The 288,358-nt window shown below is 43.3% G+C and overlaps 4 protein-coding genes across 4 annotated transcripts in view; all 4 read left to right on the top strand.

Annotated features, from left to right (window-relative positions):
* Nucleotides 1-48,495: 48,495 nt before the first annotated feature.
* Nucleotides 48,496-76,327, top strand: zc3h15 (zinc finger CCCH-type containing 15). Its single transcript, XM_033023804.1, has 10 exons — nt 48,496-48,825; nt 62,452-62,553; nt 62,851-62,959; nt 65,729-65,881; nt 69,776-69,861; nt 71,542-71,721; nt 72,648-72,794; nt 72,886-72,984; nt 73,057-73,210; nt 75,446-76,327. The coding sequence occupies exons 1-10, from the start codon at nt 48,754-48,756 to the stop codon at nt 75,616-75,618; spliced, it is 1,275 nt and encodes a 424-aa protein (XP_032879695.1). The 5' UTR covers nt 48,496-48,753; the 3' UTR covers nt 75,619-76,327.
* A 57,567-nt stretch (nt 76,328-133,894) lies between these two features.
* On the top strand, nt 133,895-223,224 carry itgav (integrin subunit alpha V). The gene is made up of 30 exons (XM_033023801.1): nt 133,895-134,593; nt 134,925-135,055; nt 164,620-164,711; nt 168,745-168,859; nt 172,808-172,869; nt 174,006-174,051; nt 174,381-174,506; nt 175,240-175,284; nt 178,127-178,170; nt 178,647-178,703; nt 178,799-178,851; nt 182,702-182,907; nt 187,850-188,041; nt 189,798-189,843; nt 192,670-192,774; nt 194,743-194,798; nt 201,016-201,170; nt 201,933-202,070; nt 203,712-203,779; nt 205,457-205,604; nt 208,315-208,407; nt 209,136-209,215; nt 210,200-210,280; nt 214,125-214,224; nt 215,819-215,977; nt 217,022-217,129; nt 218,222-218,335; nt 218,569-218,670; nt 218,756-218,878; nt 222,002-223,224. Exons 1-30 carry the CDS (start codon nt 134,427-134,429, stop codon nt 222,101-222,103), a joined length of 3,114 nt encoding a protein of 1,037 aa, XP_032879692.1. The 5' UTR covers nt 133,895-134,426; the 3' UTR covers nt 222,104-223,224.
* A 5,200-nt stretch (nt 223,225-228,424) lies between these two features.
* On the top strand, nt 228,425-264,490 carry fam171b (family with sequence similarity 171 member B). The gene is made up of 8 exons (XM_033023803.1): nt 228,425-228,763; nt 248,082-248,315; nt 249,296-249,388; nt 253,834-253,992; nt 256,498-256,668; nt 258,459-258,575; nt 259,983-260,103; nt 261,375-264,490. Exons 1-8 carry the CDS (start codon nt 228,565-228,567, stop codon nt 262,726-262,728), a joined length of 2,448 nt encoding a protein of 815 aa, XP_032879694.1. The 5' UTR covers nt 228,425-228,564; the 3' UTR covers nt 262,729-264,490.
* A 17,809-nt stretch (nt 264,491-282,299) lies between these two features.
* LOC116974835 overlaps nt 282,300-288,358 on the top strand; it is a 6,322-nt gene continuing 263 nt past the window's right edge. Inside the window, exons 1-4 of the mRNA XM_033023473.1 lie at nt 282,300-282,432; nt 285,410-285,586; nt 286,499-286,546; nt 288,244-288,358. The exon at nt 288,244-288,358 is cut by the window's right edge and continues 263 nt beyond it. Of these exons, the coding sequence (XP_032879364.1) occupies nt 282,300-282,432; nt 285,410-285,586; nt 286,499-286,546; nt 288,244-288,358 (473 nt within the window). The remainder of the gene's footprint in view (nt 282,433-285,409; nt 285,587-286,498; nt 286,547-288,243) is intronic.

The following is a 288,358-nucleotide window of genomic DNA, read 5'->3' as shown; positions in this document are numbered from 1 at the left end:
ATTACAGAACACAATATATATGTTTTGATGAAAGATCAGTGACCTGGAAAGTTAACTGTTTCTGTCTCCATTAATGTTACAGATCTGCTGAGCATTTTCAGCGTTTTCTATTTTTTATTTCAGATTGCTCAGTATTATTCAGTATGCTCAGTATTTTGGTCCCGATACTGGATGAGGTTCGAAATTACCCAACTCCTGCGAGGATGCCATGTGAGACTCTTGCCTTTTGCACCGTTTCAGATATCACCTCCAACCTCAGACATGAGCCACAGAGAACAGATGAGTATTCAATAAAGACACTGTGCAAAAAAGGCAATTGTGGTAGGTGGAGAAAGCTGAAAAAGCCTAAAAAGACACAAAGTGCCGGTGCAACTCAGTGGGTCAGGCAGAGTCTCTGAAGAATATGTATAGGTGAGTTTTGGGGCTGGGACCTTTCTTCAGTCTGAAGAAGGGTCCCAAATCGATATGTCGCCCATCCATATGCTCCAAAGATGCTGCCTGACGTGCTGAGTTACTTCAGCGCTTTGTGTCGTTCTTGGTAAACCAGCATCTGCAGTTCCTTGTGTCTAGATGAGTATATAAAGTAGATGCTCATTGTCTGCCTCACTATCTTTATCTATGCGATACATTTTGTTAAAGGCCTGTCCCACTTGGCCGCCATTTGCGCCTCATTTACGCATCATATGTAAAATAGGTCGACGCGTCGTGAGGCGTGGGGTGCGCGTGGGTGATGCACGCATTGCGCATGGTGAGGCGTGGAATCGCATGCAGTGGCGCGCGGTATCGCGCGGTATCGCGCGGCGCTCCAGGATTTCGTAGTGTAACGAAATCCTCGCGCGCCAGTTGCGTGACATATCGCGTACGCACGCTGACGCATTGGCCACGCACGCTGTATCGCGTGGTGACACGTTGTTACGTCACCGTGCGTCAACGTCCGTAAACATGCGCCGCCGCTCGCTGCCCGTACACAGTCGGCCTGCCTTTTACGCGTCATGTAACCTCTAACCTCGTCAACACAGACCTCTTCCTGGGTTTCTTGCTTGCCTTTCTTGTTGTACTCCTGCCTGGCTGATCTGTAAGTATGAGGGCTGCTGCTAGCAGACGTCTCTGTTGTTGCTGTAGCAATAAAATCTGTAGTTCTTCCATGATGGTCATGATGCAGAATAGGGAAGCAGGGTATTCTAATGACATCACCAGCACCAGACGGCTGTGCTGACACATGATGACACGTGATGACGCGTGATTTGCGTGCGATGCCGCGCGTCTATTTTACATATGACACGTAAATGAGGCGCAAATGATGGGCAAGTGGGACAGGCCCTTTAGGAAAATGTAGAGAGCACCATCTCCTCTTCACAAAATGGCAAAGGAGAACACTCAAACCGCAGGGTGCAGGTGTACATGGCACTGCATATCTATTCATTATTCAGAGATGTTCACTGCTTGCAGCGGCTGTCTATGGTGAGTCAAACTCAAGCTTTTAACCCACAGAAAGAAATATTATGACTGTACCTAAGGCCCACTCAAGAATTGTACACCTTGTACAATACAATGTCAAGGCAAGTTCCGTTCTTTTCATCTCGAAGTTTCAAGCATGTTTTCTTTTTAAGACTACTGTCACAATTGCTTCATTGAGTAATAAAATACTCAGAACTCTGGCTTGAGGCTCAACTGAATTCTTCTTAATGGATTGGAGAGTATTAACTAAAAGGAGAGATTGGACAAACTTGGATTGTATTCTCTCGGGCATCGGAGGGTGAGGGGTAACCTGATAGAAGTATACAAAATTATGAGAGTCAATAGATAGGGTAGATAGTCTTTTTCCAAGGGTGGAAATATTGAATACTAGAGTACATAGGTTTAAGGTGAGAGGGGAAAAGATGAAAGAAAATGTGCAACGTTTTTATACACAGTTAGGTACCAGGAATACATTGCCAGGGAGGTGGAAGAAGCTGAGTTTAAGAGGCATTTAGACAGGAATTTATACATGCAGAGCATAGAGTGATACACACCAAGTGCAGGCATCATAGTTGACACAAACATGATGGGCCGAAGGGCCTTTTCTTGTGTTGTGCCTGGGTAATTAAGTCCTATTTAGACCAGATCAGTACAATTAAAAATTTAAAACCTACATAATAAACAAAAGTATAATTTTCAGTGTAATTAACATTTGAGGAGACAGTGAGGATTTTAGGTGTTTTGTTTTCCAAATAATTTTTATAAACTCACCAACTCTGTATATTAATAGTTATCTGCTTTAATGCTATCCAGTTCTGTCAAGTACAAGATGATGATTGTAAGATGATTCTATTGTTGTAAATTTGATTAGAGTATTACATCAAACTGGTCATCTTAACAGGTCTCCCAGTTTTACATGATCTCACAACACATCGTGTCGTTTTAAAATGTATATGTAGCCAGAATATCTTAGAATGTTTTTCTATTCTTTCCACGTGCAAATACTTGTGAAGTCTAAAATAAAAACGGAACTGCTGAAAATGTTCGTCCATTCTAATGGCGCCTGTGGAAAGAGGAATCATTAATGTTTTAAAGGAAAGGATCAGAAATGGATGAGGTTGAGAATGGAAGAGAAATTAAACAAACATTTATGCCTATGTTAGACACAAAGTGTCTATGTTACATAACATTGTGTCTATACATAACATTGTGTCTATACATAACATACATAACATTTTGTCTAAGGGAGAGGGAAAATGGGTAAAATACAAACCAATTAGCCTACGTAAGTACCAAGAAAAATGCTAACATTTATTATTAAACTGCAACAGGGTAAACAAGATATTATTAAACAAACAGTGGCGCAGTGGTAGAGTTGCTGCCATATAGCACCAGAGACCTGGGTTAGATCCTGACTATGGGTGCTGTCCGCACAAAGTTTGTACGTTCTCCCTGTGGCCCCGTGGGTTTTCTCTGGGTGCTCCAGTTTCCTCCCACATTCCCAAAACATGCAGGTTTGTAGGTTAATTGGTTTCTGTAAATTGTCCCTAGTGTGTAGGATAGTGCTAGTGTATGGAGTGATTGCTGGTCGGTGTGGACTCAGTGGGCTGAAGGCCCTGTATTCATGCTGTATATCTAGAGTCTATAGTAAAGTAGAATTGAAGCAAATGATAATATACCGGCATGGATTGAAGACTGGTTAATGGACAGAAACAGGATCAAAATAAATAGTTCATTTTTGGCTTGTGAGGCAATAGCTGATGGGATGATGCTATGTTCAATGCTGGGGCTCCAGCTGTTCAGACTAGATATCTGATTATATATACCCTTTGCCTGTCCCCCCTCCAGCTTCTTCCCCACCCACTCCTTCTGCCCATCACCACTTAGTTCCATCAGCCCTCCCCCACCTACATTGTTCCCATTCGCTTATCGAACCTCCCTCATTTGGTCCCCTTCCACCTTCCTTTTCAAACAGTTCAGCATTTGCAGCCCCTTGCTACTTCCACAAATCATATTCCAACCTCTGTCGCTACCTCCACCTCTCTATCTTTCTCTCTCACCTGACTTCATCCACCAATCTACCCTTCCTCACCTAGACTCACCTATCACTTGCCAATCCCCCTCGCCTATTTATACTATTTGCCCTCCACCCTTTCAGCACAAATGAAGAACCTCAACCGGAAATATCAACTGTCCATTCCCATGCATTGATACTTCCTGATGCAATGAGATCCTTCAGCAGTTTGCTTTTGTGTTCCAGACTCCAGCTTCTGCAGTGTCTTGTGTCTCCAGTCTCTCTATCTCTTTCTGCTATAAAAGCAGAACCAGATGGGGGCTGCAAAATGTTCCTTAACTATCTGCCAGAGGTGAAATTAACAACAAAGGTGGCTTCTCCACAATTACTCTTTCAATTTTTTAAAGGCTATCACGCTTCACTTTTATATTTTTTTTAAGTAGAGGCCCAGCTAGTCCAGTCTGCTTCGATATCTCTAAACCTTCAGTTCTTGTGTCATCCTTGTAAATCCTGTTTCCATCTACCATGCTCCAATGCTGTTCGCTTACTGTGATGACTAGTAGCATGGTGGTGCAACACTAGAGTTGCTGCCTTACAGCACCAGAGACCCGGGTTCGATCCTGATTACGGGTGCTGACAGTACGGAGTTTGTACGTTCTCCCCTGTGTCCGCATGGGTTTTCTCCGCGTGCTCCAATTTCCTCCCACATTCCAAAGACATGCAAGTTTGTAGGTTAACTAACTTCTGTAAAAAAAACGTCCCTAGTGTGCAGGATAGAACTAGTGTATGGGATCGTTGGTCGGCGCGGACTTGGTGGGCTGTGGAACCTGTTTCCACATTGTATCACTAAACTAACTAAACTAAACTAAAGTTCTGAGCACAGTAATTTATCTAAATGGTGTCAGATTAGGAAAATGGGAGGTGCAACGAGACCTGGGTGTCCTTGTACATCAGTCACAGAAAGTAAGCATGCAGGTACAGCAGGCAGTGTAGAAAGCAAATGGCATATTAGCCTTCAGAGCGAGAGGATTTGAGTGTAGGAACAAGGAGGTCCTACTGCAGTTGTACAGGGCTCTGGTGAGACCATATCTGGAGTATTGTGTGCAGTTTTGGTCTCCTAATTTGAGGAAGGTCATTCTTGCTATTGAGGGAGTGTAACATAGGTTCATTTAATTGCCAGGATGGTGGGACTGACATATGATGAAAGAATGGATCGACTGGAATTTAGAAGTATGAAAGGGGATCTTATAGAAACATATAAATTTCTTAAGGGATTGGACAGGCTAGATGCAGGAAAAATGGTCCTGATGTTGGGGGAGTCCAGAACCAGGGGTCATAGTTTAAGAATCAGGAGTAGGCCATTTAGGACTGCGATGAGGAAAAACATTTTCACTCAGTTGTGAATGTGTGGAATTCTCTGCCACAGACAGCAGTGAAGGCCAATTCACTGGATGTTTTCAAGAGTTAGATATCGCTCTTAGGGCTAACGGAATCAAGGGATAAGGGGAGAAAGCAAGAACGGGGTTTGGATTTTGGATGATCAGCCATGATCATGTTGAATGGCGGTGCTAGCTCAAAGGACCTATTTTCTATGTGTTTTTTAAACATTGCACTATATCAGAGAGTTCAAGTTCTTGATCTCAGAAAAGCAGCCCAGACAAGGTTTTTAACAGAGTTGGAACATTGTTCATAGGAATAAGGGAGGACATACGAATATGCCGGATTAGATCTTTGTTGCACCTCCTATCAGTAGTTCACTTCCAGAAAATAATTTATTCTGTGCCATAGAGGATCTAATTATATATTTTTTTAAAGCATATTCAATTCTAATTGTCAAAAAAGAATTGGAAATGCACCTAAAAATAAAACAGGATTGAAGAAATAGACAGATGGTGCAGGGTGGAACTAATTGGATAGCTCATTCAAAAGGCACTTATAGGCATCATGGACTGAATTAGCTGGTGCAATTTTAATAGAAATAAAATGATGAAGGTATATAGAAAATACTGTGCTTTGAAAGCAATTATAACACTGATTTTGGAAACAAAAATATATACTATATAATTTCTCCACTGACAGGAAAATGTTACTGCAATCAGCATTTTAGACTTCAAAAGCATAAACTGCTACAGTGGAAAAAAAATTTTGAGGGGGGGAATTAATTATTTAGTGGGAACTGCAAACCAATCTAAATTTATAACTTGAAGTGATGTGAATTATGTGACATGTCAAATTAATCTACTCATAGCTAATATTCGGCCAATTTAGACCACTCTGTGTGTGACTGCCCCTTAAAATGAGAACATTAATGCAGATTGACATGGAATGTCCTTTCAAATATACAAAACTTGATGTCCTCTATGCTTCCATGTATTTCTTCTTACAATTAATGGTGAATAGCCACTAAGTATTCCAAAATCAAGGATAATGATTCATAACCGAGGCAGAAAAAAACTACATTTCCATCCAAATGCCAACCTATTTCTTCAGATCATCAGGTTTGGAGGGATATGGCCATCGCGGGCAGGTGGGACTAGTGTAGCTGGGGCAAGTTGGGCCAAAGGGCGTGTTTCCACGCTGTATCACTTTATCATGGCATATCAACGTGCAGACTCAATGCAGACTCAGCTTCTGGGTGAGATCTTGCCACTACAACATGTACACAATGCTATTAGATCCGAGGGAAGTGGGGAAGTACAGTTGACCGTGCTGGCGAATCACTCGTGTCCAAAATGGAGAAAACAGGATTAAAACTGGCCCACAACTCCCCCCCCCCCCCTCATCCCCACCTTGCCCCCCCAACAATGCCTATGAACCGCAGTTCATTCTGTTGGATCATATACAATGGCGAGCGGGATGTTAAAATGCCCCTTCCTTCCACTTAGAGATGGGGACACTTCCTGGAGCATCTTGATGACATATCAGGCCAAATTAAAAATGGCCTTTTGTCTAAGAGAAAACACCTGCTCAGAGACTAGGACTTGCTGCCATCGACCTACCCTTACACTCCAATTGCCATTTTAAGATTACAGACCAGGAAGGATCATTTATGAGATGGTTCTTCCAGGGTGATGAGACAGTGGTCGATTCATAAGTTTGTCATTGTTTGCCACCATCCAGCACAATTTTGGCCAGTTCTATCGAAATCAATTCTGATTGATGGATACTGCATTCTTTAAATTCCTGAATTTATTTTGACTGAAAGCCAGCAAGTAATAAAACTTGCTATATTCTAACAGTGTCATTAAGATCCTATCTATGATTCAAGTCAGGATAACCTTGCTCACTTGGAATGTACTAGACATTTTCTGTGGGTAGATAATAACAATTAAATCAGTCCGTCTTAGCGAAGTGACATATTATGTATTTTCCTGAATTCAAATGTGAACTTTTCATCTGTCGTTCTCTGACACCTAATTTATTTTTAATGCATTGGTGGAAGATGTTTACTTTCTTACTTCATGGAGTCGATAGTGTAGATTGTTTATGTAAAGTAACAATTAAAATGAAACTTTATTTCATATTTCACATTTGACTCCTTGCTACAATTGAAGGAAGTTTGGAAAATTGTTTCTGAATGTTTCTTGCCTTTGCTCTACAGGATATGACAGGTTTGAAGAATAGGTTTCTTCCATATACCCACCTTTCTAGCACTAGAGGCAAGCGAGAGCAGTAATAAGTGACAGGGAAGAAAAATGCCCCACTGCTTCTGGGCTGAGAGAATTTGACAGGTTTACAGTTTTGACAGTGTGTGTTGGCGGCATAGGGAATTAAAGGTGAAGTATGACAAACATTTGCTGGTCATGAAAAGAAAACAGATGCTGAGAGTCTGAGTTTCTGAAGTAAAGCAAAATATTTAACGAGAAACCATGCAACAATTAATACTTCAGAGAATCGATCAACAAATTGAGATATAAATGTCTTTGCAACTATCTTTGATTCGTCAGTACTTTCTTAAAGATGCTAAGAATATTATTGTGTTTATGCCTGCTTTTATTGTATAAAATAAGTATAGCTTGTCTTGAATACAGTCAGTTCCACAATGGAACAATGAATAATTTATGTTGCAAAATAAGATGAGAATTTATAGTTTATATATTTGGCTTTAGAAGGGGAGACTGTTGAGAATTGTGATTTTTGTTGTTGTTGATCAAGAATCATGTTTTACCATCAAGTATATGTGGAACAGTTATAGAAAGTCTTCAGCTTCAAACATTTATCCTTTAGGCATATCTGGGGCACCCAAAATAGTAATTAAAAGTTAAGATTTTAAACAAAACCTTAATTAAATTAGCCAACAGGGGATATTGTTAAGGATGATTCATTCTTGCAGGTTCATCCGAAGAACCAATTCACTTAAAAGCCGCTAATGTTTAATATTTGATTTGTGTAGTATGAAAGTAAAGCTAATGTTTCAAGGAAAATGCTGAACAAGGTATTTTGCACCAACTGAGTTTGAGTGGAAGTAGATTAGTGCTTACATTAATGCATAAAGTGACCTTTGTCACCCAGCACTTGGCCAAACTGGAAAATAAACCTTCTCAGAAAGGGTCTGTAAGTGGTTAGAAGATCGATTGGAAGATGACATGCAGACTTCAGCCTTTCAGTTTCATTTTTCTATTTTTTTCCAAAGAGCTTCACGTTTCTAGTGAACTCTTCTTCAGAAAAAGATTTGTTGGAACAAAGATACAGCCCCCTCCCAATAAATGCCCTCCTTTCCTTTTGGGAAGACTGTAGCTGCATGACTGAACGCTTCCAAAAAAGATAACCAACAAAGCACTTCTCATATAATTGGAACTTAGTTAATGACCTATTTCCACATTTTCTTCAGGAAGTCACGTGCAGTCCATATTTGCTCCGTTAGAAAAATAAATGAAGCAAATATCAATTTGTAAAAAAAAAAATATCTCATGCTTTTGGATTCTGATTTTTAAAATATGATAAAAGGCCCCACTGTTGCAGTTAGACACAAACTCAGTAACTCAGCAGGGCAGGCAGCATATCTGTCCCACTGAGTTACTCCAGCTTTTTGTGTCTATCTTCGGTTTAAACCAGCATCTGCAGTTCCTTCCTACCCACTGTTGCAGTTATTCTTTTTAGTTCATCTTTTATTCCTTAGAAATTCAAGGGTTTTTAACTACTTTGTGTAATGGAGATTTATGGGATCCTTTTAGGTTTAAACTGACAATTAAGTTTTAATTGACACATATAAATACCTTTTATGCAGAGTGGGTGGGGAATTTGCCCTAAGGGAAAAAAGGGATGCATTGCCACAAATTATAAACTTGCACCTTCTAACCATGCCTAGTGACTCGTGTTGTATCTATCCAATTGAATTGTGAGATAGAAACAATTAATAACAGTGCACCTTCATGGTTTCCTTTCTACCTCTCTACACATAAATTTTCGCCATGGTAGGTCCAAACTTTCCTCTAGATTTCACTGCCATGTATTTCTTCTCCTCTCTGTTAAAGGCATTATCTTGTAAGTCTCTTACGACAGTGTGCCACCCAGTGGTTATGGTGTTAAAGTGGGTGATGTACTAACAGTTATCAGTAAGTAACAAATTAAATAATAGGTTCAAGAGTATAATTTGCCCATATCAAAAATGTATGGAGAAATGCTTGATCTTTATCATGTGGGTCCTTCTGTTTACACGCAGATCAATGAAGAACGAACCCTTGTTTGTAAGAGCTTTTGACTGTGTGGCCATTTTAAAAGGTACTCAAGTGTAGTTCACAGAGTTGGTCAACAATTATTGGAAATGGAATAAAACATAAAATGTTATAAATACACAAATCAAATTGAGTTCATCAGACCATAAGACATAGGAGCAGAAGTAGGCCATTTGGCCCATTTAGTTAAATCTGTTGGTACACAAAAATGCTGGAGAAACTCAGCGGGTGCAGCAGCATCTATGGAGCGAAGGAAATAGGTAACGTTTCGGGCCGAAACCCTTCTTCAGACTGAGGTCTGAATAGTTTAATCTGTTATTTGATGATGGCTGATCTATATTTCCTTCTCAACCCCATTCTGCTGCCTTCTCCCCATTACCTATGACACCCTTACTAACCACTCTCCGTTTAAAAATACCCAATGTCTTGGCCTCCAAAGCAGTCTTGTGACAATGAATTCCACAGGTTCACAACCTTCTGGCTATAGAAATTCCTCCTCATATCCTTTTATTCTGAGGCTGTGCCCTCTGGTTCTAGATTCTCCCATTACTGAAAATATCCTTTCCATGTCCCCTCTATCTCAGCCTCTCATTGTCCCATGCGCAAGCACGGTGAGGTACAGATACAATTAAAGATCCTTGCTTGCAGCAGCATCACGGGCATATAGACACAGCCAAACATACAAATGTAAATTATAGATCAAAATTAAATTATATATAAAATTTCAGTGTAAAATATTCTGTGGATCAAGCAACATTTGTGAAAATGTTTTCTAGTTCTGATGAAACTTCAAGATTAAAGGAAGAAGTGTCTCGACCCGAAACGTCACCTATTCCTTCGCTCCATAGGTACTACCTCACCCGCTGAGTTTCTCCAGCATTTCTGTTTACCAAAGGAAGCAGAAATGTTTGTTTCTGAGCAAAGTTGGTCATACAGCTCTTAAAAAGGGAATTTTAGGCTTTGTATATTTTTCTAACCGATCTTGACAAGTCAAAATGGTTTTCACATGGTACTGTGGATTATGAATCTGACCAACACTGCAAGAAAAGATTGGACACGTTTGACATGGCACCTTTCGAGACTTTGGGTGTTGGTAAATACCCAATAGAGTACTATATTAAAGTGTAAGTACCACTGAAATAATGGCTTTCAAATTTACTCACAGCCACTTCCTACAGAGAATCATCTTTAGTGATGTTGACAGTGGAATAAATATTGGCCAGAACACCAGCTGTAAGTCAAAATTGGGTTATGGCATTTTTATATCCACCAAGCATCTAGACCTTATTGTGTTTCTCTTTACAGCATGCCTGTGCTCAGCGGAGAGATGAAGCTGGATTAATTTTTAAGATACGCTGACTCCGGCAGGTTTGTGAAGGAGTGTTTTGTTGAAAGTTCCCATTGCTGTGTAGCCACTGCTCTCTGCTGGAATGTCATATCAATTGCACTATTTAAAGATGCTTTTTGTGCTCCGTGTTTGATTAGTAGCAAGAAGCTGAGAAACCGTTGGATAAAGATTGCCTTCATTTTGTTTAATCATTAGGGAGGTTGGAATTAGCAAAGTCATTCATTTTTAATTCACTGAAATAGAGTGGTGTCACCTTGTCAATAGCCAATTGAAAACAATTCATTAAGAACACGTTTTAAGAAGCCGTTAAACCAGAATGTCTTGACAAGCTATTCAGTGTGGAAATTGCTGCTATTGAAACTTCTTCAACAGTAAGCATTCTGGTCTTGGTGTGAGATTTGAGTGCCTGATTTTAATTTGAATCAGAGAGCTTATGGGGATGGGAAAGCATTGTGAGCTGAGGGCCAGGGTCTGACAGCAAGATGATTCTGCACCATCTGCTTACTGCTATTACACTGTGCTGCTGCCACAGTCTTGGACAAATCAAGGTCACAGATGCTGATGCAGGAAAGGTTAAGGGGTGAAATTAGAGAGTCTCAAAATGATCAAACGGGGGACAAAGACTCAGCTCCTCATTGCAATCATCAGATCCAGCATATCACACAGAACATAACTTGAACTGTAAAGTTGAGCTGTCGCACTTTACAACATGGCATCTGAACTTGCAACCTGTCAGATACTGGCACCACCAGACTGCCTCGTGCTGGGAGGAACTGCTTTATTGGTTAATCCCATTGCAGCATGATTTATTCTCAATTCTAATGCACTGCTATACTCCAATGTCTCCTCACAAAACCAAATGGGGCTAAGCTACTGCCAAGATCCAAAGTGGGGGAAATTCCTGAGGAAATGGCTGTCAGGAAGCATCTGCTCACTAGATATTGTTAGTCACCTGTCAATGTGACATTTTTGTAATTAATCAGAATAAGCTTTAATTCAGAATAAAAAAACATAAGAACTGTTCAAAAATTCTTCCGACATTCTCAAAGGCTATACATACATTCATTGGCATTGTATCATAGTGTTCACTGAAATATCATTTTACTTCGGAGTCACATGAGTGACTATGCGAAGAAGCCCCGCCAGTTCGCATGCGCGTCATTATCGTCACTCGCATGGCGAAGCTCCGCACTGGCAGGCACCTCGCTCCTGCCAGCGGTAAGTTTAAATTTCAGGTAAGTTTACTATTTCTTACCTGGTTTTGATCCCATGCAGGAACCTCTCTTTACAGAGGTTTCCTGTTGGTAGTTCGCGAAGCCAACAAGGGAACCAGCTACGGGCTGTGGGGAGACCCCGGTTCCGACCGCGGAAGCGGGTAGCTGGAGAAGTCGGGTTCATGATCCCAGTCACTGACAACACGGTCAGTGACTTCCAAACGCTGGGGAAATATCCCAGTTGGGTGGCACTGCAGCACAGCGTTAGAGTTGCTGCCTTGCAGTACCAGAGACCCGGGTTCAATCCTATCTACGGGTACTGTTTGTACAGGATTTTTACGTTCTCAGAGGACAACGTGGATTGCCTCTGAATGCTCCGTTTTAGAACGGTTAGCCCTATTGCCGGGAGGGTTCCCCTCCGGTAATATATACAGATGCTGGGGATCTCCGCAGTGGTAGGGTAAAACCGATTAGAACGGTTAGCCCTAGTGCCGGGAGGGTTCCCCTCCGGTAATATATACAGATGCTGGGGTTCCCGGGGAAGGGAAATCAAGCAGCAATGCGGCTCCCAGACGGCAATGGTTCCCAGGATATGGGATAAAACTAACCAAAAGGGTCAGCCCTAGTGCCGGGAGGGTTCCCCTCCGGTAAGGTATAAAAATTTGGAGGTTGGCCAGGATGGAGCTCCTAATGGAGAGGATGCTCCATCTAGATATACTAGGGAGTTGTGTCAGCGCGGGCCTATGGGAGAGCCCGCGCCAGCAGCGCCTAGGACAGGGCTGCTTAATGTGGATGCCTAGTGGGTGGCAGCGCTGGGCCTATGGGAGGGCCCGCGCCAGCAGCGCCTTGGACAGGGCTGCTTAATGTTGATGCCTAGTCTATGGCAGCGCCGACCGATGGGGGAGCCGCGCCAGCAGTGCCTTGTAACAGGGCTGCTTAATGTCTTCCTCTAGGAGGAGGAGAGCATAGCGGGTCAGTATAAGTCTGACGCCGAGTCTGAGGGTATAGCTGTGGAGCATACCCCAAGGGATGAAGGGCACGTGTCAGAAGTACCATTCCTGGCAGCAAGGTTTGCCATCCCAACACAATGCAGTGAACACCGCTCGGGGACATTAGAGACAGCCGCCGAATCTTCTATTCAGATAAGACCTATTCACCAGGGAAAACCTGGAGGACGAAGCACAAGCTGTTGGACCAATCAAGGCCAACAACGAGCAAAGCTTGATCGTTTCGGCGACAATGCATCCTACGTCTTCATTGACAGTAAGCGGTTCACTGAAGCTGGTGGCAGCAGGAAAGCGGGCCAGAGGTTCCACGCACTCCAGTACTACTCTACAACTGACCACTTACAAGTTGGTAAGATTTACACTTGGTTGCACAATACACAATTGATTAAGACATTATCATCTCCTAAGAGGCACCTAACCATGTAAAAACTGGACATTACTAGCATTCCAAGCAGGTTGAAATTCGGCCAGAATTGTGTTTTGAGGCAAGCTCATTATTTTTGGCCAGGATTGCCTTCGAAACAGGCTCGGGAAAATGGGCAGTTGTCTTTTCAAGGCAGGTCCAGAATTGGGGCCAGAATTGTCTTTTGTCACAGGGTCAGAATTATGGCCAGAGTTTTCTTTTAAGATAGGGCAGAATTATCAGATAGGCTCAGTATTATGGCCAGGATTGTCTTCCAAGACAGGCTCGGAAATCGGGCCAGAGTTGTAGTTTAAGGCAGGCACAAAATGATGGCAGGCGTGGCCTGTTCATTATGAAAGATGGCTGATTAACAACTGATTTTCATAGGATGTTCCCATTTACAGGGATCATCGGAGATATTTGGAGGAGGCAATTGCTATGATGAGGCAATAATAACAGTATGATGACAATAAGCATTCAAAGCAGACTACTCAGAGTTCAAAAACACTCTTACGTCTTGTCTGGATGATATTTTAACGCTGTATTTTTGCTAAAATCCACAGTTTCAGTCTCAAACTATATTTAAGAAATTGGGCTCCTCTATCCAGTTAAAAATTAAGTTGTTACCAAATAGACTTGTTGGTCATTGGGATTTATCTTAGCTATTAATTGGCCTATAACACTGCCCTGGGCAACAGATTGGAGTTAATAGAAACCTGTAACAGCCTTGTTGTTATAATCAGCCTCTATTCATTAAGGCTAATTGGCAATATAATAACTGTGATTCAGCTGTGCAAGTGGAAGAACTGACATTATACTAAATGGGAAACTCTAAAAGTGCCATGTAGGTCATTGTTAATACACCTATGCTATTACTAGCTGAAGCTACCAAAGTCACAATGATGGACAAACAGTATTCAGAATTGTTCCAGCAGTTGGTCAGTAAATATTTCAGTTATATCGCAAAATAATGCTAATGGCCTTAACGTGGGAAATTGCTGAATGGTATCTCCAGTTTGGAGGTGGACGAGATTTGCATGAGTTACCAATTCTTCAGTTATTGGTATCGACTATCTATAGACCCTACGTGCATTCTATGGGTTAAAGAGTGATTGAGTGAATATGCATTATCTGCATGCTCAACTACAGGTTGATACACTATGATGGTGACATATGTTAGTCACATGGGTGCAATCAAATAAAAGTATCCTGTAATAGTTTACCTAATCTCATTTGCCACTGGTGTATCATCAAATACAGATCAATGACAACACAGAATGGGTGTTGGATCACACAGTATTTATGAATATCGATATGTTGCTTTCATGCTTGTTCACAGGTTGCAAAAATATGTGGCATAACAGTGGCGAAAGATACATTCTCGCTACAAGGAGGAAGAATGGTCTTTTATATCTTCCTCCATTTTGCCTCGTCAGTCGGGTCTTCAAATAATGTCATCAAGATCCCGCTTTAGGTTTTTCCTACTGTCTGATTGGCCTATGCAGCTTAGATTCCCAATTTGTCGGGAATAATAATACAACCTTATACGGTTATGCTAAACGTAAATTTTTGCTGGTTCAGGCTGTGGCTCGGGGGAAATCAGCCGTTGCATGATAAAATCAATTTATGCTCTGCAGATTCTAAATAGACTGCCCTACGGCTTGGGTTGTCATACTTATCCTGGTATGGGTTCACCCCAGAGTGCTGAGATAGCACCAAAAAAGGAAAAAGCAATACATTTCTTTTTCAGGAGATGGGAAGTGTTGTTTAATGCTAATGTTACATTTAAAACGGTACAGATTACTGACGTCTTGCAGTTCATTTTAAATGGTCTCTTGACAATAATTGAGTTATAGGGCCATTAACTGTGCCAACGTGCTTTCGCATCATATTTGCTGCAGCAAACGGGACCCACTCTGTCGGGTTCACCCCGGATATCGAGTTGTAAAGGATATCTTTAACACAAGTTCTCCCAGGACAAGTACAATGCAGTATGGGATATTGACATTGTGTTAACACTATTACACGAGGGGGCTTCAATTGCATCCTTAGTTTTGGCCGGCTCTCATAGGGTAGTTATCCCACTGGCGCTGGTTTAGCGCAACAGGTTCAGTTGCTACATATTGCGAAGGGACAGGATGATTACATCTGTAATAATATATATAATAATTTATGTTTATAATTACTTAAGCACAGCAGAAGGGGTGTCAGGTCTCAAAATAGTTCAAGGCATACCCAGGGACCTTTGGCTATGTGAGGGCCCACATAAACAACAATACGTCAAGGTCAGCAAGAGCCTTCAAGGCTCTGAACTTGCAATGCTTGTTAGTACAAAACTTTATAAAAAAGTATCCGGTACAGACCATTTCCAGGTGATAAAACAGGGCTGATTTATGCAGGAGTAGATACTGATTCCAGATCTCACTGCACCAGGGCTGCTACAACATCAGCAGCAATGGTTATTTACGTTCCGCTGGACCACATCCTAACGGCTGCAGCATGGTCAAACGAACGATTTTCCAAACGTTTTATAATAACCCATTGCCAGACCAGGGGTATTTGTCAACTCTATTTTACGTTTTATTTATAGTTTCTAACCGGATGGGAGGTGTTACTATTATTATTACTTCATTGAACAGCATCAGCACGTTTTAAATCTATGTCATGACTGTATGCATTATGAATGTTTCCCTCTTTTGTCAATGAAGCAGTTGTGGTTGTGTAGACTCGTTTCTCATGGCATGAAATCACAGAGCTTTGAAATCTTCACACAGTCACTCACGTGACTCCGAAGTAAGATAGTAAAATTAAACGAGAACTTACCAGTTTAAAGTTTGATCTTTATTTTATGAGGAGTTACGATGAGGGATTACGTGCCCTCCGCTCCCACCCTCATAAAGGTAATCTGGTAGTTCTAGTCTTCTCTAATCTTACTATGTCACTTCAATTATTGTTATCTGTGATTTCACACCGCTGCTTTGAAGATTGACGCGCATGCGAACTGGCGGGGCTTCTTCACGTAATCCCTCATCGTAACTCCTCATAAAATAAAGATCAAACTTCAAACTGGTAAGTTCTCATTTAATCTTACTATTCTATCTGGCACCCTTGTCACCTATGTGGCCCCCTTGGTGATATCCCTTCCCGCCTTTGAAGGGCGTCTCCACCACACCCGCAATGTCCAGCAGCCCTCGACTGTGGTTCTCCCCCACATAGTCTGGAGCGGGCTAGTCGGTAACTTTCCCCAACGGACATCTCACTCAGTTGGGAGGTCAACAAGTTTCGGGCAGACCAAAGAGTGACTTTCACCGAGTTGATAACCTTCCAGTAGTACTTGACGTCTGTTTCCGAATGTGTTTCTGGCTCAGATTTAACAGTTTCCAAGATGGGAATTCCACTTGCTGAAACTGTGCCAAGTTGACCTGGTAAAACCACAGTTAGCCCGTTAAAATAAAAGGGAGAAATAGGCTGCTGGTGGAAAGGTAAGTAAAGCATTGTATTTAATTTAATAACGTTTATTTTAATACTTCTAAGTGTTGTGTGTATATGTGCCTGTGCGTGTGTGTCTGTGGTATGTAGGTGGGAACATGTGTTTGTTAATGTCTTCAGTGATTCAACACAATGTGGTTATGAATAACATTCAATTTAGATGCAATCCCTAGAGATTGATTATGACTCACTTCTGCTGCAATTTTGTGGGCCTTGAAGTAGCTAATGAGGCAACTGCAGGCTCGTCCACAAATAAGGCAGATGGTGAATGACGGGATGGGCAGGTGGCTTGTTTGTGAGGCGGTGCAATCCATCCATCACTGACGCGGAGCCCCTGTGAACTCCTGAAGCATGAATTCATTCTGCACGGTGAGAGACGTTGAGACTGTAGACAAGCTGGTTCTTGTTGATGGCGTTCTGTAAAGACAGCGTCCTTCTTTAGGTTTTCCCCTGAAGGTGTTCTCACCTCCTTATTCTGCAAATTGGCCTTCACCTGCCAGGTCTCACTTAGTGTGATGATGTCAATGTCGGCCCATCCAGGTTCTGGAGCTATAACTGAGCAGCGTTCAAATCTTTGGGAATGTCCATAAGGATCCTGACGTTTCAGGTCATGAACATATATTGTGGAGTGTAACTTGTCCATGCATGATTTGTTTTAACATGAGGTGGCCACTGCATATCAGCTACCACACTGACCTCACAGATCTAGTGGTAAAGAATGTTTTGATAGGACGCTCTGTGTGGGCATTATTGTTCATACATCAGTGGGCAAATGTACAGGTGTTGCCCAACATGGCCATATTCATACGCACGCACAAGTATACGGATCATGCATGAGAGCCCATGCCAACTGCCTCCCTCCTAGCTCCTCACCCACCTTTTACTCATGACTGATTAATTAATTCAAAGATTAATTAAAAGATACAGTTAAGGAAACAGGGTCTGCAGCCCCCGAGATCAGCTGTTTGATCTGATTGAATAGCATGCAAAACAAAGCTTTCCACTGTATCTTGGTTCACGTGACAATAATAAACCACACATGTTCTATGTTATCCCACTTTTGCATCTACTCCCTACACTTTTGGGGAAATTTACAGAAGCAAATAAATCTACAAACCTGCACGGCTTTGGAATTTGGGAGAAACCGATGCACCCAGAGGAAACCCACACAGTCACAGGAAGAAGGTGCAATCCAAACCCAGGTTTCTGGCAGAGTAGGGGAGCATCTCCACCAGCTGTGCCACCGTGCTGCCCCCTCCCAATACCATGGTCCTGTTGCCAGCTCAGGTTACCAGCTCCTGATTCCAGTGGCATACCAAGTCCTGATTGCAGCCTCTGCTTCCTAACCCCATCCACAATAGGCCTGCTCTGACCGCTCACCTAACTACGCAGCCTGTCCCGCCTCTGGTCACATACCTAATCCATTCCCCATTCCTGCCTTCTCCCCATAACCCTTGACATCCTTACTAATTAAGAATCTGTCAATCTCCATCTTAAAAATACCTAATTACTTGGCCACAGCCATCTGTGACAATTAATTTCACAGGTTCACTCTCTGACTGAAGAAATTCCTCCTTATCTCCTTTCTAAAGGTACCTTCTTTTATTCTGAGGCTGTGCCCTCTGGTCCTAGACTCTCCCACTACGGAAACACCATCTCCACATCCACTCTATCCAGGCCTATCACTATTTGGTAAGTTTAAAGGTCCCCCCTCTTCCTTCTAAACACCAGCGAGTACAGGCCCATACCTGTCAAACACTGTCAAGATCATTTAGCAGTAATCGCTCAACCTGAAATGTCACCCATTCCTTCTCTCCAGAGATGCTGCCTGTCCCATTGAGTTCCTCCAGCATATTGTGTCTATCTTTGGTGTAAACCAGCTTCTGCAGTTCCTTCCTACACAGAAAATAGACCGTAAGAAATATCTGCTCCTTTACAAATTTAAACTTGTAAAGGAGCTCCTTTCAAAATTACAAACTTGTTTACAAATTGGACTAAAACTATCAGTATCTGGTTGTGACTGGTTAAAATCTAACCTATCTCAGGGTATGGTTCTCAAAAATGATTACTGTCACAGTATCATAGGGTTGTACAGCACAGAAACAGCCCCTTCAGCACACGCAGTCCATGCCAACCATCAAGTATACATTGAAACTAATCCCATTTACTGGAACATCGTCCAAAGCTTTGGGTTGCCAACTTGGCCCTCCATGTGAAAGAATTTGCATCAGTGTGTAAGGGTAAATAGTGCATTGTATAGAACATAGAACAGTACAGCACAGGAACAGGCACAAACATGATGCCAAATTAAACTGATCATATCTATAATAATAATAATGGATGGGATTTATATAGCGCCTTTCTAATACTCAAGGCGCTTTACATCGCATTATTCATTCACTCCTCAGTCACACTCGGTGGTGGTAAGCTACTTCTGTAGCCACAGCTGCCCTGGGGCAGACTGACGGAAGCGTGGCTGCCATTCTGCGCCTACGGCCTCTCCGACCACCACCAATCACTCACACACATTCACACACATTCACACACAGGCAAAGGTGTGTGAAGTGTCTTGCCCAAGGACACAACGACAGTATGCACGCCAAGCGGGATTCGAACCGGCCACCTTCCGGTCGCAAGCCGAACACTTAGTCCATATGCCTCTATTCCCTGCAACTTCATGTACTTATCTAACCATCTCTTTAACGCCACTATCATATCAGCCTCCATCACCACCCCTGGCAATGTGTTCCAGGTCCCCACCACTATGTAAAAAACTTGCCCTGCACAGTTTTGGTTTAAAACTGCAGCTGAAATACGGCACTTCTGATGGTACAGACTGCGCATGTACTAGACAGGACGGTTACCCTGGAATTTCCATCTTAGGTCTCTGATATGGTACTTGAATCGACATCTTCTGTCTCAGACTTATGAGTGCAAACACCTGGGTCACACTTACATGCTATAAATATCGTAGAATAACATATCCAGTTGTGGTGTATGTATATTTAAATGATTATAGTGTGAACACAACATGCAATTAATAAATCGTTAAGCCTATTGAGGACAGTCTGGCAAAATGAGAAATGTTTTATTGAGAGTGTATGTGAGAAACTAAACAAACACACCACATGGTTTTTCTCCTTCATCAGGCATGGTAGGGTGATGAAGTTCATTGCTCACTATGGTAGACTTTCCAATGAGGACCGTTATAAACTAGGAAGAGAGTTACCAGTTATCTTATACTTAAGTGACTACTTGCACAGTTAGTAGCATTTTTGCTGTTGAACGAGATGGTATACATTCAAAGTACTTTACAGGAACTGAAAGCATAATTAATGATAGCAAGTTGACAATAATGTAATAGTAAAAGTTCCCCATTAAGTTCTCATTAATGAGAGTGCTATTTCTTTGCAGGCAGTTTTCTTGAAGCCAACTGTGCAGTAGACAACGTTACATAAAAGTTAAAGTTTCCATCCCTCTTGCCAAGACCTGACTGCCCCCAGCCACTCTCTCCACCCCCTGACTCACCACTTCATTCCTCCCCATCAAAGCCAGCAGGGAGATTGGATTCCTGCTCCAGATTTTCTGCATTTTGCCTGGCGGGTTGCCATAAAACATAAAGCAAATAGTGAAGCTAGAATAATTCTGAAATATTCCGCCACCATATACAACTGAAGGATAAATATAAATCACAAATTAAGGCCCATAGAAAAACTTTGTAAGAAAGCAGACAAACGCATACTGACGATGAAGAAGGGTTTCGGCCCGAAACGTCGCCTATTTCCTTCGCTCCATAGATGCTGCTGCACCCGCTGAGTTTCCCCAGCAATTTTGTGTACAAACGCATACTGACTTTGTGTTGTCATAAGATCATGTGATAGGAGCAGAATTAGGCCATTCGGCCCATCAAGTCTACTCCACCATTCAATCATGGCTGATCTATCTCTCCCTCCTAAACCCATTCTCCTGCCTTCTCCCCATAATGTCTGACACCCGTCTTTTACTTCTGCCTACAGTATTTACAATGACCATCACTGAACTTGGGAAATGCATTATACACTAATTTGTCCTATTTTATGAAAAGAAAATTGTACCAACATTTCATATTCCTGTCCTGCTTAGCACCAGCCCTCACTGGCAGCTTCTCTACGTCAAGTCATGTGTGATCCATTGTTGGATTTGCATTAAGTTCCCGGCACGGCAGCAGCATGGAGTGGAAAGGGTCCACACCAGGTTCCTGGTGCAGCATCAGCGGCAAGGAGGAGAGGGGGTCCATACTAAATTTGCGGCACAGCAGTAGTGTGGTGGGGAGGTCCACAGCAGGTTTCCTGTCAAGCAGCAGAGTGGAGGGGAAGAGGTCCACAGTAGGTCACTGCCAAGCAGCAGTGTGGTGGAGAGGAGATCCACAATAGGCTCCCTGTCAAGCAGCCGCAAGGAGGGAAAAGGGCTCTCAGCTTTGTTGACTGAACATAAGAATCTCCACATCACTAAAAGTTTCCTAATGGTGACTTGGTATGTACCAGCAATTGATGGAAGTAAAACTCCAACAATTATTTCTTGGAAATATGACATGTAGCAACATCAGTAGGATTTTATTACTGCTGAATTTGTGTGAAAATCTGTGGACATACTTTCACACGTCAGAGAAACCTGTGTTTTAGACCAATTGTTATCAATGCTCTGGTGGATGAGCGCACTGCATTTTTAACACAGACCTCACATGTTTGCGAACTGCTGAATCATGACCATTGTTTTGTATTGCTTTGGTGATGAACAAAAACAAAACTAATCAGGATGTTACCTAGGGCAAATGCTGAGAATAAAATATTCTTGATTAGTAAAGGTGTCAAAGGTTGCAGGGAGAAGGCAGTAGACTGTAGTTGAGAGGGAAAAATATATCAGCCGTGAAATGGCAGAACAGACTCGATGGGCCAAATGGCCTAATTCTGCTCCTTTCCCTTATGGTTTAAAGTGACATTGAATAATAGGCATAAAACATAGAAACAGGGCCTTCAGTCCACCAAACATGCATCAACCATTTACAACAAACTTACACTTGTCCAATTTTATTCTTTCCACATTCTATTTAACTCCTTTTAAATTCAATCCACTCATCATCACACTAGGGGCAATTTACAGGGGCAAGATACAGAGGCAATTAACCTGCTAACCTACACATCTTCTGGATATGGGAATTAACCAGGCACCTGGAGTAAACCTACACAGTCCCAGGAAGAATATAGAAATTCCATACAGGTAGCGCCCGAGGTCAGGATTGCACCTAAGTCAATGAAGCTGTGTTACAATACTGCCCCACTGTACTGAAGCTCAATGTGATTTTCTGGATTTCTTTCTCTAGAGCTGTGGAGCTGCATGTCAAGTTGTATTATATTGATTTTGTTATTAAATTAGTTGTGCCATGTCAAGGTGGAGTCATTGCCTTGTGTTTAAAAACACAAGTAGGAATGATATTGTGATACAAAGGGAAGAAAAATCCTCTCATGTTGAAGAGATTTCGTTAAGGAGTTCCTGAATATAGACATAGAAACAATGATGAAAGGTGATATATTTCTCGATAGATGGCATTCAACTTGTACGGAAACATGCAGGTTGGGATAGAGAAACATAGCAAACAAAACCAGGAGTAACCGTAAGGTATGTAAAACTTGCTCCTGAATTCAATTTAATCATGGCCAATTATCTAAGTTAATACCATATTCCCACTCTCTCTCCCTTGATGCCTCTTGTGTCTAGAAATTAATGTAGCTCTTTCCTAAATATTTCCTCAAGTTCAGCAGCTTCCACAGTGCGCCATGGTAGCAAAGCCATTGACTCGCATCCTCAGAATGAAGAAAATTCTCTTCTCATACCAATGATCTTCAATGATTCGATTCAATTCAATGAATCAATGCGACTTTATTGTACATAGATACAGTGAAATTCTTTTCTTTTTTGACACAATCCGGTAAAATAATACAGCAGACTTCACCTAGGCAGTACACAAGAGTCACCACATTTCTGGTGCTGACAAAGATTCAAAGGTTTTTAGTGAAGTCTTATCTTTACGCAGCCTTCGCCTTACCTGCAGCCTGGACTCAGCACCGGGCCTGAAGTTTCCACGCTGCAGACTCCCACTCCCCTGGTTTTGACTGCACGGGGTCCCAGTGCCAGTCCCCCAACCCTGGTAACCTCAGTGGCTGTTCCACTGGGTCTTCCCCATTCCCCTCAAACCATGTGACCCCAGCTCTTCCCCACCCACACTACAGTCCTCATACCCCCCTACCTTCTGACCACCCACCACCCCTCCACCAGACATCGCCTTGGCCTCCGTCCACTCACCTGCCTTCCTGCGGCCCCAACCCCCATCCCTGCCGTGTGTTCACCATCCCCCCCTGACCTCCCCCTCTCAGATACCGAAGGTCTGTCCTCAGCAGAGGTCTCACCATTGTCCCCCTTCCTTCCTGACCTCAATGAGTTCCGCGCCCGCTGCGATTTGGAGTTCTTTTTCCGTCGCCTCCTCCTCACACCGTTCTTCCATAGGAAGGAGTCCTCGCCCCCATTGATGATCCCTTTTCCCGTCTCCAACGGACCCCCTCCTCTTGGACCCCCCTCATGGCCATTTGTACAATGAAATTTGGGGTCACCATCCGACGTCGGAACGGGAGAACATTCTCAGCAGCTTAGACTTCCGAATCGGCCACTTCCTACCGGAGACCGTGGCTCCCGAGGTCCACAGGCTGAGCTGGGTGGAGATTCACTCTGGCGGCCCTCTGCAAAGGGTTCCCAGGGCTCTGCGATATTAAAATCAGCGCGGCCTGAGGCTGGGAGCTCCGCAAACCACAGCTCCATGATGTTGAAGCAGCAGGCCCAACACTCCAGAGCTTCAAACGGCAATCCAGGTAAAGCATCGCCTGCTCCGCGGTGAATCCAATATGTATTTTAAATCTTATTTAAATACTGTTTAATGACAACATACAGTAGGATCTAAAAGTGTCACACTGTCACTGTCGGGTAGTCATGTTCCTTTAGTCGTGGGGGTGGGGGATTGGGGGGGGGGGGGGGTTGGGGACCTCACAAGTGAAATAGCTTAGGGCCTCTCTTCATCTAAATCCGGCCCTGCTTGCCATTGCAAAGTTCTGTCTTGTGAACCTCTGTCACTCCATCCATGGCAAGAATATCCTTTCTTAGAAAATGAGACGAAAATTCAACTAACACTCAACTGTGATTCACCCAAGGCCCAATGTAATTTTATCAAGTCATCTTTGTTCCTGCATGCAAATCCTCTTGCTGAGAAGAACAACATGCCACTTCCCAAACCAAAACAACATAAATATTATGTCTGTTTTTCCTACCAATGTAGATAACCTCACAGTTCTGTAATACCTCTCCTGTATTGACCAGTTATTCAATGTATCTAAGTGGCTGTGAAATTTCTTTGCATTTCTCCCTGTCCACAGTCCCAGTTTAGTGTTATCACAAATTTTTAAATATTGTATTATTTTCCTTCATTCAATCATGAATATATATGGAGTAATTGAAGCCCCTGCACACGCCTCGACTTCTTACAGACCGCCACATGAAAAATATCTATTTTTCCCTACTATTTCCTAACTGTCGGCCAGTTTTCATTATCCATAACACCCAATGCCATGTATTTTAACACATTAATATTTTAGAAGGGACTTTCTAAGAGGTTTTCTAAAAATCCGAGCACTATACATCAAATCCACTGGTTTTCCCCTTATCTATTCTACCAGTTACATCCTCAAAGTGCTCCAGTTGCTTTGCCAAACTTAATTTCCGTTCATGAAATCCACACAGATGTCTCATACCATTGATATTTTCCAAGTGTTATCTCTTGCTTTATTATAACCACTAGCATTTTCCCCACTAACGTTAAGCTAACCCCTGTAGTTTCACGTATATTTTTCACTCTCATTTTTTCAAATAAAGTAAACGTAACTCGATTTCCTATCCACCAAACTGCAGAAACGATTCCATAAGCTTTAGAAACTTGGATGATGATTTACTATTTCCACAACCCCCTTTAGTAATCTGGGATGCCAGGTATCAGTATCTGAGGATTTACTGTTTCAGCTCTTAGTGTCACCAATTTCCACAGCTCAATTTTCTTCCTAATTCTAATTTCCTTTACATCCTCACCCTCATTGCATTCTTGCTTCCTTAACATTTCTAGAAAATTACGTGTGAAGGCAGGACCACAGTATTTGTGTAATTGCTCTGTGCATACCCTGCCCTTCTGGGAGTCATAGAATGATACAGTGTGGAAGCAGGCCCTTCGGCCCAACTTGCCCACACCGGCCAACATGTCCCAGCTACACGAGTCGGACGTGGGATAGTCCCTGCCTCAACTACATCATCTGGCAGCTTGTTTCATACACCCACCACCCTTTGTGTGAAGAACACAGAACCATCGGTAAAGAACACAGTTTTCGGAAGTGATGTCAGATCAACCTCAGTTAGTGCATTAATTGCTATTGATTTTGGTTTATTCTTGTCACGTGTACAATGAAAAATTGTATGTGCTATCCACTTAAATTATATCGTGCACGAGTATAATCAAGCCATACACAAGCGCACGGGAAGAGCAAAGAGAAAAATAACCAGAGTGCAGAATATAGTGTTACAGCCACAGAGAAAGTGCAGATACAAAATAATTACGTACGGCAGCTACAGTGCACCAGTGATAGAATGAGTACGTTAAAGGTAGTGGATGGGATGCCAATTAGGCAGGCTGCTTTGTCTGAAAAAGGGTCCCAAACTGAAACGTCACCCATTCCTTCTCTCCATAGATGCTGCCTCACCCGCTGAGTTACTCCAGCATTTTGTGTCTACCCTGCTCTGTCCTGTTTGGTATCAAGCTTAATGTAATAACAAGGAACTGCTGATACCAAAGACACAAAATGCCTATCAGTGGGTCAGACAGCATCTCTGGAGACATGGACAGGTGACGTTTCAGGTCAGAATGCTTCTTCAGACTTGGTATCAAGCTTGCTGTGTGCTGTTAACAGTTGCCCTCATACAAGTGTGGAAGGTTTGATCCCACCTTGTTCCCTCATAGAGGTGTGGAAAGTATTGCATCACTCTCCTGACTTGTGTGCTGTTGCTGGTAGAAAGCCTGGGATGTCAAAAGGTGAATCACTCATCACAGAATACCCGTCCTCCTGCCTGCTCTTCAACCATGTGTTTGATCTGGTTGAATCTTTCGGGAAACACATCATGATGGCAATGTCATTGAATTTCATGGGTACATGGTTAGAATTTCTCTTGTTTTGAGATGGTCATTACATGCACTTTTAAGCCACTTGCCATAATCAGCTATGCCTTGATAGACTACTGACCGACATCCACTATAAACCCACTGACTCTCATGGATATCTGCACTACACTCCATCCCCTACTCCCAATTCCTCTGTCTACGCCACATCTGCACCCAGGATGAGGTGTTCCACACCAGGGCATCGGAGATGTCCTCAGTCTTCAGGGAACGGGGGTTCCTCGCTTTTACTATAGATGAGGCTCTCACCAGGATCTCTTCTACACCCGTGATTCTGCTCTCACTCCCCATCCCCCCACTTGTAATAAGAGTAGAGTCCCCCTTGTCCTCTCCTTCCACTTTACCAGCCGTCACATACAACAAATAATCCTCCGACATTTTCGCGACCTCCAACGTGATCCCACCACTTGCCACATCTTCCCATCTCCTCTCGTCTGCTTTCCAGAGACCACTCCCTCCGTAACTCCCTGGTCAATTTGTCCCTTCCCACCCGAACCACCCCCTCTCCGAGCACTTTCCCTTGCAACCGCAAGAAATGCTACACTTGTCGCTTTACCTCCCTCCTTGACTCCATTCAAGCACCCAAGCAGTCTTTCCAGGTGCGACAGAGGTTCACCTGCACCTCCTCCAACCTCATCAATTGCATCCGCTGCTCTAGATGTCAGCTGCTCTACATCGGTGAGACCAAGTGTAGGCTTGGCGATCGTTTCACCAAACACCTCGGCTCGGTTCACTATAACCAACCTGATCTCCCGGTGGCTCAGCACTTCAACTCCCCCTCCATTCTGAATCCAACCTTTCTGTCCTGGGCCTCCTCCATGGCCAGAGTGAGGACCACCGTAAATTGGAGGAGCAGCACCTCATATTTCGCTTGGGCAGTTTGCACCCCAGCGGTATGAACATTGACTTCTCCAATTTCAGGTAGTCCCTACTTTCTCCTCCCCTTCTCAGCTCTCCCTCAGCCCACTGTCTCCACCTCTTCCTTTTTTCTTCCCGCCCTCCCCATCCTCACATCAGTCTGAAGAAGGTTTTCGATCCGAAACGTTGCCTATTTCCTTCGCTCCATAGATGCTGCCTCACCCGCTGAGTTTCTCCAGCATTTTCTTCTACCTTCGATTGTCCAGCATCTGCAGTTCCTTCTTAAACAGCCATGCCTTAATGTTGTCTTGCCTTCCTGTATATGGGTATGGTCTGCTGGATTTACTGAGGAGTTATTAGTGCAATTAAATTGATATATATAATTTAATTGCCACACAACCAAGGTCGGTGGTATTTGGGTTGCCAGCAGCGGTACAATAATAAAGAACACAACCACAATAAAATTTTTACACAAACATCCACCACAGCATTCATCACTGTGGTGGAAGGCACAGAGCTTGGCCAGTCCTCCTCCATTTTCCCCCGTGGTCGGGACCACCACCCTCCACAGCCGTTGTTGCGGGCGTCCAGATGGTAAGGGACAAAGTCAAAGTCAAGGTGAGTCCAGGATCGGCTCTTCCCAACCAGAGACCGCGGCTTCAGGCTGGTGAAGGCCGCAGGCCGGCGGTCAAAGTTTTAAAGTACCTGCCGTGCCGCAGCCGGAAGCACCGCAGTCTGCAGGGCCGGCGGTCGAAGCTCCCCTCCAGGGGAGATGGTGAGTCCATGCCGCACCCGCGGTCGAAGATGGCCGCGGGCCGGCGGTGGAAGCTTCTTCTTCCCCCCGGGTCCTCCACGAGTGATCCCGGGCTGTAGATGCCGCACCAGCTGGAGTTATGCAGACCGCGGCTTCAGGCTGCCGGCTGCCGGCTCCCGCGGGCCAGCGTAACGGAGCGCTCCCCTCCAGCGAGGTCTCACCCGCTCCGCGCCGAGAGTCCACGCTGCGCCCGCCGCTGAAGCTCCGGGCGCGTCTCCGGGAAAGTCCGTGCCGATCCTTGCTGTTAGGCCACGGGGGAGGCGACCTGAAAAAAATCGCCTCTCCATGGAAGAGGCGGCCGAAACGGTTTCCCCCTCACCCCCCCACACCACCCCCCACACATAACACACAAAGAAACATTAAAAACAGACTTTATCAAAAACAGACAATATCAGCAAATAGCTAAATTTTGACTCTAATGGAAGGAAAATAATTGATGAACCCGCTTCGGATGAGTTTCGAACACTGCACTGTGGCATATCTGCAGTGTTTTGGGGCTGGTCTGACTGAACTAAAATAGTTAGAGACTCCATGACACTATAACTACAAAAACAGCTTCCATTATACATTGCATGACTCCATATTCAGGGGTGTCTTTCTTTGGTGTCTATTTTAATTTTCTTGAGGCCCCACTCATCAAATGCTGCTTTGATGTCACTTTAATCTCACGACTCTTTAGAAGTAAGCTCTTTGATGCATAATTTGGCCAAGCTGTGACAATGTCTGGAACCAGATGGTCCCACTAGATACATTAGTGAGCAATTTATGGGAGAAGACGTGCTGCTTGACAGCACTGTTGACGACACCCTCCGTTGCTTTCCTGGTGAATGAAAATAAATCATTTGGACTGTAATTACTGTATTTGTCCTGATTTTTGTGAATAAAATTAGATGGTTTTCCATTTATTGGGTAGATTGCAGTGTTATAGCTGTAATGGAAAAGCTTCGCCATAATTGCAGCCAATTTTGGAGCACTTTCTCGACACTTCAGTTCTGATGTTGCATTAACGAATTCAGTGATTTCAGGTGGTTCTTGATGTCATGTGGAGTGAATAGAATTGGCTTAAAACTGCTATCTGTGACAGTAAAGAGCCCAGAAGGAAGCCAAAATAGATGTCAAAAATGTATGCATCACGGAAACAGGCATTTGGGCCTAACTTGCTGTTTCAAGGGAACAGGTTCAAGGATCTGACGAGCAGAACAGTAAAAGGTTCACTCGTCTGTTTAGTTACAAATCAGTTTTATTGGCAAGAGAACAAAAATACTTGTATTGGTATACGTGGGGTCCGTTTTACAGCAGCACACCTCTCTCTCTCTCTCAGCCCGTCGGTGAACTCCTCTTGTACATAAACTAACTTATGGCTTCTTGGCGCCTGCCTTTATACAGGTAAGAAATCAGCCGTTGAAATAACCGCCGGTAAGTCCTGGCCAATAGTGCTGCTCCCAAATTCAAACTATAATCAATGGCAGGGGACTGCATTGAGCGAGCCCCCCCCCCCCCCCCCCCCCCCCGGGATCAAAGCGATCAGCCATAGACTGCCGCATAAACCAAACAGTGTTACAGACTTGGCGTGCAAATAAATACACACAGCACTGCAGACTTGCCGCGTAAAGCAATACACACAATGCTGCCGGTTTGGCGTGCAAAGGTTTAAAAAGAGGGCTGTCGGCATAGAACATGGGAATTTAAACAAAGAGCTTTCGGCCGTAGCGCTATGGGCCTTAAATATAGTACTACCGGCCACAGCGCTATGGGCTTTAAACATAGCGCTATGGCCTCAAACACAGCGCTATGGCCACAGCGCAATGGGTCACAGACTGTTCGGGCAAAATTCTCGTATAACACTTGCCCATGCCAACCACGATGCCTTCCTGAGTTGATCTAATTTGTTTCCTATCCCTCTGAACATTTCCTATCCTCAACCAATCCAAAAACCTATTAAAAGATGTCATTGTACATGCCTCTACCATTTCCACAGACAGTTCGCATCTAATACCCACCGTTCTGTATGAAGAACCTGCGTCTCTGCTCTCGTTTAAACTTTTCCCCTCAACTTAAACTTATGTCCTCTCTTTTCAGATCCCCTAGCCTGGGAAAATGACTGTGGCCATGCACATATCTATGCTCCTTATTAATCAAGAGTCAAGAGTGTTTTATTGACATATGTCCCACAATGAAATTCTTACTTGCAGCAGCACAACAAAATATGTAAACATAGTACATTGTAAACAATATAATAAATGTAAGAAAAAAAGTTCATTGCGTGTATATCAATATTCACAAATACACATCTATCTTTATACTTATAAAACTCTGATCTTGGATAGAGATTTACGCCATGATGTCAAAAATCGCCTTATCAGAAAGTTTCATGCATTATTTCTCGAGTTATTTATGAAAATGTTCACAAATCTCAAATAACTTAGAAAATAAATGAGATGGTCTCGCTGATGACGTCACAATGGATCCGACTGCCTGCCGCTGCTAGTGCTGCGAGTGATGTCACCCCTGTTCTGCCTTCTGTACTTCTTGGCTTTTTAACTTTCACTTCTTTAACTTTGTCACTTAGCGTTTTTAAACTGCTGCGGTCATTATTGCCGCGCGGGCGTGGAGCAGCGGGTTGGGAAGGCGGCCATTACTCCCTCTCGGAGAGGCCGTCTATGGAGACCTGCGATTTCTCCGTCGATCGCAGGGACTTGGGGAATCGTGACACCTTTTCCTCGCTGGTGATCCCGATCCCACCTGGCGATCTCTGGCCGTCACGGGGGACGACATCCTCTCCGTCTCCCCCACTCGATCGTCTGTCATGCGGGTGGGTGTGCTTCTCCTCGCGGTAGCCACGATCAGCCTGCCCTCCGCTGCTTTTGACCGTCCTCACATCGCTCCGGGCCTCGCTCGGTTCCATGCCAGCTGCAGCCTCGCTCGGGCCCGGCTCCTGGTGGGGAGGCTGCTGCTCTACAACCTGGGTAGGTGCTAACTCTACCCCCTCCCCCTCTACCCCCTTCCCAGGGCAGAGAAAGAGGGAGGGAGAGGGGGGAAGGGGGGGTGGAGGGAGGGGTGGAGGAGATGGGGAGAGGAGATGGGGGGGGGGGGGGAGGAGAGAGGATGAGGAGAGAGGGGAGGGGAGAGGGGAGAGGGAAGGGGGGGGCTCGCTCAGGTCCACGCACACCCGCAGCCTCGCTCTGGCCCGGCGCCTGGTGGGGAGGTTGCTGCTCTACGAGCTGGTTAGGTGCTGCCTCTACCCCCTCCCTCTGTGTCCCCTCCCTTTCTGCCCCCTCCCTCTAAGACCCTCATCCCTCTCTGCCGCCCTCCCTCTCTAGGGAGTGGTGAATATTGTGACCCATGGGTGAGTGGTGGAGTATTGTTCAGGAACCAGCCCTCCCCTCCCCACCCCTCATTCTCCACCTCCCTCCCTCTCCCTCTCTACCCCCCTCCCACTCCACCCCCCCCCCCCCCCCGCCGTGCCTGCGCAGTTGGCGGGTATGCGTGTGGATAGGGTGGGGGATGGGTTAAAGGAGCGAATGAATAATATTAATATATCAATGGGGGGTTAGTGTGTATGTGTGTGTGGGGTGGTGGTGGTTGGTGGGGAGGGGAGGGGGGGTGGTGGTGGTGTGTGTGTGTGTGTGTGTGTGTGTGTCCGTCCCCAACTAGTATACTTATAAAACTCTCATCTTGTCGTCTTCCGGTTTGCGTTGTTTATAAATCTGCGCAAAAACGGTACCCGATAGCGCTATGATATTTTCGCCACCGTACTCGCCATTCTCTTGTGCTGCAAGTGCATCAAGTTTTATTCCAATCGGAGAAATATTACAAAAGTTATCGGTCTGTTGTTCGCCAGGACAGCGACGCCCCTTCCGGTACCCGCTGTCAATCACCGGCGGTGAGAATAAAGCTGAAGGAGCGGAGTGAGGAGGGTGCGAGCGGGAGCTGTGTTCACGGGCGTGGGCTGTGTTCGTGGGCGTGGGCTGTGTTTGCGGGCGTGGGCTGTGTTTGCGGGCGGGGTCGGTTTTCGCGGGCGGGGGCTGTGTTCGCGGGCAGGCACTGTGAACACCACGAGCCGGGAGCCGATGTGTGCAGCCGGGGCTGGGTCAGTCCGGAGCCGGGTCCTGGAGCCGGTGAGTGCGGTCAGAGCCGGGGCCGAGAGCCGCTGAGCCCACATGGCCCCTCCCTCCCACTTCCCCCTCCCACATCCCCCCCATCCCCCACCGCACACCCCCTCCCACACAAACACACACTTCCACACCCACCCCCCCTCTTCCACACCCCCCTCCCCTCCCCCACACACCCCTCCCCTCCCCCACACACCCCTCCCCTCCCCCACACACCTCCCTCACACCCCTCCCACACCCCCCCCCCTCCATCACCCCCCTCCCACACACATCCCTCTCCTCCACACACACCCCTCCCCCACACACACCCCCCACCAGCTCCCGACAGGCCCCACCTGAAGCCGTCCCCCTCCCCTGGCTGCAGGACGCTCCCTGCCTGAAGCCGTCTAGTATATATATATATACACGCACACATACGTCCCCACAAAAAACAGACAATAATAGTACAATAATAGTCTAAGTAGCTCAGAGCTTATTTGAGGTTGTAGTGTTTAATAGTCGAATGGCTGTAGGGAAGAAGTTGTTCCTGAACCTGGACGTTAGTTTTCAGGCTTGTGTACCTTCTTCCCGATGGCAGGGGTGAAATGAGTGTGTGGCCAGGGTGGTGTGTGTCCCTGATTATGCTGACTGCCTTTTTGAGGCAGCGACTCCAGTAAATCCCTTCGATGGTGGGGAGGTCAGAGCAGGTGATGGACTGGGCAGTGTTCACAATTTCTTGTGGTCTTCTTCGTTCCTGGGCATTCAAGTTGCCGAACCAGGCCATGATGCAACCAGTCAATATGCTCTCTACTGTGCACCTGTAGAAGTTCAAGAGTATCCTCTCTGACATTCCAAATCTCCAAAATATTCTCAGGAAGTAGAGTCATTGATGTGCTTTCTTTATAATTGCATCAGTGTGCTGGATCCAGGAAAGATTTGAAGTTTTTGACTCTCTCCACCATCGTTCCGTTGATATATACAGGATTGTAATCCCAGTGTTTCCAGTACTGTACTCACTGTTCCTGCGATCCTCTACGAAGACGGGGATTCCCCTGTGATCAGGAATTTTCTTACAGTCGGTAGCTCCGTCGCTGTCGGTAGATCGCAATAGCGTTGATGCATTGAAATGCATGAGCAGCTTGTCAGTTACAGCGCTGATTTCTGCTGTTTCTTTTATACAGTTACGCTCAGAACTACTATATTTGATGATTTTCTGCTGTGCTGCTTGCAACATGTTGCCACAGACAGGCACCATTTTAGAACTTTTATTATAAATCTCGATAAAGTCATCCCTCAGCTTTCTTCACTCCAGAGAAAACAGTCCCAACTTATCCAGTCTCTTCTTATAACTCGTCCATCAGTCCCAGCAAGATCCCAGTAAAACTTTCTACACCCACTCTACCTTAATGACAACCCTCCTAGGGTATGGCGATTAGAACTGCACATATTATTCCAGGTGCAACCTCACCAACATCCTGTACAGCAGTGACATGACTTCCCAATCCTCTTACTCAACCCTGGCCCCTCCACCTTTAGGGAGTGATGTACTTGTACCCTAAGCTTCCATATTCCACAACATCCCCTGGGCCCTTAGTAACTGTGTATGTCCTGTCCTGTTTTTAATTTCACAGAATGTATCGTCTTGCACTTTTCTGAGTTAAATTCTATCTGCAATTCCTTCGCCTACTTTCCCGGTCGATCAACATTCTGCTTTAACCTCAGATAACCTTACATTGTCTACACCAGCACCAATTTTTGCTGTCACCTGCAAATTTACCAACCATGCCAGCCCCATTCCAATCCAAATCATTAATATTTACGACTAACATTTGAGGACCCAGCCCCACTGGTCACAGGCCTCCAATCTAAAAAAAACACTCCTGACTCCTACCAAGCTATATTTGTATCCACTAGCTAAGTCACCCTAGATCCTATGCTATCTCACCTTCAGACAACCTGGTCAAGTCCATGCTCAAGTCCAACTAGGCAATGTCAACCACACAGCCCTTGTCAACCTTCTTCGTCAACTCCTCAAAAAAATAGATCAAATTTGTGAGATATGATTTCTCACATACAAAATAATTCTGACTATCCCTAATCAGACCTTGCTTTTCCAAAGGCAGACAGATCAATCTCTCAGCAACTTTGCCACTCCTGATATTGGTCACACTAGCCTGTAGTTCCCAGGCTTGTCTGTCGCCCTTCATAAATAAAGATACATTAGCCATCATCCAGTCTTCTCATACCTCACTTGCACGAAGGTAGATACAAAATCTCTGCCGCACCGAGCATGTTCTAGCCATGTTTCCCACAATGTCCTACACCTGACCAGTAATTTATTCATCTTTACGCACCCAAGAATCGGCAACACCTCCTCTTTTCTAATACCAAACTCATTTTTCTTTTGTCTGAATTCCCCAGCTCCCATGAATTTCTTAGAGGGTATTAGCTCTAAGGAGGGTTGGACAAACTTGGATTGTTTTCTCTGGAGCGGTGGAGGCTGAGGGTGTGAATGGAAATCCTGAATCAACGCTGTAAGATTGTTCTGTAAAGGTAAAATGGTTGGCCAGATAGACGGAAATAAAGAGCATAAAATGGCAGCTGACCAGGCTTGCTGGAACTCAGGCTGCAGGTTTCAGGAGGGGAATACACATTGTCTTACAGTTACTGCATAGTCGTGAATAGTGGATCACCCGCCCCGTCTCACAAGATTGAGGAATATACAATCCCCCTCACCGGGAAGACTAAGGAATGTACTGGTCTGAGCTCTAGTGTGGTTCCTCTAACTAACATCTCCTTATATGTACATACCTGTTGTCCTGTATTTTGCGTACGTGTCGGTTCTTTGATTGGGGAATGTGGGAGGTGCTAAACAGTGGCATTAAAATATAAAAGGCATTGCAATTAAGGGCAGAGAGCTTGACTCTTTGCTAGGTTGTTAACCTGTGTGAAGAATCCTGCTCAATAAACGTACGTTTAAAGCAACCCCGGTGCCTGGTCGATTATTGTCGAAACAACCGATGTGAGAGAAAAATGTGAATCAACATTTGGTGTCAGAAGTGGGATGTCAACGAGCGACTGATCGAGCCGGCGAGTGAATCCACTGGGCGGCGGGATCGATGTGAAGGTTGCGCCGCCAAGTGAGTAGATTTAGTTAAATCACCTCTTGGTCCTTCCTCGTATCCCGGCGCAGCAGGGTAATTCGCTGACTTGCGTCAGTTGGTGGGTCGACATCCGAACGTTCCGGTTGTGGGCACGGGGATAGGGTCGTCTCCTAGTCTGATCGAGCGGATAAAACACCCCGTAGAGGGAGACCGTAGACGGTATATAAGAGGAGTGCACTGGGGATAGGATGGGAATGTGATGGTTATTGAATCGTCAGATATTGAATCGTCAGATTAACAAGTATTGAGACGTTAACCGAGACCAAGGTACCCCCGTATCTCACAGAAAGTCCGCCTTAGACTGGTTGTTAAGAGAGGAAATCCTCCACGCGAAGGTCAGGAATTGAAGTGACAGAGTGAGATACGGCGGAACCAAGGACTCACGGTTAACCCTGAATTATTAGTGTATAATAGTATGTATAAAAAATGGGTAATGGTATTGACACCAGTTGTCACCTGGACCGGCCATTACATCAGCTATGTTTCTTGCATTCAGAAATGGAGGAGACCTTCAGGCGTATGTCGGGAGGACTCATTCATAAACTGGGGAAGGATGAATGGCCTGAAGGGGGTTCCAAGGATATGGGTGTGTTATCAAGGGCCCAGAGTGTAATATGGAAAAAGGATAAAAAAATAAATTATAAAAAGGCCATTCAGTTGTGGATCGATCATTGTAACGAAGAAAAGGCACGGTCTTTAACGGCCAGTTGGCAGAGTAATGCCTTGAAACTAGGAATACCCCTGACCAAGGGGGGTCAGGAGAAGTCGGTGACCGTATTAAAACAGGAATATAGGCATGTTAAGGAAAGTAAGGATCGTCAGGAGAGAGAGAGACAAAATAAGGCCAAGGTAGATAAAGACTTACGTAAGTCGGTGGCTGGCATAGATTTGGGAGGTGATGACGAGGAGGAGATAGAGGATTATCATTGGGGTCCGTGGAGCACCCCCGCTGAACCAGTCTGCCCCCGTTGCCAGTCCCTCTGCCCCCATTGCCAGTCCCGTGTCCGCTCCTCCAAATCCCGCTACCCGATCCAAGATTAAAACTCGCCCTTCACAGATACCAGTTTCCAAATCTCCCGTACCCTCGCTGAACCCCAGAAGAAGACGGTCCCATTCAGGGGGGACCGCAGGGAAGAGTTACCCAGTTGCCCCTAGTGCCCCTCCACCAGACCAACCTCCTCCATATTCTCCTGCTGCCCTACAATCTATCGACTCCGTGGGAGGTAGAACTAAGCTGAACCCCCGGACCAAAACCAGAAAGAATATGGCACAGCGGCGAACTCAATCCCTCTCCTACAGTATACATGGACCAGATTGTCACAGGGCTTTGTAAACTCGCCGACCCTATTTTCTCGTTGTCTGCAACAGCAATTACAAAACCTGCAGTTAACTGAGGGGTCTGCATTGATCCAGTACGTCGATGAACTTTTAGTGGCCAGTGAAACGGAGGAGCAGAATAGGGAAGCTATAATTTTGTTGTTGAACTTTGTAAAGGCATTGGGGTACGTTGTGTCCCCCTCCAAAGTACATGTCGGACAAAAGGAGGTGAAATTCCTCAGAGTCATAATCTCAGCAGATGGCCGTCGGTTGGACGAGAGCCGCACAGACCCCATTTACAGAACAGCACCACCCACGTCAGCCAGGGGAATGTGACAGTGGTTGGGAATGATCAACTACTGCCATCAGTGGATTCCGAATGTGGCCCTGGACATAAAGCACCTGACCCCTTACACCAGCCAGGAAGGTACCTTTGTAGGACATGACTTCAGAATTAAGGGACAGAAGTTTAGGGGTAACATGAGGGGGAACTTCTTTACTCAGAGAGTGGTAGCGGTGTGGAATGAGCTTCCAGTGGAAGTGGTGGAGGCAGGTTCGTTGGTATCATTTAAAAATAAATTGGATAGGCATATGGATGAGAAGGGAATGGAGGGTTATGGTATGAGTGCAGGCAGGTGGGACTAAGGGAAAATAATTGTTCGGCACGGACTTGTAGGGCCAAGATGGCCTGTTTCCGTGCTGTAATTGTTATATGGTTATATGGTATTGTCAGATGAAGCATTGACCGCCTTCAATAATCTACGAGAGGCCCTGCAGAAGGCTCCTGCGCTGGGGCGACCCCTGTATGATAGACCTTTTCAGCTCTATTGTACCATCCTGGGCGAATGTGCCACTGCGGTTTTGACCCAGCTGCATGGGGATAAGCACCGACCAGTGGCGTATTATTCATCCAAGTTAGACCCCGTGGCACTGGGGTATCCCCATTGTACACAGATTTTGACAGCGGTATACAATAGTCTTCAGTCGGCCGCCAACCTGACTCTCCAGCAGGACATTACTGTATATTCCTCCCACTCCGTGACCGCCCTACTGGGACAGCTCCAGACCCAGCATTTGACTTCAGCCAGACAAAATAAGTATGAGCTCTACCTGTTGAATAATCCCAAGCTACAGTTCCGGCACTGCACCACTATCAACCCTGCTTCGTTTCTCTGCTCTCCTCATGATCCCCTCGCTCCATGCAACCATAATTGCTTGGAGGCTATTCTCGCGGATACCAGTCCGCACCCTGACCTTAGCGATCAACCTCTAACCTCTCCAGATTTGATCCTCTATACCGATGGAAGTTCGTCCATCGACGAGCAGGGTCGCCGTCTGTCAGGCTTTGCGGTAGTTAAGCAAGATGGAACCTTGCTGGATTGTGGCAGTTTTGACCCACCGTTTTCAGCTCAGCAGGCTGAGTTGTTTGCCCTCACCCGAGCCTGTGTCCTCGCAGAGGGGCACTCCGTCAATATTTACACCGACTCCTGATACGCATTTGGAGTCGTTCACGATTTCTGACAGTTATGGAAAAATAGGGGATTCCTCACCTCGACGGGCCATAAGATTACCAATCAGATCCTGGTCTCTGACCTGTTGAATGCTATCCTTCTGCCCTCTGCGGTAGCCGCAATCAAATGTGCGGCCCACACGACAGGAGATTCCCCGGTCCAAATCGGTAACAGGTTGGCTGACGAAGCGGCTAAGTGTGCTTCACGCGATAGATTTAAAGTGGTGGGTAGTATGATGAGGCAGGTGAAAAGCCTTTATATGGGCTCATCTGAATCTGAGAAACCTATACCAACCATGAATGATGCATTGCACTTACAGGGGGACGCCTCTGTTGATGTTATAATGGAATGGGAGCAGCTGGGCTGTCGGTAGGCTGACTCCGGATTGTGGCTCACGCCGGCCGGACAGACTTGTATGACAGACCAGTTAGCGACCTGGGTCGTTGATTGCCTACATCTAGCCACTCACTGTGGGGCCACCTTGCTAGTAGACGCTCTCTTACAGGCATGGTGGCATCCTCGACTTAAGGTTTTGGCAGCCCAAACTAGTGCACGGTGCCTCACCTGTGCTACACACAACCCTGGTAAAGGAGTTGTCTGCCAGACGGGTCGTACTCCATTACCTACTGCTCCATTTGAAACCTTACAGATGGATTTTATTGATTTGCCTAAGTGTCAGTGTTATAAACATGTGCTTGTTATTGTTGATGTGTTTTCTAGGTGGATTGAAGCCTTTCCAACCACTGATTGCACTGCCTCTACGGTGATCTATTTTATTACGGCAGTTTGTTCCTCGCTTTGGGGTTCCAAACACCATCAGTTCGGATAACGGTGTTTGCCGCTATCAATAAAGAATTGTACCGACAGCTGGGCGTAACCCAGCGGCTGCATTGTGCTTATCGCCCATAGGCTGCAGGAATGGTGGAATGCTTGAACCAGACCCTGAAGACCAAGCTTGCCAAGCTGGTGGACCAATCGGGCTCCACCTGGGTTAAAATGTTGCCTGTTGCTTTGTTTCTGATCAGAGTCCTTCCAGCAGGGAAGACAAGGTTGTCTCCTGCAGAGATCATCTATGGCCGGCCCCTACGCACCCCCTGGACAGACATTATCCCGGCCACAACGACATTGCATCATATGACGGAGGAGATGGTCTCTTACATCCTTGCCCTTACAAGGGCCCTGCGTGAGATTCATGGGAAGGTCAAGGCCGCTTATGTGGGCGACATAGATTTTCCCGTTGATGGACGGATCACCCCGGGTTCTTATGTGTTGATTAAGAATTGGGTTCGTAAGGACACCCTTTCTCCTCGATGGTTGGGCCCCTTCCAGGTTCTCCTCACCACCCCCACCGCGATAAAGGTAGAAGGACGATCGGCATGGGTACATTTGCACCATTGTAAAGTGGTTGGTGACACCAAGCAAAGGGGGAAGGTCGAGGTCAGGGAGGGGGATCCAGTCCACGGAAAGCAGGGCACTAATTAATTTTGCTATGAAATTGCACGTTCTTTTCTTTTTTTCCCTCCCTTGTCTTCGCAGATACGAAATAAATCGCTAAGATGAGGGTCTTCGTGGCATTAATATGTGTGGCGACCACAGCAGGGTAAATCAGTTTCAGCTGGAAATGGACAAAGCCTGAATACGGACGGAACAAACGAGGAAAGAGAGGGGAACGAGAAAACTCCAATTTATTCATCCAGGCACACAACGAGCTATTCGGGAAGGGGCAGGTGGTTTGTTATCCACAAATGACATCAGTTACCTCCTTGTTTACCCCATCCCCTGCATGGGTCAGAACTGAACGACTGGTCAAGTGACAGGACAAAGAAACGGTCCCTGTCAAGCCCGATTAATGGTGGCCTTATTGGGTTTGGGGACCACCTCCGAGGAAGCTAAAAATTCTGTACGAATGATGGTCTTACAGCGTGAGCAGGAGAGACTGTTACCATTCCCCAATGACAGCGAAAACGATGAAGTGAGTGAGGAAGGAGAATTGGGGGACAAAGGTCGGACGGTCCAAGAAGCCATGGCCAGGGAACTAGAAGGTTACGAGATTCGGCGAATGGGACTTTTAAATGGACTATGAGTGTTGCCATAAGAATGGCAAAAGGGGGGATTGTGAATGGAAATCCTGAATCAACGCTGTAAGATTGTTCTGTAAAGGTAAAATGGTTGGCCAGGTAGACTGAAATAAAGAGCATAAAATGGCTGCTGACCAAGCTTGCTGGAACTGAGGCTGCAGGTTTCAGGAGGGGAATACACATTGTCTTACAGTTACTGCATAGTCATGAATAGGGGATCACCCGCCCCGTCTGACAAGATTGAGGAATATACAATCCCCCTCGCCGGGAAGACTAAGGAATGTACTGGTCTGAGCTCTAGTGTGGTTCCTCTAACTAACATCTCCTTATATGTACATACCTGTTGTCCTGTATTTTGCGTACGTGTCGGTTCTTTGATTGGGGGAATGTGGGAGGTGCTAATAATAATAATAATATCTTTTATTGTCATTGCACGTCAGTGCAACGAGATTTAGTGTGCAGCTCCACTGATGTACAAGAAAGGTAAATAAATACAATACATAAATAAGCAAGCTGAATTGATTGACGTGACCATCTGAGGGATACTGTCCAAAGGGGGTGGGTGGGGGGGCACTCATTAGGGCCGGTTCAGAGCCGCTATAGCTCTTGGGATAAAACTGTTCCTGAGTCTGGAGTTTCGGGCATAGAAGGCCTTGTAACGTCTGCCGGAGGGAAGTAGTTGAAACAGACCGTGGCAGGGGTGTGATGAGTCCTTATGGATGCTGAGGGCCTTCCTGAGGCACCGCGTGTGGTAGGTGCCCTCCAAGGCTGGTAGCTCTGTCCCGATGATCCGCTGCGTTCTGTTGACGACGCGCTGAAGAGCTCTCCTCTCCGCCTCCGTGCAGCTGAGATACCACACAGAGATGCCATACGTTAGTATGCTCTCTGTGGTGCAGCGGTAGAACGTTGTCAGCAGCTGTTGGGGCAGACCAGTCTTTTTTAATGTCCTCAGGAAGAACAGTCGTTGCTGTGCCTTCTTGACCAGCACGGTGGTGTTTGTGGACCATGTGAGGTCTTCTGAAATGTGAGTGCCCAGAAACTTAAAGCTGGACACTCTCTCCACACTTTCCCCATATATGGAGATTGGGGCGTATTCTCCAGAATAGGACCTCCTGAAGTCAATAATCAGCTCCTTGGTCTTGGAGGTGTTTAGTGCCAAGTTGTTATTGGCGCATCAGTCCGCCAGGTTCTGCACCTCCGCTCTGTAGTTTGTTTCATCACCGTTGGTGATCAGCCCAATCACTGTTGTGTCGTCTGCAAACTTCACGATGGTGTTGGTGTCGAATGCAGGGACACAGTCATGAGTGAAGAGGGAATAGAGCATGGGGCTTAGTACACAACCCTGTGGTGTGCCGGTGCTCAGGGTGATGGTGGAGGACAGGTGCGGGCCCAGTCTCACTGCCTGCGGTCGCTCCATGAGAAAGTTCAGGATCCAAGCGCATATCGGTGAGCTGAGGCCTAGCTGGTGGAGTTTGGTGGTGAGCTTGGTGGGGATGACCGTATTGAATGCAGAGCTATAGTCAATGAAGAGCATCCTCACATACGTGCCCTGTCTGTCCAGGTGAGTCAGGACAGTGTGAAGGGCCAGAGAGATGGCATCCTCTGTCGATCTATTTGCCCTGTATGCAAATTGATGGGAGTCCAGTGAGGCAGGGATGCTGGATTTAATATGGGAGAGGACCAGCCTTTCGAAGCACTTCATAGGGATTGGAGTCAGGGCAACCAGCCGGTAGTCGTTGAGGTTGGTGATTTTGGACTTTTTTGGCACCGGCACTATGGTGGCTGTTTTCAGGCACTTGGGGACCGTTGCCAGAGATAGAGATAGATTGAAGATTCTCGTGAATACCTCCGCCAGCTGTCCAGCACAGTCCTTTAATACTCTTCCCTGGACTCCATCCGGGCCTACAGCCTTGCGTGGATTGATCCTACGCAGAGCGCACTGTACCTCCTGAGTGCACAGTGTTAAGGCCTGTCCCTCCGCTATGGCCGGGGTTATTCCACACCTGGTGGTGTTGCCAGTTTCGAACCGGGCAAAGAAGGTGTTTAGTTCATTGGCCAGTGTGATATAAACAGTGACATTAAAATATAAAAGGCATTGCAATTAAGGGCAGAGAGCTTGTCTCTTTGCTAGGTTGTTAACGGAAGTGGCGGCGCTGTGATACAGCTGCGGCTCGCCTGCAGTCTGTCTGTTTTTACTTTTTATGTTGTTTTTTTTTGTCTAGTTTAGTACATTTTTTGGTTATTAGGTGGTGTTATGTGTGTGGGGGGAGGGTGAAACAGAGCTTTCTGTCTCTCCCTTCGGGGGAATGCGACTTTTTGTCGTATCCCCCTTCTCTTCTCCCGTCTGCGCTGAGGCCTAATGGCGGAGCTGGCGGCCTCCAACCTGCGACCGACCTCGAGGGTCCGGAGGTAGAGCCAGCCAGGACTCACCAACGCGAGGCTGGCCGTCTTCGAGCTGTGGCGACGTCCGGGTAGCGGCACGACTCGGCGCTCCGGTGAGGGCGAACGGTGCGGGGCTGAGACACTCCTGTGCGGCCGGCACGGCTACCGGCTGGAAGGTGCTCTCGTGGGGGCAGCCCGGTGCGGGGCTGAGACGCTGCCGTGTGGGCGGACCGGCTCCCGGCTGGAAGGTGCTTCCGTGGGGGCAGCCCGGTGCGGGGCTGAGACGCTGCCTTGTGGGCGGCCCGGTGCGGAGCGGAGACGGTGCTACGGCGGCTGAGGCTGCGTTCTGGCGGCAGCGACCTGGATCCGGGGCTCGGCCGCGGGCCAATGGAGGACAATGTCGGGAGCTCGCAGGTCACAGGCTGGTGCCTGTTTTCCGGAGCACTCGTTGCAACAGCTGCGGGCAGCTTCGACCACCCCCCGGGCCGCCATCGCCCGGTGGGGTATCGCCTCGGCGCAGAGGGAGAAGAGGAGGGAAGAGACAGTAACTCTAAGACTTTTGCCTCCATCACAGTGAGGAGGTGTTTGGTTAACTCACTGTGGTGGATGTTAATTTGTGTTTATTGTGTTTTGTTATTATTACATGTATGGCTGCAGGCAACAGCATTTCGTTCAGACCGAAAGGTCTGAATGACAAATAAAGGATTCAATTCAATTAACCTGTGTGAAGACTCCTGCTCAATAAACGTACGTTTAAAGCAACCCCGGTGCCTGGTCGATTATTGTCGAAACAACCGATGTGAGAGAAAAATGTGAATCAACTAGGGGAGATCTGAAAGAAGTATATAAAATTATGAGAGGCATAGATAGGATAGACAGTCAGAACCTTTCTCCTTGGGGGGGAACTGTCAAAGGCTAGAGGGCATACATTTAAGGTTAAAATATCAAATTTTAATGGTGACTAGACCAAGTCCACCTTATCCTTAAGCTGTGACCCCTTGTCCTGGACTTCCCCAACATCGAGAGCAATCTTCCTGCATCTAGCCTGTCCAACCCCTTAAGAATTTTATAAGTTTCTATAAGATCCCCTCTCAATCTCCTAAATTCTAGAGAGTATAAACCAAGTCTATCCAGTCTTTCTTCATAAGACAGTCCTGACATCCCAGGAATCAACCTTCTCTGCACTCCCTCTATGGCAATAATGTCCTTCCTCAGATTTGGAGACCAAAACTGTACGCAATACTCCAGGTGTGGTCTCACCAAGACCCTGTACAACTGCAGTAGAACCTCCCTGCTCCTATACTCAAATCCTTTTGCTATGAAAGCTAACATACCATTCGCTTTCTTCACTGCCTGCTGCACCTGCATGCCTACTTTCAATGACTGGTGTACCATGACACCCAGGTCTCGCTGCATCTCCCCTTTTCCTAGTCGGCCACCATTTAGATAATAGTCTGCTTTCCTGTTTTTGCCACCAAAATGGATAACCTCACATTTATCCACATTATACTGCATCTGCCAAACATTTGCCCACTCACCCAGCCTATCCAAGTCACCTTGCAGTCTCCTAGCATCCTCCTCACAGCTAACATGCCCCCCAGCTTAGTGTCATCCACAAACTTGGAGATATTGCCTTCAATTCCCTCATCCAGATCATTAATATATATTGTAAATAGCTGGGGTCCCAGCACTGAGCCTTGCGGTACCCCACTAGTCACTGCCCGCCATTGTGAAAAGGACCCGTGCGCCGGGCCTCCCCCCCATCCCCACCCCCACCCCATTGTGGTTGCCAGGGCGTCCGCTGAGCTCGAGCCGGCATTACCCAGCGGACGGCGCGGCGGCGGCCTGGCGCCTGAGCGCGGCATCGAGGTTTGACGGCGGCGACAGCGGCGGCGGAGGAGGAGCAGGAGAGAGGGAAGGAAGCGGCGGCAGCGGCGGCGGCAGACACAGTGACATGCCCCCCAAGAAAACGTCCAGCCAGCCCAGCAAGAAGAACGAGCAGAAGAAGAAGGAGAAGGTTATTGTGAAAAGGACCCGTTTACTCCTACTCTTTGCTTCCTGTTTGCCAGCCAGTTCTCTATCCACATCAATACTGAACCCCCAATGCCGTGTGCTTTAAGTTTGTATACTAATCTCTTATGTGGGACCTTGTCGAAAGCCTTCTGGAAGTCCAGATACACCACATCCACTGGTTCTCCCCTATCCACGCTACTAGTTACATCCTCGTAAAATTCTATAAGATTCGTCAGACATGATTTACCTTTCGTAAATCCATGCTGACTTTGTCCAATGATTTCACCACTTTTCAAATGTGCTGCTATCCCATCTTTAATGGGGCCAAGGAAAGAGCGTTCACGTCGCGGCCCTGTTTCAACCAATCTTTCCACCACCACGCACAAGAAGCACAAGAAGCGCAAGACAGACACCATTGTGCAGATGCCGAGAAGTGTGTTCAGCTCTGGCTGAACAACTTCTAATCTTGTGTGTGGACTCGATAAGAAGAAGAATCTTTAATAACTGACTCTAGCAGTTTCCCCACTACCGATGTTAGACTAACTGGTCTGTAATTCCCCGTTTTCTCTCTCCCTCCCTTCTTAAAAAGTGGGGTTACGTTTGCTACCCGCCAATCCTCAGGAACTACTCCAGAATCTAAAGAGTTTTGAAAGATTATTACTAATGCATCCACTATTTCTGGAGCTACTTCCTTAATTACTCTGGGATGCAGCCTATCTGGCCCTGGGGATTTATCGGCCTTTAATCCATTCAATTTACCCAACACCACTTCCCGGCTAACCTGGATTTCACTCAATTCTTCCAACTCATTTGACCCGCGGTCCCCTGCTATTTCCGGCAGATTATTTATGTCTTCCTTAGTGAAGACGGAACCAAAGTAGTTATTCAATTGGTCCGCCATATCCTTGTTCCCCATGATCAACTCACCTGTTTCTGACTGCAAGGGACCTACATTTGTTTTAACTAATCTCTTTCTTTTCACATATCTATAAAAACTTATGCAGTCAGTTTTTATGTTCCCTGCCAGTTTTCTTTCATAATCTATTTTTCCTTTCCTAATTAAGCCCTTTGTCCTCCTCTGCTGGTCTCTGAATTTCTCCCAGTATGCTGCTTTTTCTGGCTAATTTGTACGCATCATCCTTCGCTTTGATACTATCCCTGATTTCCCTTGTTATCCACGGATGTACTACCTTCCCTGATTTATTCTTTTGCCAAACTGGGATGATCAATTTTTGTAGTTCATCCATGCAGTCTTTAAATGTCTTCCATTGCATATCCACCGTCAACCCTTTTAAATTAATTCCCAGTCAATCTTGGCCAATTCACGTCTCATACCCTCAAAGTTACCTTTCTTTAAGTTCAGAACCATTGTTTCTGAATTAACAATGTCACTCTCCATCCTAATGATGAACTCAACCATATTATGGTCACTCTTGCCCAAGGGGGACGTACAACAAGACTGCTAACTAACCCTTCCTCATTACTTAATACCCAGTCTAAAATAGCCTGCTCTATCGTTGGTTCCTCTACATGTTGATTTAGATAACTATCCCGCATACATTCCAAGAAATCCTCTTCCTCAGCACCCCTGCCAATTTGATTCACCCAATCTATATGTAGATTGAAGTCACCCATTATAACGGTTTTGCCTTTGTCGCACGCATTTCTAATTTCCTGTTTGATACCATCTCCAACTTCACTACTACTGTTAGGTGGCCTGTACACAACACCCACCAGCGTTTTCTGCCCCTTAGTGTTTCGCAGCTCTACCCATACCGATTCCACATCCTCCAAACTAATGTCCTTCCTTTCCATTGCGTTAATCCCCTCTCTAATCAGCAACGCTACCCCACCTCCTTTTCCTTTCTCTCTATCCCTCCTGAATATTGAATATCCCTGGATGTTCAGCTCCCAGCCTTGGTCACCCTGGAGCCATGTCTCCGTGATCCCCACTATATCATAGTCATTAATAGCTATCTGCACATTCAACTCATCCACCTTATTACGAATGCTCCTTGCATTGAGACACAAATTCTTGTATTGTATTGTATTCAAATTTATTGTCATTGTCTCAATTAGAGACAACAAAATGAATTTTCCTTACAGGCAGTATCATAAAAATAAATAAATAATAAATAATAAAACATATTAAAAATAAAATTGAATTAAAAAAAGAAAAGCACAAACACAGAAAGTCCACAACACAACATAACACAGTGGCACCAAGGTGAGGAAGGCACCATAGTCCAGCCAGCCTCCCCTCCGATCTTCCCAGATGTTCATCCGTGGTCTGGGCCTTCCGAGCACCCGCAGTCGCCGCACCGGGCGGTCCGATGTTCAGGCCCTCACGCCGGGCTGGTGGAACGCCGACCCCCGACGGTGAACATCCTCCTCCTCAGCGGCCCGGACCTCCTGATCAGCCGCCTCCCGCAGCCGGAATCCGCAGCTCCCGAGTCCGCAGGCCGAGCCGGGCGGAGTCGCAGGACCCCGCATTGTTGATCTGCTCCGCCCGCGTTGGGAGCTCCGCAAACCGCAGCTCCAGGATGTCGGTGCCGCAGGCCCAGCACTCCGGGCTCCAGACGGCGATCCCCGGTAAGGCATCGCCAGCCCCGCGATGTTACAGCGCTGTCCCGCCGCTGCTGGAGCTCTGGTCGATCCCGGCAGGAAAGGCCGCGCCAATCCAGTAGGTAGGCCGCTGGGGGGGGGGGTGAGGACGCGACTCGAATAATAGTCGCGTCCTCTCCAGGAAGCGACCGAAGGACGGTATCCCCCTTACCGTGCCCTCTTCCCCCACATAAAGACATTTAAAAAAACATAAAAAACACACTTTTAACATATCTAAAAAAAAACAAAAAGATACCGGGCTGAAGGTGGAGGCTGCTGGCACCAGCGCCACCGGAAGTACAACAACTGTTCTGTCCTTGGCCTCCACTGTCAGAGTTAATCCAATGTAAATTTTAGGAACAGCATCTCATATTTCGCTTGGGCAGCTTACAACCCAGCAGTATGAAAATAGATTTATCTAACTTCAAGTAACCCTTGGCTACCCTCGCCTTCTCTCTCTCTCCGTTTTAGTTCAGAGATACAGCACAGAAACAGGCCCTTCGGCCCACATCGACCAGCAATCCCCGCACATTAACACTATCCTAGATACACTAGGGACAATTTATATTTATACCAGGCCAATTAACTTCAAACCTGTACTCTTTGGTGTGTGGGAGGAATCCGAAGATCTCGGGGTGAACGTACAAGCTCCATACAGTACAGCAAACGTAGTCGGAATCTGTAAGGCAGCAACTTTACCGCTGCGCCACCATGCCGCCCTTCTCCAACATAGTTCTCGGACTAGTTTCACTGATTAATTTTACTGTTTGTATGCCTCCTTGTCACCTTACCCTCAGCCAACAATAAACCATTCTAGACACAAAATGCTGTAATAACTCAGCGGGACAGGCAGCATTTCTGGAGAAAAAGAGGTGACGTTTCAAGACCCTTCTTCAGACCCTTCTCAATCCAAAACGTCACCCATTCCTTATCTCCAGAGATGCTGACTGTCCCGCTGAGTTACTCCAGCTTTTAGTGTCTATCTTTGGTTTAAACCAGCATCTGCAATTCCTTCGCTGCCGCACACATAGAACCATTGTATATTTCCTTCTGCCTCATCCCCATTGATGTCTCGTTTTCACACCTTACCCTTCCATATCTCTAGTCTCCTTCTCCGTCTGAAGAAGGGTCTCGACCCGAAACATCACCCATTCCCTCTCTCCAGATATGCTGCCTGTCCCGCTGAGTTACTCCAGCTTTTATAGAAACAGTAAAATAGGTGCAGGAATAGGCCTATCGAGCCAGCACCGCCATTCAATATGATCATGGTTGATCATCCACAATCTGTACCCCGTTCCTGCTTCCACCCCATATTCTCTTAATTCCGTTGGCCCTGAGCTACATTTAACTCTCTCTTTTACCCAGTGATGTCGTGGCTGATCTCACCGTCGCGAAACACAGTCTATAACCAATTTGATTCACCCCATGTAATCCCAAGAAACAACTCACTGAAATGTGAGAACGACTCCGAGGGCGGACAACATCCGATTGTTTGTGGCGATGAACGCACTTGCTTGCTTGCGTGCGCGCCTCCGCCCGATCAATCACCAGTCACAGTGTGCGCTTGCGTGCGCGCCTCCGCCCGATCAATCACCAGTCACAGTGTGCGCTTGCGTGCGCGCCCCCGCCCGATCAACCGCCAGTCCCAGTGTGCGCTTGCGTGCGCGCCCCCGTCCGATCAACCGCCAGTCCCAATGTGCGCTTGCGTGCGCGCCCCCGCCCGATCAACCGCCAGCAAAGATGATAAAGCGTAGTCTTTGACGGCCGGTCACAGCGTGCGCGTGCGTGCGTGCGTGCGTGCGCCGGGCCTCCCCCCCACCCCCACCCCCACCCCATTGTGGTTGCCAGGGCGTCCGCTGAGCTCGAGCCGGCATTACCCAGCGGACGGCGCGGCGGCGGCCTGGCGCCTGAGCGCGGCATCGAGGTTTGACGGCGGCGGCGGCGGCGGCGGCGGAGGAGGAGCAGGAGGAGAGAGGGAAGGAAGCGGCGGCAGCGGCGGCGGCAGACACAGTGACATGCCCCCCAAGAAAACGTCCAGCCAGCCCAGCAAGAAGAACGAGCAGAAGAAGAAGGAGAAGGTTATCGAGGTGAGCGAGCAGCCGGCACACGTAGAGTGTAGGCCCCGGGTCTGGGTCAGGCATGGCGGGCCGGGGATGAAGCCGCGCATGGCCGCCTCTTGCTGCTCTGAGTATCCCCGGCTCGGCGATGGAAGGCAGCGCCGCACCGGCCATAGGCCATGCGGTAGGGTAGGGGCCCCCCCACCTCTACTCACCGTGTCCTCTTCCGTCCACGCACCCTTCCCTTACGCGCCACCCTCCTCCCTCTACCCGGCCTTGCAGTAACTCGGGCAGATACTGTGCAAAGTGCCAATGCCCATCCTGATCTGATTTCTAATTTGGCTCTTCCGATTTGGCGTGCATTGATTTACACCCCCCTCCTTGCTGACCTGTTCCCAACTTCTGGATGTAATACGCTGAAAAGCTCTAGGTAGAGCATCACTCAGGTGGACGTGCTAGTCTGAAGAAGGGTTTCGATCCGAAACATCACCTTTTCCTTTAAAGTGCAAGTGAAATGAATTTGCCAGCAGCGGTACTATGAAAAAAGAACACACAAAAACACAATAAAAAAATCTAACACAAACATCCACCACAGCATTCATCACTGTGGTGGAAGGCACAAAAATTGGCCAGTCCTCCTCCATTTCCCCCCGTGGTCGGGACCTCAACCCTCCGCAGCCGCCACTGCGGGCGTCCAGATGTGCAGACAGGTAAAAGTCCAGGTAACTCCTGAATCGGCGCCTCCCCACCGGAGACCGCGGCTTCAGGTTGGTGTAGGCCGACGGTCGAAGATTTAAAGTTCCCGCCGCGCCGCAGCCAGAAGCACCGCAGACCGCAGGGCCGGCAGTCGGAGATCAATAGATGCTGCCTCACCCGCTGAGTTTCTCCAGCTTTTTTATCTATAGTCGAGATGGAGATGCTTTTGGAGTGCATCTTTGTATGTGTTGATGTTTTGGAGATCTCTGATACTGGCTGGTAGGGTATTCCAATCCCTTGTTTTGAAGGAAAACGAGCTAGAAAGTGCCATGCGGAATGAAATAATTTCCAGGTTGGTAGCTTCTGGTTGACCGGCCTATGGGTGCTTGGATTAACTGGATGTGGTCCTCCATCTTTAAATCCATATAACAATTACAGCACGGAAACAGGCCATCTCGACCCTTCTAGTCCGTGCCGAACACGTATTCTCCCCTAGTCCCATATACCTGCGCTCAATAGTGGTATTCTTGATCTTGTGGAATGTTGTCAGTCTGATGAACTTGCGACGAGTAGTAGGTGGATGAAATTTAAGGTACTTTATCATGCTGGAGACTGAGCTCTACCACTTGTAGTTGTTAAATGTGAAGAAGCGTTTCGGCCCGAAACGTTGCCTATTTCTTGGTCTGAAGAAGGGTTTCGGCCTGAAACGTTGCCTATTTCCTTCGCTCCATAGATGCTGCCTCATCCGCTGAGTTTCTCCAGCATTTTAGTCTACCTTCGATTTTCTAGCATCTGCAGTTCCTTCTTAAACGTATAGGAATGATGGATTGGTTTAGATTTCCTAGTAAAACGCACAACATTACATTTTTCTGGTTTGAACATCATTTGCCATTCTCCCATCTCTCCAATGAGCGCGGATAAGTGTCAAATTAATGTGTAGGAAGGAACTGCAGCTGCCGGTTTCGGACTTTCAGTCTGAAGAAGGGTCTCGACCCAAAACGTCACCCATCTCTCCAGAGATGCTGCCTGTCCTGCTGAGTTACTCCAGCATTTTGTGTCTATCATCTGTCCCCCAGCTTAAGTTCAATACGTTTCCTTCTGCCTCCTTTCTAGAGATGAAGGAGGAACTTGTTTCGTCATTGTAGTTGAAAGAGTGTTCACTTGACAACCTAGCAATTTCCACCCTTTTGATCCACTGATCTAGATTTGGAAATAATTATATAATTTAGAAAAGAAAATGAATGATTTATCATTTTGTCCTTGACATCGGAGCACCAGCAGACTGAGGTGTGAATTGGGAATGAATTAATACTTTGCACATGTGACAAGTCGCATTGAAATTCTTTGCTTGCCATACCCAAGGTATCCAAATAGTCAATAGACAATAGGTGCAGAAGTAGGCCTTTCGGCCCTTCAAACCAGCACCGCCATTCAATGTGATCATGGCTTATCATCCCCAATCAGTACCCCGTTCCTGCCTTCTCCCCATACCCCTGACTCCATATTCTTTAAGAGCCCTATCTAGCTCTCTCTTGAAAGTATCCAGAGACCGGCCTCCACCGCCCTCCGAGGCAGAATTCCACAAACTCACAACTCGGGGTGAAAAAGTGTTTCCTCATCTCTTGTAAATGGCTTACCTCTTATCCTTAAACTGTGGCCCCTGGTTCTGGACTCCCCCAACTTCGGGAACATGTTTCCTGCCTATAACGTGTCCAAACCCTTTATAATCTTATATGTTTCAATAAGATACCCTTTCATCCTTCTAAATTCCAGAGTATACAAGCCCAGCCGCTCCATTCTCTCAGCATATGACAGTCCCGCCATCGCAGGAAATAACCTTGTAAACCTACGTTGCACTCAGTAGCAAGAATGTCCTCCCTCAAATTAGGAGTCCAAAACTGCACACAATACTCCAGATGTGGTCGCACTAGGGCCCTGTACAACTGCAGAAGCACCTCATTGCTCCTATACTCAACTCATCTTGTTATGAAGGCCAACATGCCATTCGCTTTCTTCACTGCCTGCTGTACCTGCATGCTTATTTTCATTGACTGATGGTCAAGGACCCCCAGATCCTGTTGTACTTCCCCTTTTCCCCAACTTGACACAATTTAGATAATAATCTGCCTTCCTGTTTTTGCAACCTCATATTTATCCACATTAAACTGCATCTGCCCACTCGCCCAACCTGTCCAAGTCACCCTGCATTCTCATAGCATCACAGTTCACAATGCCACCCAGCTTTGTGTCATTAACTTATAAGAACAAATCTGATTATAACTACATAACTGCAGAATGGATGATATGTCACTTAAATGCAATTGTTTTCAGGGGTGGGGAGAGACATGTATATTGAAGATGCATTTTTCCTCTAATAGGTCAATTTATGCCTACTGAATAAGTTCTGTATTCATGCCTACTATATTCTATTGTGCTGAAGCAAAGCAAGAATGTCATTGTCCTATCTGGGACACATGTCAATAAACTCTCTTGACTTGGTTTATCTTAAATTAGAAGAGCTTACAATACCATGCATGCCTTACAACAAGAACAAAACCAAAAATGTACAACAGTGTAAAAATTGATACCTTTATTATTGTTTAAGAAGGAACTGCAGATGCTGAGAAATCGAAGGTAGACAAAAATGCTGGAGAAATTCTCCAGCATTTTTGTCTACCTTTATTATTGTGTTAAGTCTAGATTTATAAAAGAAGACTTTCTAATAACTTGCTTGTGTACCACATCTTATATAATATAATACATTGTCGGGATCATAAGAATAGAATTATATATGTTACAGTCATCATACATTGGGAAGGAAATTAAGGCTTTAATGTGTGCTCCTCGTGGCATGTTGTTGTTCCCTATAACTCCATTTATCATGTATTTTAAACACCATTGATCCGTGTACATTGTGTATATTTAACACCATTTATCGTTTATTTTAAACCACTGATCCGTGTACATTGTATATATTTAACACAATTTATCCTGTATTTAAAACACTATTTCAAACCGGCTTAAACACAAGCCGATTCGGGATCTCCGCGGCTTAGAGGTCCCGTATCGGCCGCCTCCTACCGGAGACCGGGCTTCATGCTGTTATAGGCCGTGGGCCGGCGGTCAGAGCCTTTCTCCGGCGAGGAATCACAGACTCCGCGAGGGAAAGCGCATGCTGCACCCGCGACTAGAAGCTCTGCCACCGCGGCTTCAGGGTGTTATAGTCCGCAGGCCAGCGATCAGAGCAATTCTTCTGGCTACCCCCTGTTCCGCGATCTGAGCTATAGGAAGACATCGAGCAGGCCTCAAGACAGAAAGTTATATATTTTTTCTTACCCTCGTTTTTAGTGGGGAACTTGAAGAAAGACTGCTATAAAGTGCTCGAATCGGTTACATTGGCGATTCGAGCATGATAGCAGAACGGCTCGCTATGCTGGCAGATGTGGACGCCATGACAGAAGCCCATTAAAAAAAAAAACCCTCATATATTTGATTCCCAAAATGGCGTGAAAAAAATTACCCATGAGCCCATGACCGTACTACGGCTTTTTCGTCGAGTGGTCTATCTTGCTCCTCTAGTATCTTTGCTCTCCGCGAGACTGATGATCGAGGGCGCCGATTGGACGAGAGGGACGTCGGTCAGCGGGCATTAGGGGCGGGGTTGGACATGATGATTCAGCACGGTGATTGAAGGAGAGAGGCGTCGGTCTGGGGCGAAAGTAGGGGGCGAGACTGAGGAAAGCGCGGTGATTGGAGGAGGGAGACATCCAGGGGGCGCCAGACAAGTTAGCCTGGTGGAGCGAGGCGCCGGGGGAGGGCAGAGGGAGAGTGGGCACTGGGTTGGGAAAGGCTGGGGCGCGGCTGCAGGGCCGGGACCTTGTCGGTATGAATAAATGTTTTAAAGCAAGTAGAGAGAGTGTGTGTGACCCCTGGTGAGCAGAGGGGGGAATCTCTGAGTGTGAGTAAAGGTGAGGACGTCCCTGTGAGTGAGAGTAGTGAGGGGGATCCCTGTGAGTGAGCAAAGGTGAGGGGTTTCCTGTGAGTGTGAGCAGTGAGGAGGTGCTTGTGAGTGTGATCAAAGGTAAGGGTGGTTGTCCCTGTGAGTGAGCAGTGAGGGGTTCCCTGTGTGTGAGTGGGGAAGACCCTGCGAGAAATTAAGGGTAAATAGGCAAGAAAACTGTGTCATTTCAAGGTACAGGTGCACAACCTTTTATCCGAAATTCCGGAAACCGAAAAGCTCCGAAAATCGGACATTTTCGGTCCTGGAAAAAAGGGAGGGTATATTGCCCGGGAGAGTAGGAATCCCTAGACCTAGTACAGTGAGCGTCCACCGAGGGTCGCCCGGAGAGGTTCCGCGGTCACCTCTCCGGGTGACCCTCGGTGGACGCTCACTGAACCAAATAGAATAGAGAAATAGAATAGAAATAATTTTATTGCCACACAACCAAGGTCGGTGGTATTTGGGTTGCCAGCAGCGGTACAATAATAAAGAACACAACCACATTAAAATTTTACACAAACATCCACCACAGCATTCATCACTGTGGTGGAAGACACATAGCTTGGCCAGTCCTCCTCCATTTTCCCCCGTGGTCGGGACCTCCACCCTCCACAGCCGTTTCTGCGGGCGTCCAGATGGTAAGGGACAAAGTCAAGGTGAGTCCAGGATCGGCTCTTCCCAACCAGAGACCGCGGCTTCAGGCTGGTGTAGGCCGCAGGCCGGCGGTCAAAGTTTTAAAGTACCTGCCGTGCCGCAGCCGGAAGCACCACAGTCTGCAGGGCCGGCGGTCGAAGCTCCCCTCCTGGGGTGATGTTAAGTCCATACCACGCCCGCGGTAGAAGATGGCCGCGGGCCGGCGGTGGAAGCTTCTTCCCCCCGGGTCCCCAACGTGAGATCCTGGGCTGTAGACGCCGCACCAGCTGGAGTTCTGCAGACCGCTGCTTCAGGCTGCCGGCTGCCGCGGGCCAGCGTAACGGAGCGCTCCCCTCCAGCGAGGTCTCACCCGCTCCGCGCCGAGAGTCCACGCTGTGCCCGCCGCTGAAGCTCCGGGCGCGTCTCCGGGAAAGTCGGCGCCGATCCATGCTGTTAGGCCATGGGGGAGGCGGCCTGAAAAAGTCGCCTCTCCATGGAAGAGGCGGCCGAAACGGTTTCCCCCTCACCCCCCACACATAACACACAAGGAAACATTAAAAACACACTTTTAAACATACTAAAAAAAATTAAAAAGTTGAAAAAAGACGGACACGCTGCCGACAGGCGCTGCCAGTGCAGCGCCCCCTACCGACCGTGAGGGCACCTCCCCCTTCTGCATTCCCCCTCACACCCCTCTCCCCATCTACCCCTTTCTTCCCCCTCTACCTCTCTACTCTCTCTCGGCCCACAGCGATCTGCCGGACATGCTGTGTGTGTGTGTTTGTTTGGCGGCGTCTGAGGGGAGAAACGCCGGCACTAAGAGCGAGCGAACGCGAGGACAGAACGGACAAAAGCAATGATCATAGGTCGGAATAGGTGACCAAAGATCTTTGTAGGTGACATTTCGGGTCGAGACCCCTCTTCTGACTGACTCAGGGGAAAGAGGAGCAAGAGCTATGGACGGTACTTTCCCTTTCCCTTGACTATCAGTCTGAAGAAGGGTCTCGACCCGAAATGTCTACCAACGCCGCTCTATGAACGTTGCTTTCGTCCGTCTGTCCACACTTTCGCTCGCTCTTGGTGCCGGCGCTTCTCCCCTCATGGCAGCTATTGAAAAAGTCGACCTCCTATTATCACGTATTCCTCATCAGAGATGCAGCCTGATCCGCTGATTTACTCCAGCCTTTTGTGTCTGTCTTCGGTTTAATCAGCATCTGCAGTATGTGCCGTTTAAAAAGTAGAAGGCATGTGCCGTTTAAAAAGGAAGTGATAAAAAACATTTAACAACACCTAAACTGTTCCCCCGCAACGCTGCGAGAGGCATAACTGAAGTCGGGTCGGGGTTACTGAAATGACGGAGGTTACGCTCCGGTGCGGACTACGCGTCAGTTCATTGTATTTCGCAGGAGTGCGCGCTATAAGATCTTTGCTCCAATTGATTTGATTACTCTAGCACGGGGCCCAATTGGGAGAAATAGGTCCTATCGGCTAAAGGCCGGCCCTGACCGGGTAACTGCCGGGATCGAGGCGCAAACTCGCGACCTTGCGGCCACCAGCCGAGCACTCTACCACTGAGCCACATGTTAAAATCTACGCTAAAAACCTTCCGTTCGTAAACAGAAAAATCCCGAAATCCGAGAAGTGTCTGGTCCCAAGGCTTTCGGATAAAAGGTTGTGCACCTGTACAATTATTATTATTTAACCCCGCCAGGGGCATTGCCCCTTGGAATCCTACCTGGGGGCAATGCCCCCTGGACCCCCATCTCACTTCCTCTTTTTTCCTGTCTCATGCCTGAGTCTAATTAGTGGATGCCGAGTGGCATTGATGTGCATGTTACATAGAGCGACAAGATGGTTAGGTGTACTGATCAAGAAGATCGGTGAGAGAAGAATGTTCATTGATAGTTGTTTATTGGAGCCTTCAGAAAGTGAAAAAAATAACACGGTGCTTTTCGTGGCAATTATTATGGATTGATGCAGCCAATTTGCACACACAAAGCTCTTGACATGATAATGACCAGATACAGGTTTTTTTTTTATTTTGGTCATTGACAAGGATGTTTTTTGATTTTCAGAATAGTGCTGTAGGATCTTTGAAATACACGTGAGAAAGCTGAGAGGGCCTTCCTTAGCTTGCTATTTCTTCTAAAGGAGATTGTTGAGTGCATCTTAGATTCTTATGTTCAAGGTTTTTGGGGATGGTTAGATTGTTTCTTTATTGTCACGTATAGCAAGTACAGTGAATTTTTTTTTGCATTCAGCTCTGCAAGACTACATAAGCACAATCGACCTCGGTCAGTACTGAATGTTCATAGCAGCCTACTGAGTTCATTTGCAAGAGGTGCCATTTTAGCACCGTTTTATAGCCACAAAGATCCATTGCAGTCGTCTCCATTCATTTTGATTTGTATTTCGCCGAGTATTTTCTTTGTTACAGATATGCTTGATGTTTGAAATTTTGTTTTTGCGTGACATATTCTGTTATTTGTGACATATTCAATTTGCAGCCTACCTCTTAATATTTTTTTATTCAGCTATGTATATTAAAATGGATTATAAGTTCATGGCTCTTAAAATAGAATCTCAGTTACACATTCCATCTTCTAAGAAGTTGGTATACAGTGCCCTCCATAATGTTTGGTCTCTGTACTCCACAATTTGAGATTTTGTAATAGAAAAAAATCACATGTGGTTAATTTGCACTGTCAGATTTTAATAAAGGCCATTTTTATACATTTTGGTTTCACCGTGTAGAAATTACAGCTGTGTTTATACATAGTCCCCCCCCATATCAGGGCACCATAATGTTTGGGACACAGCAAAGTCATGTAAATGAAAGTAGTCATGTTTAATATTTTATTGCATATCCTTTGTATGCAATGGCTGCTTGAAGTCTGTGATTCATGGACATCACCAGTTGCTGGGTGTCTTCATTGGTGATGCTCTGCCAGGCCTGTTATGCAGCCATCTTTAGCTTATGCTTGTTTTGGGGGCTAGTCCCCTACAGTTTTCTCTTCAGCATATAAACTGTTTTACTGTTGTAATGTTATTTTTACAAACCATGTTTCTCGGGGTATCTATATCTAAATCTAAATTTTATTAGTTATTTAAGTATGACATCGGATGGAAGATGCAAACCCAAATCTCGTTGCACTTATGTGCAATGACAATAAAATATATTCTTATTATTATTATTATTAAAAGCATTTTCAATTGGGTTCAGATCGGGTGATTGACTTGGCCACTCAACAATTGACCGTTTTTTAGTTTTGAAAAACTCCTTTGTTGCTTTAGCAGTATGCTTGGGATCATTGTCTTGCTGTGGAATGAACCGCCGGCCAATGAGTTTTGAGGCATTTGTTTGAACTTGAGCAGATAGGATGTTTCTATGCACTTCAGAATTCATTATGCGACTACCATCAGCAGTTGTATCGTCAATGAAGATAAGTGAGCCAGTACCTTCAACGGCCATCAATGCCCAGGCTATAACACCCCCACCACCGTGTTTCACAGATGAGGTGGTATGTTTTGGGTCTTGGGCAGTTCCTTCTCTCCTCCATACTTTGCTCTTGCCATCACAAAATATAAGTTAATCTTTGTCTCATCTGTCCACAAGACCTTTTTTTCCAGAACTGTCGTTGCTCTTTTATGTACTGTAACTTGGCCATCCTATTTTTGCAGCTAACCAGTGGTTCGCATCTTGCAGTGTAGCCTCTGTATTTATGTTCATTCAGTCTTCAGTGGTCAGTGACAAATCCACACCTGACTCCTGAAGAGTGTTTCTGATCTGTAGGACAGGTGTTTGGGGATTTTTCTTTATTATAGAGAGAATTTGGGTGAGTGGGCAGATGCAGTTTTATGTGGATAAATGTGAGGTTATCCACTTGGGTAGCAAAAACAGGAAGGCAGATTATTATCTAAGTGGTGTCAAGTTGGGAAAAGGGGAAGGACAACGGGATCTGGGGGGTCCTTGTTAATCAGTCAATGAAAGTAAGCATGCAGGTGCAGCAGGCAGTGAAGAAAGCGAATGGCATGTTGGCCTTAATAACAAGAGGAGTTGAGTATAGGAGCAAAGAGGTCCTTCTGCAGTTGTATAGGGCCCTAGTGATACCACACTTGGAGTATTGTGTGCAGTTTTGGTCTCCTAATTTGAGGAAGGACATTCTTGCTATTGACGGAGTGCAGCATAGGTTTAATGGTTAATTCCCCAGATGGTGGGACTGTCATATGTTGAGGGAATGGAGCGGTTGGGCTTGTATACTCTGGAGTTTAGAAGGATGAGAAGGGATCTTATTGAAACATATAAGATTATTAAGGGTTTGGTCACGCTAGAGGCAGGAAACATGTTCCCGATGTTGGGGGAGTCCAGAACCAGGGGCCACAGTTTAAGAATAAGGGATAAGCCATTTAGAACGGCGACGAGGAAACACTTTTTGTCACAGAGAGTGGTGAGTCTGGAATTTTCTGCCTCGGAGGACGGTGGAGACCGGTTCTCTGGATACTTTCAAGAGAGAGCTAGATAGGGCTCTTAAATTAGCAGAGTCGGGGGATATGGGGAGAAGGCAGGAACGGGGTACTGATTGGGGATGACCAGCCATGATCACATTGAATGGTGGTGCTGGCTCGAAGGGACGAATGGCCTACTCCTGCACCTATTGTCTAGTGTTGGGGCACTGTGGGGTAATTGAGTGCATAAAAACAAATATCGCCTATAAAACAAGTTTTAGTAGACGGCAAAGTCAGGACGGCACTTTTGCTATCAGTTAAAGTTATATTCTGGGTCATTCGAAAAATAAACTTTTTTAAATTTTAAATATTTTTTTAATCAACCTAATGCAAGATAGTTTCAACAAATAAAAACGTAACTTGTCCTTGACTTTCACAAAAATACATGAGCTTCTGGACCACATGCCATATCTAACTTGCTCAGGATCCGTGAACAGATTTTGTCACATAATCAGTAGGGAATTCTATCAAATTTGTACTGCACTGCTAGACTCCATGTGCTGTGCAGCGACAGTCTGATTCGCCTGTGAAATTGTCAGCGAGTTTTCATGCCTGTGAACTTGGCAGTATAATGTAGACATTATTTCGGGTGGATGACCTTTTATCATAACTGGATGACTTTTTGTTTTTGTCTAAATACTACAATTGTGACCTTATGATGTCCGTTTATGTTGATTCATTACTGTGGTGTTCATCCATGAATATTTGCTTTTGATGTTTGTGCTGAATTTAGTCAAACTGCTGGTGGAGCTAAATTGGCCAAGCAGCACTGTAGAAGCAAAGGGATAGTCAACATTTTGGGTGAAGACCCTGCATCAGGACAGAAGGCAAAGGGCCAGTTAACATTTATGTTCCTTGTCTTAACCATGATGATAAGTTGTGATACTTGGCACATTTTTAGTGGAGCTACCAGTTTTGCAAAAGCTAAGCTAATTTGATTCAGTATTGATACAGACCCCTGAAGTTAGGACTGTATAAACGCTTGTACCTCTATGGAACCTGAAGCACATGTTTGTGAAAATTTGCTGATTGTTCCGTGGATTGGCATGAAAACAATAAGAACAAGTTCAGAAATTAGCTCTTCAAACCCCTTGCTGTTTTCTAAAAAAATTGACTTTTATGAATCTTGCTATGTGTTTGTGCATATTGGAACATTATCAACAAATAAGAGTTGCACATCTACCACTGGCATGAATACGCGGTAGAAATTCTAAACAGTTTCAAAACAATTAGTGTTCATGTAATAACAGAAAATTTCACACGGCTTTTGATAAAGTCATTGACGTATACAAAATTAAAGCACATTGAGGGTATTCTGCTGGCGGATTATGAATTAGTTGACAAACAGGAAACTGCAGGAATAGACAGTTATTTTTCTCATTAGTAGGCAGTAACTAGTTGAATGCTGTAGGGATTGATGCCTGAATTCCATCTATTCACACAGACATTTTCAAGTTTGCAGATGAGACCTATATTGTGACCGAAAATGAGGGCTGTGATGATGATGCAAAGATTATAGTGAAGTTGAGTGTGCACAAATGTATCGCACATTCAGCATGACCTGGATACAGTGATTCATTTTGGTTCTAAAATACAAGTTCAGATTATTATCTGAATTAACATAAAGGCATAGATACAGTGTGCCTTGAGCTTCCTTGCACACCACTTGTTGAAAGCGAGGGTCCTGGTCCTGCAAATAGCTGGGAAGGCAAACTGTTGTATACTGCCTTTGCAAGAGGAAATGAATATTTGAGCAAGGATGCTGTATATTAGCATCTTGATGAGATCCCACCTGGACGTTTGTGTGCAGTTTTGACCATGTCTGAGTTTGGATGCAGAGAAGATTTGCGTGGGGGCCTGAGCTCTCAGGAGTGATTGGGCAGGCTAGGACTCTATCCCTTGGAGGCTGAGGGGTGATCTTGTTGGAGGGGTTGTATGGAATTATAAGGAGGATAGATAGGATGAATGCAGTCTTTTACCCTGGATAAGGGGAATCAACAGGAACATCAGGCAACTTTCTCAGAGGGTGGTAGGTATATGTAATGAGCTGCCCGAGGAGATAGTTGAGCTGAGTACAATAATAACATTTAAAAGACATTTGGACAGATACATGGATAGGAAAGATTTGGAGGAATATGGTCCAAAGTAGGCAGGAGGCACTAGGGTAGATAGAGCATCTTGATCAGCATGGGCAAGTTTTGCCAAAGTGACTTTTTCCGTGTTGTATGACTCTGACTCTTAATTTGCTATTGCAAAGCTGTGCTACCATAACTCTTTGCATTTGTATTGGAGAACCAGTAACAGCAAGGTTAATGCTGGATCCATTGTCATCACCTCAGCAAACCATAAGTTCTCGGAGCAGAACTGGCCATTTGGCCCATCAAGTCTTCTCCGCCATTCAGTCACAGCTGATTCACCTTTTCGTCAACCCCATTCACCTGCCTTCTCCCCATAACCCCTGATGCCATTACTAATCAAGAAAATGTCAATCTCCTCCTTAAAAATATCCATTGACTTGACCTCCACAGCCATTTATGGCAATGAATTCCAGTTTCACCACCCTCTGACTAAAGAAGTTCCTTCATCTCCTTTCCAAAGGTATCTCCTATTATTCTGGTCCTAGACTCTCCCACTAGTGCAAACATCTTCTCCACATTCACTCTATCCAGGCCTGTCACTATTTGGTAAGTTTCAAAGAGGTCCTCCCTCATCCTTCTAAACTGAGTACAGGTCCTGTACCTTCAAATGCTCATTATATGTTAACCCAATCATTCAATACAATACAATTTATTTGTTGTCATTTGAACCCAGAGGTTCAAACGAAATTTGGTTTCTGCAGTCATACAAACAAGAAGAAGAACCAAGACACAACACAATGTACACGAACATCCATCACAGTGAATCTCCTCCTCACTGTGATGGAAGGCAAAGTCTTATCTCTCCCCTGCACTCTTCGTTCTCCTCCCGATGTCAGAGTCAAAGCCCCCGGCGGGCGATGGTAAATAAGTCCCGCGGCAATTATAAAGCCGCGCCGGGTGATGCAAGGCCGCGCTCCGGGTCATGGTGTTGGAGCCCCCGGCGTGCGCTAACAAGTCCCGCGGCCATTTAAAGCTGCGCCGGGCGATGTAAGGCCCCGCTCCAGGCCATCCTCAACCCCGCAACTCGGGCGAAAGAAGTTGCCATTGCGGAAGCCCCGAAAAGCGGTCTTCCAGCAGGGACCCGTGGGCTCCCGGTGTCACCGTCCACCGGGCCGGCGGCTGGAGCCCCCGAATCTCCTGGGTCGGGCCGCAGCAGCGCGCCACCACCGCTCCGAACTCGGCCAGCTCCATGATGGTAAGTAGGTCCGCAGCTCCGCGACTGGAGCCCCAGGTCGTTCCGGTTGGAGGCCGCTCCACGGTGCTCGGCCCCAACGACGACGGAGACCCGACAGAGAAAAGGTTGGGTTCTCCGTGCAGGGGAAAGATTTTAAAAAGTTTCCCCACCCCCCTGGGATTCCTGGGGTCATTCTTGGAAACCTCCGTGCCCTCTCCAATGCCAGCACATCCTTCCTCAGATATGAGGCCCAAAACTGCTCACAATACTCTAAATGCAGTCTGACCAGTGCATTTTAAAGCCTCAGCATTACATCCATGTTTTTTTTTGCATTGTACCCCTCTCAAAATGCTAGCATTGCATGTGCCTTCCTTACTATCGATAAATGGTATAGAGTATACCAAGAATAGGGAGAGACTAAATTGCATGGTTTGACACACATTGTGGGCAAATGAGTGATAGGTTGTTATCTAAGTGTAGTTTACTTACTTTTTTTTATGCTGTTCTAGGATAAGACCTTTGGTCTGAAGAACAAAAAAGGAGCAAAGCAGCAAAAATTCATCAAAACTGTCACAAATCAAGTCAAGCATGGGCAAGCAGGTGGAAAACAGGTACAGTGAATTAAAGGCTGGAGCATGCATGATGTGAAGCAGAATGAGCCAAGTCGTAGGCAAACCCTTTAAATGTATTTACTAATGTTGCCCCAAGGAATGCCTCAAGCTCTGGAGTAATTAAACTTGAATAACATTGTATTAATAAATAAGAAGTATGAAAAAAAAATTTGAATCAAGAAACACTTGACTTTACTGATCTCTCACTTAGAATTTAAAAAGTTTTAAATATTTTTAGTGCCAATGAATATTTAAAGCATCAGGCTTGCTTGTTTACAATGTGTTTATGCTCTTCAGGTACCTTTTGGTGATGAAAAGAAATCTAAGAAGGATGATAAAAGGAAAGAGCTCCAAGAGCTTAATGAACTTTTTAGACCAGTCGTAGTTGCTCAGAAGATCAGCAAAGGTATTTTTTATTTTACAACGGTCAACTCTGATCTTTGAAATTAACCTAAAATATGGTATTGATAATGATCTCTGCCAGTTCTTAGAATATTGTTTTCCTTAAAATGATTTGATGCCCTTCAATTTGACAGTGTTTAACTAAAATGTAGGGAAGTAGTCATGGTTTAATATTGATTCTGCTAATAGTCAAACCATACACTGTGGCAGACATCTTGACATAGTAAATCATTTACCTGCTAGATATGGCTTATCAATTTACAACCTCAATGCAACTTGTGGAAATAGACAAGAAAGAGCAGAGACCAGTAATATTCTAAGCTGTAATTATCAATATTATCTCCAAACATACAGAATATAATATGCCTGACCATTCCTTTAAAATCTACAGTGAGCAAAAATAGCATGTAAAAGAAAATATCCAAATTCTTCTCTCCACACTTGACCACTGCCTGTTTGAATTAATAAGATCTTGTGCTTCATATCTTCTTTGTCTTTCCTCATCTGTTGATCAGATTCTGACTTCCCTTTCTCACTTTAGTCTAAACTTTAGATTTGGCCTTATTTCATTCCCAATTATTACATGATCTTCCACTGTCTATCTCCCACATTGTTTTTTTTTCTCCTATTACAGCAGCATCTCCAATACAGCATCGCAAGACATTGGGCCAGCAGGAATAGTCCAACATATCAGTCTCGCAGATCCTTCAGTTCTTCATAGACCTGCAGAGACTTTGGTAGGGAGAGAGATGTACTTAAAATCAGCTGGTGCAATTAACTACATTGGCTGCATTGACATCCAGTATCTTCTCACCGCCACTCCATCCCCACCCCACTCCTCTCCCATTGCCTCATTCCCAGCTGCACCCCAACCCTAACTTCTGTAGCCCAACCTATGCTGTATGTTTGTGGTAATGCTGAGAATTATAGTGGCAAAGTTAAAAAGTTTAGCAATAAATCAAACCAGGAGTAGGTTATTTAGCATTTTCGTGTCTGCTCTCAATCCATAAGATCTGAGCGGGTCTGTTTAACTTAGTGTTACTTTCGTGCACTAATCCCAAATTCCATGATTCCCCTAATAACCGCAAATCTATTGATCTACACTCGATGACTGAGACTGTATAGGCGCTTGGGTAGAGAATTCCATAGACTCACTGCCCTTTTTTCTCATCTCAATGGTGCTTTTATTGGCACATGTGCGAAGTACAAACGCACAGTGAAATTATTTTCTTACTAACCGTCCATACACTAGTACATCTCCAATTAGCAAATTGTACAGGAATAGTCTACTGGTCCCGTGTGCAAGAGGCACCATGTTTTGGCACTGTTTTTGAAGGCCAGTTCACACTAGGTTTTATGAGCAGTGCTCGTTCCAGGAAAGCTCCAGGCGTTGCCTTCCCTCAGCGAACTGATATCCTCTCCTCGCCCACCCACCTTTGTTTCCCCGGGCAGCCTCCTGCAGTTGACCTCTGGTGTGGTAGGGCAAACCCTGGTTCCCTCTCCTCTCCTATCAGCCTCTCCTCGCCATCATCGTCACCAGCTCCATCCTCCCAGTCTCTGGTCATCGGGGGACGAGCAGGGGGGCAGGATCCCCCTTCCAGGCTGTGGTCCGCTGAGTCTTGCGTTCAGGGAGTTTCAGCCACCCGCCGCTATCCTTAATGGTCGACCCTATGTTTTGAGGCTTTTTACACCCCACCGGGGGAGCATCATCTCTGCATCTACCCTATCTAGTCCTGGAAAGATTTTGTATCTATCCTTGAGATTACCTCTCATAGAAAGATGGTCAATAATTTAAATGTAACCAGCATAGATGTTATTGTTCTCATAATTGTGTGCAAGAGAATTGTATTTTTACAACTAATATTGACTTTGTGCTGTACATTTCCTGGGAGGTTCAAGTCTAGCATTTTGTTTCTGGATAGAAGCAGTGGATGATAGCATTAGAAAGTTCTACTTGCATTGAGCTGAAGTAGAAATAAAAGAGGCTATTGTAAAGGGAATCAGAAGCAGGATATACGATGATGAGAGGACGAAGCAATTTTAATGGCAGTCCATTTTTAAAACTTTTTTAACATATTTCTACCATCAACCAGTTTTTGCAGAAATAAAGGATTAATCTAAATTACTGTATTATTTCAATCCTGTATTGTTCAATGCGAGTTCAACCTTAATGGAATAATTTGTTTAGAATAAACCGCTGAAAGAGAATGGTGGGTTAGTTATCACAATTGCAGTCCTTTGTGTGACACCCTGAAAGCAGTTTTTCCCCCAGCATCTTAATTACCTGGGAATAACATCAATGGAACAGCTCATGGGTTAATTTAAAACTGCATCGCTGATTTGTATTGGGGACACTGATTTTTTGTTGAAACAGTATAAAATAGGGGTCTTGCTTCAGAACCGTATGTTGCTGGCGTTTAACATTTCTTTGCTAATCCTGCCGTATAGTGTTTCTCGCTTTATACCGGGGAGAAGTGCATTTCAAACAAATGGGTATTTTGTCTGCCCTCCCTCTGCTGCTTCGAGCTGCTCTTAGCCAGAGTAGCAATCACTCCTTTTGACATTTTCTCCCAGCTTTTTGGGCTGCAAATTACATATTTTGGTTGTAATTGTATTTCTTGAACTTTTTTCAATCACAAATCCCCCAGTGACATTTTTTGTAATACCATCCAACATTTGTACAGTGAGCACAAAAAGTCAGCACCAAAGTAAGTTTTTAAAAGCCAAGTGAGAGTAAAGGTTATGGCAAATATTATTTTTTTTTTCCTTCTAGGAGCAGATCCCAAATCTGTGGTCTGTGCATTTTACAAACAAGGTCAGTGTACCAAAGGTGACAAATGCAAGTTTTCACATGACCTGACCCTTGAAAGAAAAAGTGAAAAACGCAGTATGTATGTAGATGCCAGAGATGATGAGCTTGAGAAAGGTAAATTGACATCTTTAATCTTAAGTTTATTGAGGTTTTCTTCATTTAATCTTAATTCATCTTTATCAAGTTTGACACCATTGATTTCTTGTCCGGTGTTTCATCATGACATTCACTAATGCATTTCTGGGCCAAATATTATTGATTAACATATAACTGTTCAAACAATCCTTGTAAAGTTCTCCCTGACAGGTTTTTTCTGCTCCTTTTGTTTCCACGTGAGGCTTGTTTGCCATGTTGTAAATTACTTTAACCATTACAAAGGTACAGTGCACTCAGAAAGTATTCAGACCACTTCACCTTTTCCACATTTTGTTACGTTACAGCCTTATTTTAAAATGGATTAAATTATTTTATTATTATCAACAATACCCCAGAATGAAGAAGCGGAAAATGTAGAAATTTTTGCAAAGTAATTAAAAAGAAATAACTGAAATATCACATTTACATAAGTATTCAGACCCTTTGCTATGACACTCAAAATTGAGCTTAGGTTCATCCTGTTTCCAATTGATTATTCTTGAGATGTTTCTACAACTTGATTGGAGTCCATGTGGTAAATTAAATTGATTGTACATGATTTGGAAAAGCACACACCTGTCTATATAAGGTCCCACAGTTGACAGTGCATGTCAGAGCAAAAATCAAGCCATGAAGACGAACGAATTGTCTGTAGACCTCCGAGACAAGATTGTGTCGAGAAACAGATCTGGGGGAGGGTATAAAACAATTTCTGCAGCATTGCAGGTCCCGGAGAGCACAGTGGCCTCTGACATTTTTAAATGGAAGAACTTTGGAACCACCAGGACTCCTCTCAGAGCTGGCCGCTAGACCAAACTGAGCAATCGGGGAAGAAGGGCCTTGGTCAGGTAGGTGACCAAGAACCCGATGGTCACTCTGACAGAGCTCCAGAGTTCCTCTATGGAGATGGGAGAACCTTCCAGAAGGACAACTATATCTGCAGCAGTCCACCAATCAGGCCTTTATGGTAGAGTCGCCAGACGGAAGTCACTCCTCAGTAAAAGGCACATGACAGCCTGCTTGGAGTTTGCCAAAAAGCACCCAAAGGACTCTCAGACCATGAGAGACAAGATTCTCTGGTCTGATGAAACCAAGATTGAAGTCTGGCCTGAATGCTAAGTGTCACGACTGGAGGAAACCAGGCACCGCTCATCATCTGGCCAATACCATACCTATGGTGAAGCATGGTGGTGGCAACATCATGCTGTGGGGATGTTTTTCAGCAGCAGGAACTGGGAGGACTAGTCAGGATTGAGGGAAAGATGAGCGGAGCAAAGTACAGAGAGATCCTTGATGAAAACCTGCTCCAGAGCGTTCTGGACCTCAGACTGGGGCGGAGGTTCACCTTCCAACAGGACAACGACCCTAAGCACACAGCCAAGACAACGCAGGAGTGGCTTCGTGACAAGTCTGTGAATGACCTTGAGCCAGAGCCTGGACTTGAACCTGATCGAACATCTCTGGAGGGACCTGAAAATAGCTGTGCATCGACGCTCCCCATCCAACCTGACAGAGCTTGAGAGGATCTGCAGAGAAGAATGGGAGAAATTACCCAAATACAGGTGTGCCAACCGTGTAGTGTCATACCCAAGAAGACTTGAGGCTGTAGTCGCTGCCAAAGATGCCTCAACAAAGTACTGAGTAAAGGGTCTGAATACTTATGTAAATGTGATATTTCAGTTATTTCTTTTTAATTACTTTGCAAACATTTCTAAACACCTGTTTTCACTTTTTTATTATGGGGTATTATGTGTAGATTGATGATTAAAAAAATGAATTTAATCCATTTTAGAATAATACAAAATGTGGAAAAAGTGAAGGGCTCTGAATACACTGTATGTTTCAACTTTTGAGTAAATCCTGAATTCACCAAATTATGACCAGTCATGTGTGAATACATCTGGCAATTTGTAAACTGTGTTCTTTGGAATTTTAAAAGTAGTAACTTGGCTCTAGTCTTCAGTTCAATGGGAAGTTTAAATTTCAACAGTTCTGATGAAAGATCATCAACCTAAAATGTTAGCAAACCATAACAGTTGGAGGAACTCAGCTGGTCATGTAGCATTTGCTTGACCCACTTAATTGCTCCAGCAGTTTGTTTTGATCCAAATTCCAACATCTGCTGAATTTAGTCTCCGACAAGATCTTTCCCTATATTGTGCGTATTTCTTACATTTTATGTGCCTCCATGTTCATTGAAGGATAAACAAATAATTATTGGGCAGCGGCACTGGTTGTAGAGCTGTTGCCCACCAGCTTTACCAACCCGGTTCAATCTTGACCTGGGTACTGTCTGTGGTTTGGCTATTCTTTCTTTGACCATAATCCAAAAATGTGCAACATTTGTATGGTAAATTGGCTGTTGGCAGCAACCCTTTGTGTGCAAGCGACTGATTGAATCTGGGACCAGTGGAGGGAATAGGGAAGAATAGGTTACAGAGAAAATTAATGGGGGGGGTGTTCAGTGAGTCAGCATGAATTGATGAGCTGAAATATTCTACCACCTCTTAAGGAAATATGGTCATATTCAAATGTAATATTGGTCTATAGTCTACTATCTTTTCCGATCCTATACGTTGCTTTGCACTGTGCAATTTTTAAAAATTTAAACTAGGGTTCTGCCCCAGATAAATTTCACACACAATTCACTAAAACACCTTTGTTTTGAAATGCGTCACCATTCCAGGCTTAGAGAAATGCACATACTAGTACTGCACTGTAGATGGCTGATTCATAAAGTGCTGTTGGTCCTCGAGATTGACCACTCACGGTTGTGTATCCCTATGCTTTAAAACTGATATCCACACGTACTAAGCATTGGTGAACTCTGCCTCTCATAGCATGCATTGGTGAAACATCACTGCGGTGTGAGCCACTGAGGTGATTTGAAGATGTGCTGGGCTGGGGCGAGCTGCTAACTACAGTGGGAGCAAACCATTGCTAGTGACTAGCAGCACCTTGTTTGGATATTGCCTCAATGCAGATCCCACAGTCTCTCTCGTCGCTACCTGTTGGATGTAATGGAAGTTTGTGTTGATGTTTTTCTCTCTTTGGCGGCACAGGTCTGGAGATTTGTTTGAACAAGCTCAATGGTGATCAGGGGCCATTGAAATTGTTATCATAGTGCTATCTCCAGGCTGGGGAGAGCTATGCGGTCAAAAATCGGGTGGTTGAGGGGAAAGAGAAAACTTCTGTCGCATCAGACCGAAGCTCTATGTTAACACATGGACCCCAGCAATGTCCTATATAACAGCCATGCTGTTTTAACATTTTGTGCCTTGGAAAGTTTTAAATAAGGTCTGGCTACTTTTAGGGGTCGGCAACCAAATGAGGCCCGTAACCCGAAATCATTCGGCCCGCACGCGTATTTTGTTCCCCCGTAATCATCTGGCTCGCCGAGCGCTCGAGCCGAGCGCTTGCCCCGAGCACGGCCGAGCTCTGGCTGTACCGCATCCTGCGCAAAGCCACCGGCATAGCCGAGCTCCTTCTATGATCACGTTTAAGAAAGAACTGCAGATGCTGGAAAAAACGAAGGTAGACAAAAATGCTGGAGAAACTCAGCGGGTGAGACATGCAAGGATTGCATGAGGCTGCCTCACCCGCTGAGTTTCCTCAGTATTTTTCTTTTACCTTGTGTGAACACGTGATTTGATGCCTGCCATCCGGAACGGGATGGGGGCGGGACCCAGGTGTACACGTGATAGATGTGGCCCGATATCCGCTCACAGACATGCGTCCCGGCCCCTGTGTAGAACAAGGTTGCCGACCCCTGGTCTGAACAATTCCAATTATGTCTTTACTCACACTTTTGATGCTGATAAAGTACTTAAATGCTAATTGTTCTTGGCCAGCTAAACATACTTTTCCCCTTAGACACGATGGAAAATTGGGATGTTAAAAAACTGGAGGAAGTGATCAATAAAAAACATGGTGAGGCAGAACAGAAGCAAACCGCAATAGTAAGTAAATTTCAACAATGAAGTGTGTTAATTTTGTGCGGAAAATAGGCATACGAGCATACGCGTTTAGGCATAAGCTTATTTTTGACACAGCAAAGAGGCAGTGGTCTGCAAATGTTTGCTCTTTAATTGCTGATTTTTGCAATGTGTTGAAGGATGGTCACTGGCTGTCAACCTGTAATAAGGAGCAAATCCTCTAGGTTCAGAGTATAAATATGAATGTAACTAAGTTACCAGCTATTTGCCAAAACATAATGGTGACTTTCTCCAATAAACATGAATAACCTATGTTGAATCTGTTTCTTTTCCTCTGACTCTCCGTATTTGCAGCCACTTTATTCCAACATGCAGAGCTGGTCCACATTTAATGAAAAACTGCATTTTAATTCATACTAGACTAAGTGGGACCCGTTGGGTCCCAGCTTCACACGGGAGGGCTGGTCCCCCAAACACAACACACACTCTCACACAGTCTCACGCGCACACACACCCTCCACCTCACACACACACACCTGGACTCACACTCGCGTGCACACTCGCTCTCGCACACTCACACACATACACTCACGGATTCTCATACACTCACACACACATACACTCACACGCGCATACACTCTCACACGCTCACATGCACACTCACAGACCGACTCGCACGCTATATATATGACAGTAAACCTTCTTGAATCTACTCACACGGCTGAGCGCGGCCTCTCCACTGTGGGGCTTCCGCAGTCAGCGGCACTTCCGCAATAAGCGTGACCTCTGCAATTACCGGAAATTACGCAATCAGGGCGACCTCTGCAGTCACCGGAAATTATGCAATCAGCGGGACCGGCCCACTAAGCAGAAGTCACGAAATGAGCGGGACTTTTGGACTAAACACAGTCGGACCTAATAAAGCATTTATTCCTTCCAAACATAGTCAGACCTAATAAAACATTTATTCCTTCCAAACACAGTCGGACCTAATAAAGCATCTATTCCTTCCAAATAGTCGGACCTAATAAAGCATTGCAGTTTCAAGCACAGGCAGGGCAGCAGGCCAAACAACTCAATGGCATTGTCATTTCATTTCATTTCCAATTAAGCAGTACACTTTCAAGCACAGGCAGGGCAGCAGGCCAGCCAACTCATAGCATTGTCATTAAGGGCTAACAAATCATTTATTGCAAGTACATTGCATACTCACAGTTCAGATGATTCACAGCTTAGAATGATAGTCGTGGCCTCTCCCTCGCGATCTTGCAGAGTGACTGACTCCCGTCCAGTCATCCAGGGTTGGATAGCCCCCCACCCCCCGGAAGGGGCGTTATCTTCATTGCGGTGATTGACAGGCAAGAGGACCAATCAGCTGATCTCAAGGTTTTTTAAACACTCATAACATTTTTAGTTTTCATCAATGGGAAAAATCCTCGGGGCTGGCTCAGCGGAGGAGGACTGAGTAAGATGGCCAAAAATCACAGCGATACAGGGTAGCGTTTCTTCTAAAATCAATATATAGCGCAGACAGGAAGTGGTCAAGATGAGACTTTCAATTATACAGATTATTGCTTTTTATTTAATTGGAATAATGGAATAATAACTTTTTTGTAGGATTTTCTACATTTTAATATGGTGGGCTGCAGTGAATTAGGGTTTTTCCAGAAATGTTTGAATTAGTTTTTTTTATTCCCGGATTAGGTTTGCAGACATTTTCTTGAAGCCATAGAGAATAACAAGTACGGCTGGTTTTGGGTATGTCCAGGAGGAGGAGACGTCTGTATGTACCGTCATGCCTTGCCGCCGGGCTTTGTTTTGAGGAAAAGCCAGAAGAAAGAAGTAAAAGAAGAAATTTCATTGGAAGACTTAATAGAAATAGAGGTAGAGAGGGCATTTTATGTTAATTAATCTCACCATTACTAACTGCTTTGAGTTGTCCGTGGCTAAAACATTTTTTTGTAGAAGGTGGTGCAGTGATGAAGTTGTTGCCTTACAGCACCAGAGACGGGGTGGGAGATTGCAACCTCCGTGTCCGCCCTGTTTCGACGAATGCAATCAACCTGGCGTGCACAATCAAATAAGATCAAATAGAACAAGTTGTCCTACAACTTTAGGCTGTGCACGCCTATCGCAAGAAGAAGAAGCACCGGAGACCTGGGTTTGATCTTTATTATGGGTGCTGGTGTTTGTACGTTCTTCCAGTGACTTGTGTGGTTTTCTCTGGATGCTCCAGTTTTTCCCCACACTCCAAAGATGAACAGTTTTGAGGCTAATTGGCTTGGTAAAATTGTGAATTGTCCCTGGTGCGTGTAGGATAGTGTTAGTGTGCGGGTATTGCTGGTCGGCACGGACCCAGTGGGCCAAAGAGCCTGTTTTCGCTCTATCTTTAACCTAAACTAAAAAGGAACTAATTATAAGGTTCAGGAAAACAAACAAAGCTGTTCACATTCGCATTCAATCAACCAACAAATTGGCTTGAAATAAAAAATCTTAACATCGCATTGTCTGCAATACATGTTCTATCCACATGGTGACGCTAAATATTAGAAGATCTAATGTGCTAGTGGTATACAAAGTGAATTTCCTCTCTGCTGCTCCATGGATGGCTTCAACTAAGTATCTGCTTTGTAGTTTTAGTATATTTTGAATCATTGATCATTCAGTAGTTACACAGTAGCAATTTAAGATCATCTTAAATTGATCTTAAATTTAAGATAAACTACAGTTGAAGCTCCTATATGAAGTGATGTCATAAATAAAACTCTTCAACAAAATAAAGTAAGGTAAGTTTTGTCTTTAAATTTTAGAGAGCTGCCTTAGGACCAGACGTAACTAGGATCACTCTTGAAACCTTTTTGGAATGGAAAAAAAGGAAAAGACTTGAGAAAATTGAGAAATCTCTAGAAGATCTAGAAAAGAGGAAAGCAGATTTCGATGCTGGCAAAGCTTTTGGCGTATGTATAATTTGATGTTTCCATCACATATTGAATTGATGCTATTTAATATTTATTCAAAGACTGATTTGAAATAATTCTTCACAACCAGGTGAGTGGACGAGAAGTATTTGAATTCCGGCCTGAATTGATCAATGCTGATGATGAGGAAGCAGATGACACCCATTATTCACAAGAAGAAAACGAAGAGGTAACTCACTACACAATGCCTTTGAATGCTTTCCTGTCATATTTGGCTTTTAACTGATTCTCTTCATTCCAGGTTGAAGAAGCAGAAGAGTTCAGCGACATTGATGCTTCACGATTTGTCCCATTAGAGATAGATAAGACTGGCATTACAGTCTCAACTGGATTTGACCGGAAAGGAGAAACACATTCTGCAAGTATACCCAAAGAAATGTCAAATTATACAGATGGTGAGTAGATTTCAATTGTAAGTTTCTTGCAAGGTCCTGGTGATCTATCTGCAGTCGTCCAAATGAAGTATTTACAGTCACAGATTTCACCAGCTCTTATTCCATTATATGGTGTGATCTTGGCTCGCTAACAGTGGTGTTTGTGATTTAAAAATTTGGTATCTTCATGCTGGTCACCAAATGCTAAGTGGAATATTTCATCCACTTTTCTACTTTAGTTTAGATTCTTGAAGGCTGAAATTCTCATCTTATTCCAGAGAACAGATAATAAGAAATGGAATTAATTATTCTTTGTACCTTCATTGCTCATCTCAATGCCACTTCAGTAATCATGTTCTCGCAACCCAGAAGTAGCCTATTAGTCACTTGGTTTTGGTGTGTTAATTATTCCTTAATCCATTCAATATTGTGTTCCAATATCTTGTGTGTTGTATTTTCAAAGACCTATCGATAGTGAAGATACACTGCATTTGATTGTTCTCCTTTAATCTGCTAGATGCAAACTCAATCCTTGGATTTGTCAAACAAGATATCCATTTCATGAATGAATATAACTGCTTAATCGTAGTGACTTAATTTTCCGAATGACGTTTCCACTTCCTTAATTGATTCCAACCTATTTCAAATTACTGTTGTCAAGCTAACTAGCCCAAAATTTGCTATTCCATCTGTTTCATCAAGTAATAAGATTACATTTCATCCCTTTCAATTTGCAAACCGATATAATGTTAGATGGCAAAGAGTGCTTATGCTATTTTAACTCCCAAGGCCACCACCTTAAAAAGTCTATGGTGAAGTTCATTGGGCCCTGGCAATTAATCCTGTTTGAATCCCATTAATTATGCCAATACTAATTGTTTTTTGCTAACTATCTTGTTGCTTTTTTTGTATGACAAATCAAATTCCATGTATGTTTACATACTTGGCTAATAAATTGCAATTACAAACTCATCCTTGGAGCTCTTTGCTCATTATAAACCCGTTCTCCATTTATTTTTGGGAGGTGTTTGTGTCCATGAAGGCAAACTTCCATAAGTACATACAATCGATTCTAATATCTGAAATTGTAGCAAATACCTTCGCAGAACCACGTTTGCCTTAAAATAACATATTGTAAGCTAAATATGTTTACTATTTATTGTAGTTTCCCAATCTATCACAGCTAGCTCTTATGCCTTTGGAGTTTCTTGTAATCAGATTGATGAGTTTTGTTTCAGACTGAAGAAAATCCTTTTATATAAAAATATAATTCTTTCACTTCTATTTCTCAGCTACCGGATAATCAATTAACCCTTTCTCATTGCACAATGCCAATTCAAATAAACTTTGTTTCCTTATTGGTTTCTCTGCATTCTGATTTTTGAAACTATTTGTTATACACTCCCTGAAGTGCCTTAATCCTCCACGCCATTCCTGGATCACTTAGTTTGCTTAGTTTATTTGTAGTTTAAAAGCGTTGTAAATATTATAATATCCCATTCATATGAACCAATAGTTTACTGGTTTTATATTGAATCCTGCAATACAAGTGCTGTAGTTTAGTTCAGAGATATAGCGTGAAAACAGGCTCTTCGGCCCACTGAGTCTGTGCCGAGTAACGACCACCTGTACACTACACATTAGAGGCAATTAACCTAAAAACCTGCACGTCTTTGGAATATGGGGCTAAACTGGAGCCCCTGGAGAAAGCCCAAGGGAGAACATACAGAGACAGCACCAGTCGTCAGGGTCGAACCTGAGTCTCAGTTGCTTGTAAGGCAGCAACTCTATTGCTGTGCCGCGGTGCTGCCTTGGGTTGGGGTGGTATGTATGTTTTCTGCCTTTGCTGTTTCTGGGTTCCACCCAGATTGATTCTACAACTTGATCAGTTAGGTCAAACTTCTACCTCCCTCTCTTTGAAGTCCATAAAATCAGAGCCTTTCTTCCTCCTTTTCCATTTTGGTTGGCTTTTCTAAAAGGGAACAATCTTGGGTTGACTCACTTTGCATCACTGCAAATATACAGCAAATGAATTTCATGGTGAATATCCATTTATTTTACTTTATCAACGTGCCATTCCTGTGTTTTTTTATATGTTAGTTAATGCAAATTTGCTAAACGGTTGCATATTTAAATGTTGTAGATGTGATCCGAAGTTTCTAATTCCTTTTTTATTGCATATGGAAATTGTGTGCTACATCCTTGTTTTCATTGGAGCTTCTCTCATTTTATGGTGCATTATTTAATTTATTACAGAATATAAATTGGACGAGGCTTCAGGAGGAGTTGATAATGAAAGCGTTGATATGGTGGATGGAGAATTAGCAGATGGTCACATTGATGGTGTCCCTGTAGATGAAAATCTCTTTACTGGAGAAGACCTTGATGAGCTGGACGATGAATTAGATGACTTGGATCTGGAAGATTAAGGAAGATGGAGTTAAGCATGTTGAATATAGACTTGGAGGTGGAAATTCAAAAGACTTCATGTTAAAGAAATCAGTCAGATGTTATTTAATGTTTGACCCCATAGGCCTCTCCTGTGCTGCTTTTGAAATATGCAGAGGTATGGTATATATTGGCGTTTACCATGGTGTAATGTTGCCCTGTAAACCACCAGTAATGAAAATCTACCTTTCCAAATTGTCCAAAATTTGAGTATATTCTCTGACATTGCCAACTACAATAGCAAACGTCACACTTTGCTCTGAGCTCCAGACAGTTAACTAATTTGGATATAATCAACTTGAAGAATAATAACAATATTCCCTTCAAACAATGTGCTTGAACTCATTCGTTTGGACAAAAAAAGATGCAGAACAATCTGAACATAGGATATGAAACTACTTACTTAAAAGGAGAGTGAACCGAAGTTAACCATTCTGATTAAATTATTCTGTAGATCATTACTTGAACAGTGTTGATCTAGGCTATCAAAATGCCAGTTGCCACATTATGGAGTGTATCAAGCACAACTGCCGAACCCATAGGTTACAAATTCATCAAGATACAGAATATAAAATTGGCGGTGTTGAGTATTGAACTGCTTGAAACAAATGATGCAAGTGTCGAAATATTTTAAATTTTCCTTACCATTCATGTCTGTGCAAGTTGTAAATAAAATGTATTTGAAAAAAATGGCTGCTTTGCATATCTTCAGATTTGTTACAGTTTAAAACAAATTTTTTATTAAAGCTTATTTACTGACTTGTACTTATATATAAATGTACTTCACAAATCATTCTACTCTAACCATGGTTGATGCTGCTAATTTGCAACTTCTAGCATGTGTCCAGCTTGAGACACAAAGTAGACATCCAAGATGTCCTTATTCTTTAGGGAACAGGGATTCCCCCCTCCCATCATAGATGAGACCCTCACTCGTGTCTCAACAGTACCCCGCAGCTCCGGCCTTGCACCCCTCCCACATGTCGCGACAGTCACCCTAGTTCTTACCTTTCACCCCATCAGCTGTCACAACACATAATCCTCCAACATTATTGCCACCTCCAATGGGATCCCATCACTACTCGCATCTTCCCATCTCCACCCCTTTCCGCTGTCCGCAGAAACCGTTCCCTCCACAACTCCCTGGTTAAATCCTTTCCCACTCAAACAACCCCCTCCCAAGATATCTTTTGTGTTTAAGAAGGAACTGCAGATGCTGGAAAATCGAAGGTACACAAAAATGCTGGAGAAACTCAGCGGGTGCAGAAGCATCTATGGAGCGAAGGAAATAGGCAACGTTTCGGGCCTAAGCCCTTCTTCAGACTGATGGATGACCCCCATCAGTCTGAAGAAGGGTTTCGGCCCGAAACTTTGCCTATTTCCTTCGCTCCATAGATGCTGCTGCACCCGCTGAGTTTCTCCAGCATTTTTGTGTACCCCCAAGATATCTTTTCCTGGGTAGTTTTCAAGAGAGAGTTAGCTTTGGAGCTTAGGGCTAACGGAATCAAGGGATATGGGGGGGAAAAAGCAGGAACGGGGTACTGACTTTGGATGATCAGCCATGGTCATATTGCATGGCAGTGCTGGCACCAATGGCCTACTCCTGCACCTTTCTATGTTCTATGGGCTGCAAGTTGGGCAATCAACAAGGGGGTGAGTGCAGAAATGGTAATAAGGAAGGAGTAGGGGTAAGGAAATGTATGGGTAACTTACACTGTGTATAGTTCTAGGTGTGTATATGTCCTAAGTCTCATCAGTGCCTGATCTCTAGTCAGTTTGAGCCTGCCTGTTGGCCAAGGACCTTGTTTGTATAGAGCCCGTGTGGCAATGTGTAAAAGTGCCAGCCCGTGTAAAAATAATTCATGTTTGTGCATCTTATACTACTCGGCTGTCAAAAGGCAGACCATCCAGCACCAGAGGGAATGGCTCAAATTTGTAACTCTTCCTGCCCTTGTATTTTCTGTTAAACATTGATTAGTTCAAAGAAACAAATATCTTTAATAACACATTAAATCACAGTCATCACTCTTCTGAGCAAGTATGTCTATTTGTGAGTAGTTTTGTAATGTGCATAAGACCAGACGTTAGGCTAGTCCTTACAAAGTGAACATGGGAGCTGGTGTATTTAAATTCTGTCAAGTTTTGAGATAAACAAGATAATTTCTAAATATAACGCATTATCCTTTTTTCTTTGGAGCCTGGGTTTGGTTAATAAAACATTGTGGTCACGGTGGCGCACATGGTAGAATTGCCGCATTGCAGCACCAGAAGCCAGGGTTCGATCCTGACTATGGGTGCTGTCTGTACGGAGTTTGTACGTTCTCCCCGTGACCAGCGTGGGTTTTCTCCGAGATCTTGGGTTTCCTCCCACACTCCAAAGACTTGCAGGTTAATTGGCTTGGTAAATGCAAAAATTGTCCCCAGTGGGTGTAGGATAGTGTTAATGTGGGGATCGCTGGTCGGCACTGTATCTCTAAACTAAACTAAAGACATTTGACCATTGGCAGACATGAAATGCTGGATTAAATGAATTCTTAAACTGATTTTGAAAAATTGAGGCAATGCCATTTATTATGGCACATTTTCAATTTGTGGCATTGGATTTTTGCTTTGGGCTCTAAATGAAATGTGTGATCAAGTAAAGTATGATTAAGCAGAGCCGTTTGCACAATTTCCTTTTTCGATTGTGTTCTGACTAAGAAATGTTGGCTTGGACTGTTCTAACAAGTCTGACAAGCCAATTTACTAAATATATTTTAAAAGGAAGTAGACTTTTAGACATGAAATGTCATTAATGGATATGAGGAGAGAGCACGAATATAGTAGATCAGACATGATATTACATAGTTGGGCTTGTTTTTTTCCTTTTTAGTAGAGAACTGAGATTCTTTATTGGTTTAATAATTTCCACCACAGGCTATTCCCAGGATACAATAGGATTCTGATCCACTGTCTGAAGAAGGGTCTCGACGTGAGACGTCACTCATTCCTTCGCTCCAGAGATACAGCCTGTCCCTCTTGAGTTACTCCAGCATTTTGTGTTTGGCTTCTCATCCAGAGAACGGAATTGTTCAACTGTTATTAAATGTCAGAGATAGATACAAACTGCTGGAGTAACTCAGCGGGTCAGGCGGCATCTCTGGAGAAAAAGGATGGGTGACGTTTCACCCATTCATTTACTCCAGAGATGCTGCCTGACCTCCCTGGGTTACTCCAGGGCTGTGTGTCTATCTTTGGTATAAGTTTCTGCAGTTCTTTCATTGTTTCTTCATTAAATGCCAGAGCAACCCAAACTGTTTGTATGTAAGAAATGAGCAAAAAATGTGTGGGAGAGGATCAAACAGCTGTTTGGGCCTGTCCCACTTTCCCGAGTTATTTACGAATTCTCCCGAATTTTCAAACTCGCAGAATGTTCGTAACTAGTCCGTGGATATATCGTAGCGGCTCGTTATGCCAGCCGTAGGTACTCGGGGCATCAGGTAAGTCGGGACATTTCTTCGGCCTGATGAAAAATGTCCACGAGTAAAAAAAAATAGCCCTACGGCTGGCATAACGAGCCGCTACGATATATCCATGGACTCCTACGGCCTACGGACTCGTTACGAACATTCTGCGAGTTTGAAAACTTGGGAGAATTTGTGAATAACTCGGGAAAGTGGGACAGGCCCTTAAACAGGCTCGGGAAGAGTCAACTTCACGGACTTGGTGAATGAGCGAACGGGTCTGCTCAGCTTTACCAGCTCTGCTCGGCTCGACTCAGCCTCTGTGGTGACGGGGTGTGGAGAGGGAAGGCTCATGGTAATACCCCAGTCACACCCAGCAGACGATGCTTGCAGACGAACAGCAGCCTGCTGCTGTTAAAACTTGTTTGTATGTGTGGGTTGTCCCAAACATGCTGTAAGTTGTCATCTGAAACTGAAATACAGTGAAATAATTTGGGGGAGAAATCAATTCTAGAAATAAGCTGCTGACAAACTGGTATTTATTAGAACTGGGGGGCGCCGTCCTGTATGGTATGGCTGCCCAGCCTGCAGCTGTTCGTTTTTCACTCTTTTAAATTTTTAGTTAGTTAAAAGTGTTTTTGTTGCGGCGTTTCCTGAGGGGACCGCCCAGAACCACGGCTTCGGCAGCGGCACAGCGCTGGAGCGCTATCGCGGAGCGGGCGATGCCTTGCCCGGGTCGCCACGCTGGAGCTCCGGTGAGCTGAGACCGCCGAGAAAAACATCGCGGAGCTGCGGGTCTGTGGGCGGCGGCGCTGAACTTTTCACCGGGAGTCTGGGATCTCTCGCTGAGATCGCCAGTAGTGGAGCTCCATCCGGCGCGGCCTTGTTGGCTTTGAAAGCCGCGGTCTCGAGTAAGGAAGCGGCCGTTCCAGGTGTCCCATGCCGCTGAGAAGATTCTCCCGATGCCGGAGCACCATCACCTGGCGAGAACGGCCTGGAACATCGGGCCTCCGTAGAGGCGACTGTGGAGGCCTCAATACGCCCGACTATGGGTGGACATGGGGATGGGACTGGACTTAGTGCCTTCCCTCATAATGGAAACCATTGTGGGGGGATGTTTTTTATGTTAAAGTTCTTTATGATTGTCATGTTTGTATTTTTTTTTATGTGCTGCACTGGCAACAAGAATTTCATTACACCTAGATGTATGTGACCAATAAAATAACCTTTGAACCTTTGATAAAATAGCTACGAGCTCGACTCGTTTGCCTGCATTGGATATAAATTACAATTGAAACAAAGCTGATTAAATCTGTTTGTTTTTGGATGTTTTATCTGGGTGCTATGGCTTCCAATTCCACGGCCAGCCTCTGGCAGCCTTCTCTTGATTTAGAACAAGAACCCTGCCATATTTTACATCTGAACATCTGGAACAAGTGGGATAGGAATGAGAAACGCCCATTTCAATGGCTTACATGTGAGTTCGATGAGTAATAAACCACTCTGCCCCTTAAAATTGCTCTGGCATTTAATGAAGAAACAAAGAACTGCAGATGCTGATTTATACAAAAGATAGACACAAAGTCCTGGAGTAACCTAGTGGGTCAGGTGATTTCCTGCAACATCGCCCATCCTTTTTCTCCAGAGGTGCTGCCTGACCTGCTGAGTTATAGCCCTGTCCCACGGTACGAGTTCATTCCAAGAGCTCTCCCGAGTTTAAAAAAAAATCAAACTCGTAAGCATGGAGAATGAATGTAGCGGGGACGTCCCTTAGTGGCTCGTAACACTAACGGCAGGTACTCGGGAAGACTCGCTAATGGCAGATAAGCACGGGAAGACTCGTGAAGATTTTTCAACATATTGAAAAATGTCCACGAGAGTCCCGAGTACTGACGAGTGGCCATTACCGAAATTCTCCGAGTTCGAATCAGGGCCAACTCGGGAGAGCTCTTGGAATAAACTCGTACCGTGGGACAGGGCTTTTACTCCAGCACCTCGAGTCTGTCTCTGACACTTAATGAGCCTGGGTCATCTAAATGCAACCTCTACTCTGAATTCCCATCGAGCTATGATGACATTTAGCCTCCTTATCAAGCATCTATTTACTTTTGCCTATCTGACTGTGTGTGATCTTGCCAGGAACTTTATTAAAATGTGGAATTTTGAAAATGTTGGATATATAAAGCCAAGTAATTTTCTAAATTACCACAAAATGCCTTTATATTTTAAAGGTATGAATTGTCAGATATATTACCAACCCTGGACAAATACTCTTAAGAGGAAATACATTTTCAGCAGGAATATTGCTCAGAAAGGGAAGTAAGAGATCTCACTCGTCCAAAACAGGCCTTGGTAAATATGGTTGGTGGGGGTGCTGCAAACTGGCGCCTTGTCAGCAGCGTGCCTGGTTTATTTTTACTTTTTTTGTTTTTTTAGTATGTTTTAATGTATGTTTTTAATGTTCCTCTGTGTGTTTTGTGTGGGGGGGTGAGGGGGAAACTGCTTCGGTCGCCTCCTCCATGGAGAGGCGACTTTTTCCAGGTCGCCTTCCCCGTGGCCTAACCACAAGGATTGGCGCGGCCTTTCCCGGAGACGCGCCCGGGGCTTCAGCGGCGGGCACAGCGTGGACTCTCGGCGTGGAGTGGGCGAGCCCTCGCTGGGGCTCGCCGGAGGGGAGCGCTCCGTTTCGCTGGCCCGTGGCAGCCGGCAGCCTGAAGCCGAGGTCTGCAGAGCTCCAGATGGCGCGGCGTCTACAGCCCGGGATCTCACGTTGGGGACCCGGGGAGTAGAGGAAACTTCCACCACCGGCCCGCGGCCAACTTCAACCGCGGGTGCGGTGGCGACTTACCATAGCCGGGGATCCCTGGAGGGGAGCTTCGACCGCCGGTCCTGCAGTCTGCAGTGCTTCTGGCTGCGGCGCGAACTTTAAATATTCGACCGCCGTCCTGCGGCCTACACCAGCCTGAAGCCGCGGTCTCCGGTGGGGAAGAGCCGATCCTGGACTTACCTTGACTTTTACCTTGTCCTTTTACCATCAGGACGCCCGCAGTGATGGCTGCGGAGGGTTGAGGTCCCGACCACGGGGGAAAATGGAGGAGGACTGGCCAATTTCTGTGCCTTCCACCACAGTGATTAATGCTGTGGCGGATGTTTGTGTTAAATTTTTATTGTGTTTGTGTGTTCTTTATCATTGTACCGCTGCTGACAAATTCATTTCACTTGCACTTTATGTGCAATGTGATGAATAAAACTGATTGTATTGTATTGTATTATGACATTAATCAAGTAAGGACTGAATTAGCTTTTGACCTTGATGCCCAACTTTTCTGAATAAACCGTAAACTTTAATGAAGACATGCCTGTAGAAAGTATCTGTAGGGGCTTTGTTGTACACGGATGCAAATGAAGCACTCGATATATAACCATTGTTACAATGCAGAAATTACAGCAGCTAATTTAGATGACGCTGAGCTCTTCAATGTGATAATCACGAGCTGTCTTTTCTAAAGTTGCAGAATTCTTGCTGCCAAGCCCTTAGATAGAGCTCTAGGGGCTAGCGTAATCAAGGGATATGGGGAGAAGGCAGGCATGGGTTACAGATTGTGGATGATCACAATGAATGGCAGTGCTGGCTCAAAGGAACCAAATGGCCTCCTGCACATCTCTATATTACTAAAACTAAGATCTTGACCACTTTCTGACTTGCTGTTTCGTCATTTTTGTAAGAACGCCGCCACTTACAGCTGTCATGTTTGGCCACCTTGCTCAGAGTCCCCCTCCGCTGAGCTGGACCAGAGTATTTTTCCAATCGATGAAACATAAAAGAGTTATTAGTGTTTTAAAAATGTTGACATTCTCTCTGCTGCCCCTGCTGGTGGGAGGGGGGAGGGACTATAAAACCCGGTTGTGCCTCAGTCAGCCTCTGCAAGATGGGGGAAGTGAGAGGGTCATGTCTCTCAGTCTGAGCTGTGAATAACACTAAACACATGTCTACTAAACTGTGAGTGTGGTTTTACTGACCTTGGGTGCCCTTAATGTGGTTTGAAAATGAAAAATGGTTTGGTTGAAGTAAAAAGCACTGCTTATGATTGTTTGGGTGTTTTGGGTTGAAGTAAAAAGCACTGCAAATGGTTGTTTGGTCTAAACATGACAACTTCATGTTTGCAATCTATATTGAATTTAGATATAACGCTACCACTTACGGCTGTGATTTTTGGCCATCTTACTCAGTCCCCCTCCGTTCATCAGGTGCAGAGGATTCTTTCCATCAATGAAAAATAAAGGTGTTATTAGTGTTTAAAAAATGTTGAGAATCTCTCTCCTGTCAATCACGCCATGAAGGCCACTTTTCCGGTGGGAGGGGGAGGGATTATAAAACCCAGAAGTGTGGGTGTGGCTCAGTCTCTGCATGATGGGGGAGGGAGAGGTCACAACTCTGTCTGAGCTGTGAATCAACTGAACACACTGAATGTCTACTGAACTGTGAGTGTGGTGTTTTGTGTGGTTTTATGGTGGTTTCACCCTGCTTGAAATGTTATGAAACTGCATTTGAATGTTGTGGCCTTGCACCCTGCATGAAATGGTATGAAAATGCATTTGAATGTGGTGGCGTTGCACCCTGCATGAAATGGTATGAAACTGCATTTGAATTTGGTGGCCTTGCACCCTGCTTGAAATGGTATGAAACTGCAATTGAATTTGGTGGCTTTGCACCCTGCTTGAAGTGGTATGAAACTGCACTTGAATTTTGGTGGCATTGCACCCTGCTTGAAATGGAATTTCAAGGAATAGCCGTGAGTCAACTGCCAGCCCACCAGCCGTGAGTGAGCTGCCAGCACATCAGGCTTGAGGGACTGAGCTGCCTCCCCAAAAATCCATTTGGCCCACAATGTCCATACTAGCCCTCTGGAGACCAGTCCCTTCAGCCCACAACACCCATACCAGCGCTCCAGAAAGCCCCCCCACTGGCCACCAATATTGGAATTGGTGGAGAGGTGGAATATTGCGTCGGGGGACCAGCCCCCCGTGTGAACATGGGACCCACCGGGTCCCACTTAGTCTAGTATTTTCTATGTTTTAAGCACCGGTTTAGATCTATTTTTCCTTGACAGATTGTTATCAAATCCCCCCAGATTCTGTGACCTATCTACATACAGGGCCAATTTACAGTGGGAAATTAACCCGCCAACACTCTCACTCTTAGCAAGTGGGAGGAAATCAGGGTAGCTTGGGGAAGCCCACACATTCAGTTAGTGAGAAAATTCTAGTCACAGTATTAGAGGTTGCGATTGAACCGTGGTCACTGGACCTGTGTTGCTAGCTATGCCACTGTCATCAATTTCTTTATCCCTTGAGGTGATGAGGACTTCAGGGGTAACTTGTTTATTCTTAGAACATAGAACAGTACAGCACATAAACAGGCTCTTCACCCACAATGTCCATGCTGAACATGATGCCAAGTTACTTGTGTGGAGACACAAGACACTGCAGATACTGAGCTCTCGAGCAATCAATAAACTGCTCGAGGATTTCAACAGGTCACTTCTCTGTACTTTACTTCTTTGAAACATGGCTCATATTTTAGGTGTAGGAAGGAACTGCAGATGCTGGTTTACACCGAAGATGGCACAAAAAGCTGGAGTAACTCATCGGGTCAGGCAGCATCTCTGGAGTAAAGGAATAGGTGATGTTTTGGATCGAGACCCTTCTTCAAACCTTTCATATTTCTACATATTTTAGGATATTTTTCATTTGGATTAACAAAGCTGTAATTCAGCAAGATTTTAGCTTAATTTTAGCGTTTGGTTTTGAAACAAATTCAGGATAATATGTGAAATTCCTTCAACCTCAGAGTTTATTTGAGCATGTGGTTTCAATCTTCTCTGCCAAGTCTCCAGGTCAATGGACCTGACCTAAGCCAGCCAATGTGTTAATGATTCTGGAACTCATTTGGGGGCAACATCCTGTGCAGGTTCATCTCGTGTTGAATCAGTTTTGAAGAGGTGACCAAAGCGGGAAAGGTGCCGTTTCCTGTCACTGACTGATCACATCATAAAAGTGTTGTCCAGTCAGCCTTTTGAGTGATTTGCCTAGTTCACGTTTATAGCCGAGGTACTGCAATTCCTATCTTTGCGAGCTATAGCCAGGCATAACCAAACTTGAATGAAATATGTATTTTTCTCATTTCATTTGTCCATTTACATTTAGAATACCCCACTGAATTTAGTCCTACAAGTACCTTACTTGAAAGTGCTTGAAAATCAGTACTATCTTGGGAAGAACATGCTAGGCGCCGGAGTTTGGGCCTGGTGTACTATTCAATACAATTGTAAACTGTCTGTTACCCGACTCCATATATCTACTATTTACCCATGCCCCATTTTTGATACCCTTGGTCATCAAAAATCTATCAGCCTGATTTCTTTTAATTAGCAGTGGATCCTGCATCAGTTGTCTTTTGTCAATAAGTTCCAAATTTCTAGCATTTTAGTTTTACACCTGAGAGGGCTTGTTCTAATTTTTTTGAAATTTTTCCGTCGCTGGACCCCTCCAACCTATCTGCTTTCTCACTTCCCTTTTATCTTGTAGGGAGAAACACCCCACCAATATACAGCCAAGTACGACAATTACATTATAACTGAAGACCTCTGTAGTTACAGGAATTTGATATTCATTCTGAGTTGGGGAATTTTGTCTTGGGGCAGGGAAATTCTTGCGAGTGAAACAAAATTTATGTTACCTATAAAGCTGTAACTTGCTGAGACAATAAACATTTGAGGGGTTCGAAAACTTCAAAGTAAAATGCTTAAAAATAATAATTTGGCACAATTTCATCAACCAGCCATTTTTGGTGTCCAATTTCCTGTTGTATTAGTCTTTAATAATGAAGTCCATTAGCAACATGCTTACATTACATTTAATGAATGTATTTTACAATTGATGGAGTGATTGAAAATGTTTTAAAATCTGTGGATTATTTGAAGGATTCAGATGAATGTTATTAAACCAATCAGCAGCAATATCTTGGAATTAGAATCTTGCCTTTTTGTTCCCAGAAATTTGATATTTCAGCCTTGCCGCATGAGTAAATTTCTCAACAATCTGTGGATGTTAGGATTTGGATTGAGATGTAAGAAGCCAGAGTGGAGCACCATTGCATATCATCATGAGAAATAATGTTATAACAAAAAACTGCAGATACTGGTTTATGCCAAAGATAGATACAGAATGCTGGAGTAACACAGCAGGTAAAGCAGCTTCTCTAGAGAAAATGGATAAGATCGGAAGACGACCCTTCTGAAGGGTCACATCTATTTTCTCCAGAGATGCTGCTTTACCTGCTGTGTTACTCCAGCATTCTGTGTCTATCTTTGGCATAAACCAGCATCTGCAGTTCTTTGTTATTACATTATTTCTCATGATGACACAATATGGTGTTCCACTTTGGTCTTCTTCCAACCCTATCCATTTTCTCCAGAGATTCTGCCTGACCCGCTGAGTTACTCCAGCGTTATATGTCTATCGTGAAACAATGTGCGCTTCTTAATTTTCACAGGATCAGCCAATGACTTATTGCAAGTGTAAAATTTATCGTTTGACTTAAAGACTTTAGAAATCTTGCGACTCCAGAGGAGATGTTTTTCTATTTTTCCCAAAAGACTATTTAAAGGCATATCTATAGGAACACAGCCAGAGTTTGAAAACATTCCAATGTGGCCACATGTCCCCTAAAGTTAGATGCTGAACTCTCCAGCCCTGCATTCCAGCATGCTGTAGTCATCTCATCTTGAATTTTTGACTGTCATGTTAATGTCGTCCTTGATGTTAAACAGGCATTCCCTACAAAAACTGCTTCTGGTAGCTGAAAGCATGTCAAGGCAGTGGTAGTTCTTGGACTTCACAGTAACTACAATTGAGCTTTTGTGCCCATGGGGATTTTACTTTCATATAATCCAATGGAATTAAATAAAATTGTCTCTGATTTATTCATTTACATTAACATTGTTCAAGTATTTCACAAGCAATTTTAATTAACAACCAGCTACCTACTAAAATCAGAGAGAGAGAGAGAGAGAGAGAGACAAGAAATCAGATATTGTTTCAATATGGCAAAATAGTTCAAAGTATTCTACAATTAACACAGGTTTAATAAATAGGACTCTGTTCTGCAATAATAAATTACACGAATGATTTTTTAAAATATTTTCAATAGTTTTCTTTAATTCTGCCTGAGGATGCTACAAAACTTTCACCTTTCAATGTTATGAAGATTTTAAATGTTTAAATTACCACTAAATGGTTGTAGCAAGCCTGGTTATGAATTACTTTAACATTGCAGATATTTTTAAATATTTGCACATGGCAGTTTGCAAGATGCATCGTAACACATGAAATGTTACCAGAGCCTTTGAGTTATTATAGTTAAATGAGCTGGATTCCAATTTTCATTTTATGGTAATCTGGGATGTGAGCAGAAAAGTGAATACTGGTGATTCTTATATGAAACTGTTAATCAGTGATTTTAGTTTATACATTCCTTTAACTCTGTATAAAATATATATAGAAGTGCGCACAAGCATCCACCAGGTGAGAAATGTAAAGAATGAAAATGTTCTAGCATTGCCGATGTGTAATTTTTACTTATGAAACCAATGTTCTCATGTAACCATCTGATTTATGGAGATGATTTAATAGCTTTCTGACATTTCATTCAATGCAAGAGAACTGATGTAATTTCTGTGTGCTTTCATCTCTTTTTTCAGAGCAGCACCCACTACCTGTGAAGTGGTCAGCATACATTGGGTTTTAAAAGGAAGTAATGTATTATCAAAACAAAATGCTTAAAATTGTACTGCTCAAATGCAGTGTTATTATAGATAATTATTTTACAGTGGAATGCCTAATGTTTCTCGTACATCCACTTTTAGAAGTGGTGAAAGGTAGTTTACATTCAGAATTGAATTTTTTCTTTGCACAAGCATAAACAAAACCTGTTATTTTCACAAGCTCATAGATTACAGGAAAGTCACTTAATAAAGTCACTCGGCCCCGAAGCTGTGGCGGCGGCGGCAGCAGCAGCGGCAGCGGAGACCCGACTCGGCCCTGGAACCATGGTGGCGGCAGCGGAGACCCGACTCGGCCCTGGAACCATGGTGGCGGCAGCGGAGACCCGACTCGGCCTCGGAGCTGTGGCGACGGCAGCGACCACCCGCGGAGTTTAAACACCGGCCCGTTTGCGGAGCACGGTTGAGCCGCGGGATTTACCATCACCCGGTGGGGTCACAACATCTGGAGCCTGGATCGCCTCGGCGTAGAGGGAGAACAAAGAGGGAAGATGCAGAGACTTTAAGATTTTGCCTTCCACCACAGTGAGGAGGTGTTTGGTGAACTCACTGTGGTGGATGTTAAATTTGTGTTGATTGTGTGTTTTTGTCATTTTTTATTATATGTATGACTGCAGGGAAACGAAATTTCGTTCAGACCGAAAGGTCTGAATGACAATAAACAAATCTAATCTAATTGTGCAATTCAAATTGGCCTCAAGGTGGTGGTGAGCTGCCATTCTGAAATACTGCAAACTACGAACAATGAGGAAACAAAGGGTTGTTAATATATTTCCAAATATATCGTGTATAAAATGAGAGGAATAAATTGGGCAGATCACAGAGTCTCTTGCCCAGAGTGGGGAAATCGAGAACCAGAGGATATAGGTTCAAGGTGAAGGGGAAAAGATTTAATAAGAATCCGAGTGGTAACCTTTTCACACAAAGGGAGGTGGGTGTATGGAACAAGCTGCCAGAGGAGGTAGGTGAGACTGGGACTATCCCAACATTTAAGGAACAGTTGGACAGGTGCATGGATAGGACAGGTTTGGAAGGATATGGACCAAATGCAGGCAGGTGGGACTAGTGTAGTCTGGACATGTTGGCCGGTGTGGGCAAGTTGGGCCGAAGGGCCTGTTTCTACCCTGTATCACTCTATAACTCTATATCACGGTGGCGTGTGACTGGGGCTGATGATGCGCTGCCCTTCCCTTTCTAGGTGATAAAGATTATGTGTTCAAAAGACTCGGATAACTTATAGTGTATCTCGTGACAAAGGGAATGGTTATTTAAATTGGTGGATGAGGTACCTATCAACGGGTCAATATTTGTCAGATTCCCTTTGTTGGGATCGCCCTCAATTAGGATGGCGGAGAGCATTCCATCCCAATCCTAGCATGTCCGGTAGATAAAGGAAAGGCCTTGGGACAGGAGATTGCGGTTGCAGTATTACCCAATTTCTGATGCGTTCCAGTAGTTTACAATATTTATGACTGGTCTAAGATGATGTTCCACTTTGCCAGGACGTTAATGGAAGAGGATTTGATGATGGGCATGTTGTTTACTGACAATAGAGATACCACATCAGAGAGGTCCATTGTCCAACTCTTGTGCAGGATCAATGTTGCCTCCCATTTATCAGCGCATGTTTTAAGATTGCCCTGGTCTTGCTGGAAGTGGGCATGGCCTACTTAATTATCTGAGAAATTGGAAATCTAACAGTACATCATGACTGCGTGGGTTTCCTCTGGCTACTCCAGTTTCCTCCCGCATCACTAAGACGTGAAGGTTCTTTGGTCATTTGGCTGCTGTAAATCGCCTTTAGTGTGTAAGGAGTGGATGAGAAAGTGGGATAGTATGGAACTAATATGAACAGATGGTCAGCGTGGACTCAGTGGGCTTGTTTCCATGTTGTATCACTAAGCTGAACTAAACTAAATCCATAACATCACAGGGAGAATGTGCAAACTCCTCACGGCTGCACCCTAGGTCAGGATTGAACCCAGGTCGTTGGCGCTGTGAGGCAGCAGCAATATCGACAGTGTCACTGTCTCAACTGGTAGAATGTGTGACTTCTGGTTGGTCCTTCCTGCTTAGGACAGAAGTGAAGGTGATGGAAAGTCACCTACAAAGCAGTTATATATCGGCCTGACCAGGTATAGATGGCAAATTTATTTCCCTAAAAAGCATAAAAATAAGTTATCTGTTCATGGTTGCCAATTTAGCTTCCCCAGCTGTTCGTAAATGTTGGCTGAATTGTACTTGTTTTTTCTCCCCCTGATACAATACACTTGACTGAATTGGCCGCTGGACTGCCAATAATGAAAACATGCAATCTAGGCTCGACTGGCTCATAAAATAGTGGCGTTTAGTTTAGTTTAGAGATACACAGCGGAAACAGGCCCTTCTGCCCACCGAGTCCGCACCGACCAGCTGTCCCCGCACATTAACACTATAATTTACAATTATACCAAACCAATTAGTCTACAAACCTGTACATCCCTGGAGTGTGGGAGGAAACCGGTGCACCTGGAGAAAAGCCATGCGGTCCAAGGGAGAATTTCCATACAGGCAGCACCGGTAGTCAGGATCGAACCCGGCTCTCTGGCACTGTAAGGCAGCAACTCTACCCCTAGGCCACCTTGCCGTCCCAATTTCTTTGAAAAATATTGTATCATTGATCAAAAATGACAATCAAAATAAAATTAATACACTTGCCCAAATGCCATTTTTATTTTTGCATAGTGGATCATTCTGGAAACAGCAAAATGTGAGGTGTGAAGAATTTGAATGGCCCCCAGTGAATGTGAAGGAAGCGCTCCACGCAAGCTAGGAAATGGCAGCTTTAAAATAAGCCTGAATATTTTGCTGCAGAGAGAAGGCGCATTGTTCAACGGACACAATGATGCTTTCTGTGGCTGATTGGGTCACAGCATAACAACGGCTTAGCATCTTGCTTTCAATGCCACGTCGAGGGGAGGTGGGGGTGGGGGGGCAGTGGTGGAGGAAACTCTATCAAAATCCCATTAAATCGTGCACTTTCAATAGCCCGAAGGTAAACTCAATGGTTACATTGAGGAGATGTGAGGAGCATTGATGTGCCACATTGGAGAGAACTGTGTGCTGCTAATCCTCTGCTCTCTGAGCCGCTCAGGAATTACAGGCCCCATTGTGAGTCAAACTACTCAGCTGCTTCAGTCACATGGTGTCGAGCACCAGCTGACATATGATGTGCCGGTCAAGTAGCAGACAACAGGCCAATTGTTCTTGCAGCAGAGGGCAGGGTAAGATCCTGTCAGGTAGTGTGTGCAAGCTTCCATTTATTAGTCAGCTGAAGTATTTTGCTCTATAAGCCAGCCTTATTCCGCTCTCTAACTCACAAAGAATGCAGCCGGCAAGTGTAGGTTTCTGGAAATGAACAACGGCAACATTAACTTGCTGCTTCGGTTCACTCGGTACACTTGGACACAACCTGAACTTGTGCCCCGACCGTCCATTCAGGTGTGGCAGAGGTTCACTTGCACCTCCTCCAACCTCATCTACTGTATTCGTTGTTCTCGGAGTGGACTCCTATATATCCACTGTCAGAGTGAGGCCATATGCAAATTGGCGGAATAACACCTCATATTTTGCATGGGTAGCTTACAACCCAGCGGTATGAATATTGATTTCTCTAATTTCAAATAACCTTGCAACCCCTCTCTCTCCATCCCGCTCCCATCTTAAGTGTCCTGCTAGTTTCACTGTTCATATCCCTTTGTTATCACCTCTTCCACAGCCAACAATGGACCATTGTGGGCTCCACCTTTCCTGGGTCCTTGGTGCCAGCTCTGATTAGTTCTGTACCTTTTCATACCTCTAATGTCCCTCTCCCCTGTCTCTCAGTCTGAAGAAGCACCTGGAGAAAACCCACTCGGTAACGGGGAGAACGTACAAATTCCGTACAGACAGCACCTGTAGTCGGGATCCAACCCGTGTCTCTGGCGCTGTAAGGCAGCAACTTTACTGCTGTGTCACTGTGCCACACTGGTAGTTGACTAAGGATATGAAAGGATGAATACAACGCTGTCCTCATTAACGGAGTCGCTGTGGAGATGGTCAACAGCTTCAGCTTCCTCGGCATCCATATCACCCAGTCATCTATCGTGTTCCCTTCATACTAAAGCAAGCGGTGATCAAGAAAACAAATCAGCATGTTAACTTTGTTAGGCATCTGTGAAATTGGCATGTCTATAAGGATTCTCACAAACTTCCACCGATGCTCTTTAGAAAGTATTCTGACTGAATTCACATCAAGCTGGTATGCCAACGGCTCTGCTCTCGATCCCTGGACATATAGATAGTGGTGAACGCAGCCCAGTCCTTCACAGGCTCGTTACTTCCTTCCTTGCAGTTCATCTTCACAGTCCATTGCATCAGGAAGGCTGGGCGTATCATTAAGGATGCTGCTACACTGGCCAATCCCTTTCCTCTCTACTACCTTCTAGGCCAAGCTACATAAGCTTCAAAGCTCAGACATCCAGACTTAAGAACAGCTTCTTTCCCACTGCTACCTCTTTCCTGAATCAATCCCCTCTTTCACATGCCTTTCCCAGTGGTGCTTCCACATAATCTTAATTCTATCTCATTCAGTTGTCCTATTATTTCCCTTCAGTAATTTATTTTTGCACTACTTCAGATTGCACTGCATTCTTTGCACCATTCAATGTTTTGGCGTTCTGTTCATTGTATCTTTCATTACAATGTATATTGTTTACTCCATGAGCTTCATGCAAAGAAGCAATTACATTGCGTCCTGGTGTATATGACAATAAATTAATCTCAGATTTCAATCTGAGATCTTCACCATCTGATCTTCACCATATGCTACAATTGAATCTACCTATAACGTGCCCCTGGATTGCAAATAACCTACCAAATGAATGGATGCAAAAAGTCAATTTGACAACAATCATCTATACAGATGCATGGCTCAATCTCTAAATTCTTCAGAGTTCAAAGGCTTCTCGATCACATGGACTGGACTACCTGAAGTTTTTGCAGTCATTTTCAACCTCTCACTACTATGGCCTGAGTTCCCACTATGCCAAGTTCCCACTTGCTTTAAAAGGACATGCCTATGACAAGTAAACAATCTCAGATTCAGATTCAATTTTAATTGTCATTGTCAGTGTACAGTACAGAGACAACGAAATGCATTTAGCATCTCCCTGGAAGAGCGACATAGCAAATTATTTGAATAAATAATAATAAGTGTCCGGGGGGGGGGGGGGTGATTGGCAGTCACCGCGGTACGTTGTTGAGTAGAGTGACAGCCACCGGGAAGAAGCTGTTCCTGGACCTGCTGGTTCGGCAACGGAGAGACCTGTAGCGCCTCCCGGATGGTAGGAGGGTAAACAGTCCATGGTTGGTGTGAGAGCAGTCCTTGGCGATGCTGAGCGCCCTCCGCAGACAACGCTTGCTTTGGACAGACTCAATGGAGGGGAGCGAGGAACCGGTGATGCGTTGGGCAATTTTCACCACCCTCTGCAATGCCTTCGGTCGGAGACAGAGCAGTTGCCATACCATACTGTGATGCAGTTGGTAAGGATGCTCTCGATGGTGCAGCGGTAGAAGTTCACCAGGATCTGAGGAGACAGATGGACCTTCTTCAGTCTCCTCAGGAAGAAGAGACGCTGGTGAGCCTTCTTGGCCAATCTTGACTCTTGTGTAGGAAAGAACTGCAAATGCTGGAGTAACTCAGCCAGCATCTTTGGAAAGAAGGAATGGGTGACGTTTCATGTCGAGACCCTTCTTCAGGCTAGAGTCAGGGGAAAGTGAAATGAGAGATAAAGACGATGATGTCGAGAGATATAGAACAAATGAATGAAAGATATGCCAAAAAGTAACGATGATAAAGGAATCATGCCATTGTTAGCTGTTTGTTGGGTGAGAACAAGAAACTGGTGCGACTTGGGTGGGGGAGGGATGGAGGGGATGCCGGGGCTACTTGAAGTTAGAGAAATCAATATTCATTCCACTGGGGTATAAGCTGCCCAAGCAAAATATGAGATGCTGTTCCTCCAATTTGCGTTTAGCCTCACTCTGTCAATGGAGGAGGCCTAGGACAGAAAGGTATGTGTGGGAATGGGAAGGAGAGTTAACAGCAACCAGGAGATCAGGTAGGTCCAGGCGGACTGAGCGAAAGTGTTCAGCGAAATGATCGCCCAGTCTATGTTTGTTCTCGCCGATGTATAAGGGTCCACATCTTGAACAACGGTTACAGTAAAAGAGTTTGGAGGAGGTGCAAGTGAACCTCTGCCTAACCTGAAAGGACTCGTTGGGGTCTCTGGACAGAGTCGAAGGATGAGATATGGAGATTCTTGACTCTTGATTGGACTCTTAATGATACAAACATTGATCCTCTTCAACTTACTTGAAATGTTTAATTTGGCCTGAAGAACAGCAGCAATTATATTTTTTTCCCATACAATGGGAAATCCTTTGAGCCTCTTTAAAAGCTTTTGGGAGTAAAAAGATTGATGTTTACCTTGCTCCCGAAACAATGGCCTGGATCTCAGTCAAGTGATAAATTTTGTCTTTGTATGTAATAAAACTGAATAGACTGCACAAGCACTTCCTGTAATTTGCAATCATCCAGTGTTTGGCAACTTATGTTATAAGTGGCCAAGGAGCTACATATTTGCTTGTGGAACATCACGGTGTGATGCCTTTGGCAAGAGTCATTCCATTCTCCCACACACCAAACCTTCCAAGCATTGTTTTTAAATCCCACGCTATCTCGGCTAATTATGTGCATTTCATTTTGATCAATTATATCTTAATGGGCTTCGTAGGCCAGTTTCAGTCTTGAGGTCGAAACATTCCACCTCAAACGACCCACCTTCATCAAACCTTGTTCAAAGAAACAAAAGGGCTGTTAATGATGTTCAACAGGGATTAAGGTTCTAGTCGTTACTTGAGATGAAGACAGATCCAGCAGAATATTTTCTACTTTAAAATTTGTAATAATTTGTGTAGTTTTCACCACTTTATTTTATGGTGTGGCTGTTTTTAGTCATAGCGTTATACAGCACGGAAACAGGGGTAGATGGTAACAGTTTTGAGCGACTGGAACCTTACTTCATGTTGAACATCATTAACAGCAAAACGATGTAAATTACAAAGGTAATTGCTATCCTCCAGTTTTGATTTCGACAATGTTTTGTCTAATGTTCTCAAGGAATTTAATCTGAGTTTCTGAAAGACATTTGGGTTTAAAATGTAACAAAATTGAGACTTTTTTTCACTTCACGCTATATTTTTAAAGGTGTGAAAGCCCTTAATAAACCAGTGAGTCTTTTCTGACATTTAGTATCAAGATACAGCGTGGAAGCAGACCCATTGGTCCATCGACACCACGTCAACCATCGATCACCCATTCACACTAGTTCTATGTTATACCACTTTCATATCTATTCCCGACATTGCGGACTCGGAGAGCTGAAGGCCTGTTTCCACTCAACATCTCTAAACAAAACTAAACAAAGCTCCAGAGGCCAATTTACAAAAGCCTAGAAACCCACAGATCTTTGGGATATGAGAGGAATCCAAAGCACCCAGAGGAAACCAAAGGAAGTACTTGCAAACTCCACACAGACAGCACCTGAGTCGGGATCACACCAGCTCTACCAGTTGTTCCACTGTGCTCCATTGATAATCAAATACTGCATGAGTGAAGTTTTCTTGAAATTTCAAATGTGATTTTAGAGTTTAACTTCCTTTCAACTTTTCCAGTGTCTTTTTTCCTTTTTCTCATTGTTAATCTCATAATCTTGCTTTATATTTTGTACCTAATCCGATATTGAATCATCGCAATACCTCTTCCTTGTCTATCCATATTTATTACTTTAACAATCCTTCCATGTGACTGGTTAAAGCGGTACAGTCATTTGGCCAATTCACTGTGATCCTAAATGCAATTTCTCTTATCTGATGTTATCAGTTCATTTTCACAACAATTTGTCATGCAAAACTAAAACATAATATGCAGCAACAAGACACTAATTCATTAAATAAATCGTAACTCATGTTGATTAAATAAAGTTTATTAAATTAGCATAATATGTTTTAATGGCTAACAAGTGGTTCGGTGTGGCGGCACGGCTCTGGCTGCAGCGGTTCACTGGCAGTCCTGTTTGTTTTGTGTTTTTTGTGTTTTTTGTGTTGTTTATTTCGTTTTGGTTAGTCTAGTTTTGGTTTTTAGTTTGTGTTTGGGGGGGGGGGTTGAAACGGGGCTTGCTGTCTCTCCCTGCGGGGGAATGCGACTTTTTTGTCGTATTCCCCTTCTCTGCCTCCGTCTGCGCTGAGGCCTAATGGCGGAACTGGCGACCTCGAGGCTCAGGAGGCAGAGCCCGCCAGGACTCGCCCTGAGCTCGCTCCCGTGAGGGCGGCCCGGCTCGGGGCTGGAACAGTGCTTCCGTGAGGAGCTGTGACGCTCCCGTGAGGGCGGCCTGGCCCGAGGAAGGAACGGTGCTCCCGTCGGAGTGGCCGAGCTCGGGGAGGTACGGGGCAGCCCAGCCGAGGGAGGAGCGGCGCCCATGTCGGGGCGGCCCGGCACTGGGAAGTAGCGACGCCCAAGTCGGGGCGGCCCAGCCCGAGGGAGGTACGGCGCCCATGTCGGGGCGGCCCAGCCCGAGGGAGGTACGGCACGATATTCACGTGAGGGTGGCTGGGACGGTGTTCTCACTGTGGTGGATGTTAATATGTGTTTATTGTTATTTTTTATTGTATTGTATTGTATGTATGACTGCTGCAATTTCGTTCAGACTTCGGTCTGAATGACAATAAAGGCTATCTAATCTAATCTAATCTAATCTAATCTAATCTAAGGTTACAACCCAGCGGTATAAATATTGATTTTGCTAACTTCAAGTAACCCTTGCTTCCCTCTGTCGTCCTGCTTAATTTCACCGTTTCACTCATTACTTTCACTCGTTATCATCTTCACAGCCAACAATGGACCATTGTGGGCTCCACCTATCCTTGATCGTTGCTGGCTTTGATTTGTCCTTTTGCATACCCGTCATTCATTTGTTCTTTGTACCCCTTCATAGCTTTAGTTTCCTTCTCCCCTGACTCGCAGTCTGAAGAAGGGCCTCAAACTAAAATGTCACTTATTCATAAGATCATAAGATCCTAAGTGATAGGAGTGATAGGAGTAGAATTGGGCCATCAAGTCTACTCTGTCATTCCCTCATGGCTGATCTATCTGTCCATCTCAACCCCATTCTCCAGCCTTCTCCCCATAACCCCTGACACCCGTACTAATCAAGAGTCTATCTATCTCTGCCAAAAATACATCCACTGACTTTGCCTCCACAGCCTTCTGTGGCAAAGAATTCCACAGATTCACCACCCTTTTCTCCAGAGATGCAGCCTGACCCATTGAGTTACTCCAGCATTTTGTGTCTATCAATAGGATACAACAGTGACGTACGGTGAGGTCAATGGCTGGGGTGGCATGGCTAGTATCAGTGGCCCAGCCCTCCCAGTATTGATCACAGCGTCTCCCCGGGGAGAGAGAGGGGTGGAGCCGGGACTGTGTGCGTGAAGCACGGTAACTGGAGGGGCGGGAACGTTGCCCCGGGACCGTGAGGGAATGACCCCTCTCCCCCTTCCCCATTCCCCTTCACACCATCCTCCCCGTCTACCCCTTGCTTCCCCCTCCACCCCTCTACTCTCCACCCCTCTCTCCCCCGTCCACCCGGGGTAGATCTACCCGAGCCGGGAGTACATTACTCCAGCGCGGGGCCCCCTTAGGCGCGGGGCCCAATTGGGAGCTCTCAGCAGCCTGGAGCCTCCGAATCGGCCGCTACAAATCAACGAATCAACCTACCAGTCGATGCCGCCCGCGGCTGAAAAGTCAGCGCCGCCAGTGGTGGAATCCAGTACTGCGCCGCCGCCGCTGCTGGAGCTAGCTAACGTGGAGGGAGAGTGAGGTAGTGTCAATTACGTGGGCTGAGCCTACGTAATTGACGCTCGCTCTCCCTCCACTGGGCTCAAGACACGCACCCTGAGTGAGGCAGATGTGATCGCTGCCTCCCCTGGTGCTTTTCCATTGCAGTTTTATGACGAGACCAGCGAGCCTAAATTTAATATATTTATACATGAATGCTATCTGGACTATGGAAGGCGAGGACATGTAATGAAGGGGTTTACAAACGTTACATTGGTGACATACAGAGAGATAGTAACAGGCATACGCTTATTGCCCGCGCTCCATCCAGTTTCTGAAGGGTTGCGCAATCAGAGGGGAGGCTCAGTTCGTCGCTGCCTCACCTCTCATCTCTCCCTGTATTTGCAGCGGAGCTGTGCAAATTTGGCGATTTTGACTATAAAAATGATTAGATTCATATAGAAATGACATTTATAACAGATCAGTGGAAAAATCTTTATATTTATTTTATTTTATTATTCTTTTTCTTTACTTTTCTTAACAGCTATTTTCATTGGGAGTATGACACGTGAGGCTCTGCCTCCCCTGACCGCACATCCCTGGGATACAAAGATGTTTGAACTGTATTGAACTCTAATTCAGCCACTGCTTACATTCCTCGTTGCTGAATTACAGGAACAATGTGTCGATGTCAGTGGGGATTCAAAGGAGATTTACAAGGATGTTGTTGAGATTTTTACCAGTAAATGGAGATTGATTGCCCTGGAGTTATTTTCTTTGAAACGGAAGAAGACATAGGGAAATGTAACTGGATCTGTAAAATTGTGAGAGGGCTAGATGCACTGGATAAGAACACGTGTTTGCCAGTGGAGGGCTTCTTCATAAGTTAGAAATATTGATTTAAAATAATACGTGGAAGAAGTCAAAAATCCAAAGTTTGGAAAATGGTTTTTCACAGTGTGGTTCAGTTTTGAAGCTCATTGCCTGAATGGCTACTTTAAAAAAATGTAGGAAGGAACTGCAAATGCTGGTTTCCTCCATCCACCCCCCCCCCCCCCCCCCCCCCCCCCCCCCACTCCTACCCGAACTCTACTTTCAGTCTGAAGAGGGGTTCCGTCCCGAAATGTCTTCTGTCCTATTTTCTCCAGAGATGCTGCCTGGCCTGTTGAGTTACTTCTGCATTTTGTGTCGATCAAAAAAGCATTTGGTTGAGTAACTGATGGAAGTTCCGGCTTCCTCCCATTTCCCAAAAGATGTGTGAGTTGGTGTGTTGATTTGTTGCTGTGAATTATACTGGTACAAGCCAGGAACAGTAGATGGGAATGTCAAGAGAATAAAATGGAATAAGCATAGCTTCTTTTAAAACAGTTTCTAGATTAGTTTACATACACTGAATACCTGGCCAGATAACATATCAAGGTCTGGAGATTACAAGAAACAACTTTTTGAACCTCATGCAAAATGTCTAGCAACACACATTTTAATATAAATAAATCTATGTACCGTAAGGTCAACAGTTAACAGCTTACATTCAAATGCATATCTGTGAATAACTATCAAACTAGTAAATATTTGTTGAGAAACGAGTCCTATTCTATGCAAGACATGGTCAGTATCAGTAATGAGATTTCTTTTGGAGGAGAGGCTGGTTTCTATTGCATGGAACAGTGCTTGGATTTCAATGAGGTCACAGTATTGCAATCTCTCCATGTAGCATTGTATATTTATTTAAGATTTCCGTGAAAGGTTTGGCCTGGTAATCTTAAATGATTGCATAGAGAATCTCAACCTCTCGGATATGTGGTAAACATCTGGAGCAATGTAATTGATGTTGCCCAATAGCAACTGCATTTTGGATAATTACAGATAAAGTTCTTCAGTGGTATCCAATGGAATAAAAATGTGTCCTACTTCTCTGGATGCTCCACGTTTTATGTAGTGTGCTTTCCCCTTGATGCTTGTAGGATAAGGAAAACGAATAAAAATTACAGCTGCTTGGATTATTTTTAGGTAGATGCTTTATTTGTCATGCACGTTTAATAGTTTAAACACCTTAAAATGGCAGCTGGTAGAACTGCTGCCTCACAGTGCCAGAGACCTGAGTTCGATCCTGACCTCGGGTGCTGTCTGTGTGGAGTTTGGTTCTCCTTGTGACCGCATGCGGTTCCTCCCGTGGAATAACATAGAACTAGTGTGAACGGGGTGATCGATGGTCGGCGTGGACTCGATGGGCCGAAAGGCCTGTTTTCATGCCAAATCTTTCAATTCAATTCAAATCTGCTGCAGCACAGCTTCCATAATTCCTAGTTTGATCCTCATTGTGTGTGTGTAAAATAAATTAAATTTTATTTAATTACACACTACTAATAAAGAGCTTCCAGGAAAAGCAGACAATTTTCATTTAATTACTCATCAATCACTTAAGAAACATTCGAGTTTCAAAATAAAGGAAATATAATTTGTCACAAAACACACACCACTTCCTCATAGTGAGGTTTCAAGCTTAAAACAATACGATACTAAAAGTTGTATGAATACTGGGCTTCACCGCACTTAAAGTTGCTGTGCCACAGGGGAAATTGTGTACTGACTGGCCATTCCTATGGTTCCTTAAAGGGTGTTGTATTGCTATTGGTTTTTAATCATGAATGACTCACTCTGTCTCTTTCTCCTCACCAGTGTCTGATTCTCAGCTTATGTGTGTGTGTGTGTGTGTGTGTTATTTTCCTCCATCTGCGCTCTTCCAGTCACAGACAAATAAAAATAAACTTGTTGGCTGCCACGTTCATCTCCCCACAGCTGGATTCCTAATGCACAACATGAGAAGTCTTTGCATGCATGCGGTGGCAACTGGCTACTAAAACTGCTGTGTCTGCAGTACTCGACTGATAAAAAGCAGTCTTGTTTTTCAGTTCATAAATTACGAGGAAAATAATCAAAACTCTTCTAGGTTCTGAAACATGCCTTCCATTCCCAAACACAGACTTAAACACAATATCGTTTAGCAAAAACAGTGGTATTACTGGAAATGCTTGTGCTTGCTTGAAGCTTTCAACTGAGACCCTGTTTATTGCCAAGGTTCAAATGAATATAAGAGATCTCATGGCACATAGACTAGTTCAGTTCAGGGATAGTGTGGATACGTTTTAAAGATAAATTTACTTACCTGGGGTATTGCCTAGATTCAAAGCATGCAGTTAAACTAGGGCGGTTCCATACAAGAATAAACAATAGACATGTATAACATCACAAGGGGAATAAATAGGGTAAATGTACATAGTCTTTTACCCAGAGAAGAGGAATCAAGAACCAGATGACAGAGGCTTAAGGTGAGAGGGGAAAGATTTAATGGGAACCTGTGGGGTAACATTTTCACAGAGTAGGTACATGGAATGAGCTGCCAGAAGAGGTAGTTGAGGTAAAATACAATCATCTGTTTTGTTTGAAGAATTAGACATTGTATTTTGCTGGCAGGTGAGTAGACAGTGACTAATAATACTGCTGCAAAAAACAGGCGAGGCTTCTGTAGTCAACAGAAAGTTAATGTCTGCCTTATACACACATGCACATACACCCACACACACAAACATGCACCATTGAAGTTATCAGGGGTAAAAAGCTCATGGCCAGGGGTTAATCACTGGTAATTGTTGTAGATATTTGTAGCCCAGCCATCCCAACCTTACCCCCCCACAATCTCTGCCCTCATCTCAGGTCAGCCGCAAGAACACTGTGACACGGAGTCGGTGATGATGGAAATGGCCAGCGAAGAGAAAGGCGGGGAGGAGAGGGAACTGGGGTCTGGCCTACCGTGCCTTCAAGGTCGGCTATGGGAAGCGCCCCCAGAGATTGAAGGTGGATGGGCGAGGAGAGGAACGCCAGTTCACAGGTCGACCACGGAAGGCGATGGCTGGAGGCCCGCAGAAGCCTGGGGCTCGCCTGGATCGGGCACCATTCGTAACAACTAGTGTGGACTGGACTTTGAAGCTGGTGCCAAAACATAGTGCCTCTTGCATGGGGGATCAGTAGACTATTTCAGGATGATTTGCTAATCGGGGATGTGCTCAGGTATGGGAATCCCTGCTGGACTGTTTGCAAGAAAATAATTTCACAATGCATTTGCACTTTGCATGTGACAATATAGGCACCATTGAACCATGTTATGGAAGAACTGTTGAAGACTGGCCTTGGGTGTCACCATCTAATTGAAGTATGGCATTTCCTTCCTGATATTCCCGTGCAATTTCCCATCTTTACGCTTCCCACAGCTGACTGGGTGTGACTATTCAGTAAATCGTTCAAGTAAAAGATATTGGTGCTTGGGTGGATCATTAATTGAAAGGCCTAGACAGGATCAGCAGGAAACGCATCTTTTCCTGAATGATGTGGTCAGTAACAAAGGGACTGATATTTAAATGTTAATTATATGAACACTGAGGACATTTTTTTGTTTCACTAAAAGTGAGTATTTAGAATCAAATGACTGGAAGAATGGTCGAGACAGAACTAGTTTAGTTTAGTTTAGCATGGAAACAGATTATTTGGTGACACCGAGTCTACACCAATCAACAATCGCCCTGTGCACTATTTCTCACCTACACACTAGGGACAATTTACAGAAGTCAATGAATGTACAAACCTGCATGCCTTTGGAAAGTGGGAGGAAACTGGAGCACCCTGAAAAAACCCATGCGGCCAAGGGGAGAACTTGCAAACTCCATACAGACAACACAAGTAGTCAGGATCGAACCTGGGTCTCTGGCGCTTTAAGGCAGTAGTTCTACTGCTGCACCACTGTGCCGCCCACATAGCTGGACAAATATTTAAAGTGCCATTTATTAAATGGCATGGACCAAATGCTAGGACGTGAGATTAACCAAAATCATCCATTTTAGTTTATAGTTTAGATATACAGCACGGAAACAGGCCCTTCAGCCCACCATGATCACCTGTTCACACCAGTTCTATGTTATCCCCACTAACTTTCATATCCACCCCCCCATATACCAGGAACAATTTAGGGTGGCCAACTAACCTACAATCTTGCACATCTTTGGGATGTGGGAGGAAACCCGAGTATCCGGAGCAAAACCCACATGGTCACAGGGAGAACATACAAATACCACACAGGCAGCACCTGAGGTGAAGATCAAACCTAGGTCTCTAGCCCTGTGAGGCAGCAGTCTACCAGCTGCACCACTGTGTTTCCAGCCTTTTCTGCCTTTATTTTAGATTTCCAGCTTCTCCAGTCCTTTTTTATTTTCAGTGTGGATATTTTGTGTTGTTTTTCAATTCTTCATATCAGGAGATATTAGTTTAGTTTATTTACTTGCACCAAAGTATAATGAAAAGCACTGTAGTGTGTGCGTGCTACCCAGTCAAAGAAAAAGGGTACATAGTCAAATTGTCAACAGTGCACTGATAAAGGATAAAGGGTATAGCATTTAGTGCAAGATATAACATTGAATGTTATTATTGTAGTTTGAGGACAGATAGAGAGCATGCATTTGATATTCCAATATTACAATAGTGTGGAACAGGACCAGTGCACCTTTACCCATCTGCATTTTTTTAAATACAAAACCCAAATTGCTGGAGGAACTCAGCAGGTCAGGCAGCATCTATGGAGAGAATGGACAGGTGAGGTTTCGGGTCTGAACGTTGCCTGTCCATTATCTATACAGATACTGCCGGACCTGCTGAGTTCCTCCAGCACTTTATGCTATGCTCAAGATTCCAGCAAGGGGTGGCACAGTGGTGCAGCGGTAGAGCTGCTGCCTTACAACGCCAGAGATCTGGGTTCAATCCTGACTATGGGTGCTGTCTGTACAGAGTTTGTCCATTCTCCCTATGATTGTGGGTTTTCTCCAGGTGCTCTGATTTCCTCCCACTCTCCAAAGATGTACAGGTTTGCAGGTTAATTGGCTTTGGTAAAAATTGTAAACTGCCCCCTAGTGTTTAGGATAGTTTTATTGTACAGGGTGATCACTGGTCGGCGTGGGCTGAAGGGCCTGTTTCCGCAGTAGCTCTAGTCTAACGTCTAACAACTACAGTTCGTTGTGTCTCTGTCACTTTTTATACATTTGCATTTGATAAATCTCTCCAAATGACAAATTGTTTTACTAAAGTAGATAAGAACAAAATGTTTAAATCAAGAGAAAAAAAAATTATAACCAAAGAACATAAGTGACATTAGGAAACATCTTATGCAACAAGTCGTCATGATCTGGAATGTACAGTCTGAAATGAGTGTAGCTGCAGTCATAACAACATTCAGAGGCAGATCGCATAAATACTTTAAGGGAGAAATATTGCAGGAGTGAGGGGATAGAGCAAGGGTTCAGGACTAATAGCTCCTTCAGTTAGTCGGGACTGTTTTCTAGACTGAATGTTCCCTTCTGTGCCATGTTGTTCCATAATTATAACATCAGACTCACCACCTTCCTTCCCTCCTTCAGACCTCTTTGTCCAAGGCTTTAGTCATACATCTTATTATTTCCTCCTTTGTCTCAAAATTCATTTTGACTGATTAAATATTGGAAATCCTTGATCTTTATTCTGTGCACTTATATCAACAGCACAGTAATGAAAATGAATCATACTTCTTCCTTTGTATATCAGTATTTCTGCGCAGGTACAAAAATGAATTGAATTATTATACCCGACTTACCAATAAGCTATTGAGCATTGTCTAGTTTTTATCATAGGCGATTGGATAAGGAGCTGGAAGATTGCCAATGTCTGTGGAAATGAGTCACCGCCTATGTTGGTGATGACGAACTACTGAGGTAAAACAGTAATTACAGAACAGCTTCTTGATTCCCCCCCATCTATCTTCTTCATCAAAGGGGTTTTCAAGGGTGGGGGGGGGTGTGGAAAGATTTAATAAGAATCTGAGGGGTACCTTATTCACACACAGGATGGTACGTGTATGGAAAAGCTGCCAGAGGAGGTAGTTGAGGCAGGGACTATTGCAACGTTTAATAAAAAATTAGGTTCATGGATAGGACACGTTTGGAGGGATATGGACCAAACACGGGCAGGTGGGACTAGTGGAGCTGGGACATGTTGGCCGTTGTGGGCAAGTTGAGCCGAAGGACCTGTTTCTACGCTGTATGACTATGACTCTAAGTAATTGTTTAATTTTAACTGAATATGGGAAGAATGTTTCCTCTGGCAGGAGAATCAAAACTTAGTGGAACAATGTTTAAAAATAAAGAGTTACTCAATTAAGACCTTTTCTTATCAGATTCAGATTCAGATTCAATCTTTATTGTCATTGTGCAGTGTACAGTACAGAGACAACGAAATGCAGTTAGCATTTCACCCAGAAGAGCGATCATAGAATAATGTCAATCTTTAGAACTCGCTTCCTCAAAGGGCCAAGGAAGCAGAGATTTTGAATAGTTCAAAGGTAGCAAGAGGGTAAATGACTACTGTGGGTGGATGGAAATTGCGGGTGAAGGCTACAATCAGATTAGCAATGCTTTTTTTGAATGGTGGAACAGGCTTGAGGGGCCAAGTGATGAACACATGTTTGTATTTGTGGTTATTTGACTGCTGAACATTTTGTAATCAATAAATTCTCCAGATTCAGCTCGACTTATATGTTATAAACACTATCCATATTCAGAATCAGAACAATGTACAAATAATTTGTGAAGGCAGGCAAATGAAAACACTGTTTAAAATTAATGGTAATTTATTGCAACCATTACGTCAGTAGTGAAGCTACTTCAGATAAAAGGCAACATCGTTTTAAACATTAACAAAACAGGCTTCTGGCTTTTCTGCAGTGTGGCCATATATGGAAGTTAATATATAGTGGCAGACTTTGACTGTGATGTGTAATTGTGTAATGCAGCAGAGTTCTCCTGCGGATGACTGCACGATTTCCTGCCAGAGGCTTGAGATCAAACCATTGGGAACATTCATTGGTTTTACAAAACATAGCATGTCATTGGCCAAAAGTTGTTTTAATTTGATGCAATGACTCAAACGACCTGTCTAATCTTTCTGAATATAATATGTGGTGCAAATTATTACCTGCATCATTTAGCAACGTGAACATTTCAATGAGTTCGAATATTTGGATTCAATTACATATTATGTTTTTGAAAATGGTTTCCATAAATCATTTCAAATAGGGCCGCACAGTTATACAGTGTGGAAACAGGCCCTTCGGTCCAACTTGCCCACACCAACCAACATGTCCCATCTACACTATTCCCACCTGCTTGCATTTGGCCCATATCCCTCTAAACCTGTCTTATCCATGTTTATTGTTTCTTAAACGTTGCGATAGTCACTGCTTCAACTACCTCCTCTTACAGCTTGATCCATACACTCACCACCCCTTGTGTGAAATGGTTACCCCTAAAATTCCTACTGCTATCCACCTTCACCTTAAACCTATGACCTCTGGTTCTCGATTCCCCAGTTCTGGGCAAGAAACTCTGTGCACCTACCCGATCTATTCCTTTCATGATTTTATACACATCTATACCATCACCCCCCATCCTCCTGCTCTCCAAAGAATAGAGTCCTAGCCTGCTCAACCTCTCCCTATAGCTCAGGCCCACGAGTCCTGGCAACATTCCTGTAAATCTTCTCTGAACCCTTTCCAACTTGACAACATCTTTCCTATAACATGGTGCCCAAAACTGAACATTAGTCTAAATGCGGCCTCACCAACGTCTTATATAAATGCAACATGACCCCCCCCCCAACTTCTATATTCATAAATACAATAATAAAAGAAAGGAAATTAATATTTTGGAAAAGTTAGAAAACATACTGACCTGTCTTTATGGAGCCGTGCAGAGCAAAACATATTTTACCACGTTCCATCTCGAGCCCTGCAACAAATATTGTTGTTGTAATGTAGTGCAGATGCCAACCACTCCTGCAAGCCACCTTGGAACAGACATCAATTTGGATGGAGAGATACAGCACAGAAACAAGACCTGCGGCTCACCGAGTCCGCAATGAGCAGCAATCCCAAGACATTAATGCTACACACACGAGGGGCAATTTACATTTACACCAGGCCCATTAACCTACAAACCTGTACGTCTTTGGAGTGTGGTAGGAAACCGAAGATCTCGGAGAAAACCACGCAGGTTTGGGGGAGAACGTACAAACCCATACAGACAGCACTCAAAGTCGAGATCGAACCTGGGTCTCTGGTGCTGCAAGCGCTGTAAGGCAGCAACTCTACCGCTGTGCCACCGTGCCGCCAATGTACGCTACCAAGATACGTATTTTGTACGGTTGCATAACCTGCCGTGTTTTAACAAGGTTCAGCAACTTAACTCATATGTTATTTTGGAGTAAGAGGAATTCCTATGTAAGCACGAGTAACATTTATTTCATGGCATATTACAATTTATACAAAACTTTGTTGATATGGCTGAAGCTAAACGTAGTTATCTTATTTCATAAGCTCCTTGTTTTTACCCAACAAACAGCTAACTGTTTCCTTTATCATAGTTACTTTTTTTGCATATCTTTCATTCATTGTTCTTTATCTCTCTTCATCATCGCCTATATCTCTCGTTTCCCTTATCCCTAACCAGTCTGAAAAAGGGTCTCGACCCGAAATATCACCCATTCCTCCTCTCCAGAGATGCTGCCTGTCCCGCTGAGTTACTTCAGCTTTTTGTGTCTATCTTCGGTTTAAACCCGCATCTGCAGTTCCTTCCTACACAGTTCAGGAAGGTAACTCATCATCACCTTCTCATAAAATTTAGAGCTTGAACAATTGAGTAGGGCGGCACGGTACCACATCGGTAGAGTTGCTGCCTTAGAGCACCAGAGACCTGGGTTTGATCCTGACTACAGGTACTGTCTGTACGGAGTTTGTACATTTTCCCCAAAACCACATGGGTTTTTCCAGGGTGCTCCAGTTTCCTCCCACACTCCAAAGACATTGAGGTGATGAAAGGTTATTGCCTGATATATCAACTGTTTCAGTTTCCTTAAATGGCGTCCGAACTGCTTAGTGTTCATAGAATTTTCTATTTTAATGTAAATTTGAACTTTATTTCAGATTTCCAGCATCAGCAGTATTTTACTTTTGGGTTGCTGTATGCTGAGCTTGAGTCTAGTTTATTGTTATATTTACCAAGATACAGTGAACATTTATTCTGCTTTAGTCAGCGAGAAGACATTACATGATTCAATCAAACCATCCATAGTGTACAGGTACATGATAAAGGGAATAACGTGAGTAACGTTTCGTGTAAAATAAAGGCAGTAAAGTCTGATCAAATATCTTCAATGAGGTAGATATGGTTCAGGATTACTCTCTAGTTGTTGATGGACAATGATCATTCACGGCAGTATTCCAGTACTGTCTCCTTTCCTCTATACAAGGATAGCATTAATAAAAATACGAAAATCAAGATAATTTGTGAAGTTGTGAAATGATCCATTTGTTGGCACTGTTGCATCTCATAAAACCCATGGGAAGTATAATTTTACTACCTGTCTTTAGTTTCCAACAATGTCCTAAACATAGAACAGAAAAATACAGCCCAGGGACAGACCCTTCGGCCCATAATGTCTGTGCCGAACATAATGCCAAAATATACTAATCTCATCTGCATGCACATGATCCATATTTCTTTCTTTCTTTTAAAATCTTTTTATTCGTTTTTTTTCAAAAACAAAAACAAAGCAACTAAAAATAGAATAATGATAAACATAACAATGATATTGATACATAGGGATCAGGATTACATTAATAACAGGTATAACCTAAATATGAGTCCAGTGTCAAAATACACATTGAATATGTTTTCTTTTAAACATTTAACTATATTTACATAATATAGTTAAATGTTTAAAAGAAATATATAAAAAAAGAGAAAAAAGGAAAAAACAAAACACCCCTAAACTAGAGAAAAAAAAGTAATTATTATAACGGTTGGAGAGGGGACAATTCATGTTGTATGAAAATGTTGAATAAATCTTCCCCAAGTCCTATCAAATTTAACCAAGGGTTCAACAATGTCACTCCTGATTTTTTTCTAAATTTAAACATGATATCGTTTCAGAGTACCAATGGAGTGTGGTCGGAGGGTTAGAGTCTTTCCATTTAAATAAAATAGATCTTCTGGCAATTAATGTGGTAAAAGCAATCAGCCGATGGGCGGAACGGGACAAATGAATAGTCTAACATTGGTAGCCCAAAAATTGCAGTAATAGGATGAGGTTGTAAATCAATACCTAAAACTCCAGAAATAGTATCAAAGATTTATTTCCAATATTTTTCAAAAAGTGGGCAGGACCAAAACATATGGGTCAGTGAGGCCACTTCAGAGTTACATCTGTCACAGGTAGGATTTATATGACCGTAAAAATTAGCTAACTTATCTTTTAACGTATGAACTCTGTGAACCACCTTGAATTGTATCAAAGCGTGTCTTGCACATTGAGGAAGTATTAACTAATTGAAGAATCCTCTCACATTTCTCTATAGATAGAGACATTTGGAGTTCTCTTTCCCAGTCATTCTTAATTTTATCAAATGTATCTATTTGTAATTTCAAAATCAACTCATAAATAGTCGTTATTAAGCCTTTCTGATAAGGGTTCAAATCTAAAAAAAAATCCAAAATTTTGGTTTGATGTGGTAACGAAAAAAAGGTAGAGTAGCCTTCAAAAAATGTCTAATTTGTAAATATGTAAAAAGGTGTGAGTTAGGTAAATTATATTTATTGGAGAGTTGTTCAAAAGACAAAAAACAACCCTCCAAAAACAAATCACGAAAAGCTACTAATCCCTTCCTCGTCCATAACAGAAAGGCTTGATCAGTACTAGAAGGTTGGAAGAAAAAATTAGATATGATAGGACTCGATAAGATAAAATCATTCAATCCAAAAAACTTACGAAATTGAAACCATATTCTGAATGTATATCTTATTTTTGGATTAGTCATATATTTATTCAATCTCGTAATTGTAAAAGGTAACGAGCCCCCTAGAATAGAAGCCAATGATAGCCCTTGCATAGAATCACGTTCAAGATTTATCCATCCTGGGCATTGGGTATCTTCTAAATCTTTTGTCCAAAACGTTAAATAACGAGCATTAACTGCCCAATAGTAGAATCTAAGGTTCGGCAGTGCATATTTCTAAATTCCTTGCATATCCATGTGCTTATCTAAAAGACTCTTAAATGTCCCTGGCAGTGCTCTCCAGGCTCCCACCACTCTCTGTGATAAACATGTCCCACACATCTCCTTTAACCTCTGCCCATGAGTCCAGTTGAAGACTTTCTTCATCACCAAATATCATTTTGAGGCCGACATTAGACACAGAGGAGCTATTAGTAGAACAGAAAACAGCTAATGTGGTATCTCTATTAACTAGATCATAACACAGGGACAATAGTGCAGGAAGGAACTGCAGATGCTGGTTTACGAAGATAGACACAAAATGCCGGAGTAACTCAGCAGGACAAGAGTGTAGGAGCAGAAAGTAAAAGGCCACATGGAATTGGTGTTCAAAGTAACGGCCGATATATTAAACTGCCTGCGCACCAGGAGACCAGTCAAAGCTGGCCCTTCAAGTGTCGTTTTGGTACATTTTTTATATTCTCCGATGACGAGGTTGCTCAGACACTTGATTAACAGTAATGAGATTTTGCAGAGACTTGATTACCAATACAACAAGGTGTTCATTTCTGGAACTCAGAAAGACTTAGTTGGGTCTGTCCCACTTGGCGATTTTTTTCGATGACTGCCGGCATCATTGACACCGAAACATTTGCAGCGGTGATGCGGCGGTGATGTGTCGTGATGACATATAACGAGCGCTGTTTTTTCAAGTGTCGCAACATTTTTTTTGTCGCCGCTGGATTTTGAAATGTTCAAAATCTTTTGGCGACCCTGATATGACGCCAGCAGTCGCCAAAAGTTCGGTCCAAAAAATTGCCAAGTGGGACAGGCCCTTAAATTCTTTAACAATAGATCCAAATTTCTGTTACAATGATGGGTGCACGCATAATCAATGAAATTCTTGTTAGGCTTGGTCTGCGGTTTCCTGTCACTGCATTAGCACTATCCACATCCCTATTCACTAATTATCAGCCCTCACTACAACTTCTACAACAGGCAGCTTCAAAGATCTTATAGCCGAGCTGCTCTAAGATCTTTGGGCAGCATCTCTGAAGAGATGGAATGTGTGACGTTTCGGGTCTGAAGAAGGGTCCAGACCTGAAATGTCATTCTCTCCAGAGATGCTGCCTGTCCCGCTGAGTTACTCCAGCATTGTGTGTCTATCTTCGGGACAATAGGGCGTTTAGTTACACAATTACACAATAAGAACGGATAGACTGATGGGACTGAAGGCTGATAAATCCCCAGGGACTTTTTCAGCAAGAGAGTTGTGAATCTGTGGAATTCTCTGTCACAAAGTGGAGGCCAATTCACTGGATGTTTTCAAGAGAGAGTTAGATTTAGGTCTAAGGGCTAACGGAATCAAGGGATATGGGGAGAAAGCAGGAATGGGGTACTGGCTCTGGATGATCAGCCATGATCATATTGAATGGCGGTGCTGGCTCGAAGGGCCGAATGGCCTACTCCTGCACCTATTTTTGAATGATTAGTTCTAGATTTGGAGCTTATTTGAGCAACACTTCAGCAAGCTTAAGTCAATTTTGGTCTAAATGAGGAATATGTTATCTTGGTTTCTAAGAAGTAATTTCACAAGTGGTTGGTGGAAAGCCCTGTAGTGGGGTGTGTTAACTTCCAGAAACGGCGGTGGATAAAGTTCTGCATGAAAGACTGCTGCTAACTAAGCTCAAACCAATGGGAAATCTGTGTAAACTCCTGATAAGATAAGAAGCTGCCTGAAGCAAAGCAAGATGTATGATATGCTAAATGTGGTGGACTAAATGTTAACTTGATTGAGTATATTGGTTGAACAAGGCGATGGGAGAGAGGTTTAAATGTCCTGCTGTAACATTTAACGAGTGTCGCTAGTTATTTGAGAGCAAACCTCTCAGGTGATCCAGGGAACAACTTTCAATATGTTGATTACATAATGTTATTTTAAAATGACCTTCCAAATGTAACTGTATAAGATTACAAGATCATAAGTGATAGGAGCAGAATTAGACCATTCTGCCCATCAAGTCTATACTGCCATTCAATCATGGCTGATCTATCTCTCCCTCCTAACCCCAGTATCCTGCCTTCTCCCTATAACCTCTGAACCAAGAACCAAGAACCTAGGTTCAAGGAATTGCCAAATAATTTTCTTTGTTTGTACAGAACTGCAATTCGTGTCAAAACACATTACTTGTCCTAAAAAATGAACCAAGGGAAGCAATAGGAACCTTTCACAGTAGTCACTGCCTAGAAATCATGATGGCAATTCAAATCTCGCACCAGGGTACGTTTGCCTCCAATCCGAGCATCTTCTCCTCATCAGGACAATATGCCTCAGAGACATTATGGCGTAAACATGATAAAACAAAGGCAAAAGATAGACACAAAAAGCTGGAGTAATGCCCCTGTCCCACTAATGCCCCTGCCCCACTTAGGAAACCTGAACGGAAACCTCTGGAGACTTTGCGCCCCACCCAAGGTTTCCGTGCGGTTCCCGGAGGTTCCCGGAGGTTTTTGTCCATCTCCCTACCTGCTTTCACTACCTGCAACCTCCGGCAACCACCTGCAACCTCCGGGAATCGCACGGAAACCTTGGGTGGGGCGCAAGGTCTCCAGAAGTTTCCGTTCAGGTTTCCTAAGTGGGACAGGGGCATGAACTCAGAGGGACAGGCAACATCTCTGGTTAGAAGGAAAACGTGTCATTTAGGGTCGAGGCCCTTCTACAAACTGAGAGTCAGGAAAGTGGGCGATACAGAGATAAGGAAGTGTGATGTGGGAAAATGAGATATCAAAGGGGATGAGGGTCAAGGAAAATCTTGAATGTGTTAGCTAGGAGAAGGTGACAACAAAGCATACAGAGATAAGATTTGATTGGGGGACAGCCAGATAGGGGGTAGTCTGGCACTCGAACTAATCAAGAATCTATCTATCTCTGCCTTAAAAATATCCTTGCGCTTACTCAAAGTCACCAATAAAAGCAACATGAGGGCACAGTGGGTTTCAAGGGTTTGGAGAATTGACAGTGAAATCCATTGGTAAATATTACGACGTCACTGGAGTGACTCCATGAAAGACTCAATTCACAGAATGTGTGCTAAGAGGAAGCTTCGTAAACGCTTGAGGTTAGTTTCCAAACATTGCAGTGTACTGAGTGTGATCAGTGTTCTGCAGCCACTGAACAGTGGGTCCCATCTTTGCTTCCCTTGGAATCATGATCAGGGGCATCAAGAGGAGAAGGAGCTGAGTTGAGTTAGAGTTTAGCAATGTTACAACATTTTGAGATTTTAAAAATCAAGTCTGCAATTTATCCCATCAGATAAAGCATAAAAAGAAGTTTAATTTGACACCTAATTCACTTTCATATCTCAAATATTTAAAAAGTTATGGCCATTTTCATACTCGGAAATTAGCATCTTGTTCCCTATTGATTTTCTATGGACATAACAAAAAAGCTGTGATCGTGGACAGTCAAAAGCCCATAACTTTCTTAAAAATTAAGAGAACTGAATGAAATTTTCAGTTATCATAGATTGAAGCATTCTGTAACAAATATAAAATAATCTTACTTGGATGACCTGAAATTAAAGCATATAATTAGTTAGTTACCCAATTGTAGCTAATTCCAAACTTCAATTACTAGATCTAAACATCTATCCATTTCTTAAGAAATGATTAACATTTTTAGCAACATAAAACTTTGTATAAAGGGATCTTAAGAAGCGCTTTTTAATGTAAAAATAAACAACCTACCTTCCGTTGTCCCCTGTATGAGATCCGACCCGTTGTCGGCGGTCGCGGGTTTAGAGGTTAATTTTTAACTTACTATAATAATTAAATAAACCCTTAAAATGTAAAAATAGCTCCAGCGAGCGAAACTTCAAGCGATTTTTCGTCAGCAACTGAGGTAGGCTGAACAAGCTCGATTTGAACAGCCTAGGGAAAATCACGTTTTAAACCCACCCCCCTCTAAACGGCGCTATAATCACACACATGGGCTGGGACAGATCTGCAACGACGCTTAAGGTAGGTTTTGCAACATACCTATAGAGTTTAGTTTATTGTCACAGTGTACCGAGGTACAGTGAAAAGCTTTTGTTGCATGCTAACCAGTCAGCGGAACAACAATACACATGGGCCGCGGAACATGTATGAAAGTGGGAGGGCTGAGTGATCACTGATCACCGGCCTCGGGGGTACCCAGTGAAGGAGCGGAGTGACCGAGCGGGGGAGGATTGCACGATTATTATTTTTTGTTGTTGCTCGACGTCCAAAAACTGGGGAATAATACAAGCCATCCCCCCCCCCCCCCCCCTCTCTCTCGCTCCCTCCCTTCCGGGGCCGACTTTCTCACTCTTCCTCTCTCGTGTCCGACTCCCTCTCGGGGGCCACGGGCCCACCCTCCCTCCGTTCCGCTCGGTGGCTAATCACAGCGCTTCGTTCACTGCCCCAATCTCAACTGTGAACCGCGCTGTGATTGGCAGTTGAGCGGAGGGGAGGGAGGGTTTCGGGGGGGAGGGGGGGCAGTCGGTTTCCACCACGGCTGGTCGTGGTTTTGCCCAACGATCACAGTTGGAGCTCCGCCCTATGATATTTGGTTTTGCCGCACTCACTGTGCGCTTGTTCTGAGTTTCTGCAGGTCGGAGGTCCTCAGAAGAAGAGAAAAATACGCATGCGGGCCAGATAATTTCGGGTTATGAAGCATGAATCGCTAAAAAAGTGGAGGGGTTGCAGCCCCCCCAGCCCCCCCGGTTCCGCGGCCCATGATACATGATTACAATCCAGCCATCCACAGTGTACATATACATGATGAAGGGAACAACGTGAATAACGTTTAGTGTAAGATAACGTCCAGTAAAGTCCGATCAAAGATAGTCCAAGGGTCTCCAATGAGATAGATACCAGCTCAGGACTGCTCTCTAGTTTTTGGTAAGATGGTTCAGCTGGGTACAAACTATCCCTGGCCTTGCTGAGGCAGCGTGAGGTGTAAATGGAGTCAATGGAAGGGAGGTTGGTTTGTGTGATGGGCTGGGCCACACCCACAATTCTCTGCAAATACTTGCGGTCTTGGATGGAGCTCATCCCAAACCATGCTGTGATGCATCCCGATAAAATTATTTCTACAGCGCATCTGTTGAAGTTGGTCAGAGTTGTTGAGGACAGGCTGAACTTCCTAAGCCTTCTAAGGATGTAGAGGCGTTGGTGTGCTTTCTTGGCCATTGCTTCAATGTGGGTGGTCCAGGAAAAGTTATTGGTGATATTTACTCCGAGGAACCCAGAGGAGGTTGCTCCTTCCGTGCCTGCAGCTGCAGGAGGTCGCGGATCAGTGCGGAGGCACTGGTCTCAGCAGGTAGCAGCAAGATCCCACAGGCAGACGTTGACCTCTCCTGACCTGCCGAAACAGCAGGAGCGCAGGAAGCTCAGGCTCTGGCATCATGTGCCAGATGCGGGAGTGGGACCTCCTGCTAAGAGGGTCTGGTTGCCATACCTAACGAGTCCCTGACAAAGTTGCTGCCGTTCCAACTTCCAGCTTATTTGCTTTGGGTTTCTTCCTGGTTTCTGTCAGAGATAGTTCCAGGACCTCAAGTGGACAGCATGCAAATTCCTTGATGCATAGTTGGTGGATAGCTTCTTATCTGCAGCATCTGATGAAAGATCAACTTATAATGGCCATTTTTTGTTTCTTTCTCTGCATAGATATTAATCAACTCAATATCCCCAGTATTTTCTTCTTATTTTAAAAGCCACATAATCTATCCAAACTATTCCAACTATTATGCTACATTGCATTAAATCCTACATCTTGCACTAAATGTTGTACCCTTTATTCCTTATCTGTGCTCTGTGGAAGGCTTGATTGTACTCGCACGTAGTCTTCTTTGACTGGATAGCACACAAGCAAAAGCTCTTCACTGTACCTTGGTGCCTGTGACAATAACAAACTAAACTCAATTAAAACTAAGCCATGGTGCGGCACAGTAACACAACGGTAGAGTTGCTGCCTTACAGCGCCAGTGACCCGGGTTTGATCATGACTACGGGTGCTGCCTGTACGGAGTTTGTATCATCTCCCCCTGACCGCATTGGTTTTCTCTGGATGCTCCGGTTTCCTCCCACATTCTATAGGCATGCAGATTTGCAGGTTAATTGGCTTTGGTAAAAATTGCTAATTGTCCCTAGTGTGTAGTGTGTGCAAGTGTAATGGGAATCGCTGGTCGGCGCGGACCTGATGGTTGGCCAAAAGTAGACACAAAAAGCTGGAGTAACTCAGCGGGACAGGCAGTATCTCTGGAGAGAAGGAATGGGCGATGTTTCGGGTAGAGACCCTTTTTCAGACTGGTGAGGGATAAGGGAAACGAGAAAGATAGATGATGATGTAGAGAGATAAAGAACAATGAATAAAAGATATGCAAAAAAGTAATGATGATAGAGGAAACAGGCCATTTGTTCTTGGTTCTTGGTTTCTTGGTCCTCCAAAATATTCCAAATGGAATTTAAACTGGAGGTGGTGGAGGGAAGACTTAAGCCAGAAAGGGTTATTGGGAAGAAAGAGCTATTTTACATTTAGTTGCATCTGGTTGGGTAACTATAGTAGGGTGGAGATTATTCCATGCTTTAATTGTGCGGGGGAAGAACGAATTGTTGGGTGAAAATGAGAAGCTAGTGTGACTTGAGTGGGGGAGGGATAGAGAGAGAGGGAATGCCAAAGGGCCTGTTTCCATGCTATCTCTAAACTAAACTAAAAATTAAAAACATTATTTAAGTCACAAGAAATTCTTAGTTATTATTATTATTACAATAATATTTAAACATTATCTATATGGCATCAAGACATTCTTATTTCTAAAAGAAACACCACATTTATTTTCTTTCGCTTCTACTCCAGTATGTTTAGCCTCTACATGTGCATGAATTCACTGAGAAATCAAAGGCGATGTCTTTGTGTAAGGAGAGCAGCTGCATCACATGCTCAGGGTAAGTGAATCCTGAAGATTAGCAGACACTGTGCAATGTCGCAGCCAAACCTTTACCATAACTTTCTCTGAAACATTAGAAATCTCTGTGGAATAACTCGGGGAATCTCTGCCAGCATGTTATGTAATGAGAGCATTTGGACTTTTATTTTTAGTTGTAGATATCCAACAGTGCAGACAGCCACTTCAAACAAATCTCTCATTGTGTTACAGGGAGAGTTCAAAGCAGTCCACCTTCAAAACCCCCCCACTACATTGAGCCACTTGAGTCATGGCCTATAATTGGTAGCCTTCAAATCAAACCATGGAAAAGAGTGAGTCATTTGTGTCATGGAAATCACCAAGACTATTCTGAAATCAGACAGTGAGTGTCTGTTCAGAGAATATAATTATTCTTTGATTAATTTCTTGCTTTTAGTCATTTCAGGACAGATGTGCAATTGATAGTGAATTGAAACTGTGATAACCTTGAAAGAGAAGGCTGCATGAAAAATCACAGCTGAAGGTAGATTTAAAATCCCGACTGACAAGCAGACAGCTAGAAAAATGCCGTGGTTTCGGTTATAAGGTCATAAGTGATATGAGTCGAATTAGGCCATTCGACCCATCAGTCTACTCTGCCATTCAATCATGGCTGATCTATCTCTCCCTCCAAATCCCATTTTCCTGCCTTCTCCCCATAACCTCTGACCAGTGACGGAAATCCCAGGGTGGTCAGGGGAGACACGTCCCCCCCTCTGTTTTGAGAGGTTGGGGATGATCCCCTCCCCCATTTTTTGTAATCCGGATTTTAAAACCCGGTGAAATCTCCGCTATCCGCGAGACAGTGGGGGTGGGACTGCTGGTCGAGGGCGCCGATTGGACGAGAGAGACGTCGGTCAGCAGGCAATGGGGGCGAGACACGATGATTCAGCGCGATGATTGGAGGAGGTAGGTGTTGGTCAGAAGCGGAACTAGGGGGGGTGGGACTGAGGATAGGGTGCGGTGATTGGAGGAGGGAGACGTGCCCAGGTCATAGGGTCACAATGGTAGCCCTGGATACAGACCTGTGCCTCATCCGCAGCCAGGATCGATACCGTCTGCAATCGCTGCCGAACCGCCACTGGACCATCCCCGTCTCCACCCGAGTGGCCCCCCCACGCCCGGAGGTGGCCAGAGACGTTGGGAGTCAGACGGGCGCGGTGCCCCCAGGCCCACAGCTAGTGCAGAGAAGCAGCGCTAAACCCAGCTCAACTCTGCCTCTCCCGCCGGGTTAACCTACAGCCCTCCCTGGACTTAAGGGAAATATGGCCCAGGCTTACAGCCAGTGCAGAGAAGCAGCGCTAACTCCACGGCTCCGGACTGGTATTCCGTCAGTCCAGGCAGGATTGTAGGTTAACATGGCGAGACAGGCAGAGTTGAGCCGCATTTAGCGCTGGATTGAGGTGTAATTACCGTTCACAGAGCTCACGGCAGAAGCCTTCAAAGCCTCGCGTGTGTGTGTGAGTGTGCGCATGCGCGCGCGGCCGCCAAGAAATTGTGTCTCCCCTGTCCCCCGGTCCCCTCCATATTTTGATAGCGATTTCCGTCACTGCCTCTGACACCTAGGTTCAAGGGATTGCCAAATAATTTTCTTTGTGTTAATAAAGAACTGCGATGTGATGGTGTAATTCGTGTCAAAGCACAATACTTGTCCTAAAAAATGAACCCAGGGAAGCAATGGGAACCTTTCACAGTAGTCACTGCCTAGAAATCATGATGGCAATTCAAATCTCGCACCAGGGTACGTTTACCTCCAATCCGAGCATCTTCTCCTCATCGGGACAACATGCCTCAGAGACATACTGGAGTAAACATGATAAAACAATAGGCAAAAGATAGACACAAAAAGTTGGAGTAACTCAGCGGGACAGGCAGCATCTCTGGATAGAACGAATGGGTGTCATTTTGGGTCGAGACCCTTCTACAGACTGAGCGTCAGGGGAGAGGGAGATACAGTGATTAGGAAGTGTAAGGTGGGAAAATTAGACATCAAATGGGATGAGGGTCAAGGAAAATCTAGAATCATTGTTAGCGAGGAGAAGGTGACAACGAAGCATACAGAGATAAGATTTGGTAGGTGGGACACTCAGACTGGTTGGAGAACAAGGAAGGGGGAGAGATGGAGAGAGAGGGAAAGCAAGGGTTTCTTGAAGTTATGGAGGTCAATATTCATGCCACCATCTCCCAGCACGTGATCCATATTCCTCCATTTCCTGCATATCAACTTTCTTCTTGAAGTTTATCATTGCCTGGGACCTTAGTGATGCAAATGTTACTTTTCAGATAGTCAAAATGATAACCCCACCCCATGGGAAAGGTATCATAAACAAGAAGGTGGGGGATTTTACAATGGTAAATAGCAGCAGTAAATGTCATTGACATCAACAAGAAAGTATCTGCCCGTGAAGTTGTAAAATAATTGTTGGAAGATATTGTCAGCTGATTGGACAGTTACCACATGACAATATGAAATCATGGATGGAAAAGCAAAATACTGAAGCAATTTGAAAAGTCTCTGTGGAGTGAGAAACAAAGTTAGTAATTCAGGTCTATGGTGTTTCTTACTGTGGATGATAGAACATCATCCTGAGAAACATTATCTCTGTTCTCAAGAGTCATGAGTGTTTAATTGTTATCCGTACCGAAATGGAACAATGATGTTCTTACTGGCAGCAGCACAACTGGTCTGTAGACAACGTATTCAATAGATAATATAAAAGGAAAAAAAAATTAATGACCTCCCAATAATAGGACAAAGCAAAACAAAGTCCAAAGTCCCTGGTGCAACCAAGACTGTTTGTAGTTTGAAGTTTAGTTTGTGTTTCTAGCGTTCAATAGTCTTATGATTGTTGTGAAGAAGCTGTTCCTGAACCGAAGGTCATAGTTTTTCCATGAACAAGAAACGCTTGAGCAGCTTACAACCCAGCGGTATGAATATTCATTGCTTTATCTTCAAGTTGCATCCCCTCTCTCCGTCCCGCTCCCACCCAAGTCATTGTACTATTTCTAAAGTCGTCTTGTTGAGTCTCGTTGTCTGTAACTCATTTTCACCAAGCCCACAGCTAACAATGACCTGTTTCCTTTATCTTCGTTACTTATTATGCATATCTTTCATTCATTTGTTCTATATCTCTGTCTCCATCTCTTGTTTCCCTTTCCTCAGTCTGAAGAAGGGTCTCGACCCGAAACGTCACCTATTCCTTCTCTACAGAGATGCTGCCTGAGCCGCTGAGTTACTCCAGCTTTTTGTGTCTATCTTCAACTTAATTTAGGAACTGTGTATTTAAAACCTATAATTTCTAATGCAGCCAGCCCAGTTACCTAAGCTTAAATTAATGCACACACCTTGGATCTGGTAATGTTAGTTTAAAGGGAGCAAGGTTCTCAAACACAAAGCTTTAATGTTTTCAGATTTAACACATTTGATGGTTGATAATACTTTAAAATAATCATGTGTTTCTGGCATTCTCTGTTCATTTTGTTTTTGTTTTAGATTTCCAGCAGCTGCTGCTTATTGCTGGAATTTGATTCCTCTGCACAAATTTGACAGTGATGTTGATGAAATAAATCTGTTGTCCTCTGGGGCAAGAGTTCCCAACCTGGGGTAAATTTACCCCCAGGGGTTAAATTTTGCCTACCCAGGGGGTAAATTTGTTGATTCTGGATTTATACATATTTTTTCTCATTGACTGACTGTGTTTGGTTCTGATATATCTGTTCATCATTAGTTGTTCATAAATAAGTGAAATTACATTGTTATGTGCTATTAAAGTTGCCAGGGGGAAAATGTGATGAAAAAGGTTAGGAACCCCTGCTCTAGGGTATTGGATTGGTTCACTAACATTGCTCCATATGCAAGATGGCGACTTTTGCGGAGCTCCGGAAAAGAAAAAGCTCAACTACAACTTCCAACAACTTACCTGGTAAATGTTCTGGACTCTTGGTGGGTCCCTGGCAGGTGGACTCCCTCCCGGGAGAGATGAGGTCTTTCACGTGGAGTACCACGCACCTCCTCTACCTGGGAGTTTACCTGAGTCCCGGTGCGGAGACCTGGCTGGCGAACTGGCAGGAGCTGGAGGTGTAAGTCGTCACCCGGCTGGGGCGCTGGGCAGGTCTCCTCAGAGTGCTTTCCTACCGGGGCAGGGTGTTGGTCATTAACCAACTCGTGGCCTCCATGCTCTGGTACAGATTGACCACATTGGTCCCATCAGCCACCTTTGCTGGGATCATCCAGAAGAAGTTGGTGGACTTCTTCTGGGGCAACGGAAAGCACTGGGTCTCTGCAGCGGTCCTGAGTCTCCCGATCGAGGAGGGCAGTCAGTCGCTGGTCTGCATTCGCACCAAGTTGGCGGCTCTCCGCCTCAGGACCTTGCAGTGATACCTGTACTCAGGGCATCCTCCCAGGTGGCACGTGCTGGCAACGCACTTTTTCCAACGGAGCAGCTGCCTTTAAGGAGGTACGCGGATCCCGATGGTGGGCATCAGCCGTGCGGTCCTGATGGCGATGCCTGGCTTCTACAGGGACTTGTTGAGAGTCTGGAACCTGGTTGCCGTTGACCGGGCCCCACCTCCGCCGGCGGAGGGTGACGGCCCGGGCGTGAGAGCAGCCGGTCCTTGTCCCGCCCCATCGGGGGACCGGGGGGCACAAACGTGTGGAGTACTTGTGGTTGAGCAAGCCCCCGCTCAGCCGGAAGTACTCATCGGACCCAGGCGCCGTAATCCATCCCGGGAGCCGGTCCCACACAATTTGAGCCACCTTTCCTCGACACCCTTCGTCTCCCTCCGAGACGCAGGGAGGCGTGTCCGGTACAGGCTCCTCCTCCACACCCTGCACTTCCTCGCCCTGGTCCACCGTCCGGACACCAAGTGGCGGTCGGTGTTGCCTTCCGGTCGCGAGGGGGGCCCCCGGTGGGGGTCGCGAGGGGGGCCCCCGGTGGGGGTCCCTCTACGTAGGGATTCTCCCCCTCTACATTGGGGACCTGGGGTGGAGGGTATTACACCGAGGTGTTCCCTGCAACCTGTTTCTCTCGCGGTTCACAGACTCGCCAGCCGCCTGCCACTTTTGCGGGCTGGAAGAGTCTGTGTACCACGTGTACATGGAGTAGGTATCTTGCAAAGCCTACCTGAAGCGTCTTTGAAAATCTGCCGCTGCGGGTGTGCGCGATTTTGGCGCCGTTTAGAGGGGGCGGGTTTAAAACGCGATTTTCTCTAGGCTCAAATCGAAGATGTTCAGCCTAGTTAATTATTAGTGAAAAATCGCTGAAAGACCCCGTCGCAAAAGCTATTATTAGGTTTAAAGGCCTTGAATAATAGTTATAGTAGTTTAAAAATCAATCTCTAAACCCGCGACCGCCAGCAACCGCAGGGTCTCATAAAGCAAACCACAGAAGGTAGGTTGTATATTTTTACATTAAAAAGGGCTTCTAAAGATCCCTTTATACAAAGTTTAATATTGCGAGTAGCTCATTTTGGGCCCATTATATCGCGCAGTATTTTTCTGGGCATTTGGGGGCACAAATCTACCGCAATGTGAACGTTCTAAACCAGCGCGTTCCACAGGGACCCACTGGAAAGCTGATTTAAATGGGCATTTATTTACAGCAATTGAACACTGAATTCCTTCCATTTGGCCTATAAATTAATGTAAATGAGATTTAAAAATCATGTTTTATTGTGAATTATTTGTGAATATTATTTGGACATTTAGGCTATTTAAAAATGTTAATAATTTATTAAGAATGGATAGATGTTTAGATCTAGTAATTGAAGTCTGAAATTAGCTACAATTAGGTAACTAACTAATTATATGCTTTAATTTCAGGTCATCCAAGTAAGATTATTTTATATTTGTTTCAGAATGCTTCAATCTATGATAACTGAAAATTTCATTCAGTTCTCTTAATTTTTAAGAAAGTTATGGGCTTTTGACTGTTCACGATCACAACTTTTTTGTTATGTCCATAGAAAATCAATAGGGAACAAGATGCTCATTTCCGAGTATGAAAATGGCCATAACTTTTTAAATACTTGAGATATGAAAGTGAATTAGGTGTCAAATTAAACTTCTTTTTATGCTTTATCTGATGGGATAAATTACAGACTTGATTTTTAAAATCTCAAAATTTTGTAACATTGCTACATGGAGTGCGTGAGGCTGCAGCCACTGTTTGAATATCTAAAGGGGCTGCTCCTTGCCTTCTGGCTGCATTTTTCACCCACCATCCTCATCTTTGGACACCCTGTGCGTAGGGTAGAGGGTAGGGCTGAAGATGTCCTGGTTGGGTTGCTCCTGGGCCTGGCCAAGCTGGCCATCCGCGAGTCACGGCACCAGACGGTGGAGGGCTCTACCCGAGCCAGCTGCCTGCCCCTTTTCCGGGGTTACGTCCGTGCCCGGGTGGGGTTAGAAAGGGAATACGCCCTGTCTGCGGGCACCTTGAGGGAGTTCCGGGACCGCTGGGCTCCGCAGGGTGTTGAATGTATCCTCAATAAGGATTGTAACATAGTTGTATAGTAGTTTATTATGGATACATGTTTGTATTGTATTATGGTGGTGGGTTCTGGTTTGTTTTATTGTAGTGTAAATATTATTTTTAATAATTGAATAGATTTTTTGATTAAAAAAAACAAAAAAAACCCCACAAAAAAACAACTTACCTGGATCAGATAAACGGCAGAAATCGGTGCCGTTTCGGACAAGCTGCTTGAGCACCTCAAGGCTCTCGCAATTTCGCGATCTCCCGCAGCTGTGGGAACCCCGGACTTTAAATTTTCCCACGCTGGCTGTGGAACTCCCGACCCGACTGTGGATCACAGGTACTGTACCTTGAAACCCCAGGATGACCCCCAGAGCCGACGGGCTGGATCTTCCAGGAACAACGGAGCTGGGGCTGCCAACTGTGAGGGAATCCCCGTTCCAGCGCAGGTCCGCAGAAACAGCAGGTACAGCAAGTACAGTACCTGGAAACAAAGGGGAAGCCTCCATTGTGTCCGGAAACGTGGCCGTCGGGCAAGACCTCAGGTCAGAATGAAGCACAGGGGCCTTCGGCCCCCTCTCCCAACTATCCTACTGGCTAATGTACAGTCCCTTGAAAACAAAGTGGAGGACTTAAGGGCAAGACTGCTTTATCAAAGGGAGCTGAGGGAATGCTCTGTGTTCTGTTTCACAGAGACATGGCTCACCCCCAGCTCCCCAGACTCAGCGGTCCAGCCTGAAGGGTTCTCCATCCACCGCATGGACCGTACCCTGGCATCTGGGAAAGGGAGAGGAGGGGGCGTCTGCCTCATGGTCAACTCTGCGTGGTGTTCAGGCGTGGCAGTCTTGTCCAACTCCTGCTCTCCACACCTCGAACATCTGGCGGTGAAGTGCCGTCCCTTCTACCTCCCAAGAGAATTCACCTCCGTTATCCTGACCGCGGTCTACATCCCACCCCAGGCAGACGTCCGTCTGGCACTGGAGGAGCTGCACGCCGTGGTCAACAAACACCAGACGTCTTACCCCGAGGCATTTACCACCATTGCTGGGGACTTCAATAAGGCGAACCTCAAGAAATCACTCCCCAACTTCCACCAACATGTCTCCTGCTGCACCAGAGGACCTAACACCCTCGACCACTGCTACACCACCATTAAGAATGCCTATCGTTCTATCCCTCGCCCTCACTTCGGTAAGTCCGACCATACCGCGGTGCTGCTTCTTCCTGCCTACAGGCAGCAATTAAGAGCGCACCCCAGAAGTGAGGACAGTACAGAGCTGGTCGGGGGGGGGGGTGGGGGGGGGGGGGGGGGGGAGCAGAAGAACAACTCCAGGACTGTTTGGAGTCTGTAACTGGGCAATGTTCAAGGACTCGGCAACGGACTTGAACGAATATGCCACAGTCGTTACAGACTTCATAAAGAAATGTGTGGAGGACTGCATCCCTACAAAAACCTTCCGAGTGTTTCCCAATCAGAAACCTTGGATGAACTTTGAGATCCGCACTCTCCTGAAGTCCAGACACAGGGCATTCACCTCCAATGATACAGTGGCCTACATGAAGACCAGATACAACCTTGGTAAGGCCATCAAAAAGGCCAAAAGGGACTTCTGCTCCAAACTGGAGGACGAGACAGATGTTCGGCAGCTGTGGCAGGCCTGAATGCAATCACCTCCTACAAGGCAAAACCAGGAGGCAGCTCGAATGTCGGTATAACATCACTCCCTGATGAGCTCAATGCGTTTTACGCACGCTTTGACAGGGAGAATACAGATGTGCCTTCCCGATCCCCCATTCGCTGTGATGGCATTTCAGTCTCAGTCACAGAGGCCGATGTCAGGAAATCCTTCAGAGGGGTGAACCCCCGAAAAGCACCTGGTCCTGATGGTATACCCGGTCGTGTTCTAAAAACCTGTGCGGACCAACTGGCAGGAGTTTTTACGAACATTTTCAACCTCTCACTTCTGAGGTCTGAGGACCCCACCTGCTTTAAAAGGGCATCAATTATACCGGTGCCCAAGAAGAGTAAGGTGACGTGCCTCAATGACTATCGACCAGTGGCACTAACGCCGGTGGTGATGAAGTGCTTTGAGAGGTTGATCATGGAGCAAATCAACTCCTACCTCGACAAAAACCTGGACCCACTGCAGTTCGCGTACCGCCACAACAGGTCAACGGTGGATGCGATCTCGCTGGCCCTCCACTCCGCACTGGACCACTTGGACAACAAAAACTCATATGTCAGGCTGTTATTCATTGATTACAGCTCGGCATTTAACACAATCATCCCCTCCAAACTGGTTACCAAACTCGCAGAACTGGGTCTCTGCGCATCCCTCTGCAACTGGAACCTCGACTTCCTCATCCACAGACCAGTCTGTTCGTATTGGTGGAATGTGTCAGCCTCGATAACAATCAGCACGGGAGCACCTCAAGGCTGCGTGCTCAGCCCCCTGCTGTACTCACTCTATACCCATGACTGCGTAGCGAACCACAGTGCGAACTCCATCATCAAGTTCGCTGATGACACCACTATTGTGGGGCGTATCACTGATGGGGATGAGTCAGAATACAGAAGAGAGATCGAGCAACTGTCCATATGGTGCCAGCGCAATAACCTGGCCCTCAACACCAGCAAAACCAAGGAACTGATTGTGGACTTTGGAAGGAGTAGGAGGGGGACCCACAGCCCCATTTATATCAACGGGTCGATGGTTGAAAGGGTCAAGAACTTCAAATTCCTGGGCGTGCACATCTCTGAAGATCTTTCCTGGTCCGAGAACACTAACGCAATTATCAAAAAAGCTCATCAGCGCCTCTACTTCCTGAGAAGATTACGGAGAGTCGGATTGTCAAGGAAGACTCTCTCTAACTTCTACAGGTGCACAATCGAGAGCATACTGACCGGTTGCATCGTGGCTTGGTTCGGCAATTTGAGCGCCCTGGAGAGGAAAAGACTACAAAAAGTAGTAAACACTGCCCAGTCCATCATCGGCTCTGACCTTCCTTCCATCGAGGGGATTTATCGCAGTCGCTGCCTCAAAAAGGCTGGCAGTATCATCAAAGACCCACACCATCCTGGCCACACACTCATCTCCCTGCTACCTTCAGGTAGAAGGTACAGGAGCCTGAAGACTGCAACAACCAGGTTCAGGAATAGCTACTTCCCCACAGCCATCAGGCTATTAAACCTGGCTCGGACAAAACTCTGATTATTAATAACCTCTTTCTGTTATTTGCACTTTACCAGTTTATTTATTCATGTGTGTATATATTTACATCATGGTATATGGACACATTTATCTGTTTTGTAGTAAATGCCTACTATTTTCTGTGTGCTTAAGCAAAGCAAGAATTTCATTGTCCTATACAAGGACACATGACAATAAACTCACTTGAACTTGAATATATCCCCCATATAAGAAGTAGTTCCTGTCCGTTGTGGGACGCATGTACAAATTCCTGGTTCCATCCATCACTGATCACCTCTTTCATCTCGCTTTATGGTGCAATGTTTAGTTTAGTTTAGTTAAGACATGCAGTGGAAGCAGGCCCATCTGCCCACTGAGTCCATGCCAGCCAGCGATCCCCATGCATTAACACTGTCGGGTTCAGGAGCCGCTTCTTTCCTACAACCATCAGGTTATTCAACACTACCTCCAAATAAGCTGTGAACTACATAAACGTGGGGCCATTGTTTTTGACTGCACTATATATATATATATATAAATATAATGTGCTTGTGTGTGTATATATATATATATTTAATTTAATTTAAACCAGCATCTGCAGATCTTTCTTACTTTATATATACATATAAAGTAAGAAAGAGCTGCAGATGCTGGTTTAAATCGAAGGTGGACACAAAATGTGTCTCAGTAACTCAGCGGGACAGGCAGCATCTCTGGAGAGAAGGAATGGGTGACGTTTCGGGTCGTGACCCATCTTCAGACTTCTCGACCCGAAACGTCACCCATTCCTTCTCTACAGAGATGCTGCCTGAGTTACTCCAGCTTTTTGTGTCTCTCTTCGGTTTAAACCAGCATCTGCAGTTCCTTCTGACAAGTTTACAGAGTACTATCTATACATACCTGTTGTATTGCTGAAAGTAAGAATTTCATTGTTCGGTTTCGTGACATATGACAATAAAACACTCTTGACTTGACTCTTGACTCTTGAGCACTTTATATTTTTTAGGATTTCAATAACGCAGTTCTTTGTATCTCTCATAATACTCCTTTCAGTCCTTTTGTGCACCATGTAACTTTAGCATATGATCCTTCCTGATCCAATGAAGCAATTATATGTCCTGGGGCAGGTCAAGGCCAGGTCACTTCAGTGTTGGGTGGAAATTAGACAACTATTCTGGACAGTGGTCTGATCCCACGCTTTCTGGCAGGTTGGCACAGGGTTGTGGCTCGTAGGGACCTGGGCCCAGGTTTGTACTCTAACATCAACACAGCCCATTTTACGATACATTGAGGCCCTGGAGGGTTCTGCACAATACTCTGGCTGCTCATGCTGATCATGCAGAATTGACTTCAGCCAATTGCTGAATCCCCCCAAACTAAAATATTCAGTACGAGATTGGGCTTTTCAGAAGGGGAACCGTCTGTAAGAACTTTAATGAAGGAACGAGAAAGTACAAACCAATCTGATGACTAAATTGCAAAATATGTCCCTTTGTTTGAATGTTAAATGCTATTTAAATCCCTAGAATCCAAAGTGAAATATCAAATACTCAATAATCTGTCCTTGTGACAAAATAATACTTCTTTCTGGTAGGATGAAGATTTTGCCCCAAAGGCACTGAGTTGACCTCAAATTGTTTAAATGAGCTCACATTTATTATGCCAAGTCCTCTTCCCTGAAGGGCATTAACAAAGCATTTGTTTTTACAGTAAGCCAGCAGCTTTTATGTTTGTTTGCTGATGCCAAATATGATAATAGTTATTAAATTCCGTTTCGTAACTTGCCACAGAAGATTCAAATTTACATTCCCAAGGTTGCTTGTTCAGAGTCATGATTACTAGGCAACTGTACGCAAGTTCAGTTGATACATCTTTAAAATATACAAAAAGAAGTTCCAGGTTCAAGGATTCTCTTGAATTTCTAGTTGCACAAAAAACAGTATTCTGAAAGGAAGTGATAGGCTCATCACTTCCTTCCATCCAGTCTATCTTCACAGTGTGTTACTTGGAGACTGGAAGTATCGTCTAGGATGCCAGCAACCCTGGCCATTCACTCTTCTCTCTTCTACCTCTGGGAGAGGATACATGAGCATGAATACCCAAATGTCCAGACTTAAGATTTCCCTCCTGACATCTATCTCTGAAGTCAATCATCTCTTTCTCAACCCTTCCCTAGATTGCCAAGTACTCTTATTCTTAACTTGACTCTTGAGCTTTGACTCTTGACTGAAGAAGGGTTTCGACCCGAAACGTTGCCTATTTCCTTCACTCCATAGATGCTGCTTCACCCGCTGAGTTTCTCCAGCATTTTTGTGTACCTTCGATTTTCCAGCATCTGCAGTTCCTTCTTAAACTCTTACTCTTAACTCTACCTCATTTGGTTATTCTGTTATTGTACTTAAGTTATTTTTGCACTACTTCAGATTACACTGCTATTTTTACACCACTCTGCACTTTTGCACTTGGCCTTGTATTCACTGTTGTCTCTATCATTACCTTGTATACTGTTTACTTCACGAGCTTCATGTGAACAAGGAATTTCATTGCACCCTGGTGTATATGACAATAAACTAATATCAATCTGAAAAATTACTCCTTGGTTTATTTTGTATCTTATTTCCACCATTTAGCAAACAGATTTACCTTATTACCTGTCTGTCTAATTCCAATCAGTATCAATTTCCTTTTGTATTACTTGGGGCTATTATCAATGTATTCACATGTTGATGCTGTCAATTTTTATTCAATCATTTGCAGTTTTTATCAGGCAACTGTGGGCTGCACAGTGGTGCAACAGTAGAGTTGCCACCTTACCGCACCAGAGATCCGGGTTCGATCCTGACAATGGGTGCTTTCTGTATGGAGTTTGTACGTTTGTACGTGACCACAGGAAGCTCTGGTGCCTTCCCGCATGCCAATGACATTCAGGTTTGTAGGATAATTGGCTTTGGTAAAAAATTGTACATTGTCCCTAGTTGTAGGATAGTGTGAGTGTACGGGGATCGCTGGTCGGCGAGGACTCGGTGCTGCATCTCTAAAAGTATGCATAGTCTAACTAAACGATCCTTTCATCAACTAGAATGTGGTTCTGCTTCTGCTTGTTTACCGCACAACCGCCAACAGCTGGGCTATCTCGTGCAGGATACGCTCGCATGAGCACTGGTTGCAAAAGGGTTATTTAGATTTTTAATGTGGGCAAGTTTGGTGAGGTGATCCATGTCCAAGTTGCCGAGCTGTGACTTGAAGAGTGACAAGGTTGGTGCACATCTGATGGTGTCAGGAAGGATGTTCCACTCTGGGATAGTCCATGGATATAGTGACTGTAGATAGCTATTTTTGTTTGCTCTAATTCTAGTATAAATAAAGTGACCTGAGGACTGTCCTGTAGATTACTGGGTATTGGATTGAATGAGGTGAGATATGTTACTGGGGATGATGCCATGAGTCTCCTTGTAGACAGTACATAAGCGTCTTGACTCCAGCGACTCCCAGCCAAGGCGATTTAACATATCGGAAACACTTGATTGTCTTGAGTAGTCGTTATTAACAAACCGGGCTGCACGCCTCTCAACCTTGTCAAGGGTGTCAATGTTATTTTTCTGGTGAGGGTCCCATATTGTCTGGCAATATTCCAACAGTGGGAGGACAAGTGCTTTGTACGCTACCTCCTTAGTTGGTTTGTCACAACCGGATAAGTTTCTCTGGAGAAGGTCCAAATTTCTGTTTGCTTTTGTGGCAATCTGGTTCATGTGTCTGTTCCAGGCTAGGCCAGATGTGAGTTCAACTCCCAGGTATCAACTTCTTTAAGCAGGCTGTCTCCCATCTTGTACCGGTTCATGATCGGCTTGGCTTTATGAGTAACTCTCATGGAAAAGCATTTGGTGTGATTGAAACCCATTTGCCAAAAGGTTTCCCAATTGCAAAGATGAGTTTGCAGACAATTGAAGTCAAGGATACCGGTCGATAATTGGCTGGATCTGAGCGGTCGCTTTTTTCGTAAATTGGAGAGATGTTTGCATTACGCCAGTCACTCGGCAGTTCTCCGGTAGAAATTGATTTCTGGAATAATATCTGGAGGATTGGAGCAATGCTTGAAGAACATGATTTAAAAACTCTGGCAGTCATGCCGTCTGGGCCACAGGCTTTGTGAGTATTCAATTCAGACAATTGGTCCTCATTGGAGATCATTAAACTATCTTTAATTAATCTGTATCGGACTTTATCTTGCACTGAATGTTGTACCCATTATCCGTTACCTGTGCACGTAGACAACTTGATTGTAACCATGTATAGTCTTTTGTGTAGGAAGGAACTGCAGATGCAGGTTTAAACCGAAGATAGACACAAAATGCTAGAGTAACTCAGCGGGACAGGCAGCATCTCTGGAGAGAAGGTAAGGGAGATGTTTTGGGTCGAGACCCTTCTTCAGATGTATAGTATTTTCTTTGAATGGATAGCATGCAAAGAAAAGCTTTTCACTGGACCTCGGTACACATGACAATCATAAACTCAACTACATTGAACTAAACTACATTTTTTAAAAAATGTAATTTTCTCCTATCTCATAAGTTGCAACATTGATTATACTGTATATGGAGCCAGAGATCCCAGAGGAGATGTCCCCCATCTTAGAAAGTTTAGTTGATCTCTACTCAGTTGGAGAGCATGCAGACCACTGCTACTAATAGCTTGCGCTCATCTACATTCAAGGTTTTCATATGAATGGGTCAGGTGTTGGAGATTTGCTGATGGCTGCCAAACTATACGCTTTGTTGTTGATTTAACTTTCAATAGACAATAGGTGCAGGAGTAGGCCATTTGGCCCTTCGAGCCAGCACCGCCACTCAATGTGATCACGGCTTAACATCCCCAATCAGCACCCCGTTCCTGCCTTCTCCCCATATCCCCTGACTCCGCTAACTTTAAGAGCCCTATCTAGCTCTCTCTTGAAAGTATCCAGAGAACCGGCCTCCACCGCCCTCTGAGGCAGAGGAAGAAAGGGAAGAACATGAGTAATGAAGTTGGGAGGTATAAGACATTGGTGAGGCCACATTAAGAGTATTGTGTTCCATTCTGGGCACCATGTTATAGGAAAGATGTTATCAAACTGGAAAGGGTACCGATAAGATTTACAAGGATGTTGTCAGGCCTAGAGTGTCTGAGCTATAGGGAGAGGTTGAGTAGGCCAGGACTCGATGAGGGATGATCTTATTGAGGTGTATAAAATCATGAGAGGAATAGATTGGGTAGATGCACAGAGTCTCTTGCCCAGAGTAGGTGAATCGAGGACCAGAGGATATAGGTTTAAGGTGAAGGGGAAAAGATTTAATACGAATCTGAGAGGTAACTTTTTCACACTAAGGATGATTGGTGTATGGTACAAGCTGCCAGAGGAGGTAGTTGAGGCACGACTATCACAACATTTAAGAAATAGTTAGACAGGTACATGGATAGGACAGGCTTGGAGGGATATGGGCCAAACGCGGGCACGTGGGACTAGTGTAGCTGGGACATGTTGGCCCGGTTTGGGCTAGTTGGGCCGAAGGGCCTGTTTCCACACTGTATCACTCTATGACTCTATGAGTATTACTCAAATATAAATAAGTTACAATGCATAATGATCTGAAAATCTCTTCATGCAATCAGTCTACATGTAGCTAAAATTGACACATTGCCTTTGATTTGCGCATGCTTTTATGTGCTTCTTTGTCAACTGGATTGATAAACATGAAGAAGTTACTTTCAATTGCATTGTTTATTCTGATCAGTGAGTACCATGAGAATCTGGGTATTGAGTCAAATGATGCAGATGCCAATCAAGCGAACTGCTCTGAACTGGATGCAGTTCACTTGATTGATTCTGGTAATGCATCCATCCAAAAAGTGGCTAATGTTCATGCTTTTAGATGTTGAAGAGTCTTTAATTTGTGTACTGAGCCCCTGCCCTTGAGTTTTTTCAACACACTACTATTACAGTTATTTCAGTTAAGTTTCTAGTCCATGTTAATCATGATGATATTGATCATGGAGTATGTCAGAAGGAACTGCAGATGCTGATTTAAACCGAAGATAGACACAAAATGCTGGGGTAACTCAGCGGGACAAGCAGAATCTGTTTAAACCAGCACCTGCAGTTCCTTCCTACACACTCCATGATCAATCAAACGTCACCCATTCCTTCTCTCCAGAGATGCTGCCTGTGCTGCTGAATTACTCCAGCAATGTGTGTCTATATTGATCATGGAGAATGCATGTGCCTTGGGGGTGTATACCGGAATTGCTATGGCCTGGTTTTGGAAGGACACAAGCACACACGTTCTTAATGTTGTGGAGGCGGATATGGTGGGTGCATGTCCAAAACATCATGACTAAAAAAATATAGGAACTGGATTTATTCTCTTGTTGCCGCTCTCTGTGTAAAGTCTGGTTGCGCTTCTTATTTGGATTATAAGTACTTTCGCTTGGTTGGGATCGTTATTACCAATACTTTATTCCATTTCATAGTTGGAGGCCTTGCAGGCTGAAAACCCTGGCCAATGCACCCGTTAGTACAGAAATGCCGAGATAGAATGCCAAATATATGTAATCTATGGAGTCTTGTACTCTGTTCAGAAGTTTTTTCATAGCAAGAGTTGAGTCAAGTTTACTGCAGCACACCAACATGCCCTACTTATAATGAAGGGCTTATGGTTTACATATTCTTAACTCTCTCACTCTCAAGCACTATTTAAGTTAAGTTGATTAGCGACTGAAACTTTTTAATGCGTCATTTTGAAAAGGAAACGGATCATTACTTTTAAGCGTCAGTCACATTGATCAGAATTGTTACCCTCGGGGTTTAAAAAAAAATCCATATGGCTGTTTTCGATAATACAAAACATAGCAAATATTGGAAATACCCCGCAGATCAAGGAGGAGGGGGGGGGGGGGGGTGATACGGGGGTGCATCGAAACTTTTAGACTCTTTCTCTACTACCTGTGGTACTGTGGACATCCTACACTTTTCTGTTTTCATGTCGTATGTCGAGAGTCTGCGGTGTTTTTATGTGCCAGTTGATGTTCTGGGTGACGTATAGTGTGCACGGTTGTAATCCTTCTTAAGAGTTGGGTGATGTGTAGTGTTTCAAAGTATTCTCAGCGTCGTCTCCAGGAGCCATTAAATAAATACGCCTCATTCCACAATCCGTCCGCCTTCGTTATGTTATTTATAGCTTGGGAAACTGCTGAGTAATTGTTTTAAGTTTCCAACCAACACGAGAACTGCACTCCCGAACTAAAGTGTGAGACGGAGGAAAATGCATGACGAGATTTGTATTACCGCAACAAGACGGGGGTGGGTGGAGCCTTCCCTGTTGCAGAAAAAACGTCGGAGGGGGGGAAAGTTGTCTTTAAATCCCGGCCTGGTCGTCGGAGCAAAGTAATTCACGTCGAAACAAACCCATTCGCGCCAGGTGCTCGCTGCTCGCGCTCCCCTTCCTGACACGAGCGGCCGCACCGGTTACTATTGGCAGCGCCGGGCTAGGGTTCTGAATCGGAACCTTGAGACCTGAAATCAGAACCTTGAGAACTGAAATCGGAACCTTGAGACAAGCGTCTACGTTCGAAGTGAGCAGCCGTGGCCTCTCGCACACCCGGGCAGTCGACAACACTTGGGGCGGCTGCGCTGCGCTACACTGCAACCCTCAGCAGCGCCGCAAGAAGGCAGGCAGGCAGGCATCGACCCTCGGCTAACACCAGTCTTCCTTTTTGGAGGGTGGGAAAAAAAGGGACTTAGGCACGTTGTGGAACGAAGCAAAGGAGCCAAGTCTTAGTAATGGCAGTAGTAGCTCTGGAAGCGGGGCGCTGGGCGCTTGTCGCGATTCTGCTCTGGGTCTCCCGTTGTTCTGGTTTTAACTTGGATATCAGCCCGTCTGTTTACTCCGGACCCCCGGGCAGTTACTTCGGATTTGCTGTCGACTTCTTCACACCTGCCCCGTCACAGTAAGTGGAAGGTTAAAAACATTCTCTGAATGGGGTTCATTGTCTGTTTAAAAAAAAAAAAACAACGTTAAAAACATGCTTCATTGCTTTAATATATCAGATGTCCGGGTTTTACACGCATTCGAATGAATTAACAGCTCAACGTGTTTGGGGGCAAACTTGTTTTTTATTAGTCAAACCTAAGTCTGTACATCGAGCTACTTGAAGTATGCAGTATGTGAACCGTATTTGCCATAGCCCTGGAATGAAAATGCACTCGTTGAAAGATGACTGCACACAGTAAACTGAACAAAAGCTTTTGTTTCTCTGCTCTTTTTCATAATGTTACAAGAGTGAACATTTTAGTTGGAGCCCCAAAGGCAAATACTTCTCAGCCAGACGTAGTCGAAGGTGGAGCAGTGTACAAGTGCCCCTGGAAGAAGGGAGACACCAGCTGCGAGCAGTTCCCATTTGACAACACAGGTATGTCCTTGTATTACTGCCAAGCAATCGGGTCCCCTTTAATCATGTAGCAATTCCATCTCAGTCGGAGGCACGTCTGGTTAAATTTGTATACTATACTAAGCCGGGTTTAGTATTAACTTTTTCTTTCATTTCGCATCCTGCATGAGTTATTAAATCATTATTGCAGTTTTCCAACTGCATTTGATGCATTTGGAGCTGCTCTGATCAGATGAGCAGCAGATCCTCACTTTAAATATCAACCTGCAGACCCGAGTCCCAAAGAAGGGTCTCGACTCGAAACGTCATCCATTCCTTCTCTCCAGAGATGCTGCCTGGCCCGCTGAGTTACTCCATCATTTTGTGGATGCCTGTGGCCAAGCCCAGTTGTTTGAACTGTTTTTATATTTACAAGCCACATTTCCATACCTGATCAAACAAACAAAATCAAATTTTCCATATTTTATGTTAGTTGCCTACTTGATATAATGCAGATTTGACAGCAATAATCATTCTATTAATAATATTTACAACATGGAGGATTCAAACATGGTCACCATTGTGGAAAGCTGTTAGTTTCATGAGCATAAAGTAACAGATAGTATTGTGTAGGAAGGAACTGCAGATGCTGGTTTACACTGAAAGTGAAGATAGACACAATGCTGGAGTAACTCAGCGGGACAGCAGCATCTCTGGAGAGAAGGAATGGGTGATGTTTTGGGTCGAGACCCTTCTTCAGACTGAGTCGCGGGAAAGGAAAATGAGAAACGTCACCCATTCCTTCTCTCCAGAGAGGCTGCCTGGCCCGCTGAGTTACTCCAGCATTTTGTGTCTTACAGATAGTATTGACTTGGTAAGAGCAGTATTGACTTTGATTGAACACTGTCAAGGTTAAGGTCCTGTCGACAGATTTGCAGATATTTTACAGACTAACTGCTTATGGTTCATAATTTACGAGGAAGTTCTATATTGTGGAATGTGCCATCTTTCAGGTATTTAACAGTATTCACCAGACAAGATGTTTGCACTTTATTAAACTAACATTAGTAAGATAGAAACATTTGAAAGAGATAACATTTAATTAGGAAGTAATGTTCATGTTCTCAGTTGTGGATGTGGGAAGACTTTCCTTCACAGCTGGACAGTATTTGCAAGAGTATTGGACAATATCAGTCTTGGCTGTGGCTTATTTGGCAGCACCCATCCTCTGAGTCAGCAGGTTCGATGTTACTGTGTGTGGGAGTTGAGAACAGCAGGATTGACTGACACTCAAGTGCAGTTGTGTTGTTCGAAGTACTGTCTTAGATTAGTTGTTAAAATGAAGACCTGATTGTCCCCTTAGGAAGTTATGAGACCCTATTACTTAAGAAGATAACTGCAATGTCCTGGTCAATGTTGATCCACCGATCAACATTTTCGAAAGCGATATGTGCAGGGAGGAATTGCAGATGCTGGTTTAAACCGAAGATTGACATAAAAAGCTGGTAACTCAGTGGGTCAGCATCACTGGAGAAAAGGAATACGTGATATTTTGGGGTGAGACCCTATATTCAGAAAGGATTCACTGGTTATTATCACATTGCTATTTAGGGAAACAGACTGTATGCAAATTGGTTATCTAAATTTCCAGTTGGAATGTGGTTCAGGACTCTTGAAGGGGAAGTGAAAGATTTCACTTAAGTGGTAGGTTTTGTGGTGAATTTTTCATTTTTTCAATATTTAACAATGGATGTAGCAATTCTGAATCATAAATATATCATTTTGAAAAAAAAACATTTGACCAGGGTGTTCTGATGAATCTAAGCTTGAAGAATATCATTTTTGATAAATTGGTGAGTTGAACTTGAGCAGCACAATGGCATCAGGAGAGTTGCTGCCTTACAGCGCCAGAGACCCAGGTTTGATCCTGACTATGGGTGCTGTCTGTACAGAGTTTGTACTTTCTCCCCTTGAACGCATGGGTTTTCTCCGGGTGCTCAGGTTTCCTCACACACGCCAAAGACGTACAGGTTTATAGGTTAGTTGGCATTGGTACAAATTGTAAATTGTCTCTAGTGTGTGTGCGCGATAGTGCTAGTGTATGGGAATGCTGGCCGGCACGGACTCGGTGGGCCGAAGGGCCTGTTTCTGCACTGTATCTCTAAAACCAAATAAAATAAAACTATCGGCATAATTTCATATTTTGCGGATTATTTGAATCTTAGAAGTAGTAAGCAATAAGGACTTGAGTACCAGGCATAAGATAGTATGAAGACAGGGCAAAACTGGTCAGACAGAAATCTAATGCAGAGAAATGTGAGGTAAGGGAGTGTATATTTATCTCTGCAGGTAGAAAGGCCAATTAAGAGCAATATTAAAAATTCAAGATTCTTGGCTTTATTAATTTTGGCACAGGACACAAATTATGTTAACCACTCATTAAACAGCTGGAATATGCTGGCCAATTAGGGTCACCTTGTGTAATGGTAGCAAGGATTATGAAAAGATGCAGTAATTTGCTCTGGTACCAGCAATGAACAAACCTACTTTGATTGTCGGACAGCACAGAAAACGGCCCTGCCTCCTTGGCAGCCATCGTGTATCCATTTATACCAGAGAAATAAAGTTACCATCCAAACAGAGAATTGTTAAAGTGAAATTTGCTCAGAGATCCTGGAGAAATTCAATGGCACAAATAAGCAGTGGCTGTTTCTGGTGGAAGGGGGACTGGAAATCTGAGATCACCAGCTAAATGTAATAATGTAAAGATCTATATATTTTCACAGAGTGATATTTTGTGATTTTGTTTTCCTGTGCGTACTGCAAAAATTGTCACAACAACAGGATTGACTGTGAAATGTTAGAAATAAATTGAATGACTATTTGGTGGTAGGTGGATGGAAAACGCTTGCAGGATTGTAAAAAGATAACAGGTGGAGGGGGAAGGGAGTAGTTATTGGAGAGCACAATCAACCCCGTATCATGCACAGTGGGACGTTATATGATCCCCTTGGAAATAAAATGTAACAATCCTGTATGAATGGTTAATGGTTCAATGGTACTTTATTGCCACATGTACCGAGCTACAGTGAAATTCCTTTCTGCATATAGTTCAGTAAAAGTATTACTATATAGTAGAAACACAATCATAGTTGAGTACAAGGGTATAGGAATTGTACATTGAGGCAGTATACAAGTCGCCAAATTTTGGCATCATTTTTCAAGATTCAAATCTGAAAGTAGTTGTAAATGTAGAATTCTTAACTTGGCATGAAAGGCCCCTTGTCCTGGCAGCCTTGCTGGATCGGCCTGGCCAAGTCAAGTTGTTGGTAGCCTCCACCGCTGCACCACAACTCCGTGCTTGCTGAAATGTTCTAAGAATCTGGAGATGAGATTATTTCGATACTCTAAAATAATTTCTGTGGCAGTCTTGTGCCTGGGTTTCAGCAACTAAGTTACAGAGAAAGGTTGAACAAGTTAGGGCTTTATTCTTTGGAGCGCAGAAGGTTAAGGGGGGACTTGATAGAGGTTTTTAAAATGATGAGAGGGATAGACAGAGTTGACGTGGAAAAGCTTTTCCCACTGAGAGTAGGGAAGATTCAAACAAGGGGACATGACTTGAGAATTAAGGGACTGAAGTTTAGGGGTAACATGAGGGGGAACTTCTTTACTCAGAGAGTGGTAGCTGTGTGGAATGAGCTTCCAGTGAAGGTGGTGGAGGCAGGTTCGTTTTTATCATTTAAAAATAAATTGGATAGTTATATGGATGGGAAAGGAATGGAGGGTTATGGTCTGAGCGCAGGTATATGGGACTAGGGGAGATTATGTGTTCGGCACGGACTAGAAGGGTCGAGATGGCCTGTTTCCGTGCTGTAAATTGTTATATGGTTATATGGTTGTGCGGCAGGAAGCGGCCTTAGCAGATTATCCATTGGTAATTAATGGGTGTCGAATATATGATGTCAAGTGTGCCCTTGGTGGTTTTTAAGTCCACAAGAGTCATGCTCAGTAAATAAAAAACAGTTATATTAATCAAAGAAATTCCAACAGCTGCAGAACCTTTCGTTCAACAATTTTGCATTTGGATTCTTGCAAGAATCTAATGTTCTGAGTGAGTGATGCAAAGGATTTTGGTAAAATATTGAATTGTTACCTCTGAAATACTGGGTGGGAAATAAGATATAGTAAAACCATATTATAATGGACAATGTTGGGGGGGGGGGGGGGAGAGACATTGGTGTCTGTTATTGCCAATTGTCCATTATAACCAAGTAAGGTATGGTCATTCCATTATTATTATTATCATTTGGTTGAAACAAAGTACTGCAGAAGATGGTTAATATACAAAAGGACACGGTGCTGGAGGAACTCAGTGGCAGCATCTCTGGGGAACATCGATTGGTGGCATTTGGACGCTTCTACTGACTGATTCCGTCTGCTGAGTTACTCCAGCACTTTGTGTTGTTTCACCTTAAAACTAGGCATCATTCACAAAAAACAAGTTTATATTGTTGGAATGAAAGGGACAAACAGTGCTTAAAGCATATTAGTAGAGGATAAAACTCTGAATTTATTATGCAGTTGTATATCAAAAATATTAAGTTCCTTTTTTATTTTAATCTTAATAACCTGACCTTGCTCCAAACCAGGAATCTGTAAGAATACACGTTTACATGTATCTGGGGCTGCATGGCAGTGCAGTAGTAGTGTTGCTGCCTCACAGCGCCAGAGACCCGGGTTCGATCCTGACTACGGGTGCTGTCTGTACAGAGTTTGTACATTCTCTCTGTGACTTGCATGGGTTTTCTCTGGATGCTCCAGTTTCCTCCCACACTCGAAAGACGTACAGGTTTGTAGGTTAATTGGCTTGATATAATTGTAAATTGTCCCTAGTGTGTATAGGATAGTGTAAGTGTGCGGGGATCGCTGGTGAGCATGGACTTTGTGGGCACGAAGGGTCTGTTTCTGCGCTGTATCTCTAAACAAAACTCAAAGTAACCACAGGAGGAGCTCAGAAGTACGTTGTTAATTACCTCAAAGGAGCATATGGTTAGACATGTGTGGCAACAGCAGAACATCGGAAACGAATGTGTTGTCTATATTGCCACAGGTGTTCCACAGGTGGCAGAATGGAGGGATATGGATCATATGCAGGCAGATGACTAATGCAAAATTTCTGTTAAGGGAGAGAAAGGGCGACACTTAATGGGGGATGTTTCTAACCTGTGCAAGTGCCAAACCAGGAATTGACCTGAAGCACTAAGATTTCGTCAATAAAAGTGATGTCCAAACTAATCAGAAAAATATTACTTATTAAAAAGCTTACTGCTGTACTTAATAGAACTGTGCATCACTCACAATAATGGAAATAGCTCCAGGAGACTTTTTTCACATAATAAAGGCTTGAGAATTTGTTCCAGGAAGAACACAAAAATGTCACGCATAAATGAACAACAACTGAATGCACGCAAGCTGTAACGTATTTAAGGTAACTTCTCCCCCTAGTGATTCAGTGGAAGTTGGAGGCATGATTAGCGATGGTCTTTCACTTGTTCAGTGTGTGCAGTGAATTAGTTTCTCTGCGTGAAATAATTGTGCAGCAGACCCGAAATAACATTTCACACAAAATAGAATGCTGCCTGGATTAGCGGGTATCAGCTACATGGAGAGATTGGACAAACTTGGATTGTTTTCTGTGGAATGCTGAAGGCTGAGGCGAGGCCTGATAGAAATGTATAAAATTATGAAATGCATGGATAGAACAGATAGTCAGATTTTTTTCTTTCCTGGATAGAAAGACCAGAGGACATTGCTTTAAGGTGAGAGGGGAAAGGTGTAAGGGGGGGAAGTTTTTTCAGGTGGTGGGTGCCTAAGTATGTTGCCAGGGGTGATGAAGGAGGCAGATATAATAGTGGCATTTAAGAGGCTTTTAGATGGGCATGTGGATATACAGGGAATGGAGGGATATGGATCATATGCAGGCAGATGAGATTATTTATCTTGGCGTCATGTTCGACATATACATTGTGGACTGATGGGATTGTTCCTCAAGTCAAGTCAAGTTTATTCGTCACATACACATACGAGATGTGCAGTGAAATGAAAAGTGGCAATGCTCGCGGACTTTGTGCAAAAAGACAAACAGACAAACAACCAAACAAACTATAAACACAATCATAAACACACACATATTCTTTTACATATTAAATATTGGAAGGAAAAACGTTCAGTAAAGTTAGTCCCTGGTGAGATTTACAGTCCGAATGGCCTCTGGGAAGAAACTCCTTCTCAACCTCTCCGTTCTCACAGCATGGCAACGGAGGCGTTTGCCTGACCGTAGCAGCTGGAACAGTCCGTTGCAGGGGTGGAAGGGGTCTCCCATGATTTTGTTGGCTCTGGAGTTGCACCTCCTGATGTATAGTTCCTGCAGGGGGGGCGAGCGAAGTTCCCATAGTGAGTTCGGCCGAACGCACTACTCTCTGCAGAGCCTTCTTGTCCTGGGCAGAGCAATTCCCAAACCAGATGGTAATATTTCCGGACAAGATGCTTTCTACAGCCGCTGCGTAGAAGCACTGGAGGATCCTCGGAGACACTCTGAATTTCCTCAATTGCCTGAGGTGGTAAAGGCGCTGCCTTGCCTTACTCACGAGTGCTGCGGCGTGTGATGTCCATGTCATATCCTCAGAGATGTGGACTCCCAGATATTTAAAACAGCTCACCCTATCCACAGGATCCCCATTTATCCTCAATGGTGTGTACGTCCTCGAATGATGTGCCCTCCTAAAGTCCACGATCAGCTCCTTCGTTTTTTAGATGTTCAAAAGGAGGCTGTTATCCTGGCACCAGAGTGCTAAATCAGCCACCTCCTCCCGGTAGACCTTCTCATCGTTGTCTGAGATCAGGCCCACCACCACAGTGTCATCAGCAAACTTAATTATTGAGTTGGAGCTGAACCTAGCCACACAGTCATGTGTGTACAGGGAGTACAATAGGGGGCTGAGGACGCAACCCTGGGGCGATCCTGTGCTCAGGGTGAGGGACTTCAATGTATTCCCTCCCATCTTGACTACCTGGGGCCTGGCGGTGAGAAAGTCCAGGACCCAGGCACACAGGGAGGTGTTGAGCCCCAATTCCAGTTGCTTCCCGGCCAGTCTGGTGGGGACTATCGTGTTGAAGGCTGAACTGAAGTCTATGAACAGCATCCTCACGTAGCCCCCCTTCTGGCTGTCAAGATGAGAGAGAGTGGTGTGCAAAACCTGGGAGACCGCATCGTCCGTGGATCTGTTAGGACGGTATGCGAACTGCAACGGGTCCATGTTGCGAGGGAGGGAGGCGCAGATGTGTTTCTTCACCAGCCGCTCAAAGCATTTCATGACTACCGAGGTAAGGGCCACCGGACGGTAGTCATTCAGACAGGCTGGGGAGGCATTTTTTGGTACCGATACAATGATGGATTTTTTGAAGCAGGCAGGGACCACGGACTTGTCCAGGGAGAGGTTGAATGTACCATCGCTCCAAGAATACAGGGATTAAATCAAAATTGACAGCATATGGTTCTGGATTTAGACAGATTAAGACCTCTAAATAGATTCCCCCAAACAAATACTAATGGGAGTTTAATGCAAAACGTTTGGAGTCAATCAATATGGAATATCATTGTCTAAGACTGGGAGTCATGTCTAACATCCTGATTTAGACAATGGTATCTGCATCGTCAACTGCTGAAGATAACTGGGATGGCTCCTAATACCCTGACATCGATTTCATTGAGATTTTTGAGGTGTCAAGTGGATTATCTTGTAGCTGTTGAGTACTTTTCACTGAAATACTGATGATGTTTATTTATTATATGTAAATAATGTGGACCCAAGGGAGTGTGTCTTTGGACTGGCCCAAATGTGGCTGCCATTTTTAAATGAGCTGTACCTGTAGGAACCGACTTGGTTTCCCACCATCATTGGGTTCCCAGCAGAGGTTTACAATGGATCGTTGCCACTGATCTGTGCACTCCCATTTAATATACTTGATGGCACTAGTAAAGTCACTGACCAAATTCCTAGCTTGATTTGCAATAATCGTTGGCACAAATAGATGGATTTTAGTTGCTGCCCGTATGTCAATCACTTAAAGAACCACACGCCAGATTTTCGAGATTTTGGGAAGTCAAGAAGGAGTAGGACATTTATGGCAAGGTATGTTGGTAAGCACCGAGACCAGGGATCTACGTCTATGGTTCACTGAGAGTGGCAATGCAAGATGGTGAAGAATTTGTGGGTCGGGGCATAGGATATAAGCGTGGGGACGTTACGTTGTCACTTTACAAAACACTAGTGAGACCACACAGAATAATGAATGCAATCTGGTAGCCATGTGGTTCTGCTGGAGAGAGTGCAGATCTGCTTCACTAGGATGTTGCCTGGATTGGAGAACTTTAGTGATGAGGAGAGATAGGATAAGCTAGACCTAAGTTTTTCTTGGAATGAAGGAGGTTGGAAGGATGACCTGATTAAAGTATATAAGATTATGGAAGGGTAGATTGCATAGATATCATTTTTTCCATGGTGTTGGTTTCAAAAACAAATATGCATAGTTTAGTTTACTTTAGAGATGCAGTATGGAAACGGGCCCTTCTGCCCACCAAGCCCATGCTGATCATTAATCACCCATTCACACACTAGTTCTGCATACTGGGAGAAATTTACAGAGGCCAATTAACCCAAAAGCCCACACGTCTTTGGGATGTTGGAGGGAACCGGAGCACCCGGAAGAAACTCATGGGGAGAACTTGCAAACTCCACACAGACAGCACCTGAGGTCAGGATCAAACATGGGTCCCATGCGCTGGGAGGCAGCAGCTCTACCAGCTGTGCCACTGTGCCACCCATAGGTAAAAGGGGAGAAGAAGAGGTTTAGAAGATTATTACACAGTGAGTGGTTGATGTAATTGAATGATATACAATCACTACATTTATGAAACCTTTACTTAGATGTTTAGAGAGATACTTAATGAGGGAAGGTATAGATGGCTACGGACTTAATGCAGGTAAATAGAATTAGTGTAGATGGGCTAAAAGGTTGGTGTAGGCATGGTGGACTGAATGACCTGTTTCTGCACTGATTGCAAATGTGCATGAACTTGTAAATTAGGATCTGAAGTTACCACTTAGCCCCTCAGCCCTTTTTTACCTTTGAATAAGATCATGGATGAGACGGTTACATCTTCAACAATACATTCCCTTGCATCTGCGGTAAACTTTCACTCTTGCTTAACAAGGATGTAATATTGGATCAACTCTGCTCCAATCAACATTTGTGGAAGAGAACTCCAAAAAAACACATGGGCCCGTGAGAGAAAGTATTTAACTTCATTTTTCCTAAATGGTCAACCTTTTTATTAAAAAGTAATCCCTACCTCTAGTTACCCCCTGAAGAAAACATTGTCTCCACATCCACCCTGTCTAGACGCCTCAAGATCTTGTATGGTTCATTCAAGTCCACTTTTTCTTCTAAACTCTAGCAGATGCAAACCTAGCCTGTCCAACCTCCTGTTGTTTCCGGCATATTAATGTATTTCCTTAAATAATGAGACCGATGATTTACACATTTGTGTTACTAATGCCACCACCACACCAAGGCGCAGCGGTAGAGTTGCTTTCTTACAGCGCCAGAGACCCGGGTTCGATCCTGACTGCGGGTGCTGTCTGTATGAAGTTTGTATGTTCTCCCCGTGACCTGCATGGGTTTTCTTCGGTGCTCCGATTTCCACCCACACTCCAATTACCTTTTTGATGCAGCATTTAACTATATACCTTTCCACCTGTCACTTGCCAGACAATGTCCCACTGCCCCCTCGGGTCAGATTTCCCTCCCCCTACTCCAGTCAGTGCGACATAGGGACCCAACATGAAACGTCACCTGTCCATGTTCTCCACAAATGTTGCCTAACTTGCTGAGTTATTCCAGCACCCTGTGTTTTTGATCCCACCATTTATTTCCAAAGATTTGCCATTGACTGATTACCCTGAGATTGATGATATAACGAGCATGCAAATGAAAAATTAGGACAAGGGGCCAACAAGATCAGTACTATTTTGGGTGTCTATATTGATGCTGGAACTGTGGAAAACTACCTAAACTGCAAACATTTGCTGTGATTTTCTATTGTTGGTTGCATCTCTACATAAGCAGGACTAGCTTACAACTGAGGCCTAATAAGGAGAAGCTATTGAAAAGATTTCCAGAGTAATAGGAATGATCTTGTTGCATGATGACTTAATTGGTGGGCTATTTTTAACATTGTTGCTTTGTATGAAATACAAACTTGACTCACGTGGCCAACTTGACTTTTGCATATCTTGAGGTGAAAGGATTGGGATTCTAAATATCTAAAACATGGAAATCCCTCATGAAACCATCTGACCTTGCTGTCCTTCTGCATAGATATAACCCTATATGGAAAAATAAAATTGATCTATTTTGTACAGATGACCAACAGAAAGATGTGAAAGGAATTTAAGTTTGCTTTGGATATTTTGTTACAATGTAGTTGATCCAACCTCCAGTTCCACTTGTCTTACTCCCTGGTTAATGCACAGTTGTCATGGATTTCACATCAACTTTTCCCGCAAAAGGAACTCTGGTCTTGCACGAAACAAAAATTGGTTCTGTCTTTATTTTCATCATCATCGTTGAAAACATCAATGCCGGCTATGCCCCTGTCCCACTTAGGAAACCTGAACGGAAACCTCTGGAGACTTTGCGCCCCACCCAAGGTTTCCGTGCAGTTCCCGGAGGTTTTTGTCAGTCTCCCTACCTGCTTCCACTACCTGCTTCCACTACCTGCAACCACCTGCAACCTCCAGGAACCGCACGGAAACCTTGGGTGGGGCGCAAAGTATCCAGAGGTTTCCGTTCAGGTTTCCTATGTGGGACAGGGGCATTACAATGCCTTACGGTACGACAGTGATCGCAACATCTACTGAAGTGTGGTTGGTCGTTGGCTCGCTAGGAGCTCATCTGCACTTTGACAGGTCTTGTTTTTGGTCCTGCTGGGGGTCCACAGCCCCCTCCTCACCTGGCAAACCAGGTGGGGGAGACGGTTTAGTCGCCGACTATCCGACCTTAGAGCAGGTAGCACGGGACTACATGGTACCCGTGGTGGGGTGAAGCCCCCCCCCCCCCCGACCTGAACTTCATTTTGGACTATCTAATCCTGCTCATTTTGCATTTTGCAAGTGTTGGTGATACTCAGGGAAATAGTATAAATAGTATCAGCCTCCAACATTGCGTGCCATTTGTTCCTTTCTGCAAAATTTACTTGTACCCAAAAGTAATAAAAAGTGGCTGCTGCAATCTATAAAGCAGAAAATGTTGTAAATACTCCGCAGGTCAGACAACATTTGTGGGTAGAGAGAGTTAATGTTCTAATTGGATTATCTGATTTAAAAGGTCATTGAGTTTACTGTATATCTATCTCTTCAGAGATGCTGGCTGAATTTTCCTGCATTTTTTCATTTAATTGGGTTGCAGTGAAATTGAATTAGTGCAAATAGAATGGAACTGCTTTTTGAATTGCTATTGAATGGTACTGAGTGAAATCACATAGCCTGAGTGAAATCACATAGACTGAATAAAGTGCTTATTTGTCATATGCTCTGGATATGAAATGGAGCAAAGAAATTCTTACTGCTGTGTAGGAAGGAGCTGTAGTTGTTGGTCTAAACTGAAGATAGACACAAAAAGCTGGAGTAGCTCAGCGGGACAGGCTGCATCTCTGGAGAGAAGAATGGTCTTGACCCGAAGCATCACCCGTTCCTTCCCTCCAGAGATGCTGCCTGCCCCCCTGAGATACTCCAGCTTTTTGTGTCTAAATTCTTACTGCTGTTTTGCAGGCACATTAGATGCAACAAAAACCCCCCAATATATTGTTATTCTAATTAAACTAGACTAGGATAGTGCAAAAAGCAACGTATTTAGATTAACCTTAGTAGTCCGGAGTGGTTCAGTTCTGAGGTAGGGCTGTGGTTAGTGTTATGCAGAATGTTTCAGGAGCCTGATGGTTGTTTGGAGTAAGATGTTCCTGAACCTGGATTCTTGGTTCTCAGACTCCTGTACCTTCTTATTAACTTCCCCACCATCGAAGGCCTCTCCAAGTAGTCCAGCCTCAAGAAGGCCGCTAATATTATCAGTGACCCACGCCACCCTGACCGCATTCCCTTCTTACTGCTCCCATATCAGGAAAAGGTACAGAAGCCTGGGAACCATTTCCTCCAGGATATGAAACCTCAGTTTCACATCCAGAGCATATGACAACAAAACATTTTAGAGGTATCCAGGCGATGTGATTTCACTCACTACCACTCAAGACTGCTTTGAAAGTAAGCATGCAGGTACAGCAGGCAGTGAAGAAAGCGAATGGCATGTTGGCCTTTATTACAAGAGGAATCTAATATAGGAGCAAAGAGGTCCTTCTGCAGTGGTACAGAGCCCTAGTGAGATCACACTTGGAGTATTGTGTGCAGTTTTGGTCCCCTAATTTTTGCTATTGAGGGAGTGCAGCGTGGGTTTACAAGGTTAATTGTCCAAGATGGCGGGACTGTCATATGCTGAGAGAATGGAGCAGCTGGGCTTGTACACTGAGTTTAGAAGGATGAGAGGGCATCGCATTGAAACATATAAGATTGTTAAGGGCTTGGACAGGCTAGAGGCAGGAAACATGTTCCCGATGTTGGATGAGTCCAGAACCAGGGGCCACAGTTTAAGAATAAGGAGTAAGCCATTTAGAACGGAGACGAGGAAACACTTTTTCTCACAGAGAGTGTTGAGTCTGTGGAATTCTCTGCCTCAGAGGGCGGTGGAGGCAGGTTCTCTGGATGCTTTCAAGAGAGAGCTAGATAGGGCTTTTAAAAATAGCAGAGGGGATATGGGGAGAAGGCAGGAACGGGGTACTGATTGGGGATGATCAGCCATGATCATCCCCTGCACCTATTGTCCTGCAACTATTGTCTATTGCCTATTTCCCCATCCATCATCAGTCTCTTAAACCACCCTGTACAAGCCGAACTACATCCTTGCGTTAGTACCAGACGACAATGGGCTTTGCAATACTAAGGTTTTTCAAGGTACTTTGGTTTCTGCACTATCATGGTCCAGTTTACTTAGAACAACTGATAATTTTATTTTTACAGTGGCTTCCATAATGTTTGGGACAGAGATTTATTTGCCTCTACTACATAATTTGAGATTTGTAATAGAAAAAAATCACATGTGGTTAAATTGCACATTGCAGATTTTAATAAAGGCCATTTTTATACATTTTGGTTTCACCATGGAGAAACTACAGCCGTGTTTATACATAGTGCCCCCCCCCTCCCCATTTCAGGGCACCATAATGTTTGGGACTCAGCAATGTTGTGTAAATGAAAGTTGTCATGTTTAGTATTTTGTTGCATATCCTTTGGCTCATGTCAGCACACCATGCATCCTCTCTGCTATTTTCAAACCTTTTTTCTTATGCTTATCTCTCTCCATTTTCCTCGACTTGATTTATCCATCACAACTTCTATCATATTACAGTATATGCTCATGTAAATCTACGCTGCCTACTGATGGGGAGCAATGAAAATTGATAGTGGATGAAACCTCCATTCTTAACTTTGAAGTTGTGATCACAGCCTTTGACTGAAACACTTCTCTGTAACAGTAAACCCACTGTTGATGGTTAATCATAAGAGTCCTTGAGTCTTATTAAGGGTTTGACCAACAAAATCTTCGATGCCTACAGACAGGGAACGAAGATCATTGATTGTGGAAGAAACCTCCCTTTTTACAAAGTAGTCTGAAGGGTCTCGACCCAAAACGACACCCATTCCTTCTCTCCAGAGATAATGCCTGTCCCGCTGAGTTTCTAGCCTGATAGCCATTGGAGCCGAGCTAGAAACTAGTTAAATCTCTTGTCAACTCGGAACAAAGTTCCATGATAGGGTAAGAACTGATAATTTAACTTTTAACCTTATTTTCGACCACATTTGCCATAATGATACAATCTTAATATTAATATTTTTGTCTTGGAGCCAGCCATTACAAACAAAGGATGTACTGTTAAGGTAAATATATTTTTGGCACTTATAGACAGTAAATATAATTTGTGTTTCCTAAAAAATGCAGTTTGATAAAACTACTGTACTGTAACAGTTTCCTTATAAAATAAAAAAAATAGCTGACATAATTTTAAAGTTCTATTTTTCGTTATAGATTTTTTTAACTATCTGTACTCTAATGTCATGTTTCTGCTTGTACTTTTTCAAACAAGGGAAAGCAGACATATGTCAAACATTACCACTTAATTAGTAAAGAGAAGATACACATAGGGTTAACAGTGGATATTTCAATTAAACATTTTTTTAAGCACTTTTACTCAAGCCATTTCCCCAAGTAAACTATTTTGATTGAGAATTTCCAACAAAGTATTGGTGAGCTCCATGAGGGGGCCAACACATTTTATTGGCCCAGCATTCTTCCTGTGTGCTGAAGTGACACATAGCCTGTGTTTCATTAGAACACCTACTTTATGAAACACCTACTCCATTAAATACATGTAGCCCTGCGGTATAATGCATGTGTTTAGAAAAGACAGAATGAGTTTGTAAATATTGCAGCATTAATTTTGGTTGTGAAAATGTGTGTTTGGATTAAATTGCGGATGTTTGTCTTTGGAATTGTGAAGCCTTGTGACTTAACTGTTGAAAGACTATATGGTGAATATGTTTTCTCTTGTTTTTTTAAATTGGACTGCAATTGTGATTGGTCAGTACTGGCTTCTGTTAACACAGTAATTAATTGTTGAAAAGAAATAGCCCAGAGCATGTTGTGTTCAATCAGAGGGAATTTAGTGACCTAAAGCCACTAATTTAAGATACCCAGTTCTGTTTTGATCATTCATGTCTGCTGGAGGACGGACGGCTTTATGAACAAAAATTTTGCTCAGCATCCCAGGTATCCACTGTAACCTTTTTAGAACCTAAGGCAAAGTGCAACCTTGTAGAATACATCACATCTGAACTATACAAGTTGATCGTATGGATATTCTGGTCACTTAAGTAACTGTTAAATATCTTGACAAAGTCTCAAATTATGTAATAACTCTTTTATTTAAGTCATCAACTCCTTACTTTTCCAATTTCAGGTGGCATTTGGATTCTACTTCCTATGAAACAGGAAGGCTTCAATTGAAACGCTTTTAATGTGTGAAACATTGTACCCCGGTACATGTGACAATAAACTAAACTAAACTAACTCTGCACAGAATGCGAGATCAAAACTCTGGTCTAATGCTCTTTTTGCAAACCGTATTTCCCGGCAATGAAGACGCAATTTTTTACCCTAAAATAAGACCCGAAAATGTTTCTGTGTCTTGGAGGCCGAAGGTTAGATTGTTAGCCACAAAAGATAGACTTGGCTATCCCTCAGTACAGCAACATCAAGAACGATGTGGCTGTACTGAGGGAGAGCCAAGTCTATCCCTCATTGCTGGCAGCTGATTTAAAAGGACAGCGCCGCTGGGGTGGGGGGGAAGAGTTCCTTTCGCAGCGGGTGGGGAGTCTGGCCCGGGTTAGAACAAAGTAGCAAACTTGGCTGGTCCACCTCTGCGCCTTCTGACGGCCCGCCCGCCAGCCAGCCACGGTGTCATTCGGCACAGGCGCAACCGGTGGAGGTGGTGGTAGGTGGGTAGCTACTCGGGTTGCGTCTTCGACGCAGGTGCGTCTTCATTGCTGGGAAATACGGTATATTGTTTTCATCAGCATTCTGGTGTGTCCCTGTTATTTCTCTTTTTAATAAAAAATAATCTTGGAAGGGGCAGTATGACCTGTTCTGATGCCAGTATTAGACTAGCACATTAAATATTCGCTTCTCATTGTCTTGCCAGAGCTAGTTTTGCTGCCAAGCTCGCACTATAAATGCTAAACATACTATACTAGCCACGTAGTTGTCTTTGGCATTGGTCTCAATTTAGTGGTTTATTGTTGTCATGTGCACTGAGACACTGTGAATAGCTTTGTCAAATTATACTATGAATAAGTGCGATCATGCTTTACACAAGTACAAGACATATTGCAAAAAGAATGCAGTGTAAAATGTTACAGTGTTATAACGTTGTGGAAGAAAAGGTCTAAAGTCAGCAATGAGGTAGGTTGGAAGATCGGGACTACGCCCTAATTTATGGGAGGACTGTTCAGTGGTCTGATGACAGTGGAGAAGAACCTGTTCCTGGATCTAGGGATGGATGTTTTGAGGTTTTGTGTCCCCTGCCCGGTGAAGAGAAAATGGCTAATGTAAACATATTAGCTGCTTTCTCAAGGCAGCATGAAGTGTAGATGAAGGGAGGCTAGTCCATGTGATGGACTGGGCTACATCCGCAACTCTCTGCATTTTTTTGCAGTCTAATGCAGAACTGTTGCCAAACCAAACAGTGATGCATCCCGATAGGATGCTTTCTTCGGTGCATCTGTAGAAGTTGGGAAGAGTAATTGGAGACATGCTGAGTATCCTTAGTTTTCTGAGGAAGTAGAGGCATCAGTGCCTTTTTGGCCTGAGCTTCAATGTGGTTGGTTCAAGCCAAATTGTTGGTGATATTAACTTTTGGATAACTTCTATAATCTTTCTGAACTAATGTAACCAAAAGATGATCAGTTATTAACATCACACAAAATACATTGTGAATAAATAATATTAAAGAATGAATATCTTTTTTTAAGTTTTTATAATGGAAACAACATTAATATTGAATTTTTGATTAATCCTTGCTGTTTTTTGATTCCTCAAAAGCTTTGTTTCCTCTTTGTTGCAAGTTTTATAAATAGTAGACAATTTTTGAGCATTGAAAGTAGTACTTCAAGGAAATATGGGAGGCTTGTGCTTCTCTGTAATCTTGGCATGAAAAGTAGAAAAAATTACTGTTGAGATTCTTGGCAAGATGAAATATATTTTCAGAGGAGGGTTGTTTCAACAAGCTAACAACAACCTGAATGTCTACATTTCAAAGGTTTCAAAGGTCTTTTATATTCATGTGTACTAATTAAGGTACAATGATATTCGAATTACCATACAGCCATTCTAAAAGCAACAAGACACACAACTACATACAAGTTAACATAAACATCCACCACAGCGGATTCCCCACATTCCTCACTCTAATAGAAGGCAATAAAGTCCAAGCTTCTTCCTCCTTATTCTCCCGTGGTCAGCGCGGTCGAAGTTCCCGCGTCGGGGCAGTCGAAGCTCCTGGGGCTTGGAGTTCCCGAAGTCGGTCTCTAACCAGGGACCGCGAGCTTCACGATGTTAAAGTCTGCAGGTTGGAGCTCAGAGGTCGAACCCTGGCAAAGGGATCACGAGCTCCACGATGGTAAGTCCCACAGGTTCCCACGGTAGGAGCTCCCGCAGGTTCCTGCAAAGTCGGTCTCCAACAGAGGCCCCCAACTCCTCGATGTTAGGCCGCAATGCGGGCGGAGATACGATATGGAAATGAATCGCATCTCTGTCAAGGTTAGAGATTTTTAAAAAGTTTCCCCCAACCCACCCCCCACATAAAACAAGTTAAAGAACATTAAAATATACATTTAACACATGACAACAACGAAGGAAGGGACAGACAGACTGTTGCCGAGGCAGCCATTTTTACCTCGTGTAAGGATTAGCTTGAAATATTGAACACTATTGTAGTGAAGCAACAAAATTAATAACTGATTTAAAGAAATGTCAATGGCTCAATGCTTTGCTACATTCACTTCCTTGGCACTAAGTGGCAAGTATGTCCTTTAAAACCAATTAGCCTGTTTTAGTTATTTAAAGCTCAGAACCTCCCACTACGGTACAATAATATGTAAAGATGTGTATGCAGATCCTTTCCAGGATATGATCATCCAACTTGCCTACAAACTATATACGGTCAAAGTCAGTGGCGGATTGGGTCTAAAAATATTGGTTGCCAGGAGACAAAGAGGGCACACTTCATCAGGGGCCCACTTGCCATCGGGCAAGCTGCCACCCTGGCCAGTCCGCCACTGGTCAAAGTGTTTGGGAGACGAGTAGGATTTGCAGGCTGCTGCAGGGATGCAGTCATCTTCTGCCATGTGGGAGGTCAGTTCACGGCAATAGTTGAATTACACAACCTGGTTTAACTACATGTTGCCCCTTGATCAGTACGGTCTATTTAACTCTTGCTGGAAGCGGCATTTCCAGGGCTGCCAACTCTCACGCTTTGAGCGTGAGACTCACGCCCTCAAGCAAACTCTCACGCCCTCAGGCTGATCAGAAATATCTCACGCTCAGTGTTGAGAAATTCTGTGACCAACGAAAATTTCAAAACTCGGATAAACAGCACGGTCCGCGGGTGTTGGAGAGCAGGGGCTGCGGGACGGATGGGAGCAGAACCAGCGGCGGGAACAGATGCGGGGAGCCGGGACTGGTGAATGTTTGCGGCGCTGTCGAGTGTTTGCGGGGCTGACGCTGCAGTTCTGGCCATGGAGCGCTCCGGACAGTGCAAGTCCCGGGCCGTGGAGCCGTTGGAGGCGTTGCGCCACTGCCGCTGCCACGAGAGTCTCTGTGCCGAAGAGACAGACTCTCAAAGGGAGGTGGAGAGAGAGAGAGGGGAAGGAGACAGGGGGGAGAGAGAGAGGGGGGTGAGAGGAGACAGAGGGGAGGGACAGAGGGGAGGGGGGGGGGGTGAATGGAGAGAGAGAAGAGGGAGAGAGAAAGAGTTAGGGGGGAGTGAGGTGGGAGAGGGGGGGGAGAGAGGGAAGCAAGAGGGAAGAGAGAGAAGGAGTGGAGAGGGTAGGAGAGAATGGGGGAGAGAGGGGGAAAGAGAGAAACGGGAAATGAGAGAGAGATGGGGGGCAAAGAGAAAGAGGAGATAGAGACAGAGGAGAAAGAGGGGAGAGAGAGGAGATGGAGAGAGAGAAGAAAGAGAGGGGGGAAGAGGGAGAGAGAGTTAGGGGAAAGAGAGGGGAGGGGGAGAGAGGGGAGGGGGGAGTGAGAGGAGAGAGGGGACGAGAGAGAGGGGGGAGAGTGAGGTGGGACAGAGAGAGGGGGGGGGAGAGAAGAGAGAGAGAGGGGGAGAGAGGGGTGAGAGGAGAGACAGAGGGAGAGAGGAGAGAGAGAGGGGAAAGAGAGATGGAGGGGAGAGGGAGGGGGGTTGAGAGAAGAGAGAGTGCATCCTGGAGGACAACCAGTGGTTGCTGGAAGTAAGTACCAAGCACTGGGTAGAAACGGTGGAAGGTAGTGGAGTTCAAATGGGGGTGGTTGGAGAAAGCATCCTGCTTGCCTGCTAGATTTTCATTTACTGTAACTGCAGGAAAAATGTTCCCGATGTTGGGGGCGTTCAGAACCATGGGTCACAGTTTAAGAATAAAGGGGGGGGGGGCAGTTAGGACTGAGATGAGGACAAACTTTCTTCACGTAGAGAGTTGTGAATCTGTGGAATTCTCTGCCACAGAAGGCAGTGCAGGCCAATTCACTGGATGTTTTCAAGAGAGAGTTAGATTTAGTTCTTGGGGCTCACGACATCAAGGGATATAGGGAAAAAACAGGAAAGAGGTACTGATTTTAGATGAATAGCCATGATCATATTGAATAGCAGTGCTGGCTCGAAGGGCCGATGGCCTATTCCTGCACCTATTTTCTATGTTTCTATGCTTGAGTATATGGCAATAAAACTCGATCACTTGATTTTGAAGCATTCATGCATGGTGGAGGTATAATGTAGTCATAGAGTGATACAGTGTGAAAACAGGCCCTTCGGCGCAACTTGCCCACACCCGCCAACATGTCCCAGCTACGCTACCTGCTTTTGGTCCATACCTCCAAACCTGTCCTATCCATGTATCAGTCTTTTTCTTAAATGTTGGGATGGTCCCTGCCTCAACTACCTCCTCTGGCAGCTTGTTCCATACACCCATCACCCTTTGTGTGGATAAAGTTACGCCTTAAAAAGTTACCTCTTAAAAATACTTCATACAAAAAACATTGAAATCATCTACAGGGCACTAAAACATGATTTTAATACATAAAATTTCAAAATGTTCCTACCCTTGGAGGGGGGACACCCCTCTCCCCACCTGGTTGCACCACTCCCTCACTGGGTACCCCCAAGGCCAGTGACCGCACAGCCTCCCCCCTTTCAAAAACGCCATCTATGGAGCGAAGGAGATAGGTAACGTTTCGGGCCGAAACCCTTGAGCAGGTCTCTGGGACAGAACCCTGTTCCAACCCTGGAAGGATCTGTAAGCCCGTGTAGTTATGAGAGCTCGCATTCTTTAGGCGAAGTTTATGAGTATGTACCTAAGATTTCCATGTAATTAGTTGATAAAGTCGATTCTCTGAATTTATAGTTTGGCCTTTGCTCTAGGGTAACTCCGATTGATGCTAGGAAAGTAAACAAGCATTTTTTCATCTCCCTGGAGCACTTTTTAGTGTAAAAGGGACTTTTAAATTGGCTGTACTTTTGATAGCCAGAGCATTTGACCTCTGAGGCACACATCTTGGTCTTGTGCTTTATTGTGATTGCCTTTCAACAATTTCCAACATTTAATGGACTTTTGATGCACTTATTTATACTTGCGGATTCCCTCCGTGTCTCTAACGTAAGAAGTAAATCTTGTCACCATCCTTGCATTCTGATTTCCTTGTGTGGACATCAAGGCAAGACATACAAGTCTGAAGAAGGGTTTCGGCCCGAAACGTTGCCTATCTCCTTTGCTCCATAGATGCTGCTGCACCCGCTGAATTTCTCCAGCATTTTTGTGTACATACAAGACATACGTATGAAGAAGGGTCTCGACCCGAAATGTCACCTATTCCTTCGCTCCACCCGCTGAGTTTCTCCAGCATTTTTGTCTACCTTCGATTTTTCCTGCATCTGCAGTTCTTTCTTTTACAAATCTAGTAGTGACCCGGGCCCTTCGGCTTGGTGGAGTGTGTACAGTAGAGGGATCTAGGAGTGCAGGTACACAGTTTCTTGAAGATGTCATTACGGGTAGATGGGGTGGTCAAGAAGGCTTTTGGCACATTGGCTTTCATCAATCAGTGTATTGAGCATAGAAGTTGGTAGGTAATGCTACAGTGGAACATTGATGAAGCCACATTTAGAGTATTATGCTCAATTTTGGTTATGATTATATAGGAAAGAGGTTGTCAAGCCGGAAAGGGTGCAGAGAAGATTACGAGGATATAGCCAGGACTCGAGGAGCCTGAGCTATAACGAGAGGTTGAGCAGCTACAACTTTATTCCTTGAAGTGCAGGAGGATGAGGGATGATCATAGAGATGTACAAACTCATGAGAGTATAAAATAGATAGGGTAAATGCACAGAGTCTATTATCCAGAGTAGGGGAATCAAGAACTAGAGGACATATGTTTAAGGTGAGGGGTAAAAGATTTAATAGGAGCCTTTGAGGGGCAACATTTTTAAACAAAGGGTGGTAGGGATATGGAACACGCTGCTGGAGGAGGTAGTTGAGGCAGGTAACGTTCAAGAAACAGGTACATGGATAGCATAGGTTTAGAGGGATATGGGCCAAATGCAGGTAAACCTAGTGTAGATGGGGCATGTTGGTCAACATGGGCAATTTGGGCTAAAGAGCCTGTTTCCACACTGTGTGACTCTGGGTCTCTATGAGAACTGCTAAAATATGGACAGTGATCTTGTTTTAGAAAAGATGGTATTAACAACTTCCATGCTATTTAAGGGCCTGTCCCACTGTACGAGGTAATTCAAGAGCTCTCCCGAGTAAAAAAAAATCAAACTCGTGGTAAGTACGTAGAATGTACGTAGCGGCTACGTCGGAGCTCGTGGATGTCTCGTAGCGGCTCATAATGCTAATGGCAGGTACTCGGGAAAAGCGGTAACTCGTGAAGTTTTTTCAGCACTGTGAAAAATGTCCACGAGAGCCCCGAGTACCTACGAACGGCTATTACCGTAATTCTCCGAGTTCGAATTGGGGAAACTCGGGAGAACTCTTGAATTACCTCGTACAGTGGGACAGGCCCTTTAAGGTGGTCCTTAAAACCTGCATCTTTGACCATGTTTCGGGCTGTTGTTTACAATTTCCTTCAGTACTCCTGTAGAATTTTTGCTGATGTTCTTGGAAAGCACCTGTGGGTATATAATTGTGCTGTTGGCTCTCTTTAAAATACCTGACGTTGTTCATTGGGGTTTTTTTTCCGCTCAAGACTGGTATTTTACTGGCTGGAGCTGTTTGTGATGTACATTCTACGAGTGTAGATGCATGAAGAGATAATAGCATCGCTTTTCATGTTCCCACGTGCTGTTGCAGTTGCTTTCCACTTCGAGTTGTTCAGCCCACTGCTTTCTTTTGAATGTTGGCATTTATAGTGGACATTAGCACAGGGTGTCATGAATTACCTCAAATTACTTCATCCATGCAGCAAAGTGCAGATCCTGTCTGGGTTGCACTGGGGCACAGATGTGGCACAGCTAGTTTCTCCATTGTCACAGTTGGATATTGAAATGCCACTTGCCGGCTCTGCAGGTTTGCACGTGTAAAAGGTATGAAGCACAGAAGCACATTTTCAGCTCTTATCAGATGCAAACCATTTGAATCAAACCGATATTGGGGAGGAAATGAGCAAAAATAATAAATAAGACTCGTGCGACAGTGTAGTTGAGTTCGGATGGGGCCCCTCTGGTGTGTCATAGTAACAACCTACATTTGGACATCTGTTCTCTATCTAGAATGGATCCAATTTGTGCCTAAATATGGTTTGTCTTCCACTTCCTTTTCTTTTGCAAATCCCCGCCCACTCTATCAGAATGCCAGCCTCTGTTATGTTGCAAAACACATTGTGAAATTTGAATACTATAACTGGAGAGACTGGTTTTCTTGGAGGGAACTGAAAAAAAAATTGATTGCATTAACTTTCAATAATCTTGGCACAAATTACAAAGATGTTTGATTTGGCTCACATTACATTGCCATTTTTGTACTGTCTTCCGTTCAAATGCAAGACTAACAAATAATTTCTACTAATGTGAGCTGAAATAAACAATAAGCACAGGGTAACGTTAAGAAATTGCTCCAAAAAATTGAGCTTTCTAAGCTATCTTTGCAAAGTGCATTTAGTAAATTTATTGTAAGTTATAATAGAAATAAGCAATAATTGCTACTAGTAACATAATAATGTTTTCAATAGAGACGGCGAATGATTGGCAGCCCAGCCTTCAGTTTCAGTTTTTTTGTCTTAAAAATTTTTTTTTTGTGTGTGTTAAAAGTCATTGTAAATGTTCTCCGGTTTGTTTAATGTGGGGGTACGGCGAAGGGGTCAGGGGAAACTCTTTTTTCAGTTTCTTACCTTGCCGGAGATGCGATTATTTTCCGGGTTGCATCTCCAGCCGATCTGCAGGCCTACCATCGATGGAGCTGGAGGCCTCCTCATACTTTGGGCCCCACCGCATGGCGTGCGTGGACTTAACATCGGAGCCGATCCCTTGCCTGGGATCGCTCCAACCACGGCTTGCGGAATTACCATCAAGGGCTCGAAGTCTTGGGAGAGGCTAGTCGGGAAGCTCCAACGACGCAGAGGCTCGACCAGCCCCGATGCGGGGTCCGATCACCGGCGCGGGGGAGCTGACATCCCCCCCCCCCCCCCAGTTGCAGGGGCTGATTGTCCCAATGCGGAGGGCCCAAACACTGCCGGCTACTGGAGCCAAGATCATCCTGTCAACGGAGGGCTCGAGAACCGCGACCGCCGGAGAGCATAGAAGGGAAGAAATTTGAACTTTATTTTGTCTTCCATCACAATGAAGAATGTGGAGGAGTCACTGTGGTGGATGTTTATGTCAAAATGTATTTTGTGTGTTCCGTTGCTTTTTATTGTATGACTGACTTGGCAAATGAAATTCCTCGTATGTTGCAAAACATACTTGGCTAATAAAGTATTATTGTGATTGTGATTGTAATGTTTTGAGGCATCAGTTAGACGGCTGGTGAATATCACCACAATTCAATCGGTTTGCCATTGTTTTGCAACCCACATCATTTTTAAGTTTATATATTTTTGGTTTGTGATTAATTTGTAATGGGCCAAATGTCCACCATAGTGGATCTACCTCCAGATCTCCTACATACTGTGGGGAAACGTATTCCTGATATTGTTTAGAATACATTTAAGTATATGCTCCTCTCCAGTGGAAATGATTTTTGCTGTGGGTATTTTTAAATCAATGTTTTTTTGTTATAAATTAAAATCTCAATTAGAACAACTTCCTACCATTTTAAAGCACAATGGCATGCTATGCAACTCCGTGCAACCTCTAGCAGATAATGTGGCTGATTCATTGAAGCCTTGAGGTACAACTTTGTTGATGGTCATTGAAAAGGAGAAATGATTACCAATTTGCACTGATTGAGGTGTGCCGATGAGGAAGTCAAGGATCCAGTTGCAATCTACATAATAGAAAGTATCGCGTGCTGAAAATGAGAAGGAACAGCAGTAACTCTGGATATTGACACAAAATGCTGGAGTAACTCAGCGGGACAGGCAGCATTTCTGGAGAGACGTCTCTGGTCGAGACCCTTCTTCAGACTGACATTAACACTGGCATTCATCCTAAGGTTGTGCAGATTCAGTGGAGATCAAAACAGAATTATTTTGGTCTGATCAACAACCTTTCATCTGCAACAGAAAATGTTTGGGAGGTGAAGCAACTGCAGAGCCACGGGAAGGGAGAATGACAGCGAGAACAAAAGGCTATGAGATCGGTGAGAGTTAAATGGCACAAGCGAGGGAGCAAAGCGAAAAGGAATGCGAATGGGACGCAAAAGGAATGAAAAAGTGGAATTGAGGAAGTGTGAACGGGCACAATAGGAATATTTACAGAAGCAGGTTTTTGGGGAAGATGGATGAAGTGTTTATGATCTGAGATTCAGCTGCATTTCCCCTGTCCTTGACTATATTTGCCAGAAGCCAATTACATTTGAAACATTTTCCAGATCTGATGAAAGGCGTTAACCTGAAACATTCATTTGGTCCACTGATGCTGCCCACCTGACTCTTTCCAACATTTTATTTATTTATCTAAATTTAATAAGTTGCAGCTTTCATCTGCTGCAAAATGGCAATATTTTTTGTTAATGTTTCCTGTGACTTAATATAAATCACAAAATTACATTTGATTTGCACTATCCAGAGCTATTTCAGTTTTGAATTCTTAGTTTAGTTTATTGCCACGTATCGAGGTACAGTGAAAAGCTGTTGTGTGCTGACCAGTCAACGGAAAAACAATATCAATTCCCCTGAAATATTTCTGAACAGAATCCTCAAAATTCTATGGATGTGATTTTCTTTTCTTTGTGTGTGCATTAGATAGAAACATAGAAAATAGGTGCAGGAGGAGGCCATTCAGCCCTTCGAGCCCGCACCGCCATTCATTGTGATCATGGCTGATCGTCCCCTATCAATAACCCGTGCCTGCCTTCTCCCCATATCCCTTGACTCCACTAGCCCCTAGAGCTCTATCTAACTCTCTCTTAAATCCATCCAGTGATTTGGCCTCCACTGCCCTCTGTGGCAGGGAATTCCATAAATTCACAACTCTCTGGATGAAAAAGTTTTTTTTCTCACCTCAGTCTTAAATGACCTCCCCTTTATTCTAAGAGAGAAACCAAACATTGTTATGTTTGTAATCTTCCAAGATTGGGAATAGATCCAGTATTGATATTCGAAAAGGAATTAGATATATTTCTGCAGGTTTAAGAACCCTGTGAGAAAGAATTGAAGGAGGTAATGGGAAATGAACTCTAGTTGTGCCAAAAACCAAAGTGCTGGAGGAACTCAGTAGGCCAGGCAGCATCTATGTAAATAAATCAACAGACAACATTTCAGGTCAGTACATTGAACAGTGCAGCACAGGAGCAGACCCTTCAGCCCGCAATGTCCGTGATGAACATAATGCCGTGATCTGCCCTGTCTGCTAGTAACCCATAATCCTTCATTCCCTGCATGTCCATATGCCTATCTAAAAGCCTCTTAAATTCTGGAGAGAACAATCCAAGTGCACAATTCTAACATCTCGCTGCTATGGACCAAGGTTGCTGCCTGCATTAAAAAGACATCCATATCATCCATGCCCAAGAAGAGCAAGATGCCATTTCTCAACAATTATTGACCAGTAGCACTGGTGTCCATTGTGATGAAATTAACTCCTGCCCCAGTAATGACCTGGATCCACTTCAGTTCATCTACCACCACAACAGATCAGCAGCGGGTGCAATCTTGCTGGCTTTCTGCACTGTGCTGGATCACTTGGACAACAGGAACTCGAATAGTAGGCTCTTGTTCAAAGACACAAAAAGCTGGAGTAAGTCAGCGGGACAGGCAGCATCTCTGGAGAGAAGGAATGGGTGACGTTTCGGGTCGAGACCCTTCTTGTTCATAGACTGCAGCTGGGTGTTGAACACCCCAGTCCTCCACAAACGTATCATCAAACTCGGAGAACTGGGTCTCTGCTCCTCACTGGATCTTTGCTAACCATCCACACAGAGGCTCCTTAGGACCGCATAGTCTGTACACCACCCTGGCCATGCTCTCTTATCATTGCTACATTCGGGAACAACATACAAAAATCTGAGAACTGTTGCTCCCAGGTCCTTGATCAGCGCCTTCCCAGCAACTTTATGGGGCGGCACAGCTGTAGGGTTGCTGTCTTACAGCGCCAGAGACCCGGGTTCGATTCTGATTTATGGGTGCCATTTGTACGTTCTCCCTGTGATCGCATGCGTTTTCTCCGAGTGCTTCGGTTTCCTCTCACATTCCAAAGACGTGCAGGTTTGTAGGTTAATTGGCCTCTGTTCATTAGTCGGAGCGGACTCGGTGCGCCCAACGGCATGATTCCACGCTGTACCTCTAAACTAAACTGTGTGAACAATCCTAACACAACCCTTCCACACCGATACTGAACCACTACAGACTAAAGCACTACTAAGGTTGCTCGATATAACTTGGGTTTTTCCGCTCCCATATTCTAGTTTGCTTGGAATATCTGTATATTATTGTTGTGTTATGTCTAATGAGCCTGTAAATCTGCAGCAAGTAAGAATTTAATTGTTCTGGTTTATATCCAGTGCACGTAAGAAATACATGCTCTTGACTCTTAAATTGAGGTGCAAATGGGCAATTTACATTTAAAAGCAGACAATTCCTAATATTCTATAAACCTGTGCAGATATTTAGGTGTGGTTGGCAGTAATAAAACAATTCCATCAAGCCTCAACACGATAAAGGTTTAAATATTTCCACAATACTTCTTGTGTTTTGAATATCAATTGAGCTCAGTCACACGTTTTTCACGGTGATGGAGTGGCCTTTTAATTATAGCTGCAGATTGCCACAAGCCAAATATATTTAAAGTTGTGGAGTCATACATCACACAAACAGGACCATTGGCCCAACTCATCCATGTTGACCAACATGCCCCATCTAAGATAGTCCCAAATTGCTTGGCCCATGTCCCTCTAAATCTTTCCTGGCCATTTATGTGTGTGTCTGTCCCTCTATCCAGATGTTGCTAGAATGCTGCTCTTGTACCTGCCTCAACCACTTCCTCTGGCAGCTTGTTCCATTCACCATCTGTGACAAAGCTGCCCCTCGGGTTCCTGTGGAATCTTTCTCCTCTTGCCTTAAACTTATGCCTTCTTGTTCTTGATCCTTCTTCCCTGGGAACAATGCTCTGTGCCTTCACCATTCCTTCTCTCCAGAGATGCTGCCTGTCCCGCTGAGTTACTCCAGCATTTTGTGTCTACCGGAGTCGTCACGCTATCTAGTCCTATCATTCTTAAAATAAAAAAAATGTTTTTTTAAATAAAAAGATGGTGCCCAAGCCAGGCGACTCTCCGCGTGCTGGTCACAGAAGCAGATCTGCAATCACTCATTATAATGACCCCACTCTTTTAATCCTCTACTCAAACAAATTCCCTTTATACTGTATCTGTAGACCGTGGACGGCTCGATGGTAATTATGCATAAGCTTTATTCCAATGAATAAATATTTTACAGCATTGTTGGTGATGCCTCTTTTGAGAATCGTCATGGAGTACAGTGAAACTCAGGAGATCCAGAACTATCAGCATTTGGTGGCACTGAACTGAAGCTCTTCAGGACTACTGGATGTTTTCCTATAATATCCCAACACCCTTTCAATTCACTCTTTTTAGATGATGCTCAGCTGTATAAAGAGTTTTAAGCGACACAAAGTGCTGGAGTAACTCAATGGGTCAGGCAGCATCTCTGGAGAAAACAGATCGGTGACGTTTTGGGTCGGGCCTCTTTGTCAGACTGCAGAGATGCTGCCTAACCCGCTGAGCTTCTCCAGCACTGTGTGTCTATATTTGTAAACCAGCAATTGTGTTCCATGCATCTTGGTATTGTTATAATAAATTTTCCACTGTTCACCGTAAGTTTATGAAGAGTACAGCATAGTGGGGAATATAAGGGCAGTGTGGGAAATGGTGAGTTTGAAGGAATATTGGAAGCAACAGCTAGTGAGCCAGATGCTAGACTACGCCTTTCTGGAGAAAAGAGGGGAAACTGGTGAAAGAATTGGTTTGGTGCTACTGACGTAAACTAATGAACGGACCAGAAATGTGGCTTGTTAATGTTAAACATAATTGCTGCTGACTTCAACATTCAGTTGATGCCCGAATGCTCTTGTTTAGAAATTAGCATTGTTACAATAGCTGGATGTACTTTTGTAAATATGATAATGTTAACATTTGCGATATTGGAAATGCTGGAGTTTAGTAAATTAACTAAACTTAAGACTGGAACAGCGGGATTTATTGTTGCACTAATTTATCTCAAATACATTGCATGTGTTTCATGACTTTGGGAAAGCTCAGTATTGTTTCTGGACTAACCTTGGTCCAAAATAGAGATGGTGTTAAATTATTTGTTTTGCATTTGTGGGAATTTATGTCCCTTTTTTGTTGGAAAAGTGGGAATTGGTTTGACTGCCTGAACCATACCTGGACAGCAGTTGTTCCTTGTGCTGAGTAAAAGTAATTGGACATCAGAGCTATGTTGTGAAATCCTGAGTTACAAGAGAGGAATTTTAATCATAGCATTGCGGCACAGTGGTGCAGCAGGTAGAGCGGCTGCCTCATAGATATGGGTTCGATCCTGACCGCGGCTCTAATGTGTAGAGTTTGCACATTTTCTCTCTGACCGCGTGGGTTTCCTTCAGATGCTCAAGTTTCCTCCCACATCCCAAAGACATATGTGTTTATGTCAATTGGCCTCTGTAAATTGCCTTGGTGTGTAGGGAGTAGATGTGAAAGTGGGATAACATAGAACTAGTGTGAATGGGTGACCGATGGTGAGCGTGGACTCAGTGGGCTGAAGGGCCTGTTTCCATGCTGTATCTTTCAATCAATTCAATCAATCAATCATATGTGGCCTGATGATGTGAAAGAATTAAAGATCTTGTATCCCTGGGTGGCTATTTTCCCTTTTGGGATGGTAGCTGCAACATGGAGGCAATTTTGAAATGTTCTGCAATGTGAATTTACTCTAATAACGTTTTAAATATGTTCCTTCAGGTAACAGATTTTTAAGCAAGGATGATATGATGGAATTCAAATCCCACCAATGGTTTGGAGCATCAGTGAGAACTCAAGGTGATAAAATTCTGGTGAGTGTAACATTCATCTGAATCATCTAGTCTGGAGTATATTCAAGCATGTAAAGTTATTTGAACGGTTGCTTAACTCTGGTTTGTGACATGCACTTTGGTAATTGATGTTAGTAGTCAGTGTTGCAATTAACAATCAGCTGCACCAGCATCTGATCAGTTAAGTAGATCAGACTCCTTAATTTCCAAGAATCTTTAAAGTACAAATTAGTCCAAGGAATTATTTGAAAGTAAAACCCTCCACTTGTTCTGCGAGTCTGGCTCTTCTATGCTTGTGATTGAAAGGATATGCGTGGAAGTAGATAAATCTCCAGGGCATGATCAGATATATCCAAAAACACTGTGGGAAGTGGGTGAAGAAATTGCTGGAGTCCTGGCTGAGATATATGAGATATACCCTTAGACACAGGTGAGGTCAGAAGACTGGATGGTGGTTAACGTTGTGCCTTTGTTTAAAAGGAATGCAAATAGAAAACCTGGAGCTATATACTAGTAAGATTAACATCTGTGGTAGGAAAGTTATTTGATTGTATTCTGAAGGATGAATTGTACATGCATTTTGGTTAAGGATAGTCAGCTTGGTTTTGCCCGTGAATGATCATGTCCGGCAAATTTGATTGAGTTTTCTGGACGATGTAATTGTGGATGATGACGGGAACAGAGCCGTAGGCATAGTCTATATGGACTTCAGCAAACCTGTTGGTAAGAATCCACAGAGACCCATGGAGAGCTACTTAATTGAATATTGAATTTGCTTCATGATAGGGTGTGGTGCAGAGTTGTTTTTCAGTGTGGGGGCCTGAGACTGGTGGTGTGTCTCTGGGAGTGGTACATGACCCATTGCTGCTTGTCCTCTATATCAGCAATTTGGATGAGAATGTACAAGGCATGATTAGTAAGTTTGCAGAAAACACCAATGTAGACGGCATTGTACTCAGTGAAGATGATTATTGAGAATTACAGCAGGATCTTGACCAGCTGGGCTAGAGGAAGACAAATGGAGTTTAATTCGGAAAAGTGTGAGGTTTTGCATTTTGGGAAGTCAAAAAAGGACGGACCTTCATGGTGAACGGTCGGGCCCTGGGGAATATTGTAGCGCAGAGGGACCTAGAAGTACATAGATCTCTGAAAGTTAGATATGATGGTGCAGAAGATGATTCTCATCAATCAGGGAAATAAGTATGAAGGAATGATTGGCTTCTGAATATCTGGACGGTTATTGTTTGTCAGTTGTGACTTTAGTTATTGAAAGGTTTCCCCCATGTTCTGTTGAATGGTTGCAGGAAGTAATCTACAGTTGCCTTGTCTCTTCCCAAGGAACTCCCATCATCATTTCTAGCTTAATCAGTCAGTGGACATGGCTGTATAGAACTGAACATTCGCATATAGACATTAATTTATGAAGTTATTAATGCCTCAGCTGCCTCGAAAATAATTAGGAGGAAATTGATGGAATATGTTTTATAGACATTGGGACATACAATTTGTCAATTATTGGGATGATGATGAGATGTAGTATTTACAGAATGCAACAACAGGGGTGTAACCTCCTTGATTTCTTCATTAATAGTCTGGGGTAATACCAGAGGAATTAGAAGACAAAACCTTTTCCAAATCATGACGAGGTCAGTCATTGAGCTGAGTGAATTTGACTCAACCTTGTTTGTAGCAGCCTAACATTGGGCACACAAGGCGCATTGAGTCTTCAGCTGCGGCAGAAACGCATGCTACGGCAATGTGTTGTCTGCTTGTTACCTCATTCACCCGACGACATGTTAGATAACCAAGGTACACAAAATTGCTGGAGGAACTCAGCGGGTGCAGCAGCATCTATGGAGCGAAGGAAATAGGCGACGTTTCGGGCCGAAACCCTTCTTCAGACTGATGGGGTTCAATAAGGAAGAGATACTTGTTTAATAAGAATATTTACAGCTACACAACAAAATAGCCCAATGCAGCGATGCATAAGCCGAGATCAGAGTACACAATAGACAATAGATGCAGGAGTAGGCCATTCGGCCTTTCGAGCCAGCACCGCCATTCACTGTGATCAGGGCTGATCATCCACAATCAATATCTCGATCCTGCCTTCTCCCCATATCCCTTGACTGCCCTATCTTTAAGAGCTCTATCTATCTCTCTCTTAAAAGCATCCAGAGAATCGGCCTCCACTGCCTTCTGATGCAGAGAATTCCACAGATTCACAACTCTCTGGGTGAAAATTGTTTCCTCATCTCCATTCTAAATGGCCTGCCCCGTATTCTTAAACTGTGGCCCCTGGTTCTGCACTCCCCCAACATCGGGAACATGTTTCCTGCCTCTTGCTTGACAATAGACAATCCCTTAATAATCTTATATGTTTCAATAAAATACCCTCTCATCCTTTTAAATTCCAGTGTATTCAAGCCCATTCTTTCAACATATGACAGTCCAGGCATCCTGGGAATTAACCTCGTGAACCTACGCTGCACTCCCTCAATAGTAAGAATATCCTTCCTCTAATTTGGAGACCAAAACTGCAGATAATACTCCAGGTGTGGTCTCACCAGGGCCCTGTAAAACTGCAGAAGGACCTCTTTGCTCCCATACTCAACTCCTCTTGTTATGAAGGCCTACATGCCATTAGTAATGTTGCCGACTCACTCACTCTTATTTTGTCATTCTCGGCTTTGTAGCCATTAGTATGTAGGAAATTCTCCTTTGGTGTATATATTATCCTTTCTCCATTCCCTAGTTGCAGTGGGATGTTTGATTATAATTTTCTGCTGCGTTTTGATTGAATCTTTATTACAGCCCAATAGAGGGACAAAGAGAAGCAAGGACTTCGTTCAATGTCTGCTGAATGAGTTGATATGGTTTTGTTCTTCAGGAATACTTGACAATGATATAATAATGTGCTCAAGCTTAGATTTTTGAAATTGTGCTTTTTAAAAAAAATGTTGCAATGTGGTTTAATTTATTACAATTAAGATCATAGATTTCCACCATCTTCCTCCTCCACCCACATCATAAACTCCACATGTGACATCTGGCCCACAGTCAAGACCTTTTTCCATTTCCCCTGGATGTGTTCACTACACATCCTTGCTTAAATTGTCAAAAAATGACATTATTTCCCAGATCATTTTCTTCAATTATGAAATTTGCCTAATCCAGACCTCATGCACAATATCTGACCACCCATTCTTCTCCTCTCATTATTTTCTCTGCCTCCCACTAACCCAACATATTGGTTTCAGGTGTTCCAAATCCTCAGATTTCCCCTCCAGCCCATTCTGCTCAATAAAAGTTTAGTTTTGTTCAAACCTTTGGAATGTAATCTTCAAATACGTTAGTTGCAGGATTGTTTCTAACTCTTCGTTGCCACTGAAAGCGAATTGTTCACTCTTGACTCATTACATCTTTGTCCTCTGCAATTCATGTCCCACTCCACCTTCCTTCGTTGTATCTCTGCATTCACAAGCATCTTAGTCTCATGGATTCAACAATGCCTTATGGCCCTGTCCCACGGTACGAGTTCATTCCGAGAGCTCTCCCGAGTTTAAAAAAGATCAAACTCGTGGTAAGCACGGAGAATGAAGGTAATGGGTAGGTTGGAGCTCATGGACGTCTCTTAGCGGTTCGTAACGTTAACGGCAGGTAAGCTCGGGAAGACTCGTGAAAAATTTTCAACATGTTGAAAAATGTCCATTAGAGCCCCGAGTGGCCATTACCGTAAATTTCCGAGTTCGAATCAGGGCAAACTCGGGAGAGTTCTTGGAATGAACTCGTACCGTGGGACAGGGCCATTAATCATTTGTTCCGCTCTTCAAGTCAGTGCTTGTGGTCTTGCTTGAAATGGCAACAATGTAAAGAATCTATGTCTAAATAGTTTTAAAGTCTTGTACAGTCTGACCTTGCTTCAAGGAATTGTTTAATATATTGTACACCAGATTTGGTGCACAATACATTGATTGAAAATGGCAAGTTCGTAGCTTCCTGATAATTGAGAGCTGGGTTGTTCCAGATTTCACACCTGTTTGTGTGTATCTAGGCTTGTGCACCCCGTTACCACTGGAGAACATTAAATCGGCCTGAACGTGAACCAGTGGGGACCTGTTACCTTGCCGACGGGGATAAGGTAGTGGAATATTCACCGTGTCGAACAGGTCAGTTGAACAAGATGTTTCATCTTATGGTTTGTGGTTGCTGCCGTAACACTAAACAGCTGATCTCCAATATTTGGTGAATGTCAGTATAAAACTGACTTGAGAAGTTACCGTGAATGTTCATTTGATCCATGCCCTTCATGATCTTGGACATCTCAATAAGTTCACATCTCAGCTTCCTACGCTCCAAAGTATAAAGTCCCACCCTTAATGGTTCAACAGTGCTTTATTTTGGTAGCATGTCCCCATAGCTCAAGCCCCCAAGTCCAGGTAATATCCTGGCGAATCTTTTCTACACACTTTCCAACTTAATGACATCCTTCCTATTTCTGAGCATCCAGAACTGCACATAGTACTTTCCATATTATCGATTTGTACAGCTACATCATAATGCCCCATTCTTTGTACTCCATATGCTTCCCAATAAAAGCAAGCCTACTTCACTATACTGCCCACCCTCGCCACTTTCAGGGAACTGTGCACCAGTACTCCCAGATACTTTGTTAGGTACATGGATAGGACAGAGGGATATGGGCCAAATACAGGCAAATGGAATTAGCTTTGCTGTAGCATTGTGGACGAGTTGGGCTGAAGGACCCATTTTCGTGCTGTATGACTCTAATTCTGTTCTGTAACACTCTCCAGCGCTCTACCATTTCCTGTGTAAGTCCTGCCCTGGTTTGACAAAGTGCAACACCTCACACTTGTCAGAGTTAAATTCCATTTGCCATTACTTGACCCACCCTCCTTACTGATCTAGATCTTGTTGTAAACTTTGATATCCTCCCTCACATTCCACAATCCCACCAGTTTTGGTGTCATCTGTGGCATAGCTGGTAGAGCCGCTGCCTCTGCTCCAGAGACCTGGGTTCAATCCTGACTTTTGTGTGCTGTTTGACCATTATCCTTGTGACTGCATGGATTTGCTTCGTATGCTGCGGCTAATATCACAGCTAATATTCCTCAATGCCTTGGCGTCCATGATCTTCTCCTTTGTAAAAACAGAGGAGAAATATTAATTTAATATCTTCCCCATCCGTCATGCCTTTCCATAAAGATGGCTCTGTTGATTTATAAAGGATCTATTCTTCCCCTAGCCACCCTTTTACTCTCTCTAACCATACCTGCCCATATTTTTTTTTAATCCTGTTGCCTTCATCTGGCCCCTGTGGTTTATCATCTGTGCATCTCTGAGGGTGCAGAGATTTAAATTAGTGAGAAATCCACCTCAGATTAATATTTTCTTAACAACAATGTAGATCAATGGTTGAATCTTTGGAGCAGGATTGTTAGCGATGTAACTTATATCTGTTTGAACATGGCAAGATCGACCAAGTATGGACTTCATTTCTATCTCTCTGTTGATGCCGTAATTAGTGGCAATGCCACGTTGAATCAAGTGAAATGTGGAATCAAGCATTTGATAAGGTCCCACATCGGAGATTAGTGGGCAAAATTAGAGCACATGATATTGGGGGTAGGGTACTGACATGGATAGAAAATTGGTTGGCAGACCAGAAACGAAGAGTAGAGATTAGCGGGTCACTTTCTGAACGGCAGGCAGTGACTAGTGGGGGACCGCAAGGCTCGGTGCTGGGACTGCAGCTGTTTACAATATACATCAATGATTTAAATGAAGGGATTCAAAGTAACATTAGCAAATTTGCAGATGACACAAAGCTGGGTGGCAGTGTGAACTGTGAGGAGGATGCTATGAGGATGCAGGGTGACTTGGACAGGTTGGGGGAGTGGGCAGATGCAGTTTAATGTGGATAAATGTGAGGTTATCCACTTTGGTGGCAAAAACAGGAAGGCAGATTATTATCTGAATGGTGTCAAGTTGGGAAAAGGTGAAGTACAAAGAGATCTGGGGGTCCTTGTTCATCAGTCACTGAAAGTAAGCATGCATGTACAGCAGGCAGTGAAGATAGCAAATAGCATGTTGTCCTTCATAACAAGAGGAGTTGAGTATAGGAGCAAAGAGGTCCTTCTGCAGTTGTACAGGGCCCTAGTGAGACCACATCTGGAGTATTGTGTGCAGTTTCGGTCTCCAAATTTGAGGAAGGACATTCTTGCTATTGAGGGAGTCCAACATAGGTTCACGAGGTTAATACCCGAGATGGCGGGACTGTCATATGTTGAAAGAATGGAGCGACTGGGCTTGTATACTCTGGCACTTAGAAGGATGAGAGGGTTTCTTATTGAAACATATGTTTCAATATAAGATTATTAAGGGATTGGACACGCTAGAGGCAGGAAACATGTTCCCGATGTTGGGGGATTCCAGAACCAGGGGCCACAGTTTAAGAATAAGGGGTAGGCCATTTAGAACGGAGATGAGGAAAAACTTTTTTCACCCAGAGAGTTGTGAATCTGTGGAATTCTCTGCCTCAGAAGGCAGTGGAGGCCAATTATCTGGATGCTTTCAAGAGAGAGTTAGATAGAGCTCTTAAAGATAGTGGAGTCAGGGGATATGGGGCGAAGGCAGGAACGGGGTACTGAATGTGGATGATCACCCATGATCACAGTGAACGGCGGTGCACCAATTGTCTATTGTCTATTGAAAAGGTTTATTGAAATTGGTTCTGCCGAGCTACAAATTGACACTAGTAAGGGTAATCATGAACTTTTCTCTCTACTGTCAGCATTCAGGTTGCTAATGCTTTGGGCCTTAATAGTTCATTAGATCCCGATTGCTTCCGATAATAACGTCAGTGTTAGTTTTAAAAATATCTCCTTCAAACTCTATGGAAAAATAAATGGCTAAATTACCGTGAATTGTTTGGAACCAGTTTTTTAGAAACTGTCACCATAGCTTTTAGATGGACTTCACTGATAGTTGCAATCTCCAGTCACAGAGGTCAAATTCCCTGAATTAATTCCCATGTAATAGCAGTTTTCTCTCTTACCACATGTGAATAGAGTCTTCACAAATGAAAGTTGAGTCCTTCCCAAAATGATTTGATGGACTACATTGTGCAGTTTAATTTAAGTACTAACAGATGTTGTGGAACATTTTGGCATTTTTCCATACTGTAAGTTATTTTTTAAGCACAGCAACACTATCCATTCTAGTGGAGATTCTGCAGAAAGTGATTTGGGGATGAATTGAGTTGTTTGAGGTTGTGAGAGCTGAAAGTAACTGTCTATCTTTCCACTTCCTTGTTTCAAGGGGAGCTGAAGGCAGCTGAAATTCTGCCTTTGCAGTACTGCGCATGCGCAGCACAACTTTCTTGGCGGGTTTGGTTCGCCAATTGGTCCCTTGAACTAGTATTGTCATTCAATAAGATGACAACTGATTCAACTTGTCCCGGTGTGCTCCCGTTTTTCCCACCATCTCTCCATCTGCCGTCATCCTCCATCCCCCACCCATTCAGTAATTCAAAATGAAGGAGATTTAGAAGCCTTGGGCAAATTGAATTATTACTTTTTTATTTTTTTTATTTTTACGGAGAGGAGAACAATCTGCGCATGCGCGGTTTAAGATTTTTTTTAAAAGCCGACTGACTGCCTACCTTGAGTAATTACTCACGGCACATGCCTGGTGATGATGTATGATGCGGCGGTGTTTTTTCAAGTGTCTCAATATTTTTTTGTCGCTGCCGGACTTTGAAATGTTCAAAATCTTTTGGCGACACTGATATGACGCCGGCAGTTGCCGAAGAAATCGCCAAGTGGGACAGGCCCTATAGTATTTCAAAAAAGGTCTAAACGACTTGTCTCTTCAGGGCAGAATGGTCAAACACCCTTCATTGTAGCTCCATTGGAAACAGAAATTGGCATATTCAAGTCAACTTGGTTTTGAATTTGAAAAGCTTTAATATTTTTAATTTCCCATTTGACCCAAATCCACCCAGGAGGTCATATTTTCTTGCCTGCATGATGGGAATTGCTTTGAAAGAATTGTCTTCAGAACTCATGAATTCTGCATTTTTTGTTTACATATAGCCAAAAGTGAAGCTGATGGCCAAGGCTTTTGCCAGGGAGGTTTCAGCATTGACTTTACAACGGTAAGAGCTTTCTTTGCTTTGCAACATGCCAGCTATTTTTAAGGGCAGTAAATGTGTGTAGAATTATGTAACCTATTAACCCATGCATATTGATTTTGCCAGTCAATGAGGCATGAACATTTAGCTTGGATTTAAGGGAGAGTTAGATAGAGCTCTCGGGGCTGGTGGAATCGGGATATGGGGAGAAGGCAGGCACGGGTTATTGATTGGGGACGATCAGCCATGATCACAATGAATGGCGGTGTTGGCTCGAAGGGCCGAATGGCCTCCTCCTGCACCTATTATCTATGTTTCTATGTTTAGTTTTGCGACACTGCATGGAAACAGATCCCTCGGCCCATCGAGTCCACGCTGAACAGCGATTCCCGCACTATCCTACACACACTAGGGACAGTTTACACTTCTACCAAGCCAATTAACCCACAAACATGTACTTTTTTGAAGTGTAGGAGGAAACCGAAGATCTCGGAGAAAACCCACACAGTCGCGGGGAGAACGTACAAACTCTGTACAGACAACACCCGTAGTCGGGATCGAACCCGGGTCTCTGGTGCTGTAAGGCAGAAACTCTACCACTGCGCCACTGTGCCGTCCTCTTTAAAAAGAGACACTTACTTAGTTTAATGCTATTATTACTTCTAACAAGATTTTTTTTCCTGGACAACTTGACTTTCTGTGCTACAGTTTAACCCATCACAATTTACCACACTGCAATCCCAGTTTATCTAATATTTTGCATTTGCAAGCTACTCAAGCTATAATAACCCAGTGTGACTATGCTTCATTGTGTTGTCTGTCATATTGTTTTAACCCCACACAGTTTAGATTTTATGTTCATTTTAGTTAGGCAGCCACACTGCCCAGGATTGCAAGGTTTACGACTTGGATATTTGCAATCTGTATCATGTCTCGTGCAGTAGATTTAGTTTCATTGACCTGTTTGAGAGTCCAGGTAAATTATTTTGACTCCGAAACCAGTAATTAATGTTCAGAATATTCCCCACTTTAGTATTATTCTGTGAGCTTGAATTTCCATTTGTACAACATTGCTCTTTGAAGTGAGACAATATACAATGCCGCATGACTACATAAGTTGAGAAATTTAGCTCTTTCTCTTCTCCATTTGTGAATTGCAGGCAGGCAGAGTGGTTCTTGGGGGACCAGGCAGTTTTTACTGGCAAGGTAAAAAACTACAATACTTGATTCATATGAAGAATTATGCACCTTCTAATTGTAAACATGCTAATGTTATTTATATACCATAGAACTCCTGTATTATTTTTAATGTTTTGACTTTAATAAACTATTCATCTTTTAAAATAGAAGATGTGTTTCCCCAAGTTTTCAGAAACTTGGGGAAACACATTTTCTTCCTTCAAATAATATTTGTAAATTTTGATATATAATTTTGATAATAATCATTATTAAACTACATTTAAAGCTTAGTGTACAAAATTGCAAAGTTTCCTCAAATACATTTTCACATCAATAAAATCAATGCCATTCCACAGGGCAGTTAATCTCCGATGAGATTAAGGACATCGTCACAATGTACAATTCTTCAGTGTTTATCTCACAATTTCCGAATCAAGTCTCGACACGTGGGGCTAACGCTGTATTTGATGACAGCTACCTTGGTAAGTGGTGCTTGGGTTTCATTATGCTGTTTTGGACAAAATTGAAATGGATTTTAAGTCTTGCTTAGTTTCGAGATACAGCATGGAATCTGGTCCTTTGGCCCATTGGTCACCCATTCGCACTAGTTGTGTGTATCCCACTTTCTCATCCATTCCTGACACGGTCGGGGTAATTTACAAAGGCCAATTAACCTATAAACCTGCACGTCTTTAGGATGTGGGAGGAAACTGGAGCACCAAAAGAAAACCCACACAGTCATAGGGAGAACTTGGAAACTCCACACAGACAGTAGCCGGGCCAGGATTAAATCTGGGTCTCTGGCTCTGTGAGGAAGCAGCTTTTACCAGCTGCGTCATTGTGCCGCTGGTGTGTCTCAATGTTTCTTCAATATCAGTTTAATTTTTGTCCTGAATTTTTGAAATTCCCCTATTCTAAGATTTTTTTTTTGTTCAAATCTGATGATCAGGACAACAGAACTTTACTGAAATCAGCACCTTTGTTTTTGAAAATTGTTTATAACTTTATTTTATTGTTACTTCAAACTGTTGGAATACTCTTGCAGTAAATAACCTTCACAGTGACTCTCTATTTTGTTATTCAAATGGTTTAACAATTACTCTTAATCAAATATGAAACGCATTAGCATTCATTTTATTGGCAAACTCTGATTTAAGTCAGAGACCCATCAAAACATTTTCACCGCTTATCTGAATGTTGGCATTTCATCCACAGGCTATTCAGTTGCTGTTGGAAACTTTAACAATGATTTGGTGGAAGGTAAGCCTTCTTTCAATGTGGATATTTAAGGACAGTGGAAATAATGTATAAATGGTCTTCCAAAATCTATATCGATGCATAAACCCACTTAAAAACATCGAAACATAGAAAATAGGTGCAGGAGATGGCCATTCGGCCCCGAGCTAGCACCGCCATTCAATATGATCATGGCTGATCATCCAGAATCAGTACCCCGTTCATGTTTTCTCCCCATATCCCTTGATTCCGTTAGCCCTAAGAGCTATATCTATCTCTCTCTTGAATACATCCACTGAATTGGCCTCCACTGCCTTCTGTGGCAGAGAGTTCCACAACTCTCTGGCTGAAAAAGGTTTTCCTCATCTCAGTCCTAAATGGCCTACCCCTTATTCTTAAACTGGGATCCCTGGTTCTGGACTCCCCCAACATCGAGAACAGTTTTCCTACATCTCGCCTGTCCAATCCTTTAAGAATTTTATGTGTTTCTATAAGATTTCCTCTCATCCTTCTAAATTCCAGTGAGTATGTCCAATCGATCCATTCTTCCTTAAAAAAAAACCTGAATAGAAGCTGGGGAAATGAGAAGGATGGTTTCATTCCTCCACGAGGGAGGCAACAACTGATCTAATATTTTGTTCGGGTCATAGAGTGAATGAGTGTGGAAACAGGGCCTACAGCCCAACTTGCCCAAGCCTGCCTTGTTCTTTGCCATTCCTATATTAAGTATTTACCTGAATGCCATAGTGTTCACTGTGAGCACTATAATAATAATAATAATAATAATAATGGATGGGATTTATATAGCGCCTTTCTAATACTCAAGGCGCTTTACATCGCATTATTCATTCACTCCTCAGTCACACTCAGTGGTGGTAAGCTACTTCTGTAGCCACAGCTGCCCTGGGGCAGACTGACGGAAGCGTGGCTGCCAATCTGCGCCTACGGCCCCTCCGACCACCACCAGTCACTCACACACATTCACACACATTCACACACAGGCAAAGGTGGGTGAAGTGTCTTGCCCAAGGACACAACGACAGTATGCACTCCAAGCGGGATTCGAACCGGCTACCTTCCGGTTGCCAGCCGAACACTTAGCCCATTGTGCCATCTGTCGTCCCAAGAGCCCAAGAGCCCCCACCCCCTGTGCATCTGCACGCTTGCCAAATCTGTGTCCTCATCCTCCCCACCACAGGGCTACACAATTTACTGATAGTGGGGTGAAGATACTGGGACAACATCTGCCATAAGTTTGTTAACCTTACTCAGGAACACTAATTTTCTGAATTCTTCAACGAAAGCACAAAACCAACAAAACTTTCATGGGACGATGATGCTCGTCTGTGTTGGAACATGCAACGTAGTTTCTACCTGAGGGCACTTGTTGAAATGTTCAGAACAGTTATCGATGACCACAAATGCGGTTGTACTTTTTCCTTTCACACCGCTATCCCTCATCTTCTCCTGGTTAAATAAAGGTTAAATAAAATAAAAAAAATAAAATGATCCCCTAGAAACTTCTTCCACAGGAAATTGTGCACCATTTTGATAGAAGGAGAGGGAGATTTGGAAGATTCAAGGGTATGGAGGAGAGCCACGATGTAGGATATGCTCAATCTAGAGCAACAGTAAGGAATAGAGATTTGGATTGGATTTTCTCCTCTCGAAAAAAATGTGGGTGTTCACCTCAGTTTTTCAACTTGTCATTTTAACATTGGGGCAACAAAACAGTTTTGTTATACCTTAAAGCGCTATTTGCACTTCCCATTTAAAATCTATTCTTTCCATAATGCTACACTTAAGGAGGTGTATTATTGGACATTGATGGCTTGCAACAACATCCTGTCCAAAGATTGATTAGTATCTTTTATTTAAAAAAATTGTGGTTACACATCTTAAAACACTGTTAATTTTAGTAATGAAATTTTTGGTTCTGATTGTGGGTTTTAGTGAGTCGTTTGCAAGATGACCTAGAACTTCCTTTCACTCAGCAGTCAACCTTGCATGGTGTTGCTGTACATTTATAAATAATTCTATGCACTTTTCTACAATAACAAGAATTTGTCTGATGCAAATCCATTCTCATATCTCCTCTAAATCGTCTGTATATAAGTTTTCTTTTGCAAGTCTCGAACACTCAAATTATAGTTTCATCATAATGGTGTTAACGTTATTACGAACAGTATAAGCTTTGACACCTTGCCTGGTAGCACTATCTCAGTAGCTACTCCATAATCTATTAAAAACAGTTTTCTGTGAAAATGCAACCAATTCATAGTTAACCTAAAGTTTTCACAATTCCACAGGACTTAATTTATCTAAGTAAACTATTTTACGACACCTTGTCAAAGTATTTGAAATTCCATTTACGCCATGTCAACTGGACTTCAACTTGGTTAGTGAATATCATTTCCAAATATGACATCATCTTTCAAATATATCGCACTACATGGGCTTTTTTGCACTGGAACAATTTGTAACTCAGTGTTCTGCTAACTACTGGCAAGCCCTTACGAGTAAAGTTCATATTTCATTGTCTTGTCAATGAATGCAGACGTAAGATATATCGACACTGGTGACTCAACACCTGAGCATGCATTAGGACTATTGGGAGAGGAAGAAGACTGGGATAACCAGGTTCTCAGATCAGTTGGAGAGAGGAAGAGCATAGAGTGGGAGTTCTCCCCACTGCAATCAGTCTGAAGAAGGGTCCTGGCCATTTTCTCCAGAGATGCTGCCTAGCCGCTTAGTCACTCCAGCATTTTGTGTCTGCCTTTGAGACTAGATACTGTGCGCAAGTTGTTATGCAAGTGCACTGTGATTATTTTTGACTAAAGATATGAAACCTTTCATTCCCTTTTAGATTTTGTTACTGGTATTCCAAGAGGAGCAAAGTCCCTGGGCTATGTAAGGATTGCTTATTTAATACAACATTATTTGGGAAATGATTTAATTAGAATGATAAAAGTTAACTCAATTTAAGTCATTTTATCGTTCCTCGAGCATGGTTCCAAGTATTATTATCTTTCTACTTTAAACGACAATTAGACAATTTTTACACAGCGTAATTGCATGGGGAACAAATTAGTTTGTGACAACTTTTCTGTATAGGGGAGGGTATGAATGGTTGTTCCTCAGGATGTTCAATCTCCACTAACAAATGTAGTGTGATCTTTCGCCTTCAAATGACAGGATGTACAAAGGAAGGCGCCCATTCACAGTGTGGTGCCAATTTAGTACCATGGAAATGTTGGTTTAGAAGATGTGCTTAAATGCTTTATTGGGCCATTTAACCCACAGCTTTCTGACTGAAGCAAGCTGTGTGTATCTCATTTTTTTTACAATAGGATTTTCAATGTAACATATGTTCTTAACATTGACAGGTGGCTATTTTAAATGGAGTTAACATGCAATCGCTTCACAATTTCTCTGGGGAGCAGGTAAGTAAATCTATGTGTTATATTTTAAATTGTGACTTGATAAGTTTGAAGATCAATACTGAAAAACAAATATGACGTGTATTTTTTTTCCTTAGATGGCTGCATACTTTGGTTACTCTGTTGCTGTTACTGATATCAACAGTGATGGGTAAGGTTGTGTATTTTGGGGTATGTGCTGCTTTGGAACAATATACTGAAAAATTGTGTTTAAGATATGCAATGTTCCACGGTCAGTGGTAAACACTGAACATTTTGGGGTATTTATAGACTAAAGTGATAGTGTGGAAACAGGCACTTCGGCCCAACTTGCCCACACAGGCCAACATGTCCCAGCTACTCTAGTCCCACCTGCCTGTGCTTGGTCCATATCCCTCCAAAACTGCCCTATCCATGTACCTGTCTAACTGTTTCTTAAACGTTGGGATAGTCCCAGCCTCAACTACCTCCTCTGGCAGCTTGTTTCATGCACCCACCACCCTTTGTGTAAAAAAGTTACTCCTCAGATTCTGAATTTAAAATCTGAAATTGGTGTGCAAGGGTTTGTTTTAATTTATGAAAAGCTATTTAAAGGTTGCATTGTTAATCATTCTTGGGTTCTCCAATTTGAAATGGAATTTAGTCTTAAAAAAAGAAATGAAATGATGCGCGAGGAATGGTTTACGTATTGGGAATGCAACTCGCTCTAATTTGAATCAATGTTGTTAAAAGCTGAATACAAATTGTTTGGATTTGAAAATGATTCCAGACCAGGCGGTCTGTTGATTTTGAGGAGGCAGTTTAGACGACATAAAGTAAGTTAGCAAAAGTATGGAGCAGAGAACAGGAGGTGCAATTATCTTGACAAGTTTGAGAGCTCTGTGATTGTGTGCTCACCATGAATGAAAACAATATAGATAAGGATTGTATTAACAGCAACAAGAACTTGTAAAGCCTTCAGGCCCTTGCAAACAAAAGTTCAAGTGTGCTAGGCCTACTTATAATTGGAGTAAGAGATGAAACAATTGGATGGGGTCAAGATTTATAGCCAGAGGGTGTGTGGTGGAATAAAAGTGAAACAGCGCTTAAAGAGCAGCATGTTAGAGAGGCACTTCAAAGGAAATGAGCTTCAAGGAGGTGTTAATTTCAGCAAAGAGGCACAGATTCACGATATTTTCAAGAGAGAGTTAGATTTTGCTCTCAGGGCTAATGGAATCAAGGGATATGGGGAAAAAGCAGGAACGGGGTACTGATTTTAGATGATCAGCCTTGATCATATGGAATCACAGTGCTGGCTCGAAGGGCCGAACAGCATACTCCTGCACCTATTTTTCTATGCTTCTAGAAGTGGTGGCAAAGGTGAAGATTGCTGTTAGATACAAAAGCAGAAAATATTCAGTCTTTTTGTTTGGTTGTAAAATTGGGGATGGAGGGGGAGTTAGGGAGGGAATTCCCGAATCTTGGTGCCATCAGTGGTGCAAGCGTGCTGACGATGATCTTGGTGTACATAATCTTAAATCACTGCAGGAGTTTATAAACAATAGTGGTCTAATCAGAGGCAACATACTGAAGAAGGGTTTCGGCCCGAAACGTCGCCTATTTCCTTCGCTCCATAGATGCTGCTGCACCCGCTGAGTTTCTCCAGCAATTTTATGTACCAACATACTCAGTGGTGGGCAGTGCTGGAGTCAGACCATATGCTTTTCACCCAGGAGTCAAACTCTCTCATTGCCTGTAATAGCTAGTGATAATGCTTGTACCTAGTTTAGCCCAGGGCAGCTCAAGGGGGGGGGGGGGGGGGGGGGGGGGAGTTCTCAGCCTGAAATATGAGGAGCATGCGGGGGATTTCCCCGGCCTGTTGGGCTCCTTGACGAGTGCGTTAAGGCAGAGCGGGGGACAGTTGTGGGTGGTCGAGCTGATTGGAAGGTGTCGGTTCTGATTTGGGCCAGAGCTGGAAACCAGGGCACCCGGGGAAAGTCATGGCATTAACAATGGATTCAGGGCACAAGAACTGCCGCGTTGCAAACAGGGCCCAGGTATTGTCACCGAGAAGATGTGGAAACATTCCAGGCAGTCCAAAGAAGTTCAGTGTTAATGATTTATCTTTTGAAAAACTGGGGAAAGTTTGAAATTAGACCTGAAAAAACTGAATAAGTCTAAATCGGTCTGAAGAAGGGTGTCGACCAAAAACGTCACCCATTCCTTCTCTGCAGAGATGCTGCCTGTCCCACTAAGTTACTCCAGCATTTTGTGTCTATCTTCCATCTAAACCAGCAACTGAAGTTCTTTCCAACACAGAGCTGAATAAGTGTTGATTTTATATGTTTTAGGTTTATGTTTGTTATTATTGTCATGTGTACAAGGAAAAGCTTTGTTTTGTATGCTAGCCAGTCACATCAGATGATACTATACACAAATGCAACCAAGCTGAACTCATGTACAGTAGGTAGAGTCAAGAGAAAGATACATAGTGTAGAATATAATTCTCAGCATCATAGTTCCAGAAACTTGTAAAATATTATAAAGATATTAAGTGTGGTGGGAAAAAGGTAAATCCATATAACTAGTGTTAATCGGATGGGGTATTCAAAAACTGGTTCAATGCTCTTTGGCATTATTATCATAACATGAAATAGAGTTCTTCATGAAAATCTATTTTATAAATATTTAGCCTCTGAGTTGAGAACATTGGGTCCTTTTTTCATCAAATGCATTAGCTGAGATGAAACAAACGTTTTTTTCCTTGTCTGTATTTATCCTGTGACCATATTCTACATAAGGAAAGCTTAATCGGACCTGATGGGAAACCAGTTATTTACGCTTATTCAACTATTTTCTAACGTGTGTCTTGACTGTCACCATCTTGGTATGCAGGTTATGTGTTATTATTTGCACCAGATACTTGGTGCTGAGGGGATCACAATTTGATATCTGGTGCTGTGGTATTTTCCGGATCCTGGCCAAAACTCTTCTGATTTTGTAATTGCTGGAAATGGTGCAATCTCTTTTGTGTCCTTTAAAAGAGGAAGAGATCCAGTCTTGTACTTCACAATGTAATCTTCTTTTCCATAAACAAGTTAACAAAATCACAACTAAAGTTCATTGGAAGAGCAAGACCTACTGAATTGATAAATAACTGCCAAATCTTTGTTCTTCAAGCTCCCTCTTCCCAAATTTCCTCTTGATATAAATAAAGAATAAAGTTGGAAGGAAATGTAAAGCAGGTCTTCCAAGTTCTTTGGCCTCAAACCTTTATCTTCAGATAAGCCCAGTTTGGCAGTCATGTCACTGTGCTCAGCCAGTTCCAACTAGTATTTGGAGCCCAGATATAAGTTAGAAGATTTGAAACAAGACATCACATTTTCCTCCCCTTTTCATTCTTTCTTCCCCCCCCCCCCCCCCCCCCCCCCCCCCCCACCCCCCATCAGTCTGAATACTCCAATCTATCTAATTGAAAAGATATTTGAGAAATATTAACTTAATGTTAGCTATGTTGCTTGACATTAGCCCTCCACCTATTGGGCTTAATACGATACGATATGATCCAATAGAACTTTATTTTTCCCCAAGAGGGAAATTGATCTGCCATAAAAACACAAAATCCATGAAACATGAAATTAAAGTGACGAGTGGAAAGGATTGTGGGATGTACAAAGATTGGGGGGGGGGGGGGTGTGAAGAGGGGAGAGGGGAATAAGTCTCAGTCCACCCCACGGCAGAAGGGGGAGGAGTTGTAAAGTTTGATAACCACAGGGAAGAAAGCTCTCCTGTGGCGTTCTGTCCTGCACCTTGGACATAATGGGCACTGGAGAGGCATTGCTCCTGGAACCTTGCAGTTAAAGCTGATGACTATGTTAGGAATAAATAGTAATTATTCTCTGATTATATTTGTGTGAAGCTGTAAATCTGAGACCGTGCAATATATAATTTCTCCCATTTCTTTAAAGCATACTGTGCAGTTACACAGTAAATCTTGAAGGAATCTGTTCCCACTAACTTAATGGTGAAAATCTGTCTTCTAGATTTGATGACCTTTTGGTTGGAGCACCGCTTTTTATGGTTCGTGGTTCTGATGGAAAATATCGAGAAGTGGGACAAGTACATATTTATTTTCAGGATGCGCCAACTAGTTTTAAAAATGCTTTGAAGCTGACAGGCACAGAGACCTATGCCAGATTTGGGTCTTCAATTGCACCTTTGGGAGATCTCGATCAGGATGGTTACAATGGTGAGTTTTTGTTTTATTTGCATCCTTTTAGTATTTAGTTTTTAAATGTAACATTCTGTGGCCTTGTGCTTACACAGTTGATTCTGAGGAATAAACTGTACAAACAGATGTTGCCAAAATTGGTGTACATGCTTTGAGGTTAATGCCAATGAAAGCATCACGTGACATAAATTCGGTCCCTACTCTCAAACCTGACCTGAGTTCAGCAAGAAATTATCCAGTGCGTTGAATTTACTCCAGACTTGCAGAACTCTCTTAGAGGTTTATTAAGACTAAGCAAATAATACAACTAATAAAATATAAAACACTAGAAACTATATTTTAAAAAAACTACAAGAAACTCCAAGGTGATTCAAGAGCTTTTATTGTCATATGTCCAAGACAGAACAATGAAATTCTTACTTGCAGAAGCACAACTGAATATGTAAGCACAGTACTCTGTAAAACAAATAAACAATAACAGTGCAAAAAGGCAAAACCAATGCCCAAAGTCTATGTAGTTCAGATCTTATTGGGAGGTTGCAGTGTTGAAGAGTATATAGTAAATGGCAGATCCCTCAGGGTTTGGTTTGCAGAGGGATCTTTGGGTGCAAGTCCATACCTCCCAGAAAGTAGCAATACAAGTAGATAAGGTGGTAAAGAAGGCGTGTTTGACTTCATTGAGTATTAAAATTGGTAAGTCATGTAGCAGCTTTATAAAATTTGGTTCGGCCACATTAAAGTATTGGGTGTAATTCTGGTTGCCATACTTTTGAAAGGATATGGAGGCTCTGGAGAGGATGCACAAGAGGTTCATCAGGATGTTACATGGAATTAGTGTGTTCATCATGCTCGAGGCACGACAAAGCAAAGCTGAGTGGAAGGATGTCATATCCCAACCTACCTTCAGAAGGATCTGCAAAGTCACTGTGCTGATAGCCTGTATAGCGGAAATATTAGAACATAAGCTATTGGGAACTCCACATTTGTAGGAAAATGGACAACAACGGCAACACTAAATGAGGTTGATTTCAGTTCAAACATTCAGTGGAGCAGAAATATAGATTCTTCATCTATTAATAATTATGTAGTTGTTGGTTTTACAAAATAATGCATCGATGAAGGGGAGAGGATTGTTGTGTACCCTGCATGGTTGGATTCTTTGGGGGAGTTTGACCACAACTGGGACCATGTAGCACTGTGGGCTAGTATCAAACATGTAACTTCTGATCAGGAAAAGGTTCCATTCAGTTGAAAGTGTAGTGCGTATTGGCACTGCTTCATGAGTGTATTTGCCAAGTACAATAGAAATTGTAACATAGCATTTATTCCATGCCAGACTGCAATCTAATTTGTATTAACAAGATTGGACGGCTGAGTCATCCTTTTGACTTGGTCATCTTAGAATGGATGTCTAAGATCCTGGTCCAAAGTTTATGAGCCACAGCTGAAAGAACAGACGAGCCGTGTATTTTCGCAACCATACAAATGGAGCATGCTCAGGTCATGATGAACCAAAGCTGTGCAGAAAAAGCCATATCCCAACATATGCACAAAGGATCTGCAAAGTCTTCAAATCTGCAAAGCTTTGCTCATAGACTGTATAGCTGAGGTATTGGAAGAGAAGCTTTGGGGAACTCCACAGGGTAGCAAAATGGACAACAATGGCAACACTAAATGAGGTTGATTTCAGTTCTTCTTCTTATCGAGTCCACACACAAGATTAGAAGTGTGTTCAGCCAGAGCTGTCGCTTCTTGTGTGTGGTGGTGGAAAGATTGGTGGAAACAGGGCCGTGCCTTGAACGCTCTTTCCTTGACCCCGATTTCAGTTCAAACATTCCTTGTGGCAGAAATATTTCTGATTTATGCAGTGGATTTGATTAATACATAAAATTGGCCTTTGTCGCCGATCAAGAGTGCGATGGAAATTTAACTCAGCAAAGAAGCAGTCTATGCAGAAGGCAAATCAAAACTCATTTGTTTTTCTATTAGCTTAGATTAATGGCCTGGTGATTGTTGGATGAATCCCCGCACCAAATGCATCCCACCCACGTCATCCTGCCTAACCTGCTTCCTGAGCTGAATTCCAGAACAACCTCTACAAAATTCTTTTGTCGTCTTATCTCATTTTATCATTCCTCTTTTATTGTCATTTTGCTACAGAAATGTACAAAATTCTTAACTTGTTGGAGGAGTGTCAAGGACGGTTGTGATGGAGGCAGGGCACGGGGCAATCTATTGACTTGGGCACAATTGTTGGAGATTGTGATTTGTGCAATGTGGAAAGGGAGAGCATTTGATCTGTCAAGTAATTGATGGTGGCATAAAAGACCTTTCCCCTCTTCTCCCACACCCGTCAATCTTACCTTTCTAGTTAATAACCCAACTCCCTTTTCATTTCTGGTTTTATTGGATTTATGTGGTTTTACCTGGTTATATCCCTAGCAAGTGTTTAGACCCTAACCATTTACTGTGTAAAATACTTTTTGTCCCTTTTTTTTGATTATTTTACCAATCACCTTCATTTTCTACGTCCTTTAATTTTTGACATCTCTCACAATGGGATTGTATTGTATTTATTCTGTCTGCACCTTTCAGTATTTTAGACACCATTGTTGGATATCTTAATTTCCTGCTCTGTTTTCAGGAAAATGCAACTTGCCCAGTCTACCCACATATTAAAATCCTCATTTCTAGAGTCCTTTTAATCAATAGTTTTTGCACCCTCTCATAAAGCCTTTGCCTTTTGCCTAATATATGGTGCCTAAAACTGGTTCCTGCTCGTGGGCAGGTAAGGGTTGGTAAATTCCTTATTTGTCCAGCCATTCCCTCCCTGATCCTTGCTACCATGTGTTTCTCATTAAATGATGGCATTTGGACTGCATGGTCATTGGGAACCACAAACCCTCTCAGAACAAGCTGTTTAGCAAATTTGCAGTCTGAAAGAGGAAGCTAAAATTGGTGACACTACCAAAAATACTTTGGGTCAGCAGATAATTCTGATGTTGTACAAACATTGCTTTGTGTGACATTGCTTCTGTATCTCTGGGTCAAGAAGAAAAAAAAATAGAAGCCTATCCTAATATCCTTCTATCCTAATTGATATTAGGAGCTGCTGTGCATTAAAAGGGGCCATTTGGTTGGATGCTATGTGGCTTCTACTCAGAGTGGGAATGGCTTCTGGCTGTCTAATTGTGTTTCATCTGGGCGGCACAGTGGGGCAGCTAGTAGAGCCATCGCCTCACAGCAACGGAAGGACCCTTGTTCGATCCTGACCTTGTTCTCCCTGTGACCACGTGGGTTTCCTCGCATATCTCTCATCCCAAAGATGTGTGGGTTTGTAGGTGAATTGGCTTCTGTAAATTGCCCCAAGTGTGTTGGGAGTAGATGAGAAAGTGGGATAACATAGAACCAGCGTGAATGGGTGATTGATTATCCATGTGGACTCGGTGTGCTGGAGGGCCTATTTCCATGCTGTGTCTCTGAAACCAGAAACTAAATACTCCTGGTCTGAAGAAGGGTTTCGGCCCGAAACGTCGCCTATTTCCTTCGCTCCATAGATGCTGCTGCACCCGCTGAGTTTCTCCAGCAATTTTGTGTACCTTCGATATTCCAGCATCTGCAGTTCCTTTTTGAACACTAAATACTCCTCCATTGATGTCAATAATCACTTGTAAACAAATGAGGGTGACAAGTGAGCTCTTTGCAAATGGTCTGCAATAAGCATAAAACTTTCAGGGGAGTAAAGAAATGATGGGGATTGGAGGGCAGGTAGCCAGTTTCAGAGGAAAGATTGTTTAATGTCTGTTCTCTTTTTAAAAAAAAAAAAAAAAAAACTGGGAAAAGATCGTACCAATGGCAGAAATACACAACATGTCAGGCAATATCTGTGGAGAGAGAATTGCACTGACTCAAAAGATCAATGACCTTGTAGAGCAGAAGTTAGCTTTTTTTATTGTTGTTTTCTGTGCACTTCCTGCCTGTTAGAACAAGTAATGGACTCTGTTATGATCTGTAATGAAATGCTTGCCACGGGTTTTTTAATCATTATAGAGATGTGCTGATTCTTTACCTTCAACAGTCAAATGAATTATTTTTTTGGTTTTCGGCTATAATAGTAACAGCATGGTATACAGCTGAATTGTGTACTGCCCAGAGCAATGCATCTGGAGCAATGCAAATGTTCTTGCATGTCAGTCACCATTTTAATTTCACAACTGGTTTGGCTTGGTTCTGTTCCAATGAATATTTGGGGTGATTTAGTATCTTGAAGAATTTCGTGACAGATGTTGCTTATGTCATTTTTCCCAGTTTGCGTAATTTGTATTTGTGGGTGTTCTTTACGACATCGTTTTTTTTTTGCTTTGCAGTCTTGATTTCTGTACAGTTTCCAGCTGTTAAATGCTCTCATTTAAAAAAAAAAAAATACTTCATGACTTGGTCTCTTAAAACATTTTTATTTGTCCCCATCTCCTCAAGGCAATGATTACACAGGGATGTAATTACATTTGAGCTGACCACACTTTATTTCTATGTCCTGACTCCTAGGGTGTGAATGCACTGTGAAAGGCCCTTTATAATTGAGTCAGTGGGCAAATACTTTCCACAGATATTCCTAAAATAGAAGTTAGGAGTAGGAATCATGCCTTTTTAAAAAAAAATTTACTCTCAGTCTGCAATCAAAGAGCAAAGAAAGTACACCTTCCGTCACCGTGGCTGAGGTCACCCTATAATGTTCTCTCTTGGCATTACTCATGGTCATTGAGATTATTCTCTCTTGAGTCAAATCGAATTGGCAGAAAAAGTCAGTGTTGAGCAGAATTGTTGTGTGGAAGAACAACATTTTTTACTGAGTCTGTAAATTGAAAAGGTGAAATTGTATTCTTAAAAAAATGTATTCAGCTAGACTAATTTGTAATAGAAGCACTAAAGATGAATAAAACGACATTCCTTTTGTTTCTAGATGTTGCAATAGGAATTCCTTATGGAGGGGAAGACCATAAAGGCCTGGTTTACATTTACAATGGGAAATCCTCTGGTTTAAATCCTCATCCTTCTCAGATGTTAGTAGGACAGTGGGCTTCTGACAGCATGCCTGCCAGTTTTGGTTATGCCATGCATGGCGCTGTTGACGTTGACACAAATGGATATCCAGGTATGTCTAACAGCTTAAAATGATCTAAAATCAGTAAGTATGGCTACTAAAAGTTTAGAAAGTAGAAATGAGGAACTGCAGATGCTGGTTTACAAAAAAGGACACAAAGTGCTGGAGTAACTCAGCAGGGCAGACAGTTTCTCTGACGAACATGTGCAGGTGACATTTTGGGTCGGGATCCGTCTATTGGCCTTTTTCAGTCTGAAGAAGGGTCCTAACACGAAAATTCACCTATTCATGTTCTCCAGTGATACTGCCCGGAATGCTGAGTTACTCCGGCACTGTGTCTTTTTTTGTACTACAAATTTACATGGGTTTTCTGGGATAACCAGATAATTGTGTCATTACCCCACAATTTTGTATGATCACGAAATACCTCAAAGTTTACTCATTGATGAGTAATATCTGATTGCAATTTAATCCTCAAATTGTTTTTAAAACTGTGAAGCTAATTCTATTGACAAACATAGATGGATTATTTTCCACTTTAAACTGCAGTCTATATGTAGTGGTCACCATAAGTTGAAGTTCTTCCATTTCATTCTGACACTCATGTCCATTACATATCTTTCACATTTTCTTTAGTTGGCCAGAAGGTCAGCCTCACAGAATAATTTTCTGGACCTGATTCTACTGATTCTCCAGTAAACATTATTTACTGAATTATTCTGCTTGATTCCTTGTGCTCTTTGCCAGGTAGATTTTGTCACATGCTGTGCTTACTTAGGATCACATTCTATCTTGTCATAGAATCAAACAGCATGGAAACAGGCCCTTTGGCCCAACTGGTCCACGCCGACCAACATGCCCCATCTACCCTAACTCCACCTGTCTGTACTTGGCCAATATCTTGCCAAACCTATCCTAACTAAGTACTTGTCCAAATGTCTCTTAAATGTTATGATAGTATCTGCCTCAACTACCTCCTCTGGCAGCTCTTTCCATATACCCACCACGCTTTGTATAAAACAAAAAGTAACCCCTCAGCTTCCTATTAAATCTTTTGTCCCTCATCTTAAATCTTCCAAAGATTATTTTTCAAGCAAAATTTTCCTTTGGCATGTTCACTTGAAACATTGACATCTTATTAGATACTAACCATGCTGAAGCATTGGTGCTACTATTTGATATATCATCATAGGGAATGAGGGGCGGATGGTATCTGGTTTCTCTTCTGAAGCAGTAGCAAAGTACAGATGCTTCAATAAGGATAAAATGTTTCCCTTGCTAATCATGTAATCGAATACAATGGCATAGGGATGCAGGTTTGTACACTGGGTAACTTGGCAGAGTCGATAAAGCAAATTCGGACTCTTTTTGGTCATTGTGTTCACTGGATAAACTCATTAAGTCTCAGAAAATCCCTGTTCTGCAGTTTCATGGCAATCTTGCAATTAGACTGATTTAGACTGTGGGTGTTGAAGAATGTAATGCGTTGGAGTAGGAATCCTGTTGTGCTCTTATGTGAGATTGCAAAAGGATTTTTATATTTCCTTGTTCCTAGCGAATGCTTGAAATCAGTTGGGAAACTTGGCAAAGTCCTGTGAAATGTTGCTTGGAAGTTATACTGATGCATGTGAAACGATTCCATCTGCAGTGAAGGAAATACTTTTGTGGTTGAATATAATGAACCAAGACAACCACAAAAATAGTTTTAAAACTTTGGAATGGACTGAAAGGAATACTAAGAACCTGAAAATAAATGTGGCTAAATAATTGATTTGCACGATGACCTAACAGGTACATTTTTTTCTAGATTTAATCGTGGGAGCTTTTGGTGTTGACAAAGCAGCAGTTTACAGGTATAGTTTTTCACTTGGTTGGTTTGTTTGATCTTTATGCAGTTTTTATTTGCAACATTAATCATTTATTTAAAAGGAAATACTTTTCACTTTAATGGCGCTGTATCATCAAATGTTGCAAATCCCACGTGGTATCATGCATTAAATTATCTTGTTTATCACCGCACCACAAGAAGTATCATCTTCTCCTGATCTCATCTGATGGGTTCTTTCCCCACTACAACTTCTGCTCACCTATACCACTTTGTGGAAACGTTGATCTATTTCCTTACTTTGCCTACTTTGAATTCTGCTCCCTTTTAAGTTCAGATATGATACGGAGATAAGATCTGCAGACTCATTGTGGGATTATAAATCATTACTTTGAGAACATTTGGGGTATTGTGTGCAGTAATGGTCACTCCTTTGCTGGAAGGACGTGGAGAGGGTGCAGAATTGGTTTACCAGGATGCTGGTATCAGCTATAAGGAGAGGGTGGAAAATCTTGGATTATTTTCTCTGCGGCATCAGAGCCCGAGGAGAGACCTGATAAATGTTTGTAAAATTATGAGAGGCATAGATAGTGTCGTGAGTCTTTTTTCCTGAGGTGGAAATGTCAAATACTAGAGGGTCAGAGAGGGAAAGTTTAAAGGAGATGTACAATGCAAGTTTGTTTTTTTTTACATAAGAGAGCAATTACTGCTTGGAACGGGCATGCAGAGGTGATGGTGGAGGCATATACGATAGCGGTGTTTGAGGCTTTTAGATAAGCACATGGGTATGCAGGGAAAAGAAGGAAAGGAAACCGAGAGCTCAATGCTCTTAAGACAGTGGAATTGATAATAGGCTTTAAGAGAGACCCCCCCCCCCCCACTCATCATCAACAACACCACAGTCACATTAACCAATTTTAGTCACAAAAATACAATACAGTACCTTCACTGAAATAAAAACATACTTTAGAGTCACCAGGGAGAGAGATTGCAGTGAAAGAGTTAACACCAGACAATAAGCTGAATCATGTAACATTAGTTTTAATGTCATTCTGCTGCAGAACATTTAATTACAAGGAATATTAAATGAGTATGGTGATCAATTGCATTTAGTGGAAATTTAGACTTTTTGTTAGATTAAGCGTAGAGTTTTTCAGATGCTGCCTAAAGTTATGTTGATTGTGAAATGTTTGTATTGAAGCACATGTCAGGCTGCTTTTGCCATTTATTCAGCTGTCTTCATTGTGGAATATGGAGTTAATGCAGAAAAGTAGTGTGGAAATAAAAAGTCATTTGACTTGTGGAAGGAGGAACTGAGTGGCCTATTTCTGTTTCTTGTGAACTAATTATATGTTTTTTTGAAATTTATTGGATTTTATGCAATTAAGATCATTATAAACATAATAAGTCAGTTATATGATAATTGACCAACTTGCTAACATCGCACTTTACTGATTAATATCTCTTTATTAGCTGAGGCAGTCAATGATTTAATTTCATTTAGTTGAAAAGAACTTTGTGATTTTGGTTTGACAGGCCACACACGATGTAGGATTTAGCTTTATAGTTGAGTTCCACAGTATTTGAATGTTGGCACATTTGACAGATCACGTCAGCATGCCTTGAGGTTACTGCATTTGCAAATCGTAAACGATGAGCAAGCATATTGGCACTGACACATGAAGAAAGAATGGTTGAATATTACGTCCTAATAAAATGTATTATGTTGCAACTTAATTTTTTTAAATCTGGGTATTGCAGGCAAGGCCAGCATTTAATTCCCATCCAAAATTACATCTGAGGTGCCAATGGTGAGCTGCTGTCTTGAACTAATACTATTCTTCTAGTGAAGGAAGGAACTGCAGATGCTGGTTATACCAAAGACAGACACAAAATGCTGGAGTAACTCAGCGGGGTAGGCAGCATCTCTGGCGAGAAGGAATGGGTAACATTGCAGATCGAGACCCTTCTTCAGACTGTTGTCAGGGGAGAGGGAGGTACATAGATAAGGACGTTTCTAGATAAGGAAGTGTAAGGTGTGAAAACAGGACAGAGGGAATGTGGATCAAGGAAAATGTAGAATCGATCATTGTTAGTTGGGAGAAGGTAACAACAAAGCAAAGCAAAGAGGTTAAATGTAGTCGGAGAGTGAGACTGGTTGGAGAACTGGGAAGGAGAAGGGATGGACAGAGCGAAAGCAAGGGTTACTTGAAGGTAGAGAAGTCAATGTTCATTCCGTTGGGGTGCATTGTTACTTGTGCGGGTTGATAGGTTAATTGGCGATGTGTTGTTGAGTGGTAGAATCTGGGATTGTTGATGGAACTGTGTGGGGGGGAATAAAAGCAAAGGGATTTATGGATGATTAATGTAAATGGGTAGTTGATGGTCAGCATGGGCGGTGGACAGAAGGGCCTGTTGCTGTGCTGTTTCGTGCTACATCTACATATACACAACTTCACTAGAGGAATTTCAACCATGCAAACTTGTTGGGTAGCCCTAGCTGCATGTGGATATAGAGCATTGCTTAGGTGTCGCGAGTGGAATAAGGCATTGAGCAATCAAAAGCAAATATCCCCACTTCTGACCTTGTCACAGATGGAAGGTCATTTGATGAAGCGTCTGAAGGTGGTTTAGACTACCTGATGATCTCCTGCAGTGTTGTCCTAGGCCTGGGTTGATTGACCTCCAGGGAGTACAACTATTTTTCATTTCCCAATCATAATACAATGCAATGCATGTTGCAAGTTGACTTCAAATTATTTTTTTTAAACTTGCTGCAGAAAATAATATTTAAAAAATCCTCTCTAAGAAAATACAGTTGATGTAATGTTATTATTTTGACTTTAACATTCAGAGCCCGACCAGTAATCCTTGTGAATGCTTCATTAGAAGTCAATCCATCGGTGCTGAATCCAGAGAATAAAAACTGTACACGCAGAGACAATGTCATGGTGTCCTGGTAAGTTCAGCTTTGTGTATGTTGAGGTGCTTTTAGAAGCTTGGGTCAAATCATTTTTGTTTCTTGGTTTGCTCATGTTGATGGGCATTTGATTTGGTCTTTAACTGATAAATTACCTGTTATGATGAATCTTGCAGAATGTAGAGCATGGAAACAGGCCCTTCGGCCCAACTTGCCCACACTGACCAACAGCTCCCATCTACACTAGTCCCACATGCCTACGTTTGACCCACATCCCTCTAAGTATCTATATTGTATCTTTATATCATTTGCTTCTTAAGGTAACAGCTAATTACTTAAATTATCATAGAGATTTATTAAACTAAAATAACTTGCCATTGTTGCATTGTCTACACAGAAGGCAGGTGTACATATAGAGTTGAATAGTTATACAGCACGAACAGGCACTTCGGCCCAACCCATCCATGCCGGCCAACATGCCCAATCTAAGCTATGGAAATTCTGTATGTCTCCAATGACTCTTACCAATTTCTACAAAGGCACCAGAGAAGGCATCAAGGGTTAATATGACAACTCCTCTGCCCAAGACTGCAAGAAATTGCAGAGTTGTGAACGCAGCCCAGTCTATCACTCAAACCAACCCACACCCTGCAATCGACTCTATCTATTCTTCATGCTGTTATTGGGGAGGCAGCCAACATATTTAAGGACTATTCACATCCCAATCATTCGCTTGTTTCCCCTCTTCTATCAGGTGGAAGATAAGTGAGGCTTGAAAGCAATGTAATATTGGTTTATTATTGTCACCTGTATTGAAATATGATAAAAAGCTTTGTTTTGCCTGCTATCCAGGCACATCATACCATACACGAGTACAACTAGTAGTGCAGGCGAGAAAATAATTTGCCTGGATTAAATGCAAAACAATATTTTTAACTGTATCTGAATTTATGAAACATTTCCCCCTTAGTATTGCCACAAAAGAGAGCAGTCAGTCTGATGGTGCAATTCTTCAAGTGCTAAATGTTAAATAAGATACTCGTGTTTCATTTTGCATGGATAAACTTCTCTATAAACTTCAAGCCACATTTGAAATAGCTATTTGTTATAAAGCCAAGCAAGTAGTTGAAATATTATCAAAATTGGGATAGAACAGTGAGTTCACTCAGTGTGGTTCAACATTCTTTTCTCAACCAGAACAGATTGATCATTCATTACACTTGCCATTCAGTCTGCAAATTCCTCGATTGCCTATCTAAGCAAAGTCACTGCATTTCATTTAATGTGAAGAACATTAACGGCTTGAATATCTGGTGAAGTGTCTTATTCGTGCATGTTTGCTGTACACCTAACAATGGACAGGAGAGCACTCTACTCTTCCCACTCATGGCTAATTATGCTGATCAATGTTCTCAGCAACTTTGATTTTCATCGGTGCCACGATACTCTCCAACCAGTTTTGCTTCCAGTGATTCCAAAGGATGAGGAAATCCTTCCAGTGTGTAAACAAGTTGATTGTCCCCAAATACCCATATTGCTTTTTTACCATAACACCTGGTGTTGAAAGAAAAATTGCTCCCATCCTCAGTGTGTGGGGATCGATGGTCAGTGCGGACTCAGTGGTCCAAAGGGCCTGTTCCCGTGCTGTATCTCTAAACTAAACTTTTAGCATTGTATATATCAAAACTGTATGCACAGCAAGAATTCATTTGCTAGCAACGTTTTAATTGAGTAACAAATAACGGTTTGCTTCTTAGTATTAAATAAAACTTGATAGCCAGCCACAAATAACATTAAGGGCAGATGGAGTTGGGTGTCAAGGAGTCTTTATAAAAGAAGCAAGAGAAATAAAGGTATAGCGAATTAATTTCAGAACTTGTGATGAAATCTCACATCAAGCTCTACAGTTGTATCTCATCCATATTTTTCTTAACTTTAATTTTAATTTAAAAAAAAGTTCAGTTTGGGCTTTTTACGTTTGCTGATTACCTTTTCTTTCCTCATTAGTTTCAAAGTTACGTTTTGCTTAAGTGCCTTTGGAAAAAGAGCCACAAGTTTCTTGGGTGAGTTAAGTCTTGTTAGATCTGTGATTTTGCACAATTTTAATAAATCCACTTTTTTTATCAATTCTGTCATTTGAATTCTGGATGATAAAAGGTTGCACAGGCTTCAATGAGTTGGTGCATTGAGAAGATGAGAGGTGTTATCTTCAATGCTGAACTGAATCTGCATCAAATGAGATGTGGTGGGACACTTGCAAAATGTCATATATTTGAATGTTGTGAACTATTTTATATTAATTGGAAATGATGGGATGAAACTTTCCATTACGTTTCCACTTGACCTAATTACCGAGATAACGTTGGTGTTGAAAGGCAGAACTGTTCTCCCAGAGATTCCAAAAGATTAGAGAGGAATAGCTTTAAAGTGAGTTGGTAACATCTAATGCAGATGTGTAGGGCAAGATTTTACACAAGATGGTGTGTGCCCGGAACGTGATGCCAGAGGCGGTGTTAGAGGCATGTACGGTCATGGTGTTTAAGAGATGTTCGGATAGACACATGGATATGCAGGGAATGGAGAAATATGGATCATGTACAGGCAGATGGGATTAGTTTATCTCGGCATCATGTTCGACACAGGCATTAAGGGTCAAAGGACCGGTTACTGTGCTGTACAGTTCTATGTTAACATTGGCCAAGAACGTATAGTTGTAATGACAGCAAAACTGTTGAGCAGGCTCTGTAAAACTGATGACACATTCTAGTGTCTATACATTTACATATTGGAGCAGAAATCTAAAAGTTACTTTGAGCATCTCCTTGCTTTTCCACATGATGTGGTATTCTTGTAAACAAGTCCTCATTTTACATTGTCACTGTTGGGAGTCCTGCAGGCATTGTCGTCTGTGTGTTGCGATACTTTCCTATTCTGTGAGAAAAACCTGCACTTCAATAGCACATCTGCCTGAATTGGCTTCAGAGGTTCTGGATAATCGTGGTGTAAGACCAGTACATTTGTACATACCTGCACACCAAAATGTTTGTGTTCAGATTTCCCTGTCCAGTTTTGTCAGTCCTAAATCACGTTATACAGCCCCCACTATGTTTCATTAGGGTACCTGCACCACGAGAACATACAAAATAATAAATAGGAGCAAGAGTCGGCCACTGGCCCCTCAAACATGCCCCACCGCCCAACATGATCAAGGCTAATCTGCCCCAGATCCGAATGTCTAATTCCAGGTATAAATAGCCCTCCAACTCCATGGTCTATAAAAACTTATCAACCTCATTAAAAAAAAATAAGTCATGATCCACCCCACTGAGGTAGAGAATTCCAGAGATTCATCTCTCTCTGTGAGAAGAAATTCCTACACATCTCAGTTTTCCAAAGGATGAGGTATCTGCAGGTCAGAATGGATGTAGACACATCAACATTTTAAGCGCAACAGGCTCATAAAGCTGCCATATCTTTCTGTGTAGGAAGGAGTTGCGGATGCTGGTTTAAACTGAAGATAGACACAAAAAGCTGGAGTAACTCAGGCAGCATCTCTGGAGAGAAGAAATGGGTGACGTTTTGGGTCAAGACCCTTCTTCAGACTGAAGAACCTCAAACCGAAATGTCACCCATTCCTTCTCTCCAGAGATGCTGCCTGTCCCGCTGAGTTACTCCAGCATAATATCTATCTGTGTTTTCTGTATTGATTAATTCTTTGTTATGACTTCAGAAACTTCCTCCTTGAAATTAGAAAAAGCTTGCCCATAGACTTTAGAGATACAGCGTGGAAACAGGTCCTTCGGCCCCATTTCACTGCACCTTCGGGTGCATGTGACGAATAAAATTGACTTTGACTTTGACCGACCAGCAATCACCCCGTCCGTTAGCAAGCAGTAATCCACATACTAGGAGCATTTTGCAATTTACAGAGGCCAATTAACCTATAAACCTGTACATTTTTGGAGTGTGGGAGGAAACCGGAGCACCCGGAGAAAACCCACGCAGTCACAGGGAGAACAAACAAATTCCATACAACAGCAGCCATAGTCAGGATCAAACCCAGGTCTCTGGCACTGTGAGGCAGCAACTGTACCACCTCGCCTCTGTGCTGGCCGAATGGCTGTGATTTAATCTCTGGAGTCAGAATTTATTGAGCTGTTAAAGGTTTGACCAGGTGATGAACCATTTCATCTGGTCAAGGAGTCCAGAACAAAGGGAATGTACCTTTTAAAATTATAGTTGGGTAATTTAGAAATTATATTATTTGAAAGCACTGCTTCATGTCTAAGGGCAATGGGCATCCATAATTTTCTCCCCCCAAAAAATGTTAAGAATAGTTCAAAGATGACATGATTGACTTTTGTTCGATAATGGTAGATAATGTGTCCCCACTTTTGGGAAACAATTTACTGGTTCCCTTCGGTCTTTATTCTACAACACCTTGGACTATCTTCTTCACTGTCCACCACGCCACAAATGTTGGTGTCATCCATAAGCTTACTAATCAGCGGCCTACATTCCATCTGAATCATTAATATATATGACAAGCCACAGGCGACCCAGCACTGATCCCTGAGGCATAATGATCACAGGCCTCCAATCTGAAAAACAGACATCATGACCACCCTCTGACGACTTCCACCTAGCCAGTTTTGCCTATAATTGGCCAACTCGCCTTGCAACCCACATGATCTCACCTTCGAAACCAATCTACCTTGTGAAGAGCCGTATTAAAGACTGAGTCATCAATGTCTACTGCTCAGACATCATCAATCCTCTTGATCATCCTTTAGTTAAGTTTGTGAGTCACGATTTCCTACATACAAAACCAGACAGACCATCCCTAACCAGTCATTGCCTTTTCAAGTGCAGATAGATCATGTCCATGAGTCCGTTAACAGTACCGTATCCATCACTGATGTTATGCTCACGGGCCTGTAGTTCCCAGACTTGTCATTGCAGTCCTTGTTCAATAAAGGCACAACATTAACCATCCTGCAGCTTTCCGATACCTTACCCATGGCTAAAGAACATACATAACTTCCTGCCTGGACCACAGCAATTTATTTCCTTGCTTTCCATAACATCCTAGGATACACATGTTCAGATTCATCCACCTTCATGCACCTCAGGACCACCAACAGCTGCACACATCTGCGTTCCCTTCCCCGAATTCCCAGCTTCCCTGCCTGCCTGCTTCTTGGTAAATACAAATGAGAAGCATGCATTTGATTTAAATGAAAAAAGATGTTTGGATTTTCTTGTTGGGCTCTGCTTTGTATTTAAATGCTGATCTGTTTATGTGCAGAACTTTTAATGTCCTGAGATACACAGAAGGTACATTTTGCAAATAACAATTGAATCAAAAATTGTTGTGGAAAATAGCATTTAATCTTAGTGTTTGGTCCATATCTTGGTGTTGAATCTTGCACTCAAGAATGTAATACATTTGAGATCTGTGTTCCTTGTGCGTGTTTGCAGAAGATTTCCGCATGTCCTTGTCTGTCTGTAGCATTATTCCAAGTGTTCCCTGTAGAGGAGCTCTCTTGTGTTTGTACTCTGAATGTTTGCCATTGCCAGAGTGAGCTATGGTGCCATCCAATGCTGGAAAGATACCACTGCATCTATTTTACACATAGGCTCGGTATAACACACGACAGCACGACTAAATTCTGGGAAGACCGGATTTACGCAGCAAACTACTTTCAATGACTACTGGCATGAAATGTGTTTTGTTTTTATTTTTTCATGACTAGTTACATATTTTTAGTCAAATGTAAAGATACAAATGTGGTTTTTACTGCTCCGTGCATTATATAATTCGCACATCTCCATTATTGTGAAGTTAATCGCCCACGCTGTTTAAAAAAAAAAAAAAGCTAAAATCCACCTCTGCAGAGGAGCAAGAGTTTTTATTGAATCGGACATTGTGGGGTGGTTCTTTCAGACCATCTGCTGTGCATTACTGCTTCCGAGTACTAGAGCCAATTCCTGAATGAACTGTTCCAAATGAAATCCCATTCTTCAATCAATCATGACTGGGGGAAGATAACACCACGAGCGCTAGAGCAGGGGCCAGCAGGAAAACCTGGCTTAGTGAAAGCAAAGCTCACAGGGCAGCTAGAGTGGTGAACGTGGGCTGGCAGCTGGACAGGACGGAAGCTTACACCACAGGGCTGTGGGAGCAGCAAAGGTGTGTGGGCTGGGTGAACCCATCTGTGAGACAGATGAGAGCTGCAGGATGTTGCGGTGCATCGTGCAGTTGACATGCTGAGCTGCAGCCATTCAGTTTGGGGCGGCATGGTACTACAGCCTTACAGCGCCAGAGACCCGGGATCGATCCTGACTACAGGTGCTGTCCATACGGAGTTTGTACGTTCTCCCCGTGACCTGCGTGGGTTTTTCCCCGGGTGCTCCAGTTTCCTCCCACACTCCAAAGACGTAGAGGTTTGTAGGTTGATTGGCCTACATTGTAAATTGTCCCTAGTGAGTAGGATAGTGCAAGTGTACGGGGATCACCGGTCAGCATGGACCCGGTGGGCAAAAGTGCCCTTTTCCGCAATGTATCTTTAAACTAAATTAAACTAAACTAATATTTTAATGGTGACCAATCTCACAACTGCTGCTGTCCCCTCTCTGGTAGATAATGGTCTCAAGAACTTGCATCAAAATTCCAAACTTTTCCAGTGTTGTGGAAGTTGAATGTGGTGTTTTTGCATCTTGTCAGCTCAAACTGCAAGTGTTGGCAGGTTGATTAGTGGTGGAGGATATTACACTTTGACTGACTTGCAAATGTCACTGGAGGTCTGCTGAAGAACGACAGCCACTTTCCTCCTGTGGTCAGTGACACTAAAGCTCCTTCATGCTCCTCCATGTCATTTTCTGGTCCCGTCCAGCTAACTCGTGTAGTTTGGAATTTAAACAGTCCTTTTCTTTTCTGTGCAGCCTGTGGCTTTGCTGGAAGAACTGTCTGTAAAGGATCTCAAAATGGTGCCACAGGGCAGCACAGTGGTGCAGCTGGTAGAGCTGCTGCCTCAGTGCACCAGAGTCCCAGGTTTGACCCTGACCTCGGTTGCTGTCTGTGTGGAGTTTGTATATTCTCCCTATGACCATGTGGCTTTCCTCTGGGTGCACCAATTTCCTCCTATGTCCCAAAAATGTGTATTTGTAGGTTGATTGGCCTCTGTAAACTGTCTCTGGTGTGTAGGGAGTGGATGACAGAGTGGGATAACATAGAACTAGTGTGTGAATGTGTAATCGATGGTTGGCATATACGTAGTGGGCCGAAGTGCCTGTTTCCATGCTGTATCTTTCAATCAATCGATTCAAATTGAATTTAATTGTTTTTCATAGCGCTACCTCTTATGAAACATTCCCTCTGTCAAAAGTCAAGAGCGTTTTATTGTCATTTGTTCCAAAACAGAACAATGCAATTCTTACTAGCAGCGGTAGCACAACAGGTTTGTAAACACAGTACTTAATAGGTAACACAACAAACAAACAAAAATGAAATAAATTAAAAACCCATTATAATGCAAAAACAAAAGCCCTAGTTGCAACCTAGGCAGTTTGTAGTTTAGTTGGAATTTGTCGTATTCAATAGCCTGATGGTTGTTGGAAAGATGATGATCCTGAACCTGGACATTACAGTTTTTGGATTCGTATAACTTTTAGCTGATGGCAGGAGTGAACAGAGACCATTGTCAGAGTCGGCCTATTCAGGACCACTTATTTTCTTTTGCTTCTCAAAAGCTGCAAATGTTTTATTTATACTGGTAAAGATCATGGGGGTGATGGTAGTAACAAGGAACTGCTAATGCTTTTACCAAAGGAAGGCACAAAGTTGCTGTAGTAACTCAGTGGATCAGGCAGCATCTGTGGAGAACAGAACATGGATAGGTGATGTTTTGGCTCGGGACACTTCTTCTGACTGATTGCAAGGGGGGTGCGGAGAAAAAAAGCTGAAAGAGAGGGGGCGGACAAATTGATTTTTGGTGGAAGTGGGAGGATGCAAGGTCATTCAGGGGAAGGGAGTGTGTGTGGTGGATGCAGAAAGTAAGGGGGGGGGGTGTTAGAGGGGAAGGGAGGTGGTTGGTGTTTCACCAGATGGTAACTACTGGAGTTGTATTAATTATCGCATCATATTAATTTACATAATTGATAATTGAGTGCTAAGCCACAATGCAAAGGCGAGTTTCACCAATGGTGTTTGAAGACTTTTCTCTAATTGATCTGCTGAATATTATTTTCCTTCCAATGCTGCCTCTGGCCTGTTTGCAGACTTTAATGTGGTATTGCAGTTGGACAAGCTGAAGCAGAAGGGTGCCATCAAGAGAGCAATATTTATTCACAGTTCCCTTTCTTCATATGAGAAGAAAATGAAAGTGGAAAATAATCGAAGAAAAGTTTGTGAAGAATTGGAAGCCTATCTGAGGGTATGTAGATTTGGTATTTTTCCTCTGGAAATTATTATTTTTGATCATTTTCAGAAAAAGTCTCGATCGTGTATTCCAGTCCCTTCAAGGTATATGCCATCTTTAGCTAAGATGGTTGGCAAATTGCCATCTCCCTCTTACTATAGCTGTGCTGTTCTGATGTAAGTGGTATTATCACTGTCTGTTGTTTCCTCTATGAAATTATCTATTTCAACATGTGAAGCACATGTTTTTTGTTTATTCTTTAGTCATATGTCTTTTTGTTAGCTTGACAATGGGGACAAATTCAACCACCAATATTCTTCAAAGCAATTATATAATATCAGTTGAGGAGCACTTATATAGCCGATTTGAAATTATGTTTGAATTCAACGAATTGAGTGCACTTTCACATGGCAACAGGTACCTTCATCTGTTGCTGGTTAAATCTATGTAGATTATTATTTTCTGATGATGATTTTTATTTGAGTTGAAGGTTTATTTCAGGCAACATGTCAGCATGTTGTCGCTAATGTTATTGCTAGCCCTGCCTGCCATTATATTAACAGTTGGTCATGGTGATGACAAATTTCCCTGATGAATGAATGCAACAAAACATTTTATCTCCTTCTATGGTGATAGTTGCACATAGTAATCTCCAGTCTCTGAAATTTAGTAATGTTTTCTTTAAACCATTGATGATGTCATTTGTTGTGCCTCTTTGGGCATTAATCCATTTATAGCATGCAAAATATACAAGGTGGTGTTTATCTTAATTTACAGGATGAGTCCGAGTTCAGAGACAAATTGACTAAAATTGCTATCTACATGAAATACAGCTTAGATTTAACAACAACAATGGCTATAAATGGACTACAACCAATCCTTGACCCATTTACTCCAGATAATATCACCAAACAGGTTGGTAATCAACACATTTTCATCTTTCGAACAAGGATGTACTTGGCTAGCAATCTACATGTTTGATATTTTCTCGTGGTTTTAAAATGCTAAATTACTGCCAAAATTAACTTCTGTCCCTTCAATTTATTTCTCTCTGTCCCTTTTCTCCAAGCCCTCCAAATACTTAGGCCATGGACCATTCCCTGGCCAGTAAAACAGGTAAGGAACCTGTTCCACCCATCCATCACAGTAAACAGCCTACATTTGAGTTGGGCAAGAGCAGCCTTGTTGGTTGCTTTTAATGTTTTTATATCTTCCTAGTTTTTATTTCTTCCGCTTCACCCCCAATCAATCATTTCTCTGAAGTCTACCTGAGATCAGGAGCTATTTTCAATCTGCGATGACTACATTTTCCCTGTTTCCTTTGTTTCTGTTTGCATATCTGGATCCACTTCAAGACATTTCTCGTGTAAGAAAATAAGTAATAATCTCTCAGAACTGATACAAAGTGCTGGAGTATCTCAGCGCATCTCTGGAGAATGGCTCGGCAGCATCTCTGGAGAATATGGATAGTGAAGTTTTGGGTCAGACTGATTGCGGGGGGGAGGGGGGGGGGGTGGACGGATGGGGGGACTGGAAAAGAGGCAAGGGTGGGGACACACCCCGCCCGGCAAGTGATAGATGGATACAAGTGGTGTGGTGTGAATGACAGATGGGTTGACAAAGGCGCGAAAAGGAGACAAAAAGGTGAAAGGTAGTGAAATGTGAAGCCAACGGAAGTCATATAGATGGAAGGGGGCAGGGGAGAGAGAAAGGGGGGGGGGTAGAAAGTGGGAGAAATGCTGGCTTGAAATTGGATAATTCGATATTCATACTAGTGGCCTATGTGCAACCACCCCTCCCACCCCCCCCCCCCCCCCCCCCACCCTTCTCCCTACTCCCGCCTGGGTGCTCACTTTTACTCCCACTATCCCACCGCCCTTCCCCTTCCCCCATCCCTATATCCCTTGCTCTGGTTTCACATGTCACTCCTTTTTCCTTATCTGACGCCCTTTTGTCTCCTTTATGTCTCTGGCCTTTGTCCACTCATCTGCTAAGCAAAACTCCCCTCCTCACCTGTATCCACCTATCACTTGTCAAGCTTATCCTGTCTTCCCACTCCTTTCCCCCTCCCCTTCTCTTCCAGATTTCTCCCCCCCCGTTGAAGGATCCCGACCTGAAACGTCACCTATCCGTGATTTCCAGTGATGCTGCCTGACCTGCAGAATTACTTCAACATTTCGTCTTTTTTTTTGTAAATCTGCATTTGCAGTTCCTTTTGTCTACAGAATTTAGCTCAGCTTGCACGAATCGCGTTTGCTGCATGATTGTGCGTGCTGTGATTATTAGGTTGGATTGAGCTAACAGTTTTTGGACCGATTATCCTCGCGCTGTGTCGGTCACAGTGACAGCTACAATGCAGAGTCTGTGCGTAATAATTTCAAGTGCGATGTGGCATGTTTTCACAATCCCTTCTCTTCTAGGTTTAGCAGAGACCTTTTTATTTCTGATGATTATGTTTGTTCTGAAGACAAGTTGTATTCTGGTAAATTAGCCAACCTACTTTCTCCGTGTATTTATCAGTGTTTAATTGCTGCTTTGCCTTAATCTCCCTTGCAGGCACACATTTTAGTGGATTGTGGAGATGACGACATCTGCAAACCCGATCTTAAACTCTCCGTGCAAGGGTATGTTCGAATCAATTGTCTTCAGCAATTGCCTTGATTTTCCGGATTTTTTTTTCCTTAAATTTGATCAACCCATAGTTTTTATAACAGACTTGCAAGGTGGCATCCTGTGTATTTTGGGATTCTGAAATAAGAACAGAAAATGCTGGAAATGCTCAGCAGGTTTGGCAACATTTGCAGAGCAAAAAAACAGGTTGAACTTTTCAGGTTACATACATAGACTTGCTCCCCTAGTTACACCACATATGGTCTGTGAGATGTGATATTATTAAGTGTACCCGCACTAGATTCCTGAACTTAAGTTGATGACCTTAAGATGTATCTGTTGTACTGGTTTACTGGTAGTTTTATCTGCTATACTGGTCTGCCAGTATGATCACTTTAGCGAGATTATACAGAACCAACCTTTCTTTCAAAAATTAACTTGCTGAGCTACTTTAGTCTGTTTTCTGAAGGGGTTTAGCTGTCAGTAATCACTATTTCAAGCAGTGAGTTCCCCCTCTCCACCAAGGGTGAGATAGATGTTGACCTAGATTAAACACAGTTAACTTACTTAAAATGAACCATATTTTATTCTAAAGGGTAAAATCAAACAGATAATAATTTTACGAGAGATTTCCAAAACGCAAGTGCAATTCATACAAACTTGAAAAACAAGCCAATGTGTTGAGGATAAACAGCCACGTTGCAGAAAGTCAACTCTTAGGAGAGGTCATTCTTGGATTGAGGCTGAGTAGTGCATTCTGTGTCTTCATCATTTCACCAGCAACGTGGCGACTCATTGTGTACTGCTCAGGTGAAGACTGCTGTACGATTTTACCGGTTGTATGTAAAAACAAAGAATTTCACTGTACCTAAATACATGTGACAATAAAGTATCATTGAATTAACTCTAAGTCTGAACAGCCCTTATGGTTTTTTTAAAATAATTTTTTAATTAGTTGACATCACCTGCATGTTGTGTTTTGCAACTACATTGTTTTTGTTTCTTGTAATCAGGCCAAGTGGATGGGGTATCTTAATGTGGGCAATATTCGTTATTTATTTGTGCTTTTCGGTGACTTTTTAAAAAATGTTAAAATATTTTTAAATGTTCCATTATTTTTTTTATAAACCTGTGTTTCAATGCATTGAGGATGTTCACAGGTATACTCTTCGCCTTAAAAAGCTTTGACAAACCAATGACTTTGCCAACTGTCAAGTTTTCTTTTTTACTTATGTTCTGTGGTCACGGCTTGCGATTCAATAAGAGCTTAACAAAATTGAAGGCCTCCCACTTTCAATAAATTTGTGTCGCTGAATCTGCTAAAGACAGAGGTTTTGTGTGTGTCAGCTATGGGGAGGTGCAGTTTGCAAAGTCCAAGCCAAGTTGACCCATTAGCACTCTATTTAACCTTGTGCTATCATCCCTTGTGTCATTCACTCTCTTGCTTTCCAATCCATGGTGGCCATTTATTTATCTTATCCCCATCCCTTTCCGCTTTCTCTGCATCATTAAACCTGTTTATCTTGGACTTGCTCTGTGTTAGATGATGCCTTTTGAAAAGTTAATTGACCTGCTGAGTATTTCTGGCGTTTGCTGTTTTTTATTTCATCAGCATTAACTTGCTGTGCATGTGAATTACTCGAGACTCCCAGTTTGAAATGGTATTTACTTTTCACCCATTTCATCTTCAGGGATCGAAAGCAGCTGTACATTGGGGATGATAATCCCTTAACCCTGATTGTGAACACACAGAATGAGGGTGAAGGAGCCTATGAAGCTGAACTATACATTGAGTTACCACCACAAGCAGATTATGTTGGTGTTGTCCGCAACAATAAGGTAAGCATTTTGAACCCATGTGCATTAAAGCATTGTATGGATGACACTAAATATTATAAGTTACGCTGTTGAACCCAGATAAATATGAATAGTATCTTCTTACTCATTTTTTCCATGTAATTTGGTAAACTATTAATGAAGTGATGGGCACTGATTTTGTAGCAGAATATTAAAAAAAATATTAAGCCTTCATAATCATGTAACACAAAAATGGATGTTTAACTTGGGGGCAACAAAATCAACATTTTAGAATGATGGCCTATCAACAGAGCTAGAAAATATTAGAAAATAATGCAAAGATACAAAGAACTACTAAGTGGGCCTATAAAAGGTCTAACCTTTTGCTCAGGTAGAAACAAAAAGCTGGAGTAACTCAGCAGGTGAGGCAGCATCTCTGGAGAGAAGGAATGGGCGACGTTTCGGGTCGAGACTCATCTTCAGACTGAATATCTTCCTCAGGTCCTTCAGACCTTCTTCTGAGGAAGGTCTGAGGAAGGGTCTCAACCTGAAATGTCGCCCATTCCTTCTCTCCAGAGATGCTGCCTCACCCGCTGAGTCACCCCAGCATTTTGTGTCTACATTCGATTTAAACCAGCATCTGCAGTTCTTTCTTATAACCTTTTGTTCAGTTGAAATACACCCTGCACTGTAGTTGACAGGAACTTTGACATCCGCTCTCACCTTTTCTAATTTCTTCCAAAGCCGCTGTGTGATTTTTCCCTAGTCCTCTGCTTCCACCAACCATTTTCCCATTCCTCTGACCATTTCCACATTCATTTGAACAAATGTTTGACATTTCTGGATCCACAGTGATGGCACTCTCAAACATACATTTGATGTCCTCTACACATTTGACATTCCTGAGGATTTATTTTCCTGAACACCCTGGTTCACACTTCAATCACCACCATCAAACGCTTGCATTTTTCCATGCAAGCACAGGTGCAATACCTAACCCTTCATTGTCCTCAAGCATACAATCCAGTGAAACAATGTACTTGAAATGTCCTAAATGTTATATACTGTCTTCTCCGTTTAGTTTATTGTCACGTGTACCGAGGTACAGTGAAAAGCTCCTGTTGCGTGCTATCGCATGTTGTGTTTTCTGCTCATTATGCAGTGTCCTCGACACTGGGAGATCCATACACCAATTGATTGATCACATTATGGAACAGTTTCCTTTAGACTGCAAATGTGACCCAAGCATTGATCACTTGACATTTAAATATTCTTTCCATTCCCATTCTTACCTTCGCAATCTCTTGGTTTATGTGACTCACCGTAGACTAGAGGAATAGCCTCTTGTCTTTCTACCAGGAATACTGCAATCTTCTGCACTGACTATTGAATTGAACAATTTAACATAATTGTGCTTTTCACAGTTTCACTTTGAGATAGGTACACAAAATTGCTGGGGAAACTCAGCGGGTGCAGCAGCATCTATGGAGCGAAGGAAATAGGCGACGTTTCGGGCCGAAACCCTTCTTCAGACTTTCACTTTGAGATACATTGTTTGTTCCTCTGTTTCATTGCACCGTCTTTGGATTTGTCATTCAATATGTCCTGGAGCCTAATGTTTGGTCATTATTCATTCTCATCTCTCTGCATTTTAAAACTAGTTTAATCTCCTTCACTCTCAGAACTTGCTCCAGTTTATTTGATGGTGATTTATGTAAAACAATGACCATTTCAATCATTACAGATACTGCTTGACCTGCTGAGTATGTACAATGTTGATGCTTTTATTCCAGAGATCAAATATCTGCAGTCTTTGATCTTGTAATGCATGACAATTTTTAGATATAATTATTTTCAAGGTTACCTTTTAGACCATCTGGAATTGACGTAAGGAATAGTTAAAGAAAATAACAGTCTGAAAAAATTGCATTTTAGCATTAAATTTGAAGTAACAAGAATTGTTCAAAAAGAACTTGGTGCAGATTGAAAATGCAAACAAAAAAGCCCCACACTTTCAATACTTCATTCAAGTGCCTTTGATCACTATATTTTGATATCAAATTGAAATTCACCCGTATAAAAGCTGTAGATAGAGCAAGAGGAACTGCATCAGTAGCATCCACTAACCAGAATGGACTCAATTCTGGAAGGTAATTTTGAAAGCATGCCCATATAGTTCCAATGGCATCAATTGCTAAATCAGAACAATTAAGCTATTTGGCCACATTCCCCTTCAGAAAAATAATAGTAGTGTAAAAATTATTAGAAGTCTAAGTTGATTTGTAAATTAGAAAAAACATAAACTTGTAAGGAAATGTCATTTGAAACCAATGATGTACAAATCCATTATTCGTGCAAATGTAAAATTAAAGATTGCATTTGATCACCGTGAATAATAAATAATCAATAGTTCTCCTGTGATGGGAAAATTTGCACATAATTGAAAGGTGCGCTGCCAGTTTAGGTAGAGCTTCACTGAACAGAAGGTTAGAGTGTCAATAGGAGTGGAAAGGAATAGATTATGTGGTTACTTTGAAATTAGGCTTCACTCTATTATGTACATTACTAAAAGAACATAATGTAAAATGTGAATTACTTTCATATCAAATTAAGTTTCTAGGCTATGCTGATGCCGAAATGGGAGCGAATTGCCTGATAAATTATTTTGCAGCAGAAATTAAACTTTTTTTTGTGACATTGACAGTGGTTAACTTGCACTTAAAGTTCAAGGCATACATGTTATGTTTTTCAGAGTCTTACCAGATTGTCCTGCGCTTACAAGACAGAAAATGAAACTCGATTGGTAGTTTGTGATCTTGGAAACCCCATGAAAGCAGGAGCAAATGTAAGGAAATTAATCTTGATCGTTGAAGAAATTATTACCTAGACAGACACAGCAGTGAAACAGGCCCATTGAGTTTGTCCCAAACTGTAGCCACCCATTCTCTACTAATCTTACAATAATGTCATTTGTTTAAAATCTCACCACATTCTCATCAACTTGCCCAATTCTACTACTTACCTACGCAGTAGAGAATATTTACGGTGGCCGGTGAACTTGCCATCTCTGGGATGTGAGAGGAAACTGGAGCAACCGGAGGAAAACCTCTCGGTCAGTGTGAGAATGAGCAAACTCCACACGGCTTCCGAGGTCAGGATTGAACCTGGGTCTCTGGTGTTGTGAGGCAGCAGCTCTCCATGCAGCACCACTATGACACCCCTACTTTGACAAGTTAATGGTGACTCTCCCCTGTCAGCACTGCTAAAATCCTGCCATAAAGTAGTTGCAGTCAACCACGAGGTCTTTTGCACGAGTCTTTGCACACCATGTCTAGCCAGATGTAGCAGAGAATATATCAGTGGAGCTGCTATGATGGTATTGCTATGTATTTTGTTTTTGTGTACTGGTAGATGCACTTTAACTTGCTACACACATATCAGTATGAAAAGAGAGATAGATACTTGACAGAGCATGTCCCCAAGCAACCTTTCAGTCCATTTACCAGCAGATCAGCAGAAGAATATAGAGCCCATTGAAGACCTAGGTTTACATTTGTAATTATTTTTCCTCAGCTCTTGGCTGGTCTGCGATTCAGCGTACACAAGCTACAAGAGGCCGAGGCAGTTGTTACCTTTGACCTGCAAATTAAAAGGTAGGCCTCAGCCTTTGCCGAAATTAGTGAATAAAAAAAAGTTTACTCTGGTGTTCTGTGTACTTGCACTTCACATTGTTGCAGTATCTGAAAGCATTGCAGCCCAAATAATTTTTTCAATGCGTTGATGATATTGCCTGGTCAGAGAAGAGTCTCTGCTCGTCCTGCTCACCCAGTTGGAGGTTATTTTAATCCAGACAATAAGCAAAGTGCTGGAAGGAATCATCAGGTCAGGCATTACAGTATCTGTGGAGGAATTGACAGGTGACATTTTGGGTCGGGACTTTTAGACGGATGTAGGAAGGTGAAGAAAGCTAGGAAATTAGTTTACAAGCCTAGCAAATGATAGGGTGGATAAAGGTGGGGGGGGGGGGGGGGAGATGGCAGTTAGCAGCTGGGTGGAGTAGATGAAGAACGATAGAGGTGAAAAGATAATTCTGGTGTTCTTTGGCAAGAGGTAATCCTGGTGTTCTTTGGGAAGAATATCAGCCTTGTATTGGTCACCAACATGAAGGAACAGTTACCAGGTAATGTGGAATGGTACACAAGGTTAAAAGTATTATAAAATAAATGTGTGCACTAGACAATGGTGGATGGAGTGTGATGTGGGAAAGTGCAAAGACAGGCATTTTGGATGCGAGGAAGACAGTTCAGAATATTTCAATAATGGCGAACGACTCTGGGTTATCCTCCTACACGTGGTGAAGAAGTTCTGCTTCCCTTGGACAAAGACCTATTGGGCCATGTTTGGGGTTGGATTGCACTGTTTGCTTTCTCAGCTTCGTGTTCACCCACCTGGCTAAACTTGCCTGCCAGAACAAATCTTAATCCTTGCGTGGCTCTCAAAGCTGTGGGTCAGAAGAGAGCAATGGGACACGTGCAGCAGGTACGAAGGCCCTGTCCACTCATGGCCTTCTCCTGTTAGTCAGCTGATGATCAGAGACTTTTATGAACAAGTTTTACAAATATTTATTTATTTTACAGTTCCAACAAGCATGATGGGAAGAGTCAAATAGTATCCTACACAGTTGACATTACTGTCCTGGCTCAAGTTGATATCAGAGGGTATGTATTAACATTTTAAACACTAATATAAAGGACTTTGGATGGTATTGTGATGATTTCAAGTCATTCCCAAAGTTGAAGAATGATGAATGGCGTAAATAATTCATATAGAGTGCAGTAATTTCTGCAAGAGGTAATTGTGCAATAAGAGTGTAAAGCACTTGGGAGTGAATAAACTGTGCAACAGTTTGATTTTTTTTTTTCCTGACTAAAATCCCTGGATTTAAAATACAAAGTACTGGGGTGACTGGGTGGGTCAGCCAACATCTGTGGAGGGAAAGGATAGGTGATATTCAGGGTCGGCACTCTTCAGATTGAAGAAGTGTCCTGACCCGAAACATTGTCTATCCATACCCTTTATGGGTTCTGCCTGACTGCATTTTGTGTTTTTCTCATGATCTCAACATCTAAAGTTCTGTATTGGCACAATGAAACATAGAAAATAGGTGCAGGAGTTGGCCATTCGGCCCTTTAATCCAGCACCGCCATTCAATATGATCATGGCTGATCATCCAAAATCAGTACCCCGTTCCGGCTTTTTCCCCCCATATCCCTTGAATCCCTTAGCCCTAAGAGCTAAATCTAAACCATAGCTGATTCAATACTGAAAATTAAAGGGGGGGGGGGGGTCTGAAGTTGTGTTTTCCTATATTATTATTCAAATTTACACCCAAGGCCATGCAATGCTCAGGTTATATTTAAAGGTTGATGGTGTGTTGTTCATTGGAAGATGCATCGGTTGTCCATCATGATCTTTCAACTGCACACACTAAATTGATAAGAACAAATTAATTTTAGTAATAGGATATTGACCCAAAATACAGTCCAAGAGATAGCATGGAAACCAGCCCTTTGGTCCACCCAGTCTATCTTGAATATCAAACACCCATTTTACACAAACCCTACCCTGGCCTATTTTATTCTCCCTACCTTCTCATCAGCTTCCCCCAGATTCCACCATTTACCAACATACAGTGCAATATGCAGTGGTTAATGCATCTATGGCCCACAAATTCTTGGAATGAGAAGGGAAACCAGAACTTCTGGAGGATACCCATGTGGTCACAGGAGAACGTGCAAACTCACGGACAGCACAAAACACCCACCCTCCTACCATGCTCAGATCTTACATTGTTGACTCCAATGTTTGATTTACAGATGCTGCTAATCTGCTGGGTATCCTTGAAACTTCTGGTTTATTTTGGATTTCAGTCAGATTTATTGTTCGTTTTTTTTAAGTGAGTTAACAATTACTGCACACAGGTGAGGACAAATATTACAGTGCATTCTGAAAGTATTCAGACCCCTTCACGTTTTCCACAATTTGTTGCGTTAAAGCCTTATTTTAAAATGGATTTAAAAAAAAAAATTTAAATCATCAATCTACGCACAATACCCCAGAATGAGGAAACTAAAACAGATGTTTAGAATTTTTTGCAAAGTAATTAAAAATAAATAACTGAAATATCACATTTACATACGTATTCAGACCCTTTGCTATGACACTGAAAATTGACCTTAGGTTCATCCTGTTTCCTTTCATTATCCTTGAGATGTTTCTACAACTTGATTGGAATTGTGTTGAGACACAGATCTGGAGAAGGGTATAAAATAATTTCTGCAGCATTGCAGGTCACGAAGAGCATAGTGGCCTCCGTCATTCTTAAATGGAAGAATGGAACCACCAGGACCATTCATAGAGCTGGCTGCCCGGCCAAACTGAGCAATCACAGGAGAAGGGCCTTGATCAGGGAGGTGATCAAGAATCCGATGGTCACTCTGACAGAGCTCCAGAGTTCCACTGTGGAGATGGGAGAACCTTCCAGAAGGACAACGATATCTTCAGCACTCCACCAATCAGGCCTTTATGGTAGAGTGGCCACTCCGCAGTAAGGCCACTCCTGAGTAAAAGGCACATGACAGCCTGCTTGGAGTTTGCCAAAAGGTCTAATGAAACCAAGATTGAACTCTTTGGCCTGAATGCCAAGTGTCACGTCTGGAGGAAACCAGGCACCGCTCATCACCTGGCCAATACCATACCTACGGTGAAGCATGGTGGTGGCAGCATCATGCTGTGGGGATGTTTTTCAACGGCAGGAACTGGGAGATTATTCAGGATCGAGGGAAAGATCGAAGCAAAGTACAGGGAGATCCTGGATGAAAACCTGCTCCAGAGTGTTCTGGACCTCAGACTGGGGCAGAGATTCACCTTCCAACAGGATAATGACCCGAAGCACACAGCCAAGACAACGCAGGAGTGGTTTTGTGTCAAGTCTGTGAATGTCCTTGAGTGGCCCAGCCAGAGCCCGGACTTGAACCAGATTGAACATATCTGGAGGGATCTGAAAATAGCTGTGCATCGATGCTCCCCATCCAACCTAACAAAGCTTGAGAGGATCTGCAGAGATGAATTTGAGAAATTACCCAAATACAGGTGTGCCAAGCTTGTAGTGTCATACCCAAGAAGACTTGAGGCTGTAGTCGCTGCCAAAGGTGCCTCAACAAAGTACTGAGTAAAGGGTCTGAATACTTATGTAAATGTGATATTTCAGTTATTTCTTTTTAATTACTTTGCGAACATTTCTAAACACCTCCTTTCGGCTTTTTTATTATGGGGTATTGTGTAGATTGATGATTAAAAAAATGAATTAATCCATTTTAAAATAAGGCTGTAATGTAACAATATGTGGAAAAAGTGAAGGGGTCTGAATATTTTCTGAATGCACTGTAAGTGCATGAAAGATGATTTATTTCATCCTTTCCCCTAAGCAGAATCTTCACACTTCCGTGATTAGCAATTGACTTGGTTATTTCTGGCAAGTTGTACACAGCATTACTAATCCTTCTCCTGTCTTCATAAGGAACTGCTCTAAGAGCAGGTTAGACAAAAATGCTGGAGAAACTCAGTGGGTGCGGCAGCATCTCGGGAGCGAAGGAACTGCTCTAAGAGCAGTTGTGAAGTGGGGGAGGGGTGATGGGGGTTGGTATAGGATTGTGCTGTTAAAATTGCTGTTAAAATGCTGTTAAAAGTTTTAACATAATTGGGCTAGGGCAATTCTATGCACATTTTTGAATATTTTTTTAGCATCTTTGCCAAATTATAAAAGCAGTGCAGCATTCAACAATGGCAAGTTTTTTTTCAAACCCACTGTCTTTAAAATAAAAATATTTTAATTACATGGAAGAAAACCAGGTTCTATTTGTCCAATTTCTTCTAAAACGCGCAATTTAAATAGGGCAATATTCAATTGGAAATGTGTGACTTCCTATGAGCTCCGCATGTCTTGACATTCATGATAATCTTAGTTTCCCACATTTAGTCGCTCAAGCAGCGGTGGCTCTGTTGCTAATCTCTGCCACCTCTCCAATAGCTGCTCGCTGCATGTAACAAAGTCACCCAATACACGCAATGAGAATACACTTTATCTACTTTTCCTTCTGCTATAAAGGAGGCTGAGTGGGCATGGGCACTTTGCACATGCATTCACAGACTACAGGGATATTGGTATTTTTAGAGAGCTTAGTTTGGGGGGAAATGGGTTAGTGGAGAGTGGTGTTCCTATGAGAATAAACTATATTGAGACCTGCGAGATGGAAAATCTCACTGCAGATCAATTTTGAGTATTTCATTACCATTGGCATCATTCTAGATTATTATTTTATTAGATTATTAGCTCTCTAGAATCTAGTCTTAAGAGAACAGAAATTTGGCTGAGAAAGGGACTCCAAGAAGTACATCAAACTGCTCCACTCTAATATGCAGCAGTCCAACTTCAGTATGTTTGTTGCAGACAGTGCTATGTTCTTTCCTGATCTGATTGTTTTTTTTTTATTATTTGGCTAGTGTTTCTTATCCTGATCAGCTGTTTTTACCCATTGCAAACTGGAAGGAAGACCCTCAGAATGAGGAGGAAGTGGGTCCATTAGTCATGCACGTCTATGAGGTTGGTATTGATTCGTACTTTAGAATGATTTGCACGCTTCCTCCTCTTGGGTATGACATTGCTGCCTCGACTTGAGTTTTTATTTAATATGCAATTCGATATTGGGTATCATTGAGGACAAAAAATGTGCAAAATGGGAGTATTTACCATTTCTATGAATATGTGAAAGAAGTATTGTTCTCTGAGTTAAACTTCAGTGGTTGCTATATCATGAGTGGTTGCAATTCAGGCTCTCTCCTGACTGATCTCCATAACTGAAAGGCAGTTTTTGTAAGCAGACTTCTCCTTCTTGCGTTTGCAGCAGCAGAAGTCTGCATCAAGGTGATGCCATCCGGTTCAACACCGTGGGTGCCAGAGAATGGTCCTCCAATTAATTTTTAAAATGCTCTTTTCAATGTTGAGTACTGAAACCTTCTTTGGATTAATTGCTTTGTAAAAAATAATGTTTTTGTATTAAATTTATTCTTGAATGCTGGTTATTGGCAAAGCCAGGATTTATTTCCAGCTAATAACTGTCAAGGGAAGATGGTGTTGTACAGCTTTCTAGGAGTGGTGAATCTGTGGAATTCATTGCCACAGAGGGCTGTGGAGGCCAAGTCAATTGATATTTTTAAGGCAGAGAGATAGATTCTTGATTAGTACAGGTGTCAGGGGGTATGGGAAGAAGGCAGGAGAATGAGGTTAAGAGGGAAAGATGGATCAGCCATGATTGAATGGTGGAGTAGACTAGATAGGCTGAATGGCCTAATTGTGTTGCTATCATTATGAATTTATGAGGGAAAGCTATGGGTAAACCTCATCGTGGAAAATTGTTTTTAGAAAAGAAATAAAACAATTTAAATTGTGGAAAAGTAAATGTTCAGAATAACAGGTTTTGATAGTTAAAACCTCTTTAATACTCCTTTATTTAACATAATAAAAGATCAAAAGACTAGGAATAAATCTATAACTTTGTCCTAAGCAAGGTAAACAAAATCACCTTATAAGATGTAAATTTCGGTCCCAGTCTCCAAGCTATTTGCGTTGTTCCAATGAACTGCGATTTGCTGGGAAGGTGGCGGGTATAAACAAGACCAAAATCAAAGAACAGGTCTGTTTTATTGGAAACACCGACTCCAGGAGAAGGCAGCAGTAATGAATATGAAATATAAATTACCAACTGCGAATCTTTCCATCCTGTGAAAAAAAATGCAAATATTAATTCAATTAACTAAAGCTTGACTTGGAGGGACAACCCTGATGAATGAATTTGGAGAAACGGAGGCAACACCCAGCATTTGGAAGACTGAATTTGTTAAGAACATGTACCCTTTACAGGCCTTGGAGTTTATCAGAATCAGAATGCTGATGCAGACTCCGTGATAATAGCATTACAGAAGTGCAGATAATTTCAACATATCATGTGAATAGTGTGTTGAGAAGAGAAAAATGACTACAGAAGTTTGTGGATATAAACAAAAACCTAAAGTGTGGGATGTAATGAAGAGCTAAACGGTGCGGTCACAAGAAGTCCTGTTTGACAATTTGTTACAGGGGGTATACTTTGTAATAACTGCTAATATGAGAATGTTAATTGAAAATCTGTCTCTTAAAGTTACGGAACAATGGACCAAGTGCCTTTAGCAAAGCCATATTGGATCTGCAATGGCCCTACAAGTTTAAGGAGAATTTCTTGTTGTATGTAATGGAGCTCAAGTCTGAGGGTCCTATGACGTGTACTCCAGGCACAATTATCAACCCACTGAATTTAAAAGTAAGTATTACATTTATCAGTTCCAGTAGGTGCTGCATTTTACTTTGTGTTGTTTCTTTTGCACTAACATGACCTAATTGCATTGAGAAAATACCATGGCTTGAACTCTTACAGTCTTTATGGTAATGGTGCTCCCATAATAATAGTAGGTAGGGATTGATCACAGTCTGCATTATGTCTCCCAGCACAAAGGAGGAACATTGGTATCTTGTGAATACCTTGAAGGTTCCAGAGACATTGATGCTGTTGCTTCCTTAGGGAACAGTTCAGTTTCAAGTAATCTTTGGGAATGAAAGGGGCATACATTTGAAAACCTCTCTCATGTATAGTGTTTTTTTTGCAGTTGCACATTTAAATGAATGATGAGTATTCAGTCACATTCTTGCTAAAGTTTGTGGGTGATGCAAAGACTTTGAGGTGTTAGGAAGTGAGCTGATCATTAGAGTATCTCCAGCAGCCAAAGTGAACAACCTCAACATTATGATCATAAGGTGATGGTGATCTTGGATCTTACAAATACTAGATATCATACAAATACTGTGCCCTTTGCTCTTGCATCTAATGCTGGGCTTCACCATGGTTGGGTATGGTGATCTACATGAATTCCCCTCTCGTATCAACAGACTAAATGTCTACTGCCAATTTCTCTGGATTTGGTTGGGCAAGAGATCGTTGATCTGATCAGTTTGATTGTGAGAGTCTGACTTGAGGTTTTAGTGATGTTTAATATGCCCGTATAAGCATCTTCATTAGGGTTTGCATTATCTCGGGCATGCATGGTATCGTTCTTTGTGTAACTTTTTACTCTGGACTGAATAACCTTTTTGGTAATAGTTTGATTATTACCAGAATGATCCAACTTTGCACATGATCAGAATACAATATGCTGTAGTTCCATTTTTCAAAACATTGGCATATTAAAGGACAATATTGAAACTGAGGAGCATGTCCACTTTAGATGGTGAATTTTCATTATGAATAGAAATACAGAAATAATGTAGCAACAAAAATGTTTTTGACATTTTATTATTCATTTTGTTGCAGACTGCAGAATCGAAGACAAATCAATCATTATCAGCAACTGCAGTTCCAGAAATTCGACACCACAGAAAACGCAGAAGTACAAATGATTTAGAAGGAATTCAAGTTCTGGTGTGTATTCAGTGGAACCAATGTCAATTCTGAAGTTTATTACCACTGGTGTTCAAAACCTGCTTTCACAAATCTTTTCAAATAGAAATACCAGTTGGTTTAAGAATATACTGAGAGGCAAATTGAATCAGGGAATTGGAAGAAACTTAATTCTAAACCATATACTTATTCTAATTATATTCCATATTCAATGTTCTAATCCTCTACTGTTAAAGTGATGGGAAACTGAGCATGAAATATCAAATTTTCCTTTATCTTTCAAAGCTGTTTACTTTCACCAGATTTTGATTATACTTATATCAGAAACCCTGCATTAAGTGATTGAGACTAGACTATGACTGTCAGCAAGCTTTCAAGTCATGAGGGCAGTGCAGCACAGTATGAGCCCCATAGTGGTGCACCCTTTCCTGAAGCATCACTGTTGAGTGACTATGAATGGAAATTTCAAAATGCTGGGGTAACTCAGCGGGTCAGGCTGCATCTCTGGAGGACAGGTAAATGTCATGTTTCAGGTTTGAACTCCTTCAGACTTATTATGGGGGGGGGGGGGGGAAGCTGGAAGAGAGGTAGGGGTAGGACAAAACCTGACATGTGATAGGTGGATACATGTGAGGGAGGGGAGTTGATTAGCAGATGGGTGGACAAGGACTAGAGATGAAAGGAGACAAAGGGTGGGAGACAAAGAGAGGAGTGAAATGTGAAGCCAGAGGAAGGGATATTAGGTGGAAGGGGACAACCAGTATCTGCAGTTCCTTGTGTCTCCCTGCATGGAAATTTGTCAGATTAACCTGATAAATCAGGATTAAAATGTTTATTTAAAATTCCACGATGGATGGTGAAGATGTAAATCTGTATTGAAGTTTCTAAGTTCCCTTGGTATGTATGGCATTTATATTATGGCATTATTATCCATATTATGGCATTTCCCATTTTTACTAAGGTAAAATTGATTCTTTAATTCATAAATAGCACTCTAATGTCAGAAAAATAAATATGCTTCAAGTGTCCAAAGCTTCCACAATGTACATTTTTAAAATAGAACTAATTGAAGGGAATATGTGTCAATGGATTCAAATATGTTAATTCCTACAGGAATGTGGTATCGTAGAATGTATGAAGATAACCTGCCAGATTGGTAAACTGGAAAGAGGCAAGAGTGTTGTTCTGCACATCAGGTCACGATTGTGGGCTGAAACATTCATGCAGGTGAGTAACAATTATGCTTACTTCTTCCTTATCGCTTCATTGGTTCCATATTGTATTCTGTAACTATTCTGTGCAGTTGTTGTTCCTGGGGGTGTTTTATGAGATAACCAGTAACTTGAAAATGGATATGCAAGTTATTGGGTCTAATGGAAACTGTCATGGAGAAGACAGAAGGACATTGAATATAAAACATCAAAGTAAATAACCTTTCCATTTCTTTTTAATGTTACCAGAAAGAGAATCAGTCATATTCCTTGAATGCTTCTGCAACGTACGATGTTATAGAAATGCCGTATAAAAATCTCTCTGCTGAACTTCCTTCTGGATTTATTATGGTGAGTGCCTATTTTAGCTCCATTAATACACTTCAAATTATAGTTTTAAATTGTTGTATAACCAGCAGTTTGTTTTTAATTGCAGGTCACCACCTTAGTGACTTGGGACAAACCTACACCTCCTCACCAGGTGCCATTCTGGGTCATTATATTGGCACTCCTAGCTGGCCTTCTGCTTTTAGGTCTCCTGGTGTTTGTCATGTATAAGGTAAGTACTGTGTTACTTTGTCTAGTTTGAATAAATCTCTGCTAAAAGGTACAGAGAGGTCACTAGATAGTATGCCCATGGTGACATTATCTTAAACTAATGAGAGGTGTTTTGTAACAAAATATGCTCCACAAAAGGACGTCTGCTCTGCAATTCAAAATCAATTAAAGGGCCTGTCCCACTTACGCGACTTTACAGGCGACTGCTGGCATCTGTCATAGGTCGGCGTAATTTTCAGCGTTCAAAATTCAGCGGCGACCAGAAGGACGCTGCGACTTTTTGGAGACCTCTCACAACCATAGGAGACCCCTGGCGACATGTCGCGGGTGACCTCTCACGACCATAGGAGACCTCTCATGACCATACAGCCTGTATGGTCGTGAGAGGTCTCCTATGGTCGTCAGAGGTCTCCAAAGAGTCGTAGCGTCTTTCTGGTCGCCGCTGAATTTTCAACATGTTGAAAATTTCAGCGACCTATGACGGGTGCCGGCAGTCACCTGTAAAGGTCGCGTAAGTGGGACAGGCCCTTTATACAACTGTAAATATAAATGTCAGGACAGATTTAATCCTGAAGAAGTTGGAAACAGCATGTGAAGTTTTATGGATCACATTTTCATTAATCTTGTCTGTGACAGTTATCTAATAGAGAAAAACAAGTTTATAGCTGTGTTTTATTGTTCCCCTGCCATAACTATCTATGATACTGATGGTACTGAATGGTAAATTAATATGATGTGGATTAAAGTTACAGGTTTAATTCGTAAACTGAGATTAAAGGGGAATTCAATTTGCCCATGCAAATTATTTAAACTTGTTATAGTAATTCAACCCAATACATTAAATCTTCTAAGAACAAGGAACCGATGGTTATAAAATTATAGGCAGCCAGAAAATATTGAAATTAGTGCTACAAATGCATGAGTGGATATTAAATGAATGACAAATTAAATGTATTGACTTGGCAAATCACTGATCTTTGAAAAGATATTGTTTATAAATTTATAAACCTAAGTTTAATTAATAACCTGAGCATAAAAAGGTACTGTATATCTGTTAAGATAAGCACAGTATAAGACATGCACAAAGCACCATTGTTATGTTTGCAATCTCGGGACTGATAATCCTCTTGAAAGATGGGGTTTAAGCTTTGGATTTTATTGCTGGGTGCCAGCTGTTGCTGGTAAGTCTGAATAAATCTGTGTAAATCAAAACTGAGCAGGAATTTGTAATGATTATTTAAAATCATCAGTTGAGCATTGATGTTGGGACTTCTATGCAGACTCTGAGAGAATATCGTGTTTTTACAACTTCACAAGTCATAGGACTATAATTAGGCCTTTCAACCCACCGAGAATGCCATTCAATCATGGCTGATCTCTGCCTCCTAATCGCATTTTCCTGCCTTCTCCCCATAACCCTTGACACTCGTTCTAATCATGAATTTGTCTATCTCTGCCTTAAAAAAACTTGACCTCCACAGCCCTCTGTGGCAAAGAGTTCCACAGATTAATTACCCTCTGACTAAAGAAGTTCCTCTTCGCCTCCTTTCTAAAAGAGCGCCCTTTAATTTTGAGCCAATGGCCTCTGGTCCATTGGAAACATTCTACTGGAATACTGGAGTCATTCTAAATCAAGTGCTTTGCAGGTAGAATCATGAGGCTTCCATGAGGGTGGGCTAACAGTGGGAGAGCATTTTAATAAGATGTGGACATTGCAAAAAATGGGTTCTTTGTAGATAACATTACAATCAGAATCCCCAAATTTAGTCTATTCCAAATAATAAAAAATGCTTGCATTTACTAAGTAAAGTGTTGTAACGCAGAGATGCTAACAGCTTTATTGATCTTTCCCCCCACTCTCTGGAATAGGAGCAGCTTGTGCTACCAACCTTAGGGGTGGAGAAATGACAGGGAGCAAGTGTGAGGTGTTTCACTTTGGGAGGTTGAATGTCAAGGGGAAAGCATGCAGTAAATGGCAAGACCCTTAACAAAATCAATGTACAGAGGCACCTTGGGGTTCAAGTCCGTAGCTCTCTGAAAGTGGCAAAACAAATAAAGTGGTAAAGATGGCATATGGCATGCTAGCCTTCATGGGTCAGGACATGAAGAGGCATGTTGCAGTTTTATAGGACTTTAGTTGAACGGTATTTGGAGGATTGTGTGCAGTTCTGGTCACCCCAAAGGATGTGGAACCTTTGGACAGGGTGTAGAATAGGTCTACAAGAATGCTGCCTTGCATTCGAGGGCATTAGCTTTGAAGAGAGGACAAACTTGGATTGTTTTCTCCAGAGCACCTGAGACTGAGTGCGAAGCCGATAATTTATAAAATTATGGCTGGAATAGACTGAATAGAACCTTTTTCCGTACAAAGATTAGAGAGCATAGCTTTAAGGCAAGAGGGGCAAAATTTAAACTGCGGGGGAAGTTTTTTTAAACAGAGTGGTGGGTGCCTAGAATGCACTGGGCAGGTAGAAGAGATTAATTTAAATTGGCATCATGTTAGCCACGGATATTATGGACACAAATGACCTTTTCCTATGATGTACTATTATTCTATGTGTTAAATTATTCATTAGTGATGCTCTAGCTTATTCAAACCTTTGGAAATACTTAAACAAAAGCTTAGAATGTGTTCAGTGAATTCATGCATTCTTACTAAGTAGAGGTGAAAATCTTTCATCCTGCATTACCTTCCAGTATTTCCAGCGGAACGGGAAAATCGATGCAGAGTCCCAGACCTGAAACAGTAACTATTTCTCCCTCTGTAGATAGTGCCTGGCATCCTGGCCGTTTCTAGTATTCTCTGATTTTTCTTTCCGATTTACAGCATCTGCAGGTTTTTAGGTTTTCATTTGCACTAAAAGTGGGTTTGTTCAAGGGACGCTCCCTGACTTGCGTCAGGGTTACGTGCTGTGGGCCCTTGCGTAACTCAGACGTTATGCAAGTCAGAAACGGAAGTGCTACTGCACCTGTGTAAATTTACTATCCAAGGTGGAGACTCAGTGGACTTAAAAAATTGCTTACGCAATTGCAAGTTCACATTTGTCACCTATTATGCAAGTCAAGGAGTGCCTGTATTTTAAATTGGAAGGCTGACCATGTCTGAATTTGTTTATTTTTATAGCTTGGTTTTTTCAAACGTGTTCGTCCACCACGTGAAGATTCCATTGAACGGCAACAACTTCAGCCCCAGGAGGTGAACGGAGATGGGGCTGTTGAAACCTAAGCAGGGTCTGATATTAAATAAACTGACCAAGCAAACAACACTAAAGCCTGGACTTGAAGTGAACAACCTAACTAACGTGGTATGAAATGAACTGCCAAAAATGCAGTCTGCACTAGCATCTTTATTTGTATTGACGTGGTTGTAGGTACAATTATTGAGCAAGAGCAATATAAATTGAGCTTTGCTGGTTCCTACTGATGTGGTTCATGTATTTCACTGCACTGATTAGCACTTCAAAACATCTGTAAAAGGCTGCAGGTTTAAATGGTGAAATTCTTGCCTGCAGTCACTGATACATTGACAGCAACCAGTATTGTTAAGTTTAACTTTTGCAGTGCAATATCACGATATGTTAGTAGATCCTCACTGAAAAGCAAATTATTAAGTCATTTAAGAATAAGACCTCTTAAATGTATTAATTGCTTACATTTGTGATTTAACATTTTTTTCGTAACATTACATGACTGTTGCCAATATACTTGGAGAAATGTTTTTACAATGAGAATGTATAATAAAAAGAAAAGTTTTGGAATGTGAATGATTGCCCATATTGGGTGAATAGAGAGAGTAAGGTGTCCTGTAGCTATGCCACATTTCATTTTGGTTAATGGTGGAAATGATTGAGCAAATGTACAATGCACTACAGTGAACTATTTTGATACTATTTCTTGGTTGCACTCTATAGCATAACATAACCCAGATTATCACACACTTGTGTTACTGCATTGAAAACCTAAATGCAATTCACTCCCCCATCAGATTATCACCCAATATTGTGTTCATCCTTTTATTCCTATTTGTGCAGACTGACCTAATCTGAGCTGGCAACCAAGTTGTACTGCATTTAAAAAAAAATAAAGTTGCTCTCATTTGTAGAAAAAGCTGTTTGATTACAAATAATAAACTATGCATTTAATACGATGACAATGCCCAAATATTCAGAATTCTTTTTGATCAGAAAATCAGGCAGTCTATTTCCTTGTAGGTTTTAATTTTTTTTTAAAGGGAAATTAGTATTTTGGCACGTATCTTTTATGATTTACATTTGTTCTTTGGCGTATTTTTATGGGGTGATTGTATTTCATGGCTTTTTAAAGGGAATAAATGGGTTATGAATGTCAGAGTCTGTGTCATTCTTTGAAATTATCGTTGCTAATTTAGAATCATGAACATACGTTTTGCAATATGTTAGCAGAGGGAGGGAGCAGGTTAGGATCTTATTCGATCATATTAAGAATATCTACATTTTCAGACATATAACATTTAGATTTAAATGAATAGCTAGAAGGACTGCATTGATGCAAGTGGGTAAGTCTTGTTATGGCTGAGATTTTTTGGAATCCACAGCTTAAAGTATCAAATTAGCAGCTGTAGGGTTTCTACGAGAATAATGTCACACTGCATTCCAGAAATAATGTTATCTTTTAATCATTCTATGTATTTGGCTTGTGATCATTGCAACAAACAGTTTTGGGACATTGGAAATTTGGCATTTTAATTTGTATTAAAGTCAGAAGCATGTGCATTCAACGTAAATTTAATCAAAGTGATAATCCTACCACACAGTCATCTTGAAATGTTCTTGTATTGTAGATTTATTTGGTGGTATATTAATATCCGGATGGTGCATTCCCTCATTAATTGCACTTGTTTTTACATGAAAAGTGCCTTTTAAAGTTGCAGGAAATTAGTTGAAAGGGAGTGGGTGAACAACAGAAGAGAACGTGTAACTAACTGGTTTATCAGCAACACGAAAGAAACAGTTAGTTACCAGGTAATCATCCATCTTTCAAAATTAACAGTTTCAGTAGAAACCAGGAACTGTAGATGCTGGTTTAAAAATGTGCTGGAACAATTCAGTGGATCAAGCAGCATCTCTGGAGAATATGGATGGGTGATGTTTTGGTTCAGACTGATTTAGGGGAGGAGGGAGAAAGCTGGAAGAGAGGATGGGCAAGACAAAGCCTGGCAGGTAATAGGTTGATACAGGTGAGTGGGAGGGGGTGTGGGTGGCAGGTGGTTAGACAAAGGCCAGAGATGAAGATAGAAGGTGTGAGGCAAAAGGATTGAAGAGTCATGAATTGTGAAGCTAGAATAAGGAATGTAAGTGGGAGGGGAGCGTTCAACACAACATCGGTCCAATACAACTGCTTCCATCATTTTTTTTTCCCCTGGAGAAAAAGTGGGCAGAATTTTTTTTAAAAAGCAGAATTAATGTAAATGAGTAGTTGATGAGTTTGCACAATCTTGGTGGGCTGAGGGGCCTGTTTCCGTGCTGGCTGTCATTATGACTGTCAGAGGATATTGTGGCCACCACATATTTCTGACCATGAATGAAATCCAGGTATTTCATTTGTGCATCGTTGGCTATGAAGTTCATGGTGTCATGGAGCATTTTCATGGTGTCATCCCAACCATCTTGAATCTGGCTCTTGGGCCCCTTTCACATTCACGGTGTTGGAGTCAGCCAGAGCAATCAACATCAGAATGGAGGTGGCATATTGATCAGTTGGCAGCAAACATGGTGGTTCATAAGCCAAGTTGCCTGCAATCACAATATTGTGTTGGAGAATCATTTAGAATGATTAAAGGCCGAATTACTTTCATTATTTATTACTGTGGCATATACTTTTGGTACCATATTTCAAAAATGGTTTGTAGGGGTTTGTAGGGGATTGTTGGTCAGCATGAACATGGTGGGGCAAAGGGCCTGTTTCTACACTGTATCTCAAGACTAAACAAAAAAAAAAATCCCACAGATACACAGTGCATGGCAGTCAGAGAAAATGTTGCTACTGTTGTACAGGATGTAGGTGATGCTGCACCTGAACAAGTTTTTTACACCATAAAGATCATCCCTCAGTGATTCAGATTTGGTCACCCTGCTATAGGAAATATGGTATTAAGCTGGAAAGAGTGCAGAGACTATTTGAGGATGTTGCTCGAACTCAAGGATAGTAACCATATTTAAAAGACATTTGGATAGGTGCAAGGATAGGAAAGATTTAAAAGGATCTGAGACACTTGCAGTCAATTGAAACCATCTTAATGGGGCATCTTGGTCTGCATGGACAAGGTGAGCCAAAGGGCCTGTTTCAGTGCTATATATAACTATATAAGTACATGAATTGTCACTGATCCACTTTGTGGCTATATCATCTAAAATGAAGGCAGCTGGATGACATTAACGTGATGCTTGCATTCATAAGAAAATAGGAAGAGGAGCAGGCCACTCAGCCCATCAAATCTACCCAACTTTCAATGAATGAATGAATGAATGAAGAAGTGAACGAATAAGAATGAATGATTGAGGCAAATTCACAAATACACCAAGGCAAATTCTTTGTATGTGAATACTTGGCCAATAAACTTATTCATAAACTTTCAATATGACTATAGCTGATCAATGCTGGCCTTAAATGCTCTGCAGTGCCAGTTCCCAATCCTCCATTCTTCAAATTTACAAATATTTGTCAAACTACACCTTAATTATATCTATTAATCTGGCCAACATTACCGTAAGGGTTCGAGAATTCCGGAGTTTTACTATCCTCGGAGGGAAATTTCTAAACACCTCAATTTTAAATGACTTTATGTTGTAGCTATGTCCCCTTCCACATTATCACAGGAAAGGTAACCTCTCAGTGTTGATCCTGTCACGTCTACCCTTCCAGTTATCACAAAAAATAAAGGACAGTCATAATCCGATGGTATTAAGTTGTTAAATTAGTTCTCTAATTGTATTAAATTTGCAGGAATCAAAAGAAACCCACGTAAGTGAGGAAGAATTATGGGTTGTTCTTCCCCTCTGTTATCCGGCTTCTTCATGATCCTTCCATAAGCCACAGTCCAATTCACCTCTAGCCCATTGCAGGCATTGGACTTGTCTCTGGAACTGGCCTGCTACAATACTGCGAACTATATTCTGTGCTCTGTGTCTTTTCCTTTGTTCTATCTATTATATGTGAGTTTGGCTTTGTATCTATGTATTGTATTCGCATACACTGTACCGCATAACATGTGGCAATAATAAACCTAAAAAATTGGATAAAATGGGAGTGGCTTGTGTATAATGTTAATACCATATGGGCTTGTTAAATAGCCTGTTTGTTTTGGGGAAACGTCCCAACATGTCTGAAGAAGGGTTTCGGCCTGAATCGTTGCCTATTTCCTTCGCTCCATAGATGCTGCCTCACCCGCTGAGTTTCTCCAGCACTTTTGTCTACCTTCATGTTCCAACAAGAGAGGTTTCAAGCTTAACAAATGGATACCAGAAAACCTTTTAATTTTTTTCCAGTTAAAACAAAACCCAATGAATCCATCCAAAGTAAGGATCAGGACAGTGTTAAGTATTTCTATTCAATCAAAAATTCATACATGCTGAAGCCAAAATGGGCTGCTTATCAAGAGGAGGGAGGATGTTCATCAATACAGTGCCTTCCGTGGATCCTTCATGCTGTCCTAAAACATTTTAGATCAAAAAGCACTTTTGAAAATTAGTCGGATTAGCAATATTGCAGCAAATTAATTCTCAGCAAGTTTCCATACTCAGCAGCAATATAGCAATGACCAGATTTTTTTATTAGTGGTGTTCTGAGATTTTTGTTTTGTCAGCAGAAGACTCAGGCTCTGAAACATTTAACTAAACTATGAACTGTCTTGGTTGCACTCAGGACCTCAAGCATTTTGCACCAATATTGGAGTTTGTTATGTTGTCCATGGATACTGTGTTTACAGGCCCGTTATGCTGCTGCAAGCAAGAATTTCCTTGTTCTGTTGACGGCACATATGACAATTAAACACATTTGAATTTTTAACATGCCTCCCAAAAGAACAACATTTTGAGAGTTGTCGTACATTAGCAAACTTGAGGAGGGTTAAGTTGATTCTCTGACTTAATGAGAACTTTCATTGACGCTTTAATATGCCTATAATACTTTAAAATATCCCAAAGTATTTTAGCAGTGTATCTTTGAGAAAATTGACGGTGCTAATAAGAGAAGGCAGAATAGATGACTTAAACAGAAGGATGAAAATCTTAATATTATTTTGCTGTTAGAGCAGTGGTCACTGTGAGCATATGTTATGGGCAAACAAAAAAAATACTCGGGACGACAATCAAAATATTTTCGATGCAAAGTGGTCATGACTAGAACGGGAACCTGGAGATGAGGAGGAATTTCTTTAATCAGAGAGAGGTGAATCTTGGAATTTATTGCCACAGGGGGCTGTGGAGGCCAAGTCATGGGGTATTTTTAAAGCAGTAATTGACATTCTTGATTACAGTAAGGGTGTCAAAGTTATGGGGTGAAAGTAGGAGAATGGGGTTGAGAGGGAAAGGTAGATCAGCTATGATTGAATGGCGGGGTAGACTTGATGGGCCAAATGGCTTAATTCTGCTCCTATCACATGAACTTATTAACTCGTTGTCTTCATGGGTAGTGAAAACTGAACTAATCAGGAATTTATAAAAGAAACTGGAAACACATACAAGATCAATTACAGGACCACGGGGAAAGGAAGGATAGGTTTATTCTCCAGAGATGGTACTTATCTTCCTCTTGATCTGTAAAAAAAATGCAGGATATTAAATGTGTGAAGGTTAAACTGCTCAAAAGGGGTGCCGCTGATAGAGCTGCTGCCTGACAGCACCAGAGACCCAGGTTTGAATCTGACCTGGTCTGTGTGAAGTTTGCACTTTTCTCTTTGACTGCGTGGGTTTCCTCCGGGTGCTCCGGGTTCCTCCCACACCCCAAATAAGTGTGGATTTGTAGTCTAATTGGCCTCTGTTAATTGCACCTAATGTTTAGAAAGTGGGTACGAAAGTGGGATAACATAGAACTAGTGTGTTCAATGGTCAATGTGGGCTGAAGGGGTTGTTTCATGTTGTGACTTTAAACTACACAAATGTAAACTGGGATGGAGAACGGCAGGGTCAAAGGTGGGAGGCTGGTTGGAAGAGCATTGGAAATGTGGAGTTTGGTTTGGGGATGGGAATTTCAGTAGCTGATGTATAACAGAGGTGAAAGTAGCCAGTCTCTGCTGCAGTGAATGTAATACTGGAAACATTTCGAAGTCAAAGAGCAATGTGGAGAGCATCCATGTGTGAATAGCGGAAGGAATAGAAGCAGTTGGTTACAAGCAGGTGCTCGAGTCATTCGCCGCATCGTTTCAATGCAAAAGGAAACAATTAATAAAATTAATATTTGTTCAGCGCTGAATTGTAGCCATTTTCACTCGCTCCAACGCAGGCTGCTCGGATGGACAGGTGTTATTGCACATGCTGGAGTTTCCTGTGGGGGGCGCCAGCTCCTCCGCCCTCCAGAGAAATTGCCATCCCACAGCAATAAGGACCCGCACCGAGCAGCAGATAAACAAACATGGGAACGTACCAAAACCCGCCGCCTTTGCTGCCTCCTTGATGCTGCCACTTGCCCCTTCGAACCGCCGCCCTTTAAACCATGTCGGGATCGTTTAGCTGCCTAGCCCTGTTTGTCCTGTTTTGCTGCAATGGGCTGAACGGTTCTACCGGGAGTAAGGCGACGGCAAAACCGACTGGCGTGGAGGCGCACAATAAAACGGGGAGTCTGCACGCCCACCACCACCACCAGCAGCAGCATCAGCGGCAGCGATCGTTGCAGCTCCCGGGACAGGGTCCAGGTGAGGGTCGCGCCTCGCGCTCGCGCTCCGGCCCGGGTTCTACCTGGTGTGATGTGCGGGGCTCGTGCCGGACAGGTGACGCCACCCGAACCTGAGCCCAGGTGAGGGTCGCGCCTCGCGCTCCGGGCCAGGTTCCACGGGCCGGGCAGGTGTCGCCGCCCGGAGTCACAGAGCCTAGGTTGGGGGTCGCGCCTCGCGCTCCGGGCCGGGTTCTACCCGGGGATGCAGGACTCGAGCTGAGGAGGGAGCGCAGAGGCGTTCAGCAACAACAGCAGTAACAGCAACGTCTGACTCCAGCGCTTGTTGCGATGACAACCTGTTATTCCGCTGCATGTCGACATCACCGTTAGAGAGAGAGAGCTATGATGGTTTAAAACCCTGATTTAAAAGCAAACATCTAATCCTTTAACAATAATTTATATATTTTTTCTTGCATCCCATGCAGCCAGCGAAATATTTGCAATCGCATGTTCCTTCTGGGGAGCCTAAATCCCAAAGCTTTTATTTTGCTTGTATCTGCGACCCTCGACTCTAGGTTGAAGCTTCGCCTGTGTAGGATGTTCGACCCTCTGCCTGGAAAATCGGGGAAATATTGTATTTGGAGACGTGATTTTTGTTTAGTTCTCCCTCTGCAAGAACGTGTAATGTTAGTGTAAGAAATCACGTGCTGACATCGTTTGATGTTACAGCAGGAAGCCCCTTATTTTTATTGCTTTCACGGCTGAGTGCAGCCATTGAAGCACTGAAATTTGCTTGTGACAGTGCATGTGATTTTTGATTTATTTTAAAGATGCATGTCAATTATTACACATGTTTTTTAGTTATGAACATAAGTAATACAATGTGGAAGAATTGAGTCGCCAGCATTAATAACATAGCAGTAAACAGCTGACTTTAGGCAGAAAGTTGATGTCATGGGTTTGTATTCGGACAAACATATGTCAAGTGGTGTATACCATGTATTCTCGTTAGGTCCCCAATAGATTATTCAAGTTTTCAAATGACATATTGTTATTGCATAGTTTTGTCAACTGCTTTTTGATATTTTCAAAAAGCAAGTAGTGGAACAAATGTTTTGTGGACTGACCAATCACAAATAACTTGGAAATATTTGTTGCCCTTTTTTAAGTGCAAATTTTAAAATGATTGTGGTCTTTGAACCCAGTAAAGGCACTTCCAGTACTCAGTTGACAGCTCCTTGCGCCAGAACTGGTGGATGAACCTTGGTTTAGCATCACACCTCACCTCAAATGATAACTATTGGGAGAAGGAAGCTTTTGTTTATGTAATATCTTTCTCCATTATCCCAAAATGCTTTGTTTTGAATTGCAAGAGATTTTGTTTTGGTGCAAAATGACTGCTGTGCTTGACACAATTAGACCCCACAATCTGTGAGTCACACATGCTTTGAGCTATTAACTTAATTATGATTTTGCATCTATTTTATACAAAGAAGTATTGGACTTTAATGTTCAACATTATAAACTGTTGATTGGGTAGTTTAGGAGATATTCTTGATTGTGAACCAAACTAAATTTGGATGAGTTGGCACCAAAATTGGCAATTTTTAAAAATAAAGTCGTTATTCTTTATTTTTTATGAAGTTGTAGATGATTTGTATCCATGCAACTTGATTTTTTTAGCTTTCAGATCAGATATTTACTTTGTGGGAGACATGTCAAGGTTTAGGAAAAAAAATACAGTGACATCTGCTGTGATAATTATTCTGGATTATTATTGTATCAGATCTTTGAAAGGCAGATGGACAAAGGCTGTACTGAATGAATTTCTTTTTTAAAACCAGGCCACGTAACCAAGCCATGTTTAATGGGGGGGAAAAAAGGTACTATTGTTAAGAAGCTCAGAGATTATCTTTGAAGGAGTCTATCAGGAGTATAAATTCATTTGCAGGATAAATGACTCTAAAAATGTGCTTATTGTGGGCTTGACAAACATAAGGGTTAGCACTACATGCTACGAATCCCAGTTGTGGAGACACTGGTATCGTTGTCTCGTTGTAGGACATTGATCATCTTTTAATCTGGATTTTTAACTTAAGTATTGTGGGTTTTTGTTAAATATAAATTATGATGTTTTTATGTGATATACCATGATTTTATATATATTTATGATATTTGATACAATACAATACAAATTTATTGTCATTTGAGCCCCAGTGAGACTCAAACGAAATTTTGTTTCCACAGCCATACAAACAAAGACAATGTCCTACAGACATACACACAATTAAGTTCACACAAACATCCATCACAGTGAACCCACTGTGATGGAAGGCATAGTCTTTTCTCTCCCCTGCTCTCCATGTCTCTCCCGATGTCCAAGCCCCAGGCGGGTGATGATAAGTCCCACGGCCATTTTAGGCCGCGCGGGGCGATTTACGGCCCCGCTCCCGGTCTGAAAGTACAAGGTCGGAGCCCCAGCGTGCGATGGTGAGTCCCACGGCCATGAAGCCGTGCCGGGTGATGTATGACCCCGCTCCAGGTCGTTCCAACCCCGCGACACGGGCTGGAGAAGTCGCGTTGCGGGAGCTCCGGGAAGCGGTCTCTCTCTCCCCCCGGACCCGCGAGCTCCCGATGTCCCAGTCCACCGGACCTGCGGCTGCGTTGCTGGAGCCTCCGAGCCCCAGGAGTCGAGTCGCAGCAGCGAGTCACCACCGCTCCCCACGCGCCGAGGCCGGCCAGCCCCACGATGGTGAGTAGTCCGCAGCTCCGCAGTCTCCCGAGCCCCCGGGTCGTTCAGGCTGGAGGCCGCTCCACGGTGCTAGGCCCCAACGACAACGGAGACCCGACAGGGAAAAGGTCGGGTCTCCCGTACAGGGAAGAGATTTTAAACGGTTTCCCCCTCCCCCCCCCCCCCCCCGCCCCCCACATATACACATTTAAAACCAAGCTTAAAAAAACACAAACACTACATTTGACTAGACAAAAATAAAAAAAAGACAGACAGGCTGTAGGAGCCGCTGCAACGAGTCGCGCCGCCACCAGGAATGCATTTTTAATGTAATGTTGCCCCTTGTCTAGACCTTGAGTCCGTAATAAAATTTATTATTATTATTATCAGTCTTTTGCAACTATGCACATTGACTAGTGGCCAACGATAAAATAGTTGGGGAGGAATTGAAATCAACTGATGAGGACATTTATTTTAAGATAAATATTGGCTTCCTAAAGTCAGACTAGGAAGGATGTGAATTGGCCATTTCATGCTCTAGCATGTAGGTGTATAAAGATTTATAACTAGGATATACAAATATAACGTTACACGATCCTTCTGAATTTAGAAGAAAAAATGCATGCATTGTGTGTAAGGGCTCCTTGTCTTTGGAGTAGGAATCATGCTGCTTCCTTTCCCCTTCCAGTTAGAAATGTTGACCTTTTTTATTCCTAAGGCTTTGAATATGACCAACTTTAGAATAAGTTAAAAAATAAATGTGCTTTGTGGTTATCATTAATACATTCGTACACTAGTAATGTGAAGAGGTTACATCAACAGTTGCTTATGCCATGATGCTGATAATTCCATTGACAAGCTCCAATCAGAAATTTACTGATTTTAATAAATTGATTATATTCAAACGGACCATGGGCATACCAGTGATCCTGTCATCACAATAGAATTAAGTGTGGCTGAACGTGCTGCAGTTCTACACTCTGATGGGTATCTGTTATGTTGTAGAAACAAGAAACTGCTGATGCTGGTTCAAAGCAGGCAAATGTGGTAAATTAAGCCACACTCCAGAACCACGTAGTCGTTTTGAGCTGACACTTCTTCACAGTACTGAAGAAGTGCCACAGTGTCAGAGCTGTCATTTTCAGCTATTAAAGTAAGGCTTCATCTGCCTGTTTAAATTTTCTTGTCACGGTTGAAGGACAGTGCAGGTTCATACCTTGAACGACCAGTTCCAAAACAAAAAAAAGAGTGCATAAATGTCTTATTTATCCCATTGGTGCTTTGAGACCCAGTGGAGAGTACGTTGGCATTGACCACCTGGCTTTGAAGTGCTTTCAAAGAGGCTTCAAATTCTGAGAAACAATTATTATGTTGGTCTGAAGAAGGGTCTCGACCCAAAACGTCACCCAATCCTTCTCTCCATAGATGCTGCCTGTCCTGCTGAGTTACCCCAGCGTTTTATGTCTATCTTCATTATGTAGGTTAACTTGTTTTTGATTCACCAGATGGAAAAGATTTGCAATGGATTATATGGCATGGTTGTGAATTTAGTTGGGGGTTCCTAGCAAAGCTCTGTCCATTTGATGTGGAACTTGGACTTAGCAGACTGGACAACAGGTGATTTTGTGAGCATTGATTTTATCCGAAACATCCTGTGGGCCAATGTGACCGTAGGTTGTGTTTGCCTGCCAACTGTTCTGTTTGTGGTATTCAATGACAATTAGGTGTGCTGCTGACTCTCCTTGCTCTGGGGTTTAATGATGTTTTTAGGTTTACAAAGGAGTGAGGGCTTAGTACCCTGCTATCATTGGTGCTTCAGGCTAGGAAAGAAGCTTATTTTTATTTTGCACTTCCCAACATTCTTGTCAGACAGCAATGCATATGAAGGATAATGTCTAAACCAGGATATACAAGCCACAGGAACAGACAACCTTGGGTGTCTCATTTTATGAGGAGGCTAAACATGCTGTTTGAGTGGATGCTGGCTCTAATGGGACTAGAAGCAGTGGCACTGGCAACAATGGCATTCAAAGACAGCAAAGTGAGTGGGAGGAAACAGGCCACAAGTATTTTCCAGCACTTTATAAACACTGTTTTCTCATACTGAAGCATTTTACTCTGATGTCTCAAGTTCCACATGTTTAATGCCCGAGAACTTGTCTATACTTGTTACATTGAAGGTCGTGGCGTAAAAGAGTATGTGACAGCATTGAAAGAAAACTGACTGCCCAAGAGGAAAGAGAGAAGTAGGAGTTGAGTCCCCACTAGGTTGAAGGTTGAAGATTGAAGAAAACTGAAATAAAAGTTTAAAATGCTGCAGGTCAGGGAGCATCTGCAGAAAGAGACACATAGCTAAGGTCGAAGATCCTCCGTCTGTTCTGGGTAAGTGAGGAAACAAGTTAGTTTAGTCTTATTGTCGCAAAGAGATACAGGTCAGAAATGGGCATGCGAGTCCACACCAACCACTCATTTGACACCACCCCCCTCCCACATTGATCCCATTAATTTTAAAATGGAGGGGGGGGGGGGGGGTTTGGATTGGATTCAAGAAATACCTCTGATAGACCAGTGTTTATGAAGAGAGTTTAATGAAACTGGCTTGTTTGAAGATTAATGAGAAAGATTGGAAAGAAAATAAGTGAGAGCTTTTGCAGAAAACTGAACCCAAAATGGAGATGCTGGGTGGAGAGAGGAAAGATGACCAGTTGTAATACAAACAGAAAAAGTTTGTTACCTGTTAAAGTTGAACCTTGAAGGGCTACAACTTGCCCAGATGGGAGAAGTTTTTTTCCTCAAAACTGCATTGGGCTTTGTTGGGAACAGTGCTGAGACCATGGACTGACAGGACAGAGTGAAGTGGTGAATTAAACTATGATATTTGTTACTTTTATATTATCTTAGCTATAATCTATAAATCCACAACAAGCCTGTTGTTAACGTCACTAAGTGATGTTGTAAACTCTCCTCCTCTTCATTTTATTTTCCTCCGCAATGTAAGCAATTCTGCTGTCGAAGAGAAGGGAAGCTTGGATCATTGGAAAGCTGTCAAAATGCAGGAGCTCTTGGAAACCAGCATTACCTAAGTATCTCATTAGTTCATCAGACATCCATCTCGTGTTTCAATAATGTATTTAGCTCAAGTCAGACGGGTCTCTCAGATTGTTAGATTCAGTCCAGCCAGATTCTGATCAATGTCTCGTTGCAGTTTGCACTTGGTATTTTTTTACAACTGGGTATTACTGTAATTCCCAAAGAGCAAAATTGATCCATCGTTTCAGGGGCATTGTGGTGAACAACATATTTGCTGTTCATTCCCCCCCACCCCCATCACTGTTCACCAATGAATAGTTCTTTCAACGCTGTTATCCAAGGTTGTACATGATTTGAGAACTAGATTAAGTAGTGAACAAATACTTCTTTCACATGCTTGCCCTTGGTGAATCAGCTCTTAGCATCACAGTTAATTTACAAATGTCAATTATCTTGGGGCATTGAATCCTGTAGGTGTTTTTAAGCTTTCATGTGCAGAGTCCATGTAAAATCTACCCCCTCCCACCATCATCCCATTTGCCCCTTTCAAGCTCGGTTCAATAAGTGCATGGATTTTTAACTTGCTCAGACTGTCATGATGGCGTGGACTCTTGGATCTGCCATTCAAACCATTGTGGAATGTAACAAGCAGACGAGTATATATTGGTCATATTGTTAAATTGATGTTTAGTTTAGTTTAGAGATACAGAGTAAAAACAGGCCCTTCGGCCAGCTGAGTCTGTGCTGACCAGCAATCCCCACACTTAAACACTATCCTACACATACTAGGGATAATATAATTTTGTACCGAAGCCAATTAGCCTACAAACCTGTACCTCTTCGGAGTGTGGGGGGAAACCGGAGCACCCGGAGAAAACCCATGCGGACAGAGGGAGAACGTACAAACTCCGTGCAGACAGCATCTGTAGTCGGGATCGAACCTGGGACTCTGGTGTTGTAAGGCAGCAACTCTATCGCTGCGCCACTGTGCCGCCGAGGGAGGAAGAGTAGGGGAATGAAGGGAAATGATGAAATAAAGTGGGGGGGACTGGTACAAAGCATAAACATTGATCCTTTTCTGATTTTACAATTGATATTTTTCTGTGCTACATATGTGAATAGTGTTTTGTTTGGTAGAATAATAACAACGAATGTGAGCAAGTTAATACCTGATTAGAGCCAGCAATCTCAGGCCAGTAGCTACTGTACTGTTGTGACCATGAAATTAATCAAAGCCCTTCACCTTTGAGTGATTTGCAAGCTGTAACCACTACTGGTCATAAACATCGTGCCTAACATTCTTTAAAAGTTTAAAGTTCTGTCGACCTTCCGGTGCTAGGTCAAAAAGTAAATGAGTCGTGGTAGCCCTGGTGTTTTACTGAGTAAATGTCAAGGATGGTGTGGGCCCAAAGCATGCAGAGGGTCCAAGGTTCGACCTGCTGCGTATTCCAAAGCTGCTTTAAAATTGGGCTTCCAGCCGGCAGGTCTGGTGCCATCAAAGAAAGAGTGATGGATTTGCCAGCATATCTTCCCTCCCCCCCCCCCCCCTTCTGACTGCTGCCAGTCCTTGGAGCTTGGTGAGTTAAATTGAGCATCTGTACCTGCATCCTTACATGGAAAGTGGTGCTGGAAGCACCCTTCGCAGTTCTGGAACGGCTCTGTCATTGATTTTGCTGAACCCATTGCTTAATCACCATTGTACTGTTCATTCCTGGTAAATAGATGGATTTGAGGGGAAATTGGGCAGTTGAGTGTGTAAGAGTAGGGGAATGGAGAGAAACAATGTAATAAAGTGGGAGGGGGCTGGTACAAAGCATAAACAGTGATCCTCTCCTGTTTTTCCAATTGATGTTTTTCTGTGATACAACATTTCCCAAGCAATTCTATGCATTGGATAGACACAGAATGCTGGAGTAACCAGCTGGTCAGGCAGCGTCTCTGGAGAAAAGGAATAGGTGACTTTTAGGGTCGGAACCCTTCTTCAGAAAAGGAGTCTTTGCTACCTGCTGAGTTACTCCAGCATGTTGTGTCTATCTTCAGTATAAAGCACCTACAGTTCCTTCCCACACTAATTCTGTGCATATTTTTGCTTCATCCAGTAATTTCCTTTGCAAGAGGTTGAGTCATTCTTACAAAATCTGTTCTGATTCTTTCTGTAAATCCAGTGCCTTGGATCAGAGGCTATTGCATCATGCTGCATTTATGTTTCTGCTGAGTCTGACGACATCTCCTCTCTTTGGTTTCGGAGCCCCAAGCCTGCTTTAATCACCGAGTTGGTTAAAAATCCATTATGTGTGGAGCGGGGCTTCTGAGTAATCTGATGACAAGGATAAATAGTGCGAATGAAACGCAAGAACCCTCCCTGCTGGCAAAAGAAGAATTGTCAAGCTGGAAATCTGTGACGTTTCCCTACTGGGATGCAATTACCGGAGTTGGTTTAATCAGGACGATTCTCCAATTCTTGTGCTATAATTTTGGGGAGGGTCAGGGTCGGGGATTGTATGCATGCATAGAAATGATAAGCACACATCTGTCAGACTTGCATGAATTCTAGTCCTGTCATAACCGTACATAAAGACTGGCTGCTGCATGCTGCTTAACATTAAAGGTAAATAGCAGGAAGAGCATGATAACTGGCAGCTAGTAAATATTTTTAGGGCATGTTGGCACTGTTTTCTGTGAGATAAGTGAATTCTTAATGCATATTTACATTATTAAAGGCCTAGGAAAGAACAGGATCTGCAACAGAAAAAAAAACTTTAATATAACACTCGCTCTGCTCAGAACAGCTGGGTCTCAATCTAAGCTATAAGCACGAGTAGTTTATGATCTCTAATTCTGCAGTTTAATTGGTTGGAGGAAAGACATGAGCTCATACAATATGTTGACAGATTTTTAATATTCTGGCCATATCAAATGCAATAGAAAAAATGTTTGGGAATGTTAGTAGGTTGATTTATTAATAGTGCTTTGAAGTACATCAAAGGGAGAAGTAGTGTTATCGATCTAATTTAACAGAAAAAAAACTGCAGTGTGGGCTGACGCCTGCACGTATGTGTGGGTGGCGATGCTTTTTGGAAGCCTCATACAGTTTCCTCCGTTTGTTGTCTCTCCTCTACAGCTCTGCGTTTGCCTAATTAGCGTGGATTTTGCGTAGCCTGTTCCTCACTTTTTACAAATATCGATTCAGCAATATTATCTTTAGTTGCAGTTATTATTCCTCACGTTCTGAGGGATGATAAAGGAGATTGTGTGTGCTCCTAGGATGTTGCTGTGCATCCCTGGTATTGTGGTTTTTATTTTCTTATTATCTATCTCTTTACTACTTTCTGTTTAAATTTTGCTTTGTGATAATAAATACCCCACTTGCAATAGCATGCATTAAATACTCATCCTTTCTCCCTCCACAGCCCTAAGCAATTTTGCCTGGACACATTCATTCTTATCTGTGCAAAATGAATGATTTGATTATATTAGATTACGCCGTGCTTCTTTCTTAATAAATTGGAATCATTAAATATGAAAGTAATGGCCATATATTGATGGATCAGTCGAAAGATAAAGATTTCACAATGCTCCCTTGGGAACCCATTGGTTGTAGGGAATTGTCCAAAAATAGCTGGCTTCAGTTAAGATAAGAAGAGATGATCCAAAATAGTCCATTTGCTTTTGTTGAATTTTCTCCGAACTTCAGCAGAGAAGTTTGAAGCCTTCTGTGCATCTGTGATTGCTGATTTTTGTACCAATGTTTGTCTAACAGTGCAGGGTTGGGGTTGTAGTGCATGGCTTGTACATATCCTGCCAGCATTGATTGCTGGTGGGCAGACTGTTTGTTGACCATTGTTGAAATGCTCATCGCCACTCCTTTTTTTTAAACCCCCCCCCCCCTCCCCAATCCTGCCTCGTTACATCTACTCACATGTTTGATTCAAATATATCTGCAACATGCCTAGTCAGTATCCCACAATTAGTGGGTGAATGCAGACATCGCTGAATACAATTGTTTTAATTTGCTTGGATAGTTTTATATATGTAGCAGAATCTAAATTTATTCACTAACAGGAAAATGTTTTGTTTGAGAAACTATTTTTGCTTTTCCCTGTAATCTTTCTGCCTTTCGTTTGATATTTAGCTGCAATTGGTCACCTTTACCATCTGGTAGTTATCTGTTTTATCACTTCATTGTCTATTCTGGGCTTTGAAGAAAAATGAAGGAAATGCATAATATCTCTTTCAGCACGTGTAAAAAACACAGTTAATGCCTTGAAGGTAATCCCATCCTAGGCATTGAAAATTGAGGCGTGAATAATCTGCTGTTGGAGAGACAAATGAAAGAAGCTGCTCTGATCACAGCGGGAAGCAATGTGTAGCAAGGAACTGCAGAAGCTGGTTTAAACCGAAGATAGACACAAAATGCTGGAGTATTTCTCCAGAGATGCTGCCTGACCCGTTGAGTTACTCCAGCACTTTGTGTCCTTTTGTGCTGAATCACTGTTTAAATTGGAGGGGTAGCAAGTCATCTTTCACCCAGAAGGATGGCAAAATCTGTAGATTGAATCAGAAACTTGGGGATTTACATATTAAATTGCACATGCAGAAATCCAGAATTTACAATTAGTTTTTCTGAATGATGAAGCAAAAACCACTTTTTTCTCTTAATAGTAAGCAAAATCTAGGCTTTTTGGTTCAACGATCCAATTTTGTTTTAAAAAAGGCCTAACAGATTGGACTGCTATCACTCCCCATACCCCACTGGGCTTTACTCTAGCAAAAGGCATGTAGATGAAATATTAGAGGCCTTCTTCTCTTCTGCTTGCAGAACAACCAGAAATTAATGGATTTATTTTAAAATGCTGGTGTTGGGTCAGACTGAAAAGGATGAGGTGCTTCTCCCAAAGTTAGATTTGTATCTGGTTAGAGCAATGCAGGTCTCCAAAGGCCAAGAATTGGGAGTTGGTTACTGATGAGATACAGGTCCCCATTTGCACTTACCGTGGAACTGTTCAGAAAACGGGGCAGAGTCTGAATGTGCTTGAAATGAACTTTCATTAATGTTGGCAGGTTCTATCAAATTTATGTCCAAGAACCAGAAAAGGATTTGTGGGTTTTTTTTCTCTCTCTGCATTAAACAGTTTACAACCCTTGTGGTGAAAACACACCAATTATCGAATTAAGAATCCATCAATATTGGCTATTATTAAGACTTTTTATGATAACAGAATGAACCCAAAATTTTAAAATGCATGTTGTGCAAGAGCAGTAGAAAAATGCTGTTTTCTCTTGTGCTTTGCTGTCTGCATCCAAAATGTGGATTTAATCAAAAACAAGGAGCCATGGGACAGGTATAAGCAGCTGGGATCAAGTGCATCCCTGGAGGAGTTTCGGGAACTAAGGAGCAAACTAAAAATAGAGATCATAAGGGCAAAAAGGGGCAGGTAGCATAAAATACAATCCCAAAAGATTTTATGAATACATAAGGGGGAAAAGGGTAGAGAGAGAGTGGAACCTCTCAGGAATAAATGCGGTCACCTCTGTGTGGAGCTACAGGCGACGGGCAAGGTCCTCAATGAGTATTGAGGACCACTAGGGGCACTGCATGATGGCAGCCTCTGCCTACAGTCTGTCTGTTTTTCTTTTTAGTTTGTTAAAAGTATGTTCTGGAGGATTTTTTTAGTATTTCTATGTGGGGGAGGGGGTAGGGTAAGGGGGAAACCGTTTTCCAGTCATTTCCTGGCGAGCGTGCGACTATTGTCCAAGTCGCATCTTCGCCCCCCCCCCCTCTCGCAGTCTACCAACTGGATTGGCGCGGCCTTTCCTGCTGGAGACCGGACCAGAGCTTCAGCAGTGGCGCAGCACTGGATTCACCGCGGAGCGGGCGATGCCTTACCTGGATTGCCGTTTGAAGCTCCGGAGTGTTGGGCCTGATGCTTCAACATCGCGGAGCTGTGGTTTGCAGAGCTTCCAGCATTGGCGGCGCTGACTTCAACATCGCGGAGTCCTGGGATCCCTTTGCCGAGGGCCGCCAATGTGGAATCTCCACCCAGCTCGGCCTGTGGACTTCAGGAGCCGCAGACTCCGGTAAGAAGTGGCCGCATACTCCGGTAAGAAGTGGCCGGTTCAGAGGTCTAACCCACTGAGGATGTTCTCCCGCTCCGACGTCGGAACGGGTGAACAACAGAGGACAACAGAGGAGGATGACTGAACATTGGTGCCTTCCCTCACAGTGGGGAAACTTTGATACCGCTGTGTGGGGATGTTTATGATAAAGACTATCGTGTTCCGTGTCTTTATTTTATTCGTATGGCTTATGGTGACCACAAATTTCACTGTACCAATATGTGCATGTGACAATAAATGTCTCTTGTCTCTTGTCTTGAGTATTTCTCCTCTGTATTTACTGAGGAGAAAGACAGTAGGACGGAGGAAATTGGAGCAGTTACTGGAAGTATCATGAGAGCAATCAGGGTTACCTTCAGTACTTCCTCGACGGTACTGCCATGTTTGAAGGTAGACAAATCTCTGGGGCCTGATCAGATATATCCGAGGTCATTGCGGGGAAACTAGAGGAAATTGCTGGGAATTATAGGCCGGTGAGCTTGACATCTGTAGTTGGTAAGTTACTGGAGAGTATTATGAGGGATAGGATATACAGACATTTGGATGGGCAAGGGCTGATCAGGGACAGTCGGCATGGTTTTGTACGTGGGAGGTCGTGGCTCACAAATCTGATTTTTTTCTAAAGACGTGAGCAAAAAGGTTGAAGGCAGAGCTGTAGATGTTGTGTACATGGACTTCAGTAAGGCGTTCGACAAGGTGCAGCATGGTAGGCTGCTCTGGAAGGTTAAATCTCATGGGATCCAAGGAGAGTTAGCTGAATGGATAGCAAATTGGTTCCATGGAAGGAAGCAGAGGGTGATGGTTGAAGGTTGCTTCTCAGAATGGAGGCCTGTGACTAGTGGTGTGCCACAAGGTTCGGTGCTGTCATCTATATCAATGGTTTGTCATCTATATCAATGATTTGGATGAGAACAGACAGGGCAAGATTTGCAAGTTTGCTAATGAAACAAAAGTTAGTGGTTTTGCAGATAGTGAAGAAGGTTGTGAACAATTGCAGCAGGACCTGGATCGATTGGCCAGGTGGGCGGAGGAATGGTTGATGGAATTTAATACAGAGGAGTGTGAGGTTTTGCATTTTGGGATGTTGAACAAGGGCAGGACCTACACAGTAAATGGTAACCCTCTGGGTAGTGTTGTAGAGCATAATAAAGTACCAGTTGCCTGGTTCCTTGAAGGTTGAGTTGCAGGTAGATAAGGTGGTTAAAAAGGCTTATGGCACTTTGGCCATCATCAGTCAGAATATTGAGTATAGAAGTTGGGAGGTCATGTTGCAGTTGTATAAGACGTTGGTGTGACCGCATTTAAAATATTGTGTTCAGTTCTGGGCACTATGTTATAGGAAAGATATTGTCAAGCTTGAAAGTGTTCAGAAAAGATTTACGAGGATGTTGCCAGGACTAGAGGGTGTGAGCTATAGGGAGAGGTTGAGTATGCTGGGTCTCTATTCCATGGAGCGTGGGAGGATGAGGGGTGATCTTATAGAGGTGTACACAATCATGAGAGGAATAGATCGAGTAGATGCACAGAATCTTTTACCCAGAGTAGGGGAATCGGGGACCAGAGGATTTAGGTTCAAGGTGAAGTGGAAAAGATTTAATAAGAATCCGAGTGGTAACCTTTTCACACAAAGGGAGGTGGGTGTATGGAACAAGCTGCCAGAGGAGGTAGTTGAGGCTGGGACTACCCCAACGTTTAAGAAACATTTGGACAGGTACATGGATAGGACAAGTTTGGAGGGATATGGACCAAGTGCAGGCAAGTAGGACTAGTGTAGCTGGGACATTGTTGGCCAGTGTGGGTGGGTTATGCTGAAGGGCCTGTTTCCACACTGTATCACTCTATGACTCTAATACATTTTTTACATGGATGTTTAAAAAAAATAGAGTATAACCATCAACATTTGTGAAATAGTATCAGCTGTTTGCAGTGCCATTTAAAAAAAAAAAAAATGTGGTTGAAGTAACGTAGTCCAAAAGAGAGTCCCACAGGAACCTTCACGAGGCACTTAAACTGCCTGTTACAAGTTGATTCAATTCTGTGAATGAAACAGAAACAAAGAAATAAGTAAATAGAATAAATAAATCTTAGCTGAAGTGCTTTTAAATGCAAACAGAATGGCTTTCTGCTTTTAGGTTGGTGTCTGCTAAATATTAACATTTCAATGCAAATCTGCTGTGGGGGCCTGAACTGACTCCAGAGGAAGGAGATGGCAGACTCCCTGGGGAAGGAAGTCTATCACTGCTGCTCTTTCACATCAGAGTGTGATTCCATTGCGACTTCCACTCCAGCTTTAAAAAGTGCCTGAGGCATCCTCGGGAGTCTAAGGCATTTGAAATATTCAATTAATTAGACTGTGCAAGGTCTGCTGCTTGTGGTGTTTAAATGTTTAAAACATGTAATGCCTGGGAGAGGAGCTCCATCTTGAACAGAAAAATGAGAGTCTGGTAATGTATACCTCAGATGGCAATCTGAGATCAGCTGCTTCTGTTTGCATCCACCCCTGAGCCCTGTGCTCCCTCCTGTCACCTTGCCTTGGGCTTCTTCCAGTCTTCTGCCCCATCATACAATTGCAATTACATTAAGGCTTCCTTTTTTCTTTCAAATGTATACTTTATTCATAATATAAACAGTGAATCCAATCGGGACTTGTCTTTCTTAATATTAATTGCACCAACAATGCGATACATTCTCTTGCAATGTATCATCGCCACTCGTGATTCCTCCTTGAACAAAGCATCTCAGAAGCATTTGGGAGGCTGTTGCATCCCAGGCTCCTCCCAGAACAATCTTTACAATGGCTGCATCGAGCTTCATTGCATTCTTTGGGATGTGCATCTACACCTTGGAATGTACAGTAAAATGGAGACACTGGCAATCGCAGATGCTGTAATCTCAAGCAGAACACAAAGTGCTGGAGTAACCGTCTGAAGAAGGGTCCTGACCTGAAACATAATCTGTCCATTGATAAACTCAAAGTGCTGGGGTAACTCAGCAGGTTAGGCAGCATCACTGGAGAAAAAGGATAGATTATGTTTGGGGTCAGGACCGTTCTTTCGGGTTCTGACCTGAAACGTCACCTATCCTATTTCTCCAGAGATGCTGCCTGACCTGCTGAGTTACTTCAGCACTTTGCGTCTTTCTTCGTTATAAACTGGCACCTGCAGTTCCTTCCTCTATCATCTATCCATTCTCTGCCTGACCCACACATTTCCTTCAGAGCTTTGTTTTGCTTGGATTGTGCCATTTGCTTGAGGGCATCTTGTTGCATTGGAAAACCAACAAGTATCAGGCAGACCAAATTGACTCTTTCACCAAGCTGATGACCTCCCAGTGGTATCCCTGAGAGCAGTCTGTAAAGAACAGAGTTCTCTGGTGCATAGCTGCTCAGTACAAACCTGCTTCCCTTCAGTTTATTATTGTCACGGGGTCAAGGAAAGAGCGTTCACGTCGCGGCCCTGTTTCCACCAATCTTTCCACCACCAAGCACAAGACGCATTTTATGCAGATGCCGAGAAGTGTGTTCAACTCTGGCTGAACAATTTCATTTTTGTGATGTGGACTAGATAAGAATAATTATTGTCACGTGTGAAAATCTTTTTGCTACGTGCAATCTAGTCAGTAAAAGACTATACATGATTACATTCAAGATGTCCACAGTGTACAGATACAGAATAAAGGGTATACCGTTTAGTGCAAGGAAAAGTCTGATTAAAGATAGTTCAAAGGTTTTCAATATGGTAGATGGGAGGTCAGGACCACTCGCTAATTGGTGACACCGCAATTCAGCCTGAAGAAGGGTCCCGACCTGAAACATCACCAATCCTTTTTCTCCAGAGATGCAGCCTGACCCACCGAGTTACTCCAGCATGTTGTGTCTATCTGTGGTTCAGTTGCCTGATAACAGCTGGGAAGAAACTGTTCCAGACCTTACCATTTTTTTGTGCTTTTGCATTACTGTTGGACAAACTGTTTTGTAGAATTCAATGGAGTAAGATGCAAGACTGAATAGCCTTTGTTCTGCTTCAACTCATCTCCAGCAAACTGGTCCTTTCTAACATTAGTTGCCCTGCTGTTATTCCCATTCCTGCCCCAAGCATCAAGGGCAAACACCACATTCCTGCTGGGCCTGATAAAACATCCTATTTGCATGACAAATTGTGATGGAAAGAGCCAGCTTTAAATTCCATCAATGCACTTGCTGAGGTATTTTGGAATAAAAAAAATTAAATGTTTGCAAGCAATTCCAGACAATTCGCAGCGTGGAGAAAGGAGTGAATTTTCAAAGTGTCACCCTGCAAGTTTTCCTCATTGCATACATTTGAACATCAAGCACAAGTGTTACATTTGTAAAACAAATTATGCACAAGCGCATATATGTATGGTCCAAAGTTCTTACTTTTGTTGCATGCAAGTTATTGAAATGTATATTGAATGTAAACTTTGCTCCTGTTTTTCATCCAAGATTGGAACCTTGCTCAACAGATGGCTAGCATGTACATTTGATCGTGGAAGCTGGTAGATCATTTGATTTTTCTGGTCATTAAAATGAACAGCCTTCACTGCCCTGAACCTGGACAATTGACCTGTAATGTTAACTCAATTATATCTCAGGAAATCCAAGACTGACCTCTATAATACTTCAATATGGTGGGGGGAAACGGTGCAATAATCCAGTATTATGATTAATATCTGAAGCGGTGATTCCCAGCGCAAAGCAGTAATAATGGGAACTCCCTTTCTTTGATCTGCAATAATGACTTTTGCTTTGCTTTTCATTGTTTCATATAAACAGTTTGACTTTCCAAGTACATGTAACAGATCAGTGCATTTAGCTATTGATGTTTTGCAGATCTTGCTTTCACTTGAGACTTTTGAAAGCTTTTTTTTGGCACATTTACTTTCCTCTGGACAGTGCCAGATGCCAGAATCATCTCTCATTGCTTAAAAATAGATATCATAAATCATTTGACAAGAAGTTTAGCTATCGTATTTTAATTTATCTGTTCTTTTGTTTTTACTGCCTCTATTCTTGGTTCTTGGTTTCTTGGTCCTCCAAAATATTCCAAATGGAATATTCCAAATGGAATAAATGGAATAGGCTGGTTTAAAACAAAATCATTTGTCCATTGATTTTTGTTTCCACAAAGCTTGATATCTGATACAGACATTGGATATTTCAGCAGTGTAAAGTTGTTTATAATCAAATTCCACACATAGAGTCAAACACTGTGGATACAGGCCATTTGGCTCAACGTTCCCACACCGCCCAACATGTCCCAGCTGCACTAGTCCCAACTGCCCGCGTTTGCATATCTCTCCAAACCTGTCTTATCCATGTACTTGTCTAACTATAATGTTGGGTTAGGCCCTGCCTCAGCTACCTCCTGTTGGGATAGTCCCTGCCTCAACTACACCCTTTGTGTGGAAAAAGTTACCCTTCAGATTCCTATTAAATCTTTTACCCTTCATGTTAAACCTATATTCTCTGGTCCTCGATTCACCTACTCTGGGCAAGACACTCTGTGCATCTACCCGATCTATTCCTTTCCTAATTTTATACATGTCTAGAAGATCAACCCTCATCCTCCTGTGCTCCAAGGAATAGAAGTTTGGAGGTCATGTTGCAGTTGTATAAGACGTTAGTGAGACCGCATTTAGAATATTGTGTTCAGTTATACCGTGTTATAGAAAATATATTGTCAAGCTTGAAAAGGTTCCGAAAAGATTTACGAGGATGTTGCCAGCACTAGGTGTGAGCTATAGGGAGAGGTTGAGTCGGCTAGGTCTCTATTCCTTGGAGCGCAGGAGGATGAGGGGTGATCTTGTATACAAAATCATGAGGGGAAAACATCGGGGAGATGTACAGAGTCTCTTGCCCAGATTAGGGGAATCGAGGACCAGATGGTGGTGGGTGTATGGAACAAGCTGCCAGAAGAGTTACTTGAGACTGGGACTATCCCATTGTTTAAGAAACAGTTAAACAGGTACATGGATAGGACAGGTATGGAGGGATATGGACCAAGTGCCGGCAGGTAGGGCTGGTGCAGCTGTGACATGTTGACTGTTGTGGGCAGTTGGGCCGAAGGGCCTGTTTTCCACACTGTATCACTCTATTGCTCTCTAACAGCCTACTCAACCTCTCCCTATAGCTCAGACCCTCTAGTCCTGGCAACATCCTCGTAGAAATCCTTAAATTTGCTCCCTATGTCTATTAGAGTATCATACACAAATACAACAAAATATTTTGCCATCACATACAGTGTCCTCCATAATGTTTGGGACAGACCCATCATTTATTTATTTATTGTGCTCCACAATTTGAGATTTGTAATAGAAATAATTACATGTGGTTAAAGTGCACATTGTCAGATTTTAATAAAGGCCATTTTTATAAATTTTGGTTTCACCATGTAGTAATTACAGCAGTGTTTACACATAGTAAATACTAAATTGGAATAACATCCAAAAATCCAGAAAACCTGCTAGTCTAGAACCACCAAATTTAAGATTGATGCAAAACGCTGGAGTAACTCAGAGGGACAGGCAGCGTCTCCGGAGCTAGACACAATGCTGGAGTAACTCAGCAGGACAGGCAGCATTTCTGGAGAGAAGGAACGGGTGATGTTTCGGGTCAAGATCCTTCTTCAGTCTGAACCAGCATCGGCAGTTCCTTCAGATGCAGCATAACTGAAACAAAGGAATGGGTGACATTTAGGGTTGAGACCCACCACCAAATTTAGTTTGGAGAAACAGCCCTTTGGCCCACCGTACACTCTCACTATTCTACACACTGGGGACAATCTAGAATTTTTACCGACGCCAATCAACCTGCAATAAACCTTCCCAATAACCCTTTCTGGCTTAAGTCCTCCCTCCACCACCTCCAGTTTAAATTCCATTTGGAATATTTTGGAGGACCAAGAAACCAAGAAACCTATACATCTTTGGGATGTGGGAGAAACCATAGCACGGAGAAAACCCAGCAGTCACGGGGAGAACGTGCAAACTCCGTACAGACAGCACCCGTAGTCAAGATTGAACCCGGGTCTCTGGCGTTGTAAGGCAGCAACTCTACTGCTGCGCCACTGTGCCTGAGTGTGCTGGACTATGAACATTTTATTGTATCTTCTAGCCTCCAGTTTGTAAATATTGAGCTTGCCTTCCCTCTTGACTGGTAGAAAATCGAGGAATACCAAACTCTTTGAGCAGTTTGTTGTCTTGTACCAAACTGTGCTGTAGTCAAACTCCAAGCTCACTTGCGTTATTCTGGCCACAGACATCCTTGGTTCCCAGAGTGAACCTGATTATTGATTTTACCACGCAAGCAGTAATTGCACTGAAGACACCAGGCTTCTGTAAAATTAAAATTGCTTTCTAATTTCCAGTATGTACAGATCAACATCTTCCTTGGAAGCCAGCTTATAGTGTGATTTGTACTTTTGTTGAAACTGTTAAGCATTGATCTCTTCTCTGGTTTCAGGGTCCTCATTCACCTTGAAGGTGCAGTTAAACGATGTGGTCACTCGCCATTTCCTGGACAGGGCCATCGTTGACGTCTTTGTTAACTTCACCAAAACCAACACGGCCCTCAGTGAGGATGGTGGAGGAGTGGTTTTCAAAGTACCGTACACGCTGGGCCTCCCTCTGACTGTCACTGCACGTAAAGAGGGCTACCTGCTTGCATCCTTGCCCTGGAAAACCAGAAGAGTGCCAGGTACACGCTCAACGACAATCCTATCTCCAATGTTCTCCCCTTCTAGGTTCTACTCCACCAAAAAATCCTCTGGAATAGGAAAGGTGGATTGGCAACGGTCTTTATAGATCATAAGGTCGTAAGTGATAGGAGCAGAATTAGGCCATTCGGCCCATCAAGTCTACTCCGCCATTCAATCATGGCTGATCTATCTCTCCCTCCTAACCCCATTCTCCTGCTTTCTCCCCATAACCCCTGACATCCAATGCTCCTTCTGATCCCTCTATGGCAGTCAGTAAAACTGCCACTGGTTATAAACGTTGGGGGAAGTCTGGAGAGGGGTGTGGAAGGCAGCATACAAATGTACAACCTTTTATGGGAGAGGACCCAGATTTGGACATGTATTCAGGAAAATTGATTTGACTGTTCCAATTCTCAGCAGTAAAGTTCTTATTATTTTCAATTAGACAGAAAGACAGACAGTTTCTTAATTTAAAATTGATTTATTTTCAGAAGCAAGAGTAGACAAATAATAAAGTGTGCTGTCTCATGAGTCCTTTCTGGCATGAACCTCTTTTGTGGCTGTTTATGTGATGTTTTGATGAGGATAGCTTAAGTTAAGGTAATTTTCCATGCAAGGCTGAGGTTTGAACTGAAGTATCTCTAAGGATGGAGCCACCTCAGTCAATGCTCCCCATATTTCAACACAGCCATGGATTCCCAACACTGGCCCTCCAGTTGCAGCATAACATTGTTTGTTTAATGCTAGAGACATTTGTCACCTGTTTCCTGATCTCCCGTCAGTTGTTTAAACTTTGGCCTTTTGTTTGAAGGCTTTTGTTGCCTGCTTCCACATTTGGGAGGCAAAGAGAATTTCTGTAGAGGATCTTCAATCTACTGATGTTTAATGAGCAGCTCAGTTGGGAATCTGGTATGACTTATTGAGACTGCACTTAAAACAAAAAAATTGTTCTGCCATGCTTTTTGTTTCTGCTTTCCAGTTTTTGCAGCTGTAACGCTTTCGATGATTCCGCAGAGCCGAGCAAACCTCTGGTTATTCGAAGATGCCATCTTAATAACAGGAGGGAAAATTGGTAAGTAGCGCATGGAACGGTTTTAGCTACACTTATACTCTGCTTGTAACAAAGATATGTGCAGTGATACTGTTAAACCCAAGTTACAGGGCATCCTAAAGTCGAAATGTACATAAAGGAAATATATCTTGGTGCTTGGCCTCCATGCTCATAGTACCCCACTCCATCTTCTCCGCATCAGGAAGGTGGATCCTGCTAACCCCCGTGCTGGAGCTGAGGGGCGAGGCTACAAGCAGTGGCAGACTTTCCAACGTGTGGGGGTCAGAACAAGCCTGTTGGGACAATGCGGACATTGGACTTTGTCTGTGGAACTGATGCACTACAGTGCTATGTAAATGTAATCGAGTCAAACTCAAGTAGGGCTCTTGGGGCTAGCGGAATCAAGGGATATGGGGAGAAAGCAGGAACGGGTTACTGATTGTGGATGATCACCCATGATCACATTGAATTGCCGAATGGTCTACTCCTGCACCTATTTTCTATGCTCCTAAGTACAATAGATAAAGCAAGGACTTGATAACACAACAAAAAAGCTTTTTACTGTACCTCTGTACACGTGACGATAATAAACCAAACAGAGCCATATTCTGCATTCTATATTGTCCCCTTTGTTCTATCTGATGTCCTTGAGTTTGACTTGGTTATATTTATGTATAGTATAACCTGATCAGTTTGGATAGCAAGCAAAACAATGCTTTTCACTGTGCTCTGGTACATGTGACAATAATAAACCTAATAATACTCATAATAACCACATAACCCACTGTCCATCTTTTAATAGTCAGCAAAATTTCACCTGCAGTCTAGGTGCTGGTCAAAGATTTTTGTTCAAGGGTTTCTGAAACTCTGCAAGTTGCAGGCCATAATTACTATGTTACTGAAATATCATCCCTGAATATGTTGGTCTGTGTTAGTTATCTCCTTCTCTTTACTGGTATCATTCCTGACCAAATGTTCCTATTTCATTGAAATCAAAACGGAAAAGCCAGAAGGGGATAGTGGCATCCCCACGATATTGGGGTCCTCTCCTCGTATGTTTGTTTAGTCCCTCACAAAGTGGCTGGAGTTGACACAGGATTGAGGTTTGGTTCAGATGATTAATAAGGTTTATTAAGCTCCTGAGCATCCAGATCAACAGTTCTGATCAGAACCACTTGTTTCCATTTAATAAAAGTTATAGAAATGTGGGAGCTCCCATTCCATTATAACGTCTTCCCCGCCTAAAAGGAATATCTCCTCGTGTATCATGACCAGAGACACCGCCTCGTCACCCTGCCAATTCATTGTCTAAAGCAAGGGTTGCCAACCCGGGGGAAATTTACCCCAGGGAAATTTACCCCAGGGGGTAACTTTGTTGATTCTGGATTTGTACATATTTTTTCTCATTGACTGACTATGTTTGGTTCTGGTATACCGGTATCTGTTCATCATTAGCTGTTCATAAATAAGTGAAATAACATTGTTACGTGCTATTAAAGTTGTCAGGGGTAAACGGGACGAAAAAGGTTGGGAACCCCTGGTCTAAAGGGTGTCAAAGATAGACACAAAATGTTGGAGTAACTAAGTGGGATAGGCAGCATCTCTGAAGAGAAGGAATGGATGACGTTTTGGGTTGAGACCCTTCTCTATAATCCATTGCAGATGCTGATATGACGCTGGCAAAATTGCCAAGTGGAACAAGCCCTTAAGATTCTCACTAGTGATGAGTGACTGAAATACTGCACATGGCTCCTGGTTTGATTTTGCACTGAATTTGAATATACCATTCCCTGGCCTCCACTTCTCTGATGTGATCACCTTGAGACAGAACAAAATGTGTAGGAAGGATCTGCAAATGCTGGTTTACACCAAAGATAGACACAAAATGATGGAGTAGCTCAGCGGGACAGGCAGCATCTCTGGAGTGTGAAGAAGGGTCTCGACCCGAAATACCACCTATTCCTTTTCTCCAGAGATTTTCTCCAACTTTTGGGACCAACCTTGGGAGCAAGGATCAGCTTGGTAGTGGCGGAGTAGGATCACAAGGTGGTGTATGAATCCTGGAATGTCAGCATTTTTCTGAACACCTGAATTCTATGAACTTTGTACAATAAGGACCTTTTATCAGGAATAATCTGTTGCAGATGCATTGGCTTCCTTGAGATTCCCAATAGGTTAAATTTAAGCATAACTTGGATCCCATGCTCTGGATTGCAAAGTCACAACAAGCTAATGTGTGGAACACTGTTGTGCTTTGATTACGATAAAGTGCAGGAGGAGCTCGGCAGGGCAGGCAGCATCTGTGGATGGGAATGGACAGATGACATTCCAGGTTGGAACCCTTCCATTCTGTCCATAGTCGCCTGTCTATTCCTTCCGTAGATGCAGCCGACTCACTGAGTTCTTCCAGCACTGTTTTATTATTAGAGCATTTGCAGTTCCATGTGCCTCTACCACAGTGTGTTGGATGACCACAGGGGGGCAGTGAACACTGCGAATGAGTTGGAATGAGAATGAGAGACCGTTTACCCTGCCTGTATTTTCGCCCGAGGAGATGCTGAGAAAGCTTTCCTTTAAACTGAGTTTATCTTTGTTTAAATCTCCACTCCCTCACAATTTCCCAGTGCTTCACGGTCAGTTTTGCAACGGGGGAATCTGTTCTCCTCGCCCGGAGATGATTGGAGGAGGCTGGGGGTGAAGTGAGAAGTGTATTAACGGTGAGGTCATGAAGTGAAGCACAACCACTTGTCATCACCATTTTGCAGCACTTGTGTGAACTGGAGGTGTAACTGGGACATGAGAAGTGGGAATCTGAAATCACTGAAAGCTGCAGGTCCTGGACTATAACAGATGGTGTTGTTCCTGGTCTATTGCTTTCATTGAGACATGAAGCTATCAAATGATATGGTCACCAGATAACACCAAATGCTGCTAATTTAATAAATGAACATAAAACTATCCATTCCATTGTCTTTTGTTGTTTTAGTGAACGATTATGATATGACTCCTCAACCCTTGTTTATGAAAGGACATAATGTTGTCCCACCTTGTCTGGAGTTCAAGGAGGATTTAGCTTAGTATATAGATAAAGCATGGAAACGGGGCCCTTTGGCCTACCGAGTCTGCGCCGACCAACAATCACCCTTTACACTAATTCTATCCTACACTCTAGGGACAATTTACAGAAACCAATTACCGTACAAACCTGCATGTCTTTGCAATGTGGGAGGATTTTAGAAACGTATAAAATTCTTAGAGGATTGGAAAGGGTAGATGCAGGAAAAATGTTCCTGGTGTTGGGGGGTGTCCAAAACCAGGGGTCACAGTTTAAGAATAAGGGGTAGGCCATTTAGGACTGAGATGAGGAAAATCTTTTTCACCCAGAGAGTTGTGAATCTGTGGAATACTCTGCCATAGAAGGCAGTGGAGGCCAATTCACTGGATGTTTTCAAGAGAGAGTTAGATTTAGATCTTAGGGCTAAGGGAATCAAGGGCTATGGGGGAAAAAGCTGGAACGGGTTACTGATTTTGGATGATCAGCCATGATCATATTGAATGACCTGCTGGCTCGAAGGGCTGAATGGCCTACTCCTGCACGTATTTTCTATGTTTCTATAAAACCGGCGCATCCGGGGGAAACCCACACAGTCACCCTGGGAACATACAAACTCCGTACAGACAGAACCCGTAGTCAGGATTGAACCTGGGTCTCTGGCGCTGTGAGGCAGCAACTCTGCTGCGGCACCACTGTGCTGCTCTTGTATAGATGGGCAGAACGGTTGAATTAACACGGCTGGGCTGAAAGGCCTATTTATACGCTGCACAACCTTACAACTTTCTTCCCAATGATTCTGTTGTGGGATCTGAGTGGCGATTACTCCAGTGTAACATCCGGAGATCCCAGCAAGCCAAGCATGAGTCCAGCGTGGGAGTGAGCGGTCAGATTCAGCCTCAGATTCAGATTCAGATCTCTGTGCGTTCCAGACTTGCACATCTCATGGCTTGTACAGAACTCCAGTATTTATTTTGGTTTTGATGGCTGAATAGCAGTAGATACTGTCTGCAAAAGGCAGCACAGTTGAGCCTAATACCGCTCAAGTTAAAGTCTGTATTACAGTGGATGGTTCCGCATTTAGTAAAGGTGAAGAAATCTGTAGGAACATGGTGTAGGACGGATCTATAGATGCTGGTTTACACCGAAGGTGAATGCTGGAGTAACTCAGGCAGCATCTCTGGATGGAAGAAATGGGTGACGTTTCAGTTGCCCATTCCTTCTATTGTATGAACATGGATTTTGCTGCACGCAGGGAACGCAACTGTAAATAACTTAATTAACACCTTTGAAAGATTAACTACTAGTCAGCCGATCTTCTTGCCACAGAACTGCTGCACTGTTGTTAATTGGATTAGATTGCTCCGAGTTTACTTTTCCTCCCTTCTAATCAAAGTTTGTGTTTTTTGTTTAGATGACGGAAGATATCCCAGCGTCCAGTTCCCAAAGGGGTTACTGAAACTTCCGAAGAATACACATGTTTCTAATCTAACAGCCTATCTCACAGCTCCCCAGCCTCCCTGGCGTACAGACAACTTCATCCATACAATGGGAACCTTAATGAATAAATCAAGTAAAGGCTTCCACATTTCTAATTGCAGCTGACCCATCTTGCTTTCTAGATTTCATTATTTGCAATATTATTTTTGCAACCGTTTAACTATTTGATAATTCTGCAACTTGGAGTGTATAACAAGGTCTCTTCGTAGCTTCTTTGTCCATAGTTTGTAGATTGTACTTAAATGTGGTACTAATTCTCCTGCTCTGAATTTTACCATACATGTTCCACCCTGACCTGCCTTTGGTGAATAATGCTGAACAATCAAAATAGAAGAGGTCATACTTTTTATGTAGATGCTGGTTTATACCAAAGATTATCACCAAATGCTGGAGTAACTCAGCGCACCAGGCAGCATCTCTGAAGAAAAAGATTAGGTGACGTTTGGGGTTGGAACCCTTCTTCAAAGATCCTGTCTTTGTGTCTCTCCCAGGAACGTGCATGGCTGTGGGAAGGGATCTGCAGATAGGATTAGAGCAATCTAACTATCATGAGGATTTAGACTTCAGATTCTTTACCGACTGACTAGTGAGCGGTGGAGTTCACATCAAGGGATTCTGGATTTCCACAATATTCGTGGTGAATCTACATTTTTTAGACTTTTAGGAAAAAACACTATACTATTGTGTAATTAAATAACAAGGTGAGAAAATAACACAATGTTTAGCTTGTGAACGAAGGAACTGCAAATGCTGGTTTAAACCGAAGATAGACACAAAAACTGGAGTAGCTCCGTGGAGCAGGCAGCATTTCTGGAGAAATGGAATGTTTTGGTGACGTTTTGGGTCGAGATCCTTCAGTCTGAAGAAGGAATAGAGATGACACAAAGCTGGATCCATTCCTTCCCTCCAGAGATGCTGCCCGTCCCGTTGAGTTACTCCAGCTTTTAGTGTCAACAATGTTTAGCATATTTGTCGGGGCAACCATTTATCAATCAAATTGCAAATTAATAAATTGTTACTATGATTCTGCAGTCATTATAGGTGCCCTGTGTAGAACAACAAATATAGAGGCTCTGGAGAGAGTCCTGGACAAAGACTTATAAGACTGATACCAGATTTTGGCCATTTGCTTTGCATAGAAAGTTTGACCAGGATGGCTGTGGGCTCTGGAAAGTGAGAGTGAGGAGTTTAAAAGGCTTTGAGAGCATTATTGTGGAAAAGATGTTTCCATTTGTTGTCAACTCCAAAACCGGAGGTGATATATTGAAGACCATCACAGAAAAATCCAGCAGGCAATTTGGGTGGGATTGATATCCAGAGCATGAATAGAGTATAGAAGTAGGAGGAGCAAATAGGGTGTCTACAGGGAAACCAGATCAGAAAGGGATTAGCAATCTCTGTTGATGGGCTTGGTTGAAGAATGGAAGTCCGTGCGGAGAGTGGTGAGGACGGCTGAAAAAATCATCGGGACATCTCTACCTTCAATCCGGGACATTGCGTGCAAACGTTGGTTGTCCAAGGCCAACAGCATTATAAAAGACCCCACACATCTCCATTATGGACTGTTCACTCTGCTGCCCTCGGGCAAAAGGTATCGCAGTATAAGGAGCAGAACGGCCAGGTTCTGCAACAGCTTCTTCCCCTGAGCCATCAGTCTCTTGAATTCCATATAATGTGCCGCCACTATTATCTATTTTATCGTTTTATCTATCTTATCCTTTTGTGTTGCACGGTGAGCCAGATGCAATGAAATTTCGTTTAGATTTGCATTTGTTGGTGTATTTTTGAATGACAAAGTATTTGATTGATTGATTGATTGGTTTGAAGAGGCATGAATGTCGACCTGGACTGTTGGATGGTTCTATCTGGTCTATAATTAAGTTGTTTTGCTTTGCAGATCCAGTTGAGGTAAATAATTGACTAATCAGAACTGAAATGTTTTGGGTGAGAACACAATGTAAAATTCAATTTGGTCCACAAAAATGAGCAAAAAATAAATGAATAAATCGATGGCATTGTGAAATTATGCTTCTGTGTGTAGTCCGATTCAAATGTAGTCATTCATGTGTCTGACTGGTTTGGCTATGTTTATAATAATTCAACAGACTCCTGGCTCATTATTACCTCTTTTTCTCTCTTGATCCCCTCCACTTGTTATCTTGTGTTACCTGCGGGTAACATTGTACACCCAATTTCACTAAGTACCACAAGCTGGAGTAACTCAGCGGGACAGGAAGCATCTCTGGAGAGAAGGAATGGGCGATGTTTCGGGTCGTCCGAAGAACGGTCTCACCCCGAAATGTCACCCAGAGATGCTGCCTGTCCCGCTGAGTTACTCCAGCTTTTTGTGTCTTTCTTCGGTTTAAACCAGCAACTGCAGTTCCTTCCTTCACATTTAGTACATATGTGTAACAAATCAGACATAATCTATGTTGAACAACGTTGGAGGTTTTAGAATGAGATTTATTTATATCTGTTTTTAATTGGTAAGTTTTCACCTGACCTAATGTGGAATTTCATGGTGATGTGGACTTGTTTGATGTTTAAACACATCATTATAAAAAGTGATATTTTACAGGGCTGAAGAGCATCGAGCTGACTCCACTGGCTGCCATTAATGTTGAGTTGTTTGCTGCTGGTAAAGCGGTGAAGGTGACTGGGTCTGTCCACATCACATTGCCCCTTGGACCGACTGACCTGGTGACACATGCGGATGCTCTTCCAGCTTGGACTCTTGACCTGAAAATTGGTATGTGAGCACGTTTCATTGTAGTCCTAATTACGGTCTGGTGCCAAATACCTTGTTTGTGCACTGGGCTACTGTGATCTGAATGTTAATAAGTTAGTCTGTTAATGAAAAAGCTACTTTTCTTAACTACTAAACCAGGTTCGCTTTTTAATAAACAGACACCACACAAACTGTTTGGTAGACCAGTTCAAAACTTTACTTAACATCGGCCGATGGAAGGGAGGGAGAATTCCAGTCAAGTGACCAATATAGACACTTGACCATCTTCCGTCCACTTCTCTGAACAACATTGCCTTAAATAGGGTTTTTTTGTCCCCTTAGCACATTTCACAGACATTAGTCATGGTCAGAGGTACAGGAAAGGTTTCCACAGAATGCATCACATTAAAGGCATTTTGTTTACATAGTACAAGATAACATTGGCCATTTGGTTTACGACATTTTATCTTTCTACTTCCCTGGTTCCTCTCTCGTCACTTCGTCCTTCATAAAGATTGGCCATTTGGATAATGCCATTTTATCTTCACAGAGATCACCCTAGCTCTTTCGCTGCTTCCTCTCTGTCATTTGGTCCCTCATAAACATTGGCCATTTGGTTTATGGCATCTTACTTCAAAGAGATCTAGCTCCTCTCTGCTTGTCACTTGGGAGACAATGTTATGGTATTTATTATCTCACACACCGCAACCTGAGGCAAGCCTAATTTGACAATAAAGATAAGCTGTAAGCTAGCCCAGAAACCTATTTTAATATTTTCTTATTTTTGTAACTTTATTCGGCTTCATCATTAAAGTGCAGGGGATTTCACACAACAGAATGAAGAGAAACTTTGTTAGCACAATATTTCTAAAATTACTGAATGATTTAAGTTTGCTAAGTACTGCTGAGAGGAGCCATTATTCCATTGAAATCCCTGAAGACATCCTGCACATTAGTCTGCACTCATTGCTAAGACCACTGCAATAACTAAATTAGTCTTGAGTAACCAAGAACTTACATTTGTTTATCAACACTCATTAGTTTTATTCCAGAGGGTGGTGAATCTGTGGAATTATTTGCCTCAGAAGGCTGTGGAGGCCAAGTCAATGGATATTTATAAGGCAGAGATAGATTGATTTTTGATTAGTACAGGTGTCAGAGGTTATGGGGAGAAGGCAGGAGAATGGGGTTAGGAGGGAGAGATAGATCAGCCATGATTGAATGGCGGAGTAGATTTGATGGGCTGAATGGCCTAATTCTGCCCCTATCACTTATAACAAGGAATACCTTGGGGATGTCCTTATCTGAGTGATTTAAAAAGTTATTTTGAATTCATTGGATATTGAACAATGGACTGACTGAGACGAGGTCGAAGAAATCAATTCCAGCGAGGGGATTTTATATGAATGCAAAAGCTGTTAAATTTACTTGTGACAGAGAAGGAGACCATTATGGCCATCATGTTGGTATTGGCTCCCAGCAGAGTAGATCCAATAGACACACGAGCCATTTTCCCTCACATATCCAGCCACTCCCCCTCTTGATTGTTTTTGACACTCGCTAATATATACCAGCGAACTAACCCTCTGTTCACAGTGAGAGCATGCAAGCTTAAGACAGAGACCACCTGCGATCGGGCTCAAACCAGGAGCCCCAGGAACTGTGAGCCCCAGGAACTGTGAGGCAGCACAGTAATCAGAGTGCTACTGCAAATATGTAACAGATGTTTTCTAATATTGTTTCTTTTATTACAGCACCATAAATTTTTATTTGCCTCAGATAAATGCCTGAATATTCTTCTTTCATCAAAGGTGCCTGGGTAAACCGAGGACTCGGAACAGTTAGGAAAGAGGGTGGCCAGCTTGTCTGGACCTACGTAGCCCCTCACTTGGGACAATGGATAGCAGCCCCGTTACCATTAACAACAGGTGAATGAGCGCACATTCAGCATTTAATCTTTGCAGTTTCCTGTCACGCTCTTCTATTTAATGCCTCATCACAGTTTTGTGAATTTTACTGCAAGTTAAAAGTTAGTTGTAGGGTGTGGACTGAAGTATAGATTGGGTAAAACTCAATGGATTTTGTACTTTGGTATCAGGGAGTTTCTTTCTGTGTGAGCCTAGGGCATCATATCTTGCCTATTAAGCAGAAAAGATGACTTCAAAGGGTAGAAGGTTGGCTGAAAATAAACAGTTTGTTAGAGCACAGTTTAGTTTAGTTTAGAGATACAGCGCAGAAACAGGCTCTTCGGCCCACTGAGTCTGCACCAACCAGCGTTCCCCGCACAGTAACACAATCCTACACACACTGGGAACAATTTACAATTTTACCAAAGCCAATTAACCGACAAACATGTCCGTCTTTTTAGTGTGGGAGGAAACCCCGGAGAAAACCCACACGGGTAACGGGGAGAACGTACAAACTCAGTACAGACAGCACCCGAAGTCAAGATGAAACCTGGGTCTCTCGCGCCGTAAGGCAGTCACTCCACTGCTACACCACCATGCCGCCCTTTATTAACTGTAATAAAATAAAAGGAGTGATCACAGGATGCTGCACTCATTCAAAAGGTCAAAACTCATTCCTCACAGACAATAGAATTGGCTTCATCAAAACTTCGAGAATGCTTGCAATCAGAGGTAATTAAATCCTAATCCTTCCAAATTATAAAAACAAAATGCCCAGTTTTCATTTGATAATTTTCTGCCCAGTTGGCCTCAACGTGTCGAAATAAACTCGACTGATTCTTTTACTTGTATTTTGAAGGACGTGTTGTTACTGATACCTAGAGCCAGGGTTGACATCTTTTGCTATTCTGTTGATCTAAAATGCCATCACTCAGCTTAGACCACTTGCATCTTCACAGCCAATTAGTTCCTGCTTTAATTTTACAGCAATTACTGAGATGCTTAATGTGGGGTTTTGTATTTGAGTGACGGAAAAAAATAAAATGGTCAATTGAGGTTCGAAATTCATGATTAAACTCATACATGTAGGGTCATGAGGGCATGGAAACAGGCCATTCAGCCCACAAGGTCTGTGCTTCTTGTCAACTCTTGTGGGTAAATTCTGTGTTCCTTTAAATGAAAATTATTCTAGAAAGGCTTATAGACATGATAACATCTGACTGATTTACTCTTAGAAACCAGACATCAAGAAGAACTGAACCCATAGAGCCACACAATCTGTAGTGTGCTGTATTTGATACAAGGCATAGTATTGCAAATGGCCTGCACAGACTTTGGTGCTGATCTTAAACCACAATGGGGAACAATACAGGTGTGATTCAGTGTGACTAGTTTTTATTCACCCTATTTTTTTTTTTGTTAATCCAGGTACAATCGGTCGCATTGCAAAGGATATGAGCAACTACCATTCCACACTTCTGGTGGCCATCTTGGGAGGCACTGCTGTGATTCTTGCTGGATTTGTCGGTGTGCTTTTATGTTATTGCAGGTAGGTAGTTGGATTTCTCCATCAATGAATGCTCATGCAGATTCCCCACATTATTCTGACGATAGACACAAAAAGCTGGAGTAGCTCAGCAGGACAGGCAGCATCCCTGGAGAGAAGGAATGGGTGACGTTTCGGGTCGTGTCTCTGTTTCGGGTCTAAGGAAGGGTCTCGACCCGAAACGTCACCTATTCCTTCTCTCCTGAGATGCTGCCTGTTCCCGCTGAGTTACTCCAGCTTTTTGTGTCTGTCTTCGGTTTAAACTAGGATCTACAGTTACTTCCCCCACATTATTCTGTATACTTTCTCATATTTTCATTACAACGTTAGAGTCCATTTAATCCATTGAGTCCATGGCCGCTCTCAGAACATTTCCAACGGTCTTGCACTTCCACTTATTTCCCTGTAACCTATTCTTCCTCCGATGCTCACAACTTCCCCAATTCTCCTGTCTTCTACCTTCGCTCGGGAGAGACAATTAAACTACCAACCTACACACGTTTGGGATGTGGGAGGAAACCTGAGCACCAAGGGCAAACCCACACAGTAGCAGGGAAAAGCATCAAGTCCACAAAGTCATCATCCTAGGTCAGGATCGAGCCTTTGTCCCCGGAGCCGTGAGGCAGCAGAACTACCTGCTGTGTCAAGGTGTCTTTTAGTTGATTTTGCAGGTTCAAAAATTGATCATTTGGCATTTTATAATTAACGATGCTGAATAGAATTGGGGCAGAGTTCATTGTGTGCAGAATTTCAACAATACAACCTATTAGGAGGGAGGCATACTATAGTGGAGATTCTGGGAGGCTTCCATCTGTATGTAATCCCAGATTTAATTTTTGAATACATAGTCGTGGCCCTGGGTCGACCCGAAATAAGGAATTCCCTAATTTTACATTCTATCCTTGTTCATAATACTGGCATAATTTTTCAGAAGAAAACAGTAATTCTTTTTCCACAACGTTTAGTTAATAGTTTGAGATTTTTTTCATATCATAAAATCGTGCAGATCAGAAGTGTGCCCTTTCAGTCCATGCTGTCCTTGACGCCGAACAGTGTAAATCCCATTTATGTGCACTAAGCCTATATCACACGACACCTTTCCTATCTACGTATCTGAATACCTTTTAAATTGTACCTGCCTCTGTCAACTCCTCTGGCAGCTCATTCCAGACAACCTTCACTTCTCTTTAGTGGAAAACGTACCCCTCTAAGTGGAAAACGTGTCTCCTTTCAATTTCTCCCTCAGATCTCCTATTCAATTTTGTTTTAAACAGAGGACGCTACCATCATCCACATAAAAAATCACAGATCAAGACCAAAATGGATACCTCGAAGAAAGACCAGACCACATCGACCAACCATGTGAACGTGGCTCCTGGCACCAAGGAAAGTTCGAAGCCTGATGAGAAGCCAACTTTGCAACAGTCTCACGCCATCTCCTACAGTCCTCGAAGGGAAATGTCTCATAAAGAAGCCAAGGAATTCTGCAAACTTGTGAATAAAACCGCAGAGAAACAAAACAATGAGAGCTGTCAAATTTACGTCGAAAATTTCACGGTCCGATCTCGGAAAAAGTGCATGGATAACCTCTATCAACAGGCAACCAACAGCCCAGAGGATGTCCCCAAGAACGCGTTGCAGATTAAACATATGAAAATGCTGGCCCGGAGAAGGGAGATGATTGACGGGCAATACAAAATGCAGCACGCTGTTAATGAAGAAATGTACCAATTACCTATAATTTCGAATAAATTGTTGCCTATTTATAACCCGACTGTTGCTATCATGCAAGCCCAAGATCATTTTGGCACTGCAGACCAGGTTTCTCGGTCGGCTACCTTGCCCAGAAACAGGCAGATGGTGTACAGCCCGTTAGCCGAGCCACTCACCAGGGACAGCTACACACAGACACTTCCTAAAATGCCGCTGCACTCCCAACAGCAGTCTGAATCCCAGAGACAACACGTTCTCCAGGGGCAGCAGGCGTTGGATCCCAAGTCTGCCAACTGGGGAAGGTACAGCAACAACCTGCTGGAGTCCGTATCTGTTCCTGGAACCTTGAATGAGGCGGTGGGAGTGACCCCGTTTGCTGCAGAACTGCAGGGCATCTCCGAGCAGACGCTGCTGGAGCTGACCAAAAGCAAGCCTTCTCCTCACCCCAGAGCCTGGTTCGTGTCTCTGGAGGGCAAGCCGATCCCACCCATCAGACATTCGTGCGTGCTCGTTCCCAAACCCAAGAAGGCCCACAGCAACGACACCAGTCTCGACTCGGGAGTTGACATGAACGAGCACCACACCGGCAGGAGGCTGGAAAAGGATAAAACTTGCGCCAAAGGCGGGCCGGCCTCGAAGAGCCTTTACTCGGAAGATCTGGAGCTGAGCGGGAGTGAGAGCGGCACGGCGGTCTGCACCCCAGAGGACCTCTCCTTCAGGCAAGTGCTGGACGGGGGCAGTGGCCACCTCGTGGAGGTTGAAGAGGAACAAAGTGACCAGAGTTTACAGGACGAGGAGATCAGTGTGACCCCACCCCACAAACTGGGCCGCATGAGTACTGAAGGTGAGGGGGACGATAGTAAAAAAAGTGTTTGGCAGAAGAGAGAGGAACGACCTCTAATCCCTCTAAACTAAGTCGAGTTGCTTTGCTTCCAGGTCTTCACGATGGAACAAAAGCATGTTTTTGGTTCTGTGGTTACGCAGGTTTTTATGCACTCCATTTTATTGTTGATTACAATTCATTGTGCTGAATAAAGACACTTTGTATGTGTATCTTCTAGATCTTTCATTAACTGGAATATACTGTAAATACACACAGTTAGCAAACACCAAGTTAAGAGAATGTTGTGCCCTTTAAACTTTGGTCCCCGAACCTATTCATAAATTGATTTTAAAGTGGTCTGATAAGCTTCCAGTATGTTTTACAATTAAACCTTTGGTGTTCTTTCCTTTTTCTAAGTAATTTCCCCTGATCTCTCACCTCTGCCACTGTGAATCTTCAATAAGAAAGAAAGCAGTTGAATCTGCTGTTGATCTTTGACACGAATTGTTGCTGAGAATGTGTTAATTACTACTTTTTGACAGCAGGTTGCTCTGGTTAAGTATGATTTGTGCCTGTAAGGATCAATTTATGTGGTGCCCACAAGGGAACTGATCCAAGAATTTAATTAAATTCATACCAACAAGAACGTACTTGATTTAAAACTGTATTGATAAACTCTCATCCTCGGGCACTTGTCTCGACTTGTCTTCATTTAGCCTTGAACATGTGGCACGCCACTTCCTTTCGTTGTGTGTCCACTTTTAAAATTTAATTCCCAAAACTTGGTGCAAAATACAGTTTCAATCGACAGTTTTAAAATGTTAAACCACAAGTATGTTTTTTTTTTTTAAACTCTAAATCCAAAAATATTCTGCAAATTTGCGAATGATTGTGATGCATTGCATGTGAGTAGAGGAGTAGGATTTCACACGGCAATATTTAGAAAATGCAGCAGATGTTTGTTGCATTCTGAGAGGCTCGGGGTTGTCTATAAATAGATGCTAAGTTACCTAGTTCACAGTTACATTTGAAAAAGGCTTATTAGGGAGCACTTTTGTGAGACATTAAAATGTAGAAAGCATAACGGAAGATAATAAATTGTCTCTTTATAACGAGTTCTAAATCTAGTCGTGAAGGCTATCTCAATTTTTTTTTCCGTTATATGACAGAGGTGGGCAGAAACATAGAAACAAGTTGGCTTTAGAGCTCTGCCAACCAGCGACATCTAAACCGTATACTTGCTCTTTCTCATGTGATGATTCCCCAGCTATTTTGTGGCAGCCATCTTGTTTCACTCTGTTGCCAATTTCCTGTTGAATATCTGCAAAGATCCTGAGGAATCATTAGGCATTTTTAAGCTGATGAAAAGCAACATGATACTGTGAGATTTGACATGATTCTTCTTGAGGTTTATGTTTTTATTCTGTCCTCGTTTGTCACAGTCCAGACAATTTTCCCAACTGAAATATACTTTTTGTAAATAGTTCAACTAATTCTGCTTCGTCTCGGCAACTACGTGTTCTGATGGTTAAATTTGTTGTTCTTGGAGCATATCTTGATGAACCGCTTGAGTTTTCACTTCATCGATGACGAGATACAGGAACTAAAGCAAAAGCTTGTTTTGTGAGATCATTGGGAAATATTTTATTGTATTATATGTTTTCAGGAAAGTGTTTGCTTATTCTGTGTGGTGTCAAGCATGGTTGCATGTTCATACATTTTATTCGTTATCCAAGCCGGTTTGCCATAAGACAGTTGTATTTTGTGTAATATTTCTAAAGAGTAGTTTATTTCATTCGGAATTGTTCTAATGCATTGTTGAAAACCCAATAAAACTGAACTATGTTTTGTTTACATTGGTGTTTGACTTGAATGCTGCTTCATAACACTGAGCAACCCCTCCGATCACCGATAATTGAGAGAAGACGGTAGGATTATCATAAACTTGATTTGTGTCGGAAGGAACTGCAGATGCTGGTTTAACCCGAAGATAGACACAAAAAGCTGGAGTAATTCAGCGGGTCAGGCAGCATCTCTGGAGGGAAGGAATGGGTGAGACCCTACTTCAGCTTTTTGAGTCACCTATTCCTTTTCTCCAGAGAGGCTGTCTGACGCGCTGAGTTACTCCAGATTTTTGTGTCTATCTTCAGTTTAAACCAGCATCTACAATTCCTTCCTTCACAAAGCTCCACCTTATTAGCTATATTGTTAACCATGGTTGTGGTACTTTGGGTATGGTATGTTGGTTAGGTCTCTAATGCACTTTACCTCCACCATTTGGCACACTTTTGGCCAGATTAACATGTTATGTTTAGCTACAGTGCTCCACGCATGTTCTTCCTGCACCCCTCATTGAATCAACATTAGTCTTGAGTAAATTTTTTAATCTGATTTTAGTGTGTTATTTCATCAGGCAGAAGAAATCAATTTAGCATTGAGTAACTAAAGGAGAATGTTTGTTCCATGAAATATTTTGTTCTGGGATATACTTTGTGAACATGCGACAGAGAAAATTTAATGGTCACTGGAAAGAAATTGGGATGAATAGTGGAAGAGATTCCAAGAGCAGTTAGGCTGTGGGCCGAGCATCAAAAATGTGTCTAGAAATAGGATTTCGTGACCCAAGGCACCAAACTACATGAAATTTTCACATATTGTGTAAAAAAATTATATAAATCACCCCTGAAACTCGATATGAAGAAGACTTGCACATTTTATATTAAATTAGAGAAAAACCGGAAAAATGTCGGGAATTTTTTAGTCCAATCAAAGCACGTTTAACATTGAGTTGTCTGCCAGTTGGCCAATCACACGCTTTGTTTCAGGCTAGCACACAACGTGGCTGAGGGGGCTTCACAGATGCCTGTTTTACTGGAGATTCCGATGTTCCAGGGAGATGCTAAATGCATTTCGTTGTCTCTGTATTGTACACTGACAATGACAATTAAAATTGAATCTGAATCTGAGATGCCTGTTTTACTGGAGATGTGTTGTTCTGTGGAATAAATGTCGTGGAAACTTGCAGCAGGTAATTGTATTTAGTGGGAAAAGCATGAAAAAGGCTGAAGAAAGTGCAAGAAAGCCTTCAAAGCAAAGTCCCTGCTGATGTGCTGGAACACAAAGAAGGACCCCATGAATCAACTAACTAAAAGGTAAGATCTAAAGTCTGAATTTATGAAAATCTGTATGGACTTTAATTAATTTAATTGCACCCTTTATAATGTGAATAAATTAATTAATTCATTCATTCCTTATTCATTCACTCACTCACTTACTCATTCATTCATTCATGACATTGAGGGCCTAAACTATAACAGTCAATTAAACATTACTCTACAACAAGGAAGTAGCTCCAGAAATAGTGAATGCATTAGTGATAATTTTTCAAAACTCTTTAGATTCTGGAGTAGTTCCTGAGGATTGGAGGGTAGCAAACGTAACCCCACTTTTTAAGAAGGGAGGGAGAGAGAAAACGGGGAATTACAGACCAGTTAGTCTAACATCGGTAGTGGGGAAACTGCTAGAGTCAGTTATTAAAGATGGGATAGTAGCACATTTGGAAAGTGGTGAAATCATTGGACAAAGTCAGCATGGATTTACGAAAGGCAAATCATGTCTGACGAATCTTATAGAATTTTTCGAGGATGTAACTAGTAGAGTGGATAGGGGAGAACCAGTGGATGTGTTGTATCTGGACTTTCAGAAGGCTTTCGACAAGGTCCCACATAAGAGATTAGTATACAAACTTAAAGCACACGGTATTGGGGGTTCAGTATTGATGTGGATAGAGAACTTGCTGGCAAACAGGAAGCAAAGAGTAGGAGTAAACGGGTCCTTTTCACAATGGCAGGCAGTGACTAGTGGGGTACCGCAAGGCTCAGTGCTGGGACCCCAGCTATTTACAATTTATATTAATGATCTGGATGAGGGAATTGAAGGCAACATCTCCAAGTTTGCGGATGACACTAAGCTGGGGGGCAGTGTTAGCTGTGAGGAGGATGCTAGGAGACTGCAAGGTGACTTGGATAGGCTGGGTGAGTGGGCAAATGTTTGGCAGATGCAGTATAATGTGGATAAATGTGAGGTTATCCACTTTGGTGGCAAAAACAGGAAAGCAGACTATTATCTAAATGGTGGCCGATTAGGAAAAGGGGAGATGCAGCGAGACCTGGGTGTCATGGTACACCAGTCATTGAAAGTAGGCATGCAGGTGCAGCAGGCAGTGAAGAAAGCGAATGGTATGTTAGCTTTCATAGCAAAAGGATTTGAGTATAGGAGCAGGGAGGTTCTACTGCAGTTGTACAGGGTCTTGGTGAGACCACACCTGGAGTATTGCGTACAGTTTTGGTCTCCAAATCTGAGGAAGGACATTATAGCCATAGAGGGAGTGCAGAGAAGGTTCACCAGACTGATTCCTGGGATGTCAGGACTTTCATATGAAGAAAGACTGGATAGACTTGGCTTATACTCGCTAGAATTTAGGCGATTGAGAGGGGATCTTATAGAAACGTACAAAATTCTTATGGGATTGGACAGGCTAGATGCAGGAAGATTGTTCCCGATGTTGGGGAAGTCCAGGACAAGCGGTCACAGTTTAAGGATAAGGGGAAATCCTTTAGGACCGAGATGAGAAGAAACTTTTTCACACAGAGAGTGGTGAATCTCTGGAACTCTCTGCCACAGAGGGTAGTTGAGGCCAGTTCATTGGCTATATTTAAGAGGGAGTTAGATGTGGCCCTTGTGGCTAAAGGGATCAGGGGGTATGGAGAGAAGGCAGGTACGGGATACTGAGTTGGATGATCAGCCATGATCATATTGAATGGCGGTGCAGGCTCGAAGGGCCGAATGGCCTACTCCTGCACCTATTTTCTATGTATCCATGTAACAAGCTGGCATTAGTGACAATAAGTCTTTAACAACTAATCTCGGAGCTGCATGCGAAAACTTACCGGGAAAAAGTGCTCCGATCGCGGGGCCTAGGTACTCGCGGTAAAGTGAAGCTGCGGTCTCAATTAATAAGCGGCCGATTCGCGATCGCGGAGCCGCGGTTCATCTCCGCGGGCAGGGGGGGGGGGGGGAAGGCTGTACATAGTGCCGTCTGTAGCGGTCGTTTTCAGACCCCGATAACGGGAGAAAAACGGAGGGATATCGATCGCTATTTACCGCGAGCACCTAGGCCCCGCGATCGGAGCACCTTTTCCCGGTAAGTTTTCGCAGGCAGCTCCGAGATTAGTTGTTAAAGACTCATTACTCTACAACAGGCTGGCATTAGTGACAATGTTTAATTGACTCTGTTATAGTTTAGGCCCTCAATTTCATGAATGAATGAGTAAGTGAGTGAGTGAATGAATGAATAAGGAATGAATGAATGAATTTATTCACATTATAAAGGGTGCAATTAAATTAATTAAAGTCCATACAGATAGATTTTCATAAATTCAGACTTTAATCTTACCTTTCAGTTAGTTGATTCATGGGGTCCTTCTTTGTGTTCCAGCACATCAGCAGGGACTTTGAAGGCTTTCTTGCACTTTAATCCACTTTGCAGCACTTTCTTCAGCCTTTTTCATGCTTTTCCCACTAAATACAATTACCTGCTGCAAGTTTCCACGACATTTATTCCACCGAACAACACATCTCCAGTAAAACAGGCATCTCAGATTCAGATTCAATTTTAATTGTCATTGTCAGTGTACAATACAGAGACAACGAAATGCATTTAGCATCTCCCTGGAGGAGCGACATAGCAAATGATTTGAATAAATAATAATAAGTGTCCGGGGTGGGGGGGGGGGGGGGGGGGGGGGGGTGATAGGCAGTCACCGAGGTACTTTGTTGAGTAGAGTGACAGCCGCCGGGAAGAAGCTGTTCCTGGACCTGCTGGTTCGACAACGGAGAGACCTGTAGCGCCTCCCGGATGGTAGGAGGGTAAACAGTCCATGGTTGGGGTGAGAGCAGTCCTTGGCGATTCTGAGCGCCCTCCGCAGACAACGCTTGCTTTGGACAGACTCAATGCAGGGGAGCGAGGAACCGGTGATGCGTTGGGCAATTTTCACTACCCTCCGCAAAGCCTTCCGGTCGGAGACAGAGCAGTTGCCATACCATACTGCGATGCAGTTGGTAAGGATGCTGTCGATGGTGCAGCGGTAGAAGTTCACCAGGATCTGAGGAGACAGATGGACCTTCTTCAGTCTCCTCAGGAAGAAGAGACGCTGGTGAGCCTTCTTGATCAGAGTTGAGGTATTGTGGGTCCAAGAGAGGTCATCGGAGATGTTGACTCCCAGGAACCTGAAGCTAGAAACACGTTCCACCTCCGTCCCGTCAATGTGGATGGGGGTGTGCGTGCCGCCCCTGGACTTCCTGAAGTGTACAATGAGCTCCTTGGTCTTCTTGGAGTTAAGGGCCAGGTTGTTGTCAGCGCACCATGCTGCTCTGTGAAGCCCCCTCAGCCATGTTGTGTGCTAGCCTGAAACAAAACGCGTGATTGGCCAACTGGCAGACAACTCAATGTTTTGATTTGACTAAAAAATTCCCGACATTTTCCCCGTTTTTCTCTTAATTTAATAAAAATGTGCAAGTCTTCTTCATATCGAGTTTCAGGGGTGATTTATATTAAAAAATTAACACAATATGTGAAAATTTCATGTAGTTTGGTGACTTGGGTCACGAAACTGCAGAATAAAGCTCCTCGGCCCACAGCCTAAGTGTGATGGTTGCTCCTACCAATACTGAAGAATGGATGTATCTGCAACAAGGTGGCTGGTAAGCAGGTGGCTGGCAACCTGCCGACTACTTTCATTTTCACTCGACCATCTCTGTTTTTGTGTTGGTGTTGCAGAGCCACTCCCACTGATGGCCATCAGAGTCCTTGGCCCAGAGTAATGGCCCGTGCCGTTGCCACTCAGGTGACCTAATCACTAAACACGGGAGAAAAAAGGTGCCCTGTTTATAGGCAGTCTGCAAGAAAGTGTCAGCAATGGTTGGGTGGGCTGCCAACCAAGAGGAAGATGGTACCTGCAGCTTATCTACTAATGAGTAATAATTTGGGTTTGCAGTTACATAATCACTGCAGTCTTCACACACAAAAATGCATCACGGAAATATACTGCCCCCCAAACCTGTCACCGTGATAATCAGATGTGGTAAGCATTTTTTTTTAAGCTCATGTCCCTCTGGTATGTAGGATCTTAATGACTTTCAACAGGTAAACCCTCCATGACACACTGGTCAACCTGAGGAGTACCTTCAGCAACAGACTGGTTCCACCAAGATGCAGCACAGAACGCCACAGGAGATCCTTCTTCCCTGTGGCTATCAAATTGTACAACTCCTCCCCCTTCTGTCGTGAGGTAGACTGACCCTCCTCTTTCCCCCCCCCCCCCCCCAATCTTTGCACATCCCCAATCCTTTCCACTTGTCACTTTTAATTACATGAATCTTGTGTTTTTTGACTTGACAGAGCTATTTCCTTCCTGGCCTGGGATAAATAAAGTTCTATTTTATCGTATCGTGCCTATGGGAAAAGCTGCGCTGATCTCGGTAATCATCTGCAGATCATCCTGTACCAGATATCACAATTATACGGCAAGGGACAAAATCGCTTGACATTTATGTACGTATGAAAAGATGCATTTGTGATAGATGTAGAAATAACACATCGGGAGTTGTTTATCCCTAACTATCCCAGTGATTCCTGATAAAGGCAAATGGGAATAAATGTGCATTGTTGGGATGTCAGTTTAAAGACTTTATGTCTGTTCTGGACTTTTCTGACTGAAGTAACGTGCATGAAACGTTTGCACAAAATTCCCTGCAGTGGTGACGTGCCCCAAAATGGACTGCTGTCCCACCTCTTCCAGAGTCCACGTCCATGTTTCTGGGGAATCTGTACAAGTATGGTGATTGAGAATCGAGGTGAGTCAGCAACAATACTATGGCACAACTCAAATTCCCTCTGATCATATCCACCTTTGCAAATAGTCTTCTGTGTTTAATATACAAGATGCTTTCTCCCTGGTCACTCATGCACATACTGCTGTTTGAATACAAACTCTTGCATTGGTGAAAATTGTTACTGCATTATTCCTGGCACTGCAATCTTTTTAACTGATGTCGCTCTTAATCTCTGGAATTCCTTCCTTTAAACTCTACTCTTCCTTTAAAATCCTGCCATCAATTCTAACCTATTTCTGCAGCAAAGGTTCAAATTTTGTTTGGTTGTTTAAAAAAACCCATCCAATAATATCTGTATCTGCCACTTAATTCACCCACTCCACCCTTCTCACTCTTCCCCTGTCCCGAAACCTGAAATGGACATTTTGCTTTTTGTGTACCAGATCCCCAAATTCCCTCACTAAGTGATATAAGCTGGTAGAACCGCTGCCTCACATCGCCAGAGACCGGGTTTAATCCTGACCTCGTGTGTGTCTGTGGAGTTTGTGTTCTCCCTGTGACCACGTTGATTTCCTCCTGGTGCTCTGGTTTCATTCCCACATCCCAATTAGTAGGTTCAATTGGCTGCTGTAAATTGCCCCTGATATGTAAGGAAGTGGACGAGAAAGTGGGATAACATAATACTAGTGTGAATGGGTGACGGATGGCTGGCATGGATCTGCCAAAGGGCCTGTTTCTATTCCGTACGTTTCTAATCTCATCCAACTCGCACTTTCAAGTCGTGTAACAAAATGACAGAATGGTCAAACTAATGTCTGATCATAATGCATGTCCTGCTTCATCATACTCCATTTATGCAAGAGAAAGCCGCCTGTATCAGTTATGGAGTGCACATCATCTTCTGTAAGTATTTTACATCTCAAAACATTTGTTCAGTTAAAATCCACAGAATGATTGTTAAATCTCTGCTGATCCAGAATGTCACTCTGTTGCCATTAAAAGCTACTGACTTTAATATTTACATTTTAATTGGAAAATGGAAATGGAACCCCTGCATGATTTTAATGGGAGATTGAGGGATTATTTCAGCAAAGGTCTTTGTCCAGGACATTATGATAGAGAGTAAGTGCAGTTGGCTCCTGCTCATAAGGGCTGTGGTGAATTAGGTCTGCAGATCAACCATCTGTCTTGGCACTGGACCTAGCCTCTGATCACCTCTGCAAGCAGCTATCCCAGTTGGAGCTCTGGGGCAGGCTGCTGTTCTCCCGGTTGGTATGTATATAATTACAGCTTCTCAACCTGTTTCGTAGAGTTTATTGTCACATGTACCAAGGTACAGTGGAAAGCTTTTTGTTGCGTGCTAACCAGTCAGCATAAAGACAATACATGATTAAAAATGACAATACGTGATTAATGTATTGACGATACATGTAATGGATTAATACATGACCAATCACAGTTGCATGATTGTACTGTGTTCCTTACAACCATCAGGCTATTAAACTGCAACCTCCAAATAGGCTCCAAACCATACAGACTTGGGGACATTATTTTTGACTTTGCACTACTATTGTCTGTTGGGTTTATATATATATATATGTGTATGTGTGTTAATAAGACAATAAACTAATGACAATAGACTCTATAAACAATGAACTAAGTTGGTACTGTGCAATGTGTTTGATACCTTTTTAAAGCAGATTATCTTTACTGGATTTTATCTAGCACAAAATGGTATCAATGTTATTCCCTTTATCATGTATCTGTACACTGTGAATGGCTCAATTGCAATCATGTATGGTCTTTCCACTGACTGGTGAACATGCTCTAAATGCTTTTCACTGCACCTCGGTACACGTGACAATAAGCTAAACTAACTGGTGAACATGCTCTAAATGCTTTTCACTGCACCTCGGTACACGTGACAATAAGCTAAACTAAACTTGTATCCAATGTTATCCATTGGACTTCTCCAATGTTTTCTGAGTGCGACAATAGAACCGAAAGGACGGATGAGGAAGGATGAACCTTTGCTGACTCCCTGCTGGTTGGTTAGATAACGTTAGAGCCATGCAGCATGGTTGATACAAGAATGCAAGAATTGGCTTTAACCTTCCAGTTAATACCTGCTCCAGTATTCAAACCTCACACTTCATCTGAAATGTTGCACTTAGCCACAGAATGTTTAGGATTAATTATAGATCACACCATTCTCAAACACTCTCCTGCTCAACAAAAGGTGGTTAAATGTGCATCAGTGCCAACTTTCAGCTAACGGCTGCAACTTTTCCAAATGCTAACCAGCTTTGTAGCAGAACTGATAACATTTCCAACTACTGATGTAATCTGGGTCCGAAAGGGGCACAAAGTGCAGGGGTAATGCGGCGAGTTAGGCAGCATCCCTGGAGAACATGGGTAGGTGACGTTTCGGGTCGGGCTGATTGTAGTAGTAACGGTATGAACATTGAATTATCCAACTTTAGGTAACTTCTAACAACTCTCCCTCCCTCCTCCGTGCTTCATGTGGACTTGCACCTACTTCTCCCCTCCCTCTCCACCTACATTCCTTACGCCTCACAACTCGGATCACTCTTGTCTCTCGCCTGTCTTTTCATTCCTTGCTTTTGTTGAATGATCTGCCTATCAACCCCCTCCATCACCAGTGTTCACCTATTACCTGCTACACTTTGTCCTGCCCCTCCTGTCTTCCAGCTTCAATCGATACAAAGAAGGGTCCCAACCCAAACTCCCCTATCTGTGTTCTGCGGGGATGCTGCCTGACCCACTGAGTGCCAAATAAGTTATGAGCATAAAATATTTATTTGCAACTGGTCAACTAATTGGCCTCCTGGATGGGGACATTGCCCATGCATCCACATCCTGCTGTGATCACTTGTTTGTTGATGCTCTCTGAACTAACCTACTCCAGAGCAGCCTTGCAAATGGCGTCCGTCCATGCTGGTGGGCCGTTGCCTAGAAAAACAAGATGGCTCCTATTATGTGTGTGCTGGGCCTCACAGGGAGATGAAACAAATCAACTCAAATAAATCCACATTGCTGTGGGGCACTCTTGTCAAACTAAGAAATGGGTGACATCAATGGTTCTTTTTAATCACATGTACAGATATACAGTGAACTATTTTTGTTAAGCATGCAGTTCAGTAAATTCTTGCAGAATCCTCAATTAGTACAAAGTGCATAGGAATAGTCCACTGAGACCACATGCAATAATTGCCAGGTTTTGATGGCATTTTCCAAGTCCAGTCTAGTCTTCGTGCTCAGTCTTCTGGAATGGCGCTTGATCCAGGCGAACCCTAGGCTGCTGCAGGGCCTCCAGCTGTTGCCTCCTGTCCAGCGAACCGTCGTCCCTCTCCTCTCCGCGCCCGGCTAACCCTTCAGCCTTTCTGCCCCAGGGGTGCCTCGCACAGCCGATCTTGAGGAGGCGGAAGGCAAGACCCCGGTTCACCCTCTTACCCTACACTTCTGCCGTCACCGGCTCTCTCCATCTACCTCTCCGGTCCTCTGGTGATGAGCAGGAGCCAGCTCGGCAGTTTCCCTCTACAAGCTTGGCAGCGTTGACTGTGTGTGGGTCGCGGATTGCATCGAGTCTAACAGTATGGAAGCGGGGCCTTTGGCTCAACTTGTCCACATCAGCCAACATGTCCCATCTACAGTAGTCGCACCTGCCTGCGTTTGGCCCATACCCCTCTAAACCTGTCCTATCCATGTACCTATCTAAACATTTCTTAAACATTGCAATAGTACCTGCCTCAGCTGCCTTCTCTGGTAGCTAGTTCCATACACTCACCACTCTTTGCATGAAAAAGTTACCCCTCGGGTTCCTATTGAATATTTCTTCCTCCCCTCACCTTAAACCTCTCTCTGGTTCTTGATTTCCCCTGCTCTGAGCAAGAGACTGCATCTCCCCGATCTATGCCTCTCATTATTTTGTACACAGTCGCGGAACTGGGTAGAAAGTGGGGAGGCATGTCCAGCGATCACTTCTTACAAAATGAAGTAAAGAGTGACAGTGTAATGATTTCGGAATTTTATCCATGAATGGTGGCCGACTAGGAAAAGGGGAGATGCAGCGAGACCTGGGTGTCATGGTACACCAGTCATTGAAAGTAGGCATGCAGGTGCAGCAGGCAGTGAAGAAAGCGAATGGTATGTTAGCTTTCATAGCAAAAGGATTTGAGTATAGGAGCAGGGAGGTTCTACTGCAGTTGTACAGGGTCTTGGTGAGACCACACCTGGAGTATTGCGTACAGTTTTGGTCTCCAAATCTGAGGAAGGACATTATTGCCATAGAGGGAGTGCAGAGAAGGTTCACCAGACTGATTCCTGGGATGTCAGGACTGTCTTATGAAGAAAGACTGGATAGACTTGGTTTATACTCTCTAGAATTTAGGAGATTGAGAGGGGATCTTATAGAAACTTACAAAATTCTTAAGGGGTTGGACAGGCTAGATGCAGGAAGATTGCTCCCGATGTTGGGGAAGTCCAGGACAAGGGGTCACAGCTTAAGGATAAGGGGGAAATCCTTTAAAACCGAGATGAGAAGAACTTTTTTCACACAGAGAGTGGTGAATCTCTGGAACTCCCTTCCACAGAGGGTAGTCGAGGCCAGTTCATTGGCTATATTTAAGAGGGAGTTAGATGTGGCCCTTGTGGCTAAGGGGATCAGAGGGTATGGAGAGAAGGCAGGTACGGGATACTGAGTTGGATGATCAGCCATGATCATATTGAATGGCGGTGCAGGCTCGAAGGGCCGAATGGCCTACTCCTGCACCTAATTTCTATGTTTCTAATGTCACAGACGGTTCATGTGCTGGACCTCCTGGGAATGTTCCACACTTGCATTCAATGTTCAGGGCATGGGATAGAGAAGTTGTACAGTCATGTTGCAGCTGTATAGAACTACGGTTAATATTGTGTGCACTTCAGAACCCTGCAAAACAGGAATGATGTGAAGGCTTGGAAGTTCATCAGATGGGCCGTACTAGCTACAGGAAGAGGTTGGACAAACATGGATTGTTTTCTCTGAATAGAAGTTTATAAGATTGAGTGGCATAGACAAGGTGGACAGTCAGTCTTTTTCCAGGGTGGAAATGTCCATTATGGGAGAACACAGGATTGAGGGGAGAGGGGAAGGTTTTTGGTTTCTCTGTCACCACAATCCTTGGATCAGACTTCCTTAACCTCAGATGAAACAGCTGATAAAATAACGGCTCCCTTTGGAGGTTGAGGGGAGACCTGATAGACGTGACAGAGGGATAGATAGGATAGACAGTCAGAACCCTTTTCTTAGGGAGGACACATCAAAGACTAGGCATAGCTTTAAATTCAGTGGGAAAATGTTCAAAGGAAATGTGTGGGGTTAGGTTTTTTTTTTTAACACACTGTGAGTGGTGGGTGCCTGGAACGTGTTGCCAGGGGTGGTGAGGTTAGAGGAATTTAAAAGGCTTTAGGATAGGCACCTGGAGATGTTTGGGAATGGAGAGATATGGATGCAGGCAGAGGAGATTAGTTTAACTTGGCATCTTGTTCGGCCCTGGCATTGTAGGCCGAAGAGCCTGTTGCAGTGCTGTGCTGCTCTATATTTAACGAGCCTTGCACCTAGGGTTGCCAACTGTCCCGTATTAGCCGGGACATCCTGTATATTGGGCTAAATTGGTTTGTCCCATATGGGACCGCCCTTGTCCCGTATTTGACTGCTACTACTCGGGTCGAGGGGACTGTCGGGTCGGAGCGCTGTGTCCGGCCCTGCCTCACCCAGCCCATGAAGTGCAGCATCAGCAGCGCCTCGCCCGTGGCCCCGTCGGTTGGCAGCCCGGCCTGCTGTCCGACCTTCGGACCTTCGCTTACCGCCGACACCACCAACCCTCCTTCTCATGGCCGATCATTGATTCATGAGTTGGATGGGGTGCCGGACTTTGCGCGCGATGCCGCACATGTCAAAATTCCTCAGCTGGCCCGCCGGCTGGGCTTTGCGTGCAGTCCAGCACCCGGGCCAACTCATCATTCACCTAGCCACGGCCGAGTCGGTCAACAAATTGCTGTTGGGAATTTGTTCCTAATGGGCCTGTCCCACAGAGCGCGTGCGCACACACACACACACACACACACACACACACACACACACACACACCCTCAACCCTATTCCTTCACCAGCCAGTTATGCAAGGGGGGGGGGGGGCAGGGCAAGGCAAGTGGGAGGACCACTGTCTGAGTGAAATTCACACGGTGTAAAGCCAATGTGATTCAGACACACACCGCGATGAACAGGAAGGTTGGCGCTGTAATTAAGACGGCTAAAGCACAGTGTACGGTAACAGTGTATGGTAAGTTCTTTAAAAGAAGGGGGGAGAAGGAGTGGGGACAACTTTTCAGATACACGGCTGTGAAGCTTACCGGACATTTAACATTACCGGTCGGTTACCCATGGTTCTGAAAACTACTGCTTACGGTTTTTTTTCCCCAATGAGCCAATGAAATTCACCGGTCAGCACCGGCTACAACCTACGAGAACCTTTGACCTCCTGGCGACCCACTAGGACCTCCTGGCAACCCACCTACGACACGAGAATTCTCACTACTCTCCATGGCGGCTTCATTCTGGTCCCCGCAAATTTTTAATAATGAGGCCGCGACTGATTCCCAGAATGCGGGAACTCCTAACGACCATGAAGGCGACTCCCCGGCAACCGCCGCCGAACATGTGGCAACTGCATAGTCTCCTGCAGCCGCCTAACATGTCGCCTAAGTGGAACAAGCCCGTTATTTTGACCTCTTGTCCCTTATTTGGGAGTGGGAAAGTTGGCAACCCTAGTTGCACCACACTCTGCCAAGCACACAGTCGACTGGGCACACGCCAGGCCCGGCTTCAACTGCATATTGAGGTCCTGCAGTGAGCAGGATGTGGTGGAGGGTTTGGGCCGCACACACAGTGCCACCAGTCGCAGAGGGGAAGGTCGGCGCTGCTTAGAAGTGATTAAAAAGGGACGATCTGGAAGGCAGAAGGGGACAGTGAGTGATTGGAAAATAAGCTAGAGGTGGTTCAGAGGTGATAATTGGTGTTTGCAGGTTTACTGAGGGGAGGAATGCTTGTATAATCCGTAAAGAGTACACAGTGGCGCAGCGGTGGAGTTGCTGCCTTACAGTGCCAGAGACCTGGGTTGGATCCTAACTACGGGTGCCGTCTGTACTGAGGTTGTCCATTCTCGCCGTGACCACGTGGGTTTTCTCTGGATGCTCCAGTTTCCTCCCACACTCCAAAGATTAATTGGGCTTCAATAAACATTGTAAATTGTCCCTAGTGTGTAGGATAGTGCTAGTGTATGGAGATCGCAGGTTGGCGCAGGTTTACTGGGCTAAGGGGCCTGTATCCGTGTTGTATCTAAACTAAATTAACCACAGATTGCAACGCACTGCAAGCCTGTGAAGAGGACCCTTTGATGGTTTTAAGTTTTTGAGGTCACTATGTAGGTTTATAAACCAATCACTTCCTTCCTCACTATCCAGGAAATAGACTCGGTGAAACTTGCAGCGAGGTACATCAGCAGAAAGGTATTTTAAATTAATCTTGCATTGTTTTGCTTTAAAAGACACAAAATGCTGGAGAAGCTCAGCGGGTCAGGCAGTATCGCTGGAGAACATGGATAGGTGATGTTTCGGGTTGGGACCCTTCTTCAGATGGGAGGAGGTTGAGGTGGGTAGTGTGGGGCTATGGTACGAGATTGCAGCCAGAGGTGAAGAGATCAGAAACAGTCTGGGAGATGATGGCCTGGTGTCCATCTGCGGGGCCATGGTCAAGGGGCGGGTATGGGGAGGTGTCCGAGAGCTATTTTGCTTTGTTTTGAGAGTTGTATGGCTTTGGTTGCTTTCTAAACACAATAATTAGTTAATGTCTGTGGTAATCCTCCAAGAGAAAGGTAAGATGAATTCATAGAGATGAGGGCCTCAGTTGTACAGTTCAGTAGCAGATTGTCTGAAGATGGCAGGTTTCTTAAAAGCCGAGCGTTGAGACTGTGTGGTGAGTGAGGACACCGTTTACTTCCACCAGGTGTAGGCCCGTAATGAGCGGGGTAGTGCCCATGCTGCTTGCACTGGCTTCCTGCATCGGTAAACACCTGATACTTCTATTCAAGGCACTTTTTAATTTGGATTGAGTTTTATCAGACAACTGAACCATCCTACCAACAATTAGAAAGCACTCCTGAGCTACTATCTACTTCATTCAAGATCCTCGGACTATCTTTAATTGGACTTACTGGATTTTATCATGCACTAAACGTTATTTATGTTGTTCCCTTTATCATGTATCTGTACACTGTGGGTGGCTCGGTTGTAATCATGTATTGTCTTTCCACTGATTGGTTCGCACACAGCAACCAATTTTTCACTGTATCTTGATACACGTGCCCAATAAACTAAATTAAACTAAACTAAAACTAAAAACTGAACTTTTCCCCAACTGTGGGTTAGTGTATCTATGTGTCCAGATGCTGAGCATCTACCTTGCACAGAATGGGTTCACTACCCTTCACAACATGGAAACTTTCACAACATGGAAACCTTTTTATTTACCCCAATTAGTGCCAGTTTTAGTATTTATCTGGTAAGAAAATCCCTTGCGTTGTACAACCCAAAGACACTGAAGATAGACACAAAATGCTGGAGTAACTCAGCGGGACCGGCAGCATCTCTGGAGAGAAGGAATGGGTGATGTTTCTGGTCGAGACCAACACTGTTTCTTGAGTAACAAAATGGGAACATGTTGAAAATACTGAGCAAGTCAGGCAGCATCTATGGAATGCAGTTGGCAATGAAGGTCACAGACTCTTCATAAGAATTTAATCTCATCTATTCAGTGTGACGGTACATTGACGGAGGAACAAGTCTTCACAACGAACTAACGGTGGCTGCCGAGGACTCAGAATCCCAAAGCTAAGGTTCCAGTAGATAGTGTGGATCTTTAGACTCTACTGTCACCTTGGCAAGAGCGCATAATGGCCAGTGTGGGGGTGTTGAGATGGGAGCATTGGCGGGATACTGGTTATGCAGGAAAGCTGTGCACACTGGAAACACAGCAGGTTAGGCAGCATCTGGGGAGGAAGAGACGTGTTTTTCAGAATGTGAAAATGTGAATGACGGGCAGGTTGTGCTAAATTAAGGAGAGCAAGAAAAGCACGGGCACCAATCTGTCGGAGGACCTCAGTGAGCCGAGTGGCATCTGTCGGTGGAAAGGAATTGTCGACATTTTGGGTCAAAACCATGCGCAGTAGAGAGGGAAGGTAGATGGTGTAAAATGCAAGGGGGAGTGGGAGGCAGAAGCAAGAGGTGACGAGTGGATTGGGAAGGGGTGGAGAGGGAGGGAGCCTTGAAGGCTGAGGCAATAAATTGATGGTTGAGGACAGACAGGAAAGTGGGGAAAAGGAAAAGTAGAGGGGAAAAACGAAGGAAGATAGGCATGCAGGTGCAGCAGGCAGTGAAGAAAGCGAATGGTATGTTAGCTTTCATAGCAAAAGGATTTGAGTATAGGAGCAGGGAGGTTCTACTGCAGTTGTACAGGGTCTTGGTGAGACCACACCTGGAGTATTGCGTACAGTTTTGGTCTCCAAATCTGAGGAAGGACATTATTGCCATAGAGGGAGTGCAGAGAAGGTTCACCAGACTGATTCCTGGGATGTCAGGACTGTCTTATGAAGAAAGACTGGATAGACTTGGTTTATACTCTCTAGAATTTAGGAGATTGAGAGGGGATCTTATAGAAACTTACAAAATTCTTAAGGGGTTGGACAGGCTAGATGCAGGAAGATTGCTCCCGATGTTGGGGAAGTCCAGGACAAGGGGTCACAGCTTAAGGATAAGGGGGAAATCCTTTAAAACCGAGATGAGAAGAACTTTTTTCACACAGAGAGTGGTGAATCTCTGGAACTCTCTGCCACAGAGGGTAGTCGAGGCCAGTTCATTGGCTATATTTAAGAGGGAGTTTGATGTGGCCCTTGTGGCTAAGGGGATCAGAGGGTATGGAGAGAAGGCAGGTACGGGATACTGAGTTGGATGATCAGCCATGATCATATTGAATGGCGGTGCAGGCTCGAAGGGCCGAATGGCCTACTCCTGCACCTAATTTCTATGTTTCTATGACCCTGGGGAGGGGAGGGTGATGATTGATGGATGAACACTGTCTCTTCCTCCACAGATGCTGCCTAACCTGATACATTGCATTAACCGGCCATCTGATCCACACATTTACTTACCTCTCTGAAAATGCGCATTATTGCCCTACCTTCGAAATTTCTTGATGATGATAGAAACATAGAAAATAGGTGCAGAAGGAGGCCATTTGGCCCCTCTAGCCAGCATCTCCATTATTTGCAATTATGGCTGATCATCCCCTATCAATAACCCGTGCCTGCCTTCTCCCCATATCCCTTGATTCCACTAGCCCCTAGAGCTCTATCTAACTATCTCTTAAATCCATCCAGTGATTTGGCCTCCACTGCCCTCTGTGGCAGAGAATTCCACAAATTCACAACTCTCTGGGTGAAAAAGTTTTTTTCTCACCTCAGTCTTAAATTGCCTCCCCTTTATTCTAAGACTGTGGCCCCTGGTTCTGGACTCGCCCGACATTGGGAACATTTTTCCTGTATCTAGCTTGTCCAGTCCTTTTATAATTTTATATGTTTCTATAAGATGCCCCCTCATCCTTCTAAACTCCAGTGAATACAAGCCTAGTCTTTTCAATCTTTCCTCATATGACTGTCCCGCCATCCCAGGGATCAATCTCGTGAACCTATGCTGCACTGCCTCAATCACAAGGATGTCCTTCCTCAAATTAGGAGACCAAAACTGTACACAATACTCCAGATGTGGTCTTACCAGAGCCCTATACAACTGCAGAAGAACCTCTCTACTCCTACACTGAAATCCTCTTGTTATGAAGGCCAACATTCCATTAGCTTTCTTCACTGCCTGCTGTACCTGCACAACAACTTTCAGTGTACAAGGCACCCAGGTCTCTCTGTACCTCCCCTTAACCTAACCCCATTGAGATAGTTTATTGTCACATGTACCTATGTACAGTGACTTTTTTGTTTTGTATACAACCCAGTAAAATCATACAATAGAAAATCACAATGTTGAACTCGGCAGGTCACAGCTCACCGGAGCTCCAAGCATCGATCCAGCGCGGCGACCCAGGCAAGGCATCGCCCGCTCCGCTCCGCGATAGAGCTCCAGCGCTGTGCCGCCACCGAAGCCGAGGTGCTGGGCGGTCCCCGCCAGGAAACGGCGCTCCACGCCCGCTGGTAGGCCACGAGGACGGGTCGACGGGGCAGCCCGGAGAAAAGCTGCCTCACCGACCAGGTAGGGACCTAGAAATATAGTTACCCCCTTCCCCCCACATTAAAAAGTCTATTTCTCCTACAAACAAAACACAGGACTCACTAGAACTACAAAAAAAAGTGAATTAAACGGACGGCTGCTGGTTAGCAGCCGTTCCCCAAGATGGCTCCTCCTCCGATATAGTCAGTACTTGTATAGTCAGAAAGTGACTTTAATTTTGTTGGTTACTAAAATTATACCTCGTGTCCCTTTCCAGCTGTAGGCAAGCAAGATGGAAGATATTCGAAGATCAAAAACCAGCCTTGTTGAATGGTTAACCAGTGATCCTGATTTTATTCTGCAAATGGTACAGGAGGATGGCGTCATTACTCAGCGGGAGTACCGCAAGCTAAAAGCCGAGACCGATCCTGAGAAGAGAATGGTTAACCTCATTGATAATGTAATGGGGAAAGGACAATCTTCCTGCGAGCTATTCTGCCAAGTCTTGCAGAAAGATAAAGTGAAGGAAACATATCCAAAATTGATGGAATGGTTTTCAAGTAAACAACAAGGTAAGTTCAACCAGATGTTCCATAGTTGTAGAGACATACAGCGTGGAAACTGGGTCCTTCGGCCCAACATGCCCACACCTACCAACATGCTCCATCTACATTAGACCCACCAACCTGCGTGTGGCCCATATCCTTCTAAACCTGTTCTATCCATGTACTTGTCCAAATGTGTTTTAAACATTGTGATAGTACCTGCCTGAAGATACAAGGCATCACTGATGAGTGACTATGAACTGAAACTTCAAAGTGCTGGAGTAACTCAGTGGGTCAGGCAGCATCTCTGGAGAACATGAATAGGCGATGTTTCAGGTGGGAATCCTTCTTCAGACTGGTTGTCGTAGGGGGGGAGTAAGCTGGGAAAGAGGATGGGGCCAGACATGCCAGGCAAGGACATCTCGTCCAGCTTTCTCCCTTCTATCAGCCTGAGGAAGGGTCCCAACTTGAAACCACCTATTAATGCCTCCACAGATGTTGCCTGACTTGCTGAGTTACTCCAGCACTTTGTGTCTTTTTTCAGATAGAACATAAAACATGGAACCGTACAGCACAGGAACAGACCCTCAGCCCATAATGTATGTGTCGAACATGTTGTCAAGAACAACCCTTATCTTCTGGCACATAATCCACATCCCACCGAAGCCTGTATATCCAAGTGCCTATCCAAAAGTCTCTATGCCTCTACTGTACCTGCCTGCACCACCACCCCTCTTGGCACTGTTCTAGTTACTCATGATCGTCTATTTTAAAAAAAACATCTTTAAATATTGTCCCTCCCACCATAAAGCTATTTTCTGTAGTATTTAATATTTCCATGCAGGGAAATAGGTTGTGACTGTTTACGCCTCTCATAAATTTATAGACTTCTGTCGGGTTTCTCCGCAACCTCTGGCTTTCCAAAGAAAACAATCCCAGTGTCTCCAACCTCTCCCTGTAGCTAATGCCCTCTAATCCAGGCATCATTCTGGTGAACTTCCTCTGTACCCTTTCCAAAGCCTCCACATCCTTCCTGTAATGAGGAGACCAGAATTGCACGCATTGCTCCAAATGGAGCCTAGCCAAAGTCCTATAAAGCTGCAAAGATATGTTATGATATTTACTGACCCCCCCCTCCCACCAAAGTTTGACCTCTAACATATTGAGCTTTCATTCAACCAGAAATGCGTTGTTACCTGTCTGTCTGAAGAAGGGTCTTGACCCGAAACATTGTCTATTCCTTCTCTGCATAGATGCTGCCTCCCACCCACTGAGATTCTGCAGCATTTTGTGTCCACCATGTGTTGTTACCTTTCAGTTAGAGTCACAGCGATTCATTAATGTTCAAGCTATTCATTCGATCTTGTTACTGCAATGTTTGGGCTGTCTGTTTCCCTTGGACACTCAATAAATTATGAATCGGGTTAATTATTGAATCCTCTCTTGCTGTGAGCGGCTGGGTCCAACACACTCTCTCAATTACCTGGATGCAGTGTGTGGATTGCAGTAGAAGGTGTACTTCCAACGTTAATCAGCTGGAGATTAAATACTTCCTGCCTATGTTCATGCTTCTTGATGGATTAATTTAAATTCCATTTCGCCTTTGAATTATTTTCCTGCTGATAAAACGCAGGGCATTGCCTGCTATCCTCCAAAGGTTACCTTTCATCTTCTTCCCGTGGTTGACAGCTGTCTAATGGGCAATGGCAAGGCATTTGTGTGATGAGGGTTTGAGTCGCGGTGTTCCTATTCTCGCTGGTTAAATGCTAATTGCACTGTGAACCCAGCTGCCCCTCAAAATGTCAATGACAGTCGTATTGCCTTGGTATGGGTGATAAGCTCTTGGTATCAAAGGAACGATTAAATACGTGAAGAGGAGCTAAACCGGGGAGCCTCGGGGGACGAAGCTGAGACCATTGATGACTGATTGTGAGAATCACCACTCGCATGCAGATAAGCTTAAAAATAAAACTTTTAAGATGAAAGGTGTGCTGCCCTCAGAGTCCCTTAGAAACATAAAAGCAAAACATAAGAAAAACTTACACACCCTTTTCTCCCACTATCTTTCCTCTCCCCACCTCCCCTCCTTTCTCCAGTATAGAAAGTAAGTGCAAGATTAGGCCATTCGGCCCTCCGAGCCAGCACCGCCATTCAATATGATCATGGCTGATCATCCGGAATCAGTACTCTGTTCCTGGTTTTTCCCATATCCTTTGATTCCGTTATTCCCTCCTCCTGTCCTTTGGACACTGCACATGTCTATAAAATATGCAATTATTTCATTTAGTTTCGTTTATTGTCGTGTGTACCGAGGTACAGTGAAAAGCTATCCAGTCAGCAGAAAGACAATACATGATTACAATCAAGCCATTTACAGTGTGTATATATACACGATAAGGGAATAATGTTTAGTGCAAGTTAAAGCCACTAAAGTCTGATCAAGGATAGCCCGAGGATCGCCTAAGATGTAGATAGTAGTTCAGTACTGCTCTCTCATTGTGGATGATTCAGTTACCCGATAACAGCTGGGAAGAAACAGTCCCTGAATCTGGAGGTGTGCCCGAGAGGAGAGGAGAGAAGAGGGAGTGGCTAGGGTGCGACTCATCCTTGATTATGCCGCTGGCCTTGCTGAGGCAGCGTGAGGTATAAATGGAGTCAATAGAAGGGAGGGTGGTTTATGTGATGGTCTGGGCTGCGTCCACAATTTGCTGCATTTGATAGTACTTAATATTGATTGATTTAAGGAAATGCGAGTACGTTACTGCAGTTGCCTGTATTTTGCAGGCAGGTGGAGTAACAAAACATATAGAACACTTTGTTCACTCTTTACACTTAGCATTAGAGTGAACGTCAAGTTCTGTTGCACAGAAAGGTTAAACGTAGAGATGGTTATAAGTTTGACTATTGTAATTCTATTTAAAACAACAACACTCAGTGGAACAATTAGGCTGATCAAGTGTAAAGGAGATGTATTTGCATGTAATTTTTCATTCTATTATCCAAGCTCCTTCGGTCCGTGCGGTCAGTGGACAGGGAGGCATTACAGCTGATATTAATGCTACAGGATGTTCTGTCGTGGTGTGTCCCTTCATCCAAACAAGTCAACTCTCAACCATTAACATACCAGTAAATATCACCTCAACCACGTGTAACAGGAACCTGGAAAATAACCTGCCTATAGGTAAATTATTAAAGTGGAGCCTTGCGTTATTTTATGAACGTCGATCTCTTAATGATTCACTTCTGCTCGTCTGCAGTATCCTTGGTCGTGTCTTTGGGGTCGACGTGCCCCTTGTTAAATCCTATTATTATCAAGGGCCACTATTTGATCTTCACCTGAAATGTTTTGATCACACTTCCACTCAAAGTAGGATGCACATGAAAGCTCTGACAGAAGGTAGCATTCATCATCAGGAACTGTCTCTGCATCAAACCCATCACAATGTAGATCATTTTCCAATGGGAGAAAAATGAATCATCCCCACTCATACAACATGAAAATGTAATAGGTTAGGTTTTGTTGACATTGACTGTGATGTGCAATAGTTATTAGTGTTGAGTTGATTTTGAAGTAACCTTGATTAATTTAACATATAGAATCAAACACTTGTTGATTAGGACCATGCTAGAGGTTTCAGGGTTTTAAAGATTAATTCCACCCGTACAACCTTCAGCAAGTCAATGGATGAAAGATTTAAATTCATATTTCAAAATCTGGTTCCTACTGATATGTTTGCAGTTGCTACAATAGAACACAGTGTCATACATAGATTTTGAATTTTAAACAATTTCAAAAGATAAACAAGGACTTTTTTATTCGCGGGGAATTAAAAAAATCCAGAATATAGTTTACTTTTTCATGATCTGGTATCACATCTTCTTAATGGAAGAGTGATAAAAGCAAGCAATTATAATCTAAACCCGCTTTAAGATTGAAAACATCAGGAGGAAATGATGGAAAATTGAACTGTACAGAATTTGCCAAAATAAATTGTATGAATTGAATGCCAAAATTGTGACATATTTAAGATCTATGAGTTGAAATAAAATTGCTAAGGAAATAACAGTATTTTAAATTAAATTGCATTTGCAGGTTCCACAAGCAAAATAAGTGTCAGAGAGCTCGAGGACAAAGTGACAGGTAATTACTTTTTCTGTGGATTAAAAAAAAAAAATATATATTAATGACATCTACAGATGAACACAATGGTCAGAATTATCCTCAAATTGCAAAGAATGAAAGACCCAGGTAAATGACAAGAGTCTGGGCAAGGCAGGAGAAATATGAAGATGAAAAAAAAACCAGATGTTCATTTTCTTGAAGACTTTGCCATTATTTATTATGCAGGACAATGTGATTCACTATACAATTGGTGACAATGAGGAGAACATGGCCACATGGCTGAGCAAGATGTTTAGAGACAACAGGTCATGTGTGAATAGATCCAGTGTGTGGCATTGGAGATGATGCCAGGTTCGGCAGTGACCACACTGACACTCTCAGTAGGCTGAACGTACGTGATATATTTTATCTACAGTGGTAAGAAAGTCCAGCACCACATGGGGGCGCTGTCCTTCGCCATCAGAGCTCGTGTGCGGTGGTGCTGGCGACCTCAGGGTTGTCCTGGCAAATCAGTCCTGGTCTTCGAAGGAATAGTTGTGGTCATCTGAGGATTCTCCCTGCAGTTCATCCTTGCCTTGCGAGAAGGTACTCAGGTTTCTTCCTGGCAGCTCAGCTTTGAGCTTGAAGAGGCGGTCTCCCAATTATCCTGGTGGCTCAGTCTTTGCGTGTGTGCGCGTCTGTTAGTGTGTATGCGTGCCCGTGCATGGGCGCGCGTGTCTGTGTGTGCGCGCGCGTGTCTGTGTATGCGTGACTGTGTGCGTATGTGTGTGCGCGCGTGTCTGTGTATGCGTGTCTGTGTGTGTGCGCGCGCGTGTCTGTGTATGCGTGCCTGTGTGCGTGTGTGTGTGCGCGCGTGTCTGTGTATGCGTGCCTGTGTGTGTGTGTGCGCGTGTCTGTGTGTATGCGTGCCTGTGTGCGTGTGTGTGTGCGCGCGTGTCCGTGTGTGCGTGCCTGTGCATGTGCGCGCGTGTCTGTGTGTATGTATGTGTGCGTGTGTGTGTGCGCGCGTGTCTGTGTGTATGCGTGCCTGTGTGCGTGTGTGTGTGCGCGCGTGTCTGTGTGTATGCGTGCCTGTGTGCGTGTGTGCGTGTGCGCGCGTGTCTGTGTGTGTATGCGTGTCTGTGCATGTGCGCAGTCCTTCATTGCCCATGGGGAGGAAGTGGTCCTGGCATCTCAGGCCTGCCACAGCCACCCAGTCTTAGCCTCAGTAGGGGCAATGGCTGTCTTGGGTTTCTTCTCAGCAGCCTAATCTTGACCACATGGAGGCACTGGTGGTCTCAGGTTGGCCCAGCGGCTCAATCTTCCTTGAACCTATAACAAGGGAACACAGCTGGCAGGGAAGGAGGTGACCCTGCAGGTTCGTAGGTTAATTGACTTTGGTAAAAAATTGTCCCTAGTGTGTAGGATAGTGCTAGCATACAGAGATCACTGGCTGGCGTGGACTTGGTGGGTCGAAGGGCATGTTTTTGTGCTATATCTCTAAAACTAAATAAAAAAATAACGTTTTCTCTCCATTTCCTGGAGCAATAAGACTATACCAGTTTTATTTACAATCATAGGAAAATAAGTATTAATTACAACCTCTTAATAGGCTCACTTCTATGAAATCAAATTTAAAATAATATTCCCGAACATACACCTGTTTCTGCGAGTTATGTATTAAGGCTTAATATCAACCTCTACCCTTTGTCTGCCTTCTATTTGTACGACAACAGACAAGAAATCGTTTCTGAAAGCGAACTGGGCGAAGCTGGTTCAGAAAGTGAAGCATGTTAATGAAGTGGCAGATCAGATGTTGGGGCACGGACTCACGAACGAGATGTATTCCAA

The sequence above is a fragment of the Amblyraja radiata genome, chromosome 7, assembly GCF_010909765.2.
Source record: "Amblyraja radiata isolate CabotCenter1 chromosome 7, sAmbRad1.1.pri, whole genome shotgun sequence".
In the NCBI taxonomy this organism is placed as follows: Eukaryota; Metazoa; Chordata; class Chondrichthyes; order Rajiformes; family Rajidae; genus Amblyraja; species Amblyraja radiata.
Note: the sequence above shows the minus strand (reverse complement) of the source record. Positions and strands in the feature narration are given on the sequence as shown.

Excerpts from the sequence above, each read along its gene's own strand:
- zc3h15 (XM_033023804.1), top strand. The coding sequence starts at position 48,754 with ATGCCCCCCAAGAAAACGTCCAGCCAGCCCAGCAAGAAGAACGAGCAG. Across the intron at positions 69,862-71,541 it reads AACAGAAGCAAACCGCAATA|GTTTGCAGACATTTTCTTGA; the intron begins GTAAGTAAATTT and ends TTCCCGGATTAG. Across the intron at positions 73,211-75,445 it reads AATGTCAAATTATACAGATG|AATATAAATTGGACGAGGCT; the intron begins GTGAGTAGATTT and ends AATTTATTACAG.
- itgav (XM_033023801.1), top strand. The coding sequence starts at position 134,427 with ATGGCAGTAGTAGCTCTGGAAGCGGGGCGCTGGGCGCTTGTCGCGATT. Across the intron at positions 134,594-134,924 it reads TTCACACCTGCCCCGTCACA|AGTGAACATTTTAGTTGGAG; the intron begins GTAAGTGGAAGG and ends TAATGTTACAAG. Across the intron at positions 178,171-178,646 it reads GAGCAAAGTCCCTGGGCTAT|GTGGCTATTTTAAATGGAGT; the intron begins GTAAGGATTGCT and ends TAACATTGACAG.
- fam171b (XM_033023803.1), top strand. The coding sequence starts at position 228,565 with ATGTCGGGATCGTTTAGCTGCCTAGCCCTGTTTGTCCTGTTTTGCTGC. Across the intron at positions 249,389-253,833 it reads AATAACAGGAGGGAAAATTG|ATGACGGAAGATATCCCAGC; the intron begins GTAAGTAGCGCA and ends TTTTTTGTTTAG. Across the intron at positions 260,104-261,374 it reads GTGCTTTTATGTTATTGCAG|AGGACGCTACCATCATCCAC; the intron begins GTAGGTAGTTGG and ends TGTTTTAAACAG.